The sequence below is a fragment of the Leptidea sinapis genome, chromosome 40 (assembly GCF_905404315.1).
Source record: "Leptidea sinapis chromosome 40, ilLepSina1.1, whole genome shotgun sequence".
In the NCBI taxonomy this organism is placed as follows: domain Eukaryota; kingdom Metazoa; phylum Arthropoda; class Insecta; order Lepidoptera; family Pieridae; genus Leptidea; species Leptidea sinapis.
The window spans coordinates 4,228,074-4,451,477 of NC_066304.1; the positions used below are offsets into that span (position 1 = coordinate 4,228,074).

The window sequence follows — 223,404 nt, forward strand, 5'->3', positions numbered from 1 at the left end:
TACCGAAAAATATCTTATTTTTGTCGGATTCGTAAACGCGTCCTTAATCTCCTTCGGTGAAATTTATAAAATACGAGTTTATTTAATTATAAGAGTAGGGGAAAAAATCATGGTCGAAATTTTGACTTAAAAGATATGTGAGACTTTCTAATTATATTACCAAAAAAATCACGTTCTTATAAAATTGTAATGCCTAGTAGCGGTTAAGTCGAGTTATTATCTCAAGTATTTTAGAACAAACGAGCGTACGGATCCGTACGGGTCACCTGTTGTTAAGTGATCACCGCCGCCCATAATCTCTTGCAACACCAGAGGAATCACAAGACCGCTGCCCGCCTTTAAGGAAGGTGTACGCGCTTTTTTTGTAGGTACCCATGTCGTATCGTCCCGGAAACACCGCACATGGAAGTTCAATCCACAGCTTTGTAGTACGTGGACGAAAGCTCCTTGAAAACCGCACTGTGGAAGACCACACATCCAGATGGTGGGGATGATATCCTTGCTTGTGGCGTGTCGTGCGAAGGTGGAATTCGGCGGCAGGAATCAGGTTAAACAGATCTTCGGAACACTCCCCGTGATAAATGCGGTAGAAGACACACAATGAAGCGACATCTCTACGCAACGCCAAGTGATCCAGCCGTTCACAGAGCACTGGGTCCCCGAGAATTCGAGCTGCTCTACGTTGCACGCGGTCAAATGGATCGAGCTGATACTGGGGTGCGCCAGACCAGAGATGACAGCAATACTCCATGTGTGGCTGGACCTGCGCTTTAGAGCGCTAGAATGTGGGCCGGCTTGAAGTATTGCCGTGCTCTATTAATGACGCCCAGTTTCTTCGAAGCCAATTTGGCTTTGCCCTCCAGATGGCCACGAAATTGGCAATCGCTTGAGATTTCGAGACCGCGGTGATACGACAAATGGGGTTTTTTAGTGGTAAACGCGCAAACTTGAGTCTTGGGGTTAAATTGAACAAGATTCAATTTACCCCATTCCGCGACTTCTCAATAAATTGAATTGAATAAGAGTGCCGAGATAAACGCGTTAGCTGCGGCGTCAACTCAGGGGCGCACGTTCTAAGCGCGATTGGAGAAATGCCATCCGGCCCGCTCGACTTCCTGACGTCCAACGAAAACAGAGCTCGCCTAACAGTTTTCTTTCTTCAGGCATAGAGCTCTGACACCGCGGGATGGTCGGCGTCGGCGGAGTCGAGTTGGAGGCAAAAAGAGCGCACAGGAGATCGGCTTTCTCTTTTGCCGTATGGGCCAGGGTGTCATTCCTCATGTGCAACGGCGGCAGGGACAGCTTGTTGAAGTTACCAAGAGTAGCTTTCGACAACAACCAGAACTTGCGTGTTCCGGTCGGGTAACTGGAAAGCTGCTCGCCGATTTTGACGACGTGCTTCGATTTTGCACGGGCGATTTGCCGCTTAAAAAATCTGGAGGCACAGTTTTATTTCCCCTTAAGAACTTTGCAGTTCGGATCCTTTGTGCCCGGTGTCTATAAATTATAGGAAATAACACTTGGGATGGTTGAGAAATAAAGATTTTAACTGTTGCCTCTTAATACATTTTAATAATGGTATGTAGGTATACAATATACATAGGCAAAAGCAAGTTTTCTGCAGCCTGTAATCTTAATGTGAACATAATGACGACCCATATAGCTGAATGGTTAGTGAACCTGACTACTGAGCTAGAGGTCCCGGGTTCGAATCCCGGTAGGTGTAGATAATCATTTATATGATGAATATGGATGTTTGTTTCCGAGTCATGGATGTTTATATGTATTTATGTATGTTTAAGTAAGTATATTGTATTAATTATATCGTTTTCTTGTACCCATAGACCATAGGGCTATGCCTAATTTGGGGCAAGATAATTTGTGTAAAAGCATGTCAATATTATTATTAGTATATTAGTATTATAATGGTTTATTTTAAATGCATTACAATTATTTTTTTAATTAAATAGCCAAGGAGGAATCATTGATATAGTAATTTATGGTTATAATAAACGACTTAACATTCTCTCAATAATCAAAGTATTTAAATGACCTGAGGTAGATGTGTATGTTACCTGTGTATGTCAATTGTTTCTCAGAACGCATTACCCACTGACCTAGGATAATAGATGAGATAACGAGGCTAATTGAAACTGTTAGTTCAATCGAATAACAATGCAACTCAAGTGGTCGGCGAGACTAGAACACTGTGCAACTTGTAGTGTACCTACTGATGTGGAATTAGTATGGATAAACACATGAACTAAAATAGTAGAAGACGTACCAAGCTTAAGAACTGCTATATAATGACTTATCACGCACATGTGCAATCGCTATTGCCCTACGGGCTTATATTATGGGGACATAGCACAGATAGAAATAGAGCATTTATTGCTCAAAAAAAGTGTATTAGGGCAATGTATGTACAGGATGAATCCTGAGTGATTACACACACACACGATTGTGTCAACCCATAGGTATATAGGTATAGGTATTCACGGGCTACTTTCCGCAACTCGACGACTGCTGTGCGCCTATTTTGCGTCATAGGGTTGGGTTGCTAATCTTGCCATCCCAACTCCTTAAGGAAGTTACTCAAACCTCTGATGTCACCCATGACCTCGGGGAGAGTCCTCGGTGACCCCAGGTGTTTGGCCCGGTATGTGGCAGCACTCCAGGATGAGGTGTGTGGCCGTTTCTTCTGTCTCCATGCAAGCCCTGCACAGGGGACTGTCAGTGACACCTGTATTAAACAGATGTTTGTTAAAGGGGCCGTGACCCGTTATTACATGAGTTATCTTACGTAATTTTGATCGTGTGAGTTTCACCAGCTTACGAGAGAGCCTCTGATCTATGCATGGTAGAGCCTCTTTTGCTTGTCTGCATCCACTCATCTCCGTCCAGTATTTATTATGTAGCTACTTGGTGTGCTGCCTTATGACTGATGTGGGCCAACCAGAGGGGAGAGGGACTATTGGTTCTGGTCCAATGGCTATCATTTCTGAGCCCATCCTTGCTAATTCGTCAACGGCATCATTACCTCTGGAGCCACTGTGACCCTTGATCCACTGCAGAGTTACGCGATTGTTGTTATCACATACTTCCGTCAGGGAACAGTAACAGTTGTATATAAGCTTTGAGGTGATAATATTGCTTTGTAGGGCTTGTACTACTGATTTGCTGTCCGTAAGGATCCGGATGGAGTAATCCTTTACCTTACGTGTCAGAGTCGCCGTAGCCGCTTCGATGATGCCCATGCATTCCGCTTGGAAGACAGAATTATGAGCACCAAGTGTTGCAGCTATGTTTATGTGTAGATCTTCAGAAAACACTCCGTAACCCGTTCCAGACCTTGTTTTCAAGCCGTCAGTGAAGATCCAGAGCTCCTTTCCATTACTACACTCTTTCGGTTCTTCATGCAGCTGTATTTTATATTTTTTGTCAAAAATAAATTGCTTTGGAGACCTGTCACTTACTGCCAGCAGCAGTGGTTCCTTTATAATCACCTCATTTAGGACCTCTGAAGAAGCAGATTTATTGGTCTTCCCAAGATTTTGTGTTTTTAACCTTGCCGCAGCGGAGGCTGCCTCTTGTTTTATGAATAGGTGTAGCGCTGGAAGATTCAGCATGGCTTCTAAAGCTGCAGTCGGTGTAGTTCGCATGCATCCTGTAATGGCCATACAGGCTAGTCTTTGGAAACGTTGTAGTTTGTTACATGTGGTTTTAAGTTTAGTGCGTGGCCACCAGACTACTGCGCCGTAACATAACATGGGACGTATTACCGTTGTGTAAAGCCATAGTACGGTATATGGGGCGAGACCCCATGATTTTGCTACCATTCTACGGCATTGCCAGAAAGATAAAGTAGCCGTTTTTATTTTCGCCTCTATATGGGCACTCCAATTCAGCTTACTATCCAGTAATACTCCTAGATACTTTACCTCGTTTGTTAGTTGGAGTTGAGTATCAAACAGTTTTGGTAGTTTGTGGTTTCCCAGAACTCGTTTGTTAGTAAACATTATCAGTTCCGTTTTTGTTGGATTAACTGATAAGTCGTTGTTTTGTACACCATTTTTCCACGATGTTCAATGCTGCATTTGTTACTTCGCATACTGTATTAGCAAACTTTCCGCATATTAAAATGGTTAGATCATCTGCGTAACCTACAGTATAGTATAGGTTTTGGTTGAGGGTGGTAATCAGATCGTTTACAACGAGGTTCCACAAAAGAGGCGAGATTACACCTCCTTGGGGGCAACCTTTAGCAACAATCGCGTTTTGTGACTCACCTTCAGCAAGTAATATGACTCTACTTTTCAGCATGTTATCAATCCATGTGTTAAGTGTTGTACATACTCCATGGCGTTGTAGGGCATCCTTTATTTTGGTGAATTTTGTCTTGTCGAAGGCACCTTCAATGTCTGTGAAGGTTCCTAGGCAAAAGATCTTTTCTGAAAGTGCACCTTCTATTACATTTACTACAGCTTGCAGTGCAGATTCAGTGCTTTTCCCTTGACTATACGCATGTTGATTAGGAATGTTGAATTGTGTCAACCCATATTAAAAAAAAAAACTGGGATTGCCGTCGCTTTTTATTTACGAGATATGTATGTTTGTAAAAAAAAATAAAGAATTGTTTAAATCACCTAATGATCAAAATCCGCGGAACCGACGTGATCTACATGATGTTCCCAAAATTATTAAATATAATTAAAGTTGTGTATGTAATTGTCTTCATGTTTATAATAAGTTACCGAGTAGCATTAAAAATTTAAATTCTGAATTATTTAACAATAAGCTTTATAGTTGGCTGAATGCTTATAATTTTTATAATCTTTAAAAATTCATGGATAAGAAATTTTGATATTAATTGCATTAAGTTAAATATTTGCATGCTAGGAATAGTGCTTGCAAAACATATAAGCTCATTATTATAATATTGTAACACCATTGTATATAATGTTTTTTGCAAATAAATATATTATTATTATTATTAGTAGTAGTTCACGAAGGAAGTGAGCGATTGCTATCGAGTTACACGTTAGTAATGGAAGGTTCCGTAATGAAATAACAAGAATAACTAAAATGAAAAATAATATATTGTTACAATTTTTTTTTATTTAAAAACTTAAAAAAGTGAACACAATTAACACCATATATAGACCAAAGCATTAGGCTAAAAGTTAAGGCTGGTGATTGCAACTGGCAGTAGAATTAGACCGAAGCCTGTTTTAGTAAAGTTTTGATTTAGAATTAATTATTTCATGAATTATATACCTAACTACATTTAAGTATTATCATATATATATATATATATATATGATAATATATATATATATATATATATATATATATATATATATATGATGATATATATATATATATATATATATATACACAAAAATATATGAATAAGTAAATTAAAAAAAGACGTGTGGCACTCGGGGACTGCCGCGGTAAAGCTATTGCATAGCATTTTTTATTTTATTTATGCATTCTTTTTTGATAAAATTAATTTTAAAAAAAGCCAACGAGAGTGAGTAAAATTTAACTTGCAAGATTTTATTACAGACAGACAACGGGACAGGTGAAACTAAATAAAAATGCTTGTCATAATAATAAAAATTAAAAAAAAAACGTGATAAAAAATCAACCCCAGGCTCGAACCTGGGACCTTCTGCACAAAAAGCATACGTGATAACCGCTGTTCCACGGCAACTGTAATGACCGTGCCGAAATATCTATTTACATCTAGTAAGTGTTAGGTTATTTTCGTTACGGAATTTCTGGATTCGGTCTCCACGCTCAAGGCCCGCGATAGAAGCTATGCAATAGCTTAAAAATTTAAGTGCAATGTACTTATGTAAGGTTTTGGTTTCCAATTATAGTATTCGTAATTATATTATGATAATCTTTACTTGTGTTGGATAAGGCCTTGATACTTTCATGATTCTAGAACAATTGGAAGTAATCTATTAATTTTAATTTACCTACGTGTTAAATATCAGAAGTAAATTGCCGTTTTATGTGATCGGTTTGTTAAAACAAACAAACAATCCCGCTAAATAAGCTTGACCTAACAGGATTTTAGAACATTTTTGATGTTATTTTCATTTTTCAATTATCCCCACGTGTTCCTGAGAAATTTGTTCTCTTTTTGGGAACCGACTAGAAGCATGAGCCATGTCATAGAGACAAATAAACAACATAACAGATTTACAATATTTATAATTGTTACATAAAAATATGGCGTATTAAAGAAAAACTTGTAAAAAAAAATCAATTTCGCTTAATATGATTAACTGACTTCAAAAAGGAGGTGGTTATCAATTCGATCGGTATTTTTTTTATGTATGTACACCGATTACTCTGAGATTTATGATCCGATTTATGCAATTTTTAGTTCGATGCAGAATAGATGCCATTTGGTCCCATAAAAATTTTACATAGTTTGGCCCAGTACTTTTAATTTTATGAACATTTTTGTTTACTTCGATGATATAATTGTTTTTTGTGTATGACTTTTTTAGGAGTTGTCAAGGAAAAAAAGGAAAAAAAAACTACGTTTAAAAAAACCGACTTCAAACACTGAAAAGTATCAAATAACTAAAAATTTAATTTAATACACCTTTACCTTTAATATTTATAAGATACTATTATTTGTATGAGCTACATATTGATAGCTGTGAAGTCGGTGCCAAGCCAAATATAATTGTAACTCGCCACGCGTGACTTTAAGCGGGATAGCTTTGTCTAGAACAAAACAACCCAAGCGGACAGACACGCGTGGCCAGACAACCTTAATAATCACGGTAAGCAAGCTGTTTATAATATTAAGTTTTATTTTGTTTAGAGCTTGGCACCGACTTAAAACCTATCAATAGGGAACACATTTAAATAATAGCATTTTAAATTAAATTAAATTTTTAGTATTTTTTTTTAAAACGTAGTTTTTATTTTATTTTATTAATGAGTTTATAAGTTTAATATTCACCTTAATGTTTTACCAAGTTGCATATCTAACTGTCATTCACTGTATAATTTGCAGGACTATTAATGAAAGGACTATGTTATATCAAATGAGGAATCTGTGACAGTGTTGCAACATGTTGTTATTACAAAGTTTATGCGCGGTTAGAAACGTGGAAAATTTCGTGTCGCGTAGGCATGTTTGTTTGTGATTTATAGATCGTACGATAGGCGATTTATTATATACAAATAATGTTATGAAATCGTTGGCTGCTCACTTAATCTTTCGAAATTTATTTGGTAGCTTTTAATTTGATGATCGATTAGATAATTATTAACACCACAATCATTCGTGTTTACAAGATGTCTTACATCGTTGTAAAATTTAGGATTTTGGTTTTACTAAAGTCAATCTTTTCTTTACAAGTTAGGTAACTGAAAAGATAAACTCAGTTTTATACATGCTAACGTTGAATATGCGAACAAAATCGAAAATCTAGAGCCGAAGAAATGTGCATCACTCGGTGATAGATACATATTATTAATTCTTTTTGGGCTGGAGATGATAGGTTCTTGGGGTTCGTCGGCACAAACACTCATAATAGTCGCCCAGTAGCCTTACCGATTTGGAAGGTGACCCAAGGTTTGGTTCATATTACGTACCTAACCTGTCAGTGGATAAGTTTGGCCGCACAGAGAGGTAACGTAGCCAGCTTCATGTTACCCTGTGTGGATGCGATTTACGGTGACGATTCCTGTAGACAAAGAAATACCATACCACAACAGACGCATTGTCATCTGTGACGTTAAAATAATGACAGCTGTCTAATTCGCCGCCTTTAATATAAAAAAAAATGTCACTGAGCAGCTGAACGATATATATAGATCGCACGCAAATAGTCATTTTTAATAAAAAAAAATACTTACTAGATCTTTCAATTCAGTTTAGAAAAAAATGATATATGAAACCTCCATCCTATCATTTTTGAAGACCTGTAGATGCCCCACACATACGTGTGTATGCGGGTTTGATGAAAAAAAAAACTTGAGTTTCAGTACTAAGTATGGGGAACCCCCAAAATTAGTTATTTCTTTTCTATTTTTATGTTAAAATCTTAATGCGGTTAACAGAATACATCTAGGTACTTACTCAAGGTTTCAACAGTATAGTTCTTATAGCTTCGGAAAAGGTGGCTGGGACATACGGACAGACAGACAGACAGACATGACGAATCTATAAGGGCTCTTTTTTGTTATTTGGCTATGTGTACAAATGAATGTTAACTTACGTTGAACGTATAAATTTACGACATACTGTACCTATCTTATTGACCATGTCATTCATATAATATGAATTTTCATTATGTTTTCCCTTTTTTTCGCCAAGCTGTGGTAAATATTCTTGTGTTATTAAAATGGAGCGGGACAGTGCCGGATTAATCACGTAGCAATTGCTACGGGCAGCGCACGAAAGGGGCCCCACATATTCAAACTGGTGGTGTATTGAATTTTATCTGAATGTCACAATAAGGCGCCTATTTCTGCCGTAAAGCAGTAATGTGTACATTGCTGTGTTTCGGTCTGACGGGCGCCGAAGCTATTGAAATTACAGGGCAATTATGTCTGGAGAAATCAAACACCACTTTAAAACACTCAAGTATAATCTGCACGGCACAAAAAATTTGTAATTAATTACCAGAGCATGTGAGAATTTGGCCTAAAAGGAATTTTAAACATTATCTTAAAATATATTTAGCGCATAAATGTTATTATAAGATCAGTGAATTTTTAATAGAAAATCACTTTGAAGCTTTGAATTTGAAACATTGAAAAATATGTATTTACGAGTAGTACTACGTATTTTGAACATAATTTTTAATTTAACTATGACATTTATAATAATTTTTCTTAATAATGATATGGTCGCTCTTATTCTTAACTTCATGGTGCAATTAATTTAGTTAAACTTTATTTAAAGATTTAATCAATTTTGTTTTATGATAATTGTTATGATTTGATTATAATTTCTATACGTCAAATATTTGTATGCTCAATAACGGGCGCGACTTGGAGAGCTAAAATGTATTTAAATCATCTATAATGTATTACCCTTGTCAACAAATAAAGATCTTACTTATTTACTATGTCTCAAGGTGACGCAATTTGCAGTGCCGCTCAGAATTTTTGGATTTTTCAACAATCCTGAGCGGCACTGCATTGTAATGGACAGGTCGTATTCTCGTCCCTTATTTTCATTAAAAAAAATATGTGATAGTTACGGAATAATCGCCTGGTCACACGTAATCACAAACTGTATTTAATTTTATCACTTACCTACAGATAAAATCACCTCATCCGTTTATAGGTTGAAATTTGCATATAAAAGTACGGTAAAGGTTTGCTGCTAAAAATAATAGTATTAACAATGCGTTGTATATTCTGTTTGATCTTTTAGCAAATCAACAGGCCTGTATTATAATAGTTAATGAATTAAACATCTTTGTTTAGTCACTCAATATATTGTGTTCTTTCGTTTATCAGTTGCGAGGGCAAATATTTTTAGTTACAAGATAACGGACGGTTATAAATGGTCCATTGTTTCAATTGACGACACGTCTTCGTGCGAAACGGTTTTACGCTAACAATAAGTGTGAGTGAAGGAAGAATTGCAGAAAATTGTTGGTTTGGAAGTGAAGTGCTTTCTGTTTTTTTTTTTATAAGTTTATTACTGTCAGTATATTTGATATTAGTTTTCTATATATAGGGATATAAAAATAGCAATATTAGTTGTGTATGTGAGAATGCCCATTTATAAGAATGGAAAAAGAAATGCGCAGGTAAGACAGTATCTTAGATCATTTATTAATTTTATTATACGAATTTAATAATGATTGTTTAGTTATAAATAACTTCTATAGTTCTTTAGATTTTAAAAGTCCGCATTTAAAATTAAATGATAAAAAATATTTAAATGTTAGTTTAAAAGCTGATAATCATTAATTTAAATGTAAATATTTTATTTAACTATTATTAATATTTGATTCTGGTTATCACCAGTTAGAATGTCGGTTTCTCTTTGTTAAAATATTTTTGAAAAATAATTTACTCTCAAATGTATTCAAGTTGACAATTTTGGCATACAAGCTGTTACCCGCGTCTCTGTCCGCGTTTACATTATATTAATAAACTATCCTTTGTTAATCCAGTAATCGATGCATGTGGCAGATCTTTATTGGTATTTATTTTCACATTTATATAACTGCTGACCCGGCATACGTTGTTTTTATTGCGAATAGTAAAAAAAAGTGTAGGTTCCGGATATGTGATGTCATCTGAATGAAAATGAAAACCTCCACAGTGTGGTTTTCAAGGAGCTTTCTTCCACGTACTACAAAGCTGTGGAATTTACTTCCTTGTGCGGTGTTTCCGGGACGATACGACATGGTTACCTTTAAAAAAAGGGCATACACCTTCCTTAAAGGCCTGCAACGCTCTTGTGATTCCTGGTGTGTTGCAAGATAATGTGGGCGGCGGTGATCACTTAACATCAGATGACCCGTGCGCTCGTATGTCCTCTTTTCATAAAAATCATTTCATAAAAAAAATAAGTAAAACATTTTATATTATACTAAAACCACCTTATGGTATAAGTATTATTACGATCGGTTTAGTAGTTTTTGCAGTATAACCGAAGGAAAAAACCGGCTCTCCATAAGTATAGATATAGATTAGTAAGTTAGTTATTACACTAAAATGACATTGACATATTCGAGAAAAAAATTTCAGTATAAGATCGTCGTGAGTTGTAATGTTTGTAAATTGGTATTATTTTACAATTGCGTACTATTAATACTGCTAGAACAAGTTTTAACCTTTCGGTTATCTTGCGGTTAATGACCTGGCCAGCGTTTCTTGTATAATAGCAATGTTTAATTATTGCATTGTCGGTAATTAGAATCATTGTTTTGCACACATGATTGCCCCGACGCGGACGTAGGCACGTATATGTCCGCCCTAATACATTAATATATCCGGTCAAAAGAAAAACAAAGCTCTGACCACAAATATTGTTACAACTTTAATACTTCTTTATTTTTGAATTCAAATTTGGAACTTGTTAATTATGTTAGACATATCCATAATTTCCCGCTATTTCATATGATGTCAGAAAAGTGTGTCAGTACTTAGTAGGTTTTATTGGGGGATGCCTTATCAAGTACTCTCAAAGTTTTGTTTTTGTGAACTGAAGTAGTCTAAGTGTATGGTATGATTTAGGGGCTCCTGTTTCCGCAATTAAACAACTAGTTTGGGTCCATTTTGCGTGCAGTATTGGCCAGTTACTCCAACTAGCCCAACTCCTTCCAGAGGTTCAGAATATTCCTGGGGTCTTCGCGACTTTTTGTAGCGACCTCGTATTAGTTAAGGATTTTTGCCCGTTTGTTGGCCACCTCCGCACATTCCAGGATTACTTGAGTGACCGTTTCGTCCTCTGCTAGACAGTCTCTGCACTTAGGACTATCCGTTATGCCGATTGTGAAAAGGTGCTTGATTAGTGATGTGTAACCCGTTATCCGGATGTCATGTCTGTTAAGGCTGATAATTCTACGTGTGAGTTTGGACGACAGTGCAGGTATCGCTTCTTTCGACTGTCTACAGCTTGAGACATTCTTCCATGGGGTGCTATGTAGGTTGTTTGTCTAGGAATTTCACTAGCTTCGGCGCCCTTCTGACCGAAAAACAATAAGGCGCCGATGTGGTACCCATAATCTAGCCGGCATCCTGTGCAAAGCAGCAACTGGTAAAAAAGTCGCTTCATTGTGTGTCTTCAACCGTATTTATCATGGGGATTGTGGCGAATAGTTGTTTGATCTGATTCCTGCTGCAGAATGCCACCTTCGCACGATACGCTACAAATTACAATATCATCCCCACCCCATAGTGGCGTTCCTCCAAAGTGCGACTTTTAAGGAGCTTTCTTCCATGTACAACCAAGCTGTGGAATGAGCTTCCTTGTGCGGTGTTTCCAGGACGACAGGGGTACCGCCAAAAACGCGCGTACACTTTCCTAAAAGGCCGGCAACGGTCCTGTTATTTCTCTGCTGTTGCACCCTTACTTTAAGTCGTTAAAGAGTTCCATCATATTCGATTACAACAATTACTTGACCATAACGTCGTTACGGTAGGTGGCTTAAATATCGGGATTGCATAAAAAATATTCGGCCGAGTATCGTTAATATCCAGAATGTGGGCGGTGGTGATCACTTTACTTCAGATGACCCGCACGCTCGTTTGACCTCCTCTTCCATAGAAATACTAACCTAACTGGAACTATTACTTACTAGTATTGTGGCGTTTTTTTTAAGAAAATCTTAGTATCGTCCCTTATGTCAGTGCCGATAAGGATTCTTGAAAGACCTGAAAATTCTGAGTTGATTTGCCCAGTAATTGCAGTTGCTACGGCGCCCTTCAGACCGAAACACAATAATGCTTACACCTTACTGCTTCAGGCACACGGCAGAAATAGGAACCGTTGTGGTACTAATAATCTAGCCGGCATCCTGTGCAAAGGAGCCTCCCTCTTGTAACCTTCTCTTTACAATACTATTTTAAGAATTCATTCTGGTAATTTTTCCCTAATACGCCAAAAGAAGTACATAACTTCAAAAATAAAATCTAATTATAGTTGTACAAGGTCCCCGAGCAGAGCCCTTCGTATACCAATCACATTCCTACTTTACCAGTTTTTTACAACCTGTTTAACAATTGAAAATACGTAGTGTTAATATAGATTGCAAAACAACATCCAAGACCTTACAAGCCCGTTGCACTGGTTATTAAGGAATGTTAGATCAATGAATTCCAGGAGGCAAATAGCCGCCGTTCATAAGCGAGACGGCAATAATATAGTTATTATGGATTTTGAGTTTTGTTTGAAATATTCTAGTGGTCGATGTTAAAAAGACCCGATCTGGTATTTTTTATGTAAATGCGAATGTAAGCATGTTTATTTAGTTCTATGTCTTTCTCCTTCTTCAAGCTTTCACCAATGATTAATATTTTTTTAATTCTTTTTTTTATTGATGTTTTAAGCTATTGCATAGCTTCTATCGCGGTCCTTGAGCGTGGAGACCGAATCCAGAAATTCCGTAACGGAAATAACCTAACTATATAGATATTTCTATGTCTTTTTGAGCTGAAGGTCTCCTCAGCAGAAGGTTGGAGCCTCGGGTACATCTTGATTTTTTTAATTTCTTTATTTTTTATCACATTTTTTATTTTTTATTATTATGTCAAGCATTTTTTATTTAATTACACCTGTCCCGTTGTCTATCTGTAATCAAATCTTGCAAGTTAAGTTTTTAATTTTTATCAAAAAAAATACTGCTAAAATAAAATAAATAAATAATTATAATTGCATAAGTTGATAAAAAATGCTATGCAATAGCTTTACCGCGGCAGTCCCCGAGTGCCACAAGTCTTTTGTTTACATTAATTAGAAATTTGAATATTGATGGAGATGTTCACACTTTTCACACACAACGTGACAAACATTTAACGCGAATTAAGTCGCGCGGCTTTTTAAGGAATTTCGTTTTATTACACCAAGGAAGAGTAAATTCTCGCGTGATACATAATACCACACACTTTTTTATTTTATGAATAACAAAAGCATATAAAAAAATTTACATTAAATCAACCGACTACAAAAACACTATTTTAAAACAATAGATATAATAAGCCCTAAAAAGTATAAATATAATTGCGTATTTTTACACAATCTAATTGATTAATCTAATTCTAGTTACGATTATTGTTAATTTTTGGAATCGGTGTCCTCCCGCCGCGGCCCCGCTCTCCCCTCTCACCTCCTCACGTCTCGCGTGCGACTCAAGCACATCTCACCTATAACTATGTATGTAGTTACAAACCTACATTGCTTGACACCGACTATATTATATCTATTTTTTTGGAATAGTGTTTTTGAAGTCGAATGTTTTTCGTTAAATTTATTATTTATTTTTAGATTTATAGTGAATCTGAAGTACACTAACTAATAATTTGTCTAAATATGTGTAGATCAATTTTGCAATGCAGCAATGAACTTAAGCGCATTGCAATTTGATTATAGACAGTTCGAAATTCGATCACCATATTCGACTACGACAATTACTTGACCATAACGACGTTACGGTAGGTGACTCAAATATGCGGATTGCGTAAAACAGATGGTATCGTTAATTTGCGCCAAAGATTTGAAGAGTTCCGTTACTTTGTCATGGATCCCATAATCAGAACCTAACCAAACTATCTTTGAAGTATAGGATATACTAATTCAAATACAATAATTAAAAGTCAAATTAAAGAGTATCGAAATCGGTAGGCGCGATATTGAGTTATTCGTAAATTTGTCGCGCAAATACAGCAAATTTAAGATGTTTATGGTTTTCTCATGGATGCCATTGTCAGATGTGGACCAAATTGCGACAACACGGCAAGCACCAGCTTTCAAATAAAAAAAGGATTATCAAAATCGTTTCACCCAGTCCAAAGGTAACAAACTGATGAATTGAGAACCTTTTTTCAAAGTCGGTTAAAAAGATTTTTCCTTTCTTTTATTATGCTGATATTAATATGTTATTTTGTGACAAAAGTTTGACTTGTAGCGTGGTTTATTTTGTGGATTTAAGAAGTTTTGACCAATTTCATGGTCACGATTCCAAGGCATAAAAGGCTTTTATTTTCTCAAAATTGATTACTTTACAATTCATTTTGATGTCATTTCTAATATACTAGATACTACTACCGCTTCGGAAACAAATGGCGCTCTGAGAGAGAAGAAGTGGTCCAAGAAACTCTCCCAGCATTCTTTTTTTGCGCTCTTTTCAATAAAAATTTACAATATTGTACAGTCATTTCTATCGCTATAAAATAATCATAATCTAGTCCCAGGCTGTCCGATCACTTAGATATTAAGCTGTGGAGTAATAGAATTTACGATAGAGCCATTTTTTTATAAAACATTTTATTTATTTATAGATAATGCCTGAACAGTGGCTGGGACTTTATTATAAAAGTGTATACCCCGTGTATTAATTACCCTTAAAACTATCATGTATCTCATGAAGCCTACTAGAATTAGTTACAAGCAATCCCTTATTTCAAGTGTTATAATAATGAAAATCACTATTAGGAGCAAGCAGGTGACGATTTTTGTGAACGTATATTAAATTATCTTAAATGTACTGACAATGAACAGTCATAATATTTATATCTTTAAATTTTTCTTTGAGAGACTGTCTAATGTCTATAACCAAGCTGATATATAGCACGAACAGCTCTCTTTTGCAGAGCAAACACTATATCAATGTCAGCAGCATGACCCCACAGTAAAATAGCGTACGTCATGATGCTGTGGAAATAACTGATGTACACTAATCTAACGGTCGCAACATTCGTGTACTCTCTAATCTTTTTCCAAAATATCGTGAGTTACCGCAATATTGATAATATTCAAATTCATATGGAAATTCACAATTTATAGTGATAGCAGCTTATCGTTAAGCGAAATTATCTTTATCAATATTGTATGGCGATACTAATAATACTATATTTCGAATTAGATTTCATACGGTCTCTACCTACCGATATTTGTTAATATAGAGTTAGATACACTAATTAGAAATAATTAAATCGATTTATTAAGTCGACCAAACACTACAAAGGCTTGAACACGGCATCGTATTAACTCAAAAAAAAGTCGTTGCGGAAAATAGGCCCTGACTCCTACTCGCATACCATATCTGAAGATTATTTTAAAATAGCAATGAGGGACGGGTCGAGTAGGACGTTCAGCTGATTGTAATTATAGACCCTGTCTATATTAGGATTCTTGAAAATACTTAAAAATTAATATTATTTGAGTTTTCTTTAGTGTTAATTCCGCCAATATTAGTCTTTAAACAATTCGACACGTGTTTCGCCTCTACACGAGGCATCCTCAGGACGTGTTGTCTCGCCAAAATCTGGCACGAGACTCAAGAATTAACACTAAAGAAAACTCAAATCATTTGAATAATTATGGACTTCCGCAAAGTAACGCCTATTTCACCACAGGCACCACAATTGCGCTCGTCACCTTGAGACATAAGATGCCTCATTTGTCCAATAATTTCACTAGCTACAGCGCCCTTCAGACCGAAACACAATACTTCACGACAGAAATAGACTCCATTGTGGTACCAAAGGTACAAAGAAGTTGGTGCAAAGAAGACTGGTAAATACCATTACTCGCCTCTTACTATACCTTTGGACTTCCCTATTCCTATGCTCCGGGGAAGCAAGGAAGGGCAAATCTCTGAATCTAGCCGGAAACACTTTACTATTAACATTCATAAAAACGAGAAAGCATCTAAGTTTTTACGAGTGCAAGAAGGATAGAGCACTGTTATCAGATTAACGTGTAAGATAAGAACATTCAATATTTTAGTAATTTGTTACGTTTCGTCAATAAAAAAAGTCGTTTCAAATAAATAGTGCATGTGTGCTTGTGTAAGGTTTTAATGAATTGTGTTTGTGTTGTTTGGAAGAACCTGGATGTAACATGATGATAGAGGAAGCTTATGAAGTGACTCCCAATGGACATGTTATCGTAAGTTTCACATATATATCTCATCATATATGAATTATAGTAAATACAGGCACTTGTGTACTCTTTGGTAGGACTTGGTAACTGAAAAAGGTAAATTTTAACCCTTAATTAAGAATGTGTGATCCCAGTGTCTTTCTTTTTTGGGGTAGTATTATTTTTACAAAGTATTACTACACAACCTGGCATTGTAGTTTTAATTATAAGCAACGTTTAATAGAATATGTGGCACATCAACGTCACACATTGTTCGAGTGTGCCCACTTGGGCGTAGTATTATTTCGCACTTTGCGACGGCGCCTGCGGTATCTAGTTGGAAAGTACGTGTCGTAATAACGTGTCAGTTCATGAAAATTTTTTATTCAGAAAAATATTACGGTTTTTGGTTACTTAAGTACCTACCTACATTATAAAGGTTTCATGGATAATCTGGTTTAGAATGTTTTTTCCCTTAGTTATTGTTAGAGCACAGTTTGAATTTTTTGTGATATTTATATAATACTAGCTGGCCCAGCACACGTTGTATTGCCGATATTAAAATCGTGATACAAAAGTAACTGTTGATCGTAGATGGGTGAAAATTTGAAGTTGTATGTATTTTTTAATGCTGACTCATAATCAAACAAATTTAAAAGAAATGTCAGAAAAAATTAAAAAAAAAATCGTGTGGACCACCCTTAACATTTAGGGGTATGAAAAATAGATGTTGGCCGATTCTCAGACCTACTCAATATGCTCACAAAATTTCATGAGAATCGGTCAAGCCGTTTCGGAGGAGTACGGGAACGAACATTGTGACACGAGAATTTTATATATAAGATATATCGTTGTCTTGTAACCTTAAGGGTTACAAGACAACGATAACGGGAAAACGCTTACTTGGTAGCCAAGGTGACACGGCTGAGTCAAACGCTCATTCTCCAATATCTTTAGAAAAAAAAATATATTTTAATAATATCGACACACTCTTACACAAATTATCTTGCCCCAAACTAGGCATAGCCTGTACTATGGGTACAAGACAACGATATATTTAATACAACATACTTACTGAAACATACATAAATACATATAAACATCCATGACTCGGAAACAAAATATTCAACATATAAATAATTGCACCTACCGGGATTCGAACCCGGGAGCTTAGTAGTCAGGTTCACTAACCATTCGGCTATATGGGTCGTCATTTTAGTCTATGGTATGCGTTCTTTTAAACATCAAACCTCATGTATGTTTTACCGGCAATCTTTATAATTCAGGTATTGTATACAATACCTAGGCAATGTATAGAATACCTAAAATGTGTAGGTAATGTATCAAATATTATTTTTTGACGCCATTTTATTATCGTTTTCCAGTGGGTCTCGGTCAACGCTAAGTGGTCGCACAAAAACTTAGATAGTGTTTCGTTAGCGCTTGTCAAAACTGTAACTGAGATGTAGCGATTTTACTCTGTGGTAGCAATCAACATCGTAGAATCGATTACATTTCTATTCTATCATTTTGAACGATGTAAACTTGGCTACCAATTTTCTATTCGTTTGTTTTAACCACTTGACTTAACGTTATTGTGACGTCATTCCCATATATTATTTGATTTGGTTTTTATTGGCGTTAAAGATTGAAGACTGTCAAGTTGGCTAAGCCTGCAGGAATATCTAGGCAATTAACTATTATTAATTTATTTAATTTAATTATTATTTTTAATTATATGTGAATTACATTATTACTACCTAGGCAATGTTTACAATTCCTAATGTTTACACTTCCTAATGTTTACAATTCCTAGAATTGTATACAATCCGCACAGAATGCCGGTCCACCCGTAATGGACACCCATTGCCGATACCATATCCAAGAAAAATATTGACACATATGACTCATCCATTTTGTAACTTTTTTATAATACGCGGCGGTCATCTTGGATTTCAAAAATGTTCCCAAAATCGTTCTCTGCACCCTCGAGAACCTCGGATACGATACCCATAATGTTGTAATCATAATTTTGCGCGGCGGCCATCTTGGTTTTCAATACCATTATTTGTAATGCATTGTGTAAGTATGTTTTTCAGTTTATTTAGTTATTGCTGTTTCCCGGAGCTTTACCAGCGTTTAATATATTTTTTCTAAAAATACCAAGTGTAGCCTATGCTTAAGAAATACGCATTTGTTATCATAGATTGTTTAGATACAGGTGCCTGAATTCAATATTTTTGTATTGACGTGTCAATACTTATGAATATAATTATTATTATTCTTCATGAATCTGTCTTACGGTCGTTCCCAATATACTATCCACAGATAGAGAAAAATTACTACCTTCTACTGTCAGTAATTAGCTGTCAATAATCTGAAGCTCTCCCAATATACCCGATAAGTAATTCTTATCGCCTTATATTGGGACGCGTGAATTGAAATATCCATACAAACTTCTATCACTGGTAAGCTATACGTCGTCCCATTGACAGACTGCCTGTACGGATAAGGTGAGTTACCGACGAGTTTATTGGGACAGAAAAGTCAACGATAGTTACGATTTTTATCTCAAGTAAGAGATAGACTGAATTATGAAAACGGCCGTTAGACAGAACTATCTATCGTTCGCCTTCCTTAAAGGCCGGCAACGCTCCTGTGATTCCTCTGGTGTTGCAAGAGATTGTGGGCGACGGTGATCACTTAACACCAGGTGTCCCCTACGCTCGTTTGTCCTCCTTTTTCCATAAAAAAATCTATTCAGGATGTAATCGTAAAATGTGACAATTCGATGATTTCGTTACTATTACAGATATCAAAAAAACTTTAAACTCGTAACGAAAGTACGCTTCCTCATCAGTAAAATAAGATTAATAACATTTTAAAAAATCAAACGAGAAGTATTCAAAATTTAAATGATAGTTTTATTACTTTTTTTTATGAAAATAAGGGTCGAGACGAGCAGTGCGTTCAGCTGATGGTAATTGATACGCCCTGCCCATTACAATACAGTGCGGCTCAGATTTCTTGAAATACCCGAAAATTCTGAGCGGCACTACAACTGCGCTCATCACCTTGAGACGTAAGATTTCAATTCTCATTTGCCCAGTAATTTCACTAGCTACGACGCCCTTCGGACTGAAACACAGTAATTCTTACACATTACTGCTTCACGGCAGAAATAGGCGCCGGGTTGTCGGGGTACTAAGATAAATAACCTTTTTAAATAAGGAAACGAAAACATTTCTATTAATCTCATACTAAATGTATGGCAGTATTTAATATCAAAATATTGAATACTTCTCGTATGATTTTTAAAAAGCTATTGATGTCATTTTACTGATGAGGTAACGTACTTTCAAAATCTGTTTTTTGTTTATTTATATCTCTAATAGTTATGGAATAATTGCTTGGTCACTCTGAATCACTACCCCTGTATACTGTTTATATTAAAAAAACATGATAAAGTTTTAACGTTAAAATATAAGAAAAGTTTTCTGATAAACATCCTACTAATATTATAAACGCGAAAGTTTGTAAGAATGTATGGATGTATGTTTATTTCTCTTTCACGCAAAAACTACTGAATGGATTTTAATGAGACTTTACAATAATATAGCTTTCACCTCGGAATAACACATAGGCTATAATTTATAAAGATATGGTGTGAATTATCTAAAATAATACGATAAGTAAGAAGGAGAAACATCAGCAATCTTCGAGGTGTCGTCATGCGTGCGGCACAAAAATTTTAGGAGTTACAAATGTGAGTTTGTGAGTGTGTGTGTGTATGTTTATTTCTTTTGCGCAAATTTCTAAATTTGTTATTATTATTTTCGTGTTTAGTACTTTATTTTCTTTGTTTAATATTTTTATCATATAGCGTAGTTTAATTATTTTTGTTGTAAGTTCTTTAGTATAAAGCTATTTAGCTAGTTTAATTTTAATAATTTTAGTTTAATTACGACTCGCAAACGCAAATCCAGTCTTTCACAGCGCTCTCAAAGAGCTATGACAATTGCTAGACAGCAAGAATCGAATGTTCATACTGAACAGCGTAGACCTGAGCAAGCAGAACGTGAGGCAGACGTCAGAGCTGGTGAAAGTTCTGTGCAAGCTGGTGCTCGAGGTCAGGAAAATGCAATCCGCATAGCCACTCAGCGTCCATCAGAGACTCCTGAAAATGCACCTTCCCGACGTCAAAAAAACGTAGAGGTATGGCCTCTCAACGTGCTGCTAAAACATCTGATGAAGCAGCTTCTCGGCATGAAGAAAACGCGGAGCATATGGCATCTCAGCGACAGATGGACATGGAATACATAATGAAAATGCTATTATTAACAATGTTTAATTAAAATTTTCCATGAATATTCACAAAAGGTCGAGAAAACATATAGGCTAGACGACGTCGCGGGTATCAGCAAGTATTTATAAAGTATATTATTACTTCCATTTGAACTCAATCAAATTATGGAAACCTTGAAATCTGTTTTAGGTATATATGTTACTTGGTATACATAGGTAACTTGATTAACTGGGCATTATTAATATGGACCGGCCATTTATTAATAATGCCCAAAAGCGATGGGCAAAGTGATTAATTTATCACTTTGACCGGCCATTATTAATAATGCCCGACGGCCCGTGGTCCATTTTAATGGACAAGGCTTCAAGCATTGAAACTGTAGTGGTGACTGCAATTCAAAACGTAAATGCAAGAAATCAAATATTCTTTGCAATTCCACACGTCACAAAAGGTCATCTTGCAAGAATGAATAATTCTAAACTTAATAACTTTCTTGCACAGTCCTTAATTATTAGATATTTTGTTAATTTTTCTCAGTTTACTAATTTTTAAACTATTGTTCTTAAGTACTATTTTTGTCAACATAAAAGTAGGTAACTAATGATGTTGTAACATTTTTAACTATTTATTTTTTAACTACTATGTTCAATAGTTTATTTTTTGTTAACTTTTCATGATAATTTTGTAAGTTTAATTTCATTTAATAAACAAAAGCACTACAGTTCACCTATTTTATTACTTTGCCCAAGATAGGGTGGGCATTATTCATAATGGCCGGGAAAAGTGATTAATCATGCTATTTTAATCACATTGTCCAATTTGAATAGTGCTCGGACTTATAAAAGTGCCCGTAACATATACACATATCATAAATACAGATAATATAGTATATACTAAACACTATAATATAGAGGCATAAGTATATATATCTACGTATTTCTGTGGTGTAATAATCTGTATTATAAGGGGATTGTGCAAATTGTTTATAATCGCATTATATTTATTGGCAAATTGGATCAAGTGTTTAGTCGTCTGCGGTTAAATTCAATGATTCGTGGATATTTTCGATGTCATAAGTTTCACATGAATAGACAAAAAGGAGGCTCATTTAATAAATTTGTTTATTTATTTATTACTCGAAGTGCCTAAAAAATAAACAGAGTTCATATTAATATGTTTACAAACATAAAGTTATTTACAGTTCTATAACAGAAACGCGGAGCATTGACCACTAGTGTTTAGTAAAAAAGTACAAATTAAAGTTACAGTGAAAATTAAAATAAGTTACTATATAGATTTTTAGTTAGTGGTTAGTGGTTTTGAATTTAGAACTTACCTCTATTTTGAGCTATTCACGCACACTAACACAAAGTGTCATACAAATTGTGAGTGTTAGACGTAGCTTGTTTTGACTAAAGTATATAATTAACTAATATTCCTGGCCTGTTTTTATTGGTTGTATAACTGCAAGAGACTATCTAGACGTATAAATTATCTCAGAGTTTTGAAGTATGTTAGTATTTTTTTATTTTAAGTGAGACGTTAGAAGCGCTGAATATATCTTCTTTTGTATCTTTCAGCTAGCATGTTTGTTCGCCAGCTCTGATAATTGGAGAGATTTCAATCATTAATTTGATTTTATAAGCCGTCTGCTAAATGGTAGAAGTAAGTTGTAGGTAACTTCGAACAAAGTGTATCCGCAGTATTTTTGATATAGCAACTCAGATATGAGCCTCGGTTATTGAAATGGTTTTGATTGGCCTTGACGATAGTATCTTCAGATTAAAACAGGTGTTTTTTAAGAAACAGAGCACTCGTTAAAATCGATGAGACGAAAACCATTTGTGTGTTAGTAAAAATCTTTTTTTTTAAAGAGGACAATCGAGTATATACAGGTCTACTGATGTGAAACATTTAATATACTGACTTTATACATATAATTTAAAACGTGTGGGCTTAGATTAAGTATTGGTCTCCGCTGCGCTCCAACTAGATACCGCAGGCGTAGTTGCAAAGTGCGGCAACTTTTAAATTCAATTTATAAACTTTTATAAATTTAAATGTGCAAAAACTCACTTTAAGAGCCTTATTGCTGTTTCTTTCTGTTAATGTTTTGATTAGAGTGAGCAAACATATAGACACCAAATCAAAAATCAAATCAAATCAAAATCACTTTATTCACCTTGTTCAAGGAAATGCAACTTATGAATGTCAAAAGATTTTTCTTCTTTCGACCGTTTTCCACCACTTCGGAAATGTTTGAGCTTTAATGGGAAGAAGTGTTAAGGAACTCGTTACCACACTCTTAAATCAACATTTACAGCTTTGTCGTTTTACAAATTATTTAAAATACAATATAATATGTAAAGTGATACAAATAACATTCCAAAACGTCAAATACTCAACGCCGCACAATCCCTACTAATATTATAAATGTGAATGTAAGTTTGTTTGTTACGCTTATACGCCGGAGCTACTTCACCGATTTTGATGAAATTTGCTACAAAGATAGACTAGAGCTTGAAAAAGGACATAGGCTACATTTGATTGCAAAAAAATAAATGGAGGGCTTGAAATAGTGGACCGCATTTTGTATGGAAATTCGTCATTATCGAAGATAAAACCGTGAAACTTTGTATTTAAGCACCACGGACGAGTAAAAAAATAAGGACTCCGTGTCACCTTACATAACAGTGAGGCACCAAAACAAGCCGGTAAACGTGTAAATACATAGCCCCACGCATACACTTACACTAATACAAGCCGATCGGCGGCCGTTATGAGATTGGCCATCGTCTTCGACAGATCAGTTTGCGTTGCAATAAAATATTTTAAAAATGCCTTCGTGCGTTGTGAAAATGTGTAAAAACAATAATATAAAAATATTTGTGGATATATGATTATATAAGGGTGAAAAAATTGTGTAACTGGTATACCCCGTAACCGCACACACACTAGCATAAAAGTGCTTCACTTGCTAATATCACTGCGCGGAGTCCTTCTTTTTTTTCTAGTCCGTCTTAACTTGATAATTATAAATATTTGATTTCTTTACCGTTACTAAACCGTAACCAAAAACATAAACAATTTTCTATACCGAAATGTATGGATACGCGATTACTACTACGGGGACTACATTACCCAAATCGTGGTATGTTTGTCCAATCCCAGAAGTGAAATTCATTTAAATAAAAAAGTGTGGGTGTACTTTTGTACGCACCCAAAAAGTAATTCTTCTTTGGCGTAAATAAAATCCTTAAAAAATTGTATTCCTCATGCTATTTTACGTTTGTAGAGAAAATAGAAGGAATATAACCAATGAAAATATTATTACTTATCGTATAATTAAGTTAAGTAACGTGTTATTAAATATAATTAAATTATTTTTATACAATTAGGGAGTAATCTTGTATAAAAATTGAAATTATATATTGAAATTTATTTAATTCTCGTCCAGTGGTTGTGGTTTAGTAGACATATGAATTACAAGAGACTTGCTACCAAGTATGATAGTAGTATGATACAAATGGTCAAGTTGACCAGGCAACGTCAGGGTGTCGAATTTTCGTGACGGTGTGCGCGCACATCGTAAAAATTTACCATGATATTTTTCCCTAACGCGCCAAAAGAAGTATATCCTTAAAAAACTTAGTTAACTACATTTTTTTTTAATATACGACCAGTCTATCAACTGACACTCAACACCAACACATTAGAGCTATAATGTATACCGATAGAGATCTTTAACGAGGACTAATAAAACGTGATGGATTTTATTGACACTTCCTGTTGTTGTTTGGGACGATAAGTACAACTATTTCTCACCTCATTAACTTCATTGGTATTATATTAATTGAAGTTTGATAAAAACAAAAATGACTCATGGTCGCTCAGAGGGCAATGGAGAGGACTATGCTCTACTTTCCCTGCGAAAGCGAATCAGAAATGAGGAGATCCGTACGAGAACCATGTAACTGAAATAGCCCAAATGATTGCGAAACTAAGTGGCAGTGGGCAGGACACATAGTTCGACTGACAGATGGCTGGTGAGGCAGAAAATTCCTCGAATGGCGACCACGTACCGGAAGACGCAGTTTTGGTAGGCCCCCGACGAAGATGGACCGACGATCTGGTCAAGATCGCCGGAAAACGTTGGATGAGGGCAGGGCAGGACCGATCGTCGTGGATATCTTTGGGGGAGGCCTTTGTCCAGCAGTGAACGTTTTCCAGCTGATGATGATGATGATGATGAAAATAAAAAAAGCGTTGGTAGCGTAGTGGGTAAAACCTTTCACTTTTACCATAGAGACCCCGGTTCGATCCTGCGTGTTTCGGTTTTCGAATTCACATTTTATCACATTAAGGCGACATAAATATTCGACCTTCAGCTATTGGAGTTCATTTTATGGACACGCGCCCGCCATAGATGGCGGTAACAAAGTAGTGTGTACCTTATTTTCGTCACAGATTAATGTTTTTGATCAGAGAGAACACGAAATTAATATAGATCCTTTTTTAAATTGTATTTTTTCTATCTTTAATTCTGTCCTTATCTTTATTATATTAAATCGCATTTGATACTTATTAATTATCGTCTTTTAAGGACAGGAGCAGGATGTTCAGTTGATGGTAATTGATACGCCCTGCTCATTACAATGCAGTGCCGCTCACGATTCTTGAAAAACACAAAAATTTTGCGGCTCTTCATTTGCGCTGTTACCTTGAGACATAATATGTTAAGTCTCATTTGCCCAGTTATTTCAATAGCTACGGCGCCTTTCAGACCGAAACACAGTAATGCTTATACATTGTTGCTACACAGCAGAAAAAGGCGCCGTTGTGGTTCAATCGCAGTAAATGTTGGTGCTTCTCGGAAGGATGCTGAGGTTCTATGTATCCCTTAGTGGCCTCTTACGACACCCACGGGAGGAGATAGGGTGGTGCTATTCTGGTACGACACCACATGCAAGATCTTTGGGGTAGGCCTTTGTCCAGTAGTGGACGTCTTCCAGCTGATGATGATGATTGTAGTTTATTCGTCGCTTTATAAGGTCAGCAAGGCTCTTGTGATCCCTCTGGTGTTACAAGAGAGTCTGAGCTGAGGTGATCACCTACCATCAGGTGACACGTATAGCTATTTGTCCTCATCTTCCATAAAATACTAGGTTGCTCGGTAATGTTAGATTGCACTTATACATTTCTTGACAGATTCAAATTATTATTGGGTGGTTTTGTCGTTCAAAAAGTGATTTTAAATCAAGTAGTGGATTTCCTCTTTCTCTCGAGTGAATTTAATTTGTTTGCTTCGCTTAATTAGCAAGGTTACTACAAAGTAAATGTTAAATTTTAATTATAATTACACTCGATTTAATTCTTTCATTATTTTTCACTAACATTGTTTATCAATTAACGGATTATTTATTTATTTTTTAGACCAGAAAGTTTTGGGCTATTAAAACCATGTCTCTGGCGTTAGGTCAATGCCTCTATCGACTGTGCTTTCAAACTGTTATCTTTCGTAGGCTTATGTATATCTATACAGAATATGAGTAATATTCAAGTATCTGTTAATGCATATTAATGTTTACACAAATTATTAAAAAAATGTGTGTATGTACTTTTGTACGCACGCAAGTAGTTATTCTTCTTTGGCGTAATAAAACTAAAATCCTTAAATAATATTGTGGAAAAAACAATGCCATCTTTTGATGGTATGTATAACTTGTAAAAAAGCCAAGTCTCGTAACTCAGTTCTTCTACCGTAAAAAGTTGTGAGATCCATGTAATCCAAGTTGGTCAATTTATTTAGTCCCTACTTAAGGGTCATCTTAAGTTATTACATGATTAGCTAACCTAACAACATCTTATAGTGACCATATCAGCATTGAAAATATTTTTTGTTTTAAATAAATAGATTAACTTGGCCCCCCACTGCTTCGAGAAAAAGATGGTACGACGGCACCGCTTGCCTTTGCTGAACTTGGCGGGGGCACTACCGCGCTCCCAGATATTGTATTATAGAAGGCAATAAATACAACTAAATTATTTTTATACTATTGGAGAGAAATATTTTTTTATATTTTAAAACTAGTATATAAATAGAAATTTTATATTGAGTAACAAGAGGTTTGGTAGCTGAAGTAAGATACAAATGGTCTAGTTAATCAGCAAACGTCAGGGTGTTGAATATGCGTGACGGTGAGCGCGGGCATCGTAAAAATTCACTTTGATAATTTTTTCCTAACGCGCCAATAACGAAGTAATCAAGGGTTTTTCAAGAATCCTGAGCGGCACTGCATTGTAATGGGTAGAGCGTATCAATTACCATCAGCTGAACGTCCTGCTCGTCTCGTCCCTTATTTTCATAAAAATAAATGAGTGACGTGAACACTTAAATCTTCCTGTATATTTGTGTTCACATTCCAATAATATAGTTATTACTTAGTGTATATAATACAAGTATTATAATATCAGTGTAAGTAAGTATATTTATATATATGTAAGTGTATTGCATATATATATGTAAGTGTATTTAATTAGGTACCCTATCCAGTCCAGTGCCGGACCGTAAAAGGGGTGAAACCCCTGCTTTTTCATTTAACCTCATAGTGCTATTTTTCTGGCTTGGCTTTCAATCATATTCGTATACTAACCCCCTTATTCATAATAGTCTGCTAACTTAAAGCATTGCTAATTCTCACTCTGTCTTCTTCTATTGACCTAAGTCAGAATGAGAAAAAACACTCCTAAGCGGCTGTTTAAGGTTAGCGGACCATTATGAATAAGGGGGTGAATCGGCACAAAGTTAGTTAACTTAGGCTAAGCGCGCACTACGATAAAAAGTCGTAGCGGAAAAATATCGTTATTCTGTGAACAACAGATATACACTTAATAAATTGTTTGCGATTTCAAAGTTGTAGATGCGAGATATTACATATATTTACTTCCTAATGCACGTAGAAATTATTGTCGTATGCGATTTTATATCGCACTTTAAAAATCGCAACGAATAAATTTCGTAGTGCGCTTAACATTAGTCACACAAGTCTCCAGGACTCAGCAGTAAAATACCTTTACAATTTGATTAATAATCCCGAGCCTAGCTAAATATTTTATAAAATGCAAAACGGCCGAGCTGTCGTGGATACATTCTTACAATATTAAAAGAGGGACCTACAAACCGGTATGGATAGGGAGGCTGTAGAACCTGGTTGTAATCAATCGTGGGAGTCGGGAGACAGGCTATTCATCGTCTCAGGAGGATTTTAAACCACTTATATTGTTAATTCTCATAAAATTGCTGTACTTAGTAACATAATGTGCAAGTAAAGTTACTAATAGGCTACTTGCGACCCATCTGTCAAATAAAGACATCGTTTGCTTTGTATGCATTCGAGCGTCTATTAAATTTATTTATTATTATTTATAGGACGGTAGATCTGTCATTGACTTATCAAAGCTATAAAAGGTTTATGACAGTTGATTAGTTGACATAACCAAATTTCGATAGACGAATATGCAAAACTATTAAAATGTGATGGTTGTACAAATGATTTAAGTTTTCTTTAGTGTTAATTCCGCAAATATTTGTTTTAAAACAATTCTACACGTGTTTCGCCTCTACACAAGGCATACTCAGGACTTGTTGTCTCGCCAAAATCTGGCACGAGACTCATAATTATGGATTATTATAATTATGGATTTCCGCAAAGTAACGCCTAATTCAATAAATGTGATGGTTGGTTTATTTTCAAAATAGTTGTAGAACTACTTATTAGAGATATACGACAAAAATAAAGATAAATAAAAATAATTGGAAAATATGAAATAATATTATATTGTGCAAATGACCGAGTCAATGACACCTTTCGTGGGCAATCGACAACTTGTCGCACGAGTTGCACATACTATTTTCTATTCAAAATGCGTTGATTTATGTGCAAAGCAAAGCCCCGGCGGGGAAAACAAATTAAAAGTAAAAAAAAGAAACAAATATGTTTCGAACAATAAATAAAAATTAATTAATATTAATTAACAAAAAACGGCGATGTCATTCCAGACCGAAAATAATAGCTGAAAAATTAAGCATTCAAAAAATTATCAATTAATAAAAAATGAGTATAAATTTATTTGATCAGAACATAAAACACAAGAACAACAACAGAAACATAAATAAATTACTTTTAGCAATTTATAAATCTGCGTGTGCCAAGTATAATTTGCGTGCGACAAGTAAACTTTTCGCTCTCAAAAACAGTTTCATTTACGAAAAAACTCACGCGTAATTTTAGAATGGGCAAACGGCTCTTTTTTCAATCGCAACACGTAGTGCCAAGATACTGCTTTTCCTGCATGAGTAATACAAAAAATTATTTGATACCAGGAACAGTTTTTAAATATATTGTTTTCGTCAAACGCGAGGTTGCCAAACCAACCTGCCTATACGACATCTGGTAATTAAGGAAGTAATTTATGTAGCCTTTGACAATTCGCTTCTTTATACATTATACAACAGGCCCTTAAGCAAATTAACATATTAATAAAACAAAAATGATTCAAATTCAAATTGAGTTATTTAGTTATTTAACCAAGATCGAAATGATTCAAAACCGGTCTTAAACAAATATTTGTAGGACCCGAACTATTATGTTCTCACGGTTAACTTTGATAGGATTATACATAGGTTATGTTAATTAAGTGGCAAGTTATAATATAATATTCTGATAGAATAACTATAAACAAGTTTGATTGCACAATAATTTGTAATATAGTTAAGTGTAGGTGCTAGATGTAGGTACTTGTAGTAGCAGGTGTGTATTAGTTCTGTGAATATTCATAAAAAAATGGTTCGTATGGCTAGGGTAACCATTTAGTAGTTTGAAACAGTCCTGACAAAAAGCCTCGCATTTCGATAGAAGTCCGGACTCTTAAGTTGATCTCGTTTAGATATTGTTTTCGGAAAGATTGAAGACTTTTTTTTTTAATTTATTTGATATGTAGTTTTATTTCTATATTCCAACGAATTAAAAATAAAATTCCAACAAGTCAAAGGACCGGACAAAATATGGAAGATTCCATCATATTAGCGTTATAGTTAAGGCTTAAGTTATGTTAAGTATAATTTAAACTTTATCAGTAACTCTGACCTTAACATAGACTGCGGAATGTGTTGCACCATCATTTTCCTTGGCACAGTTAAAGTTTAAAAGTGAGATATCAAGTCTAATCGAATTCTTATTTGAAACATTTGACAGGTCGCTATTAACTAAGTATAGTTTTAACCGACTAAAATCTGGACGCTTAAAGTTATTACGTCATATAAAAATTATCATATGTTGCAACTCATTTTTTACCGATACTTTACCGTGTCTGTTATTGTTAAAGTTAGTTGGTACAACCTAGCCTAAAAGTCCGTACATGTCCGAATTAATCAGGACGGATGTTAACCCTACTTACGGCGGATAACCGTCTTGTAATACCTTGTGGACTAACAAAGGAATTGTACAATGAGTCTCGCAGCAATATCAATGTGCGAGATCTAATATTGCTTCAAAAATTCAAAATTCTTAATTGATTTCTATAAAAATCGGTGTGTAGCTAGAGCTGCAATAAAATAAAATTCTTTATACTAGATATACTTCTTTTGACGCCTTATTGAAGGAAACCCAGACGGTCAACTAGACCATTTGTAACATATTTCAGCTAACATAAGCCTTTTTTTTTACTCATATGTCTCCTGCACCACAACCAAAAGACGAGAATTGTATACATTTGAATATGTATAAGGTGTTGTAAAATAAAAAAAAGCAATTCATTCTAATTGCATAAAAATAATTTTATGATATTTGAAATATACGCTATTTAACTAAATTATACATTATTATAATATTTCCATTGGTTGTATTTCATATTGGTCTCTCTACAAACCTAAAATAGCACGACGAATAACATAATGAGAGAGGAGGAGCCTGCCTGCCGCTGCCGTATGTGTGAGAGAAAGGGACCCTCCCATAAGAAGTTATCACATCAAAAAGCCTGAAATTTCACCAAGCACCCCAAGAAGAATTCAACGCGAACGAAATCGAAGGCATAAATAGAATTAAAAATTACGTAATTGAAAATATTAAAATGTATACAAATATAAATTTTTTCAATTAAGATTACTTTCTAATAAGATTCCAAGTACTCATTTATAAATTGTGTCCATCATAATTAGCAACAAAGGCATTAACTAATTTAATAAGCACTGTATACAAAGTATGCAATAATAAGTTGGGTCTTTAAGTAGAGCCAAGAAAAGGAAGGCTGATTCATAAATCCTCTTATAATTACTTTTACTTCACTGAATATGTATACGGGATACGTCACTTGAATGTGTTATATATCTACTTTACCTACATGTGCTTTTAAACTGCTCGTTCATATGTTTTCCATGATAAGTGACGAGACGAGAATCAAGTTATCTCCAATCGGCTTGAAATGAAAAGAAATGAAATTTATTTATTGCGTCGAATACAGTATACATTATAGATCGTCTTTTATTCGGCTAATTTAAATTAGCATGAAAAAAGTTAACTTAAAATTTAAAAAATCCTTAACACTAAAAATTTTTTAAACAGGAGTCCAGTAAATCGTTTCTGTGGTAAGTTTTTTATTTCTAGAGGTAGATGATTAAATCATTTTGTACACATTGCGTAGCTACTATTTAGGTATAATGTTGTTCTGGGACAATGGCCATACACCAGTCTATCCGGTAATCTGGTGGAACGAGGATTCTTTGCCGTTGCGAAGAGATGTGGGCTTTCTCTGCATCTTCTCCTGCATATATCACGGGGAGTGCTAATTTGATCGGGTTGATACCAGCAGTGGAATTCCTTACATAACGTCAATGATTCTAAAACCGCGCTCTTTGCCAGAAACATCTTACCTCGCACAACCGGTTAGCTATGAAATCAATTACCGCCTACAGTTTTCCCTAACCGATACAACTTAGGGAACTTCGAGCATAGAGTATCCTACCAACTTCAAGGCTCGCAACACATCTCTTGATCTCTGGTGTTGCCGATGTCTCATGGTTGCCTCACAGCTTCCCATCACGTGAGTTTTCCCCCTCTTATATATAAAATGAGAAACACTTGATTGTTAGTAATACGACCTCGCCTACTTCAACGCATTCCCAATCAGAATTATTGTATACCCATAATTTTTGGGCATACTGTGCTGCTTCCGTGGTGGTTGCGGAAAAATATAGTCTGTACTGTAACCAAACACTCTAATATCGCCTTGTGCTTCCCCGGGGCATACAAAGAAAAGGGAAGTCCCAGACGTCAGTTCCAAGTGTGTCGTACCAGGCGATTATGGGCATTTACCAGTGGAAGGCTCCTTTGCTCAGGATGCCGGCTAGATTATGTGTAAGCATTATTGTGTTTCAGTCTGAAGGGTGCCGTAGCTAGTGCAATTACTAGCCAAATGAGACTTAACATCTTAAGTCTGAAAATGACGAGCGCAATTGTAGTGCCGCTCAGAATTTTTGGGCAAGGCGTACAATTACCATCAGCAGAACGTTTTGCTCGTCTTCTCCCTTATAGTTATTAGAAAATATCCTGATACAATTTATATTACAATTGAAAAATCTACTATGCTTTTGACTGTAAGAAAAAATTAACAATAAAGTTTGACGAACTAATATTTGATTACAACTAATAAAAAATATAATAATAAACAGTAAATCAGAATGTCTCATTCGAATTCACGGAAACATATGTTTTTCTATGCATGAATTTAAATGGCGATTAATATAATTCAAACCTTAAATTTATATCAATAAAGTAAACATTTCTTTACAGCTAACCAATGACAAATAGCTCTCTCATAAGGCTTCTCTTGGGCGGTGAAGAGTCCATAAAAATGCCACCAATATCGATAGTCACGGTTCATCAACTTCTACCACAGGTCAACCAGCAATAGGAAGTAATAAGCAATAGTAGGATTTAGGGAATTAAGATTAGCCAAGCGCGAAATATCTTATCGGTAATATAGGCTTCCAATTGGATTTGAAATATACACCACTACATTTTAATTACCAAGAGAGAATAGTCAGTTTGGTTACAAAAAAATTGACAGAAATATTACTTTTCAAAACTGATGTCTAAATTATGGCCGTAATATATATTACTGAAAGTGTATTAAAGTAGGAAACTAGGAATCTTACAGGTGGAGGGGAGTTAGCAGCGCGGGCGGGGAAGCAGCAATTTCTTCTTTCTATATATATATATATATATATGTATATAATGAAAATGGTCATTGTTTGAGGCTCTTTCAAGCATAAACCACTGATCGTATCGGCATGAAACTACCACCATTCGATGCGAAATTTATCCTTCATGGTTTACGGCTACTTATTTTTTTATTGTTTAATTAATTCCTTATCAAGTTTGCCCAGCGAAGCGGGCCGGAACGGCTAGTCTATATATATATATATATATATAATGAAAATGGTCTTTGTTTGAGGCTCTACTGATCGTATCGACATGAAACTACCACCATTCGATGCGAAATTTATCCAAGATGGTTTATGGCTACTTATTTTCGAATACATACCTACGAATTCCAACGCTCCTTCATTAATTTATTTCCTTTTAAAATTCGCCCAGCGGAGTGGGCGGGAACGGCTAGTTTATTAATAAGTTTGTCAATGACTTGCTATTTTCGAAAGATTATTTTTGTTTTATTGTTTTTTATTTTATTTTTGTCAATTAAAGTGCTGTACTTAGTTAGTAATACGTATGTACTTACGTAGACTTACGGCCGTTTTCAATAACCTGTCTATTCTTAGGTTAACTTACGGATACATTGCTGTCACCGTTTAACGACAAGATCTTATCTATCCATAGTTGTGTCCAATATAGTTACAGTCCAATGCTATCTGTCAATAGGTTAATGAAATGTAAGCAAGCGTAAAAGGATAGATTTGTCTACCTCGAGTAAGTTAAACTAGTTAGACATAGGTTATTGAAAACGGCCGATAGCCTGTGGTAAGCCAGTTTTTTTGGTAATTTTAAAATGGCTAAATATATCTTACAAATTTAAATTAGTCTTACATAATTTAATATTTTTCTTATCCTTATTTTGCGAATATCTAAATGGGCTGTTATTATTTGGATTAAATTGACATTGGGAACAAGGAAAAAAGGCGCGTTATAAAAGGGTGTAAACAAAAGTGATCACTTACAATGAGGTGACACGTATGGTAATTTATCCTTTTCTTTCATACAAAAAGAATGTAACCGACATACGAGGCGTTTATTAATATAATATCCGGACGACCGAGGCTTGCTCGGATTTTTAAGAATGTACAAAACTTGAACAAAAAAAACTAATAGGACATCTGGATTCGAAGCGGGGTCTTCTGCTTTCCGGATCACCTAATGTCCCATCTGAGCTATTATAGTCTTGTATATAGTGACGAAAATAAACCTTTGTATTCTAATGTTATTGTAGCTGTTTCTCATTAAAAACACGGATGAAACTACATTTTTTTTAATTGAAACCTAGCTAGATCGATTTATCGCCCCCAAAATCACCTGCATACTATATTTATGAAAATCGTTGGAGCCGTTTCCGATATTCAGATTATATATATACAAGAATTGCTCGTTTAAATATATAAGATTGAAGGTATATCTGTAAACAATAGGTTTAATAACACTTAAAAATAAAATATAATTAAACCTCAGTGACAATTATGAGTTATATCAGACCTAAAAGTCTCGCAACAATTCCGCATAGCAAAAAAGCTGATGTATAAGAAGTTGCGACCCGTTATTGGGCCTCATGTGTCGCTACATAAGAAGGAAAACTCTTTATTCCACTGAAACTGGTTTACGCCGTTTGATATATATGGACTCGGCAGACGTTATCGTAAAACTTACATGCGCTTTTACGGTTAACATTTTTTTTATATGTTAGATAACATAGGTCGAAAGAAAGACACTATTTACAGTTTGGGATGTGTAAGGCGATTTGTGGACGAACAAACACTGTGAATCTGATAAAGTAATATGTAGGAAATTAAATGGTATAATTTGTGTAAGAGAGAAAATATACTAACTTAAAATTTGGTTTTGCTGTGAACTCGTAAGTGGGAGGCTCCTTTGCACCGGATACCGGCTAGATTATGGGTACAACAACGGTGCCTATTTCTGCCGTGAAGCAGTAATGTGTAAGCATTACTGTGTTTCGGTCTGAAGGGCGCCGTAGCTAGTGAAATTACGGGGCAAATGAGACTTGACAACTTATAAATTATATTATCAAAGTCCATTCTTTAGTCACCTGTATGGATGATAAATATGACAAGTAAGGTTCTGTACAAATAATTATGGGAAAATTTCCTTAAAAATCCTTGCCTTGTTTAAATTTATTGATAGACGGAGCTTATATTGTATTGCTCACCGAATAGTAGACTTCAGTCTATTTTACTTTCAAGTAGAATTTAACAATCTCTTAGATTGAACAAATATTAAAATCTAACTGCTTACAGGAAAGCTTTTCTCTTGTAATATTTATACGAGGAATAAGCTGTCCTGAATCTGCTCGACTAAAGTCACCTTGCTAAAGAATACCAGTATGACGGAATTGCCCACATTGACTCTATGTCTACATGCTACCTATGTCTATTAACATTTATCTCGTATAAACTTTACTGAGCTTTTCATAAAATCATCGTAAAAATTGACCATAAATTTCGCCATAGTTATTATCGTATATAATCATTTAATTTAATTAATTAATGATCTAAGTAAACCACAAACTTGCCCTACTTAAGTCATACGTTCACAAAAGCCGCGGCTTATCAAATATTCGTAGACCGATAAACCTTGGGAACAGTTTATCCGTATTAGGTCTAATGATCAGGAACAAGGCCGCGTTGTCTGATTGCGACGGCCAACGAAGGATACGGCAGTTTGCCAGAAGCCGCGGACGTATTCCCTGCGCTCACGACATATCCCATCGTAGACGTAGCCGTAGCCTGCCTGACGTCATAATACCCTAGCCGCCATGCGAGATGACACGCCTCCCGCTGCGTCCGCCCCCCGCAAACCTTCCCGCCTCAAACGTACTTTACGTACGCTCAGTTCACCTTTCCGCTCCGGCTCGCCCTTCCACATCGCGTCTCTCAAACGCAGCGGCTCGGTTAAGTCTTCAGTGTCAGACGGCGATATCGTGCGGGACGAACGCACCATGCGTAAGAAAAACAAGAAACAACGCGCCGACGCGCCATCTACGTCGCGGAGCACCGACAGCTCACCCGTCGTCGCCAAACCGAAACTGGGCGCCGCCGGCCTCGCGGACAAGAGAGTGGCCAGCGTAGACACCATACGGTCGGAAAGCATCGAGTTCAAATCAGATGCGGAAAATGAACCACAAACATCAGTCATCATCAAAACTGAAAATAGCGACAGTAAAACTGAAACAGAAACTGAAAACCAAACGATTCCCAAGGTAGCTTCGAGTTCCAATTTAGACTCTAAGTCGCCGGAGATAAGTAGCACGCCAGAGCCACCTCTCAGCCCAATCACTGTGGAACACCCGGTCGCTATGCGGGCGTTTGCTAAAGCGACCTGGAAGCGGCGCACGGCTCCCGAAATTCAGAAGCCGGTCGAGGAACCGAGCCCAGAGAGCGCCATGAAGCGCCGCATCGCTTTCGTGTCGCAGACGTCAATCTATAAGTCGGAGGAGCAAGACGACGAAGAGGGGAGCACTGGCGAGGTGGGGTCACTCGAAGAAGTAATAAAAGTGGCGCTGGCCCGTGAGCGGCTCGCGGCGAGCGCGCGTGAACCCTCGCCGCCGCAGTCGCGCGACAACGTCGAGAGCGAGGAGGAGAGAGACACGGCTGCGGACACGATGCCGGCGTACGGGGACCTCATCGAGCCGCAGAGCAAGCCGACCAACGGCAACGGACCGGTGAGTAGAGCGGCGAGCGTGCCGTGTCGAGTCTAGCCGCTAGCGAGTAGCGCGTCAGTGAACGCGGGCTGCTCGTGCGATGCGCGCGCGCCATGACCTTCGAGGAGACGGGGGACGAATGTTTCCTCACCGTGTGCGAGTGTTGCGGATTTAGCGCCGAGACGTCCCTGCTGTACCCAGTACGTTTTGTTTCACGGTAGTTTGAGAAGGACAAGCGACGATGCCCTCCGTGAGTACACGCTGAGCCTATCTGATCGTGTGCTATCTGTTAATTATTGCTTCTTACATTCGTTATTCTATTTCATTTTTTCTATTATCGATGTCAGGATCAGAATTAGTTCAATTTTTGCATGAAATCAATCTACCTATTGATATATTTGATAAATACCGGCTGCGTAAATAATTCAATGACATTTCTTTCATTCACATTTCTTGATAGAAAACATTTCCGTCTACAAAGTATTTAACGAGGCCCTGAATTAAATGTCGCTCATTTGGAACTAGTTTTGTGTTTACTTATAATTTTACACTATTATCACGCATTCCACATACTCTTTTATTAATTACTTAGTTTAAATATATAATGTCACCATATATATTACTTTTAAACTGCAGTTTTTAAATAACAAAAATTATATTAAATTTTGCACCTCTTATGCCAAGTTTTTGTTTAATTAGTATCGGTTTCAAATTATGATACTTACTGGAAAATATTTGCGTTTTAACAGTTGTGAAAGACAAAATCAAATTGGACTATAACCTTTAAAATCGTACTCACCTTATAATTCGGCATCTATTGCTTTGAAATTCATATTAAATAACAATAATACGAGGTAATTTGATTTAATTATCAATTTGATTGCTTTTATTCAATGATTGCTTGTCAGTGATTAAACAACGCGATTAGGCAGATCATTAATCTTAATCATTAATTAAAATTAAATTTTTGAAAAAATAGAAAATAATGTGATCCATTAATATTTTGTCCCCAAAGTTTTGATAATTTACACTTTATGGTCATACTTAAACTATTTCCAACTAAGCCTTATTTTTTTCAAGTGTGTTATAAATTTTTAAGTCATGTCTAAGTAACAATATTATTGACACACTTTGACACAAATTATCTTGCCCCAAACTAGGCATAGCCTGTACTATGGGTACGAGACAACGATATATTTAATTCGATATACTTACTTAAACATACATAAATACATATGAACATGCATGACTCGGAAACAAACATCCATATTCATCATATAATTAATAATCTGAATATAAATCATAAAATCAGCTGAAAAAAGGTTAAGTTTTTTTTAAATTTATCTCTTGAGCAAGCAAATCAGTGCCACTCTCTTAAATATTATTTACAGGTTTAGCAATTATGTTAAATTCATACAATAAACAAATGCAACAAAGAAAAACAGGCGTTTTGGATTTACTTATGTGAGTTTACTTGTTTTTCTTTACTTGAGTAAGTTAAAAAAGAAGTAAATAAGTCTAAATTTAATTTATTGCTTATTTTGGAATTAATATCTGCTACTGACTGATAGATATAAGAATAAGAATAAGATTATGTGAAATATTATTGAATTAGATAACTTATGGGGTATAATGGGTTCGAATCCCTGTAGGTGCAAGCATTTATATGATAAATATGGATGTTTGTTTCCGAGTCATGGATGTTTAAATGTATTTATGTATGCTTATATGAATTTATGTATGTTTAACACAGGCTTATATTATAGGCATATATGCTTAACTTGGGGCAAGATAATTTGTATAAAAAGTGTGTCAATATTATTATTATTATAATCTTACTTTATATGGCAAAACAACGTTTGCCGGGTCAACTACTTATTTGATAATTTCATATATTTTCCCTTAATAGTGTATTTCCTAGTAGATTACTGGCCATTTTTCGAATGTAGTAGCTACCTATATTAATGCTATTGAGTTCTACAGTGGAATGTAATGTCTGTAGTACAACATTTTTGTGTCCAGCTAGAGTACTTTATGTTATGTAGAAATAAGTAGAAATTAGAAGAACGAAAAAAAAGTTTCAAAATTCTACTACCTTGGAAAAGTTAGCCGATTGCAGCAGAAGTTCAAGAAATTTATAAGCGTTCTTCAAAATCGCCTAAAATTTACAATTACAGTATTGTAAAGTCAAATGTGTATATAGTATTGCAACCATCTACGAATGATTTGAATTACAATAATATCTTTATCTTAATAGAACTAAATATCTTGAAATAACAATAGTATTATTTAATTTATGATTTTTTTTTGGTAAACTTCAATACCAGCAAAGTATATTATACTTACTTAAAAAAAAAACTTAAGTTAAATAAGTATATTGAAATTCTCCCTGTCACGAACTTTTTTCGTGGGAACGTATAAATAGGGTAATTTATTTAGTAACAGCTGACTAGTAATAGTCAACAAAACAAAATCCATTCATGTCTTGGTACTTTTAAGTTTTCTTTGGCAGCGATCGATTTTTTTTTTATATATATCACAAAAAAAAAACGATTTATGGTCCATAATTTAAATGATATTATCGTTTAATAATAGTAGACGATCCGAATGGAAGCGACGTTCAATCATCCGTTTAATAATATTAATAAATCAATTATTTTCCCCAAACGCAATATGGCTAAAGCTACCAGTCTGTTCTGACTTACAATCTATATTATGTGAGAGACTGGTGCCTATGAGTACCTACGATACGAATAATTTCGGTCTAATTCTCAAATTTCTGACATTAAGGCGACATTAAATCCCAGCGACCTTGAGCGATATGAGTTCACGGCTGCCGGCCCGCCATCTATGTAACAAAGCCAAAGTGGAAAATAGTTTATATGCTTAAAATCCTCGTTATTCACTCCTAATCTGAATAAATGAACCTACACAAAAAAGTACAAGCTATAAGAATAACTTTTCTGAGAGAAGTACCAAAAAAATGCGTCACGCCATGCCAAAAAACTTGTTCAACTTCAAAGAAAATTGGTAGTTCAACAAGGCTCGGCAGTGTTAACTATAACCAACAGCAAGCATTAGCAACCTACAAATAAGACTTAAGGATATGTGTAACATGATTAAGTAGTGTTCATAGCTCGAAATGCTATACTTTCACCACAAAACTTGTCTAAAAACACCATGTTAGCGTGTTTACTGCATACTCTTCGCCTTAAACATATTTTACAATAGAATTTGAAGTAACAATTTTAATATGTATAAGTACCTACACAGATTATATTGTACTTTGGTACAGAATCATTTAGAAATTAACCGTTATTTTTAACGTTGTGGGCTCCTATTCTCTAATGAAATATGTATTTGTGAAGTGTTGCACATCGCCGCTCTTGTATTTTCTAACACTGTCAATCATTTCTTAGTCACGGAAGAAATTAATTAATTAGACCGTTATAGATATAACAATATCGCGTTTTTTCTTTTTTTACAAGCGTTACTTAATGCAACTTATTTCCAAACATGGTAGAATACATATTAATTAATTTTCTCTTATTATTCTTTGTTCTTCATTACTGCTACCTACATTAAGGCGAAGAGTAAAGAGAAAACACGCAAACAAGGTGTTTTTAGACAAGTCTTGTGGTGAAAATATAGCATTTGGAGCTATGAACACTACTTGATCATGGTACAAATGCCATTAAGTCTTATTTGTAGGTTGCTTATACTTGCAGTTGGTTATAGTTAACACTCCAGAGCCATTTTGAACTACCACTTTACTTTGAAGTTATACAAGATTTTTGGCATGGCATGACGCATTTATTTAGTACTACTCTCAGAAAAGTTATTCTTATAGCTTGAATTTTTTTTGTGTAGGTACATTTATTCAGATAAGAAATGAATAACGAGGATTGTAAGCATATAAACTGTTTGCAACTGTTAAAATGTTACGTTTTCCACGCAAGAATTTTTAAAATTTTGGCTTTGTTACATAGATGGCGATTACATACATACCCGTTAACTCATATCGCTCAAGGTCACTGGCATTTAGTGTCGCCTTAACTGACTAAAAGCATTTCGCATACATTCTTCAGTAGGTAATTAGATATTAACTGCTTTCTGTTTGTGAAGAAATCTTTTTGTTATAGAAAGATGGTATTAGCTGTGAATATATTCGAAAAAAAATAGCAGCGAACTGTTAACCTCTTCCACTTTCAGCAACGCACGCACACTAAAACAAAGTGTAACCTAACGCGAGTGTAAGCTACAGTAACATAGCTTGTCATGCACACTTAAATAACAAACCTGGCCTGTTATCACCGGTTGCCTAGCAGCAAGAGGCTCTATCTAGACGTATAAATTATCTAAGTTATTAAGTAAAAAATAATAATCAGTTTTCTTTGAAATATAGTTTCTCTAAAATTAGTTTCTGCAATTTGCCACATAAAAAGGTTTCATTAACTGAACTGTCACTTTGGCAATGACGTTTATACATTTTATTCACTCGTTACCAGATTATTAACTCGAGTATATATTTCTTAATCATTATCATCATCAGCCGGAAGACGTCCACGGCTGATAAAGGCCTTCCCCAAAGATTTCCACGACGATCGGTCCTGCGCTGTCCTCATCCAATGTATTCCGGCGATCTTGACCAGATCGTCGGTCCATCTTGTGTGGGGGCCTACCAACACTGCGTCTTCCGGTACGTGGTCGCCATTCGAGGACTTTACTGCCCCAACGGCCATCTGTCCATCGAACTGTGTGCCCTGCCCACTGCCACTTCAGTTTCGCATTCATTTGGGCTATGTCGGTGACTTTGGTTCTCCTACAGATAGATAGTAAATATTTAATTGCGTGTAATTTTTTTAAATTTCACTGAATATTTATTCCCATAGCATCATTCCTAGTCATATTAGGCATAAAAGGCATTTATTTTCTCAAAATTGATTCCTTTAGAATTCATTCTGATGTCATTTCTAATAACTGCTAGATACTACTACCGCTTTGGAAAAAAAATGGCGCTCTGAGAGAGAAGAAGCGGCGCAAGTCACTCTCCCAGCATTCTTTTTTTGCGCTCTTTTCAATAAAAATATACAATATTGTACAGTCATTTCTATCGCTATAAAATAATCACAATCTAGTCCCAGGCTGTCCGATCATTTAGATATTCAGCAGTGGATTATTATTACATATATTTCTCGTTCGACAAAAAAAAACACAACAAAATTTACTACAAACATTAAATTATTATTGCGTAGTGCATTACAGATATAGGTACATGAACCAGTCTCTCCTATAAGCACCTGCTTGAAAAATACAACATACTGGTTAAGGCTAGACATGGACATATCGAAGTAATATTTTTATATACCTTATTATGTTACTGAGTTCGTATGCGTCATCAGTTTAGGGATACGCGTGCTCATCAGCTCTCATTTCACTTTCAGCAAACTTTTAAGCTATTGCATAGCTTGTATCGCGAGCCTTGAGCGTGGGGACCGAATCCAGAAATTCCGTAACGAAAATAACCTAACACTTACTTACTAGATGTATATAGATATTTTATTATTATCACATATGCTCGTTGTGCAGAAGGTCCCAGGTTCGAGCCTTTTTATCACGTTTTTTTAATTTTTATTATTATGACAAGCATTTTTATTTAGTTTTTAGTTTCACCTGTCCCGTTGTCTGTCTGTAATCAAATCTTGCAAGTTAAATTTTACTCAGTTCCCGTTTGCTTTTTTTAAAATTAATTTTATTAAAAAAAATACTACATAAATAAAATAAATGAATAATTATAATTGCATAAGTTGATAAAAAATGCTATGCAATAGCTTCACCGCGGCAGTCCCCGAGTGCCACACGTCTTTTACTTTTAGTCTTAATTTATTTATACAGGCTTTGATCACAGCGTAAACATGTCACCCTCATAATAGTATAATTAACAAAAAACTATCGCCTATCTAAACTTAACTTAACCAACTTATACATAGTATTAGCTTCCTCCGAAAGGGTGATAGCCAATATAAGATTACATGCTCCTGTTTCATTTGGAAATTCAGAGAAAATTTTATTTTAAGGCTCGATTCGAACACATTCTAGACATTAAGGTAAGGTAACTTCACCCATAAGAAACACAAAGTTATTGAGTGGAATAAGTGTGGATCGAAGTCTCTCTGTAACAATGTCATACCTGGCCATATTAACATTTTCGAACCACATATGGGAGCTATTTACTATTTTACTATTTATTTATTTATTTAAGACAACAAAAGGTCCATATATAAATGTTAGTGAAATAGTCTTAACCTATGTTAGGAAATACAATAATAAATTACATATATGTTAGTAACAAACTTATTCTATATTAGTTGATATAATTAATAAACTTACAAACTAAAGCAGACATCCAGTGCGCTTTGAATGCGCTGTCCTGTCTGTCGGCTATCACCTTCAAAATAATATTGGGACTCCTCTCCAACCTATTTTTGACGGAGGTGAATCTTTTCCGTATGATTGCAGAAAAACCATAGACGTGGTTCTCCACAAACATACCGGACGCGCTACAATACCGAGACAATCCCAACATTATCCTAAAGATGTTATTATATTGGACACGTATACTTGGTTGTATTGTTTTAAACCAAATAGCTTTAGTCTTTCATCAAAGTACTCATTCCATATTTTCTTATATTGGCCTCGAATATTTTTTGATACTTCAGTAAGAGAAGGTATATATGAAAAGATGGCAACGTTGATTGCCGATGCACGTTTAAATTGAAAAGTAATATTTATTTGTCTTATTATATTCTAGCCTTGTATGGAAACAAAAAGTAAAAAATGAGTGTGCGTGTAATTATTACACGCGATTAAAGTTAAACTTAATAATAATTTTAATTTCATAAATAATTAACAGATACATAGATATATAATAGTAGTAGACACGACAGACGTTGTCCTGTACACTCGTCTTAAATTTGAAAAATCGGTCCAGCCGTTAGGAGGAGTTCACTAACATACACATGAGCAGGAGAATTATATTATATGGACGGAATTGAGGATCTAAACCAATCTCAAATTCACTGGAACACACAAAAAAATCATCAAAATCGGTCCAACCGTTTAGGAGGTAGTTCAATTGTGAATCTAAACCATTCTCGAATCCACCTGAAGGCACACAGAAAGTTTCATTAGAATCGGCCCAGCGGAGGAGGAGTTCAGTTACAACAGACGCACAAATAAATATATATATTAAGATATACATTAATTAATGATGTGTTATTAATTAAACACTCACGAATTGCTGAAGAGCTAGGAGCATTATTCGACTTGTTTGCTATTTTTTTTACTCGCAAGCGCTGACGATATAACATCAGATTGAGACAGAATTCTTAGCTTTTTCCCTACCTAGAATAAAAATTCCTTTATCTAATATATAAAATTCTCATGTCGCGATCTAATATCTATTTTAAACATCTATTTTTCATCCCCCTAAATGTTAAGGGTGGTCCACGCCAATTTTTTTTTTTAATTTTATTGACATTTTTTTTAATTTGTTTGATTATGCGTCAGCATTAAAAAATACATACAACTTCAAATTTCCACCCATCTACGATTAACAGTTACTTTTGTATCGCGATTTTAATATCGGCAATACAACGTTTGCTGGGTCAGCTAGTATATATATTATTTTAACAAGTGAGATTTTATTTATTTTACAAAGACATGATATAATGTTATATTGATATTATTTATTAAAAAGTAAACACTTACCTTTTTTTACAGGTCAAGTCACTATCAGTTCTTGATTTTATCTTTTATTCTTATTTATTGATGAAAGATTAAAATGTTTCTGTGACTCGGCCATTTCATTTAACTGATTTTCATTTTATATTCTATATAAAAATCATTAATAAAACTCTCATATTTTAAAATTTTCATTCATAAAATAAAATAATTGAGGAAAAGAAATTGAAGGTTAACTTATTATTAGCACTATATCAATATAACGTTGTTATTAAATATTAACGAATATGGTTGTATAGGCTCGAACTCCTTGCTTGCCCTAGTAATTAACGCAGAAACCGAAAAAAAAACATAAGGAAAGTCGTAAACGTCAGAAAATTGACTTGACTAGACTTGAAACCGCGCACGGAACGCGAGAGGAATAATTAATACCAGAAGTGAGGGTTATCAATTTAAAAAAATAACAAATTATTTACAGTAAAGTACTAATAAATAAACAAATACACTTGGAGGTGTTCCAAAAATATTACTGAGCAATTTGAAACAATTTTTTACCGTTAAAATATAACGGTTAATTTTTTTTAAATTGATTTTTTTCTGGTTTCACACAAGTCGCGCTTAAAGGAGTTTTACTTCAAAAACTAATGTGTTGAAAGATTTGTCACAACATATTTTAAAAGTGATTTACGTAAATATGTTTCTCCAACACACAAAATAAGTAATCTGTGAATAACTGTATATTTATTTAATTAGCAGTTATAATTAAGTGAGACAACGCGTGATTGTTTATTATTCCGAATAAAATAGTAAAACAAATACAAGGTAAATAGTAAGGTAAAGCCTAGAAATAACAAAGTAAGATTAAATCTTTGAATGACAAGAAATTCATAATATCTTTATATTTATATATGTATCTACTCACAAAGATCAAGGCAATGCAATAAAAATATGTAGTCAGGTTCTTAGTTCTGGTTTTGTAGCTTATGATACAGCACTTTAATTTATTACAATTATTTAAAAATTATGTTGTTTACTGCTTTTTATTTTTTTTAATATTAAATTTATCAGTTTGCTATCGACCGTTACATTCCCAAGGTTTGTTATTAATAAAGCAATTAATGTTATAGTACTCTTAACGCAGAAAGTTTTTAACAATCCTTTTAAAATTTGAAAAACAAAATTTTATGAACGATGCGGGATTCGAACCCACGACCTCCGGCGTTCCGTGCCGGTGCTCTACCCAACTGCGCTAACCGTTCTCGTACCGCCTCGTTATAAAATTCTGTTTGTTCAACTCTGAGTTGGTTAGAGCACCGGCACGGAACGCCGGAGGTCGTGGGTTCGAATCCCGCATCGTTCGTAAAATTTTGTTTTTCAAATTTTTTTTGTGTATTAATCCTAGAAGCGAGGGTTATCGTTTTAAAAACATAACATATTAATCCTTTTAAAGTTATACTACTTTTGACGAGTTAGGAAAACATATGGTAAATATTAGTTGGTCAACTAGATCATTTGTATAATACTTCAGTTACCATAAGCCTTTTGTAGCTCATATGTCCACAAGCAGTTAAAGAGAATGAAAATAAATTTCAATAAATAAACGGAGTAAAATAAAAAAATATTTCGAATTGTATAAAAATAATTAACTGATATTTAAATAAGCATTATTTAACTAATATATTTTCATTGGTTGTATTTGATATCTTATTATTAGAATATTGTACTTTACAAAAAATAGAATATTGTAAAAAAAAACTTCTTTACAATTTTGTTAAGAAGTTTTTTTTGTTACGCCAAAGAAGTACTTGTTGTGTGAGAAAATACATAAGTAAACAAATTCGCAATGTATTTTTTACATTTTCTGCCATAATGTTTTAAAAGCATATACTTCGCTCAACAAAAGACTAATTACTATCTCGACTAAGCCGAGAACGTAGGCATAACTGAGTAAGCATAACTGGAGCTGTTCGGGTTGATTCCAGCGGCCGAATTCCACCATCGGACATTACGTGCAAAGTACCATCCGCATCACGTAGACGTCTGGCATTCCACAACCGCGCGTTTTCTTCGAAATTTCTTGCCTCGCACTTTGTGGGATCAACTAACGGCAGCGGTCTTCCCGAACAGATACGACTTAGGGACCTTCAAGAAAAAAGCATACTCCCACCTTAAAGGCCGGCAACGCATTTCTTGACACACCTGTTGTTGCGGATGTCCATGGGCGGTTGCCTCACCTCTCCCCATCCCGTGAGCCTCTTGCCCGTTTGCCCCCTCTCATATAAAAAAAAAATAAGTTTATATATTTTGTTCCTGGTGTTTATATTATGTTAATCACAATTTCTAAACAAGTCTCTAATGTTAGGCAAATAGGTGCCTATATTCATCTATCATATAAAATTCTCTTGTCCCGGTGTTTGTTACCAAACTCCTCCGAAACGGCTGTTTCTGTTTGAGAATCGGTTATCATCTATTTTTTATACCCCAAAAATTTTAAATATTGTTTTTTTTTTATTACGTTATATGGCAATACAACGTTTGCTGGGTCAGATGCTGCGTTTCAGAGTGTGAAATTGTTTTTTTTTTTATATTAATTATTAGTAGGTATAATGTTTTAGTTTCTGTTCATGTTATTATGGTAATAATCTTATCTTTATGGCTGTACAAAACTAATAACAATATTTGGAGCACTATTAATCACATTATTACTAATTTTGTGATTATTTACAAAATATGTACATATTGTGCTTGTTTTGTTATAGATAAGATACGGAGTTAAATATTAACGGATATTAAATAGATTATAAACTTTAGGTCATTGAATTATGTTTTCTGTAATAGCCAGTATTGCTGTTGATTAGGTATTTTTTTTTATGAAAATAAGGGACGAAACAAGCAGGAGGCAGCTGATGGTAATAGATACGCCTTACCGAGTACAATGCAATGCCGCTCAGGGTTCTTGAAAAACCCAAAAATTCAGAGCGGCACTACAATTGCGTTTGTCACCTTGAGACATAAAATGTTTAGTCTAATTTGCCCAGTAATTTCATAGCTACGGCGGCTTTCAGACCGAAACACAATAATGCTTACACATTACTGCTTCACGGCAGAAATAGGCGCCGTTGTGGTACCCATCTAGCCGGCATCCTGTGCAAAGGAGTCTCCCACTTTTCTCATGGATGCCACTGTCAGATCAGGACCAAATTGCAATAGGACCACAGTTCCAGCAGCAGAAGCAGCTTTCATATAAAAAAGGGTTATCAAAATGGGTTCACCCAGTCGAAAGTTCTGAGGTAACAAACATAAAAAAGACCACACCGAAAGTCGGTAAAAAATTTAAGAATTGTTTACTGTATAGTAACCTAATATGTCAACTAAAACAATTTTAAACTCCTAATAGTTGTACAGTAAGTGATTGTGAGGGTTGTCAGTCGAGGTCATCGGTGATGCGTACCGTAATTGGATATTGAGGATCGATTACACCCGTGTGGTTTGCAATACCTTGGCTGTATCAACATACCTCAACCAACCAAACACACTTTAAAACATTCACTATCAACCTCGCATACAATTAAGTCTTCTTAAATTATAAATTAGTTCAGAGAAAATCACGCTTGATTTGTTAAATTATCAATGATTTTAAAAATTCGAAAATAGAATCACGATTTGAAATTTGTTTATTTGTGGATCAAAATAAACTTTTAAATTTGAATTTCGAATAATATGATTGCAGATAACGAAACTTTCTCGCGTGGTATGTTTTATTTAAAATTAGGACTTGTAAAGTTGCAAAATCGTTTGGAAATGGTGAGTTTTTTAAAAATAATTGTAAATTTGTTTTTTTTTTTATATCTAAATGTCAATCTGTAAGTTATCTAGATTTGATACAAGAAGCCTGCATCTTTGGCTGTATTCGGTAATAAAGTTTTTATTATCATATTTTTTTTTTTGGGGCTTGCATAGTTGATTTTTTAATCAAACCAGTTTTTATTTTAGCGACTTACCAAGACTATAACTTAGTTGATAGATTTTATCATTTCACCAAAACATAGTGATGATTTTATATATAATTTTCAAATCAATACTTAACTCTTTTACTATCAAAAGATGAGTAAACACTTCAAAAGTTTTCGAGATTTCAATCGTGTTTTTTTTTAATTTCATTTTATTCCTACCAAAGACTTTACGAGTAACAAAAAAGGATCACAGTTACTCAAGCATGCTTTAAAAATTTGATAAAAAAAAATTACCGTCGGCCTTACTTCAAATATTATTCATGTGAACTAGACAACCGTTAAAACGATCACAATAGCGTTGGAACGAAAAGGTTCCTCGCAACAATCATTTTTAGATTCAGGTACAAGAAGTAGGGTTGTCACCCCCACTATATAATATAGTATGAAGTATCCTACTATTCAAATCAAATCAATCAAATCAAATCAAAATCAGTTTATTCACGTAGGTCACGGAAATGACACTTATGAATGTCAAAAGAATAAAATATTTTTCTTATTGAATCTTCCGCTACTTCGTAAAGGGTTGAGCTAATGAGAAGAAGTAGCAAGAAACTCATTGCCACTCTTTTATATCAAGATTTACATTTACATCGATTTACAAATCATTTCAATTACAATACAATATGTAAAATATGAAATGATGCAACAAACACACTCAAACGTCAAATAGTCAATGTCTTACACGAGTAAGTCAAAAAAGTAAAAGTAAATTAATACAAAAGTTATTGAGTACAGTAGCTGCATCATTCACATACACCATAAATAAATAAAGGTATTATGTGAGTATTTTATAAGCTATTATAAATAAATAAATATGTATATATCCATACATATATTATATACACACAATAATTTTTAATAATCTGAAATTTATTATGAAATAATATTTATGGTGTACCTACCATATAACCTACTATTATTTAAAAAAATATAATAAAGTAGGTGAAACTACTATATTATGTTGACAAACAGCATAACAAGCGCAAAGTTTCTGTGATAAATAAAGTATATTAATAGAACCAATATCTGCCTGATAAAAACAATATTAATGGTTTTCTGTAACTTAAAATTGTTATGATAGTAACGAAGGGTTCCATAAAAATAAAAAGCGATTAATAAAAAATTTTTGAACAAAAAAGCAACCGACTTCAAAAACACTATTCCAAAACAATAGATATATTGTATGCACTAAAAAGTATAAAAATAATTGCGTATACAAAAATAACAATAATCGTTACTAGAATATATTTGTTAAATTAATATCCTGTCTACTATATTTTTTGGGTAGTGAATCCAAAAATACTATCTTCAGTTATATAAAAGAATTGGCAGCCCTAACAAGAAAGGTACAACAAATTAAGTTGGAAACGTATTCTATTGGCTATGTTATTTATTGCATTATTATTATTAATCATTTGTATTTTGTGTGCGACTATCAAATAGTTACTTCGTAAGGGTTTTGAATTTCGTTTTTAATATTATAACTTTTAACTATAAGTATTTGCATCTCGCGCGCTGCGTAACAATGTGTTTTTGAATTCATATGTACGTTTATTCGACACTTCTACCAGTGGGAGGCTCCTTTGCACAGGATGCAAGTTAGATTATGTGTACCACAACGGCGCCTAGTAATGTGTAAACATTATTGTGTTTCGGTCAGAAGGGCGCCGTAGCTAGTGAAATTACTGGGCAAACGAGACTTAACATCTTATGTCTCGAAGAGACGAGCGCAATTGTAGTGCCACTCAGAATTTTGTTGAGTAATAATCCTGAGTGGCACTGCATTGTTCCGGGCAGGGCGTATAAATTACCATCGTTCTGCTCGTTTTCACCCTTATTGTCATTAAAAAAAACTATGAGTTCGTCGGTGTGTCAAGAGAGGTGATCGGTGCGGTACGGGAAGTATTTTTTTCATGGAAAAAAAATATCTGAACATGACTCTATTTTAATTGCTTATGTCGAGCTACCTCCATATTGAATAATTTTATTGTGGAATAAAATTTACGTCATAGTTTAGAGAATTTAATTTTCCAGACACTAAAGCAGCATTATTAGAAAAACTAATCCTAATAATTTTCGAAAACACTTATGCTACAAAACTTAGGTAATTAATACGTCTAGACTCTAGACAGAGTCTCTTGTAGTTAGACAAACTATAAAAACAGGCCAGGAATATTAGTTTGCGTGAGAAGCTACGTCTTACACTCTTGATTTGTATGACACTTTGTTTTAGTGTGCGTGAATTGCTCAAAATAGAGGTTAATTCTAAAGTCTATTTGTTTCGACGTTTTCACAGCTGTCATGGTCTGACTGACGTATCAATGATCTATGCTACAAAATTCACAAATTAAGTGTGCACTGTGATCCATTCATTGTTTAGTGCCGCAACTATTATGGTTAGACAATTTATAAATATAGACAGAGCCTCTTAATGTTAGGTAATGCATGACAACAGGCCAGGGATATTACTTTACTGTGCATGATGATTTGTTAGCCACTTTATTAAGTGTGCCTGCGTTTCTGAAAATAGAGGTTAACAGTTCGCTACTATTTTTCGACGTTTTCACAGCTGTCACAGTCTATCTAGACGTATAAATTATCTAAGCTATTATGTATTCTTTGGTGCCGCCGGTCATCAATGTGAAATGCCGAATTTGCATTTTTGTTTGCCATATGAATCCTCTTAAAGGCAGCGCTGCGTGTCGGTATTCACGTAACATTAGGTAACACCACATAAAGTCAAAGATAAAAAAAATTCCAATTAGGCTTAGACTAAGCTAAATATTTCTCTCAAATTACTAAATCTACCATATTATGTTCGGAAAAAGTTGAGCGCGTGAGAAGAACATACAAGAAACTCAATGGTCACTCTTTTCAATCAATTAGGCTATTTTACATTGGCTGTAATATACATAAAAAAAGTAGTTTGTAATGTGCTGCATCTAATATAAAAGTCAAAATTAATTTAAATTTAATTAAAAAAATATTATATAAAAAGAAATAAAGAATAAACTGTATAGATATAAATTATCGTATATTGGATGCATCAACCTTTAGAGCTTGAATTCATTGTTTGTGTAAGGATGCTTGTGAACATGATGGTCGTGATTACTGTCACAATTAGTAATTGCATCTAACAAATACTATGATTTATTAAGTACGAGTTGACAACTATGCGGTAAATAAGGTTACAACTGCGCGTTCGTTCCGCAAATGTTAAATGTATCTAAATAGGCATAAATATTTTTCAATGCAATTATTTTCATACTTTCGACCGACCGGATAAAGAAAAATAGTATAAATGAAGAATTGAAGTTTGAAAGCTCTGAACTGCGCGTCATTATGCCCGAGACGAAGCCGAGAGCCAAACTTTCTGCCCTTGTAGTTTAACATACTAATATTATCACTACTGCATAATATGTAGATGAACATTGTTTTGTTATTCGGTAGATTTCTCGTGACAGGCATCGTCTTACTCGCTTAAATGCCTCTGCTTGTGGCGGCGACGTGGGGCGGGTCGTTCCCTTCCCTAAAACATGGTCGAGGGAGGCGATGGCTGGTCCATACGTCACGCTCGTGAACGGGTGCTACTCGTGGTGGCTGGATGATCTTGTTACCGGGAGGTCTGCTTGATGTGTTTTTTTTTTATTTATTTCCTTTAAAGTTAAAGATATTATATATATTTTATTTTAGGAAATGCTCACATAATGCCTCTATTTATTTACGGTATGCGTGGATTGATGCATCTACTATACTCAATAACTCTTGTGTTTATAAGTATTAATTTACTTTTTTTTTCTTTTTTTGACTAACTCGTGTAAGCCTTTCAGTTTTTGACATTTGAGTATTTTTGTTGCGTCACTTTGCATATATTGTAATTGAAATGATTTTGTAAAACAATTAAAATGTAAATCTTGACTTGAAAGAGTGGCAATGAGTTTCTTGCTACCTCTTCTCATTAGCTCAACCCTTTACGAAGTAGCGGTAAATTCAATAAGAAAAAATATTTTTATTTTTTGACATTCATAAGTGTCATTTCCGTGACCTACATGAATAAAGTGTTTTTGAATTTGAATTTGAACTAACAAGTACATAGGTTTTCATCATTACGTACTAAACCTGTTTACGAATAGAAAATTTTCTATCATTATCTTCAGCTTGATATATTATCGGACAGGTGTAGAATATTAAATTGGATTATCAACTTTAAGCCTCGGTAATACGACACAAATGCTTCACTTGAGACAATGCCGCAGGGCTGATAATCTGGTGCAAAGCGTATGGTTTTATTGCAAGTCTTTACCAGTGTGGCTTTGCTATCTTGTACTATTTTTTACCGACTTCGAAAAGGAGGAGGTTCTCAATTCCGTTCGTTTTTTTGCATGTCATGTCAAGCTGTGGCAGAGGGCATCCACAGTGCATCTTCATCGCGATCTGTCCTGAGCATCTCTCTCAATTTCACTCCAAGTCTTTCCGATGACCTTCGTTTTGTCAATGACAGTCCGCCGCCAGACTTGCTTTGGACGGCCACGTTTGCGTTTTCCTTGAACCCTCAAGGAAACCTCAAGGGTTCCAATCTAGGGCTTGCCTTGGTATATGGTTGGGATCCCTCTGGAGTGTGTGGTCTATCCAGCTCCATTTGCGGCGTTTTATTTGTTGGTATATTGGGACTTCATGACAGCGTTGCCAAAGATGATCGTTGGAAGTTTTGTCGGGTCAGTGAATACCGAGGATATTTCAAAGGCATCGGTTAACAAAAACCTGGACTTGATGAGGTATGGGCTTGGTGACCTTCCACGTCTCACACCCATACATCAATACGGTCTTCATGTTGGACCGGAATATTTTGGGCTTAACTCTCCGTGTCAGTTTCCGTGATTGCTCTACGGATCGGAGCCGTGCGAAGGTTGCTCGTGCTTTTTATGTATGTACACAGATTACGTTGGGACTTATGATCTGATTTTCGTATTCTTCTTCAGTTTGATACGGAATGTTTGCCATTTTGTCCCATAAAAATTTGACATCGATCATTCGATCGTTCGAGTATCGCATCGTTCATAAATTATGGTTACAAAAATTTGTACAATTTGTCCGAGGAGTGAGGGATATCACTTTAAAAGTAACAAATTGTTTATAAAGGATTACGTAAAATACTTACGTTGGTATCACGTATACAGACAAGTACTTAATTTCTTATCAATGCCCGATAACGCGGCTCAATCGAACTAATGAACAGCCAAACATCCATTCGATTCGACAGTCACAGATTATCGTACGGTCGGGTAGAACATTGTTGTAGAGAAAATCACTCGCATTTAACTCGGAATCGTGTTTCTATTCGAGTGATGAATGATGCATATCGCGAGTGATTGCTAGAAGTTACTGTGACATGTGCTATCTGATCGAAAAAATTACGCATTTTTTGAAAGTTGATCTATATTTATATTGGGTGTACTTTTGTGTTTCTTGACGAAAATTGCTATTTCAATACGCGAGTATGTCACCAAAGCTGATTCGTGCAGTAAGTTTTAAGATATCTAGTATTTTTTTTTTAGTTTTTCGAGTGAAAATTTCATTTTGTCAAATTTTTTTACAAAATTCATGAACGATGCGGGACACGAACCCGCGACCTCTCGCATTCCGTGCTAGCGCTCTTCCACTGAACCAACCGTTCGATAGCAAATTTTTCATAAATTTTTGTAAACTAGTCTTATAGGTTGTTAAATATACGACTACTAAGACGATAAAGCTATTAAATAATAACAACTATAAAAAAATAGGCAGGACTACTTATAAAAATGGATGCTTAATTATGAAATAATAATCGGTTTTTTGTGTAGTACTAATAGTTCTAATTTTTCATAATTTTTAAAATATGATATAATAGATGAACTAATTAATAATGTTGTGACAAGGACTGAAAAAGGAATGCTGAAATGGTTTGGACACGTGGAGCGAATGACAAGAAAGAATGACGAATCAAATATATAAGGCAGGTGTGTGTGGGCAAGTCGGTCGCGGGAGATCTCGTAGAACATTCGTCGACCAAATTGGGGACGTTTTGAGAAAAGGAGAGGTCCGAAGCACCCGCAACCGGCGAGCATGTATGAAAAGAGTAATGAATGTAGAGGAAGCGCGTGAGGTTTGTAAGGATAGAAGCAAATGGCATTCTATTGTCTCTGCCTACCCCGACGGGAAAAAGGCGTGAGTGTGTAAGTATGTATGTATGTTATTAATAATAATAATATACTTTTATTGCTACTGCTTCATACTCTTATCTATACATATAGCGGTGGATTACTATTAACGTTAGTAGGTATGTATATGATGTAACCTCGTGTCGGTAAGGCTTTAACTAAGAATCGGTTAAAACGGCGCCTAAATATTTTACACTTCAAAACAGATCTTGTTCAACTCTCAGGTTGTGGCTCGCTGTTTCAAATCAAAACAATTCGTTATTTTTAAAGTGATCTAGTAGTAGGATCTTTAGTAGGAATTTTAACGATGAAACGAATGATGAAAAATAAAAGCCCGCTGAGTTTGTTGCGCCCATTTTTCTCAGGTCTGAGGCATTCATTTTGGAATGGGTGGTAGTTTTTTGACTTTCAATAAGTGATGTCGCATCCTATTTTGAATAAAAATATTTGAATTTGAATTTTAATAACTAGCTTTAAAAAGGCAGTTCACTATACGATGATCTAGGTACTTCATTAGGGCTTAAATGTCCAAAAACTTAACCTAGTGTTAACTTAACATCATTTAAAGAATTGTGTACAATTTCAAGTTTGTAGCTTCAGCAGCTTATGATCTGCGATGATGGACCAGCCATCCTAGGCCAAGTAACTGTTATATGATATGTACAGATTTACATTTAAATGTCACATATTTCTCACATTATGTATGAGATGAGATTACATAAAGATATCATATACACAATACTTTTAAAAATTTTACTACGTTGATCGATCAATTGATAACATTTGAATAAAATTTAATAAGATTCATAGTATACAGATAAGACAAATGTAAAATCAGGAATTATTTAAACAAGCAATAAATTTTGTACATTTTTTGCATCTATATTTTCCATAACTCTGATTTGGTATAAACGATCTGAATAATGTTTAGTACCCCGCTCATTGTATGAATTTTCATATGTAATGAAATGTCATCGTCTGAATTAATTGTATTGGGAATATATATTTCAGTTTGTTGCATCACTTTACATATTATATTGTAATTGAAATGATTTGTAAAACAATGAAAATGTAAATCTGAATTTAAAAGAGTGCCAATGAGTTTCTTGCTACTTCTTTCCTTTCTCCTTTACGAAGTAGCGGTAGATAGGAAATGATAAATATGTCATTTCCTTGACCTACATGAATAAAGTGGTTTTGATTTGATTTGATTTCTAAGTCAAAAAATATAGATTCCGGAGAAGTAATCACCAACATATTAAATACTAAAACCTTCTCCAAAACCCGCTGCATCTTATGGTATAAGTATTATTACGATCGGTTCAGTAGTTTTCGCAGTATAACCGAAGGAAAAATCCTGTTTTCCATTTATTAGTATAGATATACGAACCTCAAGTAAGTTATAAGTACTCAACTAAGTAGGTTCGGAGTAGCAGTAGCAAAAGATTAAAGTTTATCAGGATGAGTCAGTTAGTAAGGATTAGTGGAGTAAATATTGGTAACGTGAGTAAACATAATACTCCAGGAGACGGCAATCGATAAGTAAACAAGTATTATCAAAGACTCCTTCAACTGCAGTATGGTTCATCCAATAGGCACTCGAGCTATTCTTGTTGTAAAACAAGATTAGAAGCGACATTGACAATCTTGATTAATAAATATATACCTACTAGCTGACCCAAAAGACGTTGATCTAATATATAAAATTCTCGTGTCGCGGTGTTTGTAGTTAAACTCCTTCGAAACGGCTTGACCGATTCTCATGAATGAATGAAATGACAACATCTATTTTTCATCCCCCTAAATGTTAAGGGTGGTCCACACCAATTTTTTTTTTTTTTTTTTTGGTTATGAGTCAGCATTAAAAAATACATACAACTTCAAAGTTTCACCAATCTACTTTTGTATCGCGATTTTAATATCGGCAATACAACGTTTGCTGGGTCAGCTAGTATATATATTTCTTTTGTGCGTCTTTTGTAACTGAACTCATCCTAAACGGCTGGATCGATTTTAATGAAACTTTCTGTGTGTCTTCAGGTGGATTCGAGGTGGTTTAGATTCACAATTGAACTACCTCCTAAACGGCTGCACCGATTTTGATGATTTTTTTGTGTGTTCCAGTGAATTTGAGATTGGTCTAGATTCTCAATTCCGTCCATATAATATAATTCTACTGCTCATGTGTATGTTAGTGAACTCCTCCTAACGGCTGGACCGATTTATAAAATTTAAGACGTGTGTACAGGACAACGTCCGTCGGGTCCACTAGTAATAAATAAAATACTGTAAAGAGGATGTAAAAATCCGTCCGCAGTCAATTATTTTCGAACAAACACCATTCATAACTTTATGTCTGCAACAAAAAGCGGCAGTTGTTATGGTGTGTGTGTGTGTGTACACTGTTAAATACAAACAATAATGTGTTTATTGAGAACAAAATATATCTTTGTCATATATCAATGTTCCTTTATTTACTCTTGCATCAGCTTTCGATTTTATCAATGCCTTTTTATACATCTAATTTTATTAACGATGTCATTACTTACATTCCGAGTGTTTAGTGCAAATGATTGTAATTAATTCGAGAAATCGTTTTACGTAAATAAATCTTATCACTCAATTACGAAATGTTTAAGCGAAATTCTTTAAGTAACAAGATAAAGAAGGTTATACCATTTATCAGTGCATAACCAGCACTCCTGTAATTCCTCAGTTATTTATTAGTGTGATAAACAATTATGCTGACATGGTTTGGACATGTCGAGAGAATGAATGAAGAACGATTGACGAAGAAAGTGTATAAGGCTAGTGTGAATTAATGTGTTGGAAGGGGTAGACCTAGGCGGACGTTTCAAGATCAAATCAGGGACGTCTTGAAAAAAGGCCAGGTCAAGAGTACCCTAAACCGGAGAGCATGTATGAAAGGAATAATGAAAGTGAACGAAGCGAAACAAGTATGTAAGCATCGTAAATCGTAATCGCAAGAAGTGGTCTCTGCCTACCCCTACGGGAAAGAGGCGTGATTTATGTATGTATTTATGATAAACAATTATATTATACATTATAATATTAATTGTAACTCCTACAATTATTGTGCCGCACGCACAAATACCTCTAAGATTGCACTTTTTTTTACACGAGGCAATTCACACTATAATCTTTAGAAATTATAGCCTATGTGTTATTCTGATGTAGCTATATTATTGTAAGGTTTTATTAAAATTAATTCAGTAGTTTTGTGTGCAAGAGTAACAAACATACATTCTTACAAACTTTAGATTACATTACAGAAACATTAGTAGGATATTAGTAGGATAATCGCTCATACAAAGCTCACATATTTTGCGATTTATTTATTTACGGTGTGTGTGGATTAACGCATCTACTGTACATTTACTTTTTTATACGCTTTATATTAGCTTCACCTGTATGTTTGTATGTTTGTAACCGACTTCTTTGGGCGCGATTTTGACCCACTTTAAACGGCTAGATTTCGTTCAAACTTTGTAGATTTATCGAGGACCGATGACATTACACTAATTTGACTAAAAAATGAAAAAAAATAAATAATAGTTAAAAAAGATATTATTAAAATAATAATTCTTCTACACCCCACGCTTTTTTTTACAATAAAATATATATTTTTTTACACTATTTTCAATTTAAATTTATTTTCTATTTTTTAGTTGAATTTTATATAAAGCGTGCTTTTTAGTTTTTTTTAACTATTATTTATTTTTCATTTTGACTTACTCGTGTAAGGCATTGAGTATTTTTGTTGCATCACTTTATATAAATTCTAATTGAAATGTTGATTTAAAAGAGTGGCAATGAGTTTCTTGCCACTTCTTCTCATTAAAGCTGAACCTTTCGAAGTGGTGGTATATATAAGTTACCTACCTTAGTACATAGTAATGCCTTTAATTAGTTTAAGCTGTAAGTAATTGTTAAAAAGGCATAAAAGGCATTTATTTTCTCAAAATTGATTCCTTTAGAATTCTTTTTAATGTCATTTCTTACGTTAAAAACGTTAAAAACTATTTAGTGGCTATTTGTGTATATATGTATTTGTATTGATGGCTGTTAGGCATCCTATGAAAATAAAAGACACGAAAACATTTATAATTCATAAGTGTCAAATTCAAATTCAAATATTTTTATTCAAAATAGTATTTAAAATCACTTATTGAACGTCAAAAACTACCACCCATTCAAAAGAGACTGCCTCAGACCTGAGAAGAATGGGCGCAAGAAACTTAGCGGGCTTTTTTTTTAAATATAAAATATGGATTACAATGTAATATCGTACAATACACATTTATACTTAATGAGCCTGAGGATGTTCGTTCAGTCCGTGGTGTCATTAAGAAAATCGTTTATGCTATAATAACCTTTCCCACAGAATCGTTTTTTAACAATTCTTTTAAATTTCGTAACACATTTGTTTTGTACATTTTCTGGGATCATATTGTAGAAGCATATACATCGCTCAACAAAAGACTTACTAACTCGATCCAACAGAGTAGTTAGGTCATTTCTTTTACCTACATGAATGAAGTGATTTTGATTTGAGAACTAAAGCAATCTTTTGTAAGTAATATTTCAAAGTAAAGAAGTAAATATATTTTATTGCAGTCACATGCATCGTCCAGTTCGGAGAGACGCGAGCATCTGTACAAGATCCTGGTGATCGGAGAGTTGGGCACTGGGAAGACATCCATCATCAAACGCTACGTTCACCAGTTCTTCAGTCAGCACTACCGAGCCACTATCGGTGTGGACTTCGCGTTGAAGGTGCTCAACTGGGACGCCAACACCGTCATACGTCTACAGCTATGGGATATTGCAGGTAAGATTGTTCTTCTTCTTCGTCGGATTACTCTTGATAGAGCAGTCGTGGTCACGTCGAACGACGAACGATTCTACGCCAGTTATCCCTGGCTGTTGCTTATCTGGCACATGTGTTGAGGGGAGTGTTGGTTAGGGCTTTGATCTGGTCTGTCCAGCGCATAGGGGAGCTGTTATACCCTTAGAATGTAGGGCATAAGGCTGATTAAGCAGTCAATATTGATTAGTCAATATTTTGATAACTATATATACACCACGACCTAACGGGAGCAAGGGCAGTACTTAGTCAGTCAATCGCCGGTCTTCTATCCTAACAAACGTGTTATATTTAAAGTACTAATTCTATCAAATCTATATTCTCTGTATCTTTTCCACTGTTTTTATTACTACTTGTATTTTTGTGAATAAACTTTACTTTTTAAAAAGAGAGATTTTCCTTTCGGTATAACAGAGCGTCCTCTTGTCCTACTGCCGTTGACCCTTCCCTGAACAACAAGTCTCTCAATGGCATGCTCTCCAGGTTGCGTGATATTGTCCGAAGTATCTGATGATACGCGCTCTGACTATAGATGAAAGCCTTTCTTGTAAGTTTTTACTGGTGTTAATTAATATGAAACTAGTCACCCGCCCCGCCTGATAAATTTTTGTATGTCTTGTTCAACCCTCAGGTTGTGGCTTTATCTACAGAATATACTTTACAGTTGATAACCTGCTCAACCCCAATATTTGCAAATTAGGAAAAAGACTTAAGATGTCACTCTTGTAAATCTAAACAATTTGTTATGTTTTTAAAGTGATAACCCTCACTTCTGGGATTAATACACAAATAAAATTTGAAAACAAAATGCGGGACTCGAACCCACGATCTCTCACGTTCCGTGCGAGTCTCAACTGAGCTAACCGTTCGAGTGACGTATTGTCATAAAATCTTGGTACAAAACGTCGGTACGACATGGGTTACTAATAATACTGTTGACTTATAAAAAGCGCGTACATCTTTTCAAAATGCCGGCAACGCTCCTGTGATTACTTCTGGTGTTGCAAGAGAATGTGGGCGTCAAAAATCACGTTAGATCAAGTGACCCATATAAAAGACAGGTAGACGCGGCGGGGTCTTTGTTATTCAAATTACTTTCATTATACATATTTAATAAATAAATAATCAATTTGACTCATTACCGCATTATCGTCGATAATTTCAATAGAATGAATAAAATAACATTGCGGATTTCCTAAAACTTGAGTTGCAATCCAGAGTTGAAGGAGAATTTAACCACTTCGTTCGCAGAGGTTTTTTATTATTAAATATATAAAAAATATAATGTCAGCAGACAAAAGTCGCTGTACCTGTCATTTTAAATTGTCATAAAATATTTTAATACTTAAAAAGTTATAATATATTATAAATTAAGTAATTATTATAATAAAAAAGTTATGGACGATACTGGCCTCACATTTGCTTCAATGTTTGCTGGGCTAATGATCTTAATGTTACTCTTATTTATGTCATTGATAATAATGGTACCCCATTAAATATTTATCAAAAAGGTAGGTAAGTGATGTCTTTAGTAGCTTTATTGAACAAATAGAAACATCTTCCTGAGGCTATAGATGTAATAGTCTTCTTTGCCTGTAGTTAAAAGCTGCGGGATGGAATGTATCTATAAGTGTCAGTAGGGTCGGCATAAAATACAGAGTAAAAGTGGTTCCAATAAAATTTGAAACGAAAAGTTATGAGAGCTCTAAGAGCGTGGGTCGCTTAATACAAAAAATTCTTCGAATGGCGACCAGAAGACGCAGTGTTGGTAGGCATGTATATATATATAATGGTATATATATATATTTATAGGGGACCATCATATATATATATATGATGGACCGACGATCAAGGTCGCCGGAATACGGTGGACGAGGGCAGCGCAGGAGCGTTTGTCGTGGAGATGTTTGGGCGAGGCCTTTGTCCAGCTGTGAGTGTGTGTGCTTCCGGCTGATGATGATGTTCGACTCTCCTCTCGAAGCTTCATGTACAGATTCTGTTGATAGTATACCTAAACCAATAATTGCATATTAGGAAATTGTCTGGAGGTAGCAGGACGTCCGTTGAGCTCAGAGCGGAAAAGGTCTTTAGGTACGGACAAATTAAATTCAAATCAAAATAGGATTTAAAATCGAATTAGAGTGCCTCAGACCTGCGAAGAATGCGAGCAAGAAACTCAGCAGAAAACTAAATAAAATTTAAATATATTCCCGATAGTGGTGGAAACAACTCTAAAAATAAAAATCGTTGCTGAAGAATGTCTAAAATTTATCTAAATTTCAGGGCAAGAGCGGTTTGGCAACATGACCAGGGTGTACTACAAGGAAGCTGTGGGAGCCTTCATCGTGTTCGACGTGTCGAGGATGGCCACCTTCGACGCTGTTGTCAAGTGGAAGAACGATCTGGACACGAAGGTGCAACTTCCAGACGGTTCGCCGATACCGTGCATTCTTCTTGCAAATAAGGTGAGCGTTGACTTTTAATGACTTTCTTTTTATTGGCATTATAAACGGTTGCCTCGCGAATCATTTTTCCATTCACACTTTTATGGAGTGCCAAAAAATGCTCCTTGATTTTTAATACTTGTGACGTTTTAAAAGGAATTCATACTTTGGTGGTTTCATATTAGATAGGTTTTTAGCTTGGGTAATGTGTTTTTAAACTGGTTAATCACGGATATTCAAAAATGTCGTGATTATATCGTAAAATTTTGAGGGGCGTCTCTTTATCTTTTCTATATCATCTTTATATTGTATACCGTATTTAATATAAATAGGTATCAAGTTTAATATAAATAGGTATCAAGTATTGATATCGACAGTTGTATTTGGGTCCCTTATACCGCTATCGACAACACGTGTTCCAAATAGTTTTATTTATAAGTATATTATTATTAACAAGCTAACGTAAAGTAATAAAATAAGTAGAGAAAAAGTATAACTATCCCATAATGGTTGATCTGTCTCCCTGTAACTTTAAGGTTACGTAACGTCCATAGGTAGATAATTTTTCTATGCAAAATAGGTGACATCGCATCTTACCAGGCGACGGGACGAAACCGATGGAGACAGCTCGTTGAAATCTCGACAGTGAGGAAACGACTAAGTCCCGATCCAGTTTAATAAAAATCAGTTTTACGTAAACGAGTTCAAATGCCAGTCTTGATCTCGATTAAATACAGAGCGATTTCAGCAATGCCGTTCGAGCGTTTTGACATAAACTGTGTCAAACATGTCATAAACAATAGAATCACTGACCTCTACTGTATACCACTGGACTGGCGGCTGTCAAAGTGCTTTTGTGTATGTTTGATATTCGCCATTTTGGCGCTGTTGGCCATGTAACGAGTCTGCAGTACTAAAACTAGTGATAACAACCTCGGCAAACATCGATAGATGGTGGGAATCTATTTACAAAAAAAAGTCTACTTTATTACATTGATTCTTGAAGCATAAATAACACGGAAAACGAACGAAATTTAATTCAAAATGCAATTATTGTGCGTCAAAATTAGTTCTCTGGACGCTCGCGAGTGTCGCTTCAAATTTGCTGTCAAACATAATATGGAACAGTCCGTCCAGTGGTATTTATACAGGTCAGTGAATAGAATGTATCAAATACAAAACACAAAATTGTTAAATGTCAATCAAATATGTTGAACGCCCATTCGGCGGTCAGCATTTAAACGCGTTTAGGCTATAACTGTGTGTTGGTGAAATCAGAATTGAATCTGTAAACTCGTTTACAGGCATGAGCTTAGTTAAAAGTGTTTCTAATCGCTTTCTACTTCAATTGTGAAAACGAAGCTAGGAAGAAGAAGTTTTTGGTTATAGTTTTATTTATTTTTTGCTTTTTATTTATTTAATCAATAATTTTGTTCTTTTCTTTTCTCCCAAATCTTTGAAATATTTTTCTTACTTAAAATTTTTAATTTAATGATTGCAAAAAAACTAGTGAGCTTACTGAAGCGTCTGACTGGCTTATACAATATGATAAGTTGTTACTTATACACATGTTGTTTTTATACACAAAGGGAACACCCTTTATACACAAAGGGTGTTCCCTTTGTGTATAAAAAAATAAGAATATCTCCTGGGTCTATTAAGAGTCTGTGTTGTACAAGGATTATCCACGAGTACGTCTTAGTTTTTTTTGTTATTTATTAATGGAATGAGACGTTCGGTTGATTAAATAAGAAAATTTCCCCTCTTAATAATTATGACTAGTTCCATAGTTGTATCTTCGAATATTTACCAATTTCAAATTTTCTCTCGAAAGACAGATCTCGTAGCACAGTTAGAGGAAGATAACAATCTGAAAAAATATTCCGAGTAAGACGACAAAATAGGACAAGCCTGGCTGAGAATTCCAATATTAATTCTAAGCAATCTATCTCTTTTTAAATTCCGAACTGAATGAACGAATAATCCAAATGATTTGAGTTTTCTTTAGTGTTAATTCCGCCAATATTTATTTTTAAACAATCCGACACGTGTTTCCCCTCCACAGGATGCCTAGATCCTCAGGACGTGTTGTCTCGCCAAAATCTGGCATGAGACTGAATCAAATGAGCCGGTAGCCGCTCTTTTATACCCTCGTCCCATGAAATGACGCGCTGTGATTGGTCGGCTGTTGTGACAAATTACCCCCGGAAGAGATACGTAACAATTGTGAAGGGACTAAATTTGTTTGTTCATTCAACAATGTAAACATGTTATTTTGTGTTTTATTATTTCTAATTGCTTTAACACATTGAAGCGAAAATTCCGAACATTTTTTAGCGTACGAAAAGTAATATAATAGTTCAGAGTCGTTCTATATTTGCAAGTTCACCTATAATTAAAAAAATATGGAAATAATACAAGCCATTTTTGCGCATAAACTTCATTTTACACCATAATATAAACAAACTGAGTGAGCAAATACGATAATTTCTCTAAGCAAATAGTAGTTTTAATTGAAGAAATTATAATTGAGATAATGCGCTGTATAATTCAACGCCACAGCTTATGTATAATTTATTCATAATACTCACGTTATAGTCCAACATGACTTCTGAGAAAATTTAATGGCTATTTAATCGCTCTATAATGTATTTAGATTCTATATTTCTCTTCAATCATTAGCATTGAAAGGCTTAACGTATCTTATTTATGGCTCAATTTTGTATCAGATTAAATTCCGTTGTAGCTTGTTCGTAATATTGGTGTAAGTATTACGAATCGGTCCCGGGTTCGAATCCCGGTAGGTGCAAGCATTTATATGATGAATATGGATGTTTGTTTCCGAGTCATGGATGTTTAAATGTATTTATGTATGTTTATATGAATTTATGTATGTTTAAGTAAGTATATTGTATTAAATATATCATTGTATTGTAACCCATAACACAGGCTATATATGCTTAACTTGGTGCAAGATAATTTGTGTAAAAAGTGTGTCAATACTATTATTATTATATTATTATTAAATATTGCCTCAGATCAGATCTTTTGTAATAATTTTGATTCATATAAATGTAGTCAATGTTCATTTTGGTATTTTTCTTTATTTACTAGGCAATCCTAGACTTAGCGTACAGTAAGTTCTTAGGCATAATCGGCAATTATTAAAATATTTAATAAGTTAGATAGAGTTAATGGCTCCTTCATAGGTCATTGTATTCATTTTTATAATAAAATACCAGACATTTTATAATAAAATAAAGACTAGGACTCACTGAGCACAAATTCAAGAAATATATAAAAGCTTCTTTACAAAGAAGTTATAAAAAGGTTTTAAGCTTTATATAAATTTACTAGCTGACCCAGCAAACGTTGTATTGCCGATATTAAAATCGCGATACAAAAGTAACTGTTGATCATAGATGGGTGAAAATTTGAAGTTGTGTGTATTTATGTAAATGTCAAAAAATCTAAAAAAAAATTTGGCGTGGACCACCCTTAACATTTAGGGGGATGAAAAATAGGTGTTGTCTCGATTCTCAGACCTACCCAATATGTACTCAAAATTTCATGAGAATCGGTCAGGCCGCTTCGAAGGAGTTTAACTAGAAACACCGCGACATGAGAATTTTATATAAATTTATAACTAAACACATACTTAATACAAAATAGTGAACCAATTAAAACACGCAACTTCATTCGCGTACACATAGGACTGATCAAGTACCTACCTATTAGCGACAATTCTATTTCATTTTTAAAATAAAAGAACACTAATAACATATACTGTCGCGCCCTTTTTGTAAATAATGATATCTTCTAGAAGGTCGTAGTACTATCATCAATATTTTTCGCAGCGCACGCGATGGTAAGAATACTTTTGTAATTTTTCATAAACCTTGCGTTACATTAGTGGAATTTTATAAAGGATCCCTTATTTTTTTTAGTAATAAAACCTATGTAACCCGGGGATAGTGTAGCTTCCCAACAGTAAAAGAATTTTTCAAATCGGTTCAGTAGTCTTGGAGCCTATAACAAGCAAACAAACAATCAAATCTTTCCTCTTTATAATATTTTATTATTAATTAATAAAACATTGAACTAAAAATATATTTTTGTTCGTTCAGTGTGACCAGCAGAAGGAAGGAATTGCTAATTCACCGGCCAAGATGGAAGAGTACTGCCGTGAGAAAGGTTTTGCCGGCTGGTTTGAGACCTCCGCCAAGGAAAATATCAACATCGAGGAGGCTGCCCGGTCATTAGTTAATAAGGTATGCATACAGTATGATTTTTTAATAACAATAAGGTTCGAGACGAACAGGACGTTCAGTTGATGATAAATGCACTGCCGCTCAGGATTCTTGAAAATCACAGGAGTTCTGAGCGGCACTACAATTGCGCTGACTGTCTTATGATGTTAAGTCTCATTTGCCCAGTAATTTCAGTAGCTACACCGCCCTTCTGACCGAAATACAATAATGCTTCTACATTACTGCTTCACGACTGATAAAGGCACCGTTGTGGAACCCATAATCTAGCCGGCATCCTGTGCATAGAAGCCTGCCACTGGTATATACCCTAAGGGCATATGCCCTAATTCGCTTCTTACGACACCCTTGGGCCTGTAACTTCCCTATTCTTTTTATGCCCCGGAGAAGCACAGTTAACGAATTTCTCTTAGGAATTTCGTGTTCGAAGACTCTGAAAATGATACAGAACGCTAGTATACTGCTAATACAAAAATAGTTAGAAATGAAAAACTTAGAACTTTAATTATTAAAATTAGAAATTTCTTAATGTTTAAAAACCATTAAATTATTAATTTCAATTTATTTTTTAATCTTACATTGAACAATTTATTAATCAAAAAATATTTGAACAATGTACTTCTCACTACATCTAATGACTAATGTTGCCTAATACGACAGCTGTATAGCTACAGGTATACTGCTTTAAGCATTCCGGTGACGCGAACGCACGAGATTTCACTCTTCCAAAAGTGTCTAAAAATATATATTTATGTTTTAATTATTTATGTATCACGTGCACCAGTGGGAGGCTTCTTTGCACAGGATGCCGGCTAGATTATGGGTACCACAACGGCGCCTATTTCTGCCGTGAAGCAGTAATGTGTAAGCATTACTCTGTTTTGCTCTGAAGGGCGCCGTAGCTAGTGCAATTACTGGGCAAATGAGACTTAACATCTTATGTCTCAAGGTGACGAGCGCAATTGTAGTGCCGCTCAGAATTTTTGGGTCTTTTGAGAATCCTGAGCGGCACTGCATTGTAATGGGCATGGCGTATCAATTACCATCAGCTGAACGTCCTGTTCGTCTCGTCCCTTACTATCATAAAAAAAAACCAGGCATGAGCGTGTTGGTGATGCGAACTCATGAGATTTTCCCCTACCAAAGGGAAGAAAAGGATTTTCTAAAGAAGTTTTCACTTAAAAAATATTCTAAATGAAAGGACCATTTCACAATCCTAAAACTTCTTGAACATCGTAATAATAAACATCTCTACTAAGAATCAACAAAATTCTTCGTCAGTTTTAATCATTCTAATGTGTTTTTTTCGCCATTCCATGCGCTATCAATTATCTTTTCAGATTATTTCAGTATGACGGCTTATTGAGTACAGAGCATAGACTTAGAGAATACTAGCGTATCGACGACGTGACAGCCCGATAACCAATTTTGATATTTCAATGTGTGCGTTAGCTAGTGGTTCGCCACTTTAATGTTCAAAATACTAAGAAGTTAATTCCAGGCTGACTGCTTACGACTAGTCAATAAAATCGGTTACATTAAGAATAGATTCGCTATTCTATCTTGCTGTACCTCCGCTACAGATGTTCTTCTCTCCCGCACGCCTTGTTTGTCAGTACGCTAGTATATTTTTAGTCTATGGTGCAAATTGTTCAGATGTTCACCTGGTATTTTATAACACACGATAATTTAATGTCGTTGATAATTTAATCAGCAATGTGTTTCTTTATTATCTTTATCTACACCCATGCTTTAAATCCTCTATTAAAGGTTCCGAAACAGTTAGCTTATTGCCAACATTAAAACACCCAATGTTCTAATAACCATTACATGATCTAAACGAGTGTTGCAATGTTGTACTGACTGTTTCATAACAACACTCCTATTTTTTTTTCAACCCCTTCATGCTCAAAGAGTTTTAACAGACAGCCACATTCTTATTGCTCGATGCGTGGTATCTGTATGAATTTCAAAAAAAGAACATTTTCGTTTACGCGCGTTCCACACTACCAGTACGCCGCGCGCCGTAATAAAAAAGTAGATTATTCGAATCCCCGCCATTTTTCTTCGATATTTTTATTGTTTTGTTTACAAAAAATGAGCGATTCATTTTAAACGCTGCAAAAGAACATTATATTCGAGTGAATTTTAATTATTGCACTATACAAAATGTATAATTGTTTCATTAAAACTTACTTTATTTGTATATAATCAGTAATGAATGATATTAGGTTACTACTAGGACGGGTGTTTTAATGTTAGCAGTAAGCTAACTGTTCCAGAATCTTTTAGAGGATTCATATTCTGGGTGTAGATAGAGTCTTGTATGCAACTGTTGATAATTAGGTATTAAAACACTCATGTGATACTATTATCCACATTCGTGTTTTAATACCCCTTATTACACAACAGTTGCATAAATAACTATTAACCTGCACTACTCGGCCACATTATCTCTGATTCTCGCTGGAACGTGAAGCGCCCTCCCCTCCCCTCACCCCCTCGCACGTTGCGTCAGTACGGCTTGCAATTTCATTATCGTTAGGTACATGTCGGTATATTTTCGTGCTATCTATCACTGCTTTGTTTTTGAGGTTTTCATTGTTGCGTTTTAACGTTTTTTGTTAATAGTTCTGAAGTATCTGTTGTTCTGTACCGCTATAAAAGTACTGCCAGAAAAATAAATAACCCAGACTCTTTTATTGATTTTTCATCATTATAACAATAATACTTAGCATCACAACACAACACAACACGACAATATTAATGATATGACACTGAAAAAATATATGGTTGTCTATTAACTAATAATATCCTAGTGATGTTTTGCGCACCGTAAGAGCGCTTTCGCACTACGTCCGATCAGGAGGTCTTCTCGCAAAATCGACAACGATACATTCGGAACGATACGATAATACTCCGAATATATCGCAACTATCCTACTCTAACAAATGTTCGAATTCCTTATCGCTTATCGTTACCATAGACTAATAATTTCAGTTTTTTACGATGTTAGTGTGAATGAAATATGTTGAAATCTAAACATTATCTGAGCTATGTTTAACCAAAATATAGTTTAGGCGCTAAGGACCATGCCAGACTCTGCACCACCAATTTGCTATCATTAACACATACTGTAAATGTTAAAAAAAATGTAATGAATATAAAATGACCATTTAAAATTGAATAAAAAATACAAAACTCGCGGATATAATCTACGATATTAGCATCGACAGCCTAGAAGGTGTCGTTATCGTAAAAGTGACGTTTGATTATTTGTGAAATTCGAATATTCGTCTCTGACATTTTCAACTAAGAGTAGGGTTAGGACCGATAATATCGAATAATGTTTCGTTCGTTCAATCATCGTTTCGACATTGAATACGCTTAATAGTTACATACTAAGAGTAGGATTCGACACGATTAATGACACGATTTATCGAATATATATATTAGGAGTAGGCCCCCAGATTTCGATCCGTACCTGTGAAGACAAGGTCGGGAGTAGTCGTAGAACTATTTCTATGGTAGTTTACGCACTGGATCCGGCTTCCGTCATCCGATCTCTTTCCGTCAACCGTCAGAAAAAGTTCTACAACTACATCGGATCGTTTTTCACGGATACGGATCGGACGTAGTGCGAAAGCGCTGTAACAAAGCGACGATATTCAAATTCAAATTCAAATATTTTTATTCAAAATAGGATTTAAAATCACTTATTGAACGTCAAAAACTACTACCCATTCAAAAGAGACTGCCTCAGACCTGAGAAGAATGGGCGCAAGAAACTCAGCGGGCTTTTTTTTTATATAAAATATGGATTACAATGTGATATCGTACAATAAACATTTATAATTAAAGAGCCTGAGGGTGTTCGCTTTATTCCCAGTCCGTGGTGTCATTAAGAAAATCGTTTATGCTATAATAACCTTTCCCACACAAACGTTTTTTAACAATTCTTTTAAATTTCGTAACACATTTGTTTTGTACATTTTCTGGGATCATATTGTAGAAGCATATACATCGCCCAACAAAAGACTTACTAACTCGACCAGATAGTAGGTAATATAAGTAGATAATAGATTCATAACAAACTGTTAATCAAACAATACTTTTAGCAAAGCAAATTATGCACATGACATTAAGTGGGATTATTGCAAATGTGCAAGTTCATTACGGATTGCCGACGGTATATTATTGGTTCAGTTCATTGCGAGTGAATAATGAATGATAGACGAACGTAAATGGCCTCCAGGGGACAAATAAGGAGTTGTAATTAACAATACGAAGTACATCAACGGTTGCAGACATGCGATCAATGTCTAATTAACATTCAGTATTTGTCTATCGTGTTTCTGAGTTATATATAACTCGTAGCTAATTATTGTCTATATTACAGACTATATAAGGATGAGTTATTCGTGATGAGTGTAGTAAACAATGAACTTTCTTCCACGTACATCCAAACGATGCAATGAAACTGATTCAGTTTGAATTGGATATAAATATTAACAAGTATTTTCCATAAAAAATATGCTGTATGCAGCAAGGCCAGCAACAAAATACTCAAAACGTTCCAATGTTAGTTAAGAATAAAAAAAAAACGCGTAAAGCTCCACACAAACTGTTAATAATTAGGCATTTTTTAACATTTTTGTAAAAAGAATATAAGAATGTATAGCTTTAAGTTTTACAATTAAGCTGGGTTCTCACTGACAGGATCCAGCCACCACAAGTATCTGGTACCCATTTACGAACAAACATACGAAAAATGTATGAATTTTTTGAAATGAAAATTTCTTTAGCCGCGTTGGGCACTTTTTGGGTAGGGGAAAATTTTATGGATTCGCGTCACTAACATGCACGTGAATTCTCTTGAGTTGGCGTCACCGAAATGCTTATAGCAGTATATCTGTAGCTATACAGCTGACGTATTGCGCAACATTTGTGCTTTTTGACGTTATCTTTTAAGTGCAATTGAATGGATTTAGTGAAATTTTCAATGTACATATATACTGTGCATTGTTGAAATAGTGTTTTTGTTTGAATAATATATAAAATAAGTTAGTTAATATATTTTGTTTGATTAATATACTATAAAATTAGTTAGTTATAAGAAAATAAGTTTTAAAATAAATTGAAGAAGTTCTGTAATATTATGAAATTTCAAATTTTAATACTAATAGTTCCAAGTTTTCATTTCTATCAGCTATGTCTACAACTGCCATTTTTTATCACATTTCTTTATTCTCGTTTAAAGAGGGCGCGCGTGATCACTGAAAACGCTACAGTAATGGCGTTTTTATTAAAAGCGTTTTGGTGTTCATATTAGATATAGTACCTTCATAAATAATTCAGTGCATAGGCAATGCAACAATAATGTAAACGTGAGCGATACTCTAGCTTGAGAGATAGGCGTTAAAAAGAATTCTCTACTTTTTCAAGTACATAAATTATTATACATATAAAATTGAAATTGAAGTTAAGAACGAAATACATATTTTATTTTACACGGTTCCTACTTGAACAACCAATTTCTACCGGTTTAGGTATACCTCAGTTTAGGTACAAGTCCCAGAATGGATATGATTATTATTAATGTACCTATCGTTTTATATAACTGACATATTCAGACTATTCAAGTGCTAAATGAATATTATTCTTATGGAATCTGTGTATTTTATTAATGCACTATTTGGGCATAAAATATATTTTCTCTAAAAACAGTCGAATCTTTTTTTAAACAAATTTTAGGAATAATTATGTTATAACTTTTCGTTGACTAACTAAACTAATTTCTATTCGAAATTCATGAATTAATAAAAATACAGCTTTTAAAAAAGTCAGTGGTGACGTTGTTGGTATTTCTTACATTCATTTTACATTTTACAGCTTATAAGGTAATTAGTTTATAGGGTATTTTGTAATGCTTAATGATTGCCTGTTTTCCAAAATGAAAAATTCGTTAGCAGTATTAAGGAAATTGTACATTAAATTCAAACGTACGAAATAGCTCTAGCTCTCGGTCTAACGACACGTCTCTTCTGCGCCGCACGAGAACAGGTCCGTTTTTTCATTAACTCGACGATGTAACTACCTACGATTAATGGTATAAGGCCATTTGTTTTTCTGTCCACCATATTGTTACGTAACTTTTTGAAATACTTTTTACTTAACTTGCGGAGCTTGTGTTGGTTGGATCGGAATATTATTCGGGTTAACGAACTAATAATGACGAAATAGTCTTTAAGTTATACTGGACTACGATTCTTGCTAGTCATAAATATATAGACATACTTTAGCCTTGAAAAATTGATATTTGCTATAGTAAGTATTTATTATCCCAGTAAAAGTAGTAACAAGCACTATGTATTAATCGGAAGAAAGTGTGATTCCTCTACGGAAGTATATTGAGTCCCTCGGTTTCACTTTGTGCCGAAAAAATTACGACATACGAAACGCAGACGTGGTCGCTAACTATAGGCCTTTTGAGGAAGCTGATGGTCGCTCATAGGGCAATGGAGAGGGCTATGTTCGGAGTTTCCCTGCGAGATCGAATCAGAAATGAGGAGATCCGTAGGAGAACCAAATACACCGACATATGCCAGATGGTTGCGAAACTGAAGTGGCAGTGGGCATGTTTAGGTCGACGGATAGACGGCCGTTTAGGCATTAATGTGCTCGAATGGCGACCACGTACCGGAAGACGTAGTGTTGGTAGGACCCCCACAAGATCGCCGGAAACTTGGTTAGATGAGAGCAGCGCAGGACCGATCGTCGTGGCAATTTGGGGAAGGCCTTTGTCCGGCAGTGAACGTCTTCCGGCTGAAATGATGAAATAATATTAACTGATATTGTAATTTGATTACAGATACTTCTTAACGACAAACTACTTCAGAACAATGACAAAGATGGGGAAAGGTTCGCGCTGGATCACAAGATTGCCAACGGCGAGAACAATCGGGACCAGGGCAACGGCAAATCCTGTACGTGTTGACCGCAACGCTCTCTCTTGAAGGTTTATCAATTGCCTTACAAACAAATAATTCCTTGTATTTTTAGTAATTTGCTCAGAATTAACTACTGCATCGAGACCTCTGTTTGTTAATTATTATTTTGAAAATGTTCACCATTTTGGCAGTTTTCACTATGTTGCTGTTTTATGTCATGTTATGTTATATCAAGGTTAGTATTGCGGTATCGATTCTGTATTTATTTTTAATTCATTACTCTTAATACTTGCACCTATTCTATTACTCTTTTTAAATATATTATGGAGTATTACTTATATTGATTATTATTATTGTATTTTTTCTATGTATTTTAATTAAATCTCTTGGTACATCGTAGGCATAGACATACACTTCAAAGCAAACACATTTCAAGCTGCCGATCATATTGTATGCGGATAATGCTCCATCTAGATGTATACATCTATGATTATCAGACTTCGCATTAAATTGATTACAAAAAATATATGTATTTTTATACAGAGACATTTTCTGGAAGTGTCAGTTTCTAGAATTTCATCATAGCTTGTGTTTTGTTTTGATATTTTATGAAAATATGTCTGGTTAGTAAATATGTATAGGTTTTGCTTGAATGTTATGTTTATTTGTATAATATCAGTATAGGTTCACTAAAGGCCATAAATTTTTCCATGGGCAGCTTAGTACCCGTCCATTTCTGTGTTATTAATAAACGCGAAATAAAGTCATTCCAAATTTAAAACTTTTTGTCTTTATCTTACCTATGTCACTACAAAATTACATGACAGGGAGAAGTGATTTTTGACGTAACTTTTCATTGCGCTTATTAATAAGACAGTTTATGTTTTTATCTTCTTAAAACGTAATGTATGTGAAATCTGTTGAGACTGTTGGCCTTTGTTTAACTTGAAACTTGGTTGGAGGCTGTACTATCCGTATTATGGGCGGAGCCACGGATAAGCTAAGATATAAGCTAGCTAACTCTACAGTTGATATTAAAAAGTCATCAACATCATCTTGAGACAAGAAATTATCGTCCAGTTATTTTATTTCATATGACCTTTTCATTTTGTAGTTAAGTATTCGACCCCAACCAGTCATATAATATTTATTAAGCACAGGGCATTATTACTGTACAATTAGAAAAATGTAAAACTTACTTTTATAGCCCGTTGAAGTATTGTTGGTCGACGAAAATAGTGTGAGAGAGATGGCAAGTATGTCGAGGTGTAAGTGAGAGTGAAGTGAATATATTCCCGACGCGCAATGGTATAGTAATATTTTGAGTTAGTTTCACTACGTAATACTACTTTCCGTGTATTCCATTTAATTTTAATCTTCGATTTTATTTACGTAGGTTAAAATGATATTATATTTTTAAATCAAATCAAAAGTTATATTTATGTCAAGCCTCAAAAGTGTCCTAGTTGGGACACATGTTGACAGCTACGTTTATTTCCACTTGCGCGCAAGTGACATAAACATACTAAATCCGTCTCTTTTAATGTTTTAATCACGATTTTCATTTTCACATCATTTTAACGTGTTCGTATGCTATGCGGGACGTTTTTCGATTGTTTTTGGTATACTATATTGTAATTTGTTTGTATGTTTAGAAAACATTGTATTTACTGATGATGGAGTCGTTAGCGATTATATTGTCAATCGAAGTGCCTCTAAAATGATCGAATTTGTATTATAACCTATTTATAATGTTACTATGTTTATTCGAATTGGAATTAATTTATTATACAGTGTTTCTAGAACATATTTGTTATAGGTATTTGTTTCTTTGAATAGTAGGTATGTATGTAACGCATTAAGTGTAAATACCTATTCAAGGTAAAAAGAGTCCTATATAAGTCTATAAAATTAAAGCGAAGAGCTAGGTAAATAATAACACGTCATTTTACATTCAACAATTTTTCGGATCCGTAATTTGCCTAGTTAGTTTGGACATAGAAGCCCCAAAAAATAAAAATGAAAATAAAAACTATTGATCTCTCTCCAAATTTCAGTCCACTTTGAAGTTGCTACGTGCACCTGCGTCCATAGATACATAAGGCATTCACCCCTCTGTGACCCTATTTTTGTTACTGCGCAATTGTTCGCAGCAACGTCGGACTGGACTTCAATTTGGAAAGTCGTATAAAAATATTTGTAATAGTGCTATGACAAAATGTTGAACTTTCTAGAAACACTGTATAACTAGGAATACTTTAATGATTTTATTACGTTACTTAGACATGTAAGTTATGTATATAGGCGATTAATGCTGTTTTTGAGACAATTTTATAAGTATAATCGTAGCCTACGTCTTTGAACTGTAAAACACTATAAATAAGATTATTTTATTTAGTCTCCTAATTAAGTAGGCCTTAATATTAATGATTGTAAATGATATTCTTTTGAAATCTGTTGTCGAACACTTGTTGTGCCATGTCGGGCTAAAGTCATAATAATTATTGCTAAGTTATGTTTTATTATTATTTACGATAAAATCTTAGAATATTTTATAGATGGAGTCGTTCGATGCGTCATGCCTTACACAAAATGAATGATCGAGCGGTAGATTTATGAGCTCATGATGATGGCGTCTCCATTTTGCTAAATACTCTAAGAATATATTAACTGAAGTGACATTGACGGCTTTTGTTTTATCGCTAGTTAAAATGTTAGTTAAAAATCATTCGGCAATTTAAGTGAAATTGACAAACTTAAGGTCTATAATCGGTTGTGTATTGAGTTTAATATAAAGTTTATTAACTAGTGTTGAAACAACAGCTTGAGTGTTTATTGTGCGCAAGAGTGGATTTATTACAGAATAAATTGTTTTACATATTGTTTTGTTGTTTTTTTGTTCTCTTCTTACTTGCTTGTTGTCTTGTAATTTTATTATCAGCGCATCTTGGAATGTTTAGCATCATATAATATACATCATACGTTTAGATACTTTTTGGTAGATCGCCTTTTATTTAAGGTATCTATTGGTGCATATTAATGTTACTAGGATATCAGTCTCTCAAAAAACATACAAATTTAATACCCGCAACGAAATTCTATAAATCTCTATACAAATAGAGACAGAATTCACTAACCTAGAAGAAAAGAACCGAACAGTTTTATTCGAATCTGAACTGATAGCAAGAGAAATCAACCAGTAATGAGCCAAAAGATGTGAATAGCAATAGGCTCTGTCTGTATTGAGAATATATAGTTAAAACAATGGAATAAGATACAATTACTCGCTACTATTTTTAACAGCCTTGTTTTCTGGCATCGTCCCAGAATAATGGAAAACATTCCATAACATAGTCCATATACAAGGGGCCTATAGAAGATATTGACATTTTGAGGATTATTTTTGCTCGTATTGAATGAGAATCAACCAATTTACAACGGTTTAAGCTGAGTTTAGGAACAATTTCTCAACTGCAGATAAGACACATAACGTGAAACACCGTGGAAGAATACAGTGAGAACAATGAGAACAATTTTGATTTAGTCGAGGCATTTGACAGCATCAGCTGTGATCCCATATAGGAAACTCTTGATGTCCAAAGAACGCCAGCGGCTTTTACATAAACACTATCAAATATATATTTCAAAATAGCAAAGCGAAAGTGCAATAATAAATGCTAGGTGAATCCATTTTCACCTAAACTGCAGTGTTGGAAATGTTTCCTAAATTTGAAATAGTTACGTTTGCAGAAAAAAAATGATTGCAATAATTAAAACTATATTATTGACGAACCCAGTAGAAATTCAAATGAAAAAGAATTATAGACTACAATATGTAGAAGAATACATGGACCAAATTATTTAACACAAAGACCATACTACTAAGGAGGTAGGCAAAAGCAGTATTGTAATGATGGTTGAGATGGGTCATTCACAATGGTTCATCGAGAAAAATTCCCCTATGTCAAGGAGCAATGGAAAGGAGCATGACCAGCATTAAGGACATTACAGAGTTTTTCAGATATATTTATGGACGAGGAGGACAAACGAGGACCTACTGGTTACCTGATGTAAAGTTCCTGCAACGAGCGTTGCTGGCCTTAAAGAGTAAGATATGAAGCAAAAACAAAACTATATCAAATGCTATCTCGATGTACGGGAATTATATCAATGACTAACTGACCCGGCTAACGTTGTTTTGCCACACAAATTATTTTTAGAGTTAGACCGTTCTTGGACATTGCAAAATTACTTTATTTTTATAAAATTAAATATTTTTTCTAAAATTAACATAACCTAAGTTACTACTTATTATATCAGCTATCTGCCAAAAAAAGTTGAGCCATTTCAGAGATTAGCCGGAACATACAGGCAGACAGCCAAAAATTTAAAAAAATGTTATTTTTCATATACATGTAGTAAAAAACGGTTATTTCAATATACAAACAGACACTCCAATTTGATTTATATGTATAGGTGTATAGATGTAATTGGGCCGCTGTCTATCACTTTCTCAACATCAATTTTACATGTTGACAAGTCACACAAAAACGATACAACGACGCAATCAACATGCAACATTAACATAATTAGTTTTAAAATAAGCATTCTAGCGCTCTACAAAGCGCAGGTCCGGCCACACATGGAGTATTGCTGTCATCTCTGGTCTGGCGCACCCTAATATCAGCTCGATCCATTTGACCGCGTGCAACGCAGAGCAGCTCGAATTGTCGGGGACCCTGTGCTCTGTGAACGGCTGGATGACTTGGCGTTGCGTAGAGACGTCGCTTCATTGTTTGTCTTCTACCGCATTTATCACGGGGAGTGTTCCGAAGAGCTGTTTAACCTGATTCCTGCCGCCGAATTCCACCTTCGCACGACACGCCACAAGTAAGGATATCATCCCCACCATCTGGATGTATGGCGGTCCTCCACAGTGCGGTTTTCAAGGAGCTTTCTTCCGCGTACTACAACGCTGTGGAATGAGCTTCCTTGTGCGGTGTTTCCGGGACGATACGACATGGGTACCTTCAAAAAAAGCGCGTACACCTTCCTTAAAGGCCGGCAACGGTCCTGTGATTCCTCTGGTGTTGCAAGAGATTGTGGGCGGCGGTGATCACATAACAACAGGTGACCCGTATGCTCGATTGTTCTCCTATTACATTAAAAATAGCAGGTGCCTTGATCTTCAACAGACGATATTGTTCTTCAAATATAAAGTCCAAAGGAAATAGTAAATCATTGATAAATTTTATTTATAAATCACCAGTTGTTGCCCCGCACTTCCCACTCCCCGACACTAGTAGAATATCTATGCTACCTACTTAAATTAATAATATTTATAAGCCTTTATTTTTAGAAAAAAAAAAGAAATTTTTATATTATAGGATAATAATAATTAAATTTGGGGAACTTGATAACGTCATCTGTTTAACCCAACTTTCGCAAAGGCCCCCTCCATTTCTTTACACCCTGTTTTTTTATGATGATAAGGGACCAACCAGACGAGCAAGCCTTTCAGCTGATGGTGATTAGAAACTGGCACTAAAATTACGCTCGTCACCTTGAGACATAAGATGTTAAGTCTAATTTGCCCAGTAATTTCACTAGCTACGGCGCCTTTCAGACCGAAACACAGTAATGTTTACACATTACTGCTTCACGGCAGAAATAGTCGCCGTTGTGGTACTCATAATCTAGCCGGCATTTTGTGTAAACGAGCCTCCCACTGGTCTGTTCTGTTAGCGCTTTACAAGTCTTTGCTACTTCCTATTTTTATTAATAACTACGATTTTGTCCGTAATTTGAGACAGGATTTTGGCAAATGTTTCTTAATAATTCTATTGTTTCCAGACAAAATATTAATCCGTATTTACGGTCTCCTAACAATTTTACATAGTCCAACCTTTTTTTGGCAATTGGTGAAAGTAGCAGTAGTACTAAGTTTATTGAAAAGTATTTTAAAATAGATAAACTTATTTATTAGTGTATCATTATTAGTTCACCTACAGCTTTTCCATCACTCTATTACCAATCAACAATCAATATAAAATAAATACTGTATCACAAATCCTGACTTAACACCGCAGTACAGACAGATACGAGTGTGTAAAAAACATTAATTATATGTGTATTAATAATACTTTGACAGGCTTATCCTATAACAAACGAGCTATCAATTTATTCAAATTAGATAACATTAATTTATAAGTTCCAAAAATTGATTTTATAGCTTGTTTGTTCGTTTAGTTATAAGATAGAAATGGAATTTTAATGGCTGTGTATAAGCGCTTTGGGCAAGGTCAAGTTACACCACATTTTAAACATAAGAACCAGTTCTATAATAGGTTAAGAAAAAATGTTGATAATTTTGATTAGAACCAGCTGAATATCGGATATCCGTCGAAGCCTAATCGAATATTCGGCCTGTCGCTACGTCGCTCGTGTGGTGAGACAAGTTTGCCACCTACCAACACTAACATACTACAACATTCTTGGATCCTACATTCAATTAATTACGTGGGTATTATTTATTAAAGCAAAACATACAGGGTAAAAAAGTGTTGCAAGAGTTATGTACGTAAACAAGACCTCAGGCGATGCATCTCCCAACTATTAAAGCTAAAAGATCTAGACTGAATTAAAATACCTTAATTTGGACAGCGTTAATAATATCTACATATATTACATTGTTAACTTTGCGATTTTTTAACGATAATATTATGGCGTTATACTGACTTTATCTAGGTTCTAAGATTTCTATAAATTTGAAATTTTATAGTAAATAATCCTCATATAGTACAATAGAAACACGACATGTTCTTCGCTCCATAGATTCTTGTCTCTTTCACCATAATAGCGAATAAAACATATAACAATAAACGGAAAATGAAACGAACTATCAACGTAAAATTCAATTAGTAACAATGTTTTAAGTTTATTTTGCTCTGTAAAAGAATACCATTTACGCACAACTCACAAGTTAAAAATAAAGATAATCTAACAACAATCCCTCATCATATTCAACATCAGGGGAATCAGTAAATATTTTCTTGCACAGTCAGTATTAACAGAAGCTTGTGACTCTTAATTTTGTAAAGTTTTTTTTTAATTTCGCAGACAGACAAGCGTGCATTTAGCAAAATTGAATATGATTCCCAAGTCCAAAAATTGGGTTGGGCTTAGTATCCCTTAGCACGTATTTGGATGTAAAAAATATTGTAGTTGATAGAGCTTTAGTCCACGATTAGGTATAATGATACCACTCTTATTACAAGGTAATTCAACGTTTTCAAGAAAATCACAAAAGAAAATCTTACCTAAAACAGGTAAATCACGTAAATAAATATCCCATAGCACGAATTTGGTTGTAAAAAATATTGTAGTTGATAGAGCTTTAGTCCACGATTATAATGATACCACTCTTATTACAAGGTAATGCACCGTTTCCAAGAAAATAACGAAAAAATTTCTAACCTAAAACAGGTAAATCACGTAAATAAACACTACATGAGCGCTGCCATCGCGGCGGGAGGCTAAAAACTGTTATAAAATGATTTTGGTTTCTTAGTAAAATATAAGTACAGGCAAAGGGTTCAAGCTCATACAGTCATAAATTATATGAAAAACAGTGAAATGAAATGTAAAAAAAGTCTGTGACAGATAAAACGGCTTAAATTGTATGAAAAACAGTGAAATGAAATGTAACAAATAGTCTGTGACAGATAGGCTTCATCAATAATTATTTTTATATAAAAAGAACTACAATTCATTAAAATTGGTTAGGTTAGGTAATGTTAGAACAGTTAAAACAACGCGAGCGTAGCGTGCCGCGGCAGCGGCCGGCGAGTGCCAGAACCAAATTGTAGGCGTTTCCCCCCATTAATAAATTTGGGAGGGGGGAGGTTCGACTTTTATTTTGGTTTTTCTTGAAAACTGTGTATTACGTTGTAATAAGAGTGGTAGCACTATAATCGTGGACCTACTATATATATACTCTATCAACTACAATTCATTAAAATTGGTTAGGTTAGGTTATGTTAGAACAGTTAAAACAACGCACGAGCCGAGCGTAGCGTGCCGCGGCAGCGGCCGGCGAGTGCCAGAACCAAATAGTAGACTGTTATTTTGGTAACATGAACAATAAACCCTTTTATAAATGTTTTCCTTTTATCTAAAAATAATTATTAATGAAGCCGTCTAATCTGTCATAGATTATTTTTTACATTTCATTTCACTGTTTTTCATACAATTTATGGCTGTATGGGCTTAAACCCTTTGCCTGTCCAAATATTTTACGAAGAAACCAAAATCATTTCATGACAGTCGCTAGCCTCTTGGCGGGAACGAGTGAACGAAGGAAGGCGCGCTTATACAAAAAAAAAATTGTTTAAATTATTGTTCATAGTGCATATATTTTTCATACTTGTAAATTGTTTATCCTGGTTTATAAATATTCGATTTTTGTATATATAAATTGTTAAGTGCGCTTCCCCATCGCCATGGGGAAGCGTACAGGTAAAAGGCCGAAGAACGGCCAGAGCGACGCAGAACCAGCAGACGAACTTCCCCTATCCGAATCCTCGGTATCTGACGCGGAGGTGACTGAACGTCTCATCGTAAGAAGAAAGGATAAAGAGAAGTATACCCCTTATAGAGCGACAAATTATTATAGGTTATACGACGAAAATTCAAATAAGAAGGAATTTATTGTATTTCTCAATCGCAAGCAGGGTGAAGTCAAAATATCAGACAAGGACAGGTTGGGTCTGTCAAATGGAATCAGGAGGCATTGCGTATCGGGTGTGTTGCACCTGAGGTCCGTTAATGCTTTTAAAGTTGGTGTTACCTTTGACCTGCCTAACAATGCGAATGTATTTTTAAAAAATGAAAAGTTACTTAGCGAGTTGGATATGGTTGCCTCAATTCCGGCTTCTGAAACGGAGGTCACTGGAGTTCTTACTTCTGTTCCCACTGATTACTCCAACAAAAAAATTCATCAATTAATTGCATCGAGTAAAAAAGTTATTGCTGTGAGAAGGTTCATGCGGCGAGTAAAGGACCCACAGGGTGTTGTCTCCTTTGTTCCAACGCAAACTGTTGCAGTCACATTTGCATCAACATTGTTACCTGAGTATGTAACACTTGATCACTGGAGGCATGAGGTTAATGTATATGTACCCCCTATTAAACAGTGTCTACGCTGTATGAAATTTGGCCATATTGCTAAATTTTGTAGAAACAATGAAGTTTGTTCCATATGTTCTGACAATCACAATTTTAAAATGTGTCCAAAAACTATAACAAAATGTGCCAACTGTGGTGGAGATCACATAGCTATCTCATCTACCTGTCCTCTGAAAAAACAAAAAATTGAAGAAAACAAAGTGAAGTCCCGTAGTGTTAGATACTCAGATCTCTTCAATGAATCTGCTTTCCCTCAATTAAACTCAAAGTATATTGACACACACCTGAGCAATCTTATAAAATCTGACAAATTTATGAACCTCTTGGTTGAAGCAGTTTTACAAATTTGTACAAATAAAGATAAGTTAACTATAAATTCAAATAGTATTAAGGAAATTCTGAATAACACTTTTAGAAAAAAGACACCTAGTTAATTGTTATTATGGATACATTGAATATAGTGCAGTGGAACGCTCAAAGTATTATTAGTAATAGGCTTATTTTTACAAGGTTTTTATATGAAAATCATATCCATATTGCTATAATTTCGGAAACTTGGTTAAAACCACATCAGTATTTTTTAATAAAAGGCTATAACACAATAAGGAATGATTGTGGTAATAAACACAATGGTGTAGCAATTTTTATTCATAATAATATCACATTTTCTAACATAAATACATATTATGATAGTGCTCTACAAAATGTTTGCATTAAAATTAAAATTAATAACAAAGAACTGAGTATTGTGAGTTTTTACAGTCCTTCCAATTCAAATCCTCCATTTAATAAAAACAATTTAAACAGTTTAATTAAGTCCATTCCAGAGCCAATGATATTTGCAGGTGATTTCAATGCTCATCACATGTTGTGGGGATGTGTTGATACATTGCCTCGAGGTAAAGATGTTTTAGAGGTTATAGATGAGAATGGTCTTGTTATTCTGAATAATGGTCAAGCTACCACAATAGGATCTCCATCTTGGCGTCCTAATGCTCTTGACTTGACTTTGGTAACTCCATCTTTGGCTCTTTTATGTGACTGGTCAGTTATTGACAGTCCTCTGGGCAGTAGTTATCATCTCCCTGTAATAATAAAAATGGCAGTAAGTAGTGATAGTATTAGTTTGCAAAACACATTATGTAATAATCTACATTTGCCCACTCACCCTAATTATAAGCAGGTGAATTGGAATATATATAGTAACTTAGTTGTTTCTTATTTGGATGATGTTAAATTTGACACTTTATCTTCAATAGATGCTTTTAATTCCTTTTGTAATATTTTACTTTCTGCTGCCAAGCAGTCAATCCCTAGCTGTCTGTTTTCCAAAAGTTCTAATAGTAATAATGCTACTAGTTCTTGTTCACAAAAATCTTTTAAATATCCTTGGTTGCCTTGGTGGAATCAGAGGTGTACAGAAGCAGTTTTAAATGCTAAAAATGGTTACATTAATTTTAAAAACAACTCCACTGATGAAAATTATGTGGAGTTTAAGAGATTGCGGGCTTTAAAAAAACTTATCTTAAAAAGTGAAAGAAGAAATAGCTGGATAGGCTTGTGCAATTCATTTAATCGTTGTACTCCTTTGTCTTCAATTTGGAAATACATGCGCAAATTTAACAAAACTTACATTCCTGACAGTGTGTTGAATGATAGTTGGATTCCAGATTTTCTACAAAAGTATACTTCTGACTTTGTATCAAATGAGTTAACTAACTATGTAAATGTTGTTAATGATAGTAATAAATATTTGATAGAGCCTTTTTCTTTACAAGAACTAAAATCCGCTTTATTTACTAGAAGAGATACATCTTTCGGTCTCGATACCATTCCATATATTTTACTCAAAAAACTTAATTGCCACAGTCTCAACATCTTTTTAAATAATCTTAATCGCCTATGGAAGGAGAATACTATTCCTCCAGAATGGAAAACAGACTGTTTAATCCCAGTTTTAAAGCCAGACAAAAATAAAATGTTACCTGACTCTTATAGACCTATAGCTCTCACGTCTTGTGTTGGGAAGATATTTGAGCAGCTTCTAAAACAACGTCTCGAGTTCTTTATAGAACAAAATTGTCTTTTGCCTAATAATCAGTTTGGTTTTCGCAAAGGTCGGTCTTCTAGGGAGAGTATAGCGCAGTTACAGCTTGATGCGCATCAATGTTTAGCAAGTAATCAATATCTTTTGTCTGTATTTTTTGACATCTCAGGTGCCTTCAATAGTGTAAATATTGCCGTGCTTTGTGACGAGTTATCAATGTTAGGGATACCAGGTAAAATAATAAATTGGATGCAATCCTTTTTGACTGACAGAAAAGTATATGTAAAATTTAATAAACATTTGTATGGACCACGACTTTCTTCTCTAGGTGTTTGTCAGGGGGGAATATTGTCTCCTTTAATTTTTATTATGTACATAAGACGATTGAACCTTATTTTGGGGCCAAATATAGTAAACCTACAGTATGCAGATGACTTAGTCGTCTATGTATCGGGAGTTGATCTGATTAATTTAGCCGCTACTATTAATAAAGCACTTGTAAATTTATATCAATACTTTTCTTATCTTAATTTAAATGTAAATCCAACCAAATCAAAAGTCTTTGTGATTGGTCGTAAACGCACCATATTGCCTCCCATTTTATACAATGGCATTCCACTGCCTATTTCATGTGACATAAAATTTCTAGGTGTAACATTTACTCCAAAACTTTCTTGGAAAAAATATACAGATAGTGTTATAATTAAAGCGAATAAAGCTTATAATGTATTAAAATCTTTGTGTGCAACGTCGTGGGGAGCGGACCCTAAAATATTGTTAATTTTGTATAAATCGCTTATTCGTAGTCATTTTGAATATGGCTTTCATTGTTTCGCCGCAGACAGCAAAATTGTTAATAGTCTGGATAAAATACAAAATAAATGTATGCGTACAATATTGGGTGCACTTAAAACTAGCCCAATAGCTGCTATGCAAATCGAGGCCAACCTTCCTCCTTTGTGTATTAGATTTAGTTATCTTAAAGAAAGATTTATTTTAAAGCTCTATAGCTTGCCGACGAACAATCTTCTTAAGAATCTTATTGCTTATCAATCGTCTTCATTTCAGAGACAGTTGTTTATCTTGCAAGATTTTTCTTCATTTTTTAAATTTCTACAAGATTTAAATATTCATCGGAATAATGATATACTTCCCTGCCATGCAGGTTCTTTTCGATGTAAATATTCTGCAATTAATGTTGTAATAGATCCAAATTTAACTTCAAAAGAGGAGGTTCATGTATTATTGTCAGAATGGTCTAATTGTAAATTTGTTTATACGGATGGCGCAAAAAACAATAATAACGTTTCTTTTGCAATCTACCTTCCTGAAATTAGGAAGGGTATTGGCTTTAAGATTAATAGATATGCCAGTATTTTTACTGCTGAAGCCGTCGCTATTCTTTTTGCTTTAAAGCATATTAAGAAACAAAATCAACTTAATAAGAAGTGGGTAATAGTTAGTGATAGTATGAGTGTGTTAAAAAGTTTGTCAAATAACAAAATGAGTGCTAACATCAATTACATCATTTTTGCTATAAAGGAATTGTGGTTCGAACTATGTTTAATCGATATTAAAGTGGATTTCGTTTGGGTCCCGTCCCATATAGGAGTAGCAGGAAACGAAAGCGCTGATTTTCTAGCTAGAACTATCATTAATATATCCGATCTATCCCTATATCCTGATTGCAAAGATCTAGACATTAACATACCATATACAGATATAATAAGTAATCTAAAACAGCATATGACTCTTCTTTGGGGAAGATATTGGTACAATTGTACAGAAGTTGAAAATAAGGCTCATTCGTATACTTTGTTAGATAATCCCGTTAATAGCACACCCTGGTTTTGTAAGTTTAAAAATAACGCTCACAGAAAGTTCTATACTACAATAACACGAATGCGTATTGGTCACTATCGATTGAATTTTCATCTTCATCGCAAAAAAATTGTCTCCTCTCCTTTTTGTGACCATTGTAATAAGCAACAAGATCAGTCTCTGGATCACATCTTTTTTGATTGTTCGTCCTTTGGCATACAGCGCCTTGTGCTGATGGATGAGCTACTGGAAATATATGGTGCACCCAATATAATCCCGCTCTCAGTAATAGATCTATTAAAGGACACATCAACTTATATGTCCTTGTATAAATTTGTATGTAGTACTGTAAATACATTGTAATTTGTAGATACATACGTTGTAAATTTGTTTATAATTATGTAAATACGTTATAACTTGTACACATACAACTAGTAATAGCATAGCGCAATTCGCGAACTGAACAGATAATGTAAATAGGTAGGTATTATTCTAAAAAGTTATGCAAATTACACTGGATTTGACTTTAAGAAAAGGGGAAAATTATTAGAGACTATATTACTGGATTTGGACATAATAAAAGGAAAATATGGAAAATATTCTTTAGAGAATTATACATTAACGGAAATGGTAAAATAACTGATGACTTTAAGACTGGATTGGATTTGATGAAAGAAACTACTATAAATATTCGCTATCGAATATACATAATTGGAAAAGGAAAATGGAAATAATGTAAGATGAAATGAGAAAACTGGATTGGACTTTTTGTAAAACAAAATAGTGAAAATAATAAATACCAAAGAAATGAAAATACTAACGACAAGGCAGTAAGGCCCCTGGCTATAGCCTGTTCGAAAGAACGAATTAATATAAAAAAAATAAAAAAAAAAAAAAAAAAAGTCGCTAGCCTCCCGCCGCGATATCAGTAGTGTTTATTTACGTGATTTACCTGATTTAGGTTAGAATTTTTGTCGTTATTTTCTTGAAAACGGTGCATTACCTTGTAATAAGAGTGGTATTATTGTAATTATGGACTAAAGCTTGATAGATCAACTACAATATTTTTTACATCCAAATTTGTGCTAAAACCCAAAAATTCGCTGTTTCAGTGAAATAGTGTTTATTTAGCCTGTGTTTGTTCATTTATGGCGCTCTCTAGAGCTAGACCTTAGACAAGCCGAATAGGTTGATTTGATTGAGATTTCGACAAGGAGTTTAAATAAAGAAAATATATGCATTATCAGCTTGTTATTTTATTTTTAACCTTATTTATATAGCTGTGTTTGATCATCTCTTCATATATGAAATTATCTTACATTCCAGCAACAACATATTCAAGAACATTTCTATTGTTATTATATATCATAATCAACACTTACTTATGAATATTTGTTTTAAGACTAAGGTTTTTTACAGCTAAATTTACGTTTACTACGGTTTTTGCGGCGCGTGAAACAGCAAAACAGAACAACTTAAGACGCACACAGCACAGTAAAAAGCGGCGAAATCTCCGCGATTTCGTCTTCAATTTCGTCCGTGAAAATCTTCAATAAGGTAAAGATAGATTTTAAAAGAGCAGTAAATATTATTGCTCTATATTTGCTCTAATACAAAGACAGATAACCAAGACGTCAAAGAACACTTCTCAAATATTGAGACCTTAGATTCAAGATGCCCTCCTCTGTCTACTCGGTAGACAGACTGTCATATCCTTATCTAACAAAATAAGGATATGTTGCTCCATAATAAAACCGATCTGGACATATGAAACCCAACTGTGGTCGACAGCCAGCAAATCCAACATGATGATGATCCAGAGAGCTCAAAACAGCATACTAATAGTACTTTCATCAGCGTTTTGGTAAGCTTGAAACTAGGAAATCCATGAGTACCTGGAAATCCCCACCATATTTGACGAAGTAAAACGATACTCAAGCTATAAGGCACGATTGACAATTCACCCAAATCCGTTATCCAGTATGCTCTTAGAGCGAAATCAGATTAGCAGACTCAGTTAGTTAGGTAGACAATGTGCTACCTAACTAAGGGGAGGAACCTTACCTTAACCACTTGCAACTCACCTGATTGTTGTCTTAAGGACTGATGGCAGGTCTAAATGAGAACAAAAAAATATTGAGTCTATCCACTTACAAACAAAAGATTTGGTATTACAGTGGCCCGTTTTGATAAAACTGCATTAATAAGTCTACTGGCCAAAAAAAAACAGCGCCTACCCAATTTTAAATTTTCAATAACATTTTTACGTGGTTAAAAACCGTGCGGTCTAGCCTAACCCTTGCAGTAAATAATTGCGCTAGAAGCTATTTACTTAACAATTTGTCATTACGCGGTTTGTTTCTTTGTGCTTTTTTATTCGATTATTAGTTCTGCTTTATTTAGAGACAGTATGCGTGTAATTGTATTGTTGATCGAAAAGTGCTTGTAATACAAATATCACAGTGTTTCGAATCGATGTTTTATAAGCTTTTTTGTCGTATGTTGCTTACTTGTATTTATTTGCTTATATAGTAGTTTCTTTATTATTATTAGACCATCTGACGCCAGTATTTTTACTGTGTTTATTGAATTTCTAACCTGAAACATTTACAAACATTTTCGTATGAAACGAGCAGATTGCCTTGATGGTCTTGTCATTAAGAAACTACGCACATCGTACAGCAGACCAACAATTCCGCTAGTTAACGTGAAATCGTGAACGTTTATGATAATGAAGCGATTCTTATTAGGAATCAATGAAGCGAGCGACAAATGCCATTCAGCGTTGAGTAAAAACTGTCACACGACCTTAGCATTATTATTGAATGGAATTCTTGAAGCGGATGAGGTCGTTACGACTGCGGCAGTGGCTACAAGTGATATTGATCACATATTTATTTGACCTCAAGGAAAAGTACAATAAAAAGCATTCTTGTAGCTACTATATTATAAAATCATTATTTATTTAAACATCGAAATAGCCTAGAATCTAGATGGTTGCGATACTGAAGTGGCAGTGGGCAGGGCGCATAGCTCGATGGATGTTTGGCCTTTGGGGCAGTAAAGTCCTTGAATGACGATCACGTACTAGAGGATATGGTTGGTAGGCCCCCCACAAGACCGACAGACAAGACCGATGAACTTGTCAAGATCGCCAGAATAGGTTAGATGAGAGCAGCGTTGGATCGATCGTCATGGCGATCTTTCGGCCGAAATGATGATTTATTTAAAACGGCTTTGCTCACAATTCGTCGGTGTTGGTACCGACTAGTTTCAACGCCGCCTATTTCTGGCGTGTAGCAGTAATGTGTAAACATTATTGTGTTGGGGCAAATGAGACTTAACATCTTATGTCTCAAGTGACGAGCGCAATTTTAGAGCCACTCAGAATTATTGGGTCTTTCAAGAATCCTGAGTGGCACTGTATAGTAATGTGCATCACCTGAACGTTCTGCTCGTCTCGTCCCTTATTATGTCCCTGAAGTCAGAATGAGATTGAAACAAGGATGCTGTTTCTATCATCCGATGGTACCGCTCTAATTCAATAAGATGAATCAGAAGAGATTATGCCGCGGTCAACACATACCTTCAGGTGACCTGTATGTATTTCCTTTCCCATAAAAAAAAAACAAAAATCAACCAGCTGTATGTTTGTTTCAGAAAGAAATTCAGAAATGTATACACTTTTATAATAGTGTCCCAGCCACTTTACAGGCATTATCTATAAATAAATTTAAATGTCTTAAATAAATTTAATTGTTAAAAAAAATGGCTCTACAGCTGAATATCTAAGTGATCGGGTAGCCTGGGACTAGATTCATAATCTAATTTTATAGCAATAGCAATGACAGTACAATATTGTATACTTCATTAAAAAGAGCGCAAAAAGGAATGCTGAGAGAGTTTCTTGCGCCGCTTCTTCTCTCTCAGAGCGCCATTTGTTTCCGAAGCCGTATTAGTATCTATTATATGAATGACATCAAAAATAATTCTAAACGAATCAATTTTGAGAACACAAATGCCTTTTATGCCTTTTTATGAAACATCGTGTAAAAACCTCTGATTAACCTTAAAAAAATAGTAATCATATGAACACCATACTTATATCATTGCTTAAACAACATAATAATTATTCGGCACCGTATCACTGACGTTCATGACTGGGGTGGCCACATACCATGACATAAGAAAAGGCCCATGGCATGTATCAATGTCTTACATAAAAAATTAAAAACACAATTACTATATTACCGGTTCATACTGGTATTGATAATAATTCTTAACAGATTCCAGGGGAATATTACTTAAAAATAACAATCTGTTTAAATTATAAAAATTAAATTTATACCGAAATTCATGGACGATGCTTGCCTCGAACCCGCGCCTCCTGGGTTCCGTCCGAGTGCTCTTACCAACTCAGTCAACCGTAACTGTTAAGATTTGCATGAGCGGCATCTCAAGTTAATTCCATCAAAAGTCCGTTAATTTTCGTATAAATTCAAATTCAGTGAGCTGAGATAGTGGAAATGAGGATGAGTCAGGTAGGTTTGCCATCTTTCGACTATCATATCGGGAATGTTCTCAATGGGACCAGTTCGAGGGTGCTAATTAATGTACAGGGTGGTCCATTTAGATCGGTCAGTATGGGCTAGTCTGAAACTATAAGACTTATTTAAATATAAGTTTTGCGAATAAATGAAATGGAAATTAATTTATTGCATCGAATACAGTATACATTAAAGATTTTAAATTTATTGCAGTTTATGACAATTTATGGGTACCACAACGGCCCCTATTTCTGCCGTGAAGCAGTAATGTGTAAGCATTACTGTGTTACGGTGTGAAGGGTGCCGTAGCTAGTGAAATTACTGGGCAAATGAGACTTGACATCTTATCTCTCAAGGTGAGGAGCTCAGTTGTAGTGCCCCTGAGAATTTTTGGGTTTTTCAAGAATCCTGAGTGGCACTTCATTATATTGGACAGGGCTTATCAATTACCATTAGCTGAAAGTCCTGCTCGTCTCGTCCCTTATTTTCGTAAAAAAAATATAATGTAACAATGTAAACAAACGTTGGTATGTCTAAAAAAATTAAAATGACACAATGATGTGTTCTGAATAACTATGTCTTCGATTTTAGTGATAAGAAAAACTGCATTCATAGATTGAAAAAAAAACCCAGTTCGAAAATTGAACCTGTTAGTTTTGAAAACAAATATTTATTGATTTAATGGAAGAAACCAATGTAAGAAACAGTAGTCACAGTGTTGATGTTCACATTGCATAATATTATATAGAATCTAACTTTTCCTACAATTTTATGTTATGAATAAGAAGAAATTAAAACTAAAACGAAAATTACTGCTATGTAGATATTAACAACGTAAATTATCTGATCAATAAAAATATTTATTTTCAGATCAGGTAATTTAGGTTCTACAATTGCGATTTAAATTCTATTTCGACAGAACTCTTAAAACAGTAGTTAAAAAAACTATAAAACACGCTTTTTATAGAATTTTTAGTTTAGTATAAAGGCGTGTTTTTTTAGCATTAAACTTGCACTTAATTTGTATTGTTGAATTCAAAATTCTCTTTGGTATTCGAAAACTTACTAATATTAGATAAATCGGTTAAAGATATTGGTTGAAATTTAAAATTTACAGCAATTCCTGTCATATAGACGATAGACAGCAATAATATAAATTAAAAAAAACTTGAAAAATGGTATAATTAATGTATTGTCATCAGTCCTCGATAAATTATTTAGTTTACGTTTAAAGTGGGTCAAAATCGTGCCTAAGTGTGTTGGTAACAAACAAAAATGTATACAGGTGAAGCTAATTAAAAACTTGTAAGAATTGGTTTCCTAACAACAATATGTCTAAATATAAAGTCTAGGTATATGAACATAGTATATAAATGAAACTATGTCTTAGGTTTGATAAAATAGCTGCAATTAAATGCAATACTACCTCTGAGTGTAGCCTTCGAAGTTCCGCAACCTTCACATTATCTGAGACATTAATTATACAGTATCAACCCATGAGATGACACCATAGTACATTATATTATATAAAATAACTTTATCTATAAAATATAACTCTATTAGACTTGCGCATGAGGTAATATTGTGAAATACATAATTTAATTTATATAACACTCAACTAAGCCACGTGCAAGTAAACTTAAATAATTGTTTATTAATTATTAAGGCAATAAAATATATATTACACAAATTATATTAATTAGGAATTTACTATATTAAACGAGTTGTTAGATGACAAAGAGAGCTGTTCGTGTTATATATCAGCTTCAAATATTATTATGACTGTTCATTGTGACATTTAGGAACATTTAATAATAGATCACAAAAACCTTTTTGCTCTAAGTAGTGATCAACATTAATAAAACACTAGAAATGAGGGATTACTTGTAACTAATTCTAGTAGGCTTCATAAGATCCATAATTATAGCTTTAAGGGTAAAGTTCCAGCCACTGTTCATGCATTATTTATAAATATGTTTAAATATTTTATTAAAAAATGGCTATGTCGTAAATCCTACTACTTCACAGTTAAATACCTAAGTGATCGGACAGCCTGGGACTAGATTATGATTATTTTATAGCAATAAGAATGACAGTACAATACTGTATATTTATTAAAAAAAGCACAATAAAGAATGCTGCAAGAGTTTCTTGCTTATTTTCTCTCATAGCACCATTTGTTTCCGAAGCGATGATAGTGTTAGAATTGATAGCAAAAAGAATTCTAAAGAATCAATTTCGAGACAAAAATACCTTTTCATTTAACGTAAAAGCAATCTCAAAAACTGTAAACATTTACACTAAGTGCAATAATGAGCAACTATTTAAATAAGAAACAAACAGATTAATTTTTATATCACGTTGATTAAGTTAATAAAGTATATTGACGTTGCACTGGAAAGATACCAAATAACATAGGATTTCATATCATTAACCTACTCGTAAAAGGTGGAAGGCTCTGTATCGATCAGTTCAAACATATGATTGGCTATAATAGTTATCCAATGAGCAAATCTTTTTTGAACATTGGCTTATGTTAAGTTGTAGCAGAAGATTGCTAATTAATTACAATAGAATGTATCAGGATAAAAGTACTTATCCTTTGCCAGGTAAATATTGAATTTGCTTTTTTGTTAATCATTTTTCATCGATAAACCACCAACTATACTAATTCTTCAAGCCGGCTCATACTATAACGCTTTACATAGCCACGGTCCTGCTGGTTAATGGATTCTTGCTTTCATCTCAGGTCTCGCCATTAAAAACGTAAAACCATTTGACTGCATGCATTGCAGACCTGCTCAATTTGTCAGAGATCCAGTGCTCAGTTGTTATAGGCTAGATCACTTGGCGTTGCGTAGATACGCCGCTTCATTGTCTGTCTACCGCATTTATCACCACAGCGAATACCAACATCCGGAGAGCTGTTTGAAATGATTTCTGGCACCGTATTACACCTTCGCACTTAACGCCACAAATTTAGATATGATCTGAAAGTGTGGCGTTGATCTACAGTGCGGTTTTCAATGAAATTTCCGTCACATAAAAACCAACCTGTGAAATGAATTTCTTTGTACGGTGTTTTCAGGACGATACGACACAAGTTTCCAACTTCAAAATACGCCTTCAATTTCCTTATACGCCGGCAACGCTCTTGCGATTTCTCTGGTATTGCTGGAGAATGTGGACGACGGTGATCACTTAACACCAGGTGACACGTATGCTTGTTTGTCCTCCTCTACTATAAACATACAAAAAGCCTAAATACTTCAGTTCCTTTCACTGAGCCACCGTTCAGACCCTATTCTGATCTATCTCTATACCGTCTCTCTGTTGAATTATCCTTTTTATCTCAAATTTCTTTACTCAAAATTCTGCGAAGGTGAGTATTAAATAATGAATTTGAATATGCATTAAGACGCCTTTACGTAATTAAATTGTAATTTAATGAATATTCAGTCAATTGCTTAACTATAAAACAATAAAATACTATAAAGTCTATTATTAACAAGAGTATTTAGAACGCATATCACAGAGCAAAAGCAAATTCTCTGAATATTTTAAAACCAATAAAACTTACGAATAAAACGATAATACTCATTCAGTCTTTATCTAATTGATTAATTTATAAGAAAGACTCTTTGTAACCGATACCTTTTTTGTGCAACCTTTGTAGCACTGCAACTAATCTAAAACAGAGATAAGTTAATCAAAGACGAACTATGAGTCTCTGCGTTGTGTGTTTGTCAAGTCAAATGTTTACTAAATAATTATGACTCCTGATAAAACAGTAACAACTTTCACAATCACATAAATGACAGCAGCATTAGGCCGTAAAACCGTTTCGTTAAATATTTTTGCGTTAATTGTGACAAAGTGCCTCTGTAATGGAACTGAACAAGGTAATTGTGCTAAATTATCAAGATTTTCAAAATAATTTATCTGAAACTATAACTGTTCTACTGTAAAATTGAACGCGTCAGATTTTAAGTTCTGTTTTTGTATAAAGGACATGCATCTACAACTTAAAACGACGCTGCTTTTAATCGCGTAATTCATGACAATTATAATAAAATATTTCCTTTATTTCCTGAATAAATTTTAAACTCATATTTTAGATTATTTTCTAACGGTCCTTTTCTCTTCTATACCGTAATGGACTACCTTGGGGCATCCTGCCTTGAAATGACAGAACAGTTAAAAGAGATTTTAACTTCCTTCCTTGATCTTGTGTTTTATAAATGCAAAATAAATCCATTTCGTAGTTTTTACTCGGTACTGTAACCATCAGAAAATAAGCACTTACTTCTGTTGACAAATCAGTCAGATAATGCTTAGTAAAAAGTATTAGCGAAACAAGATTTTTGTCAGGGGATGCTTCATGTTTTGTTAGCTTTCGCGAAAATTTTCACGTTATACCACACGATTCGATTTTTACGAATTCCCAATTTGTATTGTAGCTCTCAAGTTACCAAATTCGACTTGTGTAACTGAAAACAAAGAAAATGAAATGTGCTCGACTTTGCTACATTTTCAATCGAATCTTTTGCGCTCAATCACTAGATTGAGTATATCTCTATAGATTACGACACAAATTTTAGATGAACGAGTAATAATAAGAATTAAGTGGAGATATAAATTGTCAATTTTTTTTTAGTTGAACCATCCTATTCACAGCAATAGCGGGATCGATATTAATAATTTGAAAGTTTGGTTACCCGAGGAGAAGTCTTGGTGGAGACGCAAAGTGACTAAGCCAAAAAAAATAATACTAAACGATGGTAAATGTTAATTATTATTAATGTGTACATAAGTGATTTTTTGGCACAAGCTTTCACACTCCTTTTTTATAAGGCAAGGTGACCGGATGTCATGAAAGGAGAGATTTTTCGATTATGGGATTCGTATCGGATGTTCATGTAAATCCATCGTCGCCGACATTATAACGCATAAAGGGCAAACGCTTATAGATTAGACACATAAGAAACACAGCTGTTATCTCAGTAGCCAATAGCGATTGTTTACGATGTGTTTAATTATAACCTGAACAATGAGCATTCAGTACGCTTCACCCGCTCACCTCAGCACTAAACTGAATGGTTTGCATTGCGAATAAATTATAGATATTTAGAATCTATTGTGTCGATAACCTAAGGGTACATTTATACGTCTAGATAGACTGTGACAGCTGTGAAAACATCGAAAGAAATTGAGGTTGAATGTTAACCTCTATTTTGAGTGTCAGCACTACAAGCTACGTCTTAACGTAGCTTGTCAATCACACTAAAGTAATAAAGCTGGCCTGTTTTCATTGGTTGTCTAGCAGCAAGAGGGTCTATCTAGACGTATAAATTATATAAGGATTCGATCCGCTTAGAAGACCAAGCAAATGAAATCTGGGGTAACAAACCTACTTGCAAAGTTATGTTAATAAACAGTACTATAACAAAAGCTTTTTATATAAAAAATTGTAGATCTTACGGTTTTGTAATTTTATTTAAGTTAAATATATCATAATGTAATAATAATGATTATTGTTTTTCAAAAAGTGTGTAGTTTCAGGTTACATTAAGAGTGGAGAATTCTTAGCAATAATTGGACCAAGGTACGGTTTTCTTTTCTTACACGTTTATAGGCGGTTATATCTTTAAACGAACAAATTGACTCCAAAGAAGATAGATCATAGGAATACTTCAAGACGGCCCACATTCTAGCGCTCTAGAACGAGTAGGTCCGGCCTAAATGGAGTATTTATTTCATTTCTGGTCTGGTGCACCCCAGTATCAGCTCGTCCCAATTTAACCGTATGCAACGCAGACCTGCTCGAATTGTCCGGGATACAATACTCTGTGAACGGCTAGGTCACTTGGAGTTGCGTAGAGACGTATTCGTCGCTTCGTATTGTGTATTTTACCGCATTTATCACGGGGAGTGTTTTAAAGAGCTGTTTGACCAGATTCCTGCCGCCGAATTCTAACGCGTAAATAACGATATCATCCCCACCATCTGGATGTGTCCCGTTCCTCCAGAGCGCGGATTTCGAAAAATCTCCTTCCAAGCTTTCCACAGCTTCCTTGTACAGTGTTTCTAGGACAACGCAATGTAAACCTTTTGTTGATCTTTACAAAAGGTTGGTCTCAGCGTTCAGGCTAGAGCACCTTATGCAGAAACTGCTGAGAATAGATTTGTTGTATCATGCAGTATAAATCATGGTAACATAAAACTAAAGACTTAATGAAGGTATGCTACGCGTTACTTAGCTAGTAGATTGATTAATCGTTTCTGGAATTAATTAAATAAATTAAATTTGTAACCAAAATTTATGAACGATGTAGGACTCGAACCCACGACTCTCAGATTCCATCCTGTAAAGTAGAGCCACAACCTGAGAGTTGAACAAGACATACCAAGATTTACGATCGGTACCTGGGTAACACTGAAAATGTTTAGAAAATGAAAAATGGCTTAATGTAGAAAGTTGCCAATACTTATATTGTTTTTCGAAGTAATTTCCGTTCCTCTCTACACATCGTCGCATTCGATGGAACCACTGAGAAAAGCTTTGGGCCCATTCTTCCTTCTCTTCTATGGCATGTTTGTACGCTTTCACCGCATCTTCAGGGCTCGTAAAGCGACTACCTCGAAATTTATCTTTAATTCTTGGGAATAAATAAAAGTCGCAGGGCGCCAGATCAGTATGGCGGATGACTCATTATCTCGACACCTGCCATAGTCAAATTTTCAACAGTCCGTTTTGCGGGAGTGCGCTGGAGCATTGTCGTGGTGAAGGAGGATACTGCTTCGAGGGCCTGCTGTCGAATATTTTACAAGACAACAGGCAAACAGCGATTGACATACCAGTCTGCAGTAACTATCCTTCCATTTTCTAGCACAACTGTCGCGAAATGACCTTTCCGACCAAAGAATGAGGCAATCATCTTTTTTCCTTGACTTCTTGCTTTCTTTACCTTAGTTGGCCGATCCTCAAAAGGTAACACCCACTGAGCTGATTGTCTCTTGGTTTCGGATTCGTAGTAGTATATACAGCTTTCATCACCTGTGACAATGTCAAATACAGCATTTGAGTCAACGCCGTTTAACTTATCTAACATTTGGCGACACCAGTCCATGCGAAGGTGTTTCTGGTCGTCGGTTAGAGTATGGGGAATCCATCTGAAACAAAGCTTCCTGACGCCTAAATATTTGTGTAATATTTTTTGAACTTGACTCAAACCAATGCCTAGGCTTGTCCGTATCTGCTGATAGGTCACTCTCTTATCTTCCTCTATCATGCATCACACAGCACTGATGTTATCTTCAGTAGTCGCTGTTAAACGACGTCCCTCACGCGGATCATCATTGAGATTGCTACGTCCATGCTTAAACTCGTTGAACCAACTGTCAATATTGGCACGAGATGGGGCTTCATTAAGAAATGCTAATCGCAGCCTATCATAGCTTTGTTGTTGAGTAAGCCCACAACGAAAGTCATAATAAATCATTGACCGAAAATTTTCTCGCGTTAGGTTCATTGTCACGTGTAACAAGAGTTTTAGATTTGCCACCAACTCACAAAAACAAATGACAAATGAATGCAATATACTACATTAGGTTACCAAAGAGTTCTAAAATCGAAATAAAAAAAAAGTTTTCATTAGCAATGTTTCTAACTGGCCAGTTCTAAACATTTTCAGTGTTTCCCACGTAAGAGCGCTCGCACGGAACCCGAGAGGCGCGGGTTCGCGTCCCGCATCGTTAATTAGTTTTGGTTACAAATGTAATTTGTATAGATTGAATTATATAAATTTAGTGGCGCCGGTAAAACAACATTGCTTACATCGCTGGCTGGCAAATGTGTGCTGCCGTATGAAGGCCAGGTGAAATTTAAATCAAGAAACGTAAAGGATTTTGAGCCTGGTGTTGTGGAACTACTTCCGCAATTTGATGTCTTCATGGACAGTTTGAGTGTTGTCGAACATTTAACGTTTATGGTATGTGTTCTTATTTCTTTTTCAAAATTTTTTAAAAATGTATTCCTTTAGAATTCTTTTTTTAATGTCAGTTCGAAGCGAAGCGAAAGAAGAAACGAAGAGAAAAATCGACGCAAGAAACTCTCCCAGCCTTGTTTTTGCGTTATTTTTAATATATTTTTAAAGAACTTCAAAAACAAAACAGTGATGGCAAGAAAATATCACGACATGTACCTAACGGTAGTGAATCTGCAAACTGTACTGACGCAACAAGACCAGCGTGAGAGGATAAAAGGAAAACTGGAGGGGGTATTACGTTCCAGCGAGATCCAGAGATAATGTGGCTTTGTAGTAAAATAAAACACAACCTTTAGTTGAATTCCAAAATTTACAAAAACTCTATTTTCTTTCAGACAGAAATGAAACTCGGTAGTGTAAGGAATCCCCAAAATAGTGCAATACTAGCATCTCTTTTACACGAGTTGAAATTAAAACCAATAGAAAACAATCCAATAAATTCCCTATCAGGTGGTGAGAGAAGGCTGCTGTCTTTGGCAACGTCGGTTAGTATATAGTTGGGTGAACCATTAAGTAGATTTTTAAAATAATCATGGTTATACGGCAACTTAATTTATAACAGCCACCAATCATAGCCAGTTTATTTTTTTATCAAGTTATTTTATCTTATCATTATTTTGAAAATATATATAAATAAGTCTGTGTTTTTTGAGAGCACAGATCTATATCAACCTTTTTCCGTTCCCGCGCTTTAATTCTATTACATTAATGTTTACAATTACAGCTTCTATCAAGTCCTTTGGTGCTGATATGCGACGAACCAACAACCGGACTGGACAGTTACAATGCGTTACTAGTTATAAGTGTTCTCAAGAAATTATCAAAAGCCGGTAAAACAGTAATATGCTCGGTCCACCAGCCTTCCTCTGACTTGTTCAGGGAGTTCACTTCCGTGTGTTTGATGTCAGAAGGAAAGTTGCTGTTTAATGGAACTCAGCGGGACTGTAAGGAACTCTTTGAAAGGTGCGCTTTGTTAACTAGGAAAATTTTCTATTAGTTATGAGCCAGCGACTGCTGACTCTATTCAAAATTCAATCATTTTGACACACATGGACATTTGGTTAAACATTATTTATTTATTACTATTATTAGTAGTAATACTGCTAAACTTTAGATCATTTATACGTCTAGATAGACTATGACAGCTGTGAAAACGTCGAAAATAATAAACTTTAGAAATAACCTCTATTTGAGCAATTCACGTACACTAACACAAAGTGGCATACAAATCGCGAGTGTAGGCCGTAGCTTGTCACGCACACGTAATATTCTTGGCCAGTCTTTATCGGTTGTCTAACAGCAAGAGAGGAGTCTCTAGATAGAGATATAGACGTATAAATTATCTAAATGCTAAACTTAAAATAATAAATACAGGCCATCTAACGAAAAAGGAAATCTATCTTATAGGTGTGTTCAGCGATACCTATAAGTTAGATATATAAGTATTAAGTAATTTAAAATTATAAGTAGTCATAATATTAACTGTATATCTTGTTGTTAAGACTTTTAAATAAATAAATAAATAAATATGAGGTATAATTATTATGTCATAGTGAGGTGAAAATATCAATTCATCATCTAAATGTTCATCTAGATCGATTTGAGGTGACAGCCTGTAGTTAAAAATATCCTATGATTTTTTCTTAAAAAAGACACAATTTATTATTTCACAACGATTTGTTTTGTTAAATAATTTTGTAATAAATATGTGCTATCTACTGTAATAATAATATTATAAAAATTTCAAATCAATGGCGTAAAGCAGACATTTATATTTTGTGACCAGATCATTGATATAAATACAAACAATAAATTGGGTTCCACAAGTCTTTAAGACTATAAAAAACATCAATTATACTATAAAATTATATGATCTTATTACGCCTATTAACAAAAGAGTCGCTTATTTAATAATAGTTACTTCGGATGAATTAACTATTTTTTAAAAGAGAAAGTAAGTCATATCAATCTGCGCCCACTAACATTTAAACTGAAATGTCGCAAGTGATTGTAGCTATACCGAAAATCACAAAATTGAAACCGGAATACAACTACACAGATGAACACAATAGACACCTGTACCTTAACGATGCTTTATATCGAGTAAAGCAGATAAACAAAACCGGCCCTAAAAATGATTCCCGGGGAACCCCGGATCACAGCGATTCAACTTTAAGCTATGAACGATATGAATGAACCTTTTGTAATAGATTTCGGTGAATACTGTTCCGGTCTCATTATACAAAGACATGAATTGTGTGCTTCATTCAAATCAACAGATTGAGATGAATGTTGATGTTGTTACTACATTGACCGTCATGATTAATGATATGCAGGGAAAAACGTCTTCCAAAATAGTTATGAACCAATAGCTCGTACTATAAAAGTATATTCAACTAAAACTTTTAAATCTCTGAGGCAAATTAAAATCTAGTTAGCATAAAACTAGTCAAACTTAAAACAGTATAAAAATTTGTATTTTGAAGAATTGGCAAGAACCTTATAAGCTGCGTTTTCATTTAATTCAAATAAATTAAAATTCAATAAAACCTATATTATGAACATAACAATAAAAACAATAAGTGCAGAATTTAAATATTGGAGCTGCAAATTTAAAATTATTACAAAGGTTCCTTAAATAACGTAAATGAGCCTTAAAACGGAGTTTTGGAAATTTCACCTTTCACGGGCATATAAAATAAGGCATGGATGGTAATATTATAGTAAGATACACAAACATATTTGCACCATTTGAATTACCACCTTCTGCTTTTTCTGAAAATAAGCATGCATATATACCGCATTTCAAAAATAATCCTAAAAGGTAAGGTAGGGCTTGAAAGTTTATGTGGCAGTTCGTAAATTTTGGAGGACTAAGCCACGGGGAAGTGTGGCTAGGTGGCTAGTTAATACTTAAACTAGTATCAATAACAACATCAATACCATTTCACTAGACGTTGCTTTTTTTATGTAGAAGGGGGCAGGCGGGAATGAAGTTCACGAGGAAGGGCAAATTGAAAATAGTGAGGCAACCTCCTATGGACATCCGCAACACCAGGGGTCAAGGGATGCGTTGCCGAGCTATAAGTTGGGATATGCTTTAATGAGGCAAGAAGTTTGTCACAAAAAGCGTGATTGTCAACATATGCGGGTGGAATTTAGAGTTTTTGACGTAATGTCCGGTGGTTCGGCTGACTGGTGGTTGGTGACTTGGGGATTGGCTCGAATGTATATCCTATATTCTATTACAGAATTAATCTTCACTGTCCAATAAATTATAATCCAGCTGAGTTCTACATTAAGGCAGTATCTGCGCATGGGGAAGATAACTATGTAGAGAGATTATTGGAAAATAAACGCGATCCAAGCTATTCTGACGACGGAACAAGTTTGACTCAATCGACAACACCGACCGCGACATTCCCAACGTTAGTCTTTTGTTTACTTTTTGTCGCTACTACATTTTTGTTTATTTATATCATTATTTCAACCAGTTCAATAACGTGTTAAATCTTGATAAAGCTCATAAAAATATTATGAGCGATGGCAGATTCAATTCGGAATGACATCTAGAAAAATATAATAGATTATAATTAATGAATTGATTAATTTTTTGTTTCTTGTATATTTTATAAACTAGTATATTGCGCCGCATCAACGTAAATCAATAAATATAAACAAATGTTATTTGTACCATCATAAATAATTTTGTTTAAATTGTGAAAAAAATGGACTTCCAGCTTTCTTTTTATCAGTCCCGTGTCAAAGCCTTTTACTAAGTGTTGCTGCAATATTCGCTGTTATGATCACTCCCTGTGGTAAATAAATATATTTCTACTCCATTCTATTCTCTACATATAAATTTGGTGGGTTTGGAGTTTATTAATATTTTATATTTGAATTTGTTTAAGCCCACTTTGTGTACATTTACTTCGTATAAAGTCTATGTTTGAGTCAACTTTAGATCGAGTATACGATGTGAGTTAAGTTTAATTTATGTGCAGGTGCCAAAGGGGTTGGTTCAAACAGGTTCAGCTTCTGGTATGGCGATCTTTGTTGACTGTGAAAAATGATACGATATTCTTTCTGTTTCAACTATTTCTCACTACGGTAATTATATTAATTTCATTTTACTTACTGTATGCAACATATTTATTTTATTCCTTTATTTTATATATTGGACAGTCTCTACAACAAAAGGAATTTACTATTAGTTTACTATTATGCAGGATCATATTGTAATGTGAGAACCACGTGTTATGCGCACGCGACGGTCCGGTTATATATTACTGGTTTTCTTAATTATTGGCAGTCGCGTGAAGTGCAACTCTATGGCACCCCAGGACGAAATCCGTCAACACATGATCTTATCACATATTTAATTAATGAATAACTTGAAAAAATCAACGAAATTTGTGTCTCAGTCATAATGTACCAAAGAATATAATAACTCATTTTAAACATTAAAATAGGCATTGATTCTACAAAGAGGTGTTTTATATTAATGTGATATAAAACTAACCTAAAGTTATAGTATGATTATATGACAAAAATTACGTAAATTCTGATATGGTTTTTGATAAGGTAAAACATATATATTTTCATGAAACTAGTTCTAGGAATGGAAAAGCGTACACATTTATATGGAAGGAAAATATCTTCATTTGAATTTTGTTTTGGTAATTTACATCATTACGCAAATACTTATTAAAATATCTCTATGCATTTATTATTGCTAAAATTTATTTTATTTTGTAAAATACTAAAGAAACATTATTTTTTACATTTAAATTTAGCCTAACTTATTCTTTATGACCTGAGATGTCATGATTTATATCTACCACTCTCGCCAAATTGTTTCACAGATTAGATAGAGCAAACTGCTAGACTAATAAAAATTTTAATGGATAGTATTTTGTTATTTAGGAAAATAATATGTTATGTTAATGCTACAAGGTAGTATTCCCGTCTTATCAAGATTTCACTAGTTTTGACCGAAACTTCATTGGGAGGCCCCTTTGCACAGAATGCCGGGTAGAATATGGGTAACACAGCGGCGCCTTTTTCTGCCGTGAAGCAGTAACGTGTAAACATTGCTGTGTTTCGGTCTGAAGGGTGCCGTAGCTAGTGAAATTACTTGGCAAATGAGACAACATTTTATGTCTCAAGGTTACGAGCGCATTTCTAGTGCCGCTCAGAATTTTTGGGTTTTTCAAGAATCCGGAGCGACACTACATTGTAATGGGCAGGGCATATCAATTACCATCAGCTGAACGTCCTGCTCGTCTCGTCCCGTCATAAAAAAATCAATGATAGATTTACGACGTTTGAGTTTAGTTCGAAATCAAATTGAAACTTGTTTATTTTAGGTCATATCCTCGATGATCATAGGCACATGTTACCTGGGCATATCTGGTAGGACGCAGCAAGGAGTGCAGGATCTGCGGGGTTTTCTGTGGCTCCTGTTATCAGAAGTGAGCTTCAGTCTATCCTACATAGCGCTGTATGCCTTCCATGCTGACCTGCCACTCTTCAAGCGTGAAGTCGGTGTCTACAAGACTTCAGCCTTCTATATGTGCAGATTTTTGACTTTGGTATGTAAACACAAATATATTAACACCACGATATCCGTTACTCGAACTTAGGACATTCTAGAGTAATGCAGTTTTCAAAATTTGTTTGGACCAACTATGAGCGAATGAGTGAGAACAATAAATCAAAATTAATAATTTTTGTTACATAAGTTTGATAGACAGGAATGAGAATGGTAAGCTTGCATGTATTTTGGGACCCACTGGTAGAGATAGCGTACATGTTGGAAACTTGTAGATTTATTTCTAAATAATGAGTTTCTCTCATCTTCAGTGTCAAAAATAATAATAATTTGTATGTATATAAAGATGTAAAGATTGTGAGGTTGTAGAGAGCAATCTCGGGATTACAGAAACTTCTGTTATCAAGAATACACCATATTATTTGTGTTATAGGTTATATATAGATATTATAGTAACCCGAAACATTAGAAGATTGTTTCGTGCTAGTCGGATTTACAAAGTAAGTCTGAGAAAAAACGGTGAAACATTAAAAATAATTTATATGGCAAAACAACATTTGCCGGGTCAGCTAGTGTTTAAAGAAACTGAAAAAGTACAGTTAAGTGTTTGATATATTAAAATCGTTTATTTTAAATGTTTCTACTCGATTGCATTTAAACTATTGTATAACCAACCAAAGTCTGACTATTTTTGTTTTTATTTTTATTTTTTCTTTCATTTCTATTTCTTCCCTTGTCCTAATATGATTGTATCCACATTATAGGTAGCTCTTGCAATTTAGAAATGATTTAACATTGTGTAACTCCTCCTTAACCAATACGTGAATAATAACAGTGTGGGTTTCACAATAATTAATATGTCTAATGTATCTTATAATAATTGCCAAGTTTACGTAAAACTATTTTGCCCCAAACTAGGCAGAGTCTATACCAGGGGATATGGGTGTTATTGTATCTTATTGTTTAACTCTTATATTAAGAATTGGTCTACGCTGCGCTCCAACTAGATACCACACTACCTAAGAACAAAAGCTTTTTTATCACGCCAACTATTATATGCTTGTGTGCGTGGCATCTTTAAAATTTTGTAACTTATATAATCATACCATATGCTTCGTGTTATTTTACATTCAAATTACTCAATGCATCATATGTGATCCAAGTGTTTTTCTTATTTCTTGTAGTATTCTTTTTACAATGTCTTACTCTGCAACCCGGCTAATAGTTTCAATTATTAACAAAGTTTAACAGAACATGTGGCACATCAACGTCACACATTGTTCGAGACTGACTCGAGTAAGTCGTATTAATTGCCGCACTTTGCAACTACGCCTGCGGTATCTGGTTGGAGCGCAGCGTGGAGCAAACCTCAATCTAAGGTGTAACTGTTAATTAACCCTAATAAATAATAAATAAAAGGGCCAGAATGAATATAAAATGTATCTCAAATGAAGTGGATAGCCATAAACCATATCAAAATGCTACACCGTTAGCTATGCATTGTTATGTGAATAATGCATTAACAGCCGCTTCTAAGTAAACACTATTTAAAGTAACATGATTATTTTACGATCATTTATCAATTTGTTGGCTAACCTGTTTCATCACACCTGTATATGCGCATGACTACATATTAATCATAGAGAATTCATAGACCGAGCGCTAATGTCATTTTGATTGTATCATCGAATAATAGTTCATTATATTTGAATAATGTTTTCACCGCCTGACATATTAGCTTCTGATACTAAATTAAATAGCGCCAACGCAGAGATAAATAATACATTTTAAGTTACAAAATATAATATGATTATTGTTTGACTTGCAAAAATAATGCGATGTGCGATATTATGTGTTAAGTTTTCAAAGGAAGGCCACAGATTCACAGATTCTATTCCAGTCTTAGTGTGGCGCAGTGATGTAATTAAGGTCGTTTTGTGATACGCTACACAATTGGTATTTTGTGATCTTATTTTACACTGTCTGCCTCGTATCGATTGCTTTTAAAGATTTATTTAAGTAATTTTCGAAATTAATCTCAAATAATATTAAAAAATACTTCATATAAACAAAAGAATATCTAGTCAAATATCACTGTTGAGATAATAAAAAGCTTGGCATGCTTCAGTTCAAAATTAAAGACAGTGTTTATGTACTTGTGCATGTTTATGTATGTGCAAGGCACTTCTATGTTAAAGCTGCGAACATTTTAAATCTAAATGATAATGATAGACGGATCCGTTGTGTTGACAAGTTGAGACAAAACATAATATCACGGTAGCGTAAGAATTTAAAAATGATTTTGAATGTAAGCCAGTCTATATATTAAAATTAAACAAAAGCCAAGACGTTCATAATAGGTTTTTAGCATTTCCTTTGATTTACACATTTATTTAATATTAATATATACTTTTTAAAGGATTAAAACGAGCGTATTGCTGTATATTTACATAATATTTTTTCGTAACAGTATTTATTATTTAGCCCGACGTTTCTTCCCCTTTGCAAGCTGAGTTCAGTTCACTAGTTCACAACACGCATTCCTTTGTGATTAATAAACAAAAATAAACAAAAATTATTAATATAAATGTCTAACAAACAGGTAAATTAAAGAAAATACTAACCTATTCTAAACGTCTCGGTCAACATTTTATTATTATCTGTATTCAACATAAACTTTTATCTCGAATACAGATATCATAATATATGATGTTATAGATAATAGATTGTTGTGAAGCCTTTCAATTGAACTTCTATCAGAGTAGCTATAGCTAGTTATGCTAAAGACTATGGTTAAAAGAAGTTAACTTATAGTACTCGTTTAGTACTAGTTGTGTTCGCAATAATTTACAAAACAAATTTCATTTAAATTCTTATCACGCAACGAACAAATGGTATCTACATAGCTTACATTCACAGTAAATTAATATTTTAACACAATACATAATTTACGAATGATTTTTTTAAACAATTCACTACTTAAAATATAGTATTCTCTTACTAGATCTTACTCTTCTATAACTGGCTCCTGGACTATATATAATGTCGTTATCTTTCGGCTGTCGCCATCCCACAGCCTCATCTACCTGTACGTGAGAAGGCAATCAGAAACTGTCCGTTATCTTATGCTGATGGCTTTTTTACATTAAACCTCTGTAGGTTCGCCGTAGCTGTCTATAGCAATAATAGATAGTAAGTATATAAAAACTCTTTTCTATAGTGATATGGGCGTCGCCTTCACTAAGTTTATGAATAATTCATAATCTGTGCCCTACTGCATAGTTTTACCAGGAAGTTGATTTAATGCCAAAACTAAGGAATAATAATTTCTTTATTAGATTAGAATATTAAGCTTATAAATTTTTCTTGTTTTTCACCTATTATAAAATTCGTTCTCTCTCTCTATGATTTCATATAACATATTATATATATTTCGTCTCTACTTCTATGAACAATTTTATCGAGATTTTTAAGAATAACAAGTTTTTAATCTGTTGAATACATTCACTCATTCTCTATTATTTATTTAAATTAAATGAGATAAACTAAATAAGTGTCTATTAATATTACTACTACTTGTAATGTTGGCAGGTTATAAATCTCGCTAATTAACTATTGTGATAACCCACTAATAGCACTTAATTTGAAAATTAAAAGAATCTAGTTTCAGTTTTGATTAGTAAATGCTATTTACGGTGATGGTTAAAATTAGCACATTTGAATATTAAACTTATCTAAATAATTAATTTTATTGGGAGTTGTGGAAATATTTCTTAACTAGGTAGTTAGAAACTAATTCTGTTGACTTATGAGTATGGCACGTCACTAGTGTTGTGGTACATCACTTGAGCATCTTTCAAGATGGCGTCTTTACTACCGCTGTTCGAAAGAATATTAAAATCATTAATTCAAGTCCGATATTAGTAATTATATTCAGAATGCATAGACCACCACTACTTTTACATGGGCACTCCTTCAAATATTAACGGAAATTACCATTTTTAATAGTTGTAAGTACAAGCTGGCCTCTTCTGCCTTCAAGTAATATTGTAAAGGCACTATTTGCTTCGGTTGTAGCTAGTGAAATGATGGGGCTGACGAGGCTTAACTTTGGGTTGGACTTAGGACTTATCCCTTAGTACGAATTTAGATGTAAAATAGTAGAGTAGTAGTTGATAGAGCTTTAGTTAACGATTATAATGATACCACTCTTATTACAAGGTAATGCACCGTTTTAAGAAAATCACAAAAAAAAATCTTACCTATAACAAGTAAATCACGTAAATAAATATCCCATAGCACGAATTTGGTTGTAAAAAATATTGTAGTTGATAGAGCTTTAGTCCACGATTATAATGATACCACTCTTACTACAAGGTAATGCACCGTTTCCAAGAAAATAACGAAAAAAATTCTAACCTTGAACAGGTAAACTGTATATTACGATAACTGTGTATTACGTTGAAATAAGAGTGGTAGGACTATAATCGTGGACCAAAGCTCTATCAACTACAATTCATTAAAATTGGTTAGGTTAAGTTATGTTAGAACAGTTAAAACAACGCACGAGCCGAGCGTAGCGTGCCGCGGTAGCGGCGATAGATTTTTGGGGATTGATGAACATGAACAATAAACCCTTTTATAAATGTTTTCCTTTTATCTAAAAATAATTATTGATGAAGCCGTCTAACCTGTCATAGACTATTTTTTACATTTCATTTCACTGTTTTTCAAACAATTTATGACTGTATGGGCTTAAACACTTTGCCTGTCCAAATATTTTACGGAGAAACCAAAATCATTTCATGACAGTTTCTAGCCTCCCGCCGCGATGTCAGTAGTGTTTTTTTACGTGATTATCTGTTTTAGGTTAGATTTTTTTTCGTTATTTTCTTGAAAACGGTGCATTACCTTGTAATAAGAGTGGTATCATTGTAATCGTGGACTAAAGCTCTATCAACTACAATATTTTTTACATCCAAATTCGTGCTAAGGGATACTAAGTTTTAACCTCAACTTTAATTTTAATTTTTGAAGTTTTTCTTCCTTAGGCGCGTTATGAAAAAATGATGAGAGTGAAATTTTAAGATGCGCGCACATCACACAATAGTAAGAGATTGAAGTTGGCTCCTAAAATTTTCTGTCGTTTGCGTCATTCGTTATTTTTTTTGTTTCTTCGTCCATTATTAGGACAGGGAAAGGGTTCAAGCCCATACAGCTGTATTCATTATTTAATAATTAAGTATCAAAGCCATCTTTGCAAAATTTTTACAAAATAGTTCTTTCTTAAAACGTAGAATAGCACGAGGAATAAATCATTTTTATGATTTTTGCTTCGTTAGGCTAAATAATTATAACTTCTTGCGTGCGTACATAAATACACACAGACACTTTTTTTAAGGATCATATCTACTAATCAGGTAGACATTTTTCTCGTGTTGATAATTTGTCGTATTCGAGCGCACTATTGTGTGTGAAATTCACTGAGATTTATTGAAAAGTCATTACTGAATTATGTGTGAAATTATTAATATTTATTCGAAAATGTAAGCTTTGTAATTACTGTGGATAATGGTTATTTTACTGAAGTTTGCTTAATAATGGTTTTGGTATATAATCTACGGTATAGCAAATTAGTATAAAACCAACTTTAAATTGATTAAATGCGCTCTAATTATGTGCTCAAATTAAAATAGATTAATTTATGTTAATCAGCATCTGTACTGTAATTAAGATAATAATATAAAAAAGAATAATTAATTACCTTTACAAGCCAATCCTTACATCACGGTACAAACTTCTTAAATATGTCAGCCTCTGATCAATGTAGTTGTTTGAGATGTGGATTCACAACGGCTGGCTAATGCTGGCTATAATTTTATTAGCCTCAAACTCTTAACTAAATTAATCTAACATTATTTTAATAGATAATTTATACGTCTAGATAGAGCCTCTTACTGATAAGCAACGCAAGACAAGACGACCATAATTACCGACCAAGTTTATTACTTTAGCGTACATGACAGCTACGCCTTACGCTCGCGACAAGTATGTCACAATGCTTTAGTGTGCGCACTTTGCTGAAAATAGAGGTTAACTGTTCACCGCTATTTTTTACGACGAGTTCACAGCTGTCACAGTCTATCTAGACATATAAGTTAGCTAAGATTGTGTCATAGAATTTTCTGTCCGTAGATTCCAAGATGCATAATTTGGCCGATCGTGTACGTCACAATAGCGACACTCACGGTACAGTTGCCAAATCACATCCTGACAGCTCTCAAGTTTTCTGCAGCTCTTGTCATCACGGGTATTGCATCTTCAGCTTATGGTGCGTATAACAATTTAAATCTTTAATATTAAAATGATTTGAGTTTTATTTAGTGTTAATTCCGCCAATATTTGTCTTTAAACAATTGGACAGATTCGTCATCTGGATCGAGACAGACCAGTCTCGTGCCAGATTTTGGCGAGACAACACGTCCTGAGGATGCCTCGTGTAGAGGCGGAACACGTTTCGAATTGTTTAAAGACAAATATTGGGGGAATTAACACTAACGAAAACTCAAATCATTTTAATAATTATGGATTTCCGCAAAGTAACGCCTATTTCAATAAATTTTCTTAAATCTCCAATTTCATGTGGTTCTTCTTCTTATCATTCTGGCAGTTCAATACAAGTCAGTTATGTAATATATATATAATAAAAAAGATAATAATGCATAGTTCTTGTGTGTTGAGTATTAAATTCATCAGTGGGAGGCTGCTTTGCACAGGATGCCGGATAGATTATGGGTACCACAACGGCGCCTATTTCTGCCGTGAAGCAGTAATGTGTAAGCATTATTGTGTTTCGGTCTGAAGGCCGCCGTAGCTAGTGAAATTACTGGGCTAATGAGACTTAACATCTTATGTCTCAAGGTGACGATCGCAATTGTAGTGCCGCTCAGAATTTTTTCAAGAATCCTGAACGGCGCTACAATGTAATGGGCAGGGCGTATCAATTACCATCAGCTAAACGTCATGCTCGTCTCGTCTATTATTTTCATAAAAATAATAAGCGTAGGTAATATTCAAATGACGTTATTTAAATCTGTAATCTTATAGCCTAAACACACGATCGGATTTGGTACGGCCAAACCATCGGACGTGATCTGGTAGCTGACTATATTCGATGGTATATCGCATTGTCTATTGCATAAAATTATTATTATTACCGTCCGGACCGTACCGAGTACGACGCAGGACCAATTGTTGCGAGGCACCCACCGGACTATCCAATTGTCCGGCCGTACCAAATCCGGCCATGTGTTGAGGCCTTTTTTTGTCAAGGTCTTGGTATGGGAGCATTGTTCTCATCTTCGGGTGTGATGGGTGACGTAATGCCGTGTGCTGATCTCCCGCTGTTGCTGATGTCAGGAGCATTACTGCGGATATCATCTCTACCAGTCTGGTTGTATCCAGTGAAATATATTTCCCACTTCTTCTACGGCATGGATGCGATTAGTAATATATATTGGTCGCAGATAGATTGGATTGGTAAGTGTTCATGATAGTCTCTTATTGTGTTTCTCACAAGCGTTGCACAGGTTAGGATAGGATTCAGTTCATGGTAGGTTACACTATGGAGCTCATTTGATAATAGGCTGTCATCCATAAATAAATAAATAATTTTTGATTGCCATTTAGCCCATTATTTCATAGCCCAGATGGTTGCGAAACTGAAGTAGCAGTGGGCAGGGCACATAACTCGATGGACAGATGGCCGTTGAGGCATTAAGGTCATCGAATGGCGACCACGTACCGGAAGACGAAGTGTTGGTAGACCCTCCACAAGATGGACCGACGATCTGGTCGAAAGAAAAGATCGCCGGAATACGTTGGATGAGGGCAGCGCAGGACCGATTGTCACGGCGATCTTTGGGGGACGCTTTTGTCCAGCAGTGGACGTCTTCCGGCTGAAATGATTTTGAATGATTTTTAAAGTTTGTTTAATAACGTACCACATATTAATTTAGGCCTACGAGCAGTCTACAAGTTAGTGTGGTCTATACATCCATGATTCGTTGCCCCATCGAATTTTATATCTTCCATCATTATAACTCGAAGAATACTCTAATTACTTTAAAAATTTCTAATGCACTAGATAGATCCTTTTCCATCAATGACGGTCTAAATACATATAACGACATACCATTCGCAATTTTATAGCAGAACAGCAAAAGTGTGCTTAAATAATATATAAGCACACTTTTTTCGTTAGTCGTTTATCAACTGTCACTATCCGAATCAAACCTGAACTGAATAAATGTTTTACATTGCTGCTTATTCACCACGAAATGTCTAAGCAACTGGAGTAAATGCGGCAATGTATAGATACAACAGTAAAAATTACTATATTGTAATTTGCGGCATGTTCCATATTTGGGCTTTGTTTATATATAATGTGAGTTGTTTATATATGTATAGAACGTCATTGTTTTCAACAATGGTGAACTAGCATTGAACAAGATTATTTTGTTATGTAGCGCAAATTTTCGATGCTGGTTGTATTAAGTGGTTGTTGTCACCATAAACTAGAGTAAAGACAACCTGATAGCCTGACAATGCACAAACAATTTTGATTTGCCCATGTGTACGTGGCTGACTGAGTACGACGTGTCAATCGCAATAGGTTACAGTAACATAAGATTTGCTTTCCTTTCTTGCTGTATTCATGTTAGAGATGTGGTTTTCTCTCGCAGGCATTTTTCAAATTCAAATTCAAATATTTTTATTCAAAATAGGATGTGACATCACTTATTGAAAGTCAAAAAACTACCACCCATTCCGAAATGGAGGCATTCATTTCGGAATGGGTGGTAGTTTTTTGACTTATACCTGAGAAGAATGGGCGCAACAAACTCAGTGGGCTTTTTTTTTCATCGAATAAATATGTTTACAAAGTAATATTGTACAATTAAACTTATTATTTAATATCCTGAGGGCGGTCACTCCATTCTCAATCTGTGGTATCATTAAGAAAGTCATTTATGTTTTAGTAACCTTTACCACACAAACGTTTTTAAAAAATTCTTTTGAATAACGTAATACTTTTGTTTTGAACATTTTCTGGGATCTTGTTGTAAAAGCATATACATCACCCCACAAAAGACTTACTAACTCGACTTAGCCGAGTAGTAGGCATCATAAGTTTATGTCGGTTCCTGTAAACATTATGGTTATGACAGTTTCTGGCAAATTCACTTATGTGCCTATGATGTGCCATTGTTAGTATATATGCAAGTATTGTAAGGCTATCATTGTCACATGCTGGTCCAAACCTTCAAATAAAATAGAAGTAAACCCGGAACGCTTTTCAGAACTCAAATCATGTTTTCTTCGCAATGTAACAGAGTATTTGGATAAAATGTTTAATATTATATTTTTATTTTATGAAAATAAGGGCGAGACGAGCAGGACGTTCAGCTGATGTTAATTGATACGCCCTGCCCATTACAATGCAGTGCAGCTCAGCATTCTTGAAAAACACCAAAAATTCTGAGCGGCACTAAAAGTGCGCTCGTCACCTTGAGACATAAGATGTTAAAATATATCATTGGCCCAGTAATTTCACTAGTAAAATAGAAACGCAGTAGTGCTTACACATTACTGCTTCACGGCAGAAAAAGGCGCCGTTGTGGTACCCATAATCCAGCCGGCATCCTGTGCAAAGGAGCCTCCCACTGGTATTATATCAAAATATTGTGATCATTTTAACTGATATTATTTTTTATAATATTTAATAATTAATTTCAAAAGTAGGTAGGTACTATCGACAGAATTGAGTCGTGAACCACCTTAATATCATTTTCCAACAGTCATAATAAACAATAAGGTCGGAATTCGCTTGAACATTCATTTCTTAAGCAACTGTTATCATTTTATTCATCTTTTAACATGCCTCACCATAACTGGAGGTCAGCAGTCAGTTTTTTTAAAACATCTCCATGGCTAGACAAGACTAGAGAATATTTCTTGGACTGTCTAATGTCAGTGCACTCCCTTAAGTTTCTGTGCCAAGATGTCTTGCTTCTTCTCTTTTTTACCAGAAATTTTCCCAATCATATTAGTAGCATCAGTCGGTACATATCGTTGCGCAGTATATGACCGAGGTACGATTTTATTATATACTAAATACAGTCCATATCTTTCGTACTACATACACTTGTTTTTATGATTTTAAAAGAATTATCAGTTAATCAATTTTGTTGATGGTACCTACCGTGACCCAAATATCTACCCAATGAGCTTAAATATACGTTCAAACGATACATGCCTTAATTATATATTCGATTCCTCAACCACATACCTACGCTTTGAATGATGATCTAATTATCTACCATGCTTCTCATAAAGATATCGTTAACGTTATAATTTTATCGAATTAAGCCTGTCTTTAAATAATTTTTAGGTAATTACATATCGTTCTCGTTAAGCTATAGAGTAACGACCTAACACATAAAACACACTAAACTTGGTATAAAGTTCTACCTGAGAATAAACGAAGAATGTGCAAAATGGTGGCTACATCGCTGACAACACTGTCAATACAATGACAATTCTGTAGTTTTCCGGAATGTCAGGCAGCGTTAAAAATAAACGCGGGACACGTTATACGTCCGAATAAACCAATCATAAGCAAAATGTATATTTCTAAACATTTTGAATATTCTTTTTTTAAGACAGCAAGGGACAAGACGAGCAGGACGATCAGCTGATGGTAATTGATACGTCCTGCCCATTACAATGCAGTGCCGCCCAGGATTACTGAAAAATCCAAATATTCTGAGGCACTGCAAATGCGCTCGATTCTTGAGACACAAGATATTAAGTCTCCTTTCCTTAAGGCACCCTTCAGACCATAACCCAATAATGTTTACTTATTACTGCTTCACGGCAGAAAAAGGCACCGTTGTGGTACCCATAATCTAGCCGGCATCATGTGCAAAAGAGCCTCCCACTGGTATTCTTGGTTTGTTCTCAGTTATAATTTTATAGAAAGCTTATTTGTAAGGCTGATAGAATATACTATTGTATCGACCTGACAGCCCAATAATGTGTGACCAATTTTTACTTGTCAATGTGTGCGTTACCTAGTGGTGTAAATATTCAAAATACTCATAAATGGTCCGCTAACTTTAAAAAGCCGCTAAGGAGTGTTTTTTCTCATTCTGACTTAGGCTAATAGAAGAAGACAGAGTGACAATTAGCAATGCTTTAAGGCGAAGGGTAAACAGAAAAAACGCATTCAAGGTGTTTTTAGACAAGTTTTGTTGTGAAAATATAGCATTTGGAGCTATGAATACAATTTTATCCTTTTGCACATACCCTTAAGTCTTACTTGTAGGTTGCTAATGCTTGCTGTTGATTAAAGTTAACACTCCAGAACTATTATGAACTACCAGTTTTCTTTGCAGTTAAACAAGTTTTTTCTCGGCATGATGCATTTGTTTAGTATACTACTCTGATAAAAGTTGTTTTTATAGCTTTTACTTTTTTTGTGTAGGTTCATTTATTCAGATTAGTAATCAATAATGAGGATTGTAAGCAATTAAACTGTTTGCGCCTGTTAAAATGTTACATTTTCAACGCAAGAATTTTTAAAATATTGGCTTTGTTACATATGAGCCGTGAACTCATATCGCTCAAGGTCGCCGGCATTTATTGTCGCCTTAAGTTAGCAGACTATTATGAGTAAGGGGGTAAGGAGCTAACGTTTACGACTTGTGAACAGTAACAATAGATTCTCTTTCTTTTTCTACTTTGCTGTTTCTTCGTTAGAGATATTCTTCTGTCGCGCAGGCTTGTTTATCTATACGTTACTTTATTGTAAGTTTATGCTTACCATAGACTATTTCATTCCTTTTATATTAAAGTGCCATCCGGGGGATTATTTAATATACGTTATAACACTTCATCATAATCATCAACAGCTGAAAGACGTCCACTGCTGGAAAAGCTCTCCCAAAGATCTCCACTACGATCGATCCATTCATCGCTGCCCTGATCCAACGTAACGTGCGATCTTGACCAGATCACAAAAATCTAAAAACAACATTAAGATAATTATGGATTTACGAAAAAATAACACCTAATTGAAACATTATGAAGCAATGGTTTAGCTATCAAATGAAGTTTGATAAATACATATCAATAATCATAAAAGTTGTGTAAATATGTCGATCTATTTTATGCATTTTATTACTTCTTCTATAAAATCGATACATTATGGTTTAAACAGCGTGGGTCTTATAACATAAAAACAATTTGACTCACAAAGCCTACACAAAACTCTGTCGTCGGGCCGATGGATACAGAGATAAGCCTTAATTTGTTGGCCTATTATTCCGAATTGTGGGAATTCATTCCGGGCAGGTTTTATTTTTTGCTGTACCTTTTAGATATTGGATAATAGGCTACATTTTTTGTTTCCTTGATAATGAGGTAAGGTTAATTCTGAGTTGGATGTGTGTACTTTGTATTTATCAAACTTTAAGTTATAAATACATAAGTAACAAATATAAGATATATATTAGACTAGCTGCTGTCTGCGATGTCGTCCGTGTGAATGCTTTAAAGTAGAAATAATACTATGTGTGCATTATAGTTTATATATAAATATGTAGGAAATATGTAGCCTATATATTATCCCGACTACTTGTTAATAATATTTTCATAAAAAAATAGAATTAAATCTATTAAGTACCATTTTCAGTTTTCCCGGGCATACATATAGAGGAAAGAAAAAAATCGTAAATAAATACTTTTTTGGATTCTGCCAATATACCGAACAAATTTCGGTTTATCGGCACAGTAAGAATCCATTAAAAAGAATATTGAATGTATGTATGATATGTAGATTTTACTTTTTACGATTTTATTATGTGCATAGATAAATATTTATTATTCCTTATTATCAAGTATTTTTTAATTTAGTTTTCTTAAATTCCTTAATAATAGTAAGTTTCATAAGTTTGTCCTGGTTGCGAAAGTTGGTTTTCATGTTATATAAAACGTATTAAATATATTTTTGTATCTTTATCAACTCAATTTAAAAATATTTTTATTAAAATTTTGGATACCAGGCGCATTAAGCACATCAGGCTTTTTATAGATTAAAGCCAGTGTTATGTATTTTTTTCTCTCTGTATTTTTCCTTGGAAGTTTGTACCTAATCAAATTAAGAAATGGACGTAAATACCATCAGGAGTGATATTGATAATTTAATTTACTTCATAATTAATTAAATCAGTGCCAAATTGTGGTAAAAATAAATGACTTTCTTAATAATATCACAAGGGGAATGGAGCGACCACCCTTAGGGTTTTAAATCCACGTTACATTGACTCTATATTTTTAAGAAAAAAAAAAGAAGCCCGCTGAGTTTGTTGCGCCCGTTCCTCTCAAGTCTGAGGCATACTTTTTCGAATAGATGGTAGTTTTTGACTTCCAATAAGAGATTTCAAATCCTATTTTAAATAAAAAATATTTGAATTTTAATCTGATCCCACAATACGGTCTCCGACTAGCGTAGCGATTCCTTGGTATATTTATTCATATTCTTGGCTTGCCTCTTTACCTCGCCTTTACTTTGGTGCAGCACCAGTATTTCTTATAAAAAGCAATCGATCATTACTATTGAATAAAGAATCATTCTAATTGGTCATAATACCTTAGATAATTAATGCGTCTCGATAGAGCCTTCCGAGAGCTTCTAGATAACCGATAAAAACAGGCCAGGTTTATTACTTTACTTTAACAAGCTACGTCTTACACTAGCTTTTGTTCATTTTGTGTTAGTATGCGTGCATTGCTCAAAATAGAGGTCTGTCACTATCAATCTCCATTTGTTTCGAATTTCAGTGCAAATGAACTCTCATCCTATATACGTATTAAAGAAAACTACTAACTAGATCTCGTTCAAACCAATTTTTGGTGGAAGTTTGCATTTTAATGCACATCATGTATTGTTAAGTTTTGTATGTTCAAATTCAAATTCAAATATTTTTATTCAAAATAGGATGTGACATTACTTATTGAAAGTCAAAAACTACCACCCATTCCAAAATGAATGCCTCAGACCTGAGAAGAATGGGCGCAACAAACTCAGCGGGCTTTTTTTTTTGATTCTCTTTTTTCAGTTATGCATGACGAATCTATAAGGGTTCCGTTTTTTGACATTTAACTACGGAACCCTAAAAATACAGACGATAGTTGACCTTGTCCTTTTCTGAGTAGATTCAAAATGATATTTTCACTATTTTTATTGCAGAATGCCCAACGAACTCAACAACGGCATGCTACCAGACTGGAATAGAAGTCTTAACGGAGAATGGATACACAAATTATTACATATTCGATACCCTGGGTATTCTATCTGTGACAATAATATGGAGCTTGTTAGGCTACTACGGACTGAAGCGGGAAGAAAATAAAGGCTTTGTGTATTAAAACAGTTTTTTATTAAAAAAGGTACAAACACAATAACATACATAAAGATAAAAGGTAACATTACCTATTGGTAAAGGTAAAAAATTGTAATTTACTGTAAAAGATTCTGTCTTCTTACTGTCGCTTGTCTTAAAGTAACATTTTTTATTCACATTATCTTAATTACAATACAATATTCAAATATGCGAGTTTGCTATTAAGCTTCTTGAGTGCCTTAGATTAAGGATTGGTCTCCGCTGCGCTCCAACTAGATACCGCAGGCGTAGTCGCAAAGTGCGGCAACTAATACTACGCCCAAGTAGTCGTACTCGAGTACTCGAGCCAGTCTCAAACAATGTTAACGTTCACGTGCCACATGTTCTGTGTTATGTTTTTGTTTGTGTCTATGTTTTACATATAGATTAAAATAACACGAAGCGTAAGTTACAAAATTTCAAAGATGTCATTGGATGTCAATATTCCACGCACACAAGCATCTTATAGTTGCCGTAATAAAAAAGCTAGTGTTCTTTGGTAGTGCGGTGTCTAGTTGGAGCGCTGCGGAGACCAATCCTTAATCTACATTGAGTGCATTAATATTTCTACAGCTGTCACATCGCTGTCAGTGTACAAATAGTTGTTTGCAGGAATATATATTACATGTTGATAGGTATTTGATTGGTGAATACTGATAATAAATGATTCAATAAACGTTATTCTTTTCATGTGGAAAATTACCATTGCCTTAAGAGTAGTAACGAAGACATAGTTTTAATATTTCTTATATTATAATTACCATCGGCAAGAGTTTTAAACTGCGTACGAAATTCATAATTTTTGAAATACCTATTTAAGACATCATATAGGTTGAAAGAACACAAACTGTTGGGTACAAGGTTAAACCTTGAATAAATAATGGTATAACATGATAAACATTTACCCCCTTATTCATAATAGTCTGCTAACTTAAACCATTGCTAATTCTCACTCTGTCTTCTTCTATTGATCTAAGTCAGAATGAGAAAAAACACTTCTTAGCGGCTGTTTAAAGTTAGCGGACCATTATGAATAAGGGGGTCTATTTTATTACTAGTAATACACGTATTTAAGTGGCTCATCACCTTACCATACCTCCGAATATATGGAAGTTATCGACATTTTCATGTAACGCTAGATAAAATAACAACGCTTATCTATTTCAGTGAGCGTTTCGTGAAAACAAAAGAATAGTGAATTAACTAAACAAACTAAATTTATTTTAGCTTCGGACATTGGGGAGTACCAGGAACATTTAGCACCTCACATTAGTCAGTAACAACGCGTAGAGCCAGAGGCGGTATTTTTTTATGTTCCTAGTTGAACCAAACTGCAGGAAACGGTTCTTTACAAGAACAGTTTTACAGTTATACTTAGCCTTAGTACTAATAGATAGGAGTATGTATCTTATCGCCTGTGGTAGATTTAACGAACTAAACGTGGTGACCAAAACTAAATGTGACGTAAAAGTTGGGCAATTTTTACACGCTTTATATTAGCTTCACTTGTATGTTTGTATGTATGTTTCTAACTGACTCCTTTGGACGCGATTTATACCCACTTTAAACGGCCAGATTACCATCAAACTTTGTAGATTTATCGAAGACCGATGACAATACACTAATTTGATAAGATTATTCCTTTATTGAATTTGCAAAATAAGATTTTTGCCAATTTATATAATTTTTATCTATAGTCGATAAGGCTTTTAAAAATACGCTTTTATAGACAATTTAATTTTTATATAAGAGAGGCAGAGATCGTTATGTAAATGAAGTGGAAGTAGGGCACATAGCTCGACGTACAGATGGCCGTTGGGGCAATAAAGTCTTTGAATGGCGACCACGTACCGGAAGTCGCTCGTGCGGAAGTGTTGGTAGGACAGGATGAGGGCAGCGCAGGACCGATCGTCATGGAGATCGTTGGGGGAGGCCTTTGTTTCAGCAGTGGATTTCTTCCGGCTGAAATGATGATGAAGAGGGGGCAAACCGGCAAAGGCTCATGTGATCTAATGACATCCGCAACATCAGGGGCCAAGAGATGCTTTGCCAGCCTTTAAAGCCCCTAAGTTATTATTAATAATTATAAATAACACATATACATAGCATCTAATCATTCACCATCCTATTAATAAACGCGATGTTAAGTTACTCCAAGTTTAAAATTACTTCTACCTGTCATGTAATTAATGTAGTGACAATTGTTAGATAAAGATAAAATGGTTTAAAATTTCGAATAACTTTACTTCGCGGTAATTAATAACACAGTCTGTGTATTAGATACTGTACTGTGTGGGATACTGAACAATGGACACATAGGAAATATAAATAAAGTAAAATAAATAAAATAGTATTGTATAACCACGCTGTGCTAAGTTAAACATCAAAGTTTACTATTGAAATGGTAATTGTACTATAAATCTATTATTACAAGCTACTTATTAACTTCGTTAAACTAAGCTAACGGAGTTCATGTTCTGAACAGTTTCCGTTCAAATTGATGATGATTGCTTCATCACGGCCATTAATATCAAATTATTTTGATATAATTTTTTTTGTGCAATATAATTAACTTTATAAGTAAGCGAATGAGACAGAGGCGAACCATGCGCAGGTTCTTTGGAAACTAAAATATGTTTGGCATTAAAATGTTATTTTTGAAGCGAAAACTTCTTTAGCGGCGTTGAGCAATTTTTTTGAGAAACTCGCGTCGGGACACGTGACCTGATCGAAAATTCGTAAGACAGTCGTTGTAATTGTGAATGAAAGTTGATTTTTCTTAGAGATAAACTTTTTAATGTAAAATAATTGTAATTTTTCTGAAGTGTTTCTTTTTATGTGATATAAATTATCATTTTGTGTAATAAATCGTTAATAAGGCAATTCGTGCGAAATTATTCCCTTACCATTCCAGAATATTCAAAAATGCACAACGTTAATATTGAAGTATATTTTTTTATTTAAGTAATAATACTATTTTATAAAATTGGTATTGTGATCGAATTTATATAAACACTATTTTATTACAAATAATGATATATAACAATCCATAAACTGTAACCAAGTCACAATATTATAATTCAATAATAGGAGACTTGTCAAACTCAGCTCTGTTAAACTAAATTGTTACCTAGTTTTACTAAAAAATGCCTTAGATAATTTATACGTTTAGATAGAGCCTTTTTCTGTTAGGTAACGCTTGACATCAATTGGTTTATTACTTAAGTGTGCGTGACAAGCTTATACTCGAGATTTATTAGTCACTTTGTTTTAGTGTGTGCGTGTTGCTGAAAGTTAAAGGCCGGAACGCATTACCGCGGCGCTGCAAAGCGCTGCACTGCGCGGCACTTGGCGTCAAAATATTGTATGAATCATTTTGTATGTCGCACCAGAGCAGTGCTGCACTACGCGTCGCGGCAGAGAATATTTTGACGCGCAGCGCCGCGACACGCAGTGCAGCGACGCTCATTGCGACACAGCAAGCGGCGCGTCGCTTCAATACGCATACTGTTAATTAAGCGTATAGAAATTTGTATAGAAATGACGCAAACTGCCGCTTACTGCAGTTGTAATACGATAGGTACCGTCTAGCGACGTGAAGCGACGCGGAGCGCAGCGCCGCTGTCATGCGGTCCGGCCTTTGGGGTTAACAGTTTGCTGCAATTTTTTCAACGTGTTCACACTGTCACATTCTATCTAGACGTATAAATTATGTAATAAAAATACATTTAAAACTAATGTATATAAACTATAAAGAAACATATTATATACTAAGTTATTCTATGTAATTCTAAAGCAAATTAAAACTGGCTCATTGGTACTGGCATTGGTTACATTAATTGTTAAATGAATTAAAACTAGTTATGAATTTAAAATCACGGTGCATTATTTTTAGCTTAACTTGAGACCTGACAAGAATGCAATTTAATTTATGTGCAATCAAAATGGGGTGTTAAAGTCGCGAGGAATAGATGCAAACTTTCTTTGCGAAAGGTATTGTCGGCCGATGAATGGTGTATTTAGGACCAAAAAGCATTCTGATTGTTCGCAGATTATCTAATATATAAAATTCTCGTGTCCCGGTGTTTGTTATCAAACTCCTCCGAAACGGCTAAACCAATGTGTTTGAAAATTTGTGTGCATATCTGGTAGGTCTGAGAATCGGCCAACATCTATCCATACTCTTAAATGATAAGGCCCCTCAATTTTTTTAAAATTTTTGACAATTCTTTTAAATTTTATTTTATTATGATTAAGCATTGAAAAATACATACAACTTCATTTTCACCTTTATACGATCAACCCCGGTTTTTTAATCGCCATTTTTATATTATTCTCTTCCATCCACAGAATCGCAATAGGGTTGCAAAATGTCAATTGAATATTTACTTTAATTATTTTTTTTGTTTTCAATTTAAATTAACCTACAACCATCGCAATATGGCAAAACAACGTTTGCCGGATCTATATGATAATAAAGACTAGCTCAGTACTATATATAGACCACAATCATAAAATATTAGTGTAAATAATATTTAATATGTAAATGCAAACATATAAGTCAATTATTTAATGTGATTCGAGGGGATTGGCTCTGTAAGCCGAAATACAGGTTATTCCTAGTTCGGCTTCAGCTGCTAAAACTTTTATGCAAATACTAAACTTTGTTTATTGAATTTATTTGTTAATTAATAAGGATATGTACTTTTTTTGAAACAAAATAAATTATTATTATTTTATGAAACTAAAGGTTTTTTATAGTAATTCCACCATTATTTAGTAAATTTAAAGTACTAACGTTAACCAGACAGGCATCATAAAAAAAGGAAGGCAGCATACATTTTAGGTCTCAAATTAACTTTCTGTGCTTTAACCATAGAATACACTATCGTATAGACACCTGAGTGCCCAATAGTACGTGATAAATTATGATTTGATAATATGTGCGTTAGCTAATTATTCGAAATACTTTTCTTTTATATGAAATTTATATTAATTAAATATTTCATATGAAAATTTGGGGCGAGACGAGTAGGACGTTCAGCTGATGTTGATTGATACGCCTTGCCCATTACAAAGCAGTGCCGCTCAGGATTCTTGAAAAACCCCAAAACTTCTAAGCGACACTACAATTGCGCTCGTCACTATGAGACATAAGATGGTAAGTCTCGTTTGCCCAGTAATTTCACTAGCTACGGCGCCCTTCAGACCGAAACACAGTAACGTTTACACATTACTGCTTCACGGCAGAAATAGGCGCCGTTGTGGTACCCATAATCTAGCCGGCATCCTGTGCAAAGAAGTAACTGGTAATGTTGATGTTCTCCACACTCTTACACGCTGTGTTTGTCTATACGCTAGTATATTGGTAGTGTATGATCATAATTAACTTACTTAAAACTAAATTTTAATTCTATTATTTTCTAAACCAACTAGACTCTATATTGCAGATGTAACATTCTGCGCTCAAAGTGAGGGAACATATTTGTAGAGTTCACAACTTTTAAGCATAAGAGGTTTTGGACTTGAAAAAAAAATCCATGACAGATGAATAATTTATTCACATTTCACGAATGTTCTGTGAGTTAGTAAGGCTATGGTAAGTTTTGTAAGTTAGTCTCTACCTACTTCTGTAGAAATATAAAAGGGGCAAACATTCAAAGTTACAATTTCCTAACAAAAGATAAGTCAAGTGTGAGCCGCAAGAGAATGGTTCCGATTTCAATTTTTTAATTTCTTTTGTCAAAATTTATATTTTCATCAAAATTTACAGACGACACGGCTTTCAGACTTGACGCCTCTAGCGCTCTAGCCCATCTAGTGTATCCGCTAAGGCCTAAGCTTTTATGACGACGCTTCATTTATAAATCTAGGTATGTTTATTTACCTCCCCAGTTTTGGCCATCTGCTACATAACTGCTTAACGATATTTCTTATTTTGTTGACAGAAGAACGGACAAAGGGTTAAAGTATCAATATACTGGCGTTCCTCTACTTCTTTTAACAACCATTAAAAATGCTATGGAATGTCCTACGCAGTACATTATAAATAAACATACACAATTCCTATAGAAATGTGTGTCTACGAATCCAAACCTTTCGAGGACTTCAGATCCTGTTTTAATACACGGCACGCCTGGCAGTTTGACACATTTAATTGAAGTAATGCTATCCCATTGGAGGATGGAGACGGCCTCCGTGCCGTAGTAAAAACCTGATACGTAACGGATCCAGGCTACGTATTTGTTGGTGCTGTTCAGGTTGAGGTAGATCCCGGAGAACATGATGCCGATCAGATCGAAGGGTACAGCGAAAAGAGCAGCTGTCTCCAATTTTTCGAATGTAGCTGATAGGAACGATCCTGTAAGCATAAAAAGGATTGACTTCTGTAGCAAGTTAACAAACTAGCGCTGAACACATCTGCATAATATCTAAAAAAAAAAAATTTTACTGAAAAACAAAATTTGGAAAAGGGCCAATAACAAGTGATGTACTATTACAAAAATAGTATCGCACAAATTCAGAACCTTAATAAAATCATATTGTAAAATTAATTGTAAAAGCAAATCTGTTCGTTGTAAATGCCTTGGGATATATAACCTAATTCCTAGCGAAGGAATTTGGGAGAAATTTCTTTACAAATGTACCTACTTTATTAAAAATAAAATAGATTAGTTATGCTCAAATCAAAATTATTTTTGTTTCATTAAGGTCTGAAAGGATATTAATCATCATCCGATTTCTTAGTTTTTATAAATTAAATAATTTTTCGATTTACTTGTAATTGATCACAAGTAAACATTCCCTAGTATTTTCTTTCAAATGCGAGTGTTACACAATTAAATAAAATACTTTTTAAAGGATTACGTACACGCGTTTAAATCCCTTAAAAAAGTATTTTATTTAAAAATATTCCCCCCTAAGTAGCTTAAGCTTCCATTTTACTCTGCCGTCAAATATATAAAAAATGAAAGTTGTAGAGACTGCCGATAGAAGTGTTTAAAAAACAATTAAATTATTTATTTCAAATTATTTTTAAGACTTATTTTCAATAATATATCAATCAAACAAAAACACAATTTCAACAATAGACATTATTATTATAATTAAATATAAAAACAAAATATGTACACATTGAACGTTTCTCTACATCCATTCAATTTCACTTAAAAGATTTACACATCACTACATAATACGTCAGCTGTATAGCTACAGATACACTGCTATAAGAATTTCGGTGACGCGAACTCACGAGATTTCACGCATCCAAAACGTTTGTAACCTTATAGTTATATTAATATTTTTAATAATTTATTTATCGCGTGCGCCAGTCATGATGTGAACCTATATAATTTTCCCCTACCAAAAATGCCCAACGCAGCTAAATAAGTTTTCACTTCAAAAAATCTAGTTTACTTTAGTGACTCATGACATTCTAAGCTTTATGTACGACTAAACAGCGCTTTTTCTGCTCTGAAGCAATACCTAGTGTGCAAGCATTATGATCTATCGGTTTGAAAGACGCCGTAACTAGATTACTGGGTTAGTGATAGCCTCAATCAAGAATCCTGAGCGGCACTGATTGTAATGGCTAGGGCGTTTCAATTACTATCATGTGAACGTCTAGCTCGTTGCGTAACTCATACAACACTAATTATTCAATATTATTTACATGTTATTAATCTGTTTATAGTCCGACAACTTCCTTGTCCAGAAAGGGCGAATTCGCCACGAATCTCTAGCGCGTAATACGCGCGTTGCGTCCAGAAGGAGCGTACTAACGCGCGAGCATTTGGGAACGGAGCCAGTCGAAAACATGGAGTTGAACGAAGCGGTCTCGTTGTGGTTAGCTTACCGTCGCTGGAAGAGACAGAAATGGAGGGAAAATAGAATGTATTTAGTACATCCAAATCTTAATGATAGAATGACACATAGTTTGAAATGTTTGAAACTTTGTATCCGAAATTAAGACAATATGAGAAGAAATTTTTTAAGTACTTTCGTATGTTCGTGAAATCATTTGATGAAAATATTAACACCAATTCTTCCCAAGACCTACGTTTTAAAAACCTATTGACATAATCAGGGATTCCAAATCCCATATCGCCGGTCTTTTTTTTTCTTCGTCTATAAACAATTCCGTGTCAAAATTTTGGCGCTCCATTTCCCTCGATACGTGCACTCGCTATAGAGTTCGCGCGTTAACTGGACGCAACAAGGCGTCCCTAGTATCTCGACTCGCGCGCAATACGCGCGAATCAAGCGCGAGTCGAGAGTCTGGCGTAGTGCACGCGATTTACGCGCGTATTTTGAATTCGCGCCATTCTTGTGGATGCGATGTATTGATGTCTAGTACCTTGCCTACGCGCGTATGAATTCGTGCGATACGATTCGCGACGAATTCGCCCCTTCTGGACAAGGTCTCAGCGGGTAGCGGGTTACGGCAGCCTCTCGCATCTGATTACCCCGTCCCCGCAACCGTCTGGCACTCCGTGGAACGGTCGCGCACGAAATTTCCGGACTATATATAGCTGACAACGAGACTCTTAGTTTCATTGTCTGATTAATTGTACTTATGTATATACATGCCCTCTCATACTGGTGAAGTACTCTCAGACATGTCTCCGAGCTCGTCTTATGCTAACGGCATTAATTGACAGTGTAACCATCCGCTCTAAATATTAATTCGGTATCGACGTGAAACTGCGACTCGTATGTGGAATAGGACTTCTATACGCGCTCGCGATTCTGATAATTTGAGCTGTTACAAAGCTTACTTTAGTTTAGATCTACGATTTAGAAAATTTAAAATAAGCACCCAATAGAGAAATGATTTCACAAATGCCACTTCGTAATTAACATTGAAGTGGGCGTCAGCCGTTCCCAATATACTATCTACAGATAGAGATAAATTACTACCTTCTACTGTCAGTAATTGGCTGTCACTAATCTGAAGCTGTCCCAATATACCCGATAGGTCATTCTTACCGCCTTATATTGGGACGCGTGAATTACAATTTCCATACAAACTTCTATCGCTGGTAAGCTATAATATACGTCGTCCCATTGACAGACAGCGTGTACGGATAAGGTGAGTTGCCGTCGATAAGTTGGGACAGAAAAGTCAACGATAGTTACGATTTTTATCTCAAGTAAGAAATAGACTGAATATTGGGAACGGCCGTAGGCGCACTAATATTTACTTTAAACAATAGTACAATAAATTATATTCCAACTTAAATTACACGTCACAATGAAGCATCTATGGTGTATAATGTTAACATTGTGCAGTATCTATTTGCCTTTTAGAAGGATGTATAAATGTTAGCAAAATGTATGGGAAGTTTATTGCAATTGTTGAAGTATTCTTAATGCAAATCTGTGTCGTGTAAATTACTCAAGATTTTATCGTAAACACCTACGGGTCAGCCACTTATAGTAACGTGAATATAGATTTATCTTTACTTAATGAGTGTCCGTTTGTGCTATCGTCTTCTATGATATTCATCACTGTTAAGGATTTCTTAGATAGAAAAGATTAGAAAATATAAATTTACGTTTGGAAACTAGTTTCATCCTAGTTAAAAAGAAGTTACATGAATTGGATTGAATTAATGAATATCTAAAAACATTGATATTCTATCTAAGAATAATAAAATTAAAAAAAAAAACATTGACAAATTAAAAAATACATCTAATTTAAAACAATGTATCTAAAAAGTAGAAAATAAATCTAGTCTTTATAGCAGCCCAAGCGGCTTTTAATAAAGGAATACTTGACCCCAAAAAATATTGATACATAATATAATAAGGTACTTAATTTAGGCTCAAAATGTTTCACTCGAGCTATGTTTTAATACACATTCGGGTCCGGTTTAACCAGTTACACTTTCACAACACTAACCATGAGGTTAAAATTTAAGTTATCTAAAAAATATATTCCGATCGTATCGAACTGACGGGCAGTGTTGCCATATAACGTTCCCAATATTAACATTTAACTGCGACAACGCATACGGCCGCCTTCTATAATACTACTACGTCGTCTAAATCAAATTAATTGGTAGATATATTGCCTATTTCACGTTGTTTTATATCGTAAAATTTTATGTTTTAAAATGTTTTATTCATAAGGTTTTGTGGTCTCGCAATAATTTTCTATGCTTTTATTATTAAAGCTATCTACTTGTATAGGCCTCTATTTCACCATTTAAAAAAATAATGAATTTCTTGTTGGTCTCTTTTAGTTTGTAAGATACGACTAGCAAGGTCTGCAAATAATTTCACCTAATATACAGACCTATATAAAACTAGATAGATCACGCAAAAATTACCAATTTCAGAACATAAATCTAATTGAAATAAATATTTTAATTTATTTAACAGTTATGACTTTACTTGGGATGACTAACAGTAAAACTTAATTAACTTCCAAAAGTTAAGGATAATTTCTGTGGGTCAGTGGTACAGTTATGTCGTCATAAACTCTTTGAAAAAGTTACTCTTGGAGAAAAGTTACTATTTTATAAACTTAGAGAATAAACATTTTTTAATGTAACATTTAGCAATTTTCTTTTGTAACTATGTCGCAGTTAATGCATTTTAAGTTAATAAAATAAAAACAAAAATAGGGAGGAAATTGGATAATAGGAATGGGAGATAATTTGCACAGCAGCAGGAGAATAATGATAAAGTAGTCAGTAGTTATTTGATATAATGTACTTTTATTATTAAATTCTTGAACTAAAATATTTGATCAATGCAGACAATAACATAAACTGACCATTTTATTACTATACTAATAACTAAACTAACTAGCATTATAGAATTTATGAGCTTTATTATAACTAAAAATCTGTCTTTTAATTATATTTTATGATGCTTATATATACATCGGACGCCCAACCCATGTTCAAACCGTGTTAAACCGAGTCTTACATTTTTATGAGAATGAATTTACGATCGGCTATTTAAATTCGAAGTGTGTAATTTAAACCACGATGGCTAAGCTTTTATGGATCATATGAGGTACTATTATATGTGATAATATACCTGTTGTTTGCTAAGATTTCATATTATGGCTTTAATTAAAAAAACGTGAAATATTTTCTGTTGCAAAATATTATGTGTTATCTTATGGTAACTCAGAATCTAGTCTTATATATAAAATTCTCGTGTCACAATGTTAGTTACCTTACTCCTCCGAAAACCAAATTTTATATGCATATTCAGTAGGTCTGAGAATCGGTTACTATCTATTTCTCATCCCCTTAAATGTTAAAGGTAGTCCACCCCAAAACAATTTTTTTAAATTTTTTTTATTTTTATTTTAGTATGATTCAGCATTGAAAAATACAAATACATGCAAATTTAAATTTTCGCCCTTCTACGATCTATAACTTTTTTTGTATCACGATTTTTATAATATTCTGTTCCATCCACCAAACCGATATGTGGTTGCAAGATGGCAATCGAATACAATTATTGTAGTACAATATATTTGGTAGGTCTGAGAACCGGTTGCATCAAAATTTTAATAATTGATTTTTTAATATGTTATATGGCACTACGACGTTTGCTGGATCAGCTAGTATTTATATATAATTTATGCAAACAATATGATGATTAAATACAATCATTTTAATTACTTCCAGTAAGTGGATAGATAAATATGGGTATTACTGTAAGTGACATAAAAGCAAATAATTAGTTAGTAACACGTAAAGAACTTTATTCTGTACGTACATCATTAATATAATTGATGGTCTCCAACTGTTAACCTACATTTTAAGAGCTGTTAACGTTCACAGAAAACAATTATGATTTATTACCGTATATGTCATTTTCTTCTTGAGAATTCCTATGCTTTTTCATAAAAATCACTACATTTGCATTAAAAAAATTTAGAAAGTCATCTGACAGCAGCTACCTGACAAAAATGATCGTTAATTATTACATATATTATTCGAAGCAAGATTCAATTAACGAGCCGCTTTCTTCATTTAACTAATTGAACATTTTTTGTTTGTAATCATTGAGTAGGTATGTTTGTAATGAATAGTTTTGTTAAATCTTGTACAAAATTCAGTTATATTTTATTCAATCTAGGAGATTTTGCAGATTTTTTTTTGAGAATGCAAGATTTATCAATTGATGATTCAATCTTGGATTCATTAGTTGTGTTATTATTTTTATGTCTATGAAAACATGCAGGCATTGTCTTATAGTGTAGTACAAAAAGGGGTGCTGTTCGTGTCAATAGTTCAGGGTAAGATGCAATCAAACAATAATCCAACTCAAAATTTATTACAAAAACATCAATAAAAACTTTGAACTATAGTAGAAATTCATTTATTTATAAATCTATATTAATTAGTTAAGCTATAAATAACAATAAATATAAGCAACTATTTAGTATACAGCTGTTCCTCTACTCCTTTTGATAACCATAACGAAGGCGATGGTATGAGCGATGCAGTACATACTGAACAAACATGTACAATTCCTCCAGAAATGGTCTTCAGAAAATCCAAACTTCCTGAGAACATCCTGCCCCGTTTTGATACAAGGAACGCCTTTAATGTTCACGCAATTGATAACCTCAATAGAGTCCCATTGTAGAATCGAAATTGATTCAACGCCATAGTAGAATCCGGAAAGGTATTTGAGCCAAGACACGTAGGGCGATGCGCTGGCTAAGTTTAAATATATTCCGGAGAACATGGTGCCGATTAAGTCGAAGGGTACAGAAACGAGTGCAGCTGTTTCCATTTTGTCAAATACTGCTGATAAAAACGAACCTGCGGAGTTAAAAGTGCTTAGAAATTTGTGCGGAATGCGTGCGTATAAAATGCGTGTTCGTGCAAATTGTGAAGACGAATGAGTTAATCGACTGTGCTTATTCTAGCGTGAAAACGATGTATACATTTGTGATGTGAGGCATATGATTTATGAACAGCACTCTCTATATTTAACCGACCTCAAAAAAGGATGAGGATCTCAATTCGATTGTATATTTTTATGTCTGTTACCTCAGAACTTTTGATTAAGTGAACCAATTTTGGTGATTCTTTTTTTATTTGAAAGCTGGTGCTTCTCGTGTGGTCCCATTTTAATTACAAATATAATATGCACTAAAAACAATAAACATAATTACGTATTGCTACAACTTAATAATCAATATAATATAGTTCCAATCATTGTTGTTTTGGAGTCGGTGTCAGCCAAGGTAGGTTTGTGACTAAAAATAGTTATAGGTGAGATGTGCTTGTGTCGCACGCATGTGACGTGATGTGGCAACAGCGGGGCCGTGGCGGGAGGGCACCGATTCCAAAAATAAGAATAATAGTAACGACATTATATTGATTATTAAGTTGTAGAAGAATACGCAAACGTTTTTTTACTTCTTAGTGCATATTATGTTTTTGTGAAATAGTTTTTTTGAAGTTGGTTGTTTTTTTTTATGAAATAATATCTTCATTTATATTTATTACCTAAGCATTAGCAGCATTAGCTATAACCAATTAAATTAGTCAAAATAAATTATTGAGACTTGTAATTATTTTACTGAAGAGATATTTATAACAATAATAAGTCATGAAAAATCCAATCAACTAAAATATATAATTTACTTGAATTTTTTTAATTTCTAACTTCTATTGATGTAATTTTGTTTGCATTAATTGTAGCTGTCATCGCCTCTGTAACTGGTACCGATGAAATCTTTTCTACGTTTTTCAAGAGAACTAAATAGTAATAGATTTAATACTGAGAAAGTATTAGTTATGTAATGGTATCAAACTTATGTACAGTTAGTGCACAGACATTTAACTACTATAATTAAATTACTAACCGTGTTTTGAACTTCTAGATTTCCTGCTTAATAATGTTAAGACCTTAGATCATTTATACGTCTAGATAGACTGTAACAGCTGTAATAACTATGAAAAAAAAATTGAGGTTGACTGTTACCCTCTATTTTGAGCTATGCACGTACACAAACACAAAGTGACATACAAATCGCGAGTGTAAGACGTAACCTGTTACGCACACTAAAGTAAGGAACCTGGCCCTTTTTTAATCGGTTATCACCAAGAGGCTCTATCTGGACGTATAGATTATCTAAGGCTATTAATAATAATAATGATATTTAAAGTTGAACACAAATGCTTAATACACTATCCGAAGTTATTAAAGTTTTTAAACACTAGTTATTTTCACATTATATATCAATAGATAAATAAATAAATAAATTAGGAAGATTTTTTTATTATTTTCTAAAACTATAATTACTTTCGTTTTACGCTTATTTCTTGTGATATTATTCGTATAACAACTTCACAGCTATAATATTATGTTTTATTTTTATTTTAGTATTTTTCAGCTGTTCGAATTATATTTGCAAATTTTTATTGTTAAAGTTTAGAATAAATTATTTATGATAAATTTAAGATTAATAGTGTATCTAATATTACTTACTTGAATAAATAACTTTACAAAATTTATTTTACTTTAAACTTGCCCATTCGCTAATAAACACAAAACCAATCATGTATGTTTTTTGCGACAGATTTTTACACAGACCTGGCTTTAAAGAATTAAGGTTCAATGAAATAGAAAGCTCTTGCATTTTTCCATTGTCGCTCTATTTTTTTCAAGATACCTTTATGTGTAAGAAGGCAAACTTTTCAAAATAAGTCTTATTGGGAAATTCAACTAAGTCTTTTACTGATTTTAAATTCTTCACCTTTATGGGACACACTGTTAATACGTCGGTAGTTATGTATCTTTTCTTTTTTTGTAAGTATTTTGAAAGCGTGTTAAGACCACAACAGTAATTAGTAATCGTTAATTTAAATTGCTAGCGTTATTCGACGCAACCTTTTTATAAGTAAATTGGCTTTCCAGTCCGACAGAATAATTAATCAAATGAAGCATTGCGAATACTGGACGTGGTCTCTGTTCTGATGACTAGCATATCATTAAACGGTCAGTTAGATGTGATCGGAACGGAAACCTCGTCAAGGTCAAATCTTACTCTAAACTACGATATTATTATATGCGAGTGTATAACTTTTAGATTAATTTTGCTTTGAACAGTCCCTAATAATGAATTGCAGTTTGTTCGTTTTTCAGGCACATCCAGCAATGTTTTAATTTACAATGTTAGCTTTCTTGTGCGTTGTTTCCGGGACGATACGGCATGGGTACCTTCAAAAAAAGTGCGTACACCCTCCTTAAAGGCCGGACACGCTCCTGTGATTCACCTTGTGTTGCAACAGAATGTGGGCGGCTGGCTGGGTGGCGGTTTGTCCTCCTTTTCCATAAAAAAAACTTTTGGCCAAATAATACCATTTTGCTATTATCTTGCTCATTATTTGACAGACTTTATTTAAAATATCTTTGAAAGCAAGAAATATATCGGTTGTCTCTTTTATAATGTCTCTTCCTGCTAATCTAATCTTCCCTTTCTTGGCGTGCGTCCGTGCAGAATGGGATGTCGCTCGCCAACTTAATGGCTGACAGGCTTACACTGCATGTTTCAGTATGAAAACTCTCTCTGTTATCTACTTAAACATTTTATTGAGATAAAACCTTTAGTTGCGAATGCAACAGGCAACTACTAGTATATAATATTTCCGAAACTTAGACAAAAATACTATTTTGGACTGGATTTTCTGGAATACCGGTTTACAGTAATTTGCACACCATGGTTTGCCTTTTTCACTCTTTGAGGTCAAATAAAATTATCGAAGCAAAGGTTTGAATTTTTCTGGTAATTTTATTTAAAATAAATTTCAATTCATAAGTCGCTACAGAGTGTATTGTTGTCTCTTTTACGCACAGTTCTTTATAACTGAGATTGACGTCAATAAAACTTATCATAAGTTTGCAAAATTTCACGATTAACTTGAATTATTTATCTAAATAACTTGGTATAATCAGACTACGGAGTGCCTAACTCCGATAAAGTATTGCGCAAGTTTACGTTTCAAATATTTTAAACTTAAAACACAAACTGCTAAGCCGATTTTGATGAAATAGTGTGTGACAATTTGAGAGGATTTAGTAGGATGGTTTATATATCATTAATTATAATAAGACGTCGTATATACATATTATGTTTTAATATCAACTATGCACACTACATCATCCACTTTATCTTTTTAACTTCCCGCTTCAAAATTTAAAAAATCGGGAATTAATTGGTTTTTATCAGATCTTGACGTTTTAAGGTCCTAGGAACCTGTCCTGTCTATTCCCAGTTTGTCTGGATGTATGTATGGATGTATGTAAGCCTATATATTATAAGTAACTTTTGATCGGCTCGACCGATTTCATCGCGGTTGGCGCAAATTTTATGTTGATGGCCTTTAAGGTCAACCGTTTTTCAATTTTTTTATTTAAACCACGGCCAAGTGGGACCAAGCAAAGTCCGTGTGATCCTAGTATTAATTTTTTAACATAAATAATGTCGTTGTTTTAAGAAATTTGTAAGGAACGAAATATTATTGCTTTATCATCTTCTTCAGTTATCACATAGCCACGGTCGAGGACAGAAAGTGTTCTTTGAAGTTTGACGATACTCTTATGTAAGAAGACAGCGTAGTTACAGTGCTTGATATCGTCGCTCCTTAGATCCAAAGAGATTAGTTAATGTTCTTACCTTTTATCTGATCAGAAATGAATGACAAATAGTATAGATGAATGTACAATGGGCCTAACTATGTAATTCAATAAAAACTGCTTTCCCATTCAAGTTTATCTCGTGTCAGTAACAATATAGGTAAATCAATAACTTTTATATTTGTTGTATAATTTTTGTAAAGAGCGCAAAAAAAACATGCTGGGAGAGTTTCTTACGCCGTTTCTTCTCTCTCAGAGCGCCATTTGTTTCCGAAGCAGTGGTAGTTTCTTTTTATGAAAGTAAGGGACGAGACAAGCACGACATTGAGCTGATTGTAATTTATACGCCCTGCCCATTACAATGCACACATTATTGCTTCACGGCAGAAATAGGCGCCGTTGTGGTACCCATAATCAAGCCGGCATCCGGTGCAAAAGAGCCTCCCACTGGTAGTGTTTGAACTGACATCAAAAAGAACTCCCAAAGGAATCAATTTTGAGAAAATAATTGCCTTTTATGCCTTTATATATAAATTCTATGTACGCTGAAAATTTGCAAAAAAGGAGGAGTTTTGTGGGGCTAGGATAGTAATAATATTATATTTTATTCGTGTGAAAGGTTAAATAATGAATGATATATTACCATATGCATTTGCGTAATTTGCGCAGAGTACGCAAACGAAACAGAAGCCAACCCAGTTTGCGAAGCCGCCTTGGAGACCAGCCACTGTGAATACCAGGGTCGCGAACAGAATCGGCTCTATCACAGCGCGGGGTATCTGTAACATCGAACATATGCTGTAGATTATATGTAACAGTTAAGACTGTACTTAAAACGATAAGGCAGTTAAAACAGGTTATAAACACCGCTGTCAGCTAAACAGTTTTAATCCTCAAGAGTCAAGGATGTGACCTAATAGAAGTCCACCTTATCTTTCCGCAAAAGCCGTTAACGGTTGCAAAATAAGTTGGAATTTTGATTAAATTTACTGTCATGTAGCTAATTAAAGCTACTAATTGATTAAATTCACTTTGTATCAAGACACTTGGCACATGGGGTCCAGAGGCACAGAGAATGTACAAAATACTATCTACAAGACTTAATAGTGCTACTGAAAACTCATGCGGAAGTGTGACGGTACTACAACGGTACGGTGTTTCCGAGACGATACGACATGGGTACCTTAAAACAGCGCCCTACACCTTCCTTAAAGGCCGGCAGCGCCCCAGTTATTCCTCTGGTGTTGCAAGAGAACGTGGGCGATGGTGATCACTTAATACCGGGTGACCCGAACGCTCGTTTGTCCTCCTTTTCCATAAAAAAAGCGCTGAGAGCTATTTCGGTCAACGGATCAGCCTGGCTATTCAAAATGCAAATGCTGCCAGTATTCTTTGTACACTTCCCCGACATGATAGTAATTATAGCATTGTAAATATAGTTATAAATATTGATGTGTTGTGAATACATATAATTACTTTTATATAATTAAAATACTTTTTAAAGGATTAAAATGCATGTAAATGTAATTTAATTGTATTGTTATTTAGATCCTTCTAAAAGTATTTTATTTGAATGTTTAATACTCGAATTAATCAATTTTTTTATTATTATTCTTCGTTCGTTGTGGGCTCTATATACTTCGCTTTGTCAATAGATTGAACTATTGCACCAGCCTATTTTTATAGGTAAGAACAGTTGTTTACAGATAGTTTCTGATTCTTTCGTCCGTACACGTTTTACGGAAAGCTTGCCAAACCGTATATCTGCTCGTGGTCGCAACATATGTTTTTAAACTGATACCATCGTGGAATTTTAACAAAGTACTTATTATAACGGGTACTCACGATACATATTATATTTATTTGAAACCGATATTTCGATCCCATTGCATGAATCGTGGTCACGGCAGTACTGCGGAGGCGGCGAGAAACTCTTGACAGGTTGACACTTGATACACTTATTACAACAATCAGTCCAATTTGCGTAATTCGTTTCGGTCTTTGATTCCCAAATTCATTCGGTTTTTTTATTGTATATGTCGTTATCATAATTGGCTACATTTTCGGGCATAATTTAAATTAAATTGATAGAAATACACTTATTAGCTATATATCTTTTTTGGCTGCTGTATTTATCTTAAATAGTAGACGTGTACTGGAATTATTGAAGTGAAAGCTAAAATCTGTTATCATGCCTGTTAACTGGATCGTTATAATGGCGATGTAAGTTACTTAGCCGTATTACAAAACAATTGATAATTAAATGTGCCATATAAGGCCAAAGAGGGTTGTATTTACATATTTTGGCATGTGTCGCATTCGAGTCATTAATTTTATACGCTAACTCCGCTTTTGTCACGTCAATTTCTAGTAATTGTCGATAAATGATTTTCTTTTAAATATGATAAACGAGGCATGCTGTCTTAACATCCAATAATTGACAACATTTACAATTTAACTTACTTTTTCATAGCTCAGGTACATTATTTCTTTTTTATAGTTTTAATAGTTTAGTTTAAAGGAAATACCTAGTAGTTCAGTGTGTACTCATTATTAATTGTTTTTAAACTGTCAAACTTTGACAAGATGTATATAATTATGTAAAAAGAGTACTTATGAAAATTAAAAAAAGGACAATGCAGAAGATTGTCAAGTAAGTTAAGGACGATGATGCATGATGTAGGATAGCTAAACATAGAAAAGAGCGGAAGCAGTTGAAAGAGAAGAAGTTCAAATCATAGCCCGATATTACCAACTTACATTCTCGTACTTAAGCTATCAATATCTATCAACCTAATAAAACAAACACTGTTTTAAGTGAGAACAAGAGAGGTAGTTGAGGTTAAACCTACACTGGCCTTCAAAAGTAAGTATCACACTTTTAAAATTGGGATAACGTTTTAAGTTCACAAGATATACTTTTGAAATAAAAAGGACTCCAAAGAGAATTTAATTTTGTACATAAAAACATTATAGTCGGTAACCTTCTTTTAAGAATTGGCTGAAAAAAAACTTCAAAAACAAAACTATTCCTTTTTCAAAGTGGACGTTTCCGAATTACAATTTTACCATTCACATTTTTCTTTCTGTTTTAATTTTTTTTCAAGATCGATGGGTCTTGTTTTAAAAATGTATGCTAAAAAGCACATAATATATATTTATCATGCCTCTTTCGGTTGAAGAATGTGCTAGGATCATGGCTTTTCTGAAACTAGGCATCAGTATGAGTCGCACTGCAAGAATGGTGGGTGTGACGGTACGAACGGTCCAGAAGGTAAAGCGAAGGTACGAAGAGACTGGACACCATCTGAGGAGACCTTGTAATGGCAGACCCAGGTGTACCAGTGCCCGAGAAGATCGTTATATTATTTCTACTGTGTTAAGAAATCGCCACCAAAATGCAGTTGAAGTCCAGCAACAGCTACTTCAGACCCGGAGGGACTACATTAGTGACAGTACAGTGAGAAGAAGACTTGCTGAAGCAAATTTGAAACCCCGAAGACCAGCGAGTGGCCCAAAACTCGAGAGACAGCATCGAGTAGCGAGACTGCGATACGCCCGTGAACACATACAGTGGGATGAAGACGAATGAGTCTCGATTCTCCCTTTACACTTCTGATGGAAGGCGAAGTGTTTACAGGTGACCTGGTGAGCGATACCTTCAAGCCTGCATCTCAGAAAGAGTCCAATACGGTGGAGGCAGTGTACATGTATGGGCTGGCATATCTTCAGAAGGTCGCACAGAGCTAGTAGCCATAGAAAATGGCACCCTCACTGGGCAAAGATATGCTCAAGAGATTCTGAATGAGTATGCAGGGCCGTATTTAGCAAATATGGGTGATGGATCGATGCTGATGCATGATAATGCCCGGCCACACACGGCTCATATCGTACAAGAGTATATTCAGGAAGTCGGTATCAGCGTGATGGCTTGGCCATCAAGAAGTCCTGATCTCAACCCGATTGAACACGCCTGGGATGAGCTTGGGAGGCTAGTCAGAAATCGCAGACCACCACCTAACTACCCTCAGGGCACTAAAGCAGGCCCTGGTAGAAGAATGGGAGAATATTCCCCAACATCGGCTCCGAAACCTAGTGTTCAGTATGCCAAACCGGCTTGAAGCTGTAATCAGAGCTCAAGGAGGCAATACCAGTTATTAAAAATTAAATAACATGTTATACATTTTAGTTGAATTTTTTTACACTTAACTAAAAATGTCTATTTTCATTGTTTTATCTTTTTTAAGTTAAAAATGTTACTTATGCATAATTTTAGTTTCTAAGAATTAAAGTCTATAAAATTTGCAACAAAACGTTTTTAATCTTAAATCTCTACCTTCTATAGTTAAGAAAAAAAATTAATTTGAAAAGTGTGATACTTACTTTTGCAGGCCAGTGTATTTGTCAATGCATTTGTTTCCACAAATATCAGAAAAGGTTAAAATTTAAAGTAATGTAGTGAGCTTAGGGTTACAGTGAATGTTGTTTTATTTTATTTGATACATGACCCATTAAATTATTATTATGAAGAACGAGCAGATAAAGTTTCGGGAATAACACCTATCTAACCTAAACAAAATACCCAATTTAAATCACGCGCCGAAAATAAACTAAATCCATCAACAAGCTAGAGTTACAAAATTTATTTTTTGGGACAGCTGGTTGAGTTGTAACGTCATTAGTAGACGTATTTTGTAAGTTTAGTATACAGTCGTATCCAGCAATGAAAAGTTTTTTAATTTCTTAAGATTCCTACACAATTCTTGTCACTACCGGTTGGAAACCAAATGGAACTCTGATTAGCGTAAGATGGTTCCACTTAGCTCTTTCGTGCCCCAAACTAAACATAGCATGTACTATGGGTGCAAGGCAACTATAAATTTAATACGATGTACATTCTTAAATTTGTTTGCACCTACCGGAATTCAAACCCGGGGCCTCTAGTTCAGTAGTCAAAGATGTCAAAGTTCGCATGCCAATCGCCAGACAAGCTTATCAAAGTTTGAATTATAATTATCCATCCATTCAGATACATTTACATAGAAATAACATTTTTTATTTATACATTCATCTTCTATATTCATTTATGCAATTTACTTTGTATATTTGCACTGATAATGCTGGTAATATTGTAAAATACAGCACAGAATGATCGATTACCTCTTTGATAGCTGTTGAGTATACTGAGTGGATTGTGATCAATATATCAAGACAAGTTAGAATACACATTTCTGATTATAGGGATTAGATTATGGTTGATCTGGTCTATGTAATTATTCCGGATTGTGGGCTTGTATTAAAATTCTGACATGTGAATTGCTCAATTATGTCGAGTCTTTATTATGTTTCATACACAATGACGTCCTATATAGAACGTCATTGTTCCTATATTGTTAACCGACTTCAAAAAAGGAGGAGGTTCACAATTCGTCGGTATTTTTTTCTTTTTTTTTATATGTTTGTTACCTCAAAACTTATAATTAATTTATACAATCTAAATTATTAATCTTATTCTAGTTACGATTATTGTAATTTTTGGAGTCGGTGTCATCCAAGATAGGTTTGTTACTATATACATAGTTATAGGTGAGATGTGCTTGAGTCGTGAGGAGGCGAGAGCGGGTTGCGGCCGAAGGACACCGATTCCAAAAATAACAATAATCGTAACTAGAATAACATAAATTAATTAGATTGTATAAAAATACGCAATTATTTTTATACTTTTTAGTGCACATTATATCTATTGTTTTGGAATAGTGTTTTTGAAGGCGGTTGTTTTTTTGTTTAAAATTTTTCCTGTAGATTATATTTTTTGTATTACTCATGCGGGAAAAGTAGTATATTGACGCTCGCTGTTGCGATTGAAAAAGAGACGATTGACCATTTTAAAATTTGAGTGCGAAAAGTTCACTTGTCGCACGTAAATTATACTTGGCACACGCAAACTAAGATAAAAATTGCTAAAATATTAACAAAAAAACACAATCGAAGCGTCACACTCAAGCGAATGACCACCGCCATTCAACTTCGCTTTCAATTGCAATTGACAAATTATCGCTATCAATGTCATGTGGTTTATGATGTTATATGATATCAATAAACAGTTCAGGAGGTTTTTACGACGATTCTTCGAGAAGGCCATTCTTCACCCTCTTAACTTGGTGAGAGTGGCATGTACTAGCTAGTACCACGCACACAAGACTATCTCGACAAGTAATCACCATCATCATCATGTTTGACCTGATTCTTGCCGCCAAATTCCACCTTCAAACGACACGCTACAAATGAGGATATCATCCCCACCATATGGATGGCTGGCGTTCCTGTACAGTACGGTTTTCAAATTACTTTATTCCACATACCACCATGCTGTGTGACAAAAAAGCTCGTAACTTTTTCTAAAAGGCTGGTTATTAGATTTTAATATCTGGCTTGCATTGTCCTTTACAATACAGTTAGGCCGAGTTTCAGGCCTCGCAGAAAACACCCCTTTGCTGCGAACTTAAAACACACATGGCTTACTCCTGGTTATGTTTGAAAGGCTAGAATTATTAGAAGTCTCAATTTAAGAACCCTAGATTTGAAAGTTAGCAAAATTTATGAACGGTGGATCACAGATGCTGTAGATGGTAGTGATGCAGCAGAAACTCACTGGGTTTAGAACCACAAAATTTTGCACGAATATATAGAATAGAAAAATAGGTGTGCGCTAAGAAAGGAAAACTTTTTGAAACTTCGACCCTCAAGGGTATGAAATAGGAGATAAGAGTTTGTAGGAAAGTTTATATGCCATGGACATATTTGTATGAAATTTTGTATGAATTGAGTTAGGCCAAAATGGGTTACGTATTTAAGCGTTTTCCAAAATTCAACCCTCAAGGGGGTGAAATAGGGCATAATTTTATAGTCCAAACTTCTGACCGGTAGACTTTAAGAAATCTCAAATAATTTTTGTATCTGTTGTTTGTTTGCAATAACTTTTAAAAGACTACCGATCGATTTCAAAAACTAATCAGCTCTTACCATCAAAAAAAAAACACGTCGATCGCCACCAAGCCGATCAATATTGTTTGATTCGTTCGTGAGGTATCGTTGACGAATCTTTAGGCTCGAAGAGCTCAAAATAAGACAAATTATATTTTTGAGCTCTAAGAGCTCTAAATCGCGGGAAGTTGCAGGGATGGCCTTTAGGGTCAACCATTCTCCCAATTTTTTTTTATTCAAATGAGATGTAAGTTTTCATTATGAAACTTTTTATCCCGTTATATTTGTTATAAGTCAGTCTCTTTTATAAATATTGTGATCTTGATTTATTTATTTAAACTGACTCTTCGATGTCAGACTTGACTACCACACGGACGAAGTCGCGGGCAAAGCTAGTAATATATAATTACAGAAAATCGTGAAGTAGACAATTACTGACGTATCTCACTCGGACACTGATGGTTGTCAAATTAAATACAGTTCACACGAAGCGGTAATATTGTGGTAATATGGTCCAAATAAGGCCATGAGTGAATACTCGTTTTATTTTTGTAGCTTCTTACAGAATGATCGAATTAAAAGTAAAATTCACAGCGACCGAAAAATTGATAAATCTGACTTAGCAGAAATGCATCGATCGAGTGCAATCGGATAAAAATATTAGCCAATTTAAAAAGAATAGTGATGTACACAGTGTCAATACTCGAAACAAACATAAACTCGCAATTCCATCTACTAGGCTCCGTAAAATTGCTAAATCTTTTAAAGTCGATTGTGTTGTATTTTATAATAAACTCCCAAATGAAATTAAAATGTTACCTATTAAAAATTTTAAATGTATCGTAAAAAATAAATTAACATCTAAGGCCTATTATAGCGTGAAAGATTATTTGAATGATAAAGATAGTTGGAATTCTAAATTTTGTTAATGAATATTGTTATACTCATTTGAATGCTATTGTAACTTTTGTACTTCATCCTGACTTGCACTAAATAACTCATAAAGTTTTACAGTGAATAAAGATTTTTTTGACTTTGACTTTGACAATGTTGATAGAATTCAGTAAGTAATTTTTGGCATAATAATATCAACGAATTGTCACTTTCATTGAACATAAGTAACATATAAATTGTAAGTAGTTAAAAAAAGTAAAAAACACGCTTTTTATACATAACCGAGAAATAGAATAGAAAATTGATTTTGAAATTTAAAATTAAATTATGTCTATGGATCTTATGGCCTATGAAGTTTCGATAGGAAGGCTCATATGCTAGCATACTACTATACTATATACTACTGTATAGAGGTGGTTTGTAGTCGGTAGTGGAATATATCTGTATGGAAAACAGGGATCTATGTTTTTTTTCTGAAAATAAGGATCATGACGAGCAGGACGTTCAGCTGATGGTAATTGATACGCCCTGCCCGGCTCGTCCCTTATTTTCATAAAAAAAATGGCATGAAATTGACTTTGTATATTATATATATATATATATATATATATATATATACAAATTATAATTATACTGTGAGATATACACATAAAAGTGGAGAAAAAAATAGTATTTAACAACTGAAAATAAATATTGTACTTTTTTTTTAAATAACAAAAATAATATTCAATACGATCATTCCGATGCAGCTATCAGCAATATCACTTGGTACTGCTTTGGTACTAACGCAGTATAATACAGTGCAACTGTATTTTTATGAGTTTATCTGTGGAGATGATCTTAAATATTTAGTAAACGGGACTTTACACCAGTATGATATTTAAACGCCATTTATTTATTTAATTAACTCTGCGTACATGTCGAGTACAAAATAAAATTTTGCATAATAAAAGCGCATTTATTAAGAGTTGTGCCAGATTATTTTCAGCGGTTTGGACCAAAGAGGATGTAAATACTACGTAATAAGGGGCAGGACTGCCAAAGTAAAAATTGGAATTTAGTTTAGTATAAAACGCGCCGTGAGATTTGACATAAGTTTGAAATAGTAATTACAGTATGGCGGTTAGACGACCCATATAGGCGAACAGCAAGTGACCCTGACTACTACCCGGGTTCGAATCCAATCAGTCATCAATCAGGGTAGGTGCAATCATTTATATGATGAATATGGATGTTTATTGCTGAGTCATGGATTTTATATGTATTTATGTATGTTTAAGTAAGGTCGATAACCTGCAGCTCAACCCCAGTAATTGCATATTAAGAAATCCACTTGAAATGTCGCTGTTGCAAATCTAAACAATATGTTATTTTTAATTGATTGGCGTCATTTGGGATTAAATATACACTACTAATAAAATGTAAAAAAAAGTGTGTCTGCATGCAAGAAGTAACACTTCTTTGCCCTAACAAAGCAAAAATCATTTAAATGATTTATTCCTTGTGCTATTCTACGTTTTAAGAAAGAACAATTTTGTAAAATACTTGCAAAGATGGCGTTGACAATTAATTATTGAATAATGAATACGGCTTTATGGACTTAAACCCTGTACCTGTCCTAATAATGGACGAAGAAACCAAAAAAAAAAGGATGGCACAAACGTCAGAAAATTTTAGGAAACAACTTCGACCTGTTACTTTTGTGTTATAGTGATGCGCGCTCATCTTAAAATTTCACGCTTATCAATTTTTCATAACGCGCCTTAAGATTACATGAATATGGTTACTTAAGAAGAAAAAATTAAACTGAATTTGATGTACCTCACCAACTGTCGAATTGCGGTGCATTATCGTTCTAACGCAATCATAAACAAACAATATTATTATAATAAATTTACCAGGCTCCTTTGCACAGGATGCTGGCTAGATTATGGGTACCACAACGGTCCCTATTTCTGCCGTGAAGCAGTAATGTGTAAGCATTACTGTGTTTCAGTCTGAAGGGCGGTAACTAGTAATATACTGTTTAAATGAGTCTTAACATCTTATGTCTCAAGGTGACGAGCGCAGTTGTAGCGCCGCTCAGAATGTTTGGGGTTTTTTAAAAATCCTTAGCGGCACTGCATTGCAATTACCATAAGCTGAACGTCCTGCTCGTCTCGTTCCTTATTATGATAAAAAAAATATAAACCTAAACAGCAAATAGTTTTCATTAATTTCTTTATTATTTCACATAAAATTGATAAAAACAACAAACCTCACAGTTTTTAACTGAAAGGAGTCGTCAACGTATTCATTGTTCTTAGATAAAGAATTCTTCATCAGTAATTATCATAATGGGCTATTAAATGTAATCTAGATCGTAAATTAAGATGGACATTACAGATGTAATGAATGTCTTATGATATTGAGATGAAGTCGACGGCTAATGTAGTCGTGCCCACTTAGCTAGAAGTTCCGGGTTCGAATCCCGGTAAACATTTATATGATGAATATGGATGGATGTTTTTTTCCGAGTCATATTTATTTACATAAATACATATTATGTATGTTTAAGTTTGTATATTATCTTTGAACATTTATACCTTTAGACGGACTATGATAGCTGTGAAAACGTCGAAAAAAATTAAGTTTAGAACTAACCTCTATTTTGAGCAATTCACGCAGACTAACACAAAGTGTCATACAAATCGTGAGTGTAAGACGTAGCTTGTCACGCACAGTAAACTAATATTCCCGGCCTGTTTTTACCGGTCGTCTAACAGCAAGAGACTCAATCTAGACGCATAAATTAGCTAAGTATATTATATAGTTGTCCTGCACACATATTAAAGGCTTTGTGTATTAATTACCATCAGCTGAACGTTCTGCTCGTCTCGTCTCTTATTGTCATAAAAAAAAAGATAACTTGTATAAAATTGTGTAAATATTTATGTTAATTACACAATAATTCGACGTATTCCCGTAAGGAGGTGATAGGTATGAAAATAAGGAACGAGACGAGCAGGACGTTCAGCTGATGGTAACTAACAGCCATTACAATGCAGTGCCGCTCAGAAAAAACCCAAAAATTCTGACAAACAATTGCGCTCGACACCTTGAGACATAAGATGTTAAGTCTCATTTGCCCTGTAATTTCACTAGCTGCGGCGCCCTTCAAACCGAAACACAGTAATGCTTACACATTACTGCTTCATGGCAGAAATAGGCGCCGTTGTGGTACCCATAATCTAGCCGGCATCCTGTGAAAAGGAGCCTCCCACTGGTAGGTGACAATTTGCGATAATTTTCACCATCATATGCATGAGGTACCCATGTTGTATCGTCCTGGATGTACCGTAATGTTTTTATTTCAGTGTCATTTAAATATTTTACTAGTTGTTACGAATCGTTTGAGAACTAAGAAAACGGTTATGTTTTTTAAATATTCTGCAAGCCAAGTTCCACAATGTTTTTATAGTTTTTAAGTTTTAGTTTATATTTAGTTCTTCTAGTTGGAAAAATCGAAATAATATGGTTCTCATCCCGCTTCCGGTTCCCGTTTTCGCTCCTGTTCCCAACACATTGTAAGAATCTAATTTCGAGGAAGATTTCTATGGCAAACTAAGCCTACTATTGGTATAGTTATAGCTCTACGACGTGAATTTCAGTTTTTCACAAATCCCACGGGAACGATGGATTTTCCCGATAAAATGTGCCTATGTCCTTCCCCACAATCTAGACAATCGCTATACCAAATTTCATCAAAATACATTCACATTTATAATATTAGTAGGGATACATACTGAATCATACCTACACAAATAAATATTAAGATTAGCTGACCCAGCAAACGTTGTAGTGCCGATATTAAAATCGCGATACAAAAGTAACTGTTGATCGTAGATGGGTGAAAATTTGAAGTTGTATGTATTTTAATTAATGCTGACTCATAATCAAACAAATTTAAAAAAAAATGTCAAACAAATTAAAAATAAATTTGGCTTGGACCACCCGTAACATTTAGGGGGATGAAAAATAGATGTTGTCCGATTCTCAGACCTACCCAATATGCACTCAAAATTTCATGAGAATCTGTCAAGCCGTTTCGAAGGAGTTTAACTACAAACACCGCGACATGAGAATTTTATATATTAGACTAGCTGACCCGACAGACGTTGTTCTGCATATAATAAACAAAATAATGTTTTTTTTTTTTAAATTTGTCAATAATATATCATAACATTAAGATTTGCTTCGTAAAAATGCACCCTGTTGTTGTAATGAAATTGTTTCACAGCATAACTGTCGAACCGTTGCGTCAATAAATTCGACGGGGTAGGCATCAATGGAAAAACAAATGTTGTTTTTATTTAATTCCGAGCATTTTCACATTTATTCAAACCTTTTAAACCTTCCCTAGACTTCCACAAATAATTCAAGACCAAAATTAGCCAAATCGGTCCAGTCGTTCTCGAGTTTTAGCGAGACTAACGAACAGCAATTAACTTTTATATATATATAGATGAAGATGATTAGATGAGGGAATAAAATAATCAAAAGTATTATATATTTTGTTTCGAAAAAGCAGAGACACAATAAGAATACATCTAAAAGGTAGTATTATGACTAAAGTAGGCTATTTGAAACACGCTGACAACGAAATTATACAGGTTTTTCTTTATGTATCTTGTTGTTGGCACAGCTCTGGCACAAATAAACTATTCTGCCTTGAAAGAATTACGAGTTGTTTTTTTTTTGCACCTGAGCACGTGCTTGACTGGTTTTTAATCACTTGCAGAGTTTTTTCTACGTCTATTATGTTCAATGAACAACATACAACACTTAATAATCCATTTTCTATAAAAGCAATACAAACATGAATTTCCTTGCAGATAAGGACTCAATTGATAAAACAATCAATTCAAAACTGGCTTATGACGATCGTCGGTGGCGCGTTCTCTTACACTTATCCCGGTCTTCTTAAGTACGTCCGCGGTCAATCCCAATACTTCCACCCACATTACCTCTATTTATTTGACCAGTTAATCTAATTTCCTTTACCCTCTAAACATGGACAAACACATGTGTACCTATCTATTTTTTGATGATACATTCCGACAACCCTAACAGATTTGGAACCGGAGTAGATTAACTATTAACAAAATATACACTGTGAAAAAAAAAAAACTATCAGATACACTTACTGAACACATTTATGAGAAAAAAGAAATAGAAAACTATTCAATTAAAATCTAGAATAGCGTCTCATTGACTAATTTCATCAATTCACCAATTTTAATCATTAATCGTTAATTAATCCCTTTACTCTCTGCAATCCATGGGATTTTACATGGGATGGGATGATAACTTTCTTTAGTAAGCATTATGCCCATTATTTCAAGCGGGCTTTTTATTACTTACGTAACATTAATATGTAATAATTCTGTTCTTTTAGAAAATATATTTATGTTGTACTGCGATTAAAAAAACATCCGAGTACAATTTTAAGTAACATTTTTTTGCTACTCAATGTAAAAAAAAATTATAAATTTCCTCATTTAAATCTCGAAAACTTCAATACCCATATAGTATCTGGGGATCATTTTCACTATTTCGCATAAATATTAAAAACATAATAAACTCACCCAAAATATCATCTTCGAAAGGTAGTAAGGCAGCGGAGAGTACAGTCCACTGGCAGTCTCTCGAAGCAGTATCGGCACTTCTTTTGGGAATGTTATAAAGACGGCGTAGATGAAGAGGAAAATTGTCTCGGTGATGGTGAGGTAGAGCAGACCCTCAGCATTCTGTATGTCACGCTGGTCCAGCTCTTGGAAGTGTCCATGGTAGGGGATGGAGATTATCAGGCCTACGAACTGTTGGAGAAATTTATAAAATGATGAGATATGTAGTTTGGTTGTAGTGTATGGAATCCTAACTATAAGTTCCATGAAAATAGCATAGAAAAAGTGCAAAAGAAAATTATAAACACTTTAAACTATCACTCCAATAATATGACTCCTTCTTATGCAGACTCTCTTGAAAAATACAATATTCTTAGCTAGTTAATCGTCGTAAATTCATCGATATTATATGTATCTATAAAATTCTAAATAATAAGATTGACTGTCCTTATCTACTTTCAAAAATATCATTTACATCACGCGCCAAACTTCCCATCTGCTCCTGTCGTAAATTAAATATCTTTGTTCCACCACGCTACACAAAAAAATATACTTTGACTAGCTTTATACCACGAGCACTTAACTCCTACAATAAAGATTTTTCTGATATTGATGTTTTTGGGTTACCATATAAAGAATTTAGAAAGAAATTAATTCTCAAACTTATATAATCTTGTTAATATAATATAGTTATTGTTAGGTAATTAATAAAATATAGTTAAGTTATTGTATTGTACACGTTTTTTGTAATTTTTAACTCTTTATGTTTATGTTTAGCACTAGGTATTTAATTTAACATTGTAATTTTCGGTACTATAAGTCTTCTCTACAGTAATTATGTAACATTAAATTTGTAAATTTTGTGACTGTTTGATGCGAAAATAAAATAAATGTTGATATACTTTTACTCGCATCAAACCTTTCGAATGAGTTCTTAGAGATTCTATCTTCTTCTTTCATCTGCAGTTGATGATAATATGAAAAGCATCAATACTTTTTACTGTTATTTTGGTTTAGGGACCTTTTGGTTAAGGGACCAAAAACAAAACAGTTTTTTTACTAGAAGCACGCTCCTTTGCACAGGATGCCGGCTAGATTATGGGTACCACAACGGCGCCTATTTCTCCCGTGAAACAGAAATGTATAAGCGTTACTGTGTTTTGGTCTGAAGGGCGCAGTAGCTAGTGAAATTACTGGGCAAATATGACCTAACATCTTATGTCTCAAGATGACGAGTGCAATTGTAGTGCCGTTCAGAATTTTTGTGATTTTTAAGGAATCTTGAGCGGCACTGTATAACAATAGGCAGGTGGTATCAATTACCTACAGTTGAACGTCCTCGTTCCTTACTGTCATAAAAAAAAGTTATATATAATCAAATTACGTAGACAAAATATGTTAATGCAATAAGCAAGGCTGTAATGGAAGGTACCGGTCAGTGTCTATTTAGAACAATGACTTAACAAAACGAAGCATCGATTTAAAACTATTCAGTGCACACTTTGATATAGACAAAATTAAAGCGCGTACTCTCTGTGCACTAACAATCAACAGTACGAAATCAAGTTTTAAGGCGAAGAGTAAGCAGAAAACACGCAAACATGGTGTTTTTAGACAAGTTTTGTGGTGAAAGTATAGCATTTCGAGCTATGAACACTACTTAATCCTGTTACACATATCCTTAAGTCTTATTTGTAGGTTGCTAATGCTTGCTGTTGGTTATAGTCAACACTGCCGAGCCTTTTTGAACTACCACTTTTCTTTGAAGTTAAACAAGTTTGTTGGCTTGGCGGGACGCATTTTTTTGGTACTTCTCTAAGAAAAGTTATTCTTATAACTTGTACTTTTTTGTGTAGGTTCATTTATTCAGATTAGTAGTGAATAACGAAGATTGTAAGCATATAAACTGTTTTCCACGCAAGAATTTTGAAAATATTGGCTTTGTTACATAGATGGTGGGCCGGCAGCGGTGAACTCATATCGCTCAAGGTCGCTGGCATTTAGTGTCGCCTTAAACAGTAAGTATTCGAATCAAGTAACTGCTCATCTTCAGTATTTTATAACTAGATCGGTAATAAGAATTATAAAAAATATAATGCAATCAAAAATTTAATTAATGATAATTAGTAAAACCGATTGACCAATGGCTAATGTATTAATGAAAATCCAGTACTTTTGAGCATGACTCCTTTTCAGAGTTTATACGAGTTCTTGAACATTATGTTTTTAAAAATTTTCAATTATACATATTTGTAGCACATATCAGCCTCAGTTTGTTAATCACTTAATAAAAAATAAGACTTAGAATATAATAATAAAAATTAAATAATTGATAATCATCTATATCTGTATATATAATGAAAGTGGTCTTTGTTTGAGGGTCAATCACGCCTAAACCACTGATCGTATCGACATGAAACTACCACTATTCGATGCGAAATTTGTCCTAGATGGTTAATGGCTACTACTATGTCGAATTTCAACGTTCCTTCATTTATTTATTTCCTTTTAAAGTTCGCCCAGCGAAGCGGGCGGGAAATGCTAGTAATAAATAAATAGTAGCGTATACACCACCTGAAATAACGATACTAAGGAGCTAATGCGTTGCTGACTGACTGACTTGACAATCAAAATCGGTTACAGCAACAATAGATTCGCTTTCCTTTTCTATCATGCTGTATCTCCGTTAGCGATTTTTTCTCTCGTGCATGATTTGTTTGTCACAGATTCCCACAGTTAAAAACAGCTTAATATGTTTACCTCCAGTATTTTATAATTAGATCGGTAATTAGAATTATAAAAAAAAGATTGCAATAAAAATTTAATAACGATAATAAGTAAAACCATTAGGTCTAACCGTCTGGTCCCGCTACAGTGTCTGAAGACGAAGGTTATCAACCAGTGTGTGTTGCCAGTGATGACTTACAGTACGCAGACGTGGTCGCTAACTATGGGCCTTATGAGAAAACTCATGGTCGCTCAGAGGGCAATGGAGAGGGCTATGATCGGTTGCCTTGCGAGATCCGTAATGAGGAGATCCGTAGGAGAACCAAAGTTACCGACATAGCCCAATCATTGCGAAACTGAAGTAGCAGTGGGCAGGGCACATAGTTCGATGGACAGATGGCTGTTGGGGCAGTAAAGTCCTCGAATGGCGACCACGTACCGGAAGACGCAGCGTTGGTAGGCCTCCCACAAGATGGACCGACGATATGGTCAAGATCGCCAGATTATGTTGGATTAGGGTAGCGCAGGATCGATCGTCGTGGAAATCTTTTGGTGGACGTCTCTTGGCTGATGATGATGATGAATATTGTTTATGGCTTCTTATGTAGCAGTGACGCGTCTGATATACAAAATATTATGTAGGTCTATTTTATCCAGTCTGGTTGGATATTTCATCTTACCATTAGAAGTACAAACTCCGCTATCCATATGCTCTTGTTGTGCTTTATCGATAGTATATTCCTCCACATCAACCAGTAGAATTGGACGAAGTAGTTTACTTTGACTCTGTAAAAATAAAAATCGTAAGAAGAAAATCTATGATACTCTTTACATATACATATTGTTATTAAAGTAAAATAAATAAAGCTGAACATGGAAGCTGTCTAAATATATGTTTCCAGGAATTCAAATTTCGAACCAAACCTTAGCTTGGCCCCGTTGATAAGAATGCTATATGCCTTGTGGATGTCAAAGATCAAGTAGTAATGAAAATGAAAGAACTATATGTCGACGAGCACCGAACACATTGTATTGACAGAAGGACCTTTAAGTAGGGACTAAATAAATTGACAGACTTCGTATTACACGGATCTCACAACTTTTTATGTTAGAACTTAGTTGCAAGACTTGGTTTTTTTACAAGTTATGTTTTTGATAGCTAGATACCTATATGCTAGGTATCACTTAGGACTAAGTTTAAGGTCTTGAAAATGACAGATGACTCCATTGTGTAAGGCAATTACTGTAATCATGTTTTCTATAACAACCCATTCCGTTATTGTAATGTAGTAGTAACCTCGAAAAAAAATATGTGAAACCGTGGAAATGATTGAATATACAGATAGCAAACATGTCTATAACTAAATTCAAAGCCTTTACAAAGGTACATTGAGCATCAAAAGCTATTATAATATTCATCATTATATGATAGAATTAATTTCAATTCAATTCTGATAGAATTCATCCACAAATCAGATCAAAGTCATGTGCTTTGAGCAATGAATATTCAAATCTACAAAAGAAAAGATTTGGATTTAGATCTGTCAATAAAATAAAATAAAATATTTAAAACAATCATCTTGTTAACTTGTAACAAAATAAATTGCTCATTTAAATCAAATTATTTCAAATAAACATAACATAAAAGATACTTACAGTGTGAGATATCGCTCGAAGTGTGTGTTCTAAAATAAAAATAAACAAAATTAGAACGGAATTATATTAATTAAATGAGAACACAACTCAAATAAAACATATTCTAATGGCAATCAATAAATGTGAACCAGATGCATTGAAAATATAAATACCTATACAAGAATAACTAAATCAGACCATGCTTCACATACAAACACAGACACTCACGACAACAGAACACCACTTGCTTCTATCCTTACAAACTTCACCCGCTTTCTCTACATTCATTGCTCCAGGTGCTTCGGAACTCTAATTTTTTCCAAACGTTTGGTCCCTTATTTGGTCGACAAGATGTTCCGCGACCGACTTGTCCACACACACTTGCCTTATATATTTGATAGGTCATTCTTACTTGATGTGACGGTGATTTGATGGCGCTGTCACGTAATAGTGCGGCAGCATAGCATCCATTAGGAAACCCTTGTTTTATTATCTTACGCTCACTTTCATCGTAGAATCGTGGCCAATTAGGACGACGCCTCAGGCGTAAAATTTTGGAATTCAAGAATAATTTAATGTACCTAGTATAATAATAATTTACACAATTTACATATTTTGTAGTACGCTTGCAGAACAATGATATATTTAATACAATAATATATTTTATAAATTAAACAATAAATAGCCGAAATTCGAATCCCGGATCCCTACCTCTGTAGTAAGGACCACTAACCACTGGGCTACATGAGCCATCATGTGTACGAAGATATATGTAATTTCATGCTCCTTACTTCCTTCCAATCATCCTTACTTTAAAAATACCGGACATGCAACAATATAAAACAACAAAAAAGAGCAGAACAGAAAAAAAAATCGTACTAAAGATCCTAAACTATAATATTTTCTGGCGTAAAAATCTATTTTAATCACTTACAAGAGAATCGGACTAAATCAAGAAAATATGGATAATTCAAGTTGTTTAAACAACGTAATAAAGCGTCTTCTGATGCGCGTTCATGATCCCAGGAAATAGTTGTTTAGCACACTCAGATTCAAACAAACAATACACAAATTCAGGGAGCACAGTTCTTAGCCCAATCGGTTAAAAGCAACTGCTTTTGTTAACTAACAATTTATATAGTCCGACTAGAAAGATTAGTCAAAAAATGTACTATTGGGAATTGTTTGTTTGGCGAAGAATTCCACGGACTGACTGACATACACCACTTACACAATCACAAACACACTCCACAAACAGACACAAACACAAACATACAAGCACACAAACATTTACACTACTTACATACACTCATAAACACACACATACACAATTACATACATTACACAAAACATCACCACACTCGCCGGCGAGTGTGTTCTTCTCATCTTTTCATCTTCATTTTCATTCTCTCTCCTTCCCACAAGCACACAGCCGGTCTGAGGTTCGAGTCTCCTTAGGAGACGCCCCGCGACTGTTGTTGCGTAGTATTTGCGGCCTCCACGGCCCATGTCCTATGTCGCTGTAAAAGCCATGGCTAACAGCATAGAGGAGGTTTTAGCCGGTATGGGTAAATACGTAACTATATTTCCTCCTCTCAAAAAAAAGGCGAAGAATTGAGTAGTCAGTAGAGAGAGGGCTTTCAAATACACAGTTTTATTGAGATTTAAAGCTAAAACAATTTACAGATGATTTAAATTAATTCTCTAGATATTATAAGGAAGTACTATTTGGAATTTCGGGCTTGTAATTCGATCTATATCAGTATGTTCTCAATTAGGAAAAACCTGAATTGGCGTTATGTTATTCATTGCATAAATTAGATATGCAAAGATACAATACGGTGCATGAATTTAAATAAATGTATTTTAATATTATTGTATTTTAAAAATCTCTCAATTAAGGTTAATTATTTAAAATTATTTAATAGTTAAAATAAATTTAATTATTACTTATGAAAAGCTCTCTCAGAAACTAGTGTAATATTCAAAAGAAACCAAAAACCATTACATATATTCACTTCTTCTTAAAAGTGACCATAACAACTCTCTGTGACTATCCCTTATACAAAAGATATCATAAAAAATTGGTTGTCTGTAAAGTCGGTTGACGGACGTTAATTTTACGTAATAACGTCATAAGAAACTATCTTTTAATACGATCATTTATACGAGTCACAATAATTTTTAGTCAAAATTGTAACATAGCCTATTATTAGTGCACTCGCTGACTGATGCAACTTTTTTAATAATCAATGAACAAGATGCGTCGTAAGCCGAACGCCTCTCTTTCGCTTGTGAAGACGTAACGTGAATCTTTTTCGAGCGTGCACCCGGCGTCAAACTTCTGCGAAACATTAACAAAACAGCAAAAAACCATACGTGCATACCTTTCCATCTCCAGTTCCGTTGAAATATTCTACTTCATCCTTAACGTCGCCAACCCGTCGCTCAATATCAGCAGCTATTTCCGACCGTTGGTACTCGTTACAGATACGTCTAATACGATCTCGACTTTCCATCTCTTTATCTGTCTGCACTCCGAGTAGCGACACGTAATATTCCGCTGCATTGAAGCCAACTGGGCATTTGAAGTTAAGGCTAAAACAAATCCGATTATTTGCAATGATTCAATTTCAAATTATTATTTAAAATAGCATTTAAAATCACTTATTGAAAGTCAAAAACCCATTCGAAATAGTTATAGCCTCAGATCTTATTTGTATTACCAGACATTATAATTAGCAGTAATTTTTTTTAATGCTCGATATACTATACTGTACTGTATACTGTTTCTTTATTAGCTTTTAACACAAACAAAAGGCTTGTTCAAATATAAATTATTTTAATTGGACTGTATCGCTCGCCATGCTGCATAAAAGTCTCGCTTCCAAATTCATAAATTAAATTCATATGACCAATCCGAAACTAATACAAAAGCGCTAAATATCGACAAAAAAACATTGTTGTTTTTTTATTTCTAGATGAAACAGATCATACAAAATGAATATTTAAATTTTTTTGTAAAACAATGCGATAGAGTCAGGCAATATCCATTGCCTACGAATATAAATGCACAACTCATTTAACAACGGTAGCTTCCGGTATGAGAAAGCTCACTGTGGACAACCCTTAAATATTTCTCTGTCTTTATATTTAACTAGATTATACTTATAATACCATCGTGTATATGACAAGATTGTATCCAGGGAAGGAAAAGGAAAAGTGGTAGACCCCAGAAAAGATGGGATGACGATATCAGGGAAGTGGCAGGAGTCACGTGGAACACAGTGGCTCAAGAAAGACACGAATGGCAACGGTTGCAGGAGAATGGCAACATTGCCGATTGGCAAACAGATCCACAAAAAATTAAAAAATACAAATACTAGAATTATTTTGTTTTTAATGTTTTAGAGTATTGTTAGTTATCGATGTTAGTTAAGATCTGAATAAAGGCTATATTATTATTAATACACTTATAATACTATCATATCTTATGTATCTGTTTAACAAAATCGTATATCGTGAACACAGTTCACGGAGTCAATTGCAAAGTTTGTAAGATATCTGAACCATAAAAACAAAATACCTGTATTTATAAATTAACATCCGAGAAATAAACTATAATATTACATATTAATAACTATACAATTTTTAAAATTGAACAATGCGTATAATATACCCATTCTTTCCGGTTCACTCCTCCTCCCAGATACATACGTGTTTTAAGTTATTCCCTTCGCTTTCTGAATATATTAACTATATTTTTTATGAAAACTAAACTACAAATTAATTTACAAATCATTGTTTGCAGAATGCTTTAATTTGACTGTTTTTGACATTGAAAAACTTGTGGAAATACAACTTTTTGTATGTATACTATATAATATAATGCATTTCTAGTGTCTTGAAACTATTCCAATTACATTAGAAAGAGTATGTGACTCTTGTAGGAAGAGAATCCACATTCCATTTCTCGGTAAGCAGATTACCTCCCAAGAGGTATGGTACATGATTTAAATTACTAATATTATAAATTTTAATATTTATCCAATTTTAATAAACCAACCGGTACTCATAACAATAGCCATATATTAACACGCCACGAGAATATTGATTATCCAAATTATTTACATATTTTAGTAGTTTTTTATTGTTTTTTTAGTAACCGGTTGATTCTTATGCACTTAAGATTGATTCCTGCATATGACATCTTTAATTCGCTTCTTGTTTTAAGTCGCATGAGTTCTCTCTTCGATATGAATGAATCATAGATAAACTTACCTATGTTATACGTTCAGTAAGCTTATATTTAGATCTATATTTGTTTGCCAGTATTTAACTGTACAATTTAATGGGTCGTCTTTTTAGAACGATTCGGCTAGAACATCAAAGGTTAGTAACCTATTTTGTCGATGTATTCTTACTAAATTAAATAATGTTTTATTCATAATGACTTATCGGAGTTTTAAGCCCTGATTAATATACGCTTGTTAAAAATGGTATTCATAATCACATATTAGAGGTAAAACGCTCAAAAATCTCTCCGATAATGTTGATGTAACTTATAGACAGAGATAACTAGGACCTGAAATTTGGTTTCGAACCCTGACAATGTTTGTTTTATTACTTATTTATTTATATCGTCTAATCTAATATATAAAATTCTTATGTCGCGGTGTTTGTAGTTAAACTCCTTCGAAACGGCTTGACTGATTCTCATGAAATTTTGAGTGCATATTGGGTAGATCTCAGAATCGGACAACATCTATTTTTGATCCCCCTAAATGTTAAGGGTGACCCACGCCAATATATTTTTTTTAATTTTTTTGACATTTTTCTTTAAATTTGTTTGATTATGAGTCAGCATTAAAAAATACATACAACTTCATATTTTCACCCATCTACGATCAACAGTTACTTTTGTATCGCGATTTTAATATCGGCAATACAACGTTTGCTGGGTCAGCTAGTTACATTATAATTTTATTTTATGAATAAGTAAATCAAAATATATTTAATAATTAATACGTTACATTGTGAATAAGTTTCACTTGCATCGTTGTTTCACACAACTACATAATAATTGCATTTTTATATAAGAAAGGGCAACAAACTCGCGTAATTATTACAGTCATTAGCCCAGTAATCTCACAAGCTACGGCCTTTCAATCCGAAAACGATAAAACTAGCACATTATTTACTGCTGTAGCACCTGTACCTATACTCCACAGTATATAATAAAAAAAAAATTACCCAAAAACGACCGACTTTAAAAACACTATTTCAAAACAATAGATATAATAATTGCGTATGTTTATACAATCTAATCATTTTTGGAATAGGTGTCCTCCCGCCGCGGCCCCGCTTTCCCCTCTCACCTCCTCACGTCTCGCGTGCGACTCAAGCACATCTCACCTATAACTATGTATGTAGTTACAAACCTACATTGGCTGATACCGATTCCAAACAAAACCTCCTCCTTTTTTGAAGTCGGTTAAAAAACCTGTTTATTTAATTATAAAAAAAGCTTATAAATCATATATTTAATTATGTTAACCTTGAATTGATATTAATTTTTATTTAATTATTCAATTTTAAATAACTGAGAACAATTTTTAAATATACGCGGTCCCATATTCTGGTCATTTTTTATTGTACTATCGACAAAATTAAATCGTGATCCACCTTAATGTCATTATCCTACATTCGTTAGAAACAAGTAGGTCGAAATTCGCTTGAACATAGGTATATCTCCTACATAGCTGTTATCATTTTATTGGACACTGACAGTCCACCAATTGTTAACTTTTTCGTGCAAATATAAACCTAACTGTTTTTATGATTTTAAAAGAATTATCAGCAATGTGGGTTATTAATCTATGGTATATAGTGATTAAAAGGCATAAAAGGCATTTATTTTCTCAAAATTGATTCCTTTAGAATTATTTTTGATGTTATTTCTGCGCTCTTTTTTTTTGTTGTCGCTATAAAATAATCATAATCTAGTCCCAGGCTGTCCGATCACTTAGATATTCAGCTGTGGAGTAGTAGGATTTACGACAAAGCCATTTTTTAATAATACATTTAAATTTATTTATCGATAATGACAGTCGCTGGGACTTTATTATAAAAGTGTATACATTTACCCTATATAGTAAGTATACAAGCAATCCCAATTTCTGGTGTTATAAAAATGAAAATCACGATTTGGAGATTTGGTGCTTCGTCAGTTAAAGCAAAAAGTATTTTCCTAAGAATAATAGTTACATTTATACTAAATTTAACCATTTTGAGGTTGACGGAAGAGTTGGTTTGCGTTTTTCTCTTTTAATTTCGATGAGAGAATAATTTGACACGGCTTCCCACAACAAGATTTTCAAACACAGAATTACATGGTAACAAATACTATCCGGTGCGTGGTACAGTGAGAATATTGCAGTTTTAACAACCGAGCGAGTCATTCAAGCTAATATATTCACTAAGGCTATTGCCACAAGGTGTAAAATACACAGAAACCATCTAATATGTATATTCTACCAAGTCATTGATGCGGCGCATTGTAAACAAAGAATTGTGAGAGAGATTTAAGCATAATAAAACCAGTAAGCCAGTATTCGTAATAAAACTAAATAGAATAAAACTTCCGTTGAATTATATTCATAATTACGTAATAATTAACTCAAGCTTTATACTGTTTAAATCTTTGTTAATATTTAATAACTAACATTTGATTTTTTTTTTATGAAAATAAGGGACGAGACTGGCAGGACGTTCGGCTGATGGTAATTGATACGCCATGCCCATTACAATGCAGCTCCGCTCAGGATACCTGAAAAACCCAAAAACTCTGAGCGGCACTGCAATTCCGCTCGTCACCTTGAGACATAAGATGTTAAGTCTCATTTGCCCAGTAATTTCACTAGCTACGGCGCCCTTCAGACCGAAACTGATTCACGGCAGAAATAGGCGCCGCTGTGGTACCCATAATCTAGCCGGCATCCTGTGCAAAGGATCCTCCCACTGGTAAGATTTGATTTGATTTAAGGTTTTGCATAGCGTCCTAAATTTAATTTTAAATGAGATAAAGCGACAAAACGAACAAGACTGATTATTGTTAAACCCAAAATTCTAAGCATCATAATAATTGCGCTCGTCACTTTGGGTCTCGTTGTTTTTGGAGCATTTAATAGTATATTACGCACCTAGAGAGAAAAGTAGGTCATTCTGACCCGCGGGTGGAAATGTCCTACTTATCTCACGTGGTGCGTATACAATTTTTTTCCCACCTGGATGAAAAGCTTGCTTTTAGTCCCTGGTACGAGAGACAAAAGTCGTCTTGCTGGGAGAGAATCGCCCACTTTTGTCCCTCGTACCAGGGACTAAAAGCAAGCTTTTCATCGAGGTTGGATTTTTTTTTAATTTCGTACCTATTAAAGGATATACTCCCACATTGGTCCCATTAAAAAAATAGATCTGATATGATGAATAGATGGAACCTATAAGTTATAAAGCTCATCATGTATATCGCGTTTTTAGATTTTTTCACAGTAAAAATTGTATGCAAATGTACATACAAAAATTCCCCCGTTACGGACCGAAACAAACTTGAAGTTAAGTTGTTTTGCCTTTATCTTAGCAGCTGCATGTAAAGCTATATTAGCAGGGGATAAAATATGCTCGCTTAGATAATTTATCTTCAAATTATTTATCAATCAAATCAATCAATCAAATTCTTTATTTGCGTATAAACATGGCCATGGCCAATGCCAAGATAACTTTGTGTTAGAACTTAATATTTTTATTTTTTTTTTATATTTTATTGACTACAGTAATCTAAGCGTCATAAAATATAAATAAAAAGGTTGTCACTACTCTACGAATAACACATAAATAGAGATTATTTAAATAAAATACAATATTTTTTAATATAGGTAGCCACTAAATTAAATTCATTTTCAGTAACTAATAATTTAGCTAACCGTAGCCTAGGGTCAGTATTTAGTAATTTGAAATATCCTGACATGTACTATATTTCATCTAATTAAAAATAAAATCCGGACTACAGTTTAATAGTCTGGACATATCCGGATTAATTCGGACGGATGGTAACACTAACCGTAGCGTCATAAGCCACGACGGATAGAGTTTGATTTCAATTTCATCAATAAATAATTAATCATCAAACAGCTTAAAATCTATATATTTCTTGTTAATGTCTCTTTTAAAAATAAAATAGTTTTTGGCTTCATTCCAATATATTGTAATATACTTTAAGCGTAGACTTTTTCTGGGTGGTTTTCTTTATTATAGACTCAATAAAGATTATCATAACTCGAATTAATTTACAACGTTGTGGTCGCCTAAAACTTGACCCACAAGAATGTAAAATAGCGCGAATATGATTTTCTAGAGACAATCTTAGCCGAGTGGATTATCTATTAAATGGCTCAAGTATAATAAACTTTATTCGCTGGATATTTACACATTTAATGTAGATGTTGTTCACCTTTGTGGCGATGGCTCGAGACTATTATGATATGCTTAATATTGTTATTCATGCATCGCTATTTGCCTGCTAAAACTCTTGGAGACGTTATAGCTGAGATGTTCCGTATTTTCTTTATGTAAATTATACCAATATATTTTAGTATCAATACAAAGTATCTTAGAAAGTGCATAGTAAAGATTTCGTCCAGGGAAATATACACTTTATGGCTTATAGATATTCTTGTTGCGAATAACAGCTACCGGAACAGTTTGTATATATCTAATATTATGTAAAATTCTCGTGTCGCGTTGTTTGTAGTTAAACTCCTCCGAAACGGTTTGACCGATTCTTATGAAATTTTGTGTGCATATTGGGTAGGTCTGAGAATCAAACAACATCTATTTTTCAGCCCCCTAAATGTTAAGGGTTGTCTATTTTTTTTTTTATTACGATTCACCATTTAAAAATAGATACAACTTCAAATTTTTGCCCTTCTACGATCTACAACTATTTTTGTATCGCGATTTTTATATTATGGCCATACATCCAGAGGATAATTAAGATAGCAGAGCTTCTAAGGCGCTGCGTTAAGACTTAAAATTTGCATGAAAATAATGTGAATACATAGATTAAAATCAAGGTATATTCCCTATATGTAAAATCCGTATAAACGAATTTTAATGAAATATTCAGTCCAAAATAGACTAGCGAGTGATACTTGTGAATTTTTGGTATCAGGATCTTTTCTCTGTGGCCTATTGTTGGATGGTCGCTAGTAGCTTATAAAGCTTAAAAGGGACAGGATACTATCTATACAAATTAAATATATGAACGATGCGGTACCTACTCAAACCCGCAAGCTCTGGGGTGCTGTCTGAGCGCTATTTCCAACTGAGTATTGAACAAGACATACTAAACTTTACGGCCCATGCATACTCGAACGGTTTGCTCAGTTGGAAAGAAGGCTCTGACGGAACCCGAGAGGTCGCGGGTTTGACTCAATGAAAGACTCATCCGTAAGTGGTCTGTTTATATTGTAATTTTTTAAACTTTATAATTGAAAGTTTTTTAGATTAAGGCCTGCCAAACCAGCCTTATATGATGATTAAAATAATTTTTATCACCTGTTGTTTGCTAAACGTAGATAAACATTTCGGCATTGACAGTTGAAGGCATATACCATAAATGCCATGTTGACATAAGGCTAGTAATATAGACTATATATTTGTGGTTTGTATTGACACTATATTAAATATGATGGTAGCGGTTATAAAAACTTTGATATTTAATTTCACAAAAACGCAGGTGTTTAAAATTATTGAAGTAGTTTAGTTTTGTTTAGTGACCGCAAAATTGAAAAAAATTTAATAAAAATCCATCCAAAAATTACAATAAGTACTTAATCGTAACTAGAATTATATTGTATATAAAAATGGGAAATTATTTTTATACTTTTTAGTGCATATCTATTGTTTTGGAATAGTGCTTTTGAAGTCGGTTGTTTTTTGTTAAAATTTTTATATTTTTGAATTTGAAGTACACTAACAACTTGTCTAAATATGTGCAGATACACTTAATTTTTCAATGCAGCAATGAACGTAAGCGCTTAATTGAAGAGTTCCGTTACTTTGCCATGGATTCCGTAATCAGAACCAAACCAAACTCTCTTTGACATATATCCTTTCCAATAAAAAAGAATCATCGAAATCGGTTGGCGCGATATTGAGTTATTCGTAAATTTATCATCCAATTTGCTATACAAATATAGCAAATTTAAGGCTATTATGATTTTTGATGATCTGAACCAAATTACAATAAATCAAAAAAAAAATATAAATAATAAATCTTAAAAAAAACAAATAGCAAATATCTATAATCTTTTTTACAATTTCTAAATAAGTTGTCTTATGATATTTCTTTTAATTCTTTATCGATAGAAAATCGTGAGAATCGCCGGCTGTAAGATGATTCATTACATCTAGTGTTACGTTGTTTCGATATACGTGACTGATTCCGGTCAATTACCCATTCAGACCAATGATGCGCGGGTCTAGGACGACCAAAATGCACACATTAAGGATTCCATACCCTATTATTTTTTTATGGGAAAAAACTTCACAAGGAAATACTAACTTCAAATGTACTTCAAGAGATCATAGTTTTTTTTTATTTACTTTGAATTCAAGAATAAGGGTAATGCGTCTCATGACAATGCATTAAGGCGACACTAAATGCCAGCGACCTTGAGCGATATGAATTCACGGCTGCCGGCCCGCCATCTATGTAACAAAGCCAATATTTTCAAAATTCTTGCGTGGAAAACAGTTTATATGCTTACAATCCGCGTTATTCACTACTAATCTGAATAAATGAACCTACACAAAAAAGTACAAGCTTTAAGATTAACTATTCTGAGAGAAGTACCAAAAAAATGCGTCACGCCATGCCATGTTGTTTAACTTCAAAGAAAAGTGGTAGTTCAAGAAGGCTCGGCAGTGTTAACTATAACCAACAGCAAGCATTAGCAACCTACAAATAAGACTTAAGGATATGTGTAACAGGATTAAGTAGTCTTCATAGCTCGAAATGCTATACTTCCACCACAAAACTTGTCTAAAAACACCATGTTTGCGTGTTTTCTGCTTACTCTTCGCCTTAAGTCTAGGGACTAAGGTACATTATTTTAATTAAGTATCTGAATTATCAATAAGTTAATTTTAATCTTTTATTAAACGCAGACTTATATCGAAGGCTTATTACAGTACTAGCTGACCTGGCAAACGTTGTTTTGCCATATAAAGTATAATTCACGCGATAGTTTTATAAGTTATAAAATATTGCCTATATTATAGCCTGTACATCATTTTGTTCTATTGTCAATAGTTTTTGCAGCGCACGCAAAAATAGGATTTCGATTTTACACCTTGTGTTACAAAATAGCAATTTTATAACGGATCCCTAAAAATTTGAAAAAAAAAACATAGCCTATAGCCTTCCTCGATAAATGGACTACCCAACACTGAAAGAATCATTGAAATCGGACCAGTAGTACCAGAGATTAGCGCGTTCAAACAAACAAACAAACACTGCAGCTTTATAATATTAGTATAGATTGAAGACTAAACGATATTACAATATGGAATTGAATAGTATTATAGTTGTGATTTTTATGAATTTTATAGTTCATCAGCTTTGTATTGTTTTACTTATTTGTATTATTTTAAAAATATGTATATGTTTAAACTTTTGTGTAATTAACATGTATCATAATCAATGTTATTTAATATTGTATATAATATCATTGATTTTAGCGGTTTTTTTTGCGTAGAAAATACTAAAAAACATTTTATAATTGCGCTTTATAGCGTCAAATTATAAACCAATAAGCCCTTTTTTGTACTTATTAAATAATAGTAACATAAATAAATATAGTTCTTTGAATTACAAATTAAATGTTTGCTAAGGTGTTTTCGTAAATATAACGAGTTAAGAACGCACCTCCATTGATGTTTGATTTGACAGGACCAAAGAGTTACAGGACAGGCTATAGTTCGGGCCATTACTGCCTCGTCTTTAGTATTTTCATTTTTGGTATTTACTTTCAGTATTTTGTTTTACAAAAAAGTCCGATAAAGTATTCTCACCTCATCTTTGATCAGTAAAATTTTCCTTTTCTGTATGTTTTCACTATTTTTAAAAGTTATTAACAACACGATTCACTTTCCTCTAAGGAAGTAGGAACTTTTTTCGAATCACTCACTTTGACACATAAGCTATCCAGTTTAGGTTTAAATATTACCTCATGGTACGAATGAATAAATGAACTAAATCAGTTTGCGATTCAGTTGATATCATTTTTGACATTAAATTGACATCATTGCGATTTAATTCAGTTGATTTGATGTCAACCTAAATTAGATAGCTCTAATCACGTCGTGGTACGAAATAGCAAAGCAGTTCATTTTAGGTTGTCAATTGAATCGGAATAAGAGCTCATGGTATGCCCGCTGATCAGGCCTATGGTACTTTCTCTATCTGAATCAGTATATTTTTCCTTTTAAATGAAAAAAATTGTCAGTAGACGAAGGGGTAAAAAAAATATCGGTAAACAAACGTTGTTATGTATTAAATCACTATTAATAATATTTTATGTAGTTTTGGAAGATTCTAGAACTGGATCTCCTTTAAATCAACTAGATCAAACCACAAATATTTATTAGTAAGATGTGTGAGGTATTTATTTTTTATCTTGTGGTTAAGTAATTAACAACAGTAACCTGAACTCGAGTTCTTAAATCGGTTAAGGTAACCGGTATAAGATTACACTCGATAGAATTTGAATTGAAAACTACTACTTACAGACTAGTTACCCCAAGCAGCGACCGTTCATAAGCAAGACGGATGGACAAGCTATCGCACCGCCATATTACCGCAAGCATAGACAATTTGTTTTTTTCATAATCCCTATATTGATACTTTTTTATTCGGGCACGGGGAAGGTCGCTGGTGTGGGACGCAACTTTTTTTTAAATAAAAATAAGAGACGAGACGGGCAGGACGTTCAGCTGATGGTAATTGATACGCCCTGCCCATTACAATGCAGTGCCGCTCAGGATTCTTGAAAATCCCCAAAAATTCTGAGCGGCACTACAATTCCGCTCGTCACCTTGAGACATAAGATGTTAAGTCTCATTTGCCCAGTAATTTCACTAGCTACGGCGCCGTTCAGACCAAAAAACAGTAATGCTTACACATTTCTGCTTCACGGCAGAAATAGGCGCCGTTGTGGTACCCATAATCTAGCCGGCATCCTGTGTGAAGGAGCCTCCCACTGGTAGGACCTTGTGTCGACACTCTGGCTCCTTCTCATGTCCAAGTTACGTTAGTTGATGCTAGGGCTGCTGCTTCGACTGCTGAAGACAGCAAACGTCGCAATAATGTTGGTCTCAGGAGGAGGTGGAGAATGTACAAAGTACTATCCACCCGCCCCAATATTGATAGTGGAAACCCCAGGCAGCTATTTCGGTTAGCGGATCATTCTAGCTATCCAACGCGGAATTGCTGCCAGTATTCTTGGTACACTTCCACGTAATAATAGTTAATAATAAGATTTGTTTTGTTTGAATAAATTTTCAACTTCCGTAAATTCATTCATTTAAGCAACTAGGCCTTCGAACAAATATGTACTAGAGTAATAATTAAAAAAATTTCATCATTAAGACAATTCAAAGAACGCCATACACCCTCTTCCGATACCACCGCTTTTACTCTGTATCGCGGGGAAATAGGTCACATGTTTATTACGCACTCTAGTCGAATCCAAACCTTAATAGTCAGTCATATAGTTGACTTTTAATTAACTAGCAGCATTTTGTATTCCCGAGCATTGTTGTGGTAGGTGTAGTGATTAAATTAACTCATGCCATAACCTCCGGTTTATTGAATATTGGATGCTAAATTTAGAACATTATGCATTAAAATACTAGCCCATAGGTTAAGAACACTCACATCACATAACAAAGGACCCCACCACTTCGGTCTATCTGTTCGCGATGAACTCAAAAACGAACGTAAAATCAATTATCGCCAGCTGTTTTCATGAATCTATACAACTTACGGACGCAGCTTTTTTTTTAAATAAAAATAAGGGACGAGACGAGCAGGACGTTCAGCTGATGGTAATTGATACGCCCTGCCCATTACAATGCAGTGCCGTTTAGGATTCTTGAAAAACCCCAAAAATTCTGAGCGGCACTACAACTGCGCTCGTAACCTTGAGACATAAGATGTTAAGTCTCATATGCCCAGTTATTTCACTAGCTACGGCGCCCTTCAGACCGAAACACAGTAATGCTTACACATTACTGCTTTACGGCAGAAAGTAGATGCGGTTGTGGTAACCATAATCTAGCCGGCATCCTGTGCAAAGGAGCTTCCCACTGGTGCAAAGGAGCCTCCCACTGATAACAACTTAAACGCCGACTAAACATCTCTTGGTCCCTGGTGGTGTGTATGTATGGACAATTAAAATATTTATCTGTTCTGACTGTTTATCATATTTTAATTCAATTTTAACTAAAAGATGGAGTTCAATCACCCCCCTCGCTGCTTCACCTGCGTACAACGACCTAGGGATCATTTTAAGACAGCCATTGAGACCATTCCTGAAATAACGCGTGTTTAATTTTTTTTTAATTCTATTATTATTTGTTCTAATTTTAAAATAATTAAATAAATAAATGTAGAATGATGAAAATAGAAGGAGGCACGCTCACGCTATTTTATAAACATTTAATTAAAACTATGTAAAAAAAAATATTTCTACTTACGATGCAAAGAAATTATCAGCCTGCTCATTAGTCCCATGGAATGCGACACGCCCATTGGCTAAAAGCACCACTTGATGGAACAATTCAAATACTCCAGACGCCGGTTGGTGGACGGAACATATCACTAACTTTCCACCAATGGCGAGCCGTCTTAATCTTGACACGACAGCACTGGCCGCCGAACTATCTAGACCCGTAGTAGGCTCGTCACAAAATAAGATTGGAGGGTCATTTAGTAGCTAAAACAAATTTTACATTGTTAAAATTTTACTGATAAGATTGTATTTCATTTTGAATATATTATGACCTTAGATAATTTATACGTCTAAATAGAGCCTCCTCAGGAAAAAAGGCCAGGTTTATTTCTTTAGTGAGCGTGACAAGCTACGTTTAACACTCGCGACTTGTATGTCACTTTATGTTAGTGTGCGTGAATTGCTCAAATAGAGGTTAACTGTCCATCTCCATAATTTTTCGACGTTTTCACAGCTGTCATAGCTTATCTATGGGTATAAATGATCTAAGATTATGACTTCAAAAAACATTATATATTTTTAAGTTGGTCTTAGTCTAGAACATATATTTTATTTCTAGAAGGCTTTGAAGTTCAAATCTGGTAAGATTACTGACCTGTACAGCCAAGGCTACTCGCTTCCTTTCCCCCCCTGAGAGTGCCTTCAGCTTCGTTCTGGTACAGCTGGCCACACCAAGATCTGCCAACAATTGTTGAACTCGCCTACTGCGAGTAACTTTTGACGATCTCTTGTCCATCATCAATCGTGCCTGCATTAGAATAATCTCATTCACTTATGCACGAAATAATATAATCTAAATTTCACAAGAAATATATTTACAATATAACATTCAGTTTAACATTTAACACATTCACCTGGATGTGTGGCGGTCCTCCACAGTACGGTTTTCAAGGAGCTTTCTTCCACGTACTACAAAGCTGTAAAGTGAGCACCTTGTGCGGTGTTTCCGGAACGATCCGATATAGGTATCTTCAAAAAGCGTACACCTTCATTAAAGGCCGGCAACGATGTCCTGTGATTCCTCTGGTTTTGCAAGAGAATGTGGGCAGCGGTGATCACTTAACACCAAGTGACCCGTACGCTCGTTTGCATAAAAATTATACGAAGAGATCGCTGTTTCAGGCTTTCATACATGAAGATTCAGTGCAACATTGATGCCAGTGTGTTCAGAAAATGGCACTGAGCTGTAGATACGTTAATGTTTTAAAAAAAGTAAATGGCGGTTGTTATTTATTTGCAAGTGGCCTGCAAACTTTTAATATACTTTACATGAGATTATTCGTATGTTTAAACGGATTATTTGAATATTGTGATTTTTACTCATATGTTGGTGAAAGGACTGACGACATTGGTATTTTTCATTACTTTGGCCTTTGTATCCCCTATCCATATATCATTGGATCAACGAGATAATTAAAAATTCGATAAAAATATCGACAGAAAATCGATAAAAAAATCCAAACAATATCGATAAAAAAATATCGACAGACTATCGATAAAAGAATCGACAGACTATGGATAAAATAATCGACAGTCTATCGATAAAATAATCGACAGACTAGATAAAAAATCGGCAGATTATCGAAAAAAACCGACAGACTATCGATAAAAATATCGACAGGCATTCGATAAAAAATCGACAGACATTCGATAAAAATGTCGACAGACAGTCAATAAACAGTCGATAAAATATTAACAGACGATCGATAAAAATATACAATAAAAATTTAACCCTTTAATTATAAGCACTCTTGGTGTTGTTCTAAATACAAAATTAAAAAAAAAAACACGTTTTAAAAAGAAAGTACTGGATCTGTAGAAAATTATTCAGTTTATTAATTATAGAACTGTAGAATGAACTATCTATAATCTTAAATATATAAGAGATTTCCACCTATGTATTGACTCATCACTCAGCGAACAGCTAAGAACAGATTTTACGAAATTCCACCAGCAAATGTTTTTTTTTAATTATGAACAGAACAACGTCTGTCGGGTAAGCTAGTATTTAATCATTATAATCTTCTTGAGCGTGTTGTATGTACAGTGATAATAACAGAAATTTACTACGAAATTGCTGTACATTTCAATTGTATTTATTATGAATTAAATAAAATTTTGTTATTCATAGACTGAAGATCACAACTTAGATATGGCGTTTTTTTGAGATGTGGAGCGAAATATATAATCCAGTCATAAAGTTTCAAAAATATAAAATAACATAAAAGTTCCCATTTAAAACGTCGAAGTGAGATTCGTATTGATAACAAAATCATAAAAATTCCTAACTAGTTCACTAAAATAAGATTTGATCTTTATTTTTTAAGTACATATTTAAGATTTGCCATATTAAGTTACGTCGTTTATAAGTTCAACACCAATAATTTGTGAGAACATTAGATGTAAAAGATCTTATCGTAACTACTTACAAGACAAAACACAGGTTTTATGTATGTATTTGAAGATAGCATCTAAAGCTCTTGACATATTATCATAGTAATATAACTTTAGTTTTTTTTTTTGCAAATGTCAAGGATGAGAGCTTATGATTCAATACTGATAAGATATTATTTCTATTTGATTTGAGAAACAGATTTAGGTGAGATTGTTAATAGTGAAAACCTGTCTATGATATTTATGTTTTAGAATATTTTTATTGATGTTTTTATTAATTTAATGTCTTTTTATAAAAGAAACACATAAAGTTTTAAATTCACGTTTCTTTTTGTGTCCGGAAATTAATTTTCGATACTGAACTATATTGCTTTTTTGCAATAATTTATCGGAAAGTTTTATTAGTTGGCTTCTTAGCCCAGTGGTTAATGACTCTCACCTGTAGACTGTCGTGGGTCTCAATCCTGATAGGTAAACTTTATCAAGATGAGGAAAATCGCATATTTGTGGCACATGCTTAGACACGAGAGGTGCAAACTCCTACAAGTTATCATAATGCGCAAAGTTGCAGGAAGAAGAGGCGTAAGTCATAGAAAAAAGTCTTGGCTGCGCAACATCCGACAGTGGATAGGAATCGTGAGTTCGGCAGAAGTGTTTCCTCTCGCGAAGAACAAAGTTGAATTTACAAAAGCTTACTGACTTCGCTAGTCGAAGAGGCATGCGAAGATGAAAAAAAGAACATAATGATAATGACTTTAAAAAATTAATACCAATATAGTAGTAGAAGTAACCATATCGCTGTGCTGTGATCTGCCGGGGGAGTTATGCTACCTATTTCTGCCGCAAAATAACCGTGCAGTAATGTTCCGGTTTGAAGGTATAAGGTCGTGAGACCTATAAAGGGCAAATGACGGTTGCAGTTCGATGTGACGCGGTATACTACGTCTTAGGTTGTTTTGTGGACCATTATGTATCGTATTGTCAATGATATAGGCAGATGATATTCACATTCACATACGCACCCAAAATATTATCTACCTTTAAGTTTACTTTGACATTTAGTTACATATAATTGCATATTTTAATACGCAGTTACACAAATAAAACTGTAAACAAAATTTTATTAACGATTCGGGACTCGAAACCGCGATCTCTCGCGTTCCGTGCGAGCGCTCTTTCCAACTGAGCCAACCGTTCGAGTGAAAATTGCACACTGTCGAGCAGGAAGTGGGAAATATTTTAATGGTGATGTAAATAACAGTGTAATATGTTAGCTAGGTTTAAGGGCTCCATCATAGGTTTTAAAGTATTCAATTTTACAATAAAATACCGGATAGTAACTAGGACTGACTAAGCACATATTCTAGGTGTATTCGATCTCTATAGGCTAGTCAATTTTGTTATCCTATGATTTAAAAGATGGGTTGCCAGTAACTTATCAGTTCTTCCCCCCATGAAATAGTCCCTTTACGAACTGATGTAGTTTCATGACGTTTACCAAGTGTTGTTGCAATATATTATGTTATTGTCACTCCTTATGGTATATATAAAAATATATATATAAAATATTTCTTATGTTTAGCCTGTACAAGGCACGTCAATCAGAAGAAAATACAATTTTGCGCTATCTTTCCATCAGCATACTAGAAACGAATTGATTTACAATTTATATTAAACTAAATATTATCAGAGATCTTGTCCAAAATGAGGTATAGAAAGAGTTGGAGACAAGTAAGGCCCATCGCCCAGAATCACGAACCCTTGAAAAATTGTATTGCGCCCGTCGATACCCAGGATTAAAAGAAATTAGTTGACTAACGGCCGTTCCCAATATACTATCTACAAATAGAGATAAATCACTACCATCTGTCAGTAATTAGCTGTCAATAATCAGAAGCTGTCCCAATACACCCGATAAGTCATTCTTATCGCCAGTTCACTATTACAATTTCCATACAAACTTCTATCCCTTGTAAGCTATACATCCTGCCATTGACAGACAGCGTGTACGGATAAGGTGAGTAACCGTCGATAAGTTTATTGGGACAGAAAAGTCAACGATAGTTACGACTTTTTATCTCAAGTAGGCCAGAATCGGATATAGACTGAATATTGGGAATGGCCGTAAGTAAACACATATCGACATTTTCCAATCTATATCGCAAAAGTTGACATTTCCTAATAAAGAATATTACTGTCATAGACCTATCTCGAAACTATAAAACAAAATATCTACGTTGGCTGTAGTAAAAATAAAGAGATGTATATATAGTATTTGACCCTGACATTATTTAAGTATATAAATACGATTTTGATTAACGTTTATGATAATTAAAAAATTATGTGCCTACATTATAAAAATTGCTCTCTTACCTAAGCTAATCTAAGCGAGCTATGCTGTACTGAGTAGCTTATAGCCCTTTTACCAACGAAGCCTTTGTCGAGTACAACCCTAAGCCTTTTAAAAGAGGATTTGAAACCAAATATTGCGGCAGTTTAACAAACATGTAATTGCCTTAAATCTTAATACGAAACCTAGCAGTTTACAAATGCATTATTGGCATGGCATGATAAAATAAAACTCTGAAACTCACAAAAGTGCAATTCTAGCCAATTTGAAACAATGTAGACAGTCAGAATTCGATCAAAAGCCGATATGCGCTGTAAATAATGCAGCAATCATTGTCTGGTAGGGTATAATTTATGTACACTTTTGTGACTGCAACAATAGGGTATATTACTCTAATCTATCAATTTTATTAATATTAAAGGTATAAGATTTGCATTTGAGGTGTATTAAATCTGAAATAAAGCGAAATGACAATCTCAGATGTCTAGTAGTAGATTCAGAAACGTAAGTCATGTTGTCCTTTAAATAATGCACCTGCAAATAGGAAATGGAATGGATTATAGGAAATGTTAGAAAGGCCCATTTAGAATATAAGATAGTGTATAGACAGGCCATTAGTGGCTGTTGAATATACTTATTTAATGCAAGTCAAGATGAAACATCAATTTCAAACCAAAGATCAAAATGGAGAAACAAAAATTACTGCTAAGGAAACTATGTACGAATGACGGCAAAAATAAGCTAGATTCTGGAAAAGGCGTAAAATTTATTTGGGTTTTATTTGTAGAATCCAAGGATGCTGCGTAGAATCCTTATATATCCAAATATGGATACCGTTTGTAATATTCTCAGGGTTGCAGAGAATGGATTTGGGATCATTATTGAAATCCCAGATGGCCGCCGATAAAATTATGATTACCACTTATGGGTATCCTTTTCAAAGTTCTTGTTGGGTGACTGAGATCCATTTCAGAATTATTGTATAGGCAATTTTCTATTTTTCATGAATTTTCATATGCATCATGTACCTATACGTTTGAGTGTGTCTGTTGCATCATGTACATTTTACATATTATATTGTAATTTGAAATGATTTGTAAATCGATGTACTTAAATGTAAATCTTGAGTGGCAATGAGTTTCTTGCTACTTCTTCTCATTAGCTCAACCCTTTACGAAGTAGCGGTAGATTCAATAAGAATTTTTTTTTGACATTCATAAGTGTCATTTCCGTGACCTACGTGAATAAACTGATTTTGATTTGATTTGATTTATGTATACAATATGATGCATATACGTACATATTTTAGAGTCCACATCCGTCTAAGTGAAAATATTTAGAACCAATATAGGGCCATTCATGTTTCATGTCATATGTCCGTCGGTCTTTCAAAGTCTAAATTTAGGCCAATAATGCTAGTGAAATATTGATTTCCTTTTTATTCCGATTTCGTAATGTTTTTTTTAGATTTCTATAGACGTCTTTCACACAGAACGTCACACATTTTTTAAAGAGTTTTCAGGGGGAATGTGAAGTGATCGTGTAATCGTCGTGTTAAATACATAATAATAAAAATGTAACTTTTACTCAACAATCCAATATAAATTAAGCGCGTTTTAATACTTTCAAAAGTATATCATTTAAATCAATGTATAACAGTCGCGTGAATCAAATAAACTACGTTTTTATCATGTAAACGAAAGATACTTGAAATTATACTACTACTATTTTAGCAATTATTTAATTCCGCGCTCGTTCAATCAATATTACCATAAATGTCATTAAATACAACTTATGGAGCAATCGACCACGAAGAAACCAAATGAGATGATTAGCAATGATGGAACTTATTACATAATTTAAAAACTATTTAAATTTTAATCAAAAATCTGCATTCGATCTCATTGAGCTGAGAATTTTGAATATTATGAATAACGGCGAGTAATTTTATTACAAGAGGAACGCAATAACGAAAGTTAACCTCTCTGTTCCAAAAACTCAACCGAGAGCGTGTAAGAAATATAGTCAAATCAAATCAAAATCATTTTATTCACGTAGGTCACGGAAATGACACTTATGAATGTAAAAAATAAAAAATATTTCTTATATCTTCTATCCTTTTCTATGTAACTATGCATGATCTAATTTAGCCTATTTCTCTCCCTTGAATAGAATTACCAGGGAATATAACAGACATCACGATGAAGTCGACACATTTGATAACAATTTACACAATTTTAAAAAATATATAAAAACCGCTCTTTCAAGTGCTTTTAACTTTGTTTTATCTTATAAATATTACGTTTTTTTACAAGACGACCAACAACGAGAGTACATGTCACCTGATGTTAAGTGATCACGGCCCATATTCCCCCTCTGAGGAATTACAGGAGCGTTGTCGGCGTTTTAGAAAGGTGTAAGTACACGCTTTCTATGAAGATACCCATGTCGTATCATCCAGGAAATACACACAGGAAAGCTCATTATTTAACATATAGTTTGTTTAAATCACTAAATAAATCCCATAGTTTGGTTGTGTGTAAGCACCTTAATATACACACTTTTACGCTCAGGATGTGTTTTTGTTTACAATCATAACCATCTTAAAGTTGTTCATACACGTGATACACGAAATAACGGTTGTAAAATTTTCCGTAGATACATTTCTAGAAAGCAGGTGCGCTGACCAACCAATCATTCATGCGTATAGTCTTGTATTATATTACAACTCATACTTGTCTCTACGATTTCATTCAAATTAAATAAAATTATAATATTAATGACAGGTTATGAATATACCAGTGACTAAGATTTTAGAGATAATTAAGTGGTATGTTTATTGTTTTATTATGATAAGCGACAAATATACAGGGCGTGCCACGACATAAACTTATAATGCCTACTGCTCGCCTAAGTCGAGTTAGTAAGTCTTTTATTGGGCGATTTTTATGCTATTACAACAAGACCCCAGAAAATGTTCAAAAGAAATAGTATAACGATATTGAAAATAATTGTTAAGAAACGTTTGTGGGATAAAGGTTATTATAACATAAATGACTTTCTTACTGATACCACAGATTGGGAATGGGGCGAGCGACCGCCCGCAGGCTATTAAATAATAAGTTTAATTGTACAATATAACTTTGTAAATATATTTTTTTGATGAAAACTAAAAGCCCGCTGAGTTTTTGCGCCCATTCTTCTCAGGTCTGAGGCATTCGTTTTGGACTGGATGGTAGTTTTTGACTTTCAATCAGTGATGCCACATCCTATTTTGAATAAATATATTTGAATTTGAATTGCCACACATCCAGAGGATAATTAAGAATTAAGATAGCAGAGCTTCTAATATAATGTGAATATATATATATTACAATTAAGGTATGTATATTCCATATTCCCTATTTGAACAAATGACCTGACCTGGCGGTAAGTAGTTACCTTTTGCATCACCAGAGAAAAAAAGTTAGAGAGTCAAGACTTGAGAGCCATTAAACATAACTTACCATAAACTCCATATGCTCTGCTACCGATAGATCTTCAATAGATAAGTCTTCTTGCGGCACGAAGCCTGATATCCTGGCGATGAGGTCAGCACCAGCCAATCTGCCGTTCAGCATCAGGTATCCCGTCATGGCGCTCTTGTCTCGACGACTTATGGCTGCCAGTAACGTCGTCTTACCAGCACCACTATTGAATGCAATTTATTTATTTAAATAACATTTTTTTTTAAAATGAGCATACGTGTCACCTGACGGTATGTGATCACCTCTCTTGTAAGACCTGACGAATCACAATTTGTTTCCGGCCTCAGACCACGTCGAATAAATGTACGAATGAATTTTTAAATCGAAAACACATTGGTTCGTAGCACAGTGGACCGAACCGGGGCCTCCGTGATGAGAGACAACGGTTCAACTTATTGCAACAACGACGTTTAATTTTTATTTCTGATCATCATCATCATCAGCCGGAAGACGTCCACTGCTGGACAAAGGCCTCCCCCAAAGATTTCCACGACGATCGGTCCTGCGCTGCCCTCAACCATTGTATTCCGGCGGTCTTGACCAGATCGTCAGTCCATCTTGTGGGGGCCTAACAAGACTGCGTCTTCCTGTACGTGGTCATCTGTCGTGGTCTTTACTATTCCAACGTGTGATTATTAACCCTGAATTAGACATATAATACAGATTTATTTATTTATTTATTTATACAAGGTCCACCAACACAGAATACACAAGACAATTCATAAGATTGTAAAAATTTCAAAAATCGTGTTTCTGCAATTACAGGTGAACACATGATGCACATTAACATACAAACAATTTAGTTGTTAATTATATAAAAGTAAATTGAAGTCCTATAACGCTAACATGTTAAAACAATATAAAAGGATAAATTAATTCTACAAATCATTACAAGCTAAAATACAGTCACTTCAATATAATCACTAAAATGCTATCGTATAGGTACAATATATCTTGTCTATGCATTTTTTATTATAAATTAGGTAATTACATTTTACTAATCAGAGTGTCAGGTTTCTCTTACATTGTACTACTGTATCTCCAAAAACATCTATACAATATTCAATAGTTTCATATCAGCGATGATTCTTCTGGAAGACGTGGGGCTTACTTGATGAAGTTCACCCTTGTCCATTACTTGTGAGTAATCTATACACCGTAAACGCCTAAGCTTTTTTATCACTCACCTTGATCCCATCAAAGCGACCAAGTTGCCGGAAGATGCGATACCGCTCACTGGAAACAAACATATTATTAAAATCCTTCCAACGCATTGCATCGCGATGAATGGCGCTATTCAAGGATGCGTTCTGCGAGATCATATTGTAGAATCCGTAGAATACATGATCGAATTATCAAAAAGTCTGAAATGCTGGATTTTAAAATGCAACAAAGTGGAGAATATTTTAACCATGAATTCTCAATGGTCCGAGGAGAATAAAAATATTTAATAGTATAATATTATATATTTATAGAAGACCAATAAATAAAAATTTTGATAATGCCCTGCCCATTACAATGCAGTGCCGCTCAGGATTCTTGAAAAACGCAAAAATTCTGAGCGGCCCACAATTGCGCTCGTTATCTTGAGACATAAGCTGTGAAGTCGCATTTACCCAGTAATTTCACATAATAATGCTTAAATTATAAAGGCGCTGTTATGGTACCCATAATTTAGCTAGCATCCTGTGCAAAGAAGACTCCCGCTGGAATGCTCCCAATGTTATCTCTCTGTATGGCTAACTTAACCACTTGACTACGTAATCCAAACCTTGGGTCACCCGTCTAATCTGAAAGGCCTGTATAAGCCTTTTATGAGTTTTTCTGCTGATTATCCTCATCTCCACCTCAAAGGGTAGAAATTTGTATACATCACCAAGTAATGCATTTTTAAGATAGATATCGACAGATAGATATAGATTGCAAGATAAGCCATAATGTCCAATTCTGTCTATGTTGCCTCTATAGTGTTAAAAATGGGGAAAAGGCGCTAAATGCGATGGAGAAGCTACAATTATCTAAAAGCGTCTATGAGTTGATCGAAGGACTGGCCAGCCTATTCTCATAATTTCAAAATCGTTGACGTTAAGTTCCGATCCTATCTTCTATACGGCTAGCTCTAGAGTCGTATTCGGAGCTGCTATTTGATAGATTCGGAGCTGCACGTCGATGACATTTTAACGACAAGCTAGCACGAAATTATCAATATTGTTCACCAAATCCAAAATATTTCTACTCCTATTAAAAGGGTTAACTATGCTGTATTAAATGTTTAATATCCGGACGACCGAGCCTTGCTTGGATTTTTAAGAATGTACAAAAAAAACTAATACGACATCTGGATTCAAACCGGGGTCCTCTGCTTTCCGTATCACCCAATGTCTGAATGACCAATCACCAAAATCTGAGCTATTATAGTATTGTGTATAGTGGTGATATTTATCTTTGTATTCTAATGTTATTGTAGCTGTTTCTCATTAAAACAACTAACAACAATATATATATTGTATAATATTTAAACGCCAAAATTTTGCAGAATACGCATCTCCTACGAACTGACGCTATTATCTTGTAACGATAATAGGCATCAAACGATTTCCCTAAATCGGAACAGAAATTCAAAATGTGACACAAAGGGACAATACTTCGGAAGTAGTAGGAAAATTCGGATCGAAATTTCGTTTTTAGTTGAATAAGAGTAGACCTACAGAACCGTCAATTTGTGTTACAAGAATACGCAATTTAACTTTTTGACATAACGCCGTTTCGGTCCTCTTTTCGATTTATTACGAGAATAGGGCTACTGAAGCCTGATTCTGGTCCCCTAGTGGCAATAAAACGAGCCCGATCCGAAATTTAGTAAATTTTGAATGATACATATATATACTGTATATATATATATATATAATTGTTTGGTATTGATATAATTTTTTAACTGAATTAGACAAATATGTTTTTTTAAAGTTCAACTTCTTTATGCGCGTTATGAAAATGATGATTATTTAAGATGCGCGCGCATCACTGTAATACAAATGTAACAGGTTGCAGTTGGTTCCTAAAATTTGCGATTTTTTTTTTGGTTTCTTCGTCCATTATTAGGATAGGCAAAGGGATCGAGCCCGTACAGTAGTATTCGTTATTTAATAATTAATTGTCAAAGCCATCGTTGCAAGATTTTTACAATATTGTTTTAAGGATTTTTACTATGTTAGGCCAAAGAAGTATAACTTATTGAATCTTTTTTTTGAATGAAATAGAATTTATGGTCGTGATAAACATTGATTGAATTATTCAAATATATATGTTTTCTTTATATTTAGGTTACATTTTTCTATAATTTGAAAGTTTGATCGTTGGATAATGTAATAATAAACTTTTTAATAAACCAGTCCCAATTAGCACATTGATATTATGTTAATTACCACACCTCCAAATAGTTTATACTGTTCCACTTCCAAACTGCAGTAAGATGCCCCAAGGCAATGCTGGTGACAATTTACATAATCAAAATGCTCATATAATATTAAGCACTTATTCATCAAGATTAGTGAATTTTATTTAATTTGAGTAAGTTCATCATCAACAGCCGGAAGACGTCTGCTGCTGGACAAAGGCCTTTCCCAAAGATTTACACGACGATCGATCCTGCGCTGCCCTCATCCAACGTATACCGGCGATCTTGACCAGATCGTCGGTCCATCTTGCCTAGCAACACTGCGTCTTCCGGTACGTGGTCGCCATTCGAGGCCTTTACTGCCCCAACGGCCATCTGTCCGTCGAACTATGTGCCCTGCATACTGCCACTTCAGTTTCGCAACCATTGGTGACTCCTACGGATCTCCACATTTCTGATTCGATCTCTCGAACTCCGAGCATAGCCCTCTCCATTGCCCTCTGAGCGACCACAAGCATCCTCATCGGCGACCACGTCTGCGTACCGTAAGTCATCACTGGCAACACACACTGGTTGAAAACCTTCGTCTTCAGACACAATTTGAGTAAATTAAATTAAAACAATTGAAGTTCTTAAAGAAGAATTGTATATTAATAATACATAAACAAGGCTAATAAATCATGTTAGTTGACGAGCAATAAATAATTTATAAGATAGAATATGATTTTCTCTTTATACAGTCATTACATACACAATTACGCCGTTGTACACATACTGCATTATACGAATAAAAAATATTTAGATCATAGATAAATTTTGCAGATATGGCATTTAGCTGAAGAATACCACGTATGGGTTTATCGGTTAGCAAACGGTTCCCGTGATTATTGATTTTTGAGTGTATGCCTAGATCTGACCTCTTTGCCGATGCTTCCCCGGGCAATAAATACATTATGGAAGTCCCAAGTTGGGATTGTAAGAGGCGACTAAAGGCATTTACCAGTGGGAGGCTTCTTTGCACAGGATGGCGGCTAGATTATGGGTACCACAATGGCGCCTTTTTTTCCCGTGAATAGCAATGAGTAAGCATCATTGTGGTTCGGTCTGTAGGGTGCCGTAGCTAGTGAAATTACTGGGCAAATGAGAAATGAAATGTTGATCTACATCTACATCTTATGTTTCAAGGTGACGAGTGCAATTATCGTAGTGCCACTCAGATTTTTTGGGTTTTTCAAGAATCCTCAACGGCAATGAATTGTAATGGGCAGAGCATGACAATAAGACCGTCCCTTATTGTCATCAAAAACCATGAAGTCAACAATATGGCGGCGAGTCCCCAACATAGCGCGCGGAGATTATAAGCTATCGTCCGCGTCGTAGAAGCGTGGGAGTTATGGTATGAGTACACTTACAGATGTCGCAGATGATGTACGCAGCAAATCAAAAAGTTAAACAGCCACAGTCATGACAATTCCATTGGAAATATAGATACAGCTGATCAGCAGTGCATTTATAAAAAAAAGTTGCAATCATTAACTGACCAAGGAGCCGTACTACGCGTTTGTTACCCTCGGCCGGATAACTGAAATACATTTTTGCATTGTGAACAGTAAGTGTTAGGATTCTACGGGGTTATAAGTTCGATGTACTTGATTTGTGAATCCCTCGCATTTGAACCGCTTTTTTACTTTGAAATGTAGCGAACAAATGAATGCCATTCGGAGCAAAGCCGATCTGTACGTAGGAGACTGCTGAAGTAGAAGAAATATATGAAGTAAATACTAATGAACTTATAAAATATCGTAATTATTTTAACAGGTTTATAAGTACATGTGTCAGCCCTTGACCTAGTCCAGACACACCGGTTTAATCTATAAATAGCCCTTGAAAAACCTCAGAGTATTAAAAGGACTTACTTACAACAGAGCATCGAAGGCCTAATAATCGTAAAAGTTATTTTTTAATTTAAGTATTTATTCGAATTACGTAATATGTGTGTTTATAATTGTTTTGACCGTCACATATATAAGTAATTTATAATATTATAACTGTATTATATTGAAATGATTTATAAAAGGTTGATAAAAGGACAATAATTATTGAGTTTCTAGCCGACTCGTCTTAATATGAACAGCTTTACGAATTTGAGTTGCTTTAAAACTATTTGAGTTACTTTGAAACTATTTGAATGAAGGTTATGTTTTTTTCAAATATTTTGATAATTCAAGGGATTTTAAATATTATTTAAATAACGATCCATATAGCCCAATGGTTAGTGACTCTGTCCACTGATCTGGAGACACCGGGTTCAAATCCCGGTTTTAGTTTGAGGTAAGATAATTTATATTAAAGTGTGTCAATATTTAAAAAAAAAAAATTGTGCCTACAAGGTACTTACTACATGTAGTACATATTAGAAGTGAAACTTCTTTGGCAAACAAATTTTTAAACCTCGTTTATATACTAATCTGTTCTCTAAATCTAATGATTTTTGTCAATATTAGATTTTTTTTTTGTGGAATAGGGGGACAAACGAGCGTACGGGTCACCTGGTGTTAAGTGATCTTGCAACACCAGAGGAATCACAAGAGCGTTGCCGTCCTTTAAGGAAGGTGTACGCGCTTTTTCGAAGCTCATTCCACAGCTTTGTAGTACGAGTAATTATTAATTAATTTGTTTTTTTTTGGTGAAGTTTAACATCAAGTAGAACATATTCCCTACTAGCGTTGTATCGAGCATGTTTGCGCGCAGCCGCGAGTACGTAGGATACAACACTAGTAGGGAAGATGTTCTACATACTAGCGGCGATATGTGCACATGCTACGTTCGCTCTTTCTCACTCTCTCTACAAAAACATCCCACATTTTCACTTTATTGCGTTTCATCCGGAAAAAAATTACCCTCATGCGTGCAAACCACGTCAATATAATATAAACCACAATGTATACTCACCATAAATATTATATTTTGGTTTCACAATCCAAGAAACACATAATTTGTAACGATATTCAGATATATTCCATTATTTGTGATGCAAGACCTTCTGACTTGGCCATGATTCTTGTTCAATGGAAAGTTCCCTACAATAAGGTTTCGACCGACTCGCGAAGTATTATAAAATATTACTTGTAAGTAATGTTTCTTTCGATTAATTAAGAAACTTTGAATGCTTTTTAACGGCTTTGCGGTTATGCAAGCGATAGTTTCTGATTTAAATTTAAATATTGATGCCTCGTGGCGTTCCCGAAAAAAGGGATTTACAGAATAACGGGGAAAGAAGCGAGCCTGTGAGATATTGCTTTTAGAGGAACTAAACCCTAATAATCTATACTAATATATAAAGCTGCAGTGTTTGTTTGTTTGAACGTGCTAATCTCTGGTACTACTGGTCCGATTTATGATGATTCTTTCAGTGTTGGGTAGTCCATTTATCGAGGAAGGCTATAGGCTATGTTTTTTTTTTTCAAAATAAGGGATCCGATATGTGTAACACAAGGTGAAAAATCGAAAACCTATTTTTGCGTGAGCTGCAAAAACTATTGACAATAGAACAAAATGATGTACAGGCTATAATATAGGCAATATTTTATTACTTATAACTATCTCGTGAATAATACTTTATATGGCAAAACAACGTTTGCCGGGTCAGCTAGTATAATAATAAAACTTGATGAATTAAGTTTTGTTTAATATTTGTAATGGCCTTTATGCAGACACAGTAATTTGGTATTGGTGGAAGAAAGAAGATGGTGTGTGATCAACGTGGTGCAAACTTAAGAAAGTTTCTGTGATGCCTCTGTTGTTACAAGAGTAACAACAGAGGCATCACAGGAGCCGACTTTATATAGCGCCGAAATTTAAAGATACAGGTTTAAAATCGTGTTATCCTATTTAAAGCATCAAAAAATATGAGCGATGGCTCATTCGATTCGGAATGATGCGGTCTAGAAAATATATCGATAGTATGTATTAGCACAAAATTACAATAGTTATTAATAAATTAAGATGAAAAAAAATAGCATTTAGTTTTTCGTTTTCGTTCAATAGCTCAAATAATTTTCATAAGTATCTAACGAATTTTAAGTAAATTTTTCAAAAAGTTATACTATGGCTAATTAACTATTTTTTTTCCAATCTCTGTTATCTTAAATGACTATCTACGTGTAAGTTTAAAATTAATCTATACATTTTAAGAAGGGCTCCGCGAATAGCCCTTCTTATGTACATAAACTTAACAAGATCACGCGATCAAAGTTAATTAAAATTATTTTCTAACTTAACTTAACTATTTTCTGCGTTGAATTAAAATGATAAATAAAGAGAGAAAATAAACAGACATCTAACTGTATTTATTTAATCGCAAATCACTCGTCACAGGGACTGCTTACGAACAGAATAGTTATTGAGTTACACAAATATAATTTGAAACCAAAATTTATGAACGATGCGGCACTCGAAACCGCGACCTCTCGCGCTCTTCCAGCTGAGCCCACCGTTCGAGTCACGTTTCATTGATAAATCTTGTATGCTTTGTTCAACTCTCAGGCTGTGGCTTCATCAAGGTGGTTTGAGTCCCGCGTCATTCATAAACTTTTTTTTCAAATTTTATTTGTGTAATTAATCCTACAAGTGAGATTTGAACTGAATTGAGTTATTAACGGAAAACTAAATGCTATCTCTTTCGTCTTAATTTGTTTATGACAATTGTATTTATTTTTGTGCTAATACAGTCTTTCTACACATTTTTCGAGACGGCATTTCGAATCGAATGTGCCATATTTTAGGAGCTTATTAAGAATTAACAAGGTTTCCTAACTTATTGACTAGCGATAAATTGACGCGAGCGAGGATCGAACCGACTGCACCGTGGTAAGAATCAAGGGTGCTATCATCCTATTGCACCACCTCTATTATATATTGACGACTCTAGTGAGTCGAATACATCGACAACTTGCCCTGTTTGCCCAACTTTCGCAAATGAGCAGTAGGAGGCTTCTTTGCACAATATGCCGGTTAGTTTATGGGTACCACAACGGCGCCTTTATCTGCCGTGAAGCAGTAATGTGTAAGCATTATTGTGTTTCGGTCTGAAGGGCGCCGTAGCTAGTGAAATTACTGGGAAAATGAGACTTAACATCTTGTGTCTCGCGCAATTGTAGTGCCGCTTAGAATTTTTGGGTTTTTCAAGAATCCTGAACGGCACTGCCAATTGCCATCATCTGAACGTCTTGCGGTGATCTTTATCTTAACTGACACAATCTTTTGCATATCTTATTTTAAATATCTAGATCTAAAACTAAAACCTAACTAATACAATAATACTAACCTCCATGTAAGACTTTGACTTCTTCGTATGTCGGTGATCGCCAAATACTTGACTGATGTTTTCTCTTTCTGTATACAGATAGGTCCTTCCAAGCTAGAGTGAGGTTCTCTGGTGTGTCTCCTAATCCAGCGAGCTCGTCATCATCCCAGTTGACGACAGCCCCCGTGAGGACATTACGCGTCGGCATTTTCGGTATTTTTAAACTCAGCTCCTTCATTGTGTTCATCGTGTGTTAAGTCATTTGTTTCTGTGAACAAAAAATAATATGTTTATATATTTTTATATATGTACTAGCTGACCCGACAGACGTTCTACTGTACATAATAAAAAAATACTGTTTTTTTTATGTATTTGTCAATAATTTTTCATAACATCAAGAATTATTTCGTAACCTTGTTGTTATAATGAAATTGTTTCACACTGTCAAACCGTGCGTCAATAATTTCTCTATCAGAAAATATGTCCATACAAAACAAATATTGGAAATAAAAATAATTATGGGTCCCAAATCGAAATAAAAAGTATCCTATCTCTCAAGTTGGACTTAACTGCACTCCATGAAGTAATCGCCATTTAAATCCGTTTATTAGTTTAGGAGTCCATCACGGACAAACAACGTGTCACGTAATTTATAAATATTAAGATAACGCATGCAGACACTCTGCATAAAGTCAAAGTCAAATAAACTTTATTCTTTTATACAATTTGTTGTGTTTTTAAAGTGAAAACTCTCACTTCTGGGATTAATACACAAGGTTTAGCTCAGTTGGAAAAGCGCTCGCACGGAACGCGAGAGGTCGTGGGTTCGAGTCCCGCATCGTTCATAAAATTTCGTTTTCAAATTTTATTTATGTATTAATCCCAGAAGTGAGGGTTATCACTTTAAAAACATAACAATTTGTTAAGATTAGCAAGAGCGACATCTCAAGTCAATTTCCTAATAATTCGGGTTGAGCAGGTTATCAACTGTAAAGTAGATCCTGTAGATGAAGCCACAACCTGAGAGTTGAACAAAACATACAAGATTTTATGACGATACGTCAATCGAACGTTTAGTTCAGTTGGGAGAGCACTCGCACGGAACGAGAGAGGTCGTGGGTTCGAGTCCCGCATAGTTCATAAAATTTTGGTTTTCAAATTTTATTTGTTTATTCTTTTAATTTACTGAATCTACTATATGATCGGAAAAAGTAGAGCTGGTGAGGAGAACATACTCTTTTAAATCAACATTTTCAGCTTCAATGTTTTACAAATCATTTCAATTACAATAAATGCAAAGTGATGCAACAAAAATACTCAAACGTCAAATACATCGTACTCAATGCCTTACACGAGTAAGTTAAAAAAAGTAAATGTAAATTAATGAGTGTTTTAATATTACTTTTAGATAAAACTAATGTTAGCACAGGTGGGAGATGAAGGTCCAAAGTAATTAAAATGTTCGGTTTTTATTGCGGCCTAGAAACGTCACTAGCTCAAATGAAGAGGCGTGGCTCAATACTCGGAGGGATTTTGTTTGATGTTGCAATATTACATGCACGTGACGGCCGCAAGTAATGGGAGAAGTAGACGAGCAGAAAACAAATTTTCAAAAGTGTAAACTTATAGTGTGGGTAGTGAATGATACTGACCCGTCTCATATATATACTATATAGCGCACGTTCGGATAAAGTCAGCTACCGCCAAATAATGAGTGTTATTAATTTCAAAATTTACCACACTTGATACACAATTATAATTATGTATATTGTACTTCTTCCTGCGTCGTAATTTCAGTACTGAGGGTCGTAACCACCCTTCTGTATCACTTTCTCTCGTATGATCACTCTCCATCTATACCTGTCTCTGGCGGTGTGAAGGGCATTGTAAACCGTAGAGTCGAGAGCGGAGCGGATCTGTTCGGACCATCGTGTTGGACTGCTTCCACGAGCTCTTCCTCTCTTCTCATCAATTTTGCCGACCACAATGAGCCTCTCAAGGTTTCCATCGTCCTTCCTTGCGATGTAACCGAAGTATTCTAAAACTCTGCGCAGACATTCTGAAGACAATCGCGAGGAGATCCTGAGTTCACGCAGTATGGAGAGATTAGACCGAAATGCTGTCCAGGGGATATGGAGCATCTTTCTCCAGCACCTCATCTCAAAGGCGTCAATACGTTTGCGGTCTGCAGCTTTCAGTGTCCAATTCTCAGCGCCATGCGAAAATATAGAGAAGACTAGGGTCCGTATCAGTTTGGTCTTAGTTTTTATGGAAATATTGCGATCTCTTCAGATTCTTCCAAGCTGAGACATAGCGCTCTTAGCCATGCCAATTCTCCTGCGCACTTCCGTACGGAAATATTGCGATCTCTTCAGATTCTTCCAAGCTTCCCTCTCGCACGAACCATCGTTACTTATGTTGGAACCCAGGAAGATAAAGTTGTACACTATTTCTAGGCCTTTCTAGATCTTCTCACCCAGATCTATCCACCACCATGACTTTGGTCTTGGACCTGTTTATAGGAAGTCCCATCTCTCCTCTATGTATATTATAGATTTATGAATACAGGAAGCTTAGCCAAACATTTTAAACGCGACCATAAATATGTTTGTGTAACGACTAACAGCACTGTAACTCAATGCCCCAAAATCTTAATACTTCGTGACCGCTCTTCCACATGGTATTTAAAAAAACCTTTAAGTTCCTTAAAATTTTTAATAAATGATATCTGAGACGATGCATCAAAATTCCCTAAGGTGTTTTATCTATCTATAAAAATAAAGAGTAAAAACAAGTTTTAGCAATTTCAAATCATGTAACCTTTACATGTCGCCAAAACCAGCTAGATACAGGCGGTACAGACAAAGAGATTTTCGTACAAAGTTTATGCGACAAAGTATGAACTATATAGCTTAGTGGTTACTGACCCTGGCTGCAAAGCTGGAAGTCCCGTGTTCGAATCCCAGTAGGTGCAAACATATTAATGGTAAAAAATGGTAGTCGGTTGGAGCAAGGTCTGGCAAATACAGAGAGTGACGAATGGTTTCTAATTGCAGTTCCTGTAGAGTTAAAACGGTTTCTCGTGGCGTATGAACTCTCGCGTTATCATGGAGCAATAATGGTGAAAATTGATGCATGAGTGGGGGCTGTTCCACTGCTAGTTTTGCTAGCATTGTTCGGAGTTCGGCACAGTGCACATCTGCCATTATTGCTTGACCAGATCTAAGTAAGCTATAGTGAACAACACCATGCTGAGACTACCATTACATTTTTGTCGGTAAGCATTGCTTTTTTTTGCCTACGGTTGAACTACGTGAAGATTCAAGAAAAAGTAGAATAAGTACACTTATTTTTCAATGCGTAAAAAATATTTAATTTCTTTATATACATAACAATATATACATACATAATACTGTATTATTGTGAGTTAGGTACTTCCCTACCTATCTAAAATGATAATTAGAATTTTTAATTGACTTATTTTTTTCACTTGTAACAATGGTGATAATAATAAATGATTTCATTTCATTTCATTTCAACACGCGTTTCTTTCCGCAGATCAGTCAAATCATGAGGCAACCATTTTTCATAATTTTTTATATGTTATTGATCTGACGCAAATAAGTCAATATTGTTGATAAGGTAACGTCAAACGTGGCTTCCACCATCTCTTTCAATTCATTGTTATTCACCAGTGTGGGCGGCTTCTCTTCTTCTTGCACGTGGTTCGTTCACAAGTTCACGAAGGCGTTTAAACCAAACTCGCACGGTGATTTCATTAGCAGTCCCCTCTCCAAACGCAACATTGATATTGCGAGCTGTTTCTGCCGCGTTAGTTCCGCGTCGGAACTCGTATTCAAAAATCACTCCAATTTTCGAAGTATCCATCTTTCTTATGTAAGCTGAATAAAAAAAACAAATGAAAGTCGATAATCGAAGGTTGTACATTTTTTAAAAGAACATACAGTTTTCAAATGGTACCTATGTATATATAGGCAAAAAGTATCACTAAAAATCTCAAACCATGAAGGTTTTATGTCAATTCGAAGTACCTATTACAATAAAACGGCAATTTCATTCTTAAGCCCGCATTATATTCTTTTCTCGTATCCATAGTGCAGGCTATTTGCAGCAAGAAAATTTATGTAAAAGTGTGTGAATATTGAAAAAAATACATACTATTTGCTAAGACTTTGTCTCCGACATGTTATGTTTGTGTCGATGACTGTACTTACGTAGATATAAACGCACTGGTTTATAATTAATTTATCAGATAAAACGTCGATATATTCCAATAAAATACACGGCATTTTCTCTTATCGTTTCATTTCATGTTTTACAACTTAACATATGTAAGTTCAGCTTTATTCGTGAAACAAATATCAAAAACATTAAATGCTATCTTTTGTATACTTACGGCATGAATATAAAGATTATTTAATGTCAGAATTAATTAAATGTTCCTGATAACAGTTGTTTTAAATTCCATTTTACTTAACGAAGTCGTGAGATAGCAATTTGCGTATAAGTGAAGCCGCGATGTCAATATTCATTAGCAAAAGTGATATATACTGCGGGTACTATATAAATCTCCAGCATCTGTCTGTTAATTGTAATTACATTTTACTGACTGACAGCAATTCTACGAGTTTTTGAATTTTTTGTTTGTCTGCCTGTATGTATGTATTTTTATGAAATGCAATTAAAAAAATTGATTAAGTATGTAAGTTTATAAAAGAATCTGTAAATAGTCATAAAATGTTTTCTAAAACAAGAACGCAAAAGCGTCAAAAACTAATTTACGTAAGCTTATATTAAAGATTGGTCTCCGCTGTGCTTCAAATAGATACCGCAGGCGTAGTCACAAAGTGCGGCAACTTTTACTACGTCCAATGGGCGTACTCGAGTCAGTCTCCTACAATGTGTGACGTTGGCGTGCCACATGTTCTATTAAACTTTACTAATAATTGAAACTAAAATGCCGGGTTGCGTAGTAAAACTTTGTAAAAATAATACTACAAGAAGTAAGAAAGACACTGGAAAATCACAAATCATCAGTAAGTACTTTGTATTTTATTAATTTCAATGTTAAATAACACGAAACGTATATTACAAAATTTGAAAGATGCCGTTGAGTGTCCAGATGCCATGCACACAAGCATCCTTACAAATAGCCAATACACACTACTGTATAAAGTTTCCGTAATAAAAAAGCTATTGTTCTTAGGTAGTGCAGTGTATCTAGTTGGAGCGCAGCGGAGTATATATTTTATTTATTATTTTATATATATATATATATATATATATATATATATATATATATATATATATATATAATATTTTTTTATTAATTACGAAATTTGTTAATCAATACAATAATTAGTTTTTTCCAGTTAACACAACTGTCAAACTGTGCGAAAATTTATCTAATAGAATTATTCAAACAGAGATAAAGTTTGAAATAAATAAAATATTAAGGCACACCAATCAAAATAAAAACTATCATATCCCTCAAGTTGGATCAAAACTGTGTGTACAGTTTTACATAAATTTATAAATTTTAATAAACAAAATATATTATACATATATTTAAACAATTGAGAATAATTTGAAGCGTAAATTTGTATGGAATTGGGTTTTTATATCGATAGTATAAATGGAAAAGTACCAAATGCCTGAGGGTTCTCAATAATGATATTATTCACATCCTGGCTATCCTTGTATAGAACTCCAGCTCCAATTGTTTCCATCCATCTCTCCATTTAGTTGATTTCGACACTGACTCTTCCCTTCCGGCTAATAAATATCCAATAAATTATGACCAGCAGGCACACGTGACTTTGCGATCATAGACTCCGACGTGTAATTTAACGGCCGTTCCAAATATTCAATCTATCTCCGGATGTGGCCTACTTGAGATAAAAAATCCTATCTATCGTTGACTTTTCTGTCCCAATAAACTCATCTTATCCATACACGCTGTCTGTCAATGGGTGGACAGGTAATTACCAGGGATAGAAGTTTGTATGGAAATGCAATTCACGCGTCAAAATATTATCCGTATCTGGAGCTGTCAGTAATTGGGCTGTCTCTAGTAATGTATTTGTCAAACCACGTTTTCGGGGGATTACAAGCCGGATTATTATTATTTGGCTTGTGTAAAAATATTTTACTATGTACTAAGGTGTTAAATATGTGCAAAATCCTTATTGTTTGTGTTGAATACTTAGTAAGGGTTGTTCTTTGCACTGTCGGACTTAACCTCAAATAGTTCAAGTGATAATGATTTTTAGGGTGATGAAAACTGTAGCTTGACACATTGACAATGACATCAAAATTGGTCAGGTATTATCGGGCTGTCATGCCGTCTATACGCCGGTACATTAAAAGTCTATTGTTTGTGGTTTCAATTGTTGAATACAACCATAGACTGTTCTAGAAAAAATAACAATGAATAACATTTATCTGTGGCTTGACTGTATGCGGTTACATGTTATCAATGGTTTTATTGGAATCGATAATACAAGGAGCTCTTTCTAAAGCCGTACAAATGCTTTCTAGGAAGCTTCTAGCTTCAGCCACGACATTTTCGTTTTTAATACTTTTTATTTAAAGTTATACTTCTTTTGTCGCTTCAGGGAAAAATTATCATAGTGAATATTTACGATGTGCGCGCATACAGTCACGCAAATTCGACGCCCTGACGTTAGCTAGTCAATTAGACCATTTATATCATACTTCAGATACCAAAGCTCTTGTTATTTATGTCTACTGAACCACAGCCAATAGCCGAGAATTAAATAAATTTCAATACATATAAGTTCTAATATAAAAAAGAAATCATTTCTTTGTAATTGTATAAAAATACGCAAATATTTAAATCGTGCCGAGTAACCCGGACGTAATTTTTACGAAGCAAATCGAAGCAGTGCGAATGTTCTTGCATAGTATTGAAGGTATCAAATACGACTGGAACCTGGTAGGCGAGCTATTGGTCCAATACAAAAATGTGATGGTAGGAATGTAATACAGACAGGATAAAGAACAAACGCGTTCATAAATTGTAGACACGAGAGTTGTCCTGATGGCAGTTCGACGTCATAAAGACTTAAAGGGTTTGAAACAATATACTCGTAGGCGTTGCTTCACCGCGTGATAAACTACAATACTAGGTACAATTATAGATATATATATATATAAATGAAGCCCTATTTCTCCTATTAACTATAATTGGTCACTATAACTTGAGAATGGCTTTACCGATTTCATACATCTTTTCTTTTAAGCGTTCTTCGTCAAAACCTTCATTCTTACATTAAAAAAAAAATTAAGAAAATTGCGAAGAAATTTAAAAAAATGTTAACAATTCCCTTTGTAATAAACTTTTTTAATGCAACCTTAGCCCGTTATTTGATATAACCGTCAGTTGTTTAGTAGTAAGAGACATATCGCACACCGCCAGTTTTGAAAGGTAATAAATTAATTCATTTTTTTTTTTGAACAGAATAACATCTGTCCGATGAGATAGTATCTATATCTAACCTAGATTAGAAGACATTTTTTCAATTAGTTGAAAATGTAACATAGTCAAAACAGACCAATGTGGTGAGAAAAAAAAAACAACGAATTTTACTTCTTTTGTAGGAACTTTCCCAATGGGTATATATTTTTCTTACATAACATATTAAGTGGTGACCCATTTATTACCTGTTTTTTTATCCAGTTCCAAAAAGAGTGATGCAAAGTGTCAATGCTTTGCAAGAAATTATTGACAGTCAAATACAAATAAAGTATATTCAAATAGGCTTAAACTAAGTGATTTTGAATCTTAATTACAAAAATTTAATTTAAATTACTGAATCTACCATAAAATGGTAAATTCAACATAATATTATGTTCGGAAAAAGTAGAGCTCATCAGAAAAACATAAAACCCAACGGCCACTCTTTAATATCAATGAGTATTTTACGATATTGCTTGATTTACCCCAAGGGAATGATAATCATTATATACTCACTAATTCGAATAGCTCTACATTTTAATTAAATAATATTTTAAGCTAATAGCGAGCTGGAACTTGAAAAGCTTTTTATCAGTGCAGTTATAATGTTGCCTTCTCTATGTAACCTTCATAGATGCACGTTACAGCCTTAAACTATGATTGCATGTATGACAAGGTGAGTTATCTAGCATTGTGGTTAAATAGATGTATTATAGAAAAATATATGAGGATCTTCACGGTATAGAGTTAGTTATTAACGAAATTATGATGGAGAGGCTAGATTTCCATTAATTTAATTATTTTGTGGGTATTTAACAAGTATTGAATGAGACTATTCTGTCACGCCTGCTCTTTTTAACGCTCGTTTGGGTCAGATAAAAATTTGCTACTTACTAGAATGATTTGTACACAATTTATTTACGTACTTACGTACCTTAGATAATTTTTACTTCTAAATAGCTTCAAAAGTTCTAAACGTTCTACTAGTAAAGGTTTTTAGCAACCTTATATCATGAGTTATCTGCTAAAGTCTCGTCAAATGCGCACCATTCGTTTCCGAGATTCGCCGAAACAAACAGTTCAGTGCTTCCCATTTAAACTTAATATTTGAACACAGAAAAGACACCGCCAATTGAAAATTATTAAAAGCGAATAAATAATCTCGAAATGGAGGACACAGGCAAATGTTTATCTTTTATGTACTTGTTAAGAGCGAACAAGCGTAATCTAAATTACATTCGACTTTGTAATAAAAGGTATCTTATTTAATGAAACCTGAATAAGATAATCTAACTTTCAGTGTTAAAGAAAATAAGGGGCCAGCCATAAAATATTTCACAGGAGTTTTATGATTTTTTGAACCCTCCCCCGTCCACATCACAATTGGTCACATTTGCGAGACTCCCCTTGGGTGACGTCACATTTTTGCAGTATTACGAGTACGTTTTTAAATTATAAGATGAAAGATTAACAAACCAAAAAAAATTAATATTTTTTGAATGAGGATGTTTAGTATGAAACGTGCAATGAGATTTGACTTTAGTTTGAAACAGTAATTACATTCAGGCGACAAAGTCTAATCCGGCTAAATTTGAAAAAACGTAGTGGATTTCGGGTATTTCCGTTATTTCCGGTATTTTTACAAGATTATAGTCATCATCTGTCAATCTGTCAATGACTGCACGTTTCATACAATCGAGAGAATCGCTTTTTTCGTAGAGATTTTCGCTAGGCTGATAGCAGTCATTTCACTCTCGTTCGTCACTAGCTCATTGACGATGGAACCATGGATATTCCCTGGATTAAATGTATGTATGTGCCTATGTCCTTTCCCAAGCTCTAATCTATCGCTGTACCAAATTTAATCAAAATCGGTTCAGTAGCTCCAACGTCGTAACAAACAAACATACATTGACATTTATAATATTAAGTACGGATACCTGTCTTACATTACTTTAAATAATTCTACAAACTTCAATGTTGTATTTGAACCCAATTTCGTCTTAAAATATCACAAAGTAGTTTTTTTTTCTATTATACCTGCCATATAATGTAGCAGGTAGAACTATACCAGGCATGGGTACGTGAAATATGCCGAAGCGATAGCTCTATGCATAATGTATTTCGGGACACTTTATTCATGTATTCTATGCATCGTGTCAAAAGGATTTAATAAGTTATGCATTCAAATTTAAATATATTTAGTCAAAAAAGGATTCAAAATCACTTATTGAAAGTCAAAAACCACCACTCGTTCAAAATAGACAGTCCTGACACAGACCTGAGAAGATAAATTCTCATAAGTTTAATTAATTATAATTATCCGATGAGAGCCGGTTTTTTGTTCGGTTATACTGCGAAAACTACTGAATCGATCGGAATAATACTTGTAACATAAGATGCAGCGTGTTTCGGTGAAGGTTTTAGTTTATAAAATTTTGGTGATTACTTATCTGGAACCTATATTTATTTGACTTACAAATACCTATATATTCGCAATACAAATAATTCAGTCAATGACATTTTATTACATATTATGACAATTCATACAATGAGCGGGCGCGGGCTACTTAATTTATATGGCAAAACCACAGGGCAAAACAAAGATTGCCGGGTCAGTTAGTAGATATATACATATGAACGAAACAGATCTTAAGAAGTGTCAAGGAAACAGCAGAAGACACAGAATCTGACTCGTGAAGAGCGTGCAAAGTTTAAGCGCGAATTGTACAAATTAGCGAAGTATTTATACAATGGTGTATTCCAAAACATAACATTGAAACTTCTCTTACATCCAATGTATTGTAAAAGTAATGGTTCCTGTTACTTTTGTCAAATTATAGATTTTAATTCCCTATGTTAGACTTGACAAAATAAAAACTTCAAAGTTTTCTTGTCGTATTTATTATGAAATGATAACCAAATCATTTTAAAATAGTGCCCTGCGTCATATAATCTATTATAATGATGTAATATTTTACTATAACAGCAAAAATAAAATATTGACACACTCTTACACAAATTAATAAATAATAATAATTAATAAATGAATCTATAAATTCCAAAATACCTACAAACTAAACACACACGCAGATCCTCGCGATCTCACTTGCAAAGACGAGTTTTACGAGTAAAATATACAATTGGTATGAAATATTCTAACGGCCGTTTTCAATAACGTCTCTCTAGTTACGGATACATAGATCTTATCTATCCATAGTTATGTCTAATATAGTTATAATCCATTGCTTTATGTCGATAGGTCACAAAGCGAAGAAATGTAAGTAAGCTTAAAAGTATAGATTTGTCTACCTCTAGTATCATAAACTAAGGATAGATAGGTTATTGAAAACAGCCGTAAATCAATTGCTTAACTTCAGATAGACTTATCTCGACTTATCTATACATAAAACCCGTATTTATTGTTGTTGCTCCAACAATAAATCACTGTTGATAATAAATAGGTAACTGATTTATGTTGACAGATAACATATTAAATTAGCAGAAACTTAAGAGCTTTACTAAACAGCTTAAGGCGGTTGACACTGACGATCTAATAAGCCATGTTCACACCACGCGCAAGCACCTAAAATAAACGATTTCATTTTTAATAAACAGCTCTTCGCACCAATCCCGGTGTTAGACACGGGATTTTCACTTTGCCTTATCGTTTTGGCCTGAGAAGAACCTCCTAAGGATTTTCATTGCACCTATTTATTGAATTTAGAAGAAAGAAATATTGACAATAAGTTTACTTGACACGTTTATTAGGTAGGTAGACATAAATAAAAAAGACTTACCCCCTTATTCATAATGGTCCGCTAACTTTAAACAGCCGCTAAGGAATGTTTTTTCAAATTCTGACTTAGGTCAATAGAAGAAGACAGAGTGAGAATTAGCAATGCTTTAAGTTAGCAGACTATTATGAATAAGGGGGTTTAAATAAAGTATGAAAACTACAAACAATAAATAATCAAAAACCAACAACTGAAACATTTATTCTTAAAAGGCATAAAAGGCATTTATTTTCTCAAAATTGATTCCTTTAGAATTCTTTTTGATGTCATTTCTTATACTATTAGATACTACTATCGCTTCGGAAACAAATGGCGCTCTGAGAGAGAGGAAGGGGCGCAAGAAACTCTCCCAGCATTCTTTTTTTTGCGCTCTTTTCAATAAAAATATAAAATATTGTACAGTCATTTCTATCGCTATAAAATAATCACAATCTAGTGCCAGGCTGTCCGATCATTTAGATATTCAGCAGTGGAGTAATAGGATTTACGACAGAGCCATTGTTTTATAAAACATTTAAATTTATTTATAGATAATGCCTTAACAGTGGCTAATGTTACAAAAATGGTCTCAACTCAGCATGTTTGTTGGTTTGTAAACCAACGCTGATGTTCCGTTGGCCATTTAGTGACGTCACGATAAATATATTAATTTATGTAGTTTATTATGTTCACTTATTTAATTTAATCTCTTCAGTGTATCGATATCTAACAAAGGACACTGAGTTTTAAATCATTCATAGTGGTTTAGAACATTATGAGCACAATTAATATTAAATAAAACAAAATATTTTAATTACTGGATCGAATCAAACCAACTACGGTGTATTAAAAACTACACTACACACAACATACCAAGATTGGAGGAATTTAAACCTAGAAGACGGTTTTTAATGAATGTGTTGGATACGAAGAATTGCGCCGCCAATTACCTGTCCTGTTACCATATCAAACTGTACTGGGCTATGGTCGATTTACAATTGGAAAGGAAACCGCTTTCAGTAATGATAGCCAAGTTCGACGCAGTAAAAGACGAAAATGGAGTAGATCAAAGACTTAGGATATACCAGCCTATAGACACATGATAGCGTGACTAATTTAGATTTTGCAATGTGTGCGTTAGTGAGTGGTTTAATATTTAAAATACAAAGGAGCTTATGCTAAGGGTGGCTGACTCTTTACGATTTCTAAGCAAAATCAATTAGATCAAAAGATTCTAAGTAATTTGTAATTTTTTAAAGTGATAACCCTCACTTTGGGGATTTATTACACAAATTAAATTTGTAACCAAAATCTATGAACTATGCGGGAAATGCACCCGCGACCTCGCGTGTTCCGTGCGTTCTTTCGCTTTCATTAATTTCGTTTAAAAATATAATTTGCATAATTAATAGATTCGCTGCAATTTTCTATATTGCTGTTTCCGCTAGAGATCTTCTTCTCTCTCGCACTCTTTGTTTGCCTATACGTAAGTATAACAATATTATAATGTTATGGGATAGATCGATAAATATTTATTATAGCTAGCTTATAACTTCAGTGGCCTCTTAGGCCCGGCAGTTGAAATATCAGGATAGTAAAATATCCCCGAATCATAGTAAGTCTAATATTTTTTTAAGTATGTCTAATATAAGTTAATTTTGTTGTATACAGCGGTAGCCAAAAGACCATCACGAAGTTCGTCAGCGAAGCTCTGCTAAGCTGTCAAATTACACTCCAAATCGTAGAAATTAATACTACGAACATTTTTACGAGTTAATTCTATGGTAATGTACGCAATTACTAAAATAACGCCACAATATCAATGTATCAGTCATATAAAATAAACTGTATTCTAGAACCAAAGGGTTCCAGTTTCAAATGTTGAAATAACTTTATAAATATTGTTCATGTAAATGGAAAGTTCCAGAAATCGATTTTAATGTTCGTGCGAACTCGAACATACAAAATTACCGTAACAATTGTTAAATGGCTAGTAAGAATGAATACCTAGAATAATGATGTACTTATTCTATATTAAAACGCATTCGCAGGACAAAATCAAGACTTTTTTATGCGAGAGTGCACACAAATGGGTCCGATGGTCCGATGGGTCATTGTGCAATGAAGGCCCAAGCGCATACAATCGATAGCAAGATCCTGTCTACAGAATTACTTGTTTTGGAACATGTAAAGTAGAATCAGACGTAGATATTAAAGATCAAGTCATATTATGAATATAATGTATGTGTGAAAAAATATTAGGTACAGAATTAAAAAAAATGTGATTTTAATTCATTCAATTCAAGAAGAAGACTAAACTGTTCGTGACGTGACAGGTTAGTTATGGTGAAGCGCCTTCATAGATCTTTTTTTTTTTTATTTATCGAAATACATATTTTACAAAATGTGAACAAATAAGACAGATTGTAAAAACCACAGAGGTTTGACCTCAATGCATTATCTTAGTTTACGCCTTATTTCAGTTTTTTACAAAATAAATATAATCTTAACATTAAATTCTATACCTACATACAATTATTAATATCTATAGAAAGTAACAATTGGCTACAAGTACATTAATTACATACTACAAGAAATCAACTACAGATAATAAAGCAACCAAAAAACAGATATAGACGACCTGTATAGCCGAGTGGTTAGCGATCCTACCTACTATGCTAGAGGTCCCGGGTTCGAATCCCGGTAGGTACAAGCATTTATATGATGAATATGGATGTTTGTTTCCGAGTCATGTATGTTTATATGAATTTATGTATGTTTAAGTAAGTATATTGTATTAAATATATCATTGTCTTGTAACCCATAACACAGGCTATATATGCTTAACTTGGGGCAAGATAATTTGTGTAAAAAGTGTGTGTCAATATTATATTATGTCAATATTATAGATTTTAAATGTCATAATAAAATAGTACTTAGCAGACAGTATGCTAAAACTCACTAATCGCAAACTTAAGAAATATATTAAAGCTCCTTTGAGTCATATCGAATTTCTATAATCCAATAAATATATTTGAATTTTAATATAATTCCAATTATAATATATTCTCGAGAGAAATCCGAAAATGGAAACAGGGTATATTTGCGCGAAATTTTTACCGTTTTACAATTATATGTCGCAATAATGAAGTTTAAAATAAATATAGAAGATTTTACATAAATAAAATTTGAAAAACAAAATTTTATGAACGATGCGGGATACGAACCCACGACCTCCGGCGTTCCGTGCCGGTGCTCTAACTAACTGAGCTAACCGTTCGATGACCGCCTCGTTATAAAATTCTGTTTGCTTTGTTCAACTCTCAGGTTGTGGCTTCATCTACAGGATCTGGATACTTTACAGTTGATAACCTGCTCAACCCCAATATTTGCATATTAGGAAATTGACTTGAGATGTCGCTCTTGTAAATCTTAACAATATGTTATGTTTTTAAAGTGATAACCATCCCTTCTAGGATTAATACACAAATAAAATTTGAAAAACAAAATTTTATGAACGATGCGGGATACGAACCCACGACCTCTGGCGTTCCGTGCCGGTGCTCTAACCAACTGAGCTAACCGTTCGATTACCGCCTCGTTATAAAATATAGAAGATATTGCTAATTACAAGAAAACTTTTTGCACTCAATCAATTAATATTACATATTGAAAAAACTAACATTATTGATTTGTTGTTGATTATAAACCTGTTTTTGACCTGGTATTGAGTTTAATGGAACCTATTTTTAATGTTCGAGATTAATTAACGTTTAATTACCTACATATCCGTTGCCGAACGAATTTTTATTTTTAAAATCGAGACAAGCCGGTCATAATACGCACTTCACACCCCTTACATTTGTAATGGGCGAGTCGCTACTCCGTGTATATATATAAATTACCCCGTTGGAACAATTGGTAATAGAGCAGGTGTCCGGAATTTAAGATTATCAAGTCCTCACCCTGTCTTTGGACCTCAGATAACCCCACGACATCCCATCGAAGTCTGCTCAAAGCTTCCTCCAACTTCTCGTCAGTCAGTGTCATGACATTATTCGTTGCCAGGGCTAATGGTCTTCGTTGATGGTGGCGTTGCCGAAACCGGGGATTCTTAGCACACCCTGCCCCGTCGCTTATGCTACCGTGGCCACCAAGGGACGAGACGAGCAGGACGTTCAGCTGATGGTAAATGATACGCCCTTCAATTCTTTTAAAAATTCTCAAAATATTTCATGTCAACTATTATATGATTTGTTTTTAATTAATAATTTTATTTTTTTATTTTTACGGCTGTATAGGTCAACATCTAATACCAATTTATTTTTATTACAATTCCGTATTTTAGCAACTAGATGTCGATACTGTTCGTATTTAGCGGTATTCTTTGTCTGTGTCGTATTAAAAATGGTTTTCTTGTAAAATAAGTAGTTGTTCATTTGATTGTTGTTTTGTGGTGAGGTTGATATATATATATTTATGAAAATAAGGGAAAAGAAGAGCAGATTGTTCAGCTGATGGTAATTGATACGCTCTACCCATAACAATGCAGTGCCACTCAGGATTCTTGAAAAATCCAAAAATTCTGAGCGGCACTTCAATTGCGCTCGTCAGCTTGAGACATAAGATGTCAAGTCTCATTTGCCTATTAATATATAATATATATAATAGCTACGGCGCCCTTTAGACCGAAACACAGTAATGTTTACACATTACTGCTTCACGGCAGAAATAGGCGCCGTTGTGTTGCCTATAATCTAGCCGGCTTCCTGTGCAAAGGAGCCTCCCACTGGTAGTTGTATTCTCATTATTAGATTTAATTAAAATAATGATCCGTAGATAAGTTGCTTTAACAGTAAATAAATTCACTGAGATGAATAATGTATTCCCGAGCCCAAATCTTATCTATTTAATTCAAAAAAGATAAACTGGGCAAGTTAAAACAATAGTTCTCACGAATATCATTATATCAACTTTTAGATCTAACGAGGTTTATTGCGTGAGTATACGCATATTAAGAAAAACCAATTTAATGCGTTAATTACAATACAATTTTTATACAAAATAAAATATGATGTAAAGGCAAGAATGAAATCAATTAGTAAAATAAATTAAACAACCATTTGTTATTTTTAAAATTTTTGATAACACTTCTGGAATTAATAACACCAATTAAATTTGAAAATTTATGAACGATGCGGGACTCCAACTAACGTTGTACACTCTCACGTTCCGTGCGAGCGCTCTTCCACTGAGCTTCAATTTCGTAATATGCAAATTATCAGGTTATCAACCGTTAAGTAGATCCTGTAGATGAAGCCAGAACCGGAGAGTTGAACAAAGCATGCAAGATTTATCAACGATACGAAAGGTTGGCTCAGTGAAAGAGCTCGGAACGCAACAGGTTGCGGGTTCTAGTCGCGCATCGTTCATAAATTTTGTTTTCAAATATAATTTGTTTGAAACAAGCACTCATTGGGAGTGCCATAGAAGTGAAAACTTGAAACTATAAAATAATAGTTTAGTACGAAAAACGTAAAATTTATAATTTCACATTAAATACTACTGGACTAGTCCATCCGTTAGGAGGAGTTCACTAACATACACATGAGCAGGAGAATTATATTATATGGACAGAATTGAAAATCTAAACCAATCTCAAATTCACTGGAACACACAAAAAATCATCAAAATCGGTCCAGCCGTTTAGGAGGTAGTTCAATTGAGAATCTAAGCCATTCTTGAATCCACCCGAAGACACACAGAAAGTTTCATTAAGATCGGTCCGGCCGTTTAGGAGGAGTTCAGTTACAACACACGCACAAAAGAAATATATATATTACTAGCTGACCCAGCAAACGTTGTATTGCCGATATTTAAATCGCGATACAAAAGTAACTGTTGATCGTAGATGGGTGAAAATTTGAAGTTGTATGTATTTAATGCTGAGTCATAATAAAAACAAATTAAAAAAAAAATGTCAAAACAATTAAAAAAAAAAAATCGTGTGGACCACCCTTAACATTTAGGGGGATGAAACAATGGCTCCGTTTCGGAGGAGTTCAAAGTTTAACACCATGACACGAGAATTTTATATATTAGAAGATATATAATAATAAATAAATTATATTCATTATTACTAGGCAAGGGTAACGCCTTATAGTCTTAGCATGGTCATATATAATATGTATCTAATATGACGCAATCTGGTGGTAACGCGGCCAGTTTACTGAGAATCGCTTAATGTGCCCAAAGAAGTTTTCATACGCTTTATCTTATTATGAAATATTGATAACGAATGGTCTCCTCTGGAGTTTAGAGCCGACTTTATCCGAACTAGCATTGAACTCGAGAGTATTAGGTCAGTTTCATTCAATAAAGAAAAAAGAAGGGTTCAGCGCGCAGAATTTAAGGCTATTTAAAAACAATATCACCCACTGACTGAAACTAAAAAAAATTGGCAAAAATTAAGGTCCACAGCACAAACAAAAAGACAAACAAGAGATCAGCGTTGCCCATACTTTTTTCAGCACTAGAGGAATCACAATAATATAAGATTTGTCGGCCTTTTCGCAGTACTGTTAAAATCCTAATGATTCTTTAGGATTTATATATTTAGGATTTCTTTAGGATAGAAAAATTTATTTAACAAAGTAATAAACATTTTAACTGTTGCATCTCAATATATTCTTGATAAGGTTTTTTAAATTCATGATCACATTAAGGAAATTGCTAGAAACTGTAATGCATCATAATGACTGATACAACAAACGTAAACTTTTTATGCCTGCTACTCGGTTTAGTCGAGTTAGTTAGTCTTTTATTATATACCTTTAAAATATTATCCCAAATAATGTACAAAACAAATGTGTTACGAAATTTAAAAGAATTGTTAAAAAGTGTTTGTGTGGTAGAGGTCCTTATAACATAAATGATTTTCTTAATGGAGCGAACACCCTCAGGTTATTTAATTATAAATGTTTATTGTAGGATATTAAACATTGTAATCTATATTTTTATATAAAGAGCCCGCTGAGTTTCTTGTGCGCGTTCTTCTCAGGTTTGAGGCATACTTTTTCCAATTAGTTTTTTGACTTTAAATAACTGGTATTACATCCTATTTTGAATAAAACAATTTGAATTTGAATTTGTTGCCTCGTTTGTTTTTGCGGTTAATGAGTGGTGCTGTGCCCTCGCCATAATACGACGGTATTACAAAATACTTTACAACCGACTAAGATAAAAACATGTACAAATATTTTTAAGGGTTTTCAAACTAGCCCATTTACCACACCACCAGAAAACCAGATCTGTCATATAGTTATATCCTTAACCATGCGCATTGACCACTGAATAGCGTTCTAGGCCTCGAATCGCGTTATTACCAACATCAAAAATACTTTAACCGTCTTTGCTTCCATTCTTGATTATTCCAATGAGCTGGCATTAAATATTCATTAAGTAATAATTAGTGTACTTCTTATTAATAAAACCGGCGTTAATGTTCTGTGGTATAAATAACATTCAACATTAGAAGACAATTACACTTTCAAATACCACAAATAGGAATACATAATGGGAAGTTTTTTGTTTCTTGTAGAAAATGCAGTGATTGAAAAATAATCGCCACATCTTTATACTCATGTAACACCTTTAAATCTACTAAATACAGCGTACTTCCACAGTATAAATAAGAGGGATACAGTAAAATGACGCCTTTGATCCGAAACGCACCAATATGTATATATATCTATTTATGTATATCATTAATACAGAATGTATTCAGTCAGAGTAACTATTTGTTCCGAACTAATCCCAAAAGTGAACAATACGGTTTGTAAATCTCCCCAATGCAAAATATTTAAACTAAATCTTCTACGAGAGCAAAACGAAAGAGCATGAGGCTAGTCCGTCGATGATTGACACAAAACAATGCACGGGTTGGACGGGCAAAATAATCAACAATAACTGTTAGAAATAAACTTGAGTATCTAGTATCATACTTCAAGTTTTTTCTCCACAGTACACAAAAATACCATCGTGGGAACACGTGCCCCGTGCCAACCTCTTAAATAAGCCCTTGGCTTGACAGACTGTAGCGAAACTACGTGATCATCGGCACTAGGGGTCTTTTTGCGAGATGCATGTTGTAAGAGACCCTTGTCTCTATTAAAATTAGGTCGACGGTTGATTTCTATGGCTTTCAGCAGCTTGCGAGACACAGAGTTTTTATCGCGAGCCTATACTTTCACCCTATCGAACCTAATATAATGTGACGTGTCGGAGTTTAGGGCATGCTCTGCCACTGCCGAGGTGTTGCTGTCAAATTTGTGCAGATGTGCTCGGTGAGTCTGGTTTGCTTGATTCACCAATCTTTCGAAACTAGTCGGTTCCGACATCGATAAATCGTGAGTAAAGCCGTATTAATAATAAAATATAAAATATAATATAATAAATAAGTTCAGAATGTCACTCGAAAGTTTTAATAATTTAACATTACTGATTACATACTGTAATTAAATGTAAATTAATTTTGATAAAACGTCTTGAGATTTCATATAAAATGAGATGACGAAACTTTTTCACCCAGCGATTATAAAGTTACTCTAGAGCAGGGGTGCTAAAACGGTCGATCGCGAGAGCTTTTTGAGTCGATCTCGAGAAAAAAATCCGATATAGAACTATTCACAGATTTTGTTATAGGTTACTAAAATCAGTAATTTTCGTACTGTCTTATGAAAAGTATGCTCAGGACATGCAGTGTCATGCAGATTCAACATCCAAAGTCACTCTTTAGTTAAGTTTAGAACTCTAGAGTTCTAGTGTCTAGACAATAAACTCGCAATTTTGAATAATTATGAGTTTTTTCATTGATATTTTAAAGCAGCAAAACTAATATCTATGTCATCGTGACACTCTACATAGACGACAATCTATCATCACACATACTTGATGCCTGTCAGAGTCGATCAATCGTCCTCTAACAATTTTGAGGAAGATCGCGAGCAGTTCAAGCTTGAGCACCCCTGCTCTAGAGTCTAGGAGGTAGTCGTAATCTTAGAATATTTTTGTTGTATCACATATAGTTTTAATATTTTTCTGAATGCTGAGGTAGTAAATATGCTTCAAAAGAGTGGCAATAAGGTTTTTGCCACTTCTCGTTCGATGACCTCACTTACTCTCGGGTAACCGTAAGGATGAAAACGTAAACATTAATTAAAATCTATCTGTGTTTTATTTCCTCGTTCCTCCTTCTTTTTATTTAAAACGCTCACCACGTGACTCTTCATCGAGGAAAGTATCGTAAGTAAGAATGTATAAGTATGATTCAGTTTACACACATACATAACACGATCTGACAATATTTCAACTATTTGCCTTATGTCTTTAAAAGATCTGTTATGATGGACAGACGATGTCAAAGTTTTATTATTATATGATTATCATTTTGATCATTTTCTGCGATTAAATGCAATTTTTATTATTATATAATCAAATATTCGTTAATAAACAGTCGTTTAAGCAATGTCAAAAATAAATTAAATAAGAACTGGAGTGAAAGTATCCTTAATGTAAATCTAGGTTTACTGGATGCCCAGTTTCATTCAAATCTGTTCACACGTTGTTGGGCGATTGAGTAACAATCATAATTTCATTTAACCTATAATTAAAGTAGGTGTTCTACGACCCAATATTATAACACAGAGAATGGAAAATATTTCAATTTTAAATATAAGTTAAATTAGATTTTTTTTAGTCATGGGCTTAAGCTATAAATTATTGTGAAATAGTTATGGTCTTTGGCGCCGAAGCGCGGTTACTGAGAACACGTGGACAGTGGACTTCGAGATCATTAATAAATAGAGTTAAATACGAAACTACTCCATCTAAATAAAATACTTTTCAAAGGATTAAAACGCGTGAAATGGAAACTGTAGTTTTATATTAGGTTTTTGCGAAAAAATTCATTTTTTATTATATACAGTAAATACAAGTTAAATTACATGCGTTTTAACCCCTTATAAAGTATTTTATTTAAATGTGACACTCGTGTTAATCAAAGAAAATACTGCTCTATCTAAGTATAGCTTCGTAAATTCAAATCAAAGTTAATGATGGTTTTTATGTGACTAAACAAAAACGCTGGAACCATCTTTCATAACTAAAAGGTATGGCATATAAAAATCATTGCGCAATTCGAAATAAGAAATGGTTTTACCATTTCATTTAGATTAATAAAGTGGATTTTTAAAACTAAATAACGAATACAATAATTAAATTATTAATTGACTTACCGTAAATAATAAAAAAAATATTAACTATTCACTATATGGAACGTGGATGGATTGATACACATGAACTTATCACACTGCTCACAAATAATTATAAATTTTTGTAAAAAAAAACTTTAAAAGTTTTAATTCATTAAATGATGGCGAACAATGCGCGGGAAAGGAAATGACGCAACGCGCGATACTTACGACGCACAACGGCCGACTGAAGCATCAATCGTTCGAAATTTGAAAGTATCGCGGAGATTTTTTCATGCAACGTAACTCAAAGAGTTCATACCATAAACTCTTAAACTAAAATAATATACAACCAGCTAATAACTATACAAATTAAACAAAAAATACTTAAATAATTTTATTTAAGCGTCTTTGTCTTATATTATCGTTTATGTTGGAGTTAAAATGTCTCACCTGTTTTCTAAACCACATGAAAGTAAAGGGCCAATGTTACACAACTGATTAAAATAAAATGGTATGTCGTTAACATAATTTGATGGTATTTGGTAAGGTTGTGGTCTAACCGGTACCAATTAAGCTAGTCCGTTAGCTGTAGTAGCCTTAACTTTGATTTCGTATGAGACATTATTTATACTTACTATTAATGTATTTCAGTTTACACTGTAGGTACAGTCTATACTAATATAATAAAAAGGAAAAATTATTAATGTTATTTTGAATGTTTATAATTTTGTTAATATTTTTATAGAAGAGAGGACAAACGAGTGTACGCGCTTTTTTTGAAGGTATCCATGTATCGTCCTGGAAACACCACACAAGAAAGCGTACGTGGAAGAAAGTTCCTTGACAACTGCACTGTAGAGGAATGCCCCACAACCAGATGGTGGGGATGATGATCCTAATTTGTGGAATGTCGTGCGAAGGTAGGGCGGCGGCAGTTAATCAGGTCAAACACCTCTTCGCAACACTCGGAATTCAATGCGGTAGAAGGCACACAATGAACTATGAAGGGACGTCTCGTCTAGCGGTTCACAATGCACTGGGTCTCCGAAAATTCGAGTAGCTCTGCCTTGTACGTGGTCTAATCGTTCGAACTGATACTGGGGTGCGCCAGACCAGAGATGAAAGAAGTACTCCATGTGTGGCTAAACCTGCACTTTGTAGAGCGCTAGAATGTGGGCCGGCTTGAAGTATTGCCGTGCTCTATTTATGACGCCCAGCTTTATATGAGCCAGTTTGGCTTTGTCTTGGAAATGATCGCGGAATGCGCAATCGCACGAGATTTAGAGACCCGGAATTCCGATACAACGCGAGGGTTTAAGAAAAGTGTTGTCGAAGAGCGGTGATACGACAAATTGGGTGTCTTTTGTGGTAAACGCGCAAACTTGAGTCTTCTGGGGGTTAAATTAAACAAATTTCATTTTACCCCATTCCGTGACTTCATTCTCAAGTGAGGGCTCGGTAGAAGATACAAGTTTGTTTGTTACGAATTAGACCGAAAACTGAATGTCCGTTTTCAAAAATTCTTTCAATAGTTGAATGTGTTTTTTTTATGGAATAGGAGGACAAACGAGCGTACGGGTCACCTGTTGTTAAGTGATCACCGCCGCCCACAAACACTTGCAACACCAGAGGAATCACAGGAGCGTTGCCAGCCTTTAAGGAAGGTGTACGCGCTTTTTTTGAAGGTACCCATGTCGTATCGTCCCACACACCGCACAAGGAAGTGTGAAAATGAACACTTAGATAGTTTGAATTACAATTGTATTTTTCATTCGGCTTTAAAAGCATAGAGCCATACGGACTCTATGTTTAAAAGTAAAGATGAATACATTTAAAATTAAAGTCGTTGTTTACGAGTACCAGTAACTAGAAACAGATCAAATTCTGAGTTGCATGCAGGCGAAATCATGGTCTAATAAATTATGCTCTGGACACAATATTATATTTAACTATTAATACAATAAATATGAGGGTCATCGCTGTAAATGGAATAATGATCTATAAATTATATTCTGTACACATTTTTAATTGCGTGATGAGTTGACCGTGTTGGTGACTCCTGCCAACTCAATTTCTGGTAGTGAGCTCAGCCTTTCGAGGTATTGTGTCATATATTCCGCCAATTCTTGATACTCAAGAATGAAATGGGCGGCTCTTTCTTCTGCCCCTAAACAGGCTCAACAAAGAAGGCTGTCTGTAACACCTAGAGTAAACAAGTGTTTGTTTAATAGAAAATGACTAGTTAAAGCTGTCGCAGCTTTCATGACAATCTGGGATTAATTGTCGGAGGAGCCTCTCTGGGTTGCCTGCATGTGCTAAGTTTAGGCCAGTGTTCCTGCTGTTCTATTCTAGTATAATGCTGCATTTCAGGAGCCAAGCGAATGGTAAAGGCAGATAGGGTTCGGGACCAACAGTCTTCAACTTAGAGCTTTCTTGCTAATTCATCCGCTGCATCATTGCCGTGCGATCCTCTGTGCCCTTTGATCCATTATGTAAGGTTACATCAACATAGATATTTTAATGATGTTTGGCTTGAGTTGAAATATTGTCAGATCGTGTGACCGTATTAAGCTTATATTATATAATATTTAAACTCAGAACCCTCCGTTCATAAAATCGCAACTTCCATGCACGAAATTAAATCGCACTTAATTAGCATGAAAAACGGGTGGCCCCATGATAATGTTCTTCATGTTAACTGACCTACAGAGAGAAGTTTACTTTGAATCTTGCCTTAACTTCGGCACGGATATGAAGGGATTTGAAGGGAATTTATGAAAAGTGGATTCTATACAATTATCGTAAGCGAACATCACAATTATAGCTAACTAACTGAAAAGGAATTGAAACTGCTTGGTTGTCACTTCATGATAATTCAATTTATCGTAGCTTACTCATCAATGCAAGGTCAAGAAATAACATCAGATGTCTTTAGTGCTGAACTTCAAACAATGATGGCGAAACTAGGATTGAAATTTAGAAATATATTTATTCACCATTGGTATTGACAATAACAACATATTGCAGCAACACTTGGAAAATCAAATCAAATCAAAATCATTTTATTCACGTAGGTCACGGAAATGACACTTATGAATGTCAAAAAAAAATTTTTTTCTTATTGAATCTACCGCTACTTCGTAAAAGGTTGGGCTAATGAGAAGAAGTAGCAAGAAACTCATTGCCACTCTTTTATATCACGATTTACATTTCCATCGATTTACGATTTAAACGTCATGAAGCTACATCAGTTTGTAAATCGGCTTTAACATGGAGAGAAGAACTGATAAGAAACTCCTAGCCCATCTTTTTAATAGACTTCTTAATATAATATGATAAAATCTTAGGTGGCCTGCGCAGAACATGACAAGAACCATGCGTCATTCATTGTCCTTTATAATATATTCTACGATAACTATAGTAAGTCTTATTTGTCAAAGAAGCTAATATATTTCTTGAATTTGTGCTCTGTGAGCCCTAGTAACTCAATCAACTTATCGTCATTATTGGTCTGTAATAAATCCTTACACGGGTCGAGTAACCATTTTAACTCTACTTCACCTTGATTTAAGAAAACCTTCGCCCTCACCAAACCTGGCCCTAACAGAGTACCATTCCTTCTACGATTTGGATTTTTTTACTGGTGAAAGTAATACAATATGCCTTCATAAAGTCCGTTGAGTACAGGTCCCCAGGTTCTACCGCAAAGGCATATGGGACATAGAGATGGCACAAATTTATAAATAACGAGGGTAAATACTTCTATTAAATACCTTGTTTCTATTAAATAAATTGTTTTACCTCACAAATAAAATGATTGAATGTTTCGGTATAAAACAGATATTTCATATTTTAACCCCTAATATTATGCGCTCGTTGAACTACCAACAGGAATCATTTAAAATCGCTAAGCCATATTATCCCATTCAAAGCAGTAGCGGAAATTTTTGTAACCTAACTCAAAAATTGGTAAATGTTGCGTTCAACAATAAAATATGAAATCGGAAGAATTACAGTGAAAATGATTGTGTCACACATAAATGTGATGATAAAACACTCAAAGGAAATACCCATATGTACCCACATGTATTTATGCGTCGACGACAGAGCCTCATGTCAATTTTAACGTGTTTATTGGACACGTTTTCAAATTTGCGTCAATAGAGAGACTTAATCCAGAAAACTAATGTTGAAAAAATCACGGAATACAGTTTATCTAAATGTTATCAGTTAAATATGTTGATTCGTCTATGATTGTTAGTTTACACGCAGAATTCACCAACGGCACAACTTCGATACGACAGGAATGAGAGCTCGTTCCAAAATTCGGCGAGTCAACATCCTCTGAGGATGCCAGAGATGCGGAGGCAATACATGTGTCGAATTGGTTGAAGCAGAATTATTCAACGTTGTCGATTAACTCGGTGGTTCAGTCGGGCATTCAGCGTGGGCCGATTTTCCGGTGGAGGACGCATGTAGCCCCTAAGCCGTGTGGTTAGGCTTAGGTGCATTCTGTATGTAAACTAACAAATAGCGGAATTAACCCATAACATAAGTTATAACCGCACTGTGGAGAAACGCCACATATCCAGATGGTGTCGATGAGGATGGAGACCCAGATGGGGATGACATCTTAATTTGTGGCGTGTCGTGCGAACAAGGACTTTGGCTGCAGGAATCAGGTCAAACAGCTCTACATAACACTCCCCGTGATAAGTGCGGTAGACGACACACAATAAGAGACGTCTACACGCAACGCCAAGTGATCTAGCCGTTCACAGAGTACTGGGTCCCTGATAAATCCAGTAGCACGTCGCACGCCGTCAAGTGGTTTGAGCTGATACTGAGATGCACCAAACCATAGATGACTGAAATACTCCATATTAAGTGGTCAGACCTGCAATTTGTAGAGCGCTAGAATGTGGACCAGCTTGAAGACATGCTCTATCTATGACGTCTAGCTTCTTCGAAGCCAATTAAACTCTTGGTAATTTTGGTAACTTTAGCCAGCCGTCCCTGTTGCCACTGCACATGGGGAATTACTCCCTGGTTATGCAGCAAAGGAGAAGACCTTTCCTTTTTTGCGTTTTTTTTGCCTCAAACTCTACGAAGGACTGCAGTCAGTCCTTGGTGATCCATAAAAAAAACTTAAGTTCATTCCTAGCCCAAATAATTGGAAATGTTGCGAATAGCAGTATAAGAATCTTTGCGTTCACAATGATTATGAATCCCCACTTAATCGATTTTTTTTTCTTAATTTTGGTTTTTATTATTTGTTGCTATTACTCGTATGAGGCAATTTCAGCTGTATAACTATTGCGGCTTACGAGATTATGAGATACAGCCCGCTGTCAGAAAAATGGAGGGGCGGACGAAAAGCGGAGTTTTTGTGGCAGAGTTCCCATTGTTTTTCTACCCTGTAAATACCCTACCCCTTAATTATCCCTAGGAGCTCCAAAAAGAAACGATGATTAACCATTTTTGATATTACAATGTAATTACAAATGTGTAATACATTTTTGGAAATACTAAGGTTATTTTAATTTAAGTTATTGGGTTAGGAGTTCCTAATGTAATTCCCTACCACAAAGAATAGACAAAAATGATTGTAGTTTTCCGTTTTCTCAAAAGAGATGCTTTGTCAAGTCCTTTATTATTAACGCTTAGATACATAATATACAAACAACTTAAGCAATTAGTTATGTTAAAACCGTAGCCTCATAGATATAAGGTGTATGCAATTGATTAGACTTTAAATTTAACTAATTTTTAATCCTTCTTAATCAAACCTCATTGATAAATAAGTTTTTAAATAAGCCCCGACTCTAATTAGCAACCGTCGTTGTCAAAATATTGTTTGCTTTTCCCTCGTCATTTGTTTTTCAATGTGGAAACCAATAATATTGGACGTCAAGTGCATCGTTTGCAATAAAACGTTGCAAAAAATTAACCACGACCCACACAAAGTGTCTTTTAAAATGGGAAAAATAATTAACCGTAGGTCTCGCACGCCTAATTGGTCCTTGGAAGAAAAACAGTACCTGCTCGATCTAATCAAGGATCATAAAGAAGTTGTTGTCAATAAAAATAGTAATGGGCCTAATCATTGCGAGGAGAAAGATGCAGCGTGGAGCGAAATATTACGTGAATTAGAAGCGAAATTTGGCAACAAATTTTCCACATTTACAATCAAGAAAGTTAAAACACAATGGCAAAATATGAAAAGAATAGCTCGCGAGGAAATAACGCTAAATGGCAGTGACGTAAATAACTATACACGGCAGTCTTTAGAAGTCTGCAATATTCTAGAATTAGTTAAGGATGGTGTATTGAAAAAGGAGAGCGAAACAGAAAATGATAATGAACGTAACATAAGCACTAATATTGAAATTAAGACGGAATGTATTGATGAGTAAGTAATTAAACATGTTAATATATATGGAAAATTGTTTAATTAATATTTAAGATGATTAAATGATCATTTGGAAATAATTTACTTAGAAATAGTTCAGTACCTTACCTCAAACAGATAATATCTTACTATATATAAATTACGTGTCACGTTGTTTGTCCGCGATGGACTCCTAAACTAAAGAACGGATTTAAATGGGGATTACTTCATGGAGTGCAGTTTAGTCTTAATATATATAAATCCAGTGTCCTGATATTTGTTTCCAGTAAACCCTAAACTAATGGACGGATTTTAATGGGGATTACTTAATGGAGTGCTGTTCAGTCTTACTTGAGAGATAGGATAGCTTTTATTTCGATATGGGACCCATAATTATTTTTATTTCCAATATTTGTTTTGTATGGACATATTTTCTATGAGAGAATTTATTGACGCACGGTTTGACAGTTCAGTGAATCAATTTGATTATAATAACAGGGAGCATATTAGTTTACGAAATAATTCTTGATGTTGTGAAATATTATTGACAAATTCATAAAAAAACACTATTTTATTTATTATGTACAGAAGAACGTCTGTCGGGTCAGCTAGTAATAATAATAAGATCATACGTAGGTCAATGTGTACATTTTTCAATAGAAAAAGATATGCAAAGGTGAATATAACCATATCTACTTACGGTCGTTCCCAATATTCAGTCTGTCTCCGGTTGTGCCCTACTTGAGATGAAAATCGTAACTATCGTTGACTTTTCTGTCCCAATAAACTTACCGACGGTAACTCACCATATCCGTACACGCTGTCTGTCTATGGGAGGACGTATAGCTTAATAGAAGATTGTATGGAAATTGCTATTCACGCGTCCCAATATAAGGCGATAAGAATGACTTATATTGGGACAGCTTCAGGTTATTGACAGCGAATTACTGACAGTAGAAGGTAGTAATTTATCTCTATCTGTAGATAGTATATTGGGAACGGCCGTTATATGGTTAATGAACTCAGATACTTCTCATATTATAATTAAAGCTTTAGCTTATACCTAAGTTTATTGGGACAGAAAAGTCAACGATAGTTACGATTCTTATCTCAAGTAAGGGATACACTGAATATTAGGAACGGCCGGCTTAAAATTTACCTATTATCAGATTTTAGACATCATACTGTTTATTTTTGTATTATTATATCTTGTTAAGTTAAAAACTCCTTTTCAGGTCTGATATGAGCCAACCTAGTTGCAGTGGAATGAATACATTCAGCATGGATACAGACCAAAATGTGAACGTATTAGACTCGTCATCATCATCTCTATCAATTAATACTGATGTAATGGAAACAGTTAAACTTGACGAAGATATAACCGAACACAGCGTGAAGAAAGCAGCTCATACTATGACAGAATCTCTAGTAAATTTTGATGATCTGAATATGTTACCGAAGGAGTTTCGTGAATACTTACGGTTAGTAGAATAGTTTCTAGAATTTTATCTCATTGTTATAGTCAAAGTCAAAATCAAATTCAAATAGGCTTAAAATAAGCGCTTTTGAATCATCACTATAAATATTTCTTTATAATTAGTCAATCTACAATAATATGTTCGGAAAAAGTAGAGCTCGTGAGAAGAACATACAAGAAACTCAACGGCCACTCTTTTCAATCAATAGAGTTTGTAAGGTGCTAATTCCAATATATGAATCGTTTTAGTTAAAAGCGTTTTAAATAGCAAATATTTAATAAAAAGTTATAAAGAATAAAATGTATAAGTATAAATTATCGTATATTGGATGCAACAATCTTTATAGTTTGAATTCATTGTTTGTGTAAGGATGCTTCGTGAATACGATGATATATTATGTAGACTGTATAACCTTACCTCTATATTCTAGCTTATTAAAGAACACATTTCCAGGCAGTAATGAGAATTGTTTCATTTTAGACGCTTTTATATGCGTATTTTAAACACATTGATGTTTCAAAAGGTACTCGTCATCGGAGAAGGAATTGAAGATAGAATCATTAAAAGAAGAGCGGTTGATAGTAAAAGCTATGAGAGAAACTGCAGAACTTAACAAAATAATTGCTGAACAAAAACTCAAACACCTACTGTGGATGAAAAAGCAGGAAATGGCGTAAGTACAGGTCATTTTCTTACAACAAATCGGGACGCTAATCTTCTTTTGTAATGTATATAGATTATCCATATACATTACATTATATGGATAATCTATATACATTACAAAAGAATTACAAAGTAAAAACCTGTACCTACAATATTTTTTTGAAGAATACATATACCTACATATACGTGTATAGATATTTTCTCTGTTTGTCTGTTTTTCCGGGCGAACCGCAAAAACTAAAAAGAGGTATGGTTGCATATTATCACTTAATTATCTATGATTAATGGAAGCTATCATAAAGTATTGGAAAATATATAAGATCGCACTCCAGGTCGTTTTCCTAATATTGAAGCTTAAATTACTTATAAAGTGCATTAAGTTAAAGTCAGTCAAAGTAAATAATCAATTTAAAAAACAGTCGCAGGTTTTATGATTAAGATTTTCGATTAAGATATATTATAGATGCAGATAGATTTTAGTTTAGATTAGGTAAGCTATGTTATAGTATTCTATTAAATTTGAACTATATCCCTACAGCTAAATTTTTTATAAAATTTTAATTTTTTTTTTTTTATAAAGGGTATTCATACAAACCAATTTTACATAACAATATTATATATATGAAAAATATGTTCCCTTAAGCCTTAGCTTAGCAATAAATTGCAAAAGTGTTATTGCTCATAAATTTATGAAAGGCGGTATTATTGTTTTGCCTCTGATAAGTCTAGTTTCGGCTTCATAGCCAAATTTTGTGATAAACACTTCCAATCTAAGTTCTATGTGGTATTGGGACTGATTAAAATGTGACATATGACGAGCGAACTGTGAATGTGTAATCACCGCCGCCACGACTAGTAGGAGAGCTGGCACCAATTTTCGGGTAGGTATTTGAGGCAAGCTGAAACCTTGTTCCATACCTGTCCTATTATACTCGGAGCTGCATACCTGGTTGGTGAGTAGTAGGGCTTAATGAACCCCTAAAGTTTTGTATTGTTCTATGTTGAAAGAATACAAAAAAAATCCAGACGATTTAGTCTTTAGAAACCTCATGGCTATTGTAAGTCACGTGACGTCCTAGGAAACATAGGAGCGTTTCCGGCCTTTTTTAAGGGAGGCGCACCGTGCAAGAAAAATAATTCAATACTTTAGTTGTTGAGAACGTTCATTGAAAACAGTACTGAGGAGGGTACTACACAAGGTCAAACAGATCATCCTAATTTATGTTAAGTATGAATAAATTATAAAATTGAAGTAAAATATAACATTCATGTATATATTTTTAACTTATACAGAGTAAAATTCTCGTACCCTGAATTATTGATGGTCTCTAGGTCCATCAACAAAATAATATTATTAGATATCTGATTTGCTATGAACATACCATAGACTAAGAATATAGAATCGTATAGAACTGACAGCCTGATAATGCGTGACCAATCTTGGTTTATCAATGTTTGCGTTAGCGTGGTGTTAGTAGCGTTAGTGGTTTAACATTCAAAATACTTGCGTGGCAGATTGTTTACGATCTGTTCTTCTCTTTTGCACGCTTTGTTTGTCTATGCGCTAGTATATTGTGATTCTACGATACATACCATAGAATAAAGGTACATAGGACATAATTACCTTAAAAGATATTCTATTACTATGGAGGGTAGAGGCAAGAAGACAGTATCATCTCTTAAGGGAGAAAAGTTATAAATGTGTCCAGCTTATGTAGTAAATAACAGTTCAAAAACCTTCCACAATGGCGCTGGTGTAGGCACAGGTTATGGACTATGGTATGAAGTATGGTGAATATGTAGCAATTGTAAACGTATTGAATTATCCCGAGTTAAAAAAATTATATTATTTTCGACTAAAGTAGTTAATTATTGGAAATTTAACAATTTACGTTGTACAAAATAATGTAGTCAATATAACCTTAAAGAATTATTATAGGGAAACGTGCACCTTGAGTGATTAGTATTATTTTATATTTAGCACTTCTATTAAGAGTGGCGCCACTCTAATTTAATGCATTTTGACGCACACTTCACAATTTTCGTATACACTCTCTTCTCATTCTCTTTGTCTCTCCACCCTCCATATGTAATTCACTTCAACTAAATTAATGTGATATGGTGTGTGGCTGCATCAGGCGGGCGCAAATTATTTCGCCAATGACTCCCGTCTCTCTCCATATTTATTACTTATCTGGGAATATTTGGCATCTCTTTGGCATTAACATATTGACAATTGGTATAATATTTGACACTGTCAAATGACAACATGGTTTGACATTGACATTGATAAAAGATTATACTCGAAAGTCGAAAACACACTAAAAAAATATCAATCGTTTTCTGTTGGATTCTGCTGCGTAATTCAAATACATTAAAATCTAAAATTTTAAGTGTTTTAAATAATACATAATGGCTACAATTTTAAGAACAAGAGTGCTGTCGCTACGTGCTCTTACAAATATAAGGTAATCCTTATTATATCTATTTTTGTGCTTATTTGTTACGCAATATGCCACCGGTCGGCATTCCTCATTACCAAAAAGGCGGTCAAAACTCAAAATATATTTACACTGACGAACAACCATTACAACTCAGCTTGTTAATAATAAAAAACATTTCTGATAAGTGAACGATATTATCTGAAATAACAATGACATCATAGATTTGCCATTATTCACTAGTTTACTATCTTTGTTAAATATACTGGATCTACTATTTCGTAGGACAATTATTATTGTTCTGTTTTGTGTCATGATTAATCTTATTTTTAATAAGATAGTAAGAACCTAACCTAAGAGCCTTGCTACTCTTAGTTCTTACATCCAAGAACAAGCGAATGTCCTTCATAATTATAATACCTACTCAGGAATCTACTCAAGTTCAATAATTTTGTTAGAAAACTGTTATTTTATTCTCATTTCTCACTAAAATAAAGCGCAAATTTAAATAAAGGTGCAAATTTAGTAAATTAACAGTTAGCAAGAAAGTGTAGCTTGTGAGAATAGTCTTCGATTACATTTAATGTACCAATAAACAGGCTAAAAATTAACATTGCATGTCCTTTTTCAGACAAACATGTATTCTTAGTTTCCAGGACAAGCAGTAATTGTGCTAATGAAGTTGTGGCTTAAATTTATTTAGGTAGCTCTTTTTTCTTCTTTCTTTCTTCTTTTTAGCAGTTTACTGTATATATGCAGTTTTTGTTATGGGACACTATCCATCACTGTACCATTGTTTTGGAATTACAGAAGCATCTACCCATACCGGTTTGGAATAAGTTGAAGCTGTTGTTTATTTAATTACATGCACAAGTTTTAATTTTTTTTATTGACCTTTACCTTTTTTTATTGATTATACATTAAATGAAGTATACTACTTTTTCTTTATTTTATTTTCATAGCATAATTAATATCTATTGATTATTTTTAAAATAACATAATTATATGTTTTTTTTTGTCTTCTCAACATAGGTGGCTTTACGAAGGGGTGATAGTTATACAAAATATAATTGGTAGTTTGATGATACAGTTTTTTATGAAATTTTAATTGGAACTATCACAAAATCTAACAAATTTCTTATGATAAATAAAATAAAAACAGTCAACACAAATGTGTGGAGCCCACTATTGTGTTCTGCCAACCTGGGCTATAAATATTAAAAATTCACAAGCTTATGTCATAGTCTCCAGGATTATTTTGTCATGCTGTGTATGAAACAATTTGATGTTGTATTTTAGGAGTTGAAATGTGGAACAAACTTCCTTCAGCAGTGTTAGCTAGTGATCATTTAGCTTCAGATTCACCTAAAGTGTTGGTGGTGCAAAGGTTATAACCAATGCCTGACATCTAGGAGTTCAGTGCCCACCTGTACCAATGTTTTCAAATACATAAATTCCTCTTTTTTGGATGCTCTTATAGTGAAGAAAAACATTGTAAGAAACGAAACACCTGGAAAGAAAAATAAAAGATTGCATGTGGAGTGAAAAACTGGTACTGTGCTCAAAAAGACTTGAACCCAGGGTGTTTTCATGCAAAATAGTTTCACAGTAGACATCAAGTTGCTATGTACCTAGCATCAGTATACCAGAAAGGGTTCTTGTTGTCTTCCTCCAGCTACAAAAAATATATATATTCAATTTGTGTTACGTATAGCCGCAGTATATATTTTCACCTGTCAAGACTAGAATCTATTACACATCCCTACAGTCAGTAATACACTACTTACTAGGTACCAATTACTCTTACACCCTAATACTGATTGTCAATAACAAACAAGATGAAAGATACTAGATCTTTCATCTTTTTATAACGCACCTATTGTTCACTGATAATTACAATGAACAAATATACCGGTAAGGATTATTCCAAAATGATGTAGGTAGTAAGAAAGAATAAACAACTTGTTTTGTAAACAACTGGTTTACAATACAGCTAGGGATGTTAATATCGAGATTTCATAACGCCGGAAGGTGCATAATGAATTTATAACTCCCGCGAAAATTTAACTTTGGAGGTGGCTTTCGTTACAATATTATGTAAAAGTCAAAATGTGTTGTCACTATAAAACATGTTATGGATGATATGACACTATGTTTCAGAATGTACTCCGGGGAGCCCGGATCTGGCGCTGGTAAGGGTGGCGGTGGTGGTGGCGCCATTCGTGAGGCTGGTGGCACCTTTGGCAAAATGGAAGCTGCCCGAGAAGATGAATACTTCTATAAAAAGGTGATTTGGTTTTGCAGTTGCATAAAATAAAACAGGGTTACATATTTATACATTTATTCGACACTTTATAAGGTTGCAACGCTCTTGTGATTTCTTTGGTGTTATAGGGCCATATGTATGCTAGTTTGTTCTTCTCTTCAAAAAAATGTTACAGGTACTTTCCACAATTATTTGAGGTTTTAGGCACAGAAAAGAGAACCAAGAATTTCAAACTAAAAAATTAATTTTCTCTACAATTTGTGTTTTGTATTAATTAGGACTTGAGACGAATATATGTATGTAGTATACGCTTTCTTCTCGATCGATGTCCTTTTGACAGCAGTCGTGATTGTCAAGAAGTTTTAGTGGGGGCAGATGTAATGCCCCTCATATATATTTTTTTAATGAAAATAAGGGACGAGACGAGCAGGACGTTCAGCTGATGGTTATTGATACGCCCTGCCCATTACAATGCAGTGCCGCTCAGGATTCTTGAAAAACCCCAAAAATTCTGAGCGCCACTACAACTGCGCTCGTCACCTTGAGACATAAGATCTTAAGTCTCATTTGCCCAGTAATTTCACTAGCTACGGCACCCTTCAGACCGAAACACAGTAATGCTTACACATTACTGCTTCACGGCAGAAGTAGGTGCAGTTGTGGTACCCATAATCTAGCCGGCATCCTGGGCCTCCCACTGGTAAAACCATCTCTCTCTGTAAGAGGTCATTCATGTAGGGGGCCACCCACAGCAGACATGACCTGATTGCTCCTTCACTTAGGTCACCTTTAACGCGGTCTTAATGCCTTCCATTTTACCCTGAACGTTAAAAGCGTTGTATGGACTGGCCGCCTCGTCTCTCTATTCTGCCTCTATTCTAAAAATATATATTTATTTCTTTTAGTTTACTGATTTCAGATTGATGATTATTTAGCTGATCACCAAAAAATTATTTTTTAATATGTTGTAATGCGATGTGAATCAGTTCCTTTGGATAGTCTAGAGCTGGCGGTTCGTCATGATCTAAATTATTTAGGAGAGCAGGGAGGTTTTGGTAAAGGGCATGAAGTTCAGTACGCCGGAATCCGGATCCGAGATGTTGCCTGATTTGCTGCCTTCCATGAGTTTGGGACTGCGGCTTTTGTAAGCGTACTGGAATAAGCGCGTTAGCACCGGACTTAACTCAGGGGCATACATTCTAAACACGATGGGTGAATGTTATCCTGTGCCCTCGACTTCTTCTCACATATTAAGATACACATACACTCAGAAAGCGAAATACCTATAAGTGTGTATTGTTAGCAGTGCGGATCAAACCTGCAACCAATGTCCTCAGGATATCTAGCTTATAATAAAAGTCTTAATTCGTAAATATACTCCCTACATTTTTTATTAATAGACAAGAAGTTTCTGTTCGTATTTTTGTTCCTATTAATTCTGTAAAATGTAATTAAAAAGCTCAAATGTAATTTTTTATGAAAGAGGAACGGACAATGTAGCATAAGAGTTACTTGATGTTCTCATTCTCTTGCAACACCAGAGAAGTCTTAGGAGCGCTGCCGGCCTTATAGAAAGGCGTACTCGCATTTTTTGAAGGTACCCATGTTGCATCGTCCTGGAAACACCGCACAAGGAAGCTCATTCCACATCTTGGTTGTATGTGGAAGAAAGTTTCTCGAAAACCGCACTGTAGAGGAACGCCAGATATCCGGATGGTGGGGATGATATCATAATTTATGGCGTGTCGTGTGAAGTGGGCGGCAGGAATCAGCTCCAACAGCTCTTCTCAACTGAAGACTATTTTTTCTATATTTACAGTTTCATTTGCATTTTACGTTATATTTGATACAATCAATATATAATAATAATATTGACACACTTTTTACACAAATTATCTTGCCCCAAGTTAAGCTTAACATATAGCCTGTGTTATGGGTTTCAAAACAATGATATATTTATTACAATAAACTTACTTAAACATACATAAATTCATATAAACATACATGACTCGGAAACAAACATTATATGTAATGTTATGTACCAAAATTATTGTTTAATCATAATAAAAAAACTCAAAACAGTAACGAGTGCACTAAATGTGTCAATCCGCATGCACTGTAAATAAGTAAAGTGAAAATGGTATATTTATTATCAATATAAAAATCCCCGAAGACAGGACCGACCAGCCACCGCAAGCAGCCCCTGTTCTTAAAGATTTACCAAGTGTTTACCAGTGGGAGGATGACGGCTAGATTATGGGTAATACAACGGCGACTTTTTCTGCCGTGAAGCAGTACTGTGTAAGCTATATTGTGTTTCGGTCTGAAGGACGCCGTAGTTAGTGAAATTACTGGGCAAAATAGACTTAACATCTTATGTCTCATTGCCCAGTAATTGTAGTGCCGCTCAGAATAATCCTGAGCGGTACTGCATTGTAATGGGCAGGGCGTATCAATTACCATCAACTCAACGTCTTGCTCGTCTCGTCCCTTATTTTCATTAAAAAAATGTACCAAGCCATCGCTTCCCTCAAACATATCTCAGGGAAGGTAAAGGCCCACCTCTTGAGCAGTGCCATTTTAAAAGAGGATATCTTTTGACAGCTATGATTTTGATTTGTTGGGGACTTCTATTTAATAATAATAATAATTTTACAGCAAAAAGAACAACTGGCGAACCTAAAGGATCATTTGAGCAAAGAAATTGCATTCCATGAGGAACAGATTAAGCGGCATGAGGATGCAATCAGACGTCATAAGAAATCCATTGGCGACATCCCTGAAAAGCACTGAAAATGTCCCTGAATCCTGCTTCAAATCTTAATTATGATATTTTTATAATAAGGCGTAATGGGTCCTTAAATGCTGGTTTTCTTTGTTGATTAAATTTGTTGGATGAAAATGATGTGTAACCAGCCTAATATTTTTATAAGATTATCAGTCATGTAACACATTCGCTTTTATTTTGTCTAGTTATAGTTGGAATAAAATATATAACTTATATAGGTGTTTTATTATTTCAGATAATCTTTTTATCTCAAATAAATCCTTTTTTTTCGTAGTAATTAAATAAGAACAAAACACTAAATAAATTATAGTGTAATTAATAATTAATTAATTATATTATAGGTGTCAAATGTTGATATAATATACAGATATTTATTAATAGTTAATTCCTATTATTAATGTTTTTAAATGTATTAATAAACTATAGTGGGGCCCATATAAT

General features: G+C 34.4%; 5 protein-coding genes across 12 annotated transcripts; 4 read left to right on the forward strand and 1 right to left on the reverse strand.

The window, feature by feature from the left end:
• The first annotated feature begins 9,603 nt into the window (after positions 1-9,603).
• Positions 9,604-76,225, forward strand: LOC126976425 (ras-related protein Rab-32). 6 transcript variants are annotated; one of them, XM_050824753.1, is made up of 5 exons: positions 9,604-9,806; positions 59,431-59,644; positions 61,964-62,145; positions 66,252-66,395; positions 73,264-76,225. In XM_050824753.1, exons 1-5 carry the CDS (start codon positions 9,771-9,773, stop codon positions 73,387-73,389), a joined length of 702 nt encoding a protein of 233 aa, XP_050680710.1. In that variant the 5' UTR covers positions 9,604-9,770; the 3' UTR covers positions 73,390-76,225. The 6 variants fall into 6 exon arrangements, with proteins under 6 accessions (XP_050680710.1, XP_050680709.1, XP_050680707.1 ...); XM_050824752.1 differs by lacking the exon at positions 9,604-9,806 and adding an exon at positions 16,556-16,618; XM_050824750.1 differs by lacking the exon at positions 9,604-9,806 and adding an exon at positions 36,899-37,039.
• Positions 76,226-94,696: 18,471 nt separating this feature from the next.
• LOC126976392 (protein scarlet-like) lies at positions 94,697-119,040 on the forward strand. Of its 2 annotated transcripts, none has more exons than XM_050824701.1 (12): positions 94,697-94,845; positions 95,601-95,724; positions 96,500-96,548; positions 98,754-98,934; positions 99,327-99,476; positions 99,716-99,954; positions 102,243-102,419; positions 102,996-103,101; positions 104,361-104,585; positions 110,741-110,876; positions 111,878-112,084; positions 118,860-119,040. In XM_050824701.1, exons 1-12 carry the CDS (start codon positions 94,831-94,833, stop codon positions 119,036-119,038), a joined length of 1,788 nt encoding a protein of 595 aa, XP_050680658.1. In that variant the 5' UTR covers positions 94,697-94,830; the 3' UTR covers positions 119,039-119,040. The 2 variants fall into 2 exon arrangements, with proteins under 2 accessions (XP_050680658.1, XP_050680659.1); XM_050824702.1 differs by having other exon boundaries at positions 96,506-96,548.
• Positions 119,041-124,593: 5,553 nt separating this feature from the next.
• On the reverse strand, positions 124,594-207,166 carry LOC126976391 (protein scarlet-like). 2 transcript variants are annotated; one of them, XM_050824700.1, is made up of 12 exons: positions 206,979-207,166; positions 185,428-185,674; positions 177,895-177,943; positions 176,687-176,870; positions 169,032-169,184; positions 168,402-168,640; positions 155,972-156,182; positions 153,606-153,634; positions 152,630-152,735; positions 149,184-149,414; positions 136,322-136,457; positions 124,594-125,413 (listed from the first exon to the last, which is right to left on the reverse strand). In XM_050824700.1, exons 2-12 carry the CDS (start codon positions 185,651-185,653, stop codon positions 125,025-125,027), a joined length of 1,953 nt encoding a protein of 650 aa, XP_050680657.1. In that variant the 5' UTR covers positions 185,654-185,674; positions 206,979-207,166; the 3' UTR covers positions 124,594-125,024. The 2 variants fall into 2 exon arrangements, with proteins under 2 accessions (XP_050680657.1, XP_050680656.1); XM_050824699.1 differs by lacking the exon at positions 124,594-125,413 and adding an exon at positions 131,343-131,852.
• Positions 207,167-212,840: 5,674 nt separating this feature from the next.
• On the forward strand, positions 212,841-215,482 carry LOC126976295 (uncharacterized). Its single transcript, XM_050824566.1, has 3 exons — positions 212,841-213,348; positions 214,563-214,808; positions 215,329-215,482. Exons 1-3 carry the CDS (start codon positions 212,915-212,917, stop codon positions 215,480-215,482), a joined length of 834 nt encoding a protein of 277 aa, XP_050680523.1. The 5' UTR covers positions 212,841-212,914.
• A 2,285-nt stretch (positions 215,483-217,767) lies between these two features.
• On the forward strand, positions 217,768-223,176 carry LOC126976437 (ATPase inhibitor mai-2, mitochondrial-like). The gene is made up of 3 exons (XM_050824766.1): positions 217,768-217,936; positions 220,070-220,196; positions 222,834-223,176. Exons 1-3 carry the CDS (start codon positions 217,881-217,883, stop codon positions 222,966-222,968), a joined length of 318 nt encoding a protein of 105 aa, XP_050680723.1. The 5' UTR covers positions 217,768-217,880; the 3' UTR covers positions 222,969-223,176.
• Positions 223,177-223,404: the final 228 nt, after the last annotated feature.

Excerpts from the sequence above, each read along its gene's own strand:
- LOC126976425 (XM_050824750.1), top strand. The coding sequence starts at position 36,953 with ATGACCTTCGAGGAGACGGGGGACGAATGTTTCCTCACCGTGTGCGAG. Across the intron at positions 37,040-59,430 it reads AGACGTCCCTGCTGTACCCA|TCACATGCATCGTCCAGTTC; the intron begins GTACGTTTTGTT and ends ATTTTATTGCAG. Across the intron at positions 62,146-66,251 it reads GCATTCTTCTTGCAAATAAG|TGTGACCAGCAGAAGGAAGG; the intron begins GTGAGCGTTGAC and ends TTGTTCGTTCAG.
- LOC126976392 (XM_050824701.1), top strand. Across the intron at positions 95,725-96,499 it reads AAAAATAATACTAAACGATG|TTTCAGGTTACATTAAGAGT; the intron begins GTAAATGTTAAT and ends AAAAGTGTGTAG. Across the intron at positions 99,477-99,715 it reads TGCTGTCTTTGGCAACGTCG|CTTCTATCAAGTCCTTTGGT; the intron begins GTTAGTATATAG and ends TTACAATTACAG.
- LOC126976391 (XM_050824700.1), bottom strand. The coding sequence starts at position 185,653 with ATGAACACAATGAAGGAGCTGAGTTTAAAAATACCGAAAATGCCGACG. Across the intron at positions 168,641-169,031 it reads GAGTAGCCTTGGCTGTACAG|CTACTAAATGACCCTCCAAT; the intron begins GTCAGTAATCTT and ends AATTTGTTTTAG. Across the intron at positions 156,183-168,401 it reads GCTGATAATTTCTTTGCATC|CCTTAACTTCAAATGCCCAG; the intron begins GTAAGTAGAAAT and ends GATTTGTTTTAG.
- LOC126976295 (XM_050824566.1), top strand. The coding sequence starts at position 212,915 with ATGGGAAAAATAATTAACCGTAGGTCTCGCACGCCTAATTGGTCCTTG. Across the intron at positions 213,349-214,562 it reads AAGACGGAATGTATTGATGA|GTCTGATATGAGCCAACCTA; the intron begins GTAAGTAATTAA and ends ACTCCTTTTCAG. Across the intron at positions 214,809-215,328 it reads GAGTTTCGTGAATACTTACG|GTACTCGTCATCGGAGAAGG; the intron begins GTTAGTAGAATA and ends ATGTTTCAAAAG.
- LOC126976437 (XM_050824766.1), top strand. The coding sequence starts at position 217,881 with ATGGCTACAATTTTAAGAACAAGAGTGCTGTCGCTACGTGCTCTTACA. Across the intron at positions 217,937-220,069 it reads CGTGCTCTTACAAATATAAG|AATGTACTCCGGGGAGCCCG; the intron begins GTAATCCTTATT and ends ACTATGTTTCAG. Across the intron at positions 220,197-222,833 it reads ATGAATACTTCTATAAAAAG|CAAAAAGAACAACTGGCGAA; the intron begins GTGATTTGGTTT and ends ATAATTTTACAG.